Below are 288,358 nucleotides of genomic sequence, written 5' to 3'. Positions count from 1 at the left end.
TCACCCTGCAGTGCAAATGGGAGAACATCTGGAGGCATTAACAGACACTGAGAGCCCAGTGTTTGCGTTTCTTCCTCGTGAGAGATTACATTTATGTTTGCAAGAGAAGATGGAAAATTGTTACAGGGGATGGGTGAGGAAGGACACATGTTGAGGCTGGGTATGCACTAGGTTGACTGTGGGATGATTTAAAGGAGAATCTTCACATGAACTTTTCTCCATGTTACAGAGCAGAACCTGAAGGGGATGTTAACTAGTAAACCTGTTCTCTTGTGAAAGAAAGGGCTAGAGGTTGCTTTGGACAATAGGTACCTCATTAGGACCATTGATCACTACACAGCCCCTGGGGACAACCTCTCCTTTCTCCCCCAGGTGGCACTTGACCCTGGGGGAATCCATCAGTGATATGATGATCCTATTGTATGATGGATTCAGGTCTCCCTGACTGGTAAGGACGGTGAGGACACAAAATGCACTCTGCTCACCATCTTGGGATCTGTCTCTGCCAGCAGAAAGATTTGTCAGATAAGGAAATATTTTTCTCTGCAATATTTTCTCACCTTCTTTGTTAAAATAAAAAGGAGGAATTTAAAAAGCAATAATGTAAAAGAACTAATAATACCTCAGGTGAGGTGTAAGAAGAGGAAAGAAAAAGCCATATTTACATAACAAACAGCTGATCCTGTGCTGGAACCATCTGGCTTTGCAGATGTTTGTCATATCTGATCACACAGTTCTGTTATATCATTCTTCTCATCCAACCATTAATTTTTCTCTGGATTTTTTTTTCTTTCCTTTTTTTTCCCCCCACATTCTTCAGCTGTGTATCTTAGTACTTTGGCACTTCTAGTTAGGTTGCTGATCTAAGATTTGCAGCATGATCCCCAGTATCAGGGCTCATACAGTGCACCCACTGAGTTTCACTATATTACTGTTCACTATGTTACAGACTTCCCACACTTGTGAGTTCTCTATGTTGAGCTCAGCCCTTATACAAGCCTCCCTTATACAAATCAGTAACCCTAATTGTAGCAAACTGAAGCCTTTGTGATTCCAGTTTATCACACAACAGTCACACTGATGTTTATTCTCTCCAAAAATACCAGCATACTAATGATTGTTAGTTATTTACCTCTCTGCAAACACAATCTTAAAAGCAGTAACACTATAATTGAAACAGTAACTAAGACATTTCCAAGACTGATTATGTAGACATTTAGTTAGTATTGCTTTATCTTGTGCATCGAGGATTAAATGAATGTCTTTTGTAGATTCCATTATTATTCTTGTCACAATACTGTATCTATGTATTGTTTTTAAGTAATAATGGGTTAGATGTTGTCAGTAGAAGAGCAGCACAACAGTTTTTAGGATCTGCTATCAGGACTCCTACTAGCTTCTCCATAGCAGTATCCACAGTGTGTTACTGGCTTCCATACAGCTTTTTGTGAGGGCTGAGCTGATGCTTCAGGATGGTTCATCAGCACAAAAATTGTGCACTGGTGTCCAGATATGCAACAGAAAGTAGCCCATGAGTGCACTTTCTATCAGTGCTTACTCTGAAGAATATGGGAAGATGCAGGTTGGATGCCTGGCATTAAAATGCAGTGAGAAGAAAGATTTTTTTGTTAGGTAGACAAAGTAAGAAGAGAATAGATGGCCTGAATTAAGTAAGAAAACTGTGCTAAATAACGTTAAGATGGTGGTCTGAGCTAATAGAAAACAGGTGAGAAGACTTCAGCTTGATACTCCAGTGTGAATTTATTTTTCTTCTCAGTAAGTGTCATTACCTCATGTTGTGTTTATATAAAATACTTCATTATGATGGAAGGTGAGGACGTTTAGAACAACAACAACAACAAAAAAAATAGCACATGGTAAGGGCTGTTTTCTCTTGAGGAAATATTTAGAATCTTCTTTATAAAGCTTACCGTGAGGTCAGCAACATGGATATAAATCTTCAAAAAAGCTTTTGAAATCAATGTAATTATAATGGATTTATGGGCATATAATCTGCCTCTACAGATTATTTACCTGATAAATGCTAATGACTCCTTGGAGGTGAAAGTGAAGGGAATTTGGGATTCTACCCAAGGAATACAAAATGGGACTTCGGTGTATAAATCTTCCTTAACTTTTGAATTATTGCCAACAGATGAATTTTTTCCCAAGCAAATGCAAAAGTCTTTTCTGATTTTTATGTCTGCACAGTAACAACAAAGCAAAACACCACATCATTTTGAAGTTCTGCCAGAGACAGTTTTTTCCTGTGGTAAATACAAAGATTGCATTTTCTTCTAGTATTTTCCCATTTCTTCACTGCAGTGACTCAAGATTCAAGGTGCCAACATGTACATGCAATTTGCTTCCTTCTCTATTGCAATGCAGATTAATGCTTCTCTCACTCTCTTCAGGGCTTAAAGACTTTCAAGCTTCCTACTTAATTCTGATGTTCAAAAATTGTTAACTTTCATTTTTTGCAGTGTCCCATGGATGATTAGAATGCCAACTTCCACAGCTGTTCATGTAAGACCATGTGAGAGTCTCCTGAGATTTTTTATGAAGCTTGCTCCATTTTTGCAACTGGTTTTGCGTGCTAATTTCGATGTCAGATATCATGTGTTAAAAAATGACAGCAGTGATTTCTTGTTTTAGGTCAAGATCTACAACACTGAGTAAACTAAATACAGAAGAGCATGAAGGATAACGGTTACATCTCCGTTCTCCACACCCTTTCAAGAAGAAAATTCACAATTAACCCCGTTCAAATGAGCTGCGTAATGGAAGATATAATTACGTGTTATTGGTTACCGTAACAAATGCACATTATGCTTCTTTCCGTTGGCTAACTCTAAGTAATATTCCAGGAAAAAACAAACAATGAAGCACATCTGTATTATAAAAGGGATAGTATGGTAAGTACAGAGGAAATAATAAAACTCTGAAGAAAGGAAATGTGACAAATGGAATCTGTTTTATCTCCTGGAGGCTCAAGTCACCAGTTCCTCTCCAGAATAAGGATGTTAAACTTAATTTCCAGTGTGACAGAAATCTCATCTACTGTTTTGCAATTTCACGATAATGAAGCTAATAGTAACCTCGTATCTCAAATGCTTCCTTCCCTTCAGTCTCACAAAACAAAACAAGTGAGGGAGAGCACCTTTCTGCCCATGAAGACACATCCACCCACTGCTGGTGGTACAGGCAGCTTGTTTTCAGATCTTTTTGATCATGTCAGCTGAGTTCTGATTTCCTGGCAAAGTGCTGCAGACAGAAACACTGCATGTTGAAGAGGAGCAGGGCTCATGCTCTCACGGCTTCTGACGCATTAAGAATTGATTACAGCTATTTCCTTGTCCAGTGTGTATGATAGCATTCTCAGCAGAAATAATGACGTGCTGATAGTCTCTGATAGGGCTTTGGATACCCACTGGGTGGGAAAAGACTGTGCTCAGTGATCAGCCACACAACCCTAAGCCCACACTCAGGTCATGCTGCACAGCCGCTGGCCTCATTCTAAGCCTTCTCCACCATCACAGCATGCTTACGATTAAGCTTTGAATGAAAGCTGCAATGTTCCCTGTGCTGCACAGGCTAAAATTGCTCTTGCTGTGAAATGAGAAGTCTAAAGTTGCATACATAATATTAAAAACAAAACAAAACCAAAAAGGCACCTTACCATGCTTACCAAGCCCAGGGAGGTTAAAAGAGTAGTGCACTTGGTGTTCTTTGCATTTACCACTGGGATTGGTACTTTCAAGTATTTCTCCAGAGTGGGGGTTAGGAGTCCATTTTAACTGTGAAAACAGATGTTAGAGTAATAAAAGGACTTCAGGGGCAAGAATGGTAAAAATTATGAGGCTTGCTAACTACAAATTCACTGACATCTTCAGAAAATATTCCCTAAGGACTGTATTCATTGGACTTGGTTACTGATGTAGAAATCATCAGCAAGTTTTCTTAACAGTTTTTCTATCTCAGCAAGTATTCCTGTGTAAATGGGGCTAAAACTTACATAAAGAATTCTTCTAGTATTCTGTAGCTTGCCTATACTTGTTTAGCAATCACACCCGTTGCATGCAAGTGTCCATATCAGCACAAAATCTGCCTACACTGCAACTGTTTAGGGACCACTGGGAAACTGGGAGTTTGGAGTTTTGTTATCCACTGTATCAAGCACCGACTACCAGCCTGGTGCAACAGGAGCACTGCGTAGTGCTTTGATGATCAGATCAGACTACTACTTCCAACAGTTTTCAGCTAGCCTTCAAAGTCAGAAAGTACTGGGGGTTGGTGGTGATAAAACCAGATCAGTATTTCAGTACAAATAGCTGCCATATACCCCCTGCATGGGTGATTTTTATGCTTGGTGTGTTAGGTGTAATTAAAATGAATGAAGAGTATATGGCCACTTGTTTGGCTACAGTAACTCCTAGGAAGGCCATGCTGTGGAGTTAATAGTTAACTCTACTGTTATCAATAATAATAATGCATTTTAATTAGTAATGCCTCCTATTTATTTCCATTAAAAATACAAAGAGCACAATTACAGTATTTGTTAGAATAAACTCTTAACTATGAAATACTCTTTTTCTACATAGTCACCACCATTGGCTATGCATTTTTGCCAGTGATGAACAAGAGCCTGCATGCTGCACTCATCAAAATCCACATGGCTATCTAGAACATGGCTTATCTTTCTCCTCACTGTCACCACTACTGAAAAGCATCAGCAGCTGCCTCACTGTGCTCACTTCCACTGTTTGGTCTCCAGAAATGTTCAGCAAGTGTCGATGAATGTCAGCAGGTGCCATTTTTTTTCATGTTGGGGAATTCAGTTACACTCCTTTGCTTCATACGCATTTTTATGTCAGACACCATTTTTTGAGAGTATCACTTTGTTGCCATCTGTCACAAAACCTCGTGGGATATTGGTGGGAAGGTTCAACCTCTGCTACTTTACCACCAACATCCATCTCTGATGTTTTGGACCAACATAATAAAATAAGAGGCATTGCTTTCAGTGCAGCCCTCATTAATGTAATAAATAAAAATTAGAAGATTTACACAAACTTCTTTCTGTTTTGCCACCTTTATGAATTCTTTTGTAGGGGGTTGCCTGTATTGCTGGCATGAGGAGAGTTATTTAATAATGTTGTGTTTTTTTTTCATGCCAGTGCTGACTTTTCAACTACATCTAGCTTTTCTCTACAAATTCACTTCCTTAATGACTTTCATATACCTCTTTCTAACATGTTTAGTATTCTCCATTCAAGCTTCTCTAAAAATCCACAACTACTTATTCAGGCCCCACCACTGAAGCAATATATGAGGCTGGAATATGGCCCTGGCAGCTTTGCGTCAAAGACATAGTTGCCTTTCCCATTATCACAAATTCATTATGCTACTGACAGTCAGAGTCCACATATGGCCCATAAATAGCTTTCCTTTTCCTTCATAGATTCAGTACACCCAAAATCAGTGTCTGGGAGTTACATAATATGAAGTTTAGAGTTTGTCTGTATCCACCAAATCTCACGCAGGCTTACTCTATTTGTAAAACATACATTTGTAGCGAAAAAAAAACAATATCTATATTCTCCAGGAGATATTTATCAAGCCTATCTTGGCACTAGATGTGCGTAGTTTATGGTCAGTTTCAGATAACACTGGTCTCCCATAAATAAAGAACTTTTTTTTTTACAGACATGGCTTGAGGCCAAGGCCTCCTTCATTCTCTCAGCATATTTACATTCAGTCTTTGTTAGTGACCATGATGCATTAGCCACTTGTCTCCAGCTTCAACTGCGTTATTGAAAGAGTATTGTACCAACACTCTCCTGGGATGCATCCATGGACAAGCTACTTTTGTGCTTATTGTTGTAGTATCTCAGAACTGGAGCCTCTTTAATTAAATCCTTCAGTTTCTCAGGCTCTCTCTTAAGATTTGCATCTGTTCTTTGAATATTTTTGAGCAGGCGTGCTCTAAGTCTGTTCATTCAGACAACTACTTCAGTTGTAAATTTCTCTATGCAAACCACAATTCCAAGAAATTATCGCACTTCTTTTTTTGCTCCAGCAGTTACGTAGTGATGGCCCTAGCACTATCATGATCTTTACTGGGAAACGTCTGCTCCCATCCACACCCCATGCAGACAGGCTCTTATCATCAGCATTAGTTTGGCTTAACTTCACAACACCAAATCTTTCCAAAGTTGCCCAGTATACATGACTATGCTCTTCTATTTCTCTATCAAAATTTATGTCTGGGTTTCCTCTGAGCTTTTGTTTGAATCGTGCCTACTCTCTTTTCAGGGGTACAAGACTGTCTGTGGCTTCAAACTCTCTTGGTCAAAAATGACCTCAAGCACTTTCTGTATTCCTGTTTCAAAACTTTGTGCTCGACTATTTCACTTCAGGCTTTGCAGATTTCTGGATTACAATGTCATCTTTGTTTGTTTGTTTGTCTGTTTGTTTTCCTGAAACCAGGCAAATTATTGAAAAATCCATGTGTTCCGGGCAGCAACAAAGATACTGATGCCTTTCTCTCAGCTGCTGTCCACCATCTGTAGATGCAGTCACCAAAGTGGAGGTTTCTGTGCTTCCCTGTGTGTTTCCCTTCAAAGCAGAAGCTTCACACAACTCCACAACTCAGCTGTGGTGTGCTGATTTGTTCTGCTTTGTTAAACAGATGAAGTAACTGAACATGCGGGACAAAGGGCTCATTTTGGAACAGCCTTGTTTGGCTTTTGTGGGTCCTGTCCTCACCTTGAACTCAAATGGATCTTGAGTCATCACTTGCTCCACCTTCCCAGGATTTACTTGTCTTGTTCAGTCTCAGGGATTCATTGTTCACGCAAACTGACAGTGGAATACTCTGAAATGAGATCTCAGTAGCCAAACATTGCACACTGCATTGGAGAGGAATCTAACCAGTTCTTCTGAAAAAGTTTAAAGGCAACACTGACTGGAGAAGTTTTGCTATGTAGCTCCTTTGTTACTGTGTAAACCCATTTTAGGACTCCAGTAATGCTGGTACTTGCATATAAAAATAGTCCTATTTGCAGTTATGCAGCAAATGCAATTTTATGGACATAAGTCTACTTACATGCAAACTCTTGTTCTTCTGCTCTGTTGCTGTTGTTTTTATTGAATTTGTTTTATTTTGTTTATTTTATTTTATTTTTCTGAGCATGGTAAATTCTGAAGAATGAGCTACAGTCCCAACATAGCTAAATTATAAAATAAATAAATAAATAAGTGGATGGAAGAACTGTCTTCTCTTAGCTGAATCTAAGAGAACTGCTCTATCAGAACATAACATTCTGGGTCAGAGAAATGGGTTTTTAGTTTTTCTAAGCTAGTGGCACATTTTAGGCAGAGACCTATAAAATTATCAGTTTTCACCTCAATAGCTAAATATGCCCTGTAATTACTGGTAGATGACCTGCAAAGAACTTTGTTTCCATGTCCTCAATTTATGCAGGCAGTCCAAGACCCAGCAAGGCATAGTCTTCGTGGACTCAGATTTATTACAGAGTTTCAACTGTGCTTGGTGTATTATTCAGATGTGGTGTGAAAGCAGCAGCAACAAAATTATTTGGTTTTCTCAGTGTTAATCATTTTCATGTACTGAGCTTTTAGTTGCTAGCAATTACCAAATTATTTGCCTTTTTTTCAGATAGAAAGAATAGCTGTTGAACAGCATCATGCTAGGTTTCAAGAACTAGCTGTACTCCTTAAATTAACCTTGAAGACAGAGAAGTTCAGGATACAGTTGTAATACACACCTCTAGCTAGCCAACTGGCATTTGGATTTTAATTTACACTCTCCTTTTCCTATGGACAAAAATTCTCTGGGCCTTAAACTGAGATAAGTTCTTACTGATTTCACAGTATGCTTTCCATAACACAAAATTACCATAACTTGGCTTATTTTATGAAACAATCCTTTTCTTATCAGATACACGTAACAACAATAACAACAACAACAAAGAAAAAACATTATAAATTCTCCAAATATTCTGTAATATCTCTCTAGGCTGTAGATCATAGTTATGAATTTTTCTAGTGTGTTATGCAGCATTATGCAGTTTCCAGTCCATGAACCTGATGTGACACAGTGGCAAAAGAGCCAAAGATACACACTGCCACTTCTCTTGCCTTCCCAAGGATGGCAAAATGTTCCATGGCACAGCGGTAGCTCAATTTATTGAACTGTGAGGAGCTAACACGACCTCTAAGTCCTTTCCATGCCCTAGCAGCCTCAACACTGCATAGCATCATCTCTTTGACAAGCCAGGTGCACAGGCATATATATATGCCTCTATCCACTCACCAGTGAGCCAAGTGCAATTATTCTACTTTACAGGTAGAAACATGCGTTTATATCCCCATGGCCAGCAGGATGCTGCTGATGTTCCCACTAGACCACATGAGTGCCCTGACATTGGCCTCTAAGCCCTAGCATCAGAAAGGCTGAACGTCTAACTGAGAGTTTGGAGGAGCTGATTGTGAAACACTGAACAATTGGAAGTCATTTAATTCCCTTTAGAACAAAAATTTAAAAAAACAACAACAAAAAAAAACCTTCTAGCTCTGTTGTGTCTATGTGCTTTCCTTTTCTCACTCTAAACAGTGTTCAAATTCTTAATAGTTGTTGCAGAAAACTGTTTATTTCAAGTAAATACAGGAAATTCCTTTTTGGTATTCCAGTATGTCTAGGACAAACCAACTGCTGCTGTGGGTTGAGGTATTTTTACTCAGATCATCAGTCTAATAACAACCCTCCCCAATTAAAGAATAACAAAATATGCTTGTTTCTTTACTGCAATAGCAGACTTGCATTGGAAATGCAAGCAACTCTTGCTGCTCCAAATAAAGGATTCTGCTACACATATGTGGGCATTGTAGCTTTGCTAGGTATTCCGGTGAAAGACAGGATTAGAGAGTCTGCTTATCAGCACAAGAGTATGAAAAGAAGCAGTTGGAATAGGCATGGACAGCTTTCAAGTGACCTGTTGTGCTGTTGGGCCAAAAGCAAATGTAAGAGGAAGAAGATTCACATTCTGCATTCTGCAAACCCATGGTGCAATCAGATATTAGCAGAGTTGAGAGGATGAATGTTGGTCTATGATGCTGTCCACAGCCATCTTCAACTTTTCTAACTCCTGGCTTTTTTAACTGATGGCATCTAAATTGCTGCCTAGAAAGAGAAGGAAGTCAAGATGAACAGCCTATACTGAAATGCATTTTCAGGGTCAATGTTTGGTAGTTTATGTCTACTCAACTACTTTAGCTGGATGGTTTCAACTTTCCCAGCCCAAATCTTGTTTTGATCTGTTCTAAGTTGGAAGCAATACCCTGGAAGCTGATGGAGCTACACAAACATGTGACCCCAACAGAAAGAAGAAGCGGGCTCTTTTATGAAACATACTTTATGTGAGAGACCTTACTGTGAACTCAGACGGTGAAATACTTGCCTGTTGGTCTGTTCAAAAGCTGAAAGATCTTTTTGTAAGTCACCTCAATTCTATACGAGAGCTTTATTATATACCAACGTGTATTTAATTTTTGTCGTTGGAATGGTTTGCATTAGTGTTCCTCAGAACATATCCAATTTAGATTTATTAATAAGATAGTTCTTGTCCATTAATAAAATAACAATAATTAAAAACATATTTCTTGCCATTCAAAATCCCTGCAATCGATATATTATTGGTGCCTTCTTAAGTATGTTTTTAATAATCATTTGGAATTACTTTTTTTGCAGGAAAACTGTTTTTAATAAATGAAAATTAATGATACATTTGTAAATATTAATTTTATTAGAGAAAAGGGACTAAACACACCCCATGTAGCTTGAGCATAAATAAAAAGATGCAAACAGATTAAAATTTCAAATGCTACAGTATGAAAAATGATGTAATGACAGCTAAAAATAGTTCTTTTTATACATCTGTTTTCATTTGTTTCATTATGTGAGCATAATTGTCTTTCAGGTCAGTTAGATCTCTCAAAGAGAGGGCCTTTTTCTCTTTCCGAAAGTTCTCTTATTTTCAGCTCACAGAAGTGGTTAGGCTGAACTGCTGGCTCTGCACCTGGAGCCCAGCTTTACTTGTGCATCTGAGACTCACAAAGCTTGATGTGGATTCCTCCCTTCCATTGCTGTTCATCCCATATTCCTGCTGCAGTCTGAGAATGTTCTTGGTCACCTTCTCAACTGCTTGCTGTTTTCACAAAATTGCAGCAGTTGGAAGGGACCTTCAGAGATCACCTAGTCCAAACCTCTGCTAAGGCAGGTTCCATACACAGTATGGAACACACACACACAAAGGAAAGTGTCCAAGCAGATTTTGAATAACTCTAGAGATGGAGACTACAGCTTCTCTGACCAGCTTGTTGCACTGCTCTGTCACACTCCCAGTAAGGACTTCTTTTGCACATTTGCATGGGAATTCCTGTGTTCTAGTTTTCAGCCATTGCTCCTTGTCCTCTTATTGTGTACCACTGAAAACAGCCTGGCCCCATTCACTTGATATCTGCTCTTCAGATATTCATAAGCACTGATCAGATCCCGTCTCAGCCTCCTTCAGGCTGAACACTCCAAGGTCTCTCAGTCTTTCCTTATAACAGAGATGCTCCAGGCCCCAGTCATCTTTGCAGCCCTCAATTGGACTCTCTCCAGTAGTTCACTGTCTGTCTTGAACTGGGGAGCCCAGATCTGGGCACAGTACTCCAGATATGACCTCACCAGGGCAGCACAGAGTGGGAGGATCACCTCCCTTGGCCTGCTGCCCATTCTCTTTTTAATGCACCCATTGGATCCCATTGAACTTCTTGGCCATAAGGGCACACTTTTGGCTCATGGCCAACCTGTGTCCATCAGGACACCCAGGACTTTCTCTGCAGAGCTCTCTACTCCCCAGCAGCTCATCCCTTGACCTGTACTGATGTGTGATTACTCCTCCCGAGGTGCAGCACTCTACTCTTGCAATACAACTGATCTTAATAAGATTGCTCTCCATCCAGCTCTCCAGTCTGTCCAGATCTCTCTGAATAGCAGCACAGCTTTCTTGTACGTCAGCTGCTCCACCCAGCTTTGTATCACCAGCAAACTTGCTGAGGGTGCATTTTATCTCTACATCCAGGTCACTGATGAATGACCTGAATATGCACCATTCTCCATAGTGCTTATTAAAACACCATGGGTCTCAGTACAAACAAGAACTGAGGAGAAGCGGATGGAAGAGGAGTAGATGTGTTGTACCACCTGTTTCTTCTTCCTCAGAGCTGGGAGAGCAGTAGACTACAGAAACTTCCTAATTCACCTGACAAAAACAGCTAGAGCTTATGGCACAGAAGTGCATTGGAAAGCCTGAGCAGAAGTGAACACACATAACGTTTATAGGTAACTCAAGCTTTATCCAACTATGGAGCTGCCTTGAAATGTAATAAAATATGGTTTAATCATTGGCCTACTTTATCAAGGTCTGGGGAGCTGAAAGTAATGAACAAAAATGGTATGCAGTCTCTTCCATCCCTTCACAATGCACTCCTTTCTCTGTTACCAACAGAGTTTAACCATAACTAATGATCAAGACATTGTTTTGCAGAAATTTTGAAACTAATATGAAATGATGACTATGTCAAGCAAAATACTTGCAAGGAGGTTTTGTTGTGTGGGGGGATCAAAGGACAGATGAAAGAGACTTTTATTTATAAACCACTTTTATTCTTTGCCCCACTGGGGGCTGTCATAATATAAAAGGAAACCCTTTCTTTGACCTTCCTGTGCTGCTTTATAAAGAAATAAGCATGAGACAAATTTATTAAAACATTACTTGAAATAAAAAAGTCATTGTACTCAGAACCATAAGGCTACAAACATGCTTGGCATCATGTGCAAAATGTGAAAATAACTTGATGATTAGTTTATCTTAAAACTATTAAGAAGTCCACTGTATTTTAATCTGCTCACAGAAAAAGTGTAAAATATGTAAAAAATTTTCTCTTTTGCTCAAGCTACATTTTAATGCAAGCTAGTTTCGTTTTCAGTGTCAAATACCCAAGCATTTTCTGACTCCTCTAAAATATCTATTATTGTACTTTTTCTGATAGAATATGACTGTGTCTCACTTACAAGATGTTTTATTGTTTCTCCAAGCTATATGTTTTACATTTTCATTTATATTTACAGCATTACCCCCAGTATAATTAAAATATAACTCAAAAAATATTTTCAGGCTTTACACGTTTTTTTTACTCTGGCACTGTTGCTAAATCCCAGTCTGAACTGAGAGCACCTCTCCCAGTAAGCATGTCTGATATGCAGATTGAAATTAATCTCTTTCTAGGCACCAGTATATACATTCACAGAGATTGACACTTAAACTCTGTCCAAAATTTTGATTCTTCTGTTCAGCTGCTGCCTAATTTGAGAAGACACCAGATTTCCTCTCCTCTTTTACTTCTTCCAGTAAGATCTACAGGTGCTTTATGTGTCTACCACGAGCTGGACGAACATGCATTTGGGGCAGCCCTGCTTCTCTGCAGTGTTGCTCACAGAGTGTTCCCCTCTTGCCCAGCTTGCCATGAGCCTCCATGCCTTCCCTGGCTGGTGTCTGAAAATTGACTTCTAAACCAGCTCTTCCACAAAACAAAGAAGTCGTGCTGCTTGTGCAATATACAGAAAATGCAGCTGAGAGTGGGAGACAGAAACCAGGGTCCACATTCTTGTTTCATGTGGGCAGGATTTCAACCAAGTTCCCCAGAGAAAGACCATAAAACCACCAGAAAAAGTCAGCAACAGGAGTGGGACTTCAGCCATGTCTTTTCTTGTGTTACTGAAAAGGCCTAGTCTGGTCTCAGCTCCAAGCTCATTTCCTGGCTCGGAATCCAAATGGCAGAGGTCAGGTACTGAACACTCGAGGAATACGCAGCAGGCTCTGCTCCTCACCTTGATAACTTGCTGCTTAGCTCCTTGGCCTCTAGGACTGCCCCACTTAGCAGGTATTTATGAGGTATTTCTCATTGCAGGCTAATTCCTACCATAAACACTGTGTGCAATTCTGGGTTCGACTGTATAAAGAGGATGTTAAAGCTCTTGAAAGCTCCCAGAGGAGGGAACTCAGCTGGTAACCAGGCTGGAGGGCACATCCTATGAGGAGAGGCTCAAGAGACATTGGACAATACCGTGGTATCCCTGATCATTGTCATGACCACAATATATTTTACTTAATGTCACAAGCCAGTAACCCAAAAGGAACCTCTTTCCCAGACAGACTGAAGTCAAGATGTTTAGGCCGAGAGCAGCAACTGATAAGATCTCTTTGTTTGTGCTTCAGTTTTGAAAACAGCTTTCATGAAAATAGCATCTTGAACTCACAACAGGACTTCTTACCTGTGTAAATAAGGCCATTTTCTGGATCAGGACACCAGACAGATACAAGATTGCACATTTTTGGTGATTGGAGACCGTTCTATTTCAGCACCTCTGGAAATCTTTACTCCGTCAGAGATGGGAAGTGGAAATGCTGAACTGCCCCATGGTAAACAGTTCTATTCCTTCACTTCTGCCAGACTGCTGCCAAAACATATTAACACAAACTTTGTGCTCCTAAGATTTCCAGTCCAATTTGGAAATTCTGACAAAGTCAGAATAAATTTATCTGCTACTTGTTTCTCTGAGCTGACCAAAGCCCTTTGAGATCCACGAAGTATGCCTCTAAACGGACAATAAACTGGGGTCAACAAAACGCTCTGTTTGTCTCACTGAACTAAATTGAAACTGCTTTTTGGGTTTGGCTTCAGATGTGTTTGTTAGTAATGATAAACATGGCTGAACAGTTTTTTGCTGATGGGTGCACTTAGTGAATAAACGAATTACTGAGGGGTTGCATGATGGACACAACTCAATATTTCTGGGCTTAGCTTTTTCCAGGAAGGGTGTATGAAGATAGGAGGTTAAATTAAAAAAAGAAAGAATAAGCTCAGTCACCATAGGAATCTGGAATCACCTTCTTACAGAGACATGTGTTTCTTCTTAAGCTTGAACTCTCCTTAATACCAGTGCTTCAGATCTGAAGATGCTTTGTGCTGATATCAACAGGAAATTCTGTTATCATGCCAGTATATGAATCACGACTGAAATTTAACCTGATATCTGCTCAGCATTAGGTGATTTTGTGTTCGGCTGTATACACTTTGAATTAAAGTTTTTATGCTTTAAGATATAACTCAGACAAAATATCTGTTGAAATCAATACCATTTATTGACAATAACCGAACAAGACTACAGAACTGGGCAGGCATAACCCAGACTTCTAAGAAATAATTTCATATAGCTGGAACAAACAAGGGCATATGGGCAATGTCAAATGAAAAGAAAAATATGTCAGTGTTCTGTATTGTCTTCTATCTTACATTTCATAACAGTTAGAGGGAACTAGTTCTACCCTCCATCTAGCATCTAGTGAGTCCCAGCTTCCAGAGGCAAAAAAAGTTGTATGTTCACAAGAACTGACATTGCACTGGAAAACTCAGATTGCATGTGAGACTGAAGTGGAATCAGCTCTTACTGAACTTACATATTATATGAGCTGGTATATTATCTTTTCATTAACAACATGTTCATGCCTTTATTCTAATTTGAACACACCTTTTTCACTTCCTTACAATTTAACAAATGTGCTCGTTTTATACTTTAAAAGAAGAAGCTTTAATTTTTTTTACAGTGAATGAGATAGGCATGAATTAAACAGCTGCAACATATAATGGGGCAAAATCTTTCAGCTACTTTTACAGGAACAGTCCTGCAAAAGGTTTGTGGCTAAAAAGTCCATTTTCTTTTTTTTTCCCCTCAGCAATATCTGCTACTTTAATAGAAATCATCACCTCCTCCCACAGGCTTTGACTCAAAATAATGCATAGCAGGCATTAGACTGGTCTCATGAGGCTTTGCAAGAGAGAGTGGAATGGATGTTCATCTAGACAGCAGGGGAGAAAGGCAAATCTCATGAGTGCATTGTCCTGTGGTACACTTTCCAGCCTACCCCAGTCCTCTTCCTTCAAACCATGCAGCACTTCGGGTAGTGGTCTCATTACTGACTTTGATCAGAACCAGACTCTTGTCATTGGCATTAAGTAAAACAGCAGGAGCAACAGCTGCTAACCAAAATACAAAATACAGAAAAATCCCTTTCAATGTAAGAAAAACCATTTTTCAGCTGTGACAGTTGTCCAACATCCACTGGTTGCCCAGAAATGTTGTGGAGGCCATCAAAAACAAGCAGGACAACACCATGAACAACTTGCTCTTATTGACCATTCTTTGAGTGGAGAAGTTGGACATGATGTTCTCCAGAAGACTCCTCAAACTTCTACCCCTGTGGTTCATAATCTGCCCTATGAAAATACCTAAGCAAGAAATTTCTTCTTATTAATTGTTGTGCATCAGAAGCAGTTTGTTTTCAGTTGTACATCTGAGGAATTCAATTGCACATTTAAAAAAGAGACATTTTGTACAACCAGTAGGTCCTTATCCAATTTCAAGATAAAAGAATCCAGCACCAACTCTTTAGGAATCAGTATTTTAATCCGTTGATTTTGCTTATATGAAAACAAATATGAATAGATGATTTCAATCTAGTTATATATGCTGAGATGTATGCATAGAATTTACTCTGTGGTTAATCCTGCAGATCTTCCATGTCCATTGGAATGTCCTGACCTCTCAGCTGGGGTACCTTCTGGTTTCCTGGAGTAAATAACTACTTTAATGTTTCTCAGTAGTTTCCAAACAATTTTCTTCCTGTTTAGCTAACAGACTACTTCCCACCAGACAGCTGGAGACTGCGTTAATTTTTTCTGATTAACATAAAAAGTCCTCCCCACCTTGGGAGGGAACCAAATAGAAAGCATCACATTCCTGGGACTCTGCTTGCCTTTGCTGCTGCACGGCAAGGCTGGAGGAGAGAATGGGAGGACGAGAGCTTGCCCTCGCTCTGTGGGGCCATGGCTCACTGCATTTGCTGGCTTCAACCCGAGCAGTTTGGAGCACTGCCACACCATCTGTCCTCTCAGCTGGGTGCAGGGCTCCCACCTCACAGCAGCACCAGAATAACAGTGTGAGCTGTGTTCTCTCTTCAGTACAAGACCCCACGCACCTTCTGCACTGATTCAAACTAGCTGATTTTGCCGTGCTAGAGAAGACTGAATTGCCCCATGCCATTCTGCTGCAGAGACAATGACTGTTGCAGGTGGCTTAAATCGTCTGCAGTGCCTCAGTTATATCCAACAAGGATCATGAGTCAGAGCCTGGGTTCACAGTGAGTGAGCTTGAACCCAGAACTAATCTGAACAACTGCTTTTCAAATTAAGCCTGAGCTGAAAATTACTTCAACACAAACCCTTGTGTATCAGTACCGTTTCAAAGAGTATCCATCTTGGCTTAAAAAATTCAGACTATGTCTGTGTGCAAAACAGAGTTGAGTGGATTCCCAGCTACCACTGGCAGTGGAGAAATCCAGCTTCTGAATCCCAGTCTGGTGTCATACTAATCGCTTGCAGGACCTGAGGAAGCATCCTGCCCCGGCATTAAGACGTGTAAATGAAACAGCTTGCCCAGTTCTCTTCTAGGAATATCTGGCAAGGTCTGCACTGAACCAGGTAAATACATCTTTGGAGGAGTGCTTCAGTGCTAATCACTGAAATTATTTTTTGTCTGTTAAATCCACAATGAGCTTCCCACCCCTAAATCTTATTCTGCCCTCTTCCGCTTCACTAAAGAATCATCTGCTATTAGCAGACCTTTGATTTCCTTTCAGATAAAACTGATTGATTGAGTGTATTGAGTTTTCCACCACCAGTATGTTTTATGGATCATTCATTCATTGAGTCATGTAGCTCTTTTGAACTATTCTTCATTTTTCAACATCAGTTTTAAGTGGGAACACTGAATTTGAACATGCTACTGCATTTGTTCATGTCAAGTTACAATAGCATGAGTGGCTTAATGATAAAATATCTGAATTTTCCCTATGTTCTTGTTCAATCTAATCAAATAATGACACAGACTAAAAGAATAAGACTGTTATTGCTATTTAATTCACTTATTTTTGTTTACCAAAGATCCAGCCTTCAGACACCCATATAAATATGGCTTGAGAAGCAGATAAATGGTCTGGCTTGATTTGTTCTGACTCAAAAAAATTCAACATCCGTTGAGAAAAAAATACATATGTAAATGAGTGTTTTAGTTTGCTTTGCAAGCCAGGAAATCATGATTGGGGAGTTGAGGTCAGAAACGTGGGATCTTCCATGACAGCTTGCTTTCCCCTCAGCTCTGCAGGAAGAATTCTCTTTTTAAGCAGAAGCGATTACTTCCCTCAGAGCTTCTTTCATTCCAAGCACCAGAGCATCACAAAGGAGAAAGTCCATGATCAGTAACGATCAGCGGAAGTGACTGAGCTGTCAGAGCATGGAGGATCACCAGAGTTTCCTGTGTTACTGGAGGAATACCAATTAATGCAGTTACTGGTGTCACCAAGGCCCGAAGGGAGACTTTTACTGAGACATTTGAATTCAGTTTCCTGCTGCTATTTTGTCTCATAGTACTTCAATCTCACACAAGCACAGTACTTCTGGGGACAGGGGGATAGGTCAGCACTGTTGTGCAGTGTCTAAAAAAGCCAATATGTTACTATGTAGGTGATTTCTTTTCACTTATTGCAAAGAGAACAAAGGAGCATAACAACACAAAAAACACACTACCTCTTTCTTTATTGTTTGTTTGTTTTGGCAGTACAGCAAGTAAGTTTCTCTCTATTTTCCATTTTCTGAAAGAAATAAGTGGTAGAACAATTCAGAATGGAGGGTGAGTTTACCTGTGTGTTACCTATTACAAAGACTACAGCCCACAGCTTTGATCTGTGTCCCTGTTAATTAGGTACACACTGCAGAAGGCAGCTGCAGAATGCCTCTTTGAAAGACTGTACACCTGCTTCTGTTCAGTGCATTAGTTACATTTCTCCTCCTGTCTGTCTTTCCTAAAACATACCCTTCCTTGTAGCTGGTTCTCTTCCTCTGAGAGGTTAAAAGTAGCACAAATCCATATGATCACCTAGTCCATCACCTTGTCAGCTTAAATTGCTGCCTCCGGCAAATTTTCTCATGTTTTGTCTGTCTGGAGTCTCTCTTGTAGCTAAGTACAGAGATGAACACAAGGCCCCAGAGAGCAACTTTTTCCCCTTTCACTGACTTCAGAAAATTAATCCGTTCTGAACCAGAAAATGGGTGTGTGGATATGTATATATACGTACATATGCATATCTATTTATCCATATATGACATTCAGGTTTCTTACATTTCTAGAAAAAAGAGAAGAGCCAAAGGCAGAGCAATTTTTACAGATTTAATTAATAAAACGTATGCCTGACAGAAGTTCACAAAAACATCTGTTCTTTCACTTTGAGAAATGCCAGGTCTGCAGTATGAATGGCATCCTGGCCTGCTTCCAGCCTGGATAATTACATTCTTCTTACCTGTGAATGTTCCTGCCATGTCAACTCGATACAGCATTTCTTCCAACCTCCTTTGCCAAATTATTCTATGCTACTGTTGTGCATCTTTAAAAGGCTGTCGTGTTTCGATCCAGAGATGACTTTCTATCTATTCACAAGCAGTCCCTGTAGCTCTGATGGCTCAAAGGAGACCTATCCTGCTGCAGTGCCTTCAGGTATAAAGGATGTAATTGGCAAATCTTTGCAGATGTTGAAAAAATGTGGAGGATGTGATGATCTGACCATGTACAGTTGGCCATTCATTTGAGTTGGAAACTTAATTTTCAGAGTTGTTTGGGAGCAGTGGCCATGCAAACACACAGTAAGGAGCGTGAATGTAAGGACAGCACCAGGCTCACCCAAGAAGCACGGCCTTCAAAGCAGAGCATGGATCTCAGTGGCATGGCATATTGGCAGAAGCATTCTGTAGATTGGCTGGTTGTGGACACACTTGTCACCTGCTAGATTTTCCATCAAGTCTCCTCCAGTAGGAGTGGGGTGAAGCTGGGGGGGCAAGCAGAAGTCAAGAAGGGTTTTTCCAGGGCAGAAGTCAACATCTGGACATAAAAGTTTTTTTGTTGCAGTTGCTGAGAAGATTGAGACTTGAAAAGGAAATGAACAAATAAAAGCACAAAAGGCCTCAAATCTTCCTCATACCATTCTGTGTGTTCAGGGTCATTTCTCCAGCAGGCTGGCTCAGCTCCTCATGGCACTTAGTTTCCTGCACAACGCATGGACATTACTGCCTCCAAAGCAGCATCAGCAGTCCTTCCCAGTGGTGGTTTTGAGACACAGAGCATTGGAAATGAAGAAAGCCTTTCAAAAAATACTGGATAGTCCCTAGTCTTAGCTTTCAGCAGGTATTCTCATTTGTATACAGTAAATAACATCAAAAATGGTTTTGGCAGCATTTCACCAAACTTTGGAAAATCACTTTATTCACTTTAGGAAAATTCTTGGAGGAAAATACTCAGTGTCAACTTAAAATGGATACATGGAAAGGAACTTTTCCAAAAGGATTTACCTTCAGAATCACCTGAAGCTCTCTTTCCAATTTGAAATTCAACTTGAAATTCCCAGGGGTCAAAGCCCCCAGCACAGCCAAGATTTCCAGCGACCCAAAGGTTCCTGCTGGCTCCAAAAATGGTCTGTGGAAGCTTTAGGAGTGTTACTGACTCCTGCTTTTAATGGCTTCTATAGCAAGGTTATTTCAGAGCTGCAGATTCTGGAAACACTGCAATGCCCTCTGCCTGCTGCACAGAGGCTCAGGCTTACTCCCACATCCAAGGCTTTGTTCCCATGATGGATGACAGCACAGAGCTTCAAGCTGGACAGGCAGGCTGCTTCTCATAGCCAATATTTCTCCAGCTAGTTGGGTACTGCCATGTTTTACATGCTGTGCAGCACACACCCTGTATGCACAAATGCCTTATGAGGAAGAACTTGAAATCCATCACAGACTTGCTGGAAATTTGTCATAGCTGTATTTTCTCAAACAACAACAACAACAAAGCCTACTTTGACAAAAAAAATGAACAAGTTTTCTTTGACTTTCCCTTTTCACAGGTCTGAGTCACAGCAGGCACTAACAAAAAGGTGAGTCAGCTCATGTTAAAGCCCAGGCACCTGCAGCAAAGTCTGTGGGCTTGTCTGCTCTCTTCCACCAGAAATAGTAGAATATCACTGGGCTGTTTCAAAGTCTTTTCAGTCCTTTAAGCAGAAGGGGACAACTACATTTCTATGGCTTATAGATACTTAAGAAGTGGATATATCAATTCTTCAAGTAAGAATGCTAATCATGAAATGTATTTTTCCTGTGAGGTGGAGATATTAAAAAAATAATTACTCCAAAATTTTGTAACCAAACATCAGGAGGAAAAAGCAATTGAACTTGGTACTTCTCTGACCATAACATATTTCCATTACATTATTATTTTTTTTCTATTACACACAAATAAAAAAATGGAAATTAGCGTTATTTCCTTCATAAATTTGTTTTTAAAATAAATTAAAATGTAAAACAGATTACCTGTGTGGATTCCCTTAGATTCCAGCCTTCATATTCATAAACAAGAGTGAGGACAAAGTGGCTCCTAATCAGTCACTAAGCAAGGATTATTAATAGACAAACTGTGGGAAAGGTAAACTTTAGAACAGTTACGTGCCTGAGTAAGGAGGGCAGCTAGCAAACAGAATAAAATCCAATTTCACAATGAAATGACAAGCTAACCACTTAAATTGATTTTTCCTATCCACTGAAATTGTGCATTCTCTTTCTGGTATATGTAAGTAGGACCTGAAACAGTAATTGGTTTTCTTTTTCCTCTCTTTTTTTTTTTTAAGGGGTTGTTTTCTATCTGAGAAATATGAAGAAAACATTTTAAAGTTTTCAACCTGAGTTATCCAGTGGATGACCCAAATATTAAATTGATGTTCTCTCAATGAGAGTATTCTTAAATTACTGGTTATTTTCTGTGTATTCATATATATCTATGTGTGGTGCTTCCCACAGATGAAGATGTAGTACCCAAGGTAGGTGTGCAGAGACACAGTGTCTTCTGCCTCTGTTCTGTGCTGGTCTGCAAAGATTCCCATATCTGCATGTGTTGTGTCAGCAGGGCTTCATCACAGCTGCTACCCAGACAGACTGCTGATACCTATTTTGATGTTTCTTTTCAGCACTGCAGTGGGCGCTGGAAATAAGTTCTGGATTCCCAAGATGTCAAAAATGAGACTTAGATTCATAACCAAGATTCTCATCAAGTCTGCAGATGACACCAGCTGATATTGCAGAAGGAAAGGATGCCATCCAGAGAGACATGGTCAGGCTTGAGAAATGGGCCTACCTAATGAGCTTCAACTAGACAAAATGCGAAGTGCTGCACCTAAGTCTGAGAATCCAAAATACATGTATAGAAGGAGAATCCCAGATAAATATATAGAAGAACTCCTTGAGAGCAGCCCTGCAGAGAAGGACTTGGGGATCCTGGTAGATGAAAAACTGAACACAAGCCAGCAGTGAGCACTTGCAGCCCAGTAGGCCAGCAGTATCCCAGGCTGCATCAGAAGAGGGGTGGCCATCAGCCAAAGGGAGGTGAATGTCCCCCTCTGCTCTGCTCTTGTAAGGCCCCATCTGGAGAATTGTGTTCAGGTCTGGGGCACCCAGTACAGGAAAGATGTGGAGCTGTTGGAGCGGATCCAGAAGAGGGCCCCAAAGATGATCAGAGGGGTGGAACACCTGTCCTGTGAAGAAAGGCAGTCAGGGTTGCTCAATCTGGAGAAGAGGAGGCTTCAGGGAGACCGGATAGTGGCCTTCCAGTAAGATTTTATTAGTAGGAGGGAAATCAACTTTTTACTTGGGTAGATAGTGATAGGACAAGGGGGAACAGTTTTGAGCTATAAGGGAGATTTAGATTAGGTATTGGAGGAATTTTTTCACTGAGAAGATGGTGAGGCACTGGCACAGGCTGCCTAGAGAAGCTGTGGTTCCCCATCCTCGAGGCACTCAAGGCCAAATTGCATAGGGCCCCGGGGCAGCCTGAGCTGATGGGTGGCAGCCCTGCCCATGGCAGGGAGTTGGGGCTGGGTGGGCTTCAGACCAAAGCCATTCTATGCTTCTGTGATGAACACAGTTCTCTGTTTTAACATCTCTCCAAATCTTTTCTTCACTCCTCTTTGTAGTAGGCTCTTAGTCACATTCCACCTCTATAGTGTTTGCTATATGTGTTTTTAATGGGAAAAATTTGCAGACAAACTCCTTCCTGGCTCTCTTCATTCACTGCATACAAGAAAGATCCCCATATTCCCTACAGATCTGTGTTCCAGGCAACCTTTGGACGCAGAGGAAGGGTAGAAGTAATGAGACAGAATTTTTTTTTCACTTTTGATATTCTGCTTTCCAACACACACTTACTCCTCAAAATCTTTTGTAATTTGAATAAGGAAGAAGGAGAGTCAAAGTTAATACACTTGAAATAAAAGCTTCTCATGGAACACCTGAAGTAAGTGCAAAGGTACACAAAGTTTGTTTAGCTTGCAGCAGGGAAAGAACATTTGGAAATAGCCCTTCAAGACAGCAAACATTGCTTGATTTACATTCTGCTTCACTCCCTGTGTGCAAATGTGGCCATTATAATGGCTGTTTGATTTGATACAAGGGCTGCTCCAAAAGTTATATTGCTCCTCCTGTTATATTATTAGTAATATATATGCTCCTCCCACTATATTATTTTGGCCCACGATGTCAGAGACAGATGTTGGTTATATGGAAGTAGAAGTTGAACCTTCCCACCAATATCCCGCATTGTTGCTGGGTGATAGATGGCAGCAGAGGGGCCCTCTGACAGAATGGCATCAGTCATGGAAGTGCATATGAAGATAAAGAAGTGTGTCATTTAATTCATCCACGTGGAAAAAATTGTACCTACCAACATTCATCAATGCTTGCTGAATGTTTGTGGAGACCAAAAAGTGGATGTTAGCACAATGAGGTGGTGGGTGGTGTGTTTCAGCAGTGGTATCACTATGAAAGACAAGCCACATTCCAGATGAGCATGCACAACTGTCACAGGTGAAATGAAGAATGTTTCTATCAGCTCATCCACACAAATCAGCTAATGGCGGTGACTATGTTGAAAAATAGTATTTTGTATTTGAGAATATCTCTACCAAAGAGTATTGTTTACTGTTTGCATCTATTGCAGGTTCCATGGAAATAAATAGGAAGAATTACTTTCAGAACAACCTATGTACCTGCTCATCTACTCACCACTGGAGCCCAAAAATCTCTGTGAATGATTTGTGGAGGCCCAGTGAAGTGGAAATAGAATCTGTCACATGAAAGGAATTAAGTTGAATTGTGATGCAAGATAAATGGCTTGAATGGCTTGAATCTAGATATTGCAAACACAACAGAGAGCATGTTCCAGTAATCCTGCATATATCTTTAAATAGCTCTCCCCCCTCCCCAACCACATAAAACCTATAAAGGGAATATTTGTAGAGAAGTATTAATTCTGTGCATAATTGGATCATATTTCCTCACTGTTTGGTAAACAAGGAGAAGCAACTGCAAAGGATGGCTTTCCTCTAACAATCTGAGCAGGTCCTGCACAAAGCAGTAAGGACAGATGGGTGCACCTGGATTGCAGGAAGTACTGAGACTGCTCAGGTATCAGAGCTTGCTTCTGCCGTAGTTAAAATATTTCATGTTGAAATGTGTATTTGGGTCTCAAACTTTTATAGAGGTCTTTCCATATCTCTCTTCTTTCCATTTCCCTTGCAAATGCCCTGTGTTTCTTCGTTAAAGAATCTGCTATTTTTGCATCTCAGCTTAACAAACACTAGTGGCTTTTCTAGGAGGCCAGCAAAAACCAGGGCCTTATAGTCATAGAATGGTTTGAGTTGGAAGGGACATTTTAAAGCTCACCTAGACCAACTCCCATCATGTACAGCTGGATCAGGTTGCTCAGAGCCCTATGCAACGTAATTGTCTCCAGGACAGGGCATTCACCATCTCTCTGGGCAACCTCTTCCATCATCACAGTATTGCTATGACATACGGGTTTTATATCAAAATCACATTGAAGACAGACTCTCCAGTTACAGAGATGGGGAAGCCCAGAAAGCTAAGAGCCAGTGAAGGCAGTGCCAAGTATCGGCACAGCCCAGCTGTGCAAGGCATGGTGACACGTGGGGCAGTGTGGAGGACAGGGTGACCAGCACACAGGTTTTTACCCATACGTTTATGTAGAGTCCAAGCATGTGAGTCACAGCATCAAAGATCCTCTGTCTCACATCTTGTTCCTTTCCTGTTTAGACTATGTAATAACTTTGATGTTTTGCTGGCAATATGAAATTACTACCCTCACAGTTTCTAATCAAGCACACCATAGATCATACTATGAATGTTGAGACTAAGATATAATTTTCTCTTCGATCATTCACATTTCCCAGAATTTAAAGGTAATGCACATCATTTTCATCAACAGATTTTCCCCATCATTGCCAGTCTGTCAACAAACCTTTTTGTAGAGATAACAGACAGTTGAAGAGCATGGAGCTGTGCCATGCTCTTTGGGTGAGGCTTTAATGCAAGATGTGTGCAAGATAAATAGCTTGTTTGTGGCAAAAATTATTATTAGATAGTTCTTTGACTCACCGAAGTGACTGCTTGGGGGTGTCACTCTTTGTGGTTTTTTGGTGTTACATCATGGCTGGGTCAGTGACCTTTTCAACTTCACTGGGAATCCACTGAGAAACAGCTGTGGTGGTTTTTCTCTTGAAATGCAAAAAGGAAATTCCTTGCCTTAATGTCTAGTGTTGTTAGCATCACTGTAGTAAACTTCTTGGGGATTTTGTAGAATGCTTGGTGTTGTTTTTTAACTGTGAAATGCTGATTTGTTTGTCATTTATAGAGGTTACATCAGGGTGAGCCAACACAGTTTAGTCTTGAGTTACTTTGGTACTTGAGCCTATAAAAATGTTGCAGACCTTTAAAACCACAATGGGAAACAGATTACACAAAGACATATTTTAGTCCCAGATGCTAAAGAGGTTTGGGCAGAGGCAACCAGGCTGTGGATGCTGTGATTTTTTTGTTCTCATGCTAACTCTGATAAAACATTTGCTAAAGTCAATAACTGATATACAGGGGAAATGCCTACTATTTTCTGAGTAGTAAAGTTACAATATATGCCAGAGACTGACAGGTCAAAATGTATAATGGAAGAAATGTGAAATGGCAGCAAACTCTCCAGAGTGGGACTGGAGACATCCAGAGATTTAAAAGAATTAAGGAATGATATGAGTGAACTTCTCGCAGTAACATACAATGTGCACATTTTCATAATGTTCAGTTTCAGAGAGATTTGCTCTGGTGTAGTCTAAAGGCTTTTCACAATTTACTCCAATGACAGAAATATTTTACAGTTTGAAATAGTTAGAATTTGAAAAATCCTAACCAAGACTTCACTGAAATCAGTAATTTTTCTGGAGACATGGATGGCAATATATAATTCATTTGTCACAGGAATAAAAAAGTCAAATCTGTTTTTTCATCATTATCACACATGTACAAAATACTGCTTGCTCCCTGTTGCCTCCTGTCTATAACTCTGAGGAGACAGAGGTAAAGGCTGGTGAGAATGGTCAGAGAATGGGTCTCCCGAGCAATGCTGGGAGCTGGGGTTGCTTTGGCATTGCCTTTTTCCTCACCTCCCAGACTAATTGAGAGAGCTGTAGAAATGGGCTGCTTACACTGTGGGGAGGGCAGAGCACTTCTCTTTTTGGCAAGTCAGAATCAAAGGAATCAGAGAAACCCTAGTCACCCTTCTCAGAAGGGAACAAGCCCAGATGTACTTGTAAGACACAGATGATGGTCAGCCTCTCTTCCTCTCTCATCACGCTGCCCCGTGCATAGCACTACGTATGACTTCATCTCTTGTTTCTGCATCTCCAGCACTCAGTCCCTAAGTTTCTGCAGGGTCAGAACTGTTCTTTATACTATAAAACATGAAGTCCTTTAAATTTAATGTTTTCATATTCACAATAGTCTTTTCCAAAAGTTCTATGTGGTGTTGTTTCTAGAACCTGGAATTTCTCCCTGCTGAGGAACAGAGACTTCCTTCCTCTTCCCCATGTTGAGTTGGTGGGAAAATTCTCATCCTCGGGATAAAACCAGCTCCAGTACCTAAAATTCAATGGGCTGAAGCAGGATACATTCTGTCAATGTATACAGTTGCTTAATTTGTGCTGATTGCTGCTTCTCTTTCACTCCATCTTCAGGAAAAAAGGATTTCACGCAAAGTGAATATGTCTGTGGCACCAGCATGGGATCTTCTGTTAATTTGTAACATTTCAAAGAAAGTCTGCAATAGGCACAAAAATTCTGGTTTTCAAGAAACAAAAAGATCTTGCTATTAATAATCTTAGAATAAGGTGACTGAGTAATGGGGTAACATTTGGAAATTACATGGGCATAGACAAGATAGTCCAAGTGAAATATGTCTGTGAGGAACCTCTGCTGGAGCAGAGACAGGTAGGTGGCTAAACTCAATGCAGGCAAAGGCAAATTAAAGCACGCTGGAAGGAAAAATCAGAATGACATATTTCTTGGCTCTAAATTAATCATAATCTTACAAAAGAAAAAAAAAAAAAGTGTCACAGCAGACATCTTAGCCAAACCATCTGCTCTGTGTGCAGTAAAAGTTGGCAAACTATTAGAATGTATCAGGAAAAGGATCTAAAACAATACTGAAAATAATAGAATTGTACAAACCAGTGGCATGTCCTCTCTGTTAATCCTTTGTCACTCAACTCAAAAATAGTATCACGAAGATGTTAAGAGCCCAGAGAAACATACAAGAAAAATGGTGTGAGGAATAGATATGCCTTTTATGTAAGGAAAGAATGGAAAATTTAATGATGCTTAGATTAGAGAAGAAAAATAAGTAACAGCATGACAGAAGTATACAAAATAATTAAAGCTGTAATGAGGATGTCTGTTCCAACAAAATGAAAGCATGGAGACATGAAACTAAATAACAAGTTATTTAAAACCAATAAAACAATATGTTTATATAATGCATAATGGATTAGTTAGACATCTGCACAAGCAATGGGAGCAGCTAGGAAAAGAAAAGAAATAGAAGAGGGCTTACATCTATGTTGTTTGAAGCATAAACCAAATGACAGTGTTAAGGAACAATTTTCTCCTACAGACACATAATGCTCTTGATATCCTTTACAAACATTTTTTCTCAGGGGAACTTAGGCAGACTTTGAAGCAGGGTACTGTAATGAATAGAGCACATAACTTTCCAAAATGAAGGCAGGTGTGTCCACACCACATGCCATAGCAGGAAGTACTAAGATCTGTACCGTGTGTAAGTAAAGCAGCAAAAGCACTGGATGCAGCTGAGGCATCAAGGTGCCTCGTGCTTAGCTCAATAACTGATAAGCTGTCCACACAGCAGAGACAGTATATTCAGCCTCTCCAAGATGTTCAGCTATGTAGTGGCCTGTCACCGAACCAGACATCCAAAAACCTGGAGAAAATCGTCATTTCTGAATGGAAAAAGGAGTCAAGTCTGGAACAGCTGGATATATGGTAGCCTTATCTAGACTTGGCTGCATAGAGAGTTGTGTGGGTTGAAGAACTCTACTGAGAATAGACATCTGTGCAGATGCATCCTCAGAGGTTTCTAAATGCGTAAGGACAAAAATTTCTAGCAGATGTAATGAAGCAAGAAATTGTTCAAGATCACTTTACCATGTCTGAGGTCCTTGTGTAAACTGCACACACTTGTTTATATTAAAAATGTAGAGTCATGTCTCGATGACGTGATGACAGAACAAGTTTGTTCAATAACTGGAAATGGTGTCTATCTTGCCTAACTCCAGACAGGAAGCTATACAGTGGCTTGTCATTCTTATCATCTCCTTTTCTGAGGTGCAATTACATGTTGACCAGAACTGTTTGGAACATTTTTCCTGACAAAATGGTGTATTAGAAAGTGTTTCCACAAAAATTCTGTCTGGAACATTTATAAAGCACCAAATGAAATGCCTTCTACCTGCGTTCTCCAGGGTATTGTTATAGTCTACAGGAGACTAAACCCAAGTCATTGTTCGAGATGTGGCATTTCACTCAAATTCCAGTCTGAATCAATGTCCCATGCCCTGTACCTCCTGTGTTCCCAGTAGTCTCTCATGCCACAGAATGCCTGTGCAGACAGCTGAAATTTTCATTTTCATTTCAGTACAAAAATCATATTTCAAAAATCACTAATTCTGTGGAAAAAATGAAAAAAAAAAAAAAAAAGGCAACAATAGTTCTCTGTGCATTTTGTCACTATTTATTATTGTGTTTCTCCCTTTGCATTTTACATAATTTACCACTCCCAAAAGTCAGCCTTTTATGAGAGAAATTTATCATCCATTTCTTCAGGATTGCGGACAAGAAAACTGAGATGTGCCTGCGTGTGATATTGGTGGTGCAGATATAGAATTTGTAAGGACTACCAGAATGTTTGAGGTTGGAGGAGACCTTTGGAGCTCACCTAGCACAACACCCTTGCTTGAGTAGGGGTTCCAGGTGGCCCAGGACTGCATCTGATCAGGTTTTGATACCTCAGAAAAAATGGAGACTCCTTTGACACAAAATGGAGACACCTTTGTGGGAAACCTGTTCCAGGTTTTGACCATTCGTAATTTTTTTCTCTTGTGTTGAAATGGAAATTCCTGTCTCTTGTCCTGTCCTTGGGAAACCTTGACAAGACTCCTTTCCATCTTTTTTACTTTCTCCACCAGATATTTATTCAGACTGATAAGATGCACACTGAGCCTTCTCTTCTCCAGAAAGAACAGCCTCAGCTCTCTCAGCCTCCTTTGTATGTCAGATCTTAGCAGTCTTTTGCTGTTCCTTGCTTCCATACATCTCTGTCACCCTGGGAAGCCCAGCATTGATCTCAGTTTTCTACTGGTGCTGTAAAAGAGGGGAAAGATCATCTCCCTCAACCCAATGGCAGAATTCCTCCTAATGTGGCCCAGGATACTGTTGGCCTTCTTTCTTGCAATGGTGCATCAGTAGCTGGTAGGCAACTTGTTCTCCACCAGGGCCTCTTCTACCAAGTTGCTTTCCAAATGTTCATCCCCTGTTGTGTAAAGGTGAATGGGGTTGTTCTTCCTAAGGTGCAGGACTTTGCACTTCTCCTAGTTGAACTTCACTAGGTTTCTGTCAGCATATTTCTCCAATCTCTTGAGGTCCCTCATTAAGGCGACATGACCCTCTCGTGCATCTGACCTCCTCTCAGTTTTGCTCTAAGTGTACTGGTATCTGTGCTGCTTCTCAAAGACAAGGGATAAAGTTTAGAAAAGGCAGCTTTTGGTAGATTGATTAGGCAGGCCAAAACAAGCCATGCTACCCCACCAACTAAGCGTTAACCCTCTGAATCTAAGGTTGAAATCCTTCTGATACTGAGATTAGAGATGATTTTACTAATAATTCCTTTTAAGCCAGGCTTTTACATTTTCTTTTCAAAATGATACACGATTTTTGCTTTCACCATGTGTATTTTAAACTCTTTTCTGTCTGGCTTTTGAAGAGGGGACTTCAATTGTTGAGAAATTCTTGAGTTCTTTGTCAATGGGCAACCTCAACTGTAATATTGTTGAGCTCAGTGGCTTTCTTCCAGGGTTTCACTTACCCATCTTTTTCTTTTCCATGGAAGATGTGAAGAATCATTGTCATTCCTACTTAGGCTACGCATATATTTCCGGGATGCAGGTGAACTGTTTAATTGGAAACGTCTTCTGTCTCCTAACAGCAAAAAATTTCCTGGCCTGAAAAAAAGAGGTTTCTTCATCAGTAACAACGCAGAGAGTTATTGTAATAAATGCCTGCTTTCATTTAGTCCTTAATGAATTTGTTTAGATTGTTGTTCATAAATAGGTTTCCTACAAAGCTGAAAGAATACTGAATAAATAAAAGCTTTTCCCTGTGAAATGATTCTCAAAAATGCCTTGTTCTCTGCAGACTTCTTTAGCACCGAATAATCAGGACAAAAGCTTTGTCTGAAATCAAAACGAAGGAGCTGGAGTTCTTACCTCTGTCACTCTCCCTCTCTCTGTCTACGCACACAAAGAACAAAGTTTAATAGATAGCATATGCTGTTAGCTGAGCCTTTGTTCCTGCCCCAACAGAGTCAATGCACTGCCAAGTCTCACTGAGTTTCAGTGTGTCTCCCCATTTTTGGCTTGAGTTTCCTGCAATCTGAAGCAGTCTCACATAAAACTCAGAAGATTCACAGTATATCCAAATGGAAAATTTGAACCATCACTCAGAGAGTGCATTTTTCAAATCCTAGTCCTTTCAGTGACCAAAACTTGGCACATTTGCCTGCAGTCTGATAAGAATGGATGAGAAATGATTGAGTCTACTCCATGTCTCCGTATGCAAACCTAAGCAATGATCTGCAGAAAGTGACATATCTCACAAAAATAAGTAAGCTGTAAAATCCTTTTCTTTTTCTTTTTCATTATTGTTGTGTATTTAATTTTGTTTTGCTTTGTTTGTTTGTTTGTTTTTAGCAGTATTTCAGCACTGAAAACATTAGACCTACTATCAAGTTTACGATATTAAAAAGGTGTCTAGTCTGTGGTCTTAGAAAGATCTTAGGTATGTGGAAAGATATAGTAGCTTTGCCTCTATGACTGAGTAATTTTTTAACCTGAATCCTCCAGGGGAATTTCCCAGGTGAAAAATTGTCTGATTTTTTTTATACTTGGCCTGTTACCATTTGTTATTGTGTCTCTTTATTTTTTTTTCTCTCTCTCTTTTTTTTTAATATCCTTTCCTTTCATTCTTTGTGATTAATTGTAGAAGAACTATGCAGACTTTATACCTCTCAAAGAGGGTCAAATTGATTAAGTCACAGCTTACTGATGAAACTTCATGAAATACTGTGAAAATGTGGAGGCTGGAGATTGCATCCTGGGATATTTTGGTCCTTGAAATCCTGAGAATTTACTTTTTATCTCTTCAGTCTGGAGGATAAACATTTGTAACAGCATGGTTTGCTGATGAGCATTTTTTATATCAGATGTTTCCTACCTGGTAGAAAACAATGTTGTATGGTATGTATTGTTTGGCAACTCTATTTAATTCATGCTGAGAACAACTTTGCCTTGCATTTGATTAATGGAATATATTTGAAAAGCCTCCAATAAACCTTTATCTTTGTGAATTGTAGCTGGCACATCAACTGGGTGTGAACTTACACACAGACATGTCTAATGGCTTGGGAAATGCCCTGCTAGACTAGCAGAGTTCTGCAGTCTGATGAATTAAATACCCAAATGATCTTGAAATAATGCTAAGGAAACATAGTTGACAGAAGCTGAGAAAAGAAGAAAGATTCAAGGTTGAAGTTGGCATTCCATCCCTAAGACATCATATTACTCTATGAAGAATAACAGAACTACAAAGATTCAATTAAAGGAAGTCATTTTTATTTATTTATTTTTGTATATCCTGGACTACTGCTCTCACAAGCTACGCTTTTACAAGACCAAAGTTACGAGTTACCTGAGTAGAAGTTAGAAAACAAATTAGCTGCTGAGGTCTGTATTCTGAGACCTTCAGCAGTGGACCTACTCATGGAGCGTTCACATGTGTCATGGGTTGTATATACCAAGAAATTTTCAGGAGACACAAATAGAATACCCATGGGAGATAGTTGAGCGTGATGCTATGTATTAATTAGCATGGTTCATAATGTCCTGATCTGAGGTTCTCCTTCATCTCTTAGAAAAAGGTCTTAAGGAGCACAAGCAATTTCTGACATATTCATTCTATGTGGCCCCGGTTAACATTCTCCTCTCCTCTTCTTTCATCCTTATGGACCTGGATTATACCAGGTCTTGATTTCCAGTCAGTCATATGTCTGTGTACATCGCCAGAAAAGTAGAAGCAGTTGATATAACTAACAAACTTTGAACATGGATCACTGAGCAGATTCACCTAAGTCCTAGTTAGACCCCTATCCAGACATCTCCCAAGATCAGACTAGTGGCAGCAAGGTAGTAGCCTCAATAAGTCAAGTTCATTCTCTCCATGATCCAGAATGCTACCTGCATAAGATCCCTTCAGGTTGGCCCTCTCTGAACACCTGGTTTTGGAAGCAGTTTTATGTTCTGAGCTTTTCCTGTGGAGCAAGAATCAAAGCTTTAGTCTCTGATGGATAAAGACCAGCTTTGTTACTGTGGCATAAGAATGATTCATTGCCTTTGTGTCACAGCAAGCACGTGTGAGGAAACATAATATATATCCCTATTCAGCCAAGATAATGGAGAGAATTAAATTGGTTGGCACTTGGATCAAAGCTCATTAGACTTGCATCTAACACTTGGCAACCAGAGATAATATCAGAAAGGGGGTTTTCTTATACTGTTTTCTGCCTGTGCTGCTGTGATTGTTCATGTGTAATGAGATCACATCTTAGCAAAGAATGAGAAATAGCATTTTTGCCGGTTGTCAAGACCAATCTGAACAGAAAATTTATTTAAACACATTTTTTTGCTATGAGCTCATATTAAATCTCAGCAAGTTTATCCATCTCTAATTTAGTTATATGGTCATTACATGGAAAATCCACTTCAGATAAAGCAAAACATTTTCATCCTCTAGTTGCACAAGTATCAGATCACAGCAATTAAATGCAAATGTCAGATACCTACCATGCCACTGCAAGGTTAACTTACACATGTTCCGCACAAATAATGAGAAGTTCATTCAGTACAACAAAGTAGTGCATGTGACACTGCATCAACAGGATGAAGGAAGTGGACAAACCTACTGCATTAGTTGAACTTTGCCCAGAGCTTTGACAGAGTGCCCCAAGTCTGGTAAATTTCTCTGCTGACTCTTTTCTCTGGGTGGCCTTCACAGACTGCAAAAATAATAGCAAACACAATAACTAGTGTAAACTTCCTACATTGTGTTTGACTGCACTAACCGCAGTGAGCTTCAGCCCCTTCCTGTGGAGCCCCAGCCCACCTCCTGTGAGAAGATGAAGTCAATGAGCCACACTGCGATAGCATTTTAGACATCTAGCCTTTGCTTTCCATCCCTGAAACCAAAACATTTTCATTCACACAATTACTTACCTCCTCTCCTGCCACAGTCTTCCTGAAATTTGCTGATGACACCAAGCTGTGGAGTGGGGTTGACATGCCCATGGAACAGGATGCTTTCCAGAGAGACCTAGACAAGCTTGAGCAGTGGGCCCAGGTGAACCTCTTGAGGCAAGCCATACTACCAATATAAGCTGGGGAATGAAAGGATTAAGTGCAGCCCTGCTGAAAAAGACCTGAGGATACTGGTGGATGGGAAACTAGATATGAGCCAGCAAGGTGCCCTTGCAGCCCAGAAGGTATCAAAAGACACATGGACAGAAGGTTAGGAGAGGTGATCCTGCCTGTACTCTGTACTCTGAGCTGGTCAGATCTCACCTGGAGCACTGCATCCAGGTGTGGAATCCTCAGTACAGAATGTACTGAAAGGAGTGGACCTCTTGGAATGTGTTCAGAAAACGGCCACAAAAATGATCCAAGAAATGGAATCCCTCTCTAAGGAGGACAGGCTGAGAGAGCTGGGGCTGTTCAGTCTGGAGAAGAGAAGGCTCTTGGGAGACTTGATAGCAGTCTTTCAGAATCTAAAGGGGGGCTATAAGAAGGAAGGGGACAGACTTTAACAGGTCTGTTGCAAAATGAGGTGACGAAGGGAAATGGTTTCAAAATAAAGGAGAGGAGATTTAGATTGGACATACAGAATAAGCTTTTTACAGTAAGGGTGGCGAGGCACTTGGAACAAGTTGCCCAGAGGGGTAGTGGATGCCCTCTCCTTTCAAAGTGAGGCTGAATCAGGCTCTGGGCAACCTGATCTATCTGCAGATGTCCCTGATCATTACTAGAGAGTTAGACTAATGACCCTTAAAGGTCCCTTCCAACTCTAAGGATTGTATACTTCCTCACAGTACTGCTTTCTCCCTTCACTGTGCTGCCAAAGTCATACTTCTTTATTCTGGCTGTGGCATCCACGGGACTGTTTCTTCATTGCTCTCTAGAAAGGTTTAATGTCCTAGCCTTGAAGAACTTCTGATGTGCAGCTCCTCTTACCAAGTCTAACCCGGATTCTCTAGCCTGTTATTTCCACTCAGTCATATTGGCTACCTCCCTTCTTCCACAAAAGCCTTCATTCCCTCTTTCCCTGTTCCCACCAAATTAATATGAAACCAATTCTATTGCTACTTGTCTCTGTGAACCTGTTCAAAGGAAAACATAAACTGTTCCTTCAGACAGAAAGAATCATGAGATGCAGTCTGCACTTACAGTGGAAGCTGGTGTTCTCCATACGCTGACTGTAATCAAGGCCATCAGTTACTTTTCTAATGTATTCTTCCTGGCTCCAGCCATATCCACATTTACTACATCAATCAGAATCTGCCTTTTGTTTCCTTTTCACCCTCAGTGGCTTGGAGAAAACAAAACAAAAAAAAAGCAGCCAAACCTTTTTATTTGTAAGACGTATTGTTCACTCTGTATGATAAGATCATTCTGAGAGAGCAGCTCCAGTCTCCAGGCTGAAGACTTTAGAAAAGAGGTGTGCAGTAGCTGAGATCCTTCAAATTCATTCTATACACTTTTTCCTTTAAACAGTTTCTGTTTCACTACTTTTATGTGCATGTGTTTATCTGTGTGTGCGTGTGCCACAGTAAAATCTCACATAGCAAAAGCAAGACACAGTCTATCCATGACATCACAGAGGCAAGAATATCAGCTTAATCCTGTTTGTAGAAGTGTAGGAATTCCTGCATTAGGTGCCTGATCATCTTCATGGTCGCTGTGTCTAAATTGCAGTTGTCAGTAACTTGATACAGAAAAACATTATGGAAACCAAGACAACCCCTTAGCAAGGAACACATGAAGTCCTATGTTGTCATTGTGGCACCCCTGCCATGAAGACTGTCTCATAGTGACTGGAATTCAGTGGATGAGACATTAAAAGGGTGTCATGAGCTGGAAGGTGGGCAGTCTTCCCCTGTAAACAGAGAAACAGAACCTTGCAGCGAGGGGGCAAGCACACAGCCTGTATGCTCTTTCCAGGCTCCTTCTTCTAACATCAGATTTACCTGAATTGATCAACTCTCCAACATCCTAGCTTAATTAGAGGGCCACAAAGCCCACATCTGTTGTCTGCAGAATCACTGTCAGCATACCGACAGGCTCAGGCTTCTTAGAGTCATCAGTAGTATCTCTGCCCTTACTTTTGAAAGGTCCACACACTGTGAAGAATCTCTGCCTTTAACACTTCTGCCCTTAAATATTTGTGGCAACATAAAATTTTTAGTTTTATAATGCTACTCATTTTTTAAAGCACATTTAAATAGTTTTCAGCCTTTAATTACATACATCAAAATTAGTTTTCCATTTCAGACCCTCATGCTTCTCAAAGCAGCCCTGCTACCGTATGTAGTCTCTTCCTACCAATCATTTTTGGGGTCTGACCATCTTCTGGGTGGCCATGGAAGAAATGATTTCTTCTTTGTATGAATTTTCTCTTCCATTAAGTCTGACTGATCCTAATAACTGCTTCACTGAGGCTCTTCTTCATAGAGCACTGCAGAGATGTAAAGAGCTATGGAAAAATTAAATACCACTGCCTTTCCACAAGCTGTATTTTTCAATTTCCATCATCAGGCCTGGTTTTCAAGGAGTTCTTAGAATGGAACTTAAAGCTTTTAAAACGTCTTCAGATTATTTCTGTTTTTCTGCAGTGCATGTATTTTTTGCCATTAGCAGTAAGTTCTAAAACAGAGCTATCCACTTGTTGGTGGTTGGCAGGAGCACAGCATTCCAATGTAAAGTGATCTTTTTTTGTCTGCCAATAATGCAATATTAACAAATTTGTCTTGATATTTATCTGTTGTTATGTCTGTTGTTAGACTATATGAAGAAAACAAAACTTGGAACACTGTGGCAACCATTATTTTAAGATATCTGATATGGCACAGTACACTTTCCTTCTGGAATTACCAGTTTTGAGGGAGTGCAAAACTGTAGCATGTGAGAAGTTCCCTTGCGTATTTTCCATCACTGGCAATTTTTAGCTGAACCTTCTTTCACAGTCTCAAGAGCTCAGTTTTTTTTTTTTTTTTTCCTGCTGTTTGGAAGCTTAGGTTTGTTGTGTTACTTTTGCTGTGTTCAACATAAAATGGAGGACTGGCTGAACTAACTAGAAAGAAGTCCATATCACATCCAATACTTTAATTTCTACAGTAGTCATATTTGTTTCTGTCATTCTGGTATTGCAATATCAAGCCTCCATGTATCAGAGCTGGTTAAAAACTGCTAAAAAAGCAATGGTTTATCAGACTTTATACTTAGCACTGAGAAATATCCCAGATAGAGATGTGAATGGTCAGTAAAGACATAGTTTAGGATAAATTGATTAAAATCAGCCTTATATTTGAACAGAGCACAAACAACTCACTTGAGCAAAAGCTTCTGCTGTATTCTTTTCAATTTTGAGTTAGATGACAACCTGTGTGTGTTCTAAAAATGTAAACTAGATATTATCAACCTGTAAAAATTAAGAAGCAAGATCTAATCCAAGAATTTCACTGTTTGGGTCATTTCACTACGGGTTATTTGCTTGGGTCAAGATGCACAGCCTCTGAGAACAACCAGAATGCAAAGAAAAGCACACAAAAAGAAAGGGGGACTGAACACCAATTTATTAGTTATGTCTTGATCAGATCAGTGGGCTGAAACTGAAAAGAAACAGCGATTTTCATCCAGATTAATGACTATTTTTATTGCAATACTGATGATCGACAGGAACTTGGTAATAGCTGTAACAGATGTGGCTTCTCTAATACTGCACATAGGAGTCCTCTTGCCTGAGAGGGAATAGTAATTATCCACTGATTTTCAAAACCTCCAGTCTGCAATTGAGTTGTCACAGACTCCCAGACAGCGCTCCAGGCACCGCAGATGGTACCAGCTGACACACTTGGGGCACATCATTGTGAGCATGTGTAAACCACATGATTTTGCCTACTTTCCTTACACCCTAATGCATGACAGTGTCTGAAAGATAGATGCCTTTCAGGAGGAAATATGGGCTTCATGAAGCTGCAATATGATCAAGGAGAATGTTCAAGTGAGGACACATCTGAAAGAAATTGCTAGCATGAGTTGCAGCAGGGAATGACAGGCTTCCATAACAAAATGCTTGTTTCCAGTCTGAAGAATCCAAATTGATTTTTATACAAGATCCAGGTCAATGCTATTGAAGGCCTTCTCTGTTTATTTTGAATGCTTCATCACTGGATTTGCTGAAGAACATTGCTTAAGATAAGGGTGAACGCATTAATTTAGCAGCCCATTACAAATGATTTGTGTGCCAGAAGTATAATAGGTTTGTGCAGCTAATAAAAGGAAAACAATTGCAAATGTTCATTTGGAATTTACAACATTTTGTTTTTAGATAATTCAGTTTAAGGCAATTAGTTTCCTAAGTCTGCCAATAACTTAAATCACAGTAAGAAGCTCTATGCAAGTAAAATTAAGGCAGTTTAGTGATAAACAGGAGATACAATAAGTGTCACAGCATACAATCCTTCTAGAAAAAAACATATTCAAAGAAATTTATGATAGTTAGAAATTAACATTCGCTGCTGAATCTCTGATAGCAGCTGTGCAAGACTATATGAGGTGGAAATGAATGCAAAAATGATTTCTTAAAAGTGTGTTTCATCTTCCTTTCAATACATGAACTGTTTGAAAGCCATATCAAATTCAGTCATTTTTTATAAATTATTCACAGTCCTCTTGGCAATCTTTTCTTCCTACACAAAAATTGTAATAGCAGTTCACTGGAAAACAAAAACAAAAAAGGATATTCAGAACATGGAAAAAAACCAAAACAAAACAAAATAAAACGCGTATTTGTACTATGATGTGTTTGGAGACTGCTTATAAAAGTATGCATGCAGTGACATGGGTCTGAACCCTGACATTACTGTCACTGAAATGATATGCATATAAACTGGTACACGGATTTATTATTTCTGTGAACTGGAGGATTTTGGTTCTAGCAAAGGGTGTTAAGCCTCTACATAAACCTGACTGATACTTATTCTCTTGCAAACTTTTAAGAGCACAAGATTATAAATAATGCTTGAAGATAACTTTGCTCTTGAGGTTTCAGAGCTTATAATTTGAGAAGAGTGAACTTGGTACAACTTTGGCCAAGTTAGCCATCATTTCTATATCCTATTGGATCCTTATCTGTTTTTTTTCCTTTTGATATCTTCTGTTTCATCTACATAAACAAGTGCATGGACTACTAGAATTCCATGAAAATTCAAGAAACCTGGTAAGAAGTGCTATAAATGATACACTGGGCCACATTTTAGTTGCCTTACTTTCTGGGTAATCCTACACAAGTTAAAAGATTTTCCTATATATTAAATCTGTGCTGGATTGGGTAATTTGGACATTTCTTAAGAAGAATGGAAGTAATAAATCAATATAACTGGGAAGAGTGTAAATTAGACACAGCAAAACTGAAAAAAAATAATAATTCTAAGATAAAAGAGGAGCCTCTCTGATTAGATTCAACCCATTTCTTTCTGACACACAAGCTTTAAGCTCCAGCATCTCCAGCTGGAGTGTAAAAGACCTTAGATCCAAGTAACTGCTTGTTATTAGAGTCCAGATCTCCTGTCACTCAGGAGACCATGGTGCCTTCAGCTATAGAAGACAGAAGGGGGTGAACCCATCACCTTTCCAGTATAATCGTTGTGCTCTGTGTATAAAAAGCTATTCACTCATGGGAAAGGGAGCTGCTGATTTTTTTTGTATGCCCTAGCCATTGGGTCATCGACAGTTTGAGCTTCTTTCAGTACAGATACTCAAAGAATACTTGAACTGAATGACCTGTCCGCTCTCATCATATTTTCATGAGTTTGACTCCAATGTCATGCAGTACATACTGCAAATTCACATGAAATCTTCTCAAATCTGCTTTGTGCACTCAAACTGCCTGACTGATGAAAAGTGAATTTTGTACTAAAAATCTCAGATTAGGAAAAATCTTACTATATGTTGGATATATAGATCACAGAATTGTGTAACTACAGTCTTCAAGTCCCAAACATGCATTTGAAGTAATGCACTTCTACTAGGCAGATAGGTACTACCCTGAAAGAGCCCGGAAACTGAAGTACTCCTGGCAGTAAATGCTTTAGGTGATCAAAAATATTGTCCTTCTTTCAAAAAGAAATATATATATATATTTATATAGATTATATATATATATAATCACCTGGCAGAGGTGATTACCGAGCCACTTTCCACCATTTGTCAACCAGGGATGATGTCTCAGATGACTGGAGACTTGCTAATGTGATACCCACATACAAGAAGGATCAGGAGGTGGATGCAGGAAACTACAGGCCTGTCAGCCTGACCTCAGTATCAGAGGTCATGGAGCAGATCATCTTGAGTGCAATCGTATGATGTGCAGAACAACCAAGGGATCAGACCTAGGTAGCATGAGGTCATGGAAGTCTGAGTCAACATCTGGTTGAACATGAGGTAGCAGTATGGCTAAGATGGCCAGTGGCATCCTGACTTGTAACAGGAATAGTGTAGTCAGAAGAACTAGAAAAATGACTATCCCCCTGTACTCGGCACTCACCCAAGGTTAGCCTGCATCTCGAGTATTGTTCAGTTTTGAGACGCTCACTACAAGAAAGACATCGAAGCCCTGAAGCATGTCCAGAGAAGAGCAACAAAACTTCTCACTTCTCAGGGTCTGGAGCACAGGTCTTGTGAGGAGTGGCTGAGGAAACTGAGATTGTTTAGTTTGAAGGAGGCTAAGGGGAGACCTTATTATTTTCCACAACTACTTGGAAGGAGATGGTGGTGTGGTAAACGTCAGCCTTTGCTCACAGGTAATAGCAACAGGATGAGAGGTAATGCCTTCAAGTTGTACCAGGGGAGGTTTAGGTTGGATATTTGGAAAAATTTTGTCTCAGAAAGAGTGGTGACACATTGGACACATAGGCTGCCTAGGGAGGTGGTGGAGTTGCCATCCTCGAGGAAAAGGATAGATGTGGCATTGAGAGTCACGGTTAGTGGGAATAGTGGTCATGGAATGATGGCTGGACTAGATAATCTTTGTCTTTTCCTACCCTAGTGATTGCGATTCTATGACTCTATAAAACTGTGACAACACACATACGTAACACTTTCCTGAAAAATATACCTGTTCCTTCACAATCAAACATGTTGAAATGCAGAAATATATGTAACAGCACAGTTATGTATTAAACTTGACTTTTGAGTTCCATTGTTTATTCTCCCAGATAGTCACAAAATAAATACATTGCAGCAAAGGATCCAAAGACCATGGTCCCAAATTTCAAGGTTTTTTTTGTGATAGGCATAAATATCAGTGTAACACTGAACTCACTTTGCAGTACAGGTGGGAATTTAGTGCTTGTTTTTTTATTATTCTTTTTTTTCTTATTCCATGTTCTATGAGTGTAGGAACTTGTGTCACTATTGGAATTAGACAACTCTGCAGGAATTTCTCCTTGAAGTTGTAACTAAACAATAAGCTCTATTATCCTGCAGTGAACAATGGAGTACAGCAAAAATCTTCACAGACTTTTAGTGTGATAATAAGCAGAGATTATAGGAATTTCCAAGCCAGAATCACAATCCTGAGTGTCATCCCTACCAAGTTACATGGTAAAAAGAAAGAGATAATCAGAATTAAAAGGGTGACAAGAGAGAGAAGAGAGAGAAAATCAACTGGAAATAAGCCTGAGATCATCACTCAAAATAGAATGTTTCCCCAAAAATGCCTTGCTATCAATGTAACATTTTCAAATAAGAAGCTTTTGCTCAGAAGGAAAAAGGAAACTGAAAGAGTCAGTTTAGATATTGCATCTACCTCAGTGTGACTGAATGATGAAGAGGTCAGAATGTGAAGACATTTCAGTTAATGTGATGCTTCAGAGAGATTTATGCACCTACTGCAGCATTTCAGTTCAGACAACAATGGGCAGTTCAACCCCTACGCAGTCCAAAACTGTCAGACCCCGATTTCTTATGCAGTCAGTGTAAGAAAAACAAGTCTTCAGTAGGAAAACAGATTCTGTCACTGTGAAAAACAGAATGAGTATATCTTGGGAAATTTATATCAATTTTCTTTAGGATTTCAGTGTTAATCACCAAGTAATCAAACTAATCCTGAAATGAATTTTTAGGAGGGACTTGTGCAAAATTCAAGTAAAGATCTCATGATTTGACTCACAATGCATAGAGAATGTGGTGTTTAAGCAGGAGTGATGTTTTATTATTTCTTCTAGCAATTTTCTTTTTCACTCTAATCCATGCTTTTGTTTTGAATAAATTTTCTGTCTCATGACAGAATGTTATTTTTAGGACTTCAGCAAGGCCTCTGACATGGTCCCCCATAACATCCTTCTCTCCAAATTGGAAAGATATGGATTTGATGGGTGGACTGTTTGATGGATGAGGAACTGGTTGTGAGATAGTACCCAGAAAGTGGTGGACAATAGCTCAATGTCTAAATGGAAATCAGTGACAAGTGGTGTCCCTTCAGGGTCTGTACTGGAACCAGTGATCTTTAACATCTTTAACAACAGTGGTATCGAGTGCAACTTCAGCAAGTTTGCAGATGAAGCCTGGCTGTGGGATGCTATTTATGTGTCGAAAGGATGGGATGCCATCCAGAGAGACCTAGACAGGCTTGAGCAGTGGACCCCGGTGAGTTTCATGAGGTTCAACAAAGCCAAGTGTAATGTCCTGCACCTGGATCACAACAACTCCTGTTCCCAGTACAAGCTGGGGGATGTGAGGATGGAGCACAGCTCTGATGAAAAGGAAGTACTAATGAATGGGAAGCTGAATATGAGCCAGCAGTGTGCCTTTGCAGCCCAGTAAGCCAAGTGTATCCTGGAGTGCATCAAAAGACACATGGCCAGCAGCTTGAGAGATGTGATCCCGCCTCTCTGCACTGGTGAGGCCTCACCTGGAGTACTGCATACAGATGTGGAGTCCTCGCTACAGGAGAGACACAGACCTTTTGGAGCATGTCCAGAGAAAGGACACAGAAATGATCCAAGGGATGGAACGTCTCTCCTGTGAGAATAGGCTGAGAGAAGAGAAAGCTCCAGGGAGACTTAATAGCAGCCTTTCAGTGTCTAAAAGGAGGCTATTAGAAAGAAGTGGACAGACTCTCTATCAGGGTCTGTAGTGATAGTACAAGGGAAAAAGATTTCAAGCTGAAAGAGGGGAGATTTAGACCAAATATAAGAAAGAAGTGTTTTACGGTAAGAGTGCTAAGGCACTGGAACAGGTTGCCCAGAGAGATGGTTAATGTCCTGTTCCTGGAGACACTCAGGGTCAGGCTGGATGGGGCTCTGAGCAACCTGATCCAGGTGTCCCTGCTGAACATGAGAGGAGTTGGACTAGATGACCATTAAAGGTTCTTTCCAACTCAAACGACTGTATGATTCTATGACCTGCTGAGTATTTTGAAGGCATATGTTGAAGAGGAAGCCTAAACACATGCAAAATTTCTGGTTAAAAGTCCCTCACAGTCAACCTTAGGATTTTACAAAAGTTTCCTGTGGCGATGTAATGAGCCCACATTGTATCTCATATTTGATAGCATGCTACAAAAATATTCATGAGATCAGATACTTAGAAGAAATTTTTTCTTGTTGTGTTTATGTCATTTTTATTTAACCTAAGCTATACTTATGTCCAAATAAAAAAGTAAAACCCTTCTTTAGGGTTGTTTTTACCCTCAGAGAAGTGTGTTAGCTAGTATTCAACAAAGCAGGAAGGGCCTTTCTTTTTTCAATACACAATATTCTCTCACAGGAAAATGCTCTTAAAGCTTATGTTGGAAGCCAGAGGAAAAGGAAGATTGGTGAGAGAGCAGCTGGGGAGCACAGGACGGGGACATACTATTTTAATGAGTATTCCCAGGATTGCCTTGCTTCCTTAAAACCCACTTAAAGGGATAGTTAGTTTAGAATAGCCTGATGGGAAGAACATACTGGAAATTGTAAATTTACACGAGACTGGAGTACCTTGAAAGCTCACACAAGGACGTGGATGCAAGAAGAGATGCAAGAAGAAAACACTAGAACTCCCACTTCTGACTGCTGGTGTGCAGGCTTTTATCCTGTGGTGGAAGGCAGATAATTGTAGATTGCTATCTTTCAGTGGAAGTGAAGCCTTTTTCCCTCACATCTGAGTGAGAGCCAGTACACCAGTAGTTACAGTGGGTCATGGAGTAATTTTACATTCTAATTTGCCCTGCATTTCTGAGACTACGCTGTATTTTCATTAGAAGCACATCAGCTTTCTATAGCTCCACTATTTCAATTCCTGATAGTGTTAAAATCTGTTTCCTATGGTAAATCCCTGCTGTTGTAGAGCTCCACTACTGTAGCCCTCAGCAGTGAGCCAACAGAAGCCTTTCTGAGACCTTGGTGGGAATGACCAACATCCGGAATTGGTGATTTCCCATTTTCTGATCTTTCACTTTTTATAAGCAATTTCCTTTTCACCTTCTACAGCTTTCTGGAATTGATTCCTTCCTGCTTTGCCCAGAGAAGAAAATCAAGAAACCCAGCTTTTCATGATGGAAAACCATGGAGAAGCCATCTGCTGAACTTCGCAGATTAGAACAGACTTCTTCATGCTGACATGAGTGTTGAAACTAATGCTCTGATTAGATAGCATCTAATCATTTAGATGGCATCCAAGATCCAACTGCTGTTAGAAATATGACACTGTTCATCAGATTAATAAAACACCAGAATACAAACAAGTAACTCTTTGAATAATTCTCAAGCTCTGCCAGCTGAAATAGGGACCATATCACATTTTTATAATCTGTTACCAAATCTAACTACCTGCTGTTGCTGAAGGTATTTTTTCAGGTAGCAAATAATATTTTATTTTCTAAAAGACATTAAATAAGCAAAAAGTAATGGAAAAGGAAAGTCACAGGTGATCTGCCCATTCCACATGGATCCAATTGCATCTAATCAGTTCTTTGGGGTTGAAATTGCTGAGTTATGGGCATTTGGTATGAGATGACTAACGTCCTCTAGGTAGACTCAACTTCTGACCCTAGGGACAGAGATCTGTTAAAGTAAAATCTGACATTTTGCCCTAAAAGTGTAAAGGAGTTTTTGATACTACAAATGCTTTTACTTGAAATGTTCTCAGCTTTCTCAGAACAGATGGGTCTCACTAAGAACAGAGGCCAAGTCAAGCTGCTGGTGTAACTCATCTTTTTGAGTGCAGAGCCAGGTAACTTGTCTTCTTTCTTTCACTTGCTAAGTTTTCTGCTGGCCAGCATGTTTTTGCAGTTGCTTGGTATGACTGTGGAAGTCAGAGTGTCAGAGAGTAACTCAGCCTCACCAGGCGCTGTGTTTCATGAGTATTTTCTTTAATTTACAGTCAATATCCTTTCAAATGCATGAGCTCCATCAGAAGTCAGACAGAAACCTGAGAAAGGCTTGGAGTCAAGTCATTGCTGAATTCAAAATTTCCCTCTCAGACTGTGTCCTCTCCACCTGCAGCTCCAGCAAGCCAGGAGAGGAGCATTTCCCCAGGGCCTTTTCTACTATGATCACAGCGAAAGACAAGAAGTGATAAAAACTATGCTCCACTGAGTACATACCTCTCATAAAACTTCTTCCCACAGAACTGAATGCAACAGCATATAGTGCTGAGTGAAACTTAAAAGGTTTTCTTATACAGCTTGAATGCATTTCTGATGTACAGCCAAATTTTAAGTGTCCCCTGAGTGCACAGAATAAGCTGGAAATTGCGTGCACATAGTCTTACTTGTATAAGGCATTTACCTTCTGTTCCAAATGGAAACATCACGGTAGTATCTTTGTGATGCTGTATCTGGGTTTACAGTTTCAGCCAAAGATGGTTTGAAGAAAAAGATAACTAAGATCTGTTAATTTTTTAACCCTTCTTCCTCCTGCTTCCTGCTTCCAAAGTCTTTTCTTGGACATTTGAGAAAGTCATCAATGTTTTTATCTTTATACTAACTATTTTACCCCCAGAGAACAGAATGATGTGCATAGGCTGGAGATTGTGCTCCACCTGCCATGACCACCACAGACTGCTCTGTGCTGCATGCCAGGCATTCACACAAGACAAGCTATCTTCTATCTGCCTTTCAAATGTTTTCAGATGGCTTTGCTACACCTCGTCTTTCTGACAGAACATTTTAGCAGATTTTCTCACAGTATTCCACTGCAGGGCTATAAATTTCTCATTCATCCTGTGTATATTTGCACATCCTTGATCTACAAATGCCCTGAGCCCAGCTCCTGTTTCTGCAGCCCCCCACTGCAGCTGTCCTTTCATGCCCACCACATGAGAGCCCATCAGCCATTCCTCAGCATCACAGCCCACACTGGTAGGATTATCACTTGCCTGTTGCTTGCACTGTGCCAACCAGTGAGCCTGGAGGCAGGGCTGATGCTTGACGCCTGGCTAGCTTCTTCAAGGAGGGAAGACCAAGGCAATCACTCCACAAGCACAGCTCCCAGCTCACCCTCTGCAACCCAGGGAGAGGTGCCCAGATTCACCCTGGGTCCTCTCCAAACATTTAGGATGTGTGAATTTGCATAGAAGAGAGGTGGGCTTAAGTAACAAACACGTTACATTAGCCCCCCAGTTTCTTAATAATATTCTTTCACATGGAAACTAAAAAGGAGCACAGACTGCAGGAAAACAGCAGCAAAGCCTACACGCTTATGAGTGCCAATCCCTTTCTGCAGTATTCTCAGATTTCTTTCTTTCACATCCTCCCCATATCTATTAAGTGCCCAGCCTCACCACTACCACTTTTCATATTCTATGGAGCAGTTATGAACTTTTACAATTAGAGCTACACAAGTGTTTTTTCCCCAAGGCAAGCAGAAAACAAGGACAGCAGTTCAACAGCTTGTGAAAATACTGTACGTTGTGCTAAATACATAAGACAGTTCAGAAGTACAGTTGGGAGAGAAATTTCCTTTATGCTGGTGAACATTGTCATCCTCGTGATATGCACATAATGTGAGATGATTTATATACATAGTAGCTCCAAATATTTGTAAAGACAGATGCATGCTCATGACCTTGGAAATATTCCTAATGCACCTGTCGTCAAAGCAGTTCTGGGTTGACAACTCATGAAAGCACTGAGCTAAGTTCAGCTGATGAACTTCCTTCATTGCTGAGTGCATGCAGAGTTGGGGATGCAGCCCAAAGTGCTCCCTTTGGTAACTGTTTGAGTACACAAGCTGTATCATTTGCATATACAAATTAGATGTTGGTCACATCTATGCACAACTAGACTCTGCTAACCCGAGTGCAGTGGTGGTGTGGGCAAGAAGCACACAGAAGTGTGTACGTGCATGGAGTCTGAGGAATGCTAGAGACCTATCCTTACAGAGCACCTTCAGACTCATGTTCACCCCTCCTATGGAGTTTGCTGGTTGTTTTCAAAACAAGCTTGCTCTTCTTCACCTGTTTTGGCTCTCAAATCTCAAACACTGGGGGAAGCCGATAGAAAGATGAACAGTAAGATATCCTTAACAGTGCAGATGAGAGTCAAACTGCCTATCTGGAGAAGCTTTATGCCCTGTGATTGCTGTATGGATAGGTCATACAGCAATCACTTGAGTTAAAATAAACTTATATTGTTCCAGTGGGGAATTAGAGCAAATTGGGTTTTTACTCATTTATATCCTGATGATCTGGGCCACTTATTCCATACTGTATTTTTATTGTATTTACAGTACTATTGCTCTGAAATGTGCAGTTAATAACACAACTTCCTGTTTTAAATTCCATAGTAATTATTCTCCTGCCAGAAGTGAATTGCTTTTAATAGGATTGTGTCCCTTCTTGGCAATATGAGGTTATGGAGAATTCATTCCCATCCTTATTATTCATGTTTCGTATCAAGAAAGTACAAGCTCACAGGATGAAATTCAGTCTCTGATAAAGTCAGTGGCAGGCCTCCCAGGCATTCAGGAAGGCTGCGTTCCCATCATGGGTTTTGCATTCCCACCACACCCTTCTGCTTGTCAAGCTAATGAAGTATCTCCACTAATTGCATTGGAGAGGAAAGCTTGGTCTGTCTAAGCCCTAAAACTAAGTCACATCATTTTTCCTCTAAGCAAATAGGTCTGGCTATATCCTTTGAATCTCACAATCTCTCCTGCACTTTTAACCTCTGGCTGTGGATATGCAGCATCCATCAGAAGATGCTGCCCTCCAGGACAGCTCTGAAATGACCAACAACCCCCATCCACCACTGCCTAAACACACAGCAGGTGAACAGACCACCTTCTGAGTAACATATGATGGACACAGATCTGACAGCACAGACCTCACCATCTCATATTTTTTCCACTTTCTTCCCTCTGCTCTTTTTCTGAACTGTTCCCTTTTGACACGAGAGAAAAGCTTGTGGGTGTGATGTGGCAGCCATAATAACTTTTTTTCCCAAGTTAAAATTCCTTATTTTCCTCACTGCTTTATTTTGCTTTACTCTGCTTTTGTGTAAATATAGTCATTACCATGCATAATATAGTACCAAATGCAAATGTTTTTAGTTATAAAATGGAATAAACATAGAAAGACAAGCACATCTATGCCTGCATATATGTATATACGTGTGTGTATAAATTTGCAGATTCGTGTTTTTATATAATATAAGAGGGAAATTTATTTTCATAGAAACTTGCTATGGTAAGATTGTCATTTTTTGGCATAGTTGATGTACCTGCACAGCTATGTTCTAAGATATCTTGTATTCACATTCTAGACCATGCTCCGGAAAGTATTTTCTAATGTCAGTACCAGGGTACAGCTTTTCCTACAGAAGTTTTTCACATCCAGGCCTTTAAAGCTTGACAATACCAAACCTGCAAGTAGATGATTTCTTTCCTGTGAGCGTTTCTTTCCAGGAGAAAAAAAAAAAAAAAGAAAAAAGAAAAAAAAAAGGGTATTTCTTGTGTATTTTTGATTGAAATATTCTGTGTTTAGAATTCATATGACATGCTGAGATGTGTTCTTCTACAGAGCATACGTAGCTCCTCCTCTATAGCTGATATTGCTGACCTAACAGCAAGTTATCTTCTGTTCACCACAGCTAATAACAGAGCAAATAAACCCATTAATAGATAAATATTCTGTAGAGTCTTAATAGATGAGGAGAAAATAACAGTAAAGTCAGGAAGGAAATGTTCATTAGAAGTCAATACCATGATTAGAAAGAGAGAGTTTAGAATTGTTACAGAAGGACAAAGATGTCACGTCAGTGTATCAGGTGGGCCAGCCCACCCTAAAACACGGTTGTTTCAGGGATGACCTCACCTGAAGTGAAAAGACAATGTTGGCCTTGAGGACCACTCACCACCTATGCCATACAACATGGAAACTGCCACCCCAAAGCAACCAAGAGTAAAGCTGTCAGAAGCTCACGCAGTACATGTGTACTGTGAATAGGAAAATGAAGCCTCATAACTCCATTTCCCTCCAGAGATCCATAATTGTCTTGCCTTGGCCATGGGGAAATATGTGGAAACATTAGCCCTGGAGAACAGAAAAGCCACCACCTCTTCATGAATTTGTGTGGGGAAGGATGTGGTGAGGACTGCTTTTTTTCCCAGGCAAGGCTTAACTTGTTTACTCTGAAGCCTTCAAAATACCACTTATTCCTATACAACTGGATCAAAGCAAAGGACATTTTTATATATTTGTGTAGCCCCAACAGCATGTTAGGCACTTAATTTGCCATCTTTGGCTGTTTCTTTGCTGTGATATTTCAGGCAGGGATTCTCATTTATCACATTGATCCCACTCAGGGGCTGGAGCACAAGGTCAGCTATCATTGGCTCTGTCATCTCAAAGGCTGCAGAGTGTTGGTAATAAAGACTGTTAGATGGGAGGGCCTCCTTTCCTGCTATTTGATGTAGAATAAGTGCAGATGAAAGATTTACAGTTTTAATTCAAATACAGGACTTGCCTTTGACAACTTAATTGTGTTTGCAGAGAAGTTCTGGACCCTTTCCCTTGCCAAGTCAGTGCAGAAAGGCCTCACATCTTGGATCTACCAGGAAGCTGTTTAGATTAAAGAAATGGCCAAAGGGACTCTGCATTAGTGCTGATAGAAGCAATAAACATTTGCGCTTGTAGTAAATATGTGCATGTTGCTTTAAGATAGTATATTTTCATACTTCAAAGCCAGAGAAGGTATCTCTTTTCCTCACCTTTTTCTGTGTCTATATTAGTCTCTATAAATAGAATTTTCCTTTTTTTTTTTTTAATAGTGCTCATTAAAATTGATTAATGAGGCAGGTGAAATGAAAGCCTAGGCTGAATAGGATACTACAATGAGGAACTCATTGCTTTCATAAAAATGTGATTATAAGTAATAAAATATAGCTTAAGTGCTATATTTTCTGCAAGAAGGATTGTTTAACATTTGTTTTGGAGCACTTCACAGTTATCAGAAAATCTTCCCTTGTACCTACTTAGTAGGAGCTAAACATCAGAACAGCGAAGTGAATTGTCTAGAAGTTGTGAATGACTGAAGACATCCAACAACCAGATTTCTCATGGATAGGTGTAATACTCACGCTGATTGATTGCCTTGATCTTCAGTGCTGGCCTCTGCCAGGAGCTGCTGGCAGGGGCAGGATGTAACACTCTGCAAAGACATAGGGAGAAAGATGATGCAGTTTTTGTTGGCAGATTATGGAGTAATTCCAGGCTCCAGGTACAGGAGCAGCTAGCCTCTGTGCCTGCCTCTGGAAGAGGTGATTCACAGTCAGATGGGCACTGACAATACACCTTGCACTGCTCATCTTCTTGGAAATGGGTTCTGCAGAAGTGCCATAGAGCCTCAGCTCCATGATCTGGGCCTTCTGCTCTGATAAAAACATCCACCCCTTCATACAAATTGGTCCTTTTACAGCAAGGATAGTCAGTATGTCCAAAACGATAATAAAAAATGCTTCCTCCTTTGTTACACTTGTAAGGGAACAAAGCTCCCACTCATGTGGCACTCATTATGGAGCATCTGAGGGTTTTACAATCATTGTTGCAACTGTCCTAGTAAAAGGAACCGAAGCACACGGGTGGCTATGGTTTCCTGCTGAGATTATCCAGAAATCCCTATCCAGGCCATTTTTGTAGAGATGTGTATCTTCAAGTTCATAAAAGCCTTTAGATTGTAGCTATAGGCCTGAACACATGAGAAGCAGAATGAGGAATTTAATCCCAATCTCCCAGATTCATCACGTTTGCCATATGCACAGCAGAGGGTATGTAGTTTCCTTTCTCCAGAAAGAGGCAGAGGTGTCGAGAAGCTGAAGGCTGGCTGGAATGGGATGGCTCCTCCTCCTGTCCCACAAGTTCAAACACAAATCACAGCCCTTGTAAGAGAGAACCTCTCTGGTCTTTTTTTTTCCTCTTTGCCTGCTGAAATCTTATAGAAAGGGGAGGGAGCACATGGGATGAGGGTAATGACCTCCCAAGGCTCCCAGGTAAGCTGAAGAGCATCACAAGGGTGGATGTTCTAGGCTTGCAGGCCAGCAGCAGTGGGTGCCTTCCTGAGGTTAGCCAAAGTAACAAGAGAAGGCAAGCACTTTGCAATGATGTAGATAAAGCTCTCCAAGAAGCAGATCAAACTTGTGCTCTGTTTTTATAAATTCTCCACATAACTCCCTCTATTCATATTATTTGTTACAAATAAATCTCATTATTTTAAACACATAGCGGAACCAACTTCTTGATCTGTGTTAACATCCAGATTCAGGTGGGACGAGAGGCCTTCCAAGTGAGAAGTGTAGCCTTCACAGGCCATGGGTTAAGGCAATGCATTGTCTACCTTGTGCATGAAAAAGCAGCTCTTTATTTACAGATCTCCCTGCTCACTGTAATCTGGAGCCAAGGCCACCAGGCACTGTTTACATCAGGCAGAAACACTGGATCAGTGTTTGCATGTTTTTTAACAGAATGTTTGTGTCATTTATACATCCGTGTGTCTTACTCACTTCCCAACCGAATCCAACCTTCCTGTGCTTTTTCTTAGTGCTGAGGAGTTTCTCACTGCTAATGAGCTGACAGCACACACTAATGATACACATATGGTTATGGGATGTAGATTTATAAACAAGTGAGTTTAACAGCTCTCAATATCTCTGTATCTCACAGTGCAATTTAATGGTAGAGGGTGTTGTGTCACCAAGTGATGACGCTCCTGCACTGGAGAGCACCACAGAAGCCAGGAGAACCTGCCCAGGAAGACTAGCTAGGTATTTAAAATGATTCAAGTTACTTCAGTGAGAATATGTTGACAGAAGAAGAGGTTTAATATCAATGTAAAGCAGAGAAACATCTGTAGGAAAAGAGGATTTTGATGGCTTAGATAGTTTTCTGATTAGGCCAAATTATGCTTGGTTCCATAAAAAAGGAGTGCTGGAAGGTTCACCACCTTCGAAAATCTGAACAATTTTTCTCTTTACACTTAAAAGTAGATTTAGGAGCTTAGCATCAGACACCAAGTTTTGTAAATGTTGGCCCATAATCATGACAGATTTTCCCAGCTGTATCTTAAATCCATTGCTTCTTGTTATAACCTCATTAAGTGAGAAGCATGATAGATATTCCTGTAGCACATCCCTTTATGTTTCTGCAGTCAGTTGTCATCTATCTGTTATTCTCCACATCATTTACTGTATGTGTTACTCTCTCCTGAGCTGTAGAGGAGGCCCCAGACAGTTCTAGCACTGCAGATGTGTGATTTTGGCAGGACCAGTCCATTGCTGTTCCTCAGAAACAGCCTTGCCTCAGTCCTGGGGTGCTGCAGCAGATCCTTTCTAATTAGCTGCGAGTACTGAAGGAGTAAGTATTTCCCAAGTGTTGTTCTTATACTGACAGACCCTTCTCTGTGGAAGATGGTGGGAAAGCCTCCACTGACCAGAATGGTACTGAACCAAATAATTCAAAAAGCTCTTTGGAGGGTAAATACAATTCTAGTTGATTGTTATGCATCTTGATTGCTTTTTAACAGGGTAAATTAGTCTGCACAGAGCTCTAAGCTGTCATGACAAGGCCATCATCAGCTTCAAGCCAGTTAGCTCAGACTTTTTGCACTCTCTTCCTTCAAGGCAATCTAGTTATCTTTTGAAAGGACATGCTGTCACACTCTCCTTGCCTGTGTTTTGCTCAAACACATGCCTGAAAAATGCTTCAGCATATTAATAAACACTCAAATCTGCTTAACTGTTCCTTAATAACCAGGATATCTGGAGCTGTGGTGTGGTTGCAAGCAGCAAGTAACAGTGGATGAAATGTTTCCATGTGGACATTTTGGATATTTGATGGCACAAATGAAGTGACTGATAGCCCAGCTGAAGTGCCTCTACACCAAAGCACAGAGCATAGAAAATAAGCAAGAGGGGATGAAAACTGATGATTAGAAAATCATGACATAACTGCTATCACAGAAACAAGGTGGGACAAATCACACAATTGGAATACTGTGACTGAGGACTACACACTTTTTAGAAGGAGTAGGCAAGGTAGGAGGCACAGGGGATTTGCACTCTGTGGTAAGAGGGTAGAGTACAAAGAGCTGCCTCTGAGAAACCATCAGGAACAGATTGAAAGCCTGTGTGTTAAGCTTGTGGAGTGAGCCAATAAAGGACTTCTGATGGTCCGTTGCACTACAGGCTGCCTGATTGCCTGATCAAGGCAGCCTGTTGATGAGGCTTTCTTATTTCAGCTACAAGAGACATCATGCTCAGAGTCTCTCATCCTGATAGGGGATTTCAAACACCCAGATATCTAGTGGGGAAAACAACATGGCAAGCTGCAAGTGATCCAGGAGAGTCCTGGAATGTGTTGCAGATAACTTCCTGGTTCAGATATTCAACAGGCCTGAGTCAGACATTAGTGGACCTGATGCTCACCAATACAGAGGAGCCCATTAAAGCATTTAAGATTGGAAGCAGCCTGGGCTGCAGCAGCCGTGCTGTGGTCAAGTTTGTGATCTTGAGGAATGTGGATCTGGCAAAGAGTGGAGTCAGGAGTCAGGCAAACTGTTTAAGAAATTGTTGGATGAGATCCCCTGAGAAATTGTCCGTAGAATCATAAGAATGGAATGGATCTAGCAGCTCTCAGGGGACACCTTTTTGAGAGCATAAGAGCTCTCCATCCCCCAGCATAAGAAATCAGGCAGAGGAGGCAAGAAACCAGCATGGCTGAGCAAGGGTATGTTGCTGGCTGAATGGAGGGATAAGGAGAAAAAGAACAGACAGCAGAAGCAGGATTGGGTGGCCTGGGAAGAATATGGGGATACTGTCCAGATGTGCAGGGATTGTACCAGGAAAGCCAAGGTGCAGATAGAACTGAACTTGACATGTGATGTGAAAAATAATGAGGATTTCTTTGGATACACTGGTCAGAAGAGACAGACAAAGGAGAATGTTTCCCCCCTGATAAACGAGAAGGAACTACTGGCTTCAGCAGACATGGAGAAGGGTTGAGTCTCATGTTCCTGAGACTTTGAGCAGGGATAAGAGGAGCAAAATCCCTCCACTGTAAAAGCAGAGGAAGTCCAAGGTCACCTCATGAGGCTGAACATGTACCAATCTATGAGGCCACATGGCATGCATCTTGAGGGTCCTGAAGGCTCTAGCTGATGCGGTTGCCAAGCCGCTCACCATCATGTTTGAAAAATCAGATAAGTCCCTGATGACAGGAAAAAGAGAAATATCACACACATTTTTAAGAAAGGGACTATGGGCTGGAGAGTCTCATGTCTGTGCCTGAGAAGATCATGGAGCAAATAGTTCTGGAAGATATGTTAACACATATGTGAGATGAGGAGGTGATCCAAGACAGCCATCATGATTTCATCAACAGCAGTGCCTCACCAGTCTGATGTCCTTCTGTGATTGAGTGACAACACTGGTAAGCAAAGGAAGGGCAGCCAGTGTCGTCTACTTGGGTTTGTGTAAGGTGTTTAGCATGCCATATCCTTACTATTAAATTGGACAGACATGGATTTGAAGGCTGGACTGTTTGGTGGGTAAAGAGTTGATTGGATGGTCACAACCAGAAGGTTGTGATCAACAGTTGCATGTTCAGGTGGAGGCTGGTCATGACTGGGATCCCAAGGAATCTATCTTGGGACCATCACTTTTCAACATCTTCAATATCTGTCTTGGTGATGAGAAGGTTCCAGGGAGACCTCACTGCTGCTTTCCAGTACTCAATGAGAACTTATACACAGGAGGGGGACTAATTTTTTGCATGGTCTGGTAGTAATAGGACAAGGGGGAATGGTTTAAACTTTAAGAGTGGAAATTTAGGCTAGATTTTTGAAAGAAATTCTTTACTAAGAAAGTGGTAATACACTGGAACAAGTTGCCCGGAAATATGCCCATCCCTGGAGACATTCAAGGCCGGGTTGGATGGGATTCTGATCTGGTGGATGGCAACTCTGTCCCCAACAGGGAGTTGGAACTGGATCTTTTAGGTCCCTCCTAATCCAAGCCATTCTATGATTAATGTGTGCAGGTGTCATAGCACATCCAGCCTTGCATATCTTTCTGGACTTTCCACGTCCTTTAAATCAGGATAGTCATTTGCAGTTTGTAAGTATAGAAAAAGATGCGTCAGATTACAGAATGAAAAGATGCAGCTATGCTGAATATAAGTCTACTGGATGATTTCTGAAATAGATCTGACTTTCATTTGTATGGTCAGCCTGCTTCTTTATTGGAGCTGTAGCAATTCTCACATCACCAAATACTATCATTTAAAATACAGTTTTAATTCATATCACTCAAAAAGTTAAACAGTGAGTTGATTCAGCTCCTTCCAAAGAGGAAGTTCAAATCCACTGGGAAATCACAGACAACATGTGCAAGTTCTTTTGTGGAAAATGATGAGACATCCCAGAGCATCATTATTTCTCACTACTTCCTGAAATCTGTTCCTCAAATCCCCCAGGCTCACAACCCAGTGGATTTATAATTTATCGAGAGATCCATGGGTTCTCAGACTATTCACCCAGCTTTGTGAGGAAGTGAGGGATTACTGGGAACTACACAAGCAGGTCAGCCAAGGTTCACATCTTGACTTAACTGTAAGTTGATGGTGACGTTTTCCAGATATTTATGGGGATTTCATCTTGGGAGATGATAATTTTATAGGCACAGGGTGGAATTTCCTGAATCAGGTATTTCCAATGCCATGCACGTCCTTTTAGGGTAGTGAACACTGCTGTCTCACTGACTTTTTCTAGGACATTTGAAACATGAGGAAATGGCACCATGCTCTGTAGGTGAGAGAGGAGAAGGTTGAGACGTGCCCTGTATCCCCAGCCACTCTGCATCTCCAGACATGACTCACATGTGCAGCTCACACCAGGAAGCTGTGGGGCTCCTTGAAAGAAAGAATGGCCAATGATTGTGTAGAGTCAGCCCTAGGGTTAGAAAGCCCTGAACCTCAGCACATTTTTTAAAAGAAGCCTGAGTCTCCAAGGCAGCTGCCACAAGGCCACCTGAAGCTCTGGAAAGCATCAATAAGTGCCTTCTGTTGTGAGATGATGTCACTGTTAGCTTTAAGGTTGATAGCAGCAGCATTCAGGCAGGAGGATGCCTAAAAACAAATGGTGTACTTCTAACTTTAGATCTCTTATTGCTCTTTAAAATTCCAGATAGTCAGCTCATTCCACAGTTGTTGATAAAAAGATAGAGGTGTGAATATTTCTTTACAGATAAATACAAAAGAGTAGGTCTGGACTGCGGATGGTTTCCAGTCTGGATCAGGCAGAGCACAACAAGGGAGGGATGAAGGTGAGGACCAAAAGAGCGAGAGACCACTCAAGACCCTTCTAAAGTATGCTGGCACTCTCCATTTTGAGGATGCAGTTTGACTGGGGTTTTGAGCAGGTCAGTGGCCACAGTAGTTGCAAAGGCTTGATTTCAGTGACATTGGAAACAATATTTGTTGAAAGATAGAAACAGTTCTCCTCTGAAAAATACGTTGCTGCTGCTTCCTACAGCTGCTCTTAAGTGTTTCCAAAAATGATAACCACTCTTGCCAGCCCTCATCTTTCTGTCATTATCTCTTACAATTAATAGAAAAAAAAATGTGGAGGCAGATTTTCAGATTATTTTTGCTCTATCTTCCCCCAGGTCTGCACCTAAAGATGATTTGTTTCCTTTATCTGTTGGTGAAGAAATTCTCTGAGGAAATCCTACACATTTTTGGTACATGTGTTAGCATTCTGGAGCTCAGTCTCCATTGGCACTGTAAGATATACATTGCTTATGTAGCAAGATACGGCCTTTCAGATTTCTGTGCTATCTATTGCAATATGTATTCATAGATACATCTCTGAAAACTAAATGTGAAGTCTACTGAGTGACCAGTGTTGCAAAGGAACATGTTTTTGTAGAAAATTTTGGTGGAAAAAGGAAAGTTTTATACCAGACATGAACACTTTTGAGTCTTGCCTATAATACTGCGCAGCTAGCAATAGTCAAAGCACAGAGATTACCATTCATCACAGCGAGTGCTACTATATATAAGATGAAATGCTGCTGTATGACACTAATATGTGAGCTACCTTAAGCTGGACATGCCTGCAGCAGGATTGCATTCTTTCTCTTTTTAGGACATCTTTTTTTAATCTTCTCTTTTTTTTCTTATTTTCACATGTATTTGGCAGTCTAGAAGCCAGCCAGCTTCATAGCTTAGGATCCTTCATAAAAGAATCCAACAGTTTTTCTTTTTATTATAAACCTCCAGACAGAAAAAAAAAAAAAGATTTGAATTATTCTGGCTGCTGTTGCTTTGTTGTCATTTTGAGTGATCATGAAACTCAGTTGTTTTGCCTCAACAAAACCTGAACTTACTTTGCCAGGAATTGTCCTCTGTGTAGAAGAGAGCATAAAGCCCACTGCCTGTAAACAAGATTTGTACATCTGCAACTCAAAGACAGACTTGGAAAATATGTTCTCACAGGACTCTGCCCAGGGAGTTCAGCTCTGTTGCAATTGATTTTGAAATTGATTTAAAGGCAGAAGTATAAATTTTAAAATGTGAATGAGGTATGTAAACAGTGAATGGGAGCAATCAAGTTTCAGAAAAGAACAATAAGGATAACAAAAGGAGTTTGCGCAGGAATGCCATTGGCTTAAATTACAGTATCTCATTAACTAAATTCGTTCTGCTGAAACCTTTTAAAATCTGGAAATCACTATCGTAAATGCATTACCACAGTCAGGTATATAATTGTATAACTGTTAACAGGTTTTGGACTTCTTTTCCTAACACTCTTTTCCTTTGGGGTAAAAATAAAAGTAGAAATAGCATCTCTGCATCATTCCCTGATGAGTTATCTCTGCTAAGAAGGAGAGGTGCCTCCCTCCAACCTTTCCACCCACATATATTGGCTGCCTGGATATTGGTTTTCTGTTTTCAAGGATATAAATGTCGGATGAAAGCATGGCTGGAATATAGTGCCCATACAGAGATCTGTGACTCACTCCAATGCCCAGTGCCTGCAAAGGCTGTGATAAGGAAGTGTGAATGGTGTGCCTGTGTTACACACACCATGATGCATTACTCCAGCTTCCTTATCAGTATCTTCACCCCGTCTTCTCTCTTGAATTAACTCAGTATTTTGTTATGCTATGAACAATCCTTAGATTGTCTGCAGAAGCAAAGTGCTATGATTTCAGTGCACAGTGCTTCTAGGAAAGCAGAACTACTCCATTCTGCAGCATTCCTGCTTGTGAGCCTTTACAATGAGGATAGGATAGGAATTTCTAAGGGAATTTATCATCTCGGTGCTGAAACAATATAAAGTATGGACATGTCTAGTCATTGGCAACCCTGCCACAGCAGGTGGGTTGAAACTAGATGATCTTTAAGGTCTTTTTCAACTGAAGCCATTCTATGATTCTGTGTTCAAGGACTCTGTTTGTCAGACGGATTATACCCAGTAGCACAAGAGCCTTTCACTGTGGGGTTCTGTAGAAATGGAGAAGGATGGGAATCACTTAGATGCAATTAATTTATACCCATTTCTCCAGATGCAGACATCTACACCTGAACCATGACTTATTAGGCCATCTAACTGAGGTGATCTTATCCTCAGAGTCAGTGAAAATCTGGTAGATGCAACCAATGGAGTCTCAACTGCTTGCCACCTTGTCTCAAAGTAGGTGAAATGAACAGGGGTTTTCTCAACTTCTCTAACTTCAGGAATATGATTAGCTAGGAGAATAGGAAGAGTTTAATAACAAATGAACCTGGTCATTTCCAGCCTTAATAATGGCAGAGAAGCAACACAAGTATTAATGAAACAGTGGCAATTCTGTGCGTGCCATCAGTCCTCGGTGACCAAAAATAGTGCTGCTGAGGCTTAAGCAACTTCACAGTTGAAGTACTGACAGAGTTGAGACTTGATTTAAATATATTTTCATATAAGCTTTACTGGTGCATAAAAGGGGTGTTCAGCAATTAGATGATTGGATACGTACTTCTTTGCTTACCTTGTTGTGGAGGAACTTTGCATGTAAATGCTTCCTTTGCTGATTGGGCTTTTGCAAGCATTAACTAGTGTCAATAATTTTTTTCCAAACTACTTTTGAGATGGTTGCCACTATGTTTCATCATGAAATCAAGGCACTAGAGGAGATTCAATTGGTGAGCGATTTTTTAAAAGGGATTTATTTAATGTACGTTGCAGTTTGGTCATGGCAAGAAATTCTTTATTCATGAGTGTCTGGCTACGTGGGCTTTAGCTCTCCGAGCTTAGCACAGCAAAGATCTTTTATTTCTTTCGAACTGACAGAAATCCTCCCATCTGGCAGTCAGGAAGACAGAATAAAAGGGTGTTTCCAACAAACACCAGCTTCAGCAAAACCTTTTTTCTAAGTTTTCAACCAATTTTGGGTCTGCGTCATAAAACAAAAGGACTGGGACAATAAGTGAAGAGCTGTGCTGTGCAAATAGATTGCTGTTGATGTGTGTTCCACAGCTGGACTTATGGCTACATAAGCTTGTTCTGTTGCGATAAAATTTTAACATCCAGACTTCATGTGCCAGCTGATAAATGATGGGGACAAATTAAAAACAGTTTTGTTAGCACAAAAAAAACACTCTGCAGCAGGAGTCTGTCAATTAGGTGCTAGCACAGAACGTTGTCATTATACAAGTGCCTTTTGGCCATAAACGACTGTCCATCACCTCTACTAGAAGCATGGGTCTTGAGGATTGCTAGTAGGAGGCTGATTTCAAAGTTCATTAGGCTAAAACTTGGCAGACCGGTTCTCAAGCCAGATGTGCATTTTTTATTTTCCCCAAAAATTGTATAAATCAGTTAAAGCACCTTTGATCTACGGCTCGGCAAACGACACACTGTTCTCAGAGTTTCATATGGAGGTTTTTATTCCAACCTTTGAGTTAACAATGATTTCCTCAAAGAAAAAAAAAAAAAAAAAAAAAGGCCTTGTAAGCAGCTAGCCCTTCAAGCTAGTTGTTTTGACTTCCCTTATTTCCCCCTTCCTCCTCCACAATATTATTTGCAAATGGCAGATAACAAAAATACATGAACATGCCTGGTAGTCTTGTTGCCGTTCTTCAGTGCCAAATTGAAACCACGCCACCCCATAACAAACTTTGACCTGCAATGTAATTGCTCCATTTTTCATGGTTTCTCACCCTGTCTTGGTCATTTCAAATTGCAGTGACCTGCCACCCACTATCCCAGACAAGTTACCGTCCAGGAGGCCAGCTTTTAAATGAAACAGGGTTTTAACTCCAAAATGGCATGGGGAATTTAACTGCTTCAAGATGTATCGTGTATTGCTAACTAAAGCCTGGAGTGCTACCTAATATATGACATCCCAGTGGAAATGTCAGCAAATGCTACTGCAGTGCAGAAATAGCAAAAGCTGCCTACAGTAAAGGGAACGAGGGGGAAGATTATAGCTCTACTGGTGAGATTTGTTGCCAGAAGTTTTCACAATAAACATGTAATTAAAGCTGGATTTTCTTTAGTGAATAGTGTCTCAGACTGTAGATTGAACAATACACTCAGCAATACAATGAAAAAGAAAAGGCACTGGAACGTTAAAATGCCTTTTTAGTGAAGAACTGTTCTTTTAAAACAGTAGTGAGTAAGCCTCAGTAGAGATAGAGTTTCATACTGACATCTAAAAACACAGATTTCCTACAGTCCCCCTGATACTTTTGGAGGTCCCTCTTTGTGCTTAGACCTGGATTACAGCAAAGGTGCTCTAAGTGCTCTTCATAGCACCCTAATTCCTTCAGGTGCACAAGGGCATGTTTGCTTTCATGAGGGCTTAAGATATAATATCCATTTCTAGCTGACACTGGTGCAAAATACACCTTGAAAATATAATTCTCCACCTTGGCTCTGCAGGCAGCCTGAAACAAGGGGTTGTGCCATATAGGCCATCTGGGCGTCTTAATTGCAGGGATATTTAACTCCATCAGCAAACCCGTAACAGAAGGCATCTGTGGCAGAGGAAAATCTGGCTGGCCCAAAACACCATCTAAGGCAGACACCACACATGCTCCGCCAGGCTTAGCACATGCCAGACATAAGGTCTGGCCTTCATACACTGTGCACTGGCTGTTCCAAGAGAGGATCCAGTCTCCTCAGAGCTAGTGGTGCTTTCAGCTAGCACTGCCAGCACCAGCATGGTGGACACCGCTCCTGTGGCTTCTTCTGCTACCCTAAGGCAGAAGGGCATCATTCATGGGGAGAAGCACCTGTTCATCCTAGCAGGGGGCTGCAGGCCCTTTGCCTACAAAGAGGGGCTGCGCTTTGCACACTGTCAGGCTCCAACACATTGCCTCTTGATGAATGGCATTAATAAGGCAGGTGTTTTACCCAGCTCAGCCAGTGTTTTGTCTCATGGGAGGGGTAATCTAGGGATGTAGGAGAAGGATGTCCTTGCAGTAAATCTTTTATTATTTAAATAGGAAACATTTTTTATAGGGGATATGAGCAACATTTAAAAGCTGCGGAGCTAGACACTCCAGGGATCAGCTGTAAATGAAGGTTAAGCCTTGAGAAGGCCTCTACCTTGGCTTTTTTATTGGGACTGCTATTGTGACTGAGGCCTTGATGTTTTATTACCCTGGCCATATGGTTATGTGGTTTTGGAGAAGAGAGTTTGGCGAGGGGCAGGGAAAAGAGTGGAAGGAAGGGAGGTTGTTGTTATTACTGAGGAGAACGAGTATGTCCAACTTTCTCAGCCTGGTGTGTTCTAACTAACAGCGTATGGACTCCAGTCCCACTGTTCTTTTTTACAGGGAAATCACATGGGCATTTTAAATCATTTAATCTAAACTTTAAAGGGAAAAATAATAAAGTGATTAAGGACAATCTGAAGCTACTTGATAATGTGATGCTGAAGGGATGGAATGACCTTTCATTACTGTACTAAGATGAATACTAGCTGCTGAGTGCAAGGAAGAAGCAGATTTTTCTGATTTTTTTTTTTTCTGATTTTTTTTTTTTTTTTTTTGTACAGCAGCTGCTTATGTTCTTTCCATTATAAGAGCAACAGTCACATGGAGCAAGAGCTTCAATGCTTTCTGCAGAGAGCCCCATTAGTTCTGAGCTGAAATTGAACCATGCTAATTTTAAAGTGCTGCAATATAGCCATTTTATTTCCTCCAGCTGTGAGTCTTGACTTTCAGTTAGAAAGAAGGGGCAGAAAGACAGGGCAAAAGAAGGGCTGGAAAAAATAAAACCGCAGGAAGCCTGTCAATACCTGCTTTTGATATAGGAGACCCTGAGCAAAAGAAATGATTGAATTATTGTGCTGCCTCCCTCTGAAAATGAGTACAATCCTTCTTCTTTAAATATTTAAGATGCACAAATCAAGAATAATTTTCCACCTGTAAGTCTTAGGATACTGAAAACAATGGGATTGCCTGCAGTGGCAGAGTGCATGCAACCAGGCCTACCATTCCACTTCTCATCAGCAATACCAGTGAGAAATCCTTTCAAAGGGGCAAAGGGGAATTGGGCACCTACCTCCTACTTAGGGCCTACATCCCCTCTGTGCCACTGGAAACCTCCTGCTAGATAAATAACCAATGAACTCTGAAGAATCCATTTCCAGATGTGGAACTGGATTTATGATACTAGAAATTCTCTACAGCGGAAAAGTGCTGAATTTATGGCTCTTGTTTGGATTCTTTCATAACATCTTGCTTAGTAGAATTTTGTTGGAGATTTCCCTAATAACTGATACAAAAGTTGAGATGAGGCAAATCATCATGGAGCAATCAGCCCAGATGCCCACTGGTTTGCAGGCATTTGCTTTGGTGACATTTACAAAATGGTATAGAAGTTGAGTATTGCCAAAATGTCAGCCCACACTTTGCAAGACGTCTATGTGATTTCATCCTACAGAGGAAACAAAAATTGTCTGTTTCTTTACATCTTTTGTGAGATGTGGCACAAGCTGCAGCAAGGATTTAAAAGCCAAGAATTGCTTTATCTCTCTGTTCTTTGACCATCTAGAGTGAATTAATGCAGTTTAAAGTATTGTGATAAAATGTTATGGTTACCCATCCTGCCATTTTTTGAAGAAGTGTATCTGAGTCATGGCACATGTGCAGCTTATGTAGCACTTGAGATGCTTCACAGTTCAGAGGAGGCTGAGCATCAGCAGTAAAGCTGACAAATTGTAGGGTGAGCAGTTGTGTTCTTGCCAGAGCTGGTATCTCCCAGCTGCTCTCTACAGAGTAGTAAGAAATGGCAAACCTTACTGGATGAGATAGCTCCTGGCAGTGACAGCAGGATCGTCTCACTGAAAGGAGAGAGAAGGGAAAATTGTCTCACTTTCTTGGGGCCAGAGTTATGGCATTTCTCCAAGATTTGAGATTTCTTTTTTTGGGGGGAAGGGATTGGGGGGGGGGGGCTGTCAATGATTTAGCAGTGTCAAACTGCTAGCAACTAAACACATTCCTACAACCGAAGCCTAGCTCTGGCAACTCAGTGCTTCAGTAGATAGTATTAAGGTATTATCCTAGGTAAAAGTCTTTGTAGCAAGTGTGTGACAGACCCACTTCTGGTCTTCTGAAGAAGTTAAAAAATGAAGACGGCAAAAGGTGGGTTAGAGCTGCTATCCAGCAAAGCACATACATGCGTTTGTGCTTTCAAACACTAGAAACATCATTGCTTTCAAAGAACAAGCACATCTCCTTACAGCTGGGATACCACTTGACTTACGATATGTTTTTATCATGAGCATTGTAGAAATGCTTGTCGATCAGTCATAAAATTTGCTGTCTTGGTGAGATCCTGGATTGACACTGAGCTTCATCACTTTTGCCATGTGAAGGCCCAGAAAGGGTGATGATACACATGCCTGCATTCTCTCCCTCTGAACAGAGAGCTAGAGAGGGCCGCTGTCAGAGCACAGCCCTGGGACATGCTCAGATATGGCCATCAAGGAGCCCACCAGCTTAGTGTAGCCTACAGACAGGGGAGTTGATAAAAAGCTTTATGTGCTCTGGCTATTCTTCACATCAGAGCTGTTGCATGGCTGCTATGGAGGGTGGTAGCTTTAGATCAACGCTACACAACTGAAGGTCTTATACAGATAGACACCAGATAGAGGTGTCACTACTTCCTCTGGAGACTGAAAACAACCAAGCGTGCAGTTGTATGAAGTGGGAAGTGTGGAACTGTAGCCTACAGCATGTCACTAGCTAGACATGCATACAGCTAGAAGCTGTCAATGGCAATCTAGCCATTGCATAGGCTACCCTCTGGAGCTACCCTTCATTTATTTATTCATTTATTTATTTAAGAAAAAGACACAATGAATATAGTTTAAGTCCTTATCTATTCCCTTCTCTGTAGTACATTGCACAGAAAAAGGTTTTATTATATTTAGTCCTGGCTCCTAGGTGTTACCGAGATTCAGTGACTTCCAAATGCTTTAAATCAGATTTCTCTATTGTAACCTCTGGAGATATACCCCCTACTTGGCAAATTTTGCTAGTAGTGCAAAACTGACCGTGCTGGTGGTAATGCAGGCAGGACAAAAGCATGCATGGGAAGCAGTTTGACACTGGCATAAATCCAAAGCCAACTAGAAGGTAGAGATCTTGGCTGCTAGTAAAGAAATACTGGATAGAAGAACTCAGTGTTCTACATCCTTGAGTTAGACAAGCTCTAAATTTCTGCCATATCAAATGCTTCTGGCCTTCAAGCCACCAATGGAATATTTGTGCCTGCATATTTAGTTGCTTCATGTTGCACCAAAAGACATGTCCTCCAAAGGATGGCCCTTTCGATACATCTGGGGACCATCAACTTCCACAGCAGTCACCAGACCAAGGCTGTATGGACTACCTTTAATTAGAAGTGTGAGACAGTACTGGAGTACTTGGATTAGTGAAACTCAATTGTGGTAGCAACCACTAATTATTCTAAAATAAGCCAAATTCACCCAATCAATAATTGATACTTCTTATCAACTTCAGAGGTGTTTTCTTTCAAATCTTCATTCCTCATGAGGCTGGAACAGTTCCTCATATCTCAAGGAAACAGACATGGAAAACATAAACCAAGATCTATGAGACACATGAGGGAGGGTCAGGCTCAGTCCCGTGCACCTATTTTTTAATCCCTGTCATTGGCTGTTACATAAAGAATTTTCAAGCAGAAATTTCCCTTTACTTTGATTAGTATTTCCATTTCAAATCCAATGACATAATGTATCTCTTGGGAAGGTAGCAATTTCTGAGAATAAATGAAAACTCTGCTTTCTGAATCTTGGAAACAGCACTAAGATCTGCTGAAATGCAAACCAGCTGTTTAAGAAGCTCCTTAGAGGCTTCTAAAAGACAGAAAAGATTTGACAATTGATCTTCAAACAAAAGTGTTTAAGTTAAAAATTAAGTAACATTAACAAGACTTTGATGTCTTATTATCTAAAATTAGACACTTTCTTAGCCCACTGATTTCCTCTGGTTTTCATTTTGTACCAGCAGGAAGCATTATTAACCTGCAGGAATCATCCCCAGTGCATTAGCTAAACACCAGAGGGACAAAAAGGCAGGGACTGATGCACAGGCATCACAAACAATGCAGTTCCTGATGAAGTCTTGTAAAAGGCAAGAAGCAGCTTTTGTTCTTTTCGTCTGCATGTATCTATGCAAGAGATCTTCGGGTTATGCCAGCAACCTGAAGCTGCCCTTCCAGATCGGTGAGCTTCTGGGGTTTAATCACTTCAAGTAAATGAGCTATTCTAGTTACCAACAAGGAAACAGTTGCCAATCACAGCAGAGAAGAAAGCAGACCTACTGCAGGGCATAAAATTAAATTTTCCAGGTAGTAGCACGTAATTGATACCACAATGTGACCTTTGCATAAAGCAGCCAATTTAGAGCCCTTACAGAACAGCAGTTGGGATAAGCTGGAATCTGCGACCACCGACAAGTCTGCTCAGGAACAAAGCAGCTGTCTGCTTCATTGGCAGGTAGCTCCTGTGGCTCTGTCCTGCATTGAGGGAGGCTCTCACCTGGTGCTGAGAGCATCCTAAGAATATTTTTATACAGACCTATTTTTAGTAGTTTAGCAGGGCTTGTTGATGTATTTGTTAGATTGCAGAGTGGCAAAATCAGGTTACAGCAAATGTACACATAGAAATGACAAGGAACTGACAACTTTCCTTAGCAGTGCCATACTGTATGTGGAAAATCACAATTCCCCTTCCCCCCCCCCCCATGCAAGCTAAAAAAATTATTGAAAAATTTTTCTGAGTAATCCCCTATAGAAATAAGGCACAGCTCCTTCCAGGGGAACTCTGTACATCCCTCTGTACATACACCTTCTAAATTACCAAACTCTCAATGACAAAACACCACATGAAAATGATTTCCCTGTGTGATGCAGACTCATCCTAGTGCTATAATCATAAGCTGACAAGCTTTACCATGGCACAGAGCTGTCCCAGCCAGCCTGGGCAAGAGTGACAAACATTGATGGAGGGGGTTCTTCTCGGCTGCAGGTTCAGTTGGCCTACAGCCCATCTCACCATCTCTACCACTCAAAGAGAGAGTCAAGAGTACTAAGCTACCCAAATTGGCACCTTGGTTTAATGACCAAAGCAAAAGAGGTATTATCTTATTCTACCTACTGATGCTAACAGAAGCTTTTTCAAAGAACTTCAGATGAGAACCTAAAATCTCATCCACCATCAATTAGATCAGGAGGGACTTTATCACCATCACTACCCCACCTAGAATCAGGCTATAAAACCAAAATCACACATAGGGGAAACTTTATAAAGTGACTGTCTTTCACACCTTACAAAATCCAACAGCTGCTGAAAAACACGTTCTCATGCCTAGGCTCCTGCAGGCCTTCCTGTGGATTTTCTCCAGCACATTCTTCTTCATGATCTTAGTAGGACTACTTGTGTGCATAAAACCACACAGGAGACTATACAATTCATTGAATCAGTGCCTGGAACAAGACCAGCATCAATGGGGATCCTCACAAAGTATGTTTCTAGTACTGAATATCAAACTCATTGCTGACATTTTTATTGCTGTACTGCAAGAGTGTAATGCTGTCTCTCAGGCCACTGAAGTTTGAAGCTGTGCACTGAATATAAACCTAATAGAGCCAAGAAATGCTGCAAATGCTATCAGCAGGAAGAAATTAGATCATACCATTTAGAAATGCTCCTTCAAAACCAGTTGTTTCCCAGATTATTTCTTCTTACAAGTATGCATCCATAATCAGACATGAAATTCTATCTATTTGATTAGAAATGCCTCCTGAGTTTGGACTTATTAGAATAGAAAACCAAGTGCAGAAGCAGGAAGAGATTAAAAAAAAAATAAAAATCAACCATACAATTAGATTTAGCTCTCTCAGGCATGTAATTTTATGATTGCAGAAAACTGGAAAGTCGCAGCTCTCTTATTCAATTTAGATTGCAATCAGATTCTAATTCAGATTTCAATTAATATTCTAATTTTAGAAAGAAAAATAAAGCCACAATAGCAAGGGGAAAAATGAAATGCAGCAACTCTCTCATTCAAAATAGAACGAAAGTCAGTCAAGTTTGTCGGGCTGCCTGGAGAGCCCATGCTGCTCCTTACCACAGCTACATAGAAGCAAAGTGCAACCACATCAGAACTGCCTCTTTCTTTTTTGCTTGGGTCACTACCTAGTTAATTTCCCAACTCTCTCTCATTTCACTTGCCCACAAACAAGACCAATAGCTGTCATAAACCTCTTTGACGTGTGCAAGTAGCACCAATAAAGGAAAGATGACATTTGATTGTCTCATAGTCAAAGCTAGACATCACTCTCAACCAGCTGTCACTGAGTAGTATTGTACCATCAGTATCAGGGATGTCTTGAGGACCCCTGATCCACCGAAAAAAAAATGAATTTTGTTGTTCCAGTTTAAGAATGAAATTACTTCCTGGCACAGGATGTTTGTGACATAGCTTTCCAACTTTGCTTCCACCCAGATAAATACAGTCCTTGTTTCCAGTCCTGGATCCAAACAAATCCTCTTCTCTATTCATCTTCTCCTTCTGCAGCACCTCCTTGTGCTCTCCTTGCATCCTCTCATTCCTTCTGCACCCACTTTTCTGGCCCAAACCACATTGCAAGGTGCCCTACCCAAGTCCCTCAGCCCATGGAAGATGGCTACCAACAGCCATAAATATGGGTGCCTGGAAATGCTATGCAGCAGTGGGCATCCAGACCAGAGTGGTGCTCTGCCACAGCTTGACATCACATTGGAAATGCTGAGATTATCCACTGACCATCCTCCAGCCAGTGTGAGTCACTGCTAAACCAGTTACCTTTGTCCTGCAGACTGCATGATCAAGCAGGTATCTGCTTCTTGATTTCCACGCTAGCTGTGGTCTTCTGCTCCTTCAGAAAAGTTCAGTGGGCTATGAAAACCAACACATGCTGACAATGAATAATCAGAGTACAAAGAAGCAAGCATTTTCCCTGCTCTTAACTGTCTGAGGATCATAAGGAACATTCTGTGAAGCAATCTGATTTGGAATGTGCCGTGGCAAGCTTAAGTGGGAATGATACTTGAAGAAACTTCTTGAAATTATAATCTGAAGAGCACCCCAGGCCCTATACAAATCTGAGATAAAAAGCACAAGACAGCTTTCAGCTAATAGTTTAATCTTGTCAACACTGGGTCCTGAAGCCATCCCAGAACTAGGCCTAGCACTCTGCTATTTGTAGTTGACCATTCGCAGAGACATTCAGAATGAAGCAGGTAACTGCTCCCAAGACACAAGCAGCACAGGGGGGCAGAGCCAGGTGGTGCACCAGCAGTGGAAATGCCAGATCTGCTCAGATGGCAGCTCAGGTGAGGAGACGGCAATGGCCCAAACCAGTAAAGCCTGCCAAAAGCTAGGGCTTGTGATGTGATGAGCTCCAGAGCCACCACACTAGGGACATGGTGGGTTGTGAGTTGATGGTTGGACTTGATGGTCTTAGTGGACTTTTCCAACCTTAGTGACTCTATAATTCTATGATTCTGTGATTCTTTGAGTGAGCACCAGCCCATGCAACTGAGCCTGCATCACACTGTGCTGCCTGGTGTTGCCCAGGTGCTTGTCCTGCCCTCTCCTGCTTCCCAAGCCTTGCCATCCTACATTTCACAGATAGCTGTTCCCTATACCTTACATGTGGAAAACTTCTTCTGCTGGCTTTTCTGTTCATTTCACAGCCTCTTGCTACTGAAGAAAAAAAGGAGCTGCAAGCACTTTGCATCTTGGAGAAACAAATTAGGTTATGGGGCTGAGTGGGTGAGAACACAGCTTCACAGCTTCCTGCCTCTCCATCCTCTCACCAGCACTTCTCTCTCTCATTCCAGCTATTTCTTTTTTCATGTGTCAGGCCACAGTATTTCAGTGTTAATCCCTTTGTGGGGTAAGAACAGACAGCCTGTCTCCTGAACTTACTCATCATCAGCTAGATAACAACCTCATGAAGGGAAATTCAGCATACTTACTATTTTTGTCCTAATGATGTCCTCTTTCAATGACGCTAAGGCCAGCATGTCCTCAGCAGCCTTTGGTGGTCGTGACCTTCTCAAGGTGCTTTGTCTCAGACATTGGCTGCTAGCCCACGACAAAAGCGCTCCTGATGCAGACAGGCTGAGACCTCATCACAGCAGCACAATAAGGAGTTCAAGAGCCAATCAATAAGACAGCTATCAAAATTAATGTTATGGGCGTCTCGTAGGGAACTTAATTAATTTTACGATAACATCTATGAACTGATAGTTGAGTGTCATTAGGAGATGACTTTGCCCTCAGAGCTTTTGGCAAAAGCAATTATCTAGCTGTGTGGAAATTATTGTTCTGTCTACATCAAAAGTTGTGGCAAATAAAGAGTGAAGATATCAGCTTTTTATAAGCAACAATATAGTCTGTGTGTGTTGTAACTCCACAATTATGCATGTGCAGCCACCCAAAGTTGACTGTTAATTTTTCAAGACCTTCCTCTCTCATCTCTTCTCCTTTGCTCCCAGCAACGCTGATATACACACTAACCTGAGCTAAGAATTACATTTTTTAGGATTTCTGTATAAGGAAGGTTTTATTTAAGCAATGCAAAAAATAAATTTATGCTGCAATTACATCGGAAGTTACTACATTATATGAGATGCTATTAATGTTCATATATATTTTATTATTTTTCCTTTATATGAGTAATATGCATAAGTGCATGTTCCTCTATACCAACATAGTATTTTGTACTATCATGTGCTATCCTTAATGAAAAGAACCAAATCTTTGATCCTCAAGGAGATCCATATTATTTTCCTACATGCAATAAGCCTGGACCGAAATCAGAAATTTATGAATTCATAGCTTTAATCTCTTTGTATATCTCTCATTTAGATACAGATCAAGATGGGAGAAAGTGAGACTTGCTGCTTCTCAAGATGGCATCATTCTTGCAGATTCAGCAGTTTCCCTGGTGTTTTTGTTTTGGAATAAAATCTGACAGAGTAGATTTTGAAATTCCAACAGGATGAAGCCCAAGTCTCAGTTCAGCCTCAAATCTTAGCTCTAAGCTACATCAGCCTCATGCATCCAAACACTGCCTTATGATGAAAAGAGACTAAAATGGTTTCTTTTCCTATTTTAGGAACAGATTTCTGTTGTGCACACAAATTTTTCTCTCCAATCACCTACTTCAGACATTCAGGGAGGTGATTCTGCCCCTCTGCTCTCTTGAGATCACACCTGGAGTACTGCATCCAGTTCTGGGCCCCCAACATAAGAAGGACATTGAGCTGTTGGAGCTGGTCCACAGGAGGGCCGCAAAAAGGATCAGAGGGCTGGAGCACCTCTCCTATGGGACAGGCTAAGAGAGTTGGGGCTGTTCAGCCTGGAGAAGGCTCTGGTGGGACATTATAGCAGCCATCCAGTACCTGAAGGAGTCCTATGGGAAAGCTGGGGAGGAACTTTTTACAAGAGCTTGTACTTACAGGACAAGGGGAAATGGTTTTAAACTGGAAGACAGTAGAATTACAGTAGATATTAGGAAGAAACTTCTTACTGTGAGGGTGGTGAGACTAGAACAGGTTGTCCAGTAAGGCTGTGGATGCACATTCAGTAGAAGCATCCAAGGCCAGGCTGGATGGGGCTTTGAGTAACCTGTTGTAGAGGGAGGTGTCCCTGCCTACAGCAGGGAGGTTGGAACTAGATGATTTTAGAAGTCCCTTCCAACTTAAACCACTCTATGATTCTGTGATTTCAGGATAGCATCTGAACCCATCTTTTTTGGACAAAATGAAGCAAACCATGATATTTGAACTAGGATCTTCCAATCAGAAAAGATACACTTGTCATCTGTGACACAAAAATAAATGGCTACTTTAGAAGAAGAAAAAATGTAATATTGCTCAAAAAAAAAAAAAAAACAAATAAGACTATATTTATTAGAAATATAATTTGTTATTTGTCCGTAAATTTTCACAGGACCATCTGAAAATAGAAAGGGGTCAGATATAGATGGAACATAAGCTTGAATTCCTGGAATATTTTGATGAACACTGAAAGAACAGAAATCTGCAGGGCACCTTCTGTACAGTTTCTATTGTTCATCTGCTGAGAGTCTTGAAAGCAGTCTTTTTACAAAGAACCACTGTGCTATCTTAATTACCAGTGCAGAAAAAAACAATCAAAAAAAGTTTCTGGCTGCACCCACACTGACAGGAAATTCAAATGTTTTCAAGCATATGAGCCACTAAGACTGGACTCATTGGGCTGAGGACTTTGTTTTGATGTGTATGAGATGTGCCTGAGGCTGGAGGTAACTGTGTCAGGCAGATTGAGAAAGAAGGAGCAGGAGGAGGAGGGAGAGGATGAATAGAACACCAAAACATGCTCTTTCTGTGAATGCTTGGTGGGTGTTTCCATGCCCAGCACAGCACAGCTTGCTGCCTGCTGCATCACTGCACAAGCTGCTTGCCCTTGGGCTTGGTGCCAGCTTCAAGCAGAGTAGCTGGGACTTGCCCAGCAGGAAATTAGCATTTCCTGATGCCCTTTGGGCAGACCATGCTCACGAGGCTGGCATGAATTTTCCTCCTTCGTAGTATTTGCCAGCTCCTTTCAGAGGCTGACACTGTAATTTTATTCTCTTTCCACATTTCCTCTGCTTGACACATGGCGTACCGTCTCAAGTTGTTAATCATCACTGTAAATTCACTCTGGCTTCCTCTGAGATGTTTTCAGAAAGATTCTGTATTTTTTTTATCTAGCCGTATATTTATTCTTCTCAATCTCATTTACATTCAAGCACATACACACAGACACATCAATTTTACAATCACTGTTAGCATCAGCTGAAGGTGAACTCTGGCAGCCAGACAAAACACAGCCCATTTTGATCTGCCAGGCTTAAATGAACAGAATCTATTGAACCAAAGGCAGTTACAACAAGATAACATAAAAGATTGGGGAAAAAAAAAAAAGAAAAAAAAAACTTTTATGCATTGGGTGAGCTAAGATTATTAGGAACCAACACATTTGGAAAATGAAAATGTACAGAAATCTAATTTGCTCCTTGGGGTAAGGGGAGGAGCTGGGGAGGGGGAGCTGATTTCCCCATCAGTGAGCTATTCAGTCCACCTACTTACTTTGAATAATTTGACTCAGGTCTACAGCATTTCATTTTCTATAGCTGTTGTGTTCTTGATTGCAGATTTACATGCTCTGCATCACTCTGGTTGGGTTGTACTTCTCAGCCCAAGCAAATAGCTGTGAGCTTTTGTTTCTAAAACAAGACATTTTTCACTCAAAAAAGATTTCTGTCTTGGCTACCACTGAACATTTTCTTTCATCACTAACACTGCAACAACATATTCTTTTCCTCCTGAAATCTAATGACATCTGAAGAACAATTTCAGCTAATTTGGTGAGACTAGACTCACCATGACTCACTGCAAAGCCAGGAGGGATTAGCAGGAGGCTGTGCAGGGGTGGTATCCTCAAGCAGCTAAGCCACTAAAGAGCCTTTGGATGAGACGCAGTCAGGACAGCCCACGCAGCACTCCTGACACTAAATAACCAGTGGAGCTGACAGGGGACAAGAGGATTGTGCCCCTGAATGTGGCTCACCTGCACCTGCTGCCTCATTACTCACGGGGAAACGTGGCAGAATGCTCAGTGGTGGGTTGTGTGCTCCAGGCCTGGTAGCTGTGGGGCCTAAAGACACTGCTCACTGCAGGAAGCAGCTGAGCTCCTTTAGCGAAGGAGGCTTGCTGAACTGTGAAATAGGACTGACAGAACCACACAAAATAAAGCACCGCTACCACCTGCATGCTCCTTCTATGCACACCGCTGCAGCGCAGCTGCGTCATGTTTGCATCCAGAAAAGCATTGCTGCAAAGTACTGCACAACCAGAGCCTAACAGATCTGGTTCTTACTCCTTTTGTTCTCTGAATGTACGGATTAGTTCCTTCTACTGTGTGGAGCTAATACAGCTCTTGACAGAGCCGTAACCAGGGAGCCTGTGTTTCTGTAACTAAGAAAGTAACACAACCTGTATTGGCTCCAGGAAATTTTCTTCCACTGCACCCTTCTGATCACCCCTCTGGGTCCTTTACTTCAGCCTTGAGAGAGTGGGGAAGGCCTCACAGGGACAATGATAAGCCTAAAATTCAGGTAGAAACAGGCTCCTTTACCTCAGTTGCCCTTTTCCACCCTCTGCCCTGCCGCAGCCTTACCCGCAGACAGGCAGCCCTCGTTGCTCCCCAGCCTGCATACCTCCTTACCCCCCTGGTGGCTGTCTTTCCCAAGCTCTTCAAAAGCGGAATAATACATGCCTTGCAATTTGGTTTGTATATGTCTTTAATTAAATCTTCCCGTTCTGCTGAACAAATCTCACACTTTCTGTGCCCTGCAGATTAGTTTGCTGCTCATTTCTACAGCTCTCTGAAGAGACAAGCTCTTTTTCAGGTCTGCAATATTGCTTTCATGGCTAATTTGCTTTCCTTTGTTAGAACAGGAATTTGACAAATACACCAACACTGCAAATCCTCTTCACCACATTCTTAAGGATTTCCGAGCTTCCAAGAAATTAAACTGCTTCTTTCTCTTGCTCAATTTAACAAAGATTACAAATTGCCAGAGTGTATTTTACATTATGTTCTGTAGGAATAGCTGCAGTAATATTACGTACAGGGCAGCCATAACTCTACAGTGCTGTAGTACTAACCAAGGAATGAGTCTGGGGAAAATGAGGATGGGAGTATGCTCACCTACTTCTTGGTTTACCCTTCACAGTTTATAAAATACTTGGTGTCCAGACTACAGCTTCAATGGAAGCCGAGGGGCAGCTCTGCAGCCAACAAAAGCAGATGGAACTCAAACAGTTCCAGTCCTTTTAGCTATGTGCTGTAGCTGAGGCCCACTAACAAGCTGGAAAGCACTGGCTTCCTTCGAAAGAGCAGAAACTCCTCTTGTCAAAGTGCTGCTCTGCATCATGTTTTCCAGAACAAGCAAAAAAGGAAGAAGTCTGAAAAGTCTGGCCAAATTGCTGACCTGGTAGATCTTGGTACTGTGGTTGTATTGCCCCTGAGGGAAGGTGACCAACTGTTGTCTGGGGGTGGAATGAATAGCCAGATAGCCAGACATAGGAAAAAGTGGGGATCTCTTAAATCAGCTTCAGAGTAACAGGGAGCTACACTCACAGGCAAGACAGGAGAGGCATTTATACTGAGCAAATCTTCTGCTACAGGAGGAACTGGTGACTCTAGCTCCAGTACATGCAGAGTTCAGCAGTTGTGGCAGCTCCTTGGCAAGAGGAAGAGATATAGCACACATTATGCCATCCCTTCCAAAACGTGTAACAAAAATCCCGTTTGTTTCAAATTTTGCACATATGTTTAGGAATCAGCAGTGTTCCTGAAAGCTGAACCCTTTGGCCAAATCAGTTTTCAGATAAGGGACCAAGAAACTGTTAGGATATGGACATTTTTCTAGTACATACACTATCTTTTAAGAATTCTTTATTCTCAAAAAAGGTTGCAAGTTTGTTCATTGTCGTGGTGAGAGCTGGTGGTTGACATAGCAGATGAAAGACCAACAAGGAAAGAAATGCAATGACAGACAAGAGATCCAGTAAGGACATAGAGTGTTCATAGGCGATTCTAAACTACCCAGATACAAGCAAATGTCCACACACTTTTCAGTCTTCTTGTCATGGCTCATACCTTCAGCTTATGGGGGAAAGGACTTATCACCAGTCCCTGGGCTTTCATGGAGGACCCAAGTTTCCACAGGTTCCTCAGATATCAGCCATTTTCTTTTCTGCTGTGAGAACATAGCCCTTAAGGTATCACTTCCATAGAAAAGCTAAAAGCATACTGCTGAAGAAATAGCTTCCATGTGCCTACAGGATCCATCTCTATTCCTAGCAACAAAAAACCCCACACACACTTGGCAGCTCTTATTTATGGGCTGGAACCGTGAGCTTTCCAGGATTGGGTGGCTTTGTGTGCCTGGAGTGGTGTTGGGGTGGCAGCTTTTGCAGCCTCATTCTGACCATTTTCTTCCTGCCAGGGTGCAGATGCCAGCTGAGGTCTGGCACCTTGCTTTATTGTGTGAAGGCTGGAAGGAGATTTCTCAATTAGCTCTAAATTAACTGCCTCTTGTCATTATGTGTTCCCTGAGGATGGGTGCAAGAGTGTGCTCAAAAAAGGTTGTTAGGCAGCCTGCATTGCATCCTCTCTGGGCACCTACCAGACTGTGCCTGCCGCTTCACATCCCCAGGTTTCAGGCTTTAATTAGGAACCTCCTGTGTGTCCAGTCTTCACAAGCACCATCTGGCACACTGCAGAAAATATGCTCCATTTTCATTGCAAGCAAATCTTATCAAAGTTGTTGGTGTGCATGTGTGCGTGCGTGTTTAAAGTCAGGCACTGGTGGGGTAGAGAATTGGGGTAAAAACCTCCAGAACTTTTCAAGAGCAGAAAAAATCTAAGGAGAAGATGAAACCTGTATCTAAGCTTGGTTTTGTTTTTAAAATATTTGAGTTTTATGCAAGCTTTTCATTGTCAGGACTTCTGCATATGGACTGTGCTGCAGCATGCTGGAGCATGACTACGTTTGTAACTTTCAAGACAAACTTGAAAAATATGAGACTCCTCTTTATATGTGTCCTTAGTTTTCAGTGCACATCATCACCAAGCAGTAGAATTTGGTTACCTCAAAGTTTACCACCATGCAAAGGATTTTGATACAAGCTAAAGAGTGCCTCATTAAATGCAAATCCTTGCTGCAATTCTGCAATATCCTACACTCAGAAATGTCTGTAATTTTTTTTATAGTAGTACACACATCTTCCCATATTATCTACCATCTTAATAGATTAAACTGATGATAATTCTAAATACCCATCTGTAGCTGCTGATACACAGTGCTAACAAACCTGTGAACAAAGAACAGACACCATACTGCCTGAAATCACAAAAGCTGATCAGAAGGTGGCTGGCTGTGGTCTTTGTGCTGTATCTGTCCATCTAAGAGAGAACAATGACATTTTCCGTGGCGCATCTTGGAAACACTACAGATGGGGAATGACACAAACTATGATTATTATTTGTAATGATTCCTCCTCTAATAGTCCACCATTGGGATGAGCTGTGATTGCTCCAGCCCTGTATGCTGCACACACCAGCAAGACAAGAATGTATTGCATCTAGGGCTGCTGGGAGGCCATGCTTGACAATGGTGAGCTGAGAGAAAGCAAGCAGCATGATGGAAGAAACCACTTAGCAGACATTTTTTTCTGTGATGCAAATCACATGAGAAAAAAGTTTGGAGTATAAACAACTGAATTCTTCAACAAGGGAAGCATATGTTCAGCTATCAATATAAGAAAATATAAAAATGAGACGTGAATGTTAATGTATCTATGTCAACCGTGATTTTATGGGATGGATGTAGTTATAAAGGTTTATCAGAGTAAGTAGTACATATGAGGAACAATGGTAAAATGCAGACCTGGATGGATTAGGTTTCTTATTGCAGGAAGTACTTTAAGAGGTGTCTCTTCTTGAAGTTTATATTGGGTCATTATCTCTGCATGGGGCTAAGATAGCTTTTGGACATGTCAGCTTTCACAAAAAGTCGCACAGGAGTCTTTCTGCCAGACCTTTTGTTTGGTACCTGCAGTGGGAGTGGAAGGCTTCAGGCTGAACGGTAATTGAACACCAGTTCCTCTCTCCCTCACTTCTGCCTTTGCGTTTGAGCCCGATTTTTCCTAAAATCTGCAATAGCAGTGCTGTAATGGTGTATTTTATGCTGGAATTAGATGCTGAAATGTACTGTGAACAGTGGAGGACTTCATGATCATTAGCCTAATATATGCTAAAATATTTCAGATGTTCAATTCGGTTAGAATTTTGGATGCAAATTCAGCACTTATTCCATGGGAACCGTTAGCCTTACCCCTCGGGGCTCACATCCCCAGATGATAAGTGCCGCACAACCTTCAGCACTGGGGAAATCGAAACACGCTGGGCCATTATTCTTTGCGGCTGCAGGCAGGCAGGAAGGAGCTCTTCTTTTCCCGTCCCTAATTTGCTTTCCCCTCATCCACATGGGAGCTGCGGGGGGGGGGAGGGGGGGAGGGGAGGACACCGCATCCGAATGTGAGAACGAACGGCAGCCCCCGACGTTATCCCCCGGCGGCGGCCGTCGGGGCGGCCACGGGGATGGAGGACTCGGGAGTGAATGGGAGGGTGGGTGGATGGGTTGATGTCCGCCCACTCTCCTACAAACCTAATTGCAGGCGCTGAACGCGCCGGGAAATCCGTTTCCCGCTCCACTCGTGGAAACTCTCACGCTTTTGAACTCTGGACACAATTAAGGGTCAAAGTCTTCGTGACCGGTTCTGACATTACGGTTTCAATGCCCTTTTGCCTGGGGGCATTAGCATGTCGTCCTCTCAAGTTGAGCTGAGAGGACCTTTGTTAGCTAGTAACTGTTGCTTTGTTAATCTAATGAATGGTTCTTAAGGAAACAACAGAGAAAACGCTTATTAATGGTGAAAGCTTCATCCATTATAAAGCTCCGTGCCTCCGAGGATATCAGAAAACGACGGAATGTAGAAGGAAAACTTCGGTCACCCGTCCTCATCAGTCTTAATCATTTGCCCGATCCTCAGAGAAAGCGAAGGCCCGCTTCTCACATGCCCACAGTACAAAGCACGAACAGCAACGTGGTTATGGGAATGAAGATTTTTATCACTGAAATAACATTCACTGCTGTGTTTGGTGAGATTACTGCACTATGCAAATAAATGCTGCAAGTGAAATCTTGGCATGGAACTGGATTTTATGTCACCGATGCTCTAAGATGATGCATTAATTACTTTTTCTAAAGATCCAAAATGCGCTGATGTCATCTGATAAAAAAAAAAAAAAAAAAAAAACCTTCTTGTTTTATTTTATATTTTATATTTTATATTATTTTATTTTGCTTTATTTTTTTTTATTTTGAGTCTAAGCCATTTTCTTATCTTTAGCAGCACTCATAGAGGTATTGCCCAGCCTAATAAAACAAATAAAATTAAACCTGTTCCTTCATCCTGTACCCTTGTATATAATTTTGCATAGGAATATCTGATTTATCACCCCCTAACATAACCAATCAGCTGCTTCTTTTTCACAGTCTGCTCTGCTCACTCTCAAGAGAAAGGGGAAGCAAAGTGCTTGCTGTGCAGGGACCTCTTTCGGCTACAGCCGCAGAACAATTAACATTACCTCATTAGCTTTTGTCATTCCTTGAAAGCAGAAAAATCCAGATTTTCTTCTCTCCATCTGCCATCATTATTCAGCACAGACTGCTGGGTGAGAAGTAGGTTGCCTTAATTTGAACAAAATCTTCAGTACAGAAGGGCAGAAATCCATGATTGCTAAAACTAAAGTCCAGACTAAACTGCTGCCCCCGAATGGACTAACTTGGAAGGCAGAATTCATTTATACACCACTAGTAAGACAAATGACTATTAAGTTCTCTTCCTTCTTTCCATTTTTTTTTTCTTATTATTCTTTTTCTTTTTTACAGTGCCATAAATGAAACTCTGGTGTAAAGCTGCAGAAGAGACAAGGCACAGCTTGTGCCACAGATGGCTGGCAGGATGCACTGCACTCCTCCTATCCCTGAGCCACAGAGCTTGTATAGGGAGAAGCAGGGACAGACAGAGCTCGCAGCAGTCCCAGATGAAAAGCAGAGATTACGACCCTGTCTATATTTGGGTCATGTATTACACTGTACCAAGAACAGCCAAGTTTTCTGAACAGCATTGTCTGTCACCGCCAGGGTTGTGAGGGGAGATGCAGTCTGCCTACATGTTGGGCAAAGAAATTATTTGGTATCAGTCAGTGCCTACTGACAATGACTGGACATATAGTTTATGCCTGCACTGCACTGTGGGCTGGGAATATAGAACTTGGGTCCCTGCAGTGTGGGTACTGATGCATCCAGGCAGCAGGAATGATATTTAACAGACACTGACTCAAACCTTTCAAGATACCCTTCTGTATGGGACTTTGGCTTTCATGTTCCTTCAGCACATTCAACATCAGTGAGGTCACTGTAAATGAAACAATGGAGCATTACAGTATATTTTGCCCTCTGTCTCCACATTTCTTGAATTACACTGAATTCATTCCAAGTAAGGTATCACAGCACTGTGAGTTAGGAAAACACTCAGCATATGCATTCCTAGGTGAATTTATTATCAACACTTCCAATGGTCTCACTGAAAGTCTCTACATCCTCAGCTAGACTTTTTCTGCAGAACATCATGGAAAACGGTAACCCTGCTCCTGAAATGAGGCGTTTCATTACCAGTAAAGTTAGTGCCATTCAGGAATTTGTATGGAACTGGTGCTCTGAAGTGCTCTGAAGTGCTCTTCACAGCAGGTGAGCACAGCAGCAACAGGAATGCCCCCAGACAGTAAGGACCAATACATTACTCTTTGTATGCCAGCTTCTCCTGAGTGATGACCTCTTTGGGATGCACAACTGTCCTCCAGCTTATGGCATGTTGTTCCTAAAAAGTTCACCTGAGAATTTCATACCTACATTTTTCACCAGCAGATCTTTGAGCATGATCAATGTTAAGACCTGGTTCAGTAAAACGTAGAACTAATTGCTTAATTCAAAGTGAACATTTACTGCCATTGTTTCTAAAGAGATGGGGTAAATAACCATCAGCTAAACTTACCAAGTGCAAGCATGTCTTTGAACAGATAACAGAACCATTCTTTCAGAAAAGATTTGGTCGTAATAAAAACTTACTGAACAGGCAAAAACAAAAACATAAAAAAATTTTTTCCTTTAAATGTATTTCTGGAAATATAGATCATTTGCAGAATTTTGTGGATAAAGAAAGGCGTCTATAACTTATTCCCATTGTTTGCAGGTGATTAAATGCCACTCCAAAACAATGTTACTATTATGACAACTACTAAAGGAAATACTGTAAGAGACAGCTAGTTTTTTAAAAGGTGAATAAATGTAACCTTGCTAGGAACAACCATAAAAAGAGTGACTTCAATAAATTACTCATTTTTCAATACTCAAAGATCGATGTAGTGAATGAAAGAAGTGTCACACTCTGATTATTGACTCAGAACTCATCCTCCATAATTGGTTGGCTGAAATGGAAAGATGCAGTGATATGAAAAATAATAAAGAGAGGAAGGGAGGGAAGGAGAGGAGAGGAGAGGAGAGGAGAGGAGAGGAGAGGAGAGGAGAGGAGAGGAGAGGAGAGGAGAGGAGAGGAGAGGAGAGGAGAGGAGAGGAGAGGAGAGGAGAGGAGAGGAGAGGAGAGGAGAGGAGAGGAGAGGAGAGGAGAGGAGAGGAGAGGAGAGGAGAGGAGAGGAGAGGAGAGGAGAGGAGAGGAGAGGAGAGGAGAGGAGAGGAGAGGAGAGGAGAGGAGAGGAGAGGAGAGGAGAGGAGAGGAGAGGAGAGGAGAGGAGAGGAGAGGAGAGGAGAGGAGAGGAAAGGAGAGGAAAGGAGAGGAAAGGAGAGGAAAGGAGAGGAAAGGAGAGGAAAGGAGAGGAAAGGAGAGGAAAGGAGAGGAAAGGAGAGGAAAGGAGAGGAAAGGAGAGGAAAGGAGAGGAAAGGAGAGGAAAGGAGAGGAAAGGAGAGGAAAGGAGAGGAAAGGAGAGGAAAGGAGAGGAAAGGAGAGGAAAGGAGAGGAAAGGAGAGGAAAGGAGAGGAAAGGAGAGGAAAGGAAAGGAAAGGAAAGGAAAGGAAAGGAAAGGAAAGGAAAGGAAAGGAAAGGAAAGGAAAGGAAAGGAAAGGAAAGGAAAGGAAAGGAAAGGAAAGGAAAGGAAAGGAAAGGAAAGGAAAGGAAAGGAAAGGAAAGGAAAGGAAAGGAAAGGAAAGGAAAGGAAAGGAAAGGAAAGGAAAGGAAAGGAAAGGAAAGGAAAGGAAAGGAAAGGAAAGGAAAGGAAAGGAAAGGAAAGGAAAGGAAAGGAATCTATTCCTATTGAGAACTAATATTAATATATATATATATGAGAACTATTAAGACTATTGAGAACTCCTCTAGGACAAGAGCTTTTCTGGGTGTTTCCAATCCACAGCTTTCTGGATGTGGGCAGCACATTATACCCATCTGTCAAGTCTTGAAGACTTGAGGAGATGAGGAGATGAGGGGTCAATTTCACCAAACTAGCACAGTTCATTTATTATTATTTACCCAGTTAAAAGTTTGGATGAGAACAAGAGTTCATCAGAAGCAGCATCATCATTGTGCTGCATACAAAAGAAGTAACACAATTAGTATGTCTGTCTGGAAGCTAGCTGGATATTAGCAATTGCTATCAAAACTAGAATTCACATGGAGGTCATTACAATTCAAGCAGCTATTTGAACTGACTTTTAAAAGGACAAGAATAAAGTAGCCTGATTGGATTCCCTGGGGAACCTGGTGTTCAGCTGGGAGAGGTTTCAGCTTTGTTAACTGTCTCAGCACTGGCAAGTGTTTAAACTGGAATAATAAGGTTTAAACTCCCAGGGTCAACAGGCCAATGTGGAGCGTGTATTCTTAAAAGAAAAGCATGCGTTATAAAGCAATTAATAAAACTCAGACCCTAAGGTGGCATCTGTTCCATTTATTTCAAGAAAGGCAATGTAGCAGATCAGCAAATTGCCTTATTTCTTTGTTTGGGTCCATTTAAAAACATATCCAATTGTAAAAGAGTCCCCAGAGGACAGCCATCAGGTACAGCAGTCATCTGTAATTCTCCAGGGTCCAACATTGTGTAACAAACCATTTTAGCAAAACTAGAAAAGGAACTTGCTGTCTGAAAGTGACAGCTATACATTGTCACTTTCAGGCACATTGCAAGACTTTGTGCAGTGCAAATTTCTGAAAAGAATCAAGAAATTACATGTTTGGGTTTGGTCTGATTCCTATTGCTTTCTTTTTCTTTCACTTTTAGTTAGAATAATCAGGTAGGTGAGCAGAGATGAAGATACTCATTGAAGATACCCTTGGGACACCTCAGTCTGGCAAAAGCTGTAATTGTATGGGCATTACATTTATGTACCTTCTCTTGCTGCATTTGAAAGATTAAACTCTGACTTGTTTTGCTATGAGTTACACTCTAGCTTTCTCTACAACAACCTTTGGTCTGTTCGTATAGATCAATTGTAAGTCAGCAGCAGTTTTAAGTTACCATAGAACAAGTTTTGTCTTCTTACAAGTGCTGTAAATGCTACATAGCTTATATAAATCAAGCAAACTACTGGTCGTTGTCAGCATTTGGGCTTGGGCTGCTGCACTCAGTATTCCAGACTTTCTCTATGTATTTCAGTCTCAAGGACTCAGCCAGCAGTTAAAATAAACAGCATTAACAAATGATTACAAATTTGTAATGGAAAGTAAAAAGCAAAATAAATACACATTTCTTATTTTAGAGAACTTTTGTTTAAGTTTCCCAGCACAGTCTAATACAGTGTGATCATTCACATCACTCATTTCAGGCTCTGATGCAGAATTATCTACACTTCAGACTGTGCAAGTAAATTAACTACACACATCTGTAATCTAACCTCCCCACCAGAGCTTGTGGAAGACATTAATAAGTGAGAAGACTACATGTGGGATCTGAGAGCTTGTGCAAGGTGAAGACTGCTGAATATTTTCAGAAGTACCTATGTACTGCCTGTAGGAGTTGTTTTTAATACAGATAAACTTAGGTTGTTCTGAAAGTAATACTTCCAATTTAGTTTCATAGAAACTGTATCAGATACAAGAACACAATAACACTATTTGATAGAGCACACTCTCAGCTACAAAACACTGTTTTTCAGCATAATCACCACCATTAGCTATGTGTTTTCACTAGCAGTGAACAAGAGCTTGCATGCTGCACACATAAAAATATGCATGGCCATCAAGGTCATAGCTTGTCTTTGACATTGCTGTCACTGCTAAAATGTACCATCCACTGCCTCACTGTGCTCACATCCACTCTTGATTTCCATAAACATTCAGCAAGTATTGCTGAATGTCAGTGGGTACAATTTTTTTCCACAGAGGGGAATTAGTGACACTCCTTTGCTCCGTATGCACTTCCATTTTGTCATTGTGCCCCTCTGCTGCCATCTGTCACACAGCAATAACAAGTAACAGGACGTTGATGGGAAGGTTCAATCTCTACTCACCATGGGCCAACACTGTAAGACAGGAAATATAAGTTTCAGAGCAGCCCTCATAGGTAGTTCTCTCCTGTTAACCTCAGGGTAACAAAGTACCAGAACACTCCTCAAATTTTCCAGCACTTCTTATGCTGACAAATAGAGTGGAAGAACTAAGTGTAAGAAACTCTACTTGAACTGCTACTGATGTAGATGTTGACCTTCTCTTCACAAGAACTGCATGAGATGCTTAATGAGGCACAAAACTAAGTGGAAAATGCTGTCCAGCCAAAAATTCTGTACAATAATTGACTCTAACAACACAGCAGCAGAAGTGCATTATGTTAGGGAACAAATATACCTGAAAATACAAATCTATCACCTCCATTTTGACTTATTCTCTAAAATATAACTAGAGACTAAACAATATTAGGCTGTTCTTCAAAGCAGTCTTGAGTAGTAAAATACTCTTCCAGCAGAAGTGCTGTTTGGTGCCTTCAGACAGCGCTTTTCCATGTTTATGCTTTGAAGATAATTTCTTGTACTCTTTGAAACTGGTCCACTTAGGGGATTACAGTAATTCAGATGCGTGTGAGCCTGCTTGGAAGCTGCAGTATTTAACTGCCAGTCATAACAGTCTTGCAGAAGGCTGAAATCAAATACCTAAACAGGAGAAAGAATTTTGATCACATTTTTGGGGGGGTGAGATAAATTAAATCCAAAGTAAACAAGGAACATGGGTTTTCCATGGTTAACTCACTTCATGTCAGTAGTGTTGAAGGCTAATCCTGCCAGGGATGTTAATAACTCATTGTCACTGGTTATTTCTTTTGAAAATTGCATGCAGAAGGGTTAGCTTTGTTCAGCTGTTTTTTAAAAATTGCCTCTCAGTTAAGCTCTGTGTTCATGAGAAAGCTGAGAGTAGCCTTCTGCCATAAAGCATAAAATTATATTTCTTCTCTTCTAGGCAACAAATAATAGCTTATTCCTTTGCAGCAACCTTAAGCCAGAGGCAGGAAGGCTGGATCTGCCTCTGTGTTGTTCCACCACAAAATGTGCAGCATCTTCCTTGTCTACCAGGGAAGGAGGCTGGGATGCTGTTCAGATACAGCTGGCAGAGCAGAAGGTTTCTGCTTCTCCCTTCTGCCATCTCAAATAGAGTCACAAGGAGGTAAAGTGGAGGGCGTTGGCTTGACACAAAGAGCTATGGCTTTCATTGCTGCCTTCAAAGGAGGCAACACCTCGTCACCTGCTGTCTGTTTTACCTGCCAATTAAAGCTAAGACACCTTTGCTTTGATGTTTAAGGTTGGCCAGCAGCATAGCTTCTCCCTTGCGTTGCTAAACGGTATGAGGAAGCGCTTAATTCAAAGCCAGCCAGTGTTTATTAATAGAACAAAGAAAAACACACCCATGTCTCACTTCTCCACATACTTAAAGCTCACATGGCATTGCTGACCTGTAAGCAGGCTTTTTAGTAGTATCAGTCACCTGACTTTGGGGATAGGAAAATACCACTGCAGCTTGGAAACTGCTGCTTCTCATGATTCTACCTCCTGACTTCAGACAGCAATAGTGTCACTTCCAACACCATGAGGAAGAGGACCTTTCTGAACTCCCAGATACTGACACAAATTGAAGAAGCCTCTGGCAATTTGTCTCTGTGCATTTTCCCACTGGAGCTGCAGATTCAGGGTTGCAACTTATTTAGCAGCACAAATCAAATCACATTATTCATCTCACATGAGCTGCTGATTGCTCAGTGCTGTCCTAGACTGGGTCACTTAGGCACTCATTTGAGTATTCCAGTTGGCAATTAAAAGCAAAAATTTCCAGGTACATTTCTTATACTATTTAATAGTTGGAATGTTATTTATATTGGCTTCAACAGAATAACTGTATTCAAACACAGAATTTGGTGAAAAGCTGATGTCTTCCCTAATAGCATGTTCCTACGTAAAAATAGGAGTTTGCACAGGATTTGTAATACTCCCACAGGATAGAATAATCACAGAATCACAGAATCAAAGGGGTTGAAGAGACCTCAAGAGATCATCAAGTTCAACTCTCATGCTAAAGCAGGTACCCTACAATAGGTCACAGAGGTAGGCATCCAGCCAGGTCTTGAATATTTCCATAGACTCTACAACCTCTCTGGGCAACTTGTTCCAGTGCTCTGTTACTTTTAATGTAAAGAATTCTTCCCTGTTTTAGTATAGAACTTCTATGTTCAAGTTTTAGGCCATTCCTCCTTGTCCCATCACCACACGCCACTGAGAAGAACCTGACCTCATCCTTTTGCCTCCCAGCACCCTTTAGATATTTATAAATATAAATATTTATCAGATCCCCAATTACATTACTATCTCAGAATTAGATGAGGTTCTGAACTCTCTTTTACAAGTGCCCTTTCCTCTACCTTCATCCAACAACCAAGGTAAAAAGTCTGGGGAATGGTGTGGGTTTTTTATGTTTAGAGACCAGCAGTGGTCAGGCTTTGGGGATAACAAAGCTTCAGCTACATAAATCACTATGGATATACATGCAAGAACAAAAATATTTCTATGTTTACCTTCTCTTGAATATACGCACAAAAATTAATCAATCCTGACTATAAGCCATTAACTGACTGCTGGGAAAACAAACCACAAGGTAAATCTTTAGGTTCCATTCTCACTGTGATTACAATCTGATGAGAGCAATTATCTACGGGAGACAGAAGTGCCATCTCTTACTTTCTGGAATGAACCTTCCCCTGTATGTTTTAATCTCTCCAGAAAAGTTCATGCTGGAATATTTAACATCTTGGTGTCACTGCAATAACTTTTCCTTTGAAATCTTCAAATTAAAGTAAAGAAGTTAATATTTCGTACCCATCCACTCTGAATAGCAAATTTAGAAAATGTGCCCCAAGTGGGCTTGATAGAAATAATTTTACAGCATTTGCTATTTCCGCATTATTCTCTTATGACTGTCATAGTTCAATGTGTTTGACTTGCTGCACACCACAGGAGTCACAACAGGGAGAAAGACCTTTGCTGGGCTCCACACCACTCTTGGTACATCACAAGGGTCTTTGCTGCTCTAAATGGTCTATAATCTGATCACATGAGAAAAGGGTGTGTGATTCATGACAGCCAGCACGGCTTCACCAGAGGAAGGTCATGCTTGACCAATCTGGTGGCCTTTTATGATTGAGTGACAGCATTGGTGGACAAGGGAAAGGCGACTGATGTCATTTATCTGGACTTGAGCAAGGCCTTTGACATGGTCTCCCACCACATCCTTATCTCCAAACTGGAGGGATGTGGATTTGATGGGTGGACCACTCGATGGATAAGAAACTGGTTGAAAGGCCGCAGACAGAGGGTGGTCATCAATGGCTCTATGTCCAGTGGAGGCTGGTAACAAGTGGCATTAGGGGTCTGTCTTGGGACCGATACTCTTTAACATCTTTATCAATGACATCAATGACAGAATCGAGTGCACCATCAACACCAAGCTGAGTGGTGCGGTCGACACGGTTAAGGAAGGGATGCCATTCAGAGGGACCGCAACAGGCTAGAAAGGTGGGCCCAGGTGAACATAATGAGGTTCAACACGGCAAAGTGCAGAGTTTTGCACTTGGGCCGGAGGAATCCCAGGCATCCATACAGACTGGAAGGAGAGGTCCTTGAGAGCAGCCCTGTGGAGAAGGACCTGGGGGTCTTGATAGATAAAAAACTTAATATGAGCCAGCAGTGTGCCCTTGTGGCTTGGAAGGCAAATGGTATCCTGGGCTCCATCAAAAGAGGGGTGGCCAGCAGGGACAGGGAGGTGATTGTTTCCCTCTACTCTGCTCTTGTGAGGCCCCATCTGGAATACTGCATCCAAGCGTGGAGCCCCCAGTACAAAAAAGACAGGGAGCTGTTGGAGAGGGTCCACAGGAGGGCCACGAAGATGATCAGGGGACTGGAGCACCTCCCCTGTGAAGACAGACTGAGGGAGCTGGGCTTGTTCAGCCTGGAGAAAAGAAGGCTGTGGGGTGACCTCATTGCAGCATTTCAATACCTAAAGAGAGCCTACAGAGGGGAGGTGAATCAACTCTTTGAGAGGGTAGATAACTGCAGGACGAGGGGAAATGGTTTTAAGTTGAGGGAGGGAAGATTTAGGTTGGACATCAGGGGGAAATTCTTTACAGAGAGAGTGGTGAGGTGCTGAAACAGGCTGCCCAGAGAGGTTGTGTATGCCCAATCCCTGGAGGCATTCAAGGCCAGATTAGATGTGGCTCTGGGCAGCCTGGTCTAGCGTTAAATGAGGAGGCTGGTGGCCCTGCATGTGGCAGGGGGGTTGGAGATTCATGATCCTTGAGGTCCTTTCCAACCCTGGCCATTCTGTGACTCTGTGATTCTGTAATCTAGATAGTGCTTCAAAAATGGCAAAAACCGTTCTGCCTGAAATAATGGTGGAAAATAATTATCTACTGTATTCAACAGCAGATGTTGTCTGTACAAGTTACATTTTCTCTGTACTTGATCTATTTATACTCCTTTGTTCTGCTTTTTACAGTTCCCCACTGTCCTGTCCTGAACCCCTTAGAGGAAGCAGCACAGTTTGCCATGAACCTTCATCCATCTTCTGCTCTGTATACATTAAGCATATGCATATTAAGCTCTCTCATTAAAAACATTGTCTGAATCTGTCCTTTGCATGAAATAATGGTAATAAAACTCAAGTGTTTTATATGTGGATAGAGCACCTGTTTCCAAAGCTCCACACCATATAAGATTGTATGAGTCTTTATAATGCTTAGAAGATGGGTACATAGGGTGAATGCTGTGTTTTATTCAAATAAAGAAGTGGAAACAAAGATTTTTTTTGTTTGCTCTAGTGTTAACATGAGTGTTTCCAAAAATACGGACTTGAGGAAACTTATCTTATGTGGTCTACAATTGATGTGAAAAAACACAACTTCTGCAGTTCAAGTAACTAATACTGTTACTTGATGCTCTGAAACTTGTGCTGTCCTGTGTCAATAGGAGCTTAGAAAAAAGACAGTCAACTGCTTTTGCCAGGATTACAAAGCAATAGAGAGAATGGGCTTCTTCTCTCTACTACGCTACTGGTCTGTGACTACATCTCCTAGGACACGTTTAGGACAGGAAGCAGATCTCATGCTAAGAATTTAGTGTGCTTTACATCTTAAAGCAAATACAAAAGGCTGGATACTTCTCAAAGTGAAAATTGCAACAGTGTCATTAGGAACAGGTGTTCACTGTTATCTCCACAGCTAACCATAGCAGATATCATTAAAATCCCATCTCTACCTGATGTATGTAGAACATCCTCTGCTTTACACCCTCTGTTTTAACTCTAGGAGGAAAGTATGTTCGATCAAGTTGTTTGGATGGTGGATTTGACTTTTTTAAGTAAGCCTATTTATGAAAGTGCCAGTGTTGTCTTCATTATTGCTTGCGCTAACCGGAAAAACCCTTGATAGCAGAAAAACAAATAGCTCTGAGATGCTCTGGGGACTTGCAAAGAAACTGACAGAGAAGCAGGATGTTCTGTGACTTCCCTCTTGATGTGCAGATCGCATGTCAGAGGGTGAAAACATGGGGCAAGAGCATGCTGACAGAGACCCTTCAGTGTCAACAAAATAAGCCCTTCAGCTGAAGGCAAAACCTTTCTCACGGGGCTCATGGCAAAGCAACTTTCTGGGTTTATAAAAGTACAGAAATACCAAATAATGAACGTTGAGATCTGCATCTGAATGTAACTATTCCTCTAAGAGCCATAGCTGGACTATGGTATTTGTTTGCCTGTAAGGAGGCACCTGAGTACAGAGAGTCTGCCTGCCCCTTGCAGCTAAGGTCTTCCTTTTCCTCTGTCTTGTTTGCTTTTTAAAAAATCACATTTTGATCTTCTTCTGAGGGATCATAAATTGCAGTGAGAGCTCTCTCAGTGGTCTAATATTTCAGGATGGAAACAGCAGGAGTAAATCAATACCTCCTCCTGCAATCATTTGCACTGTGCCATGCTTCAAGAAAATGAAACAAAATGACAGCTAGCCCCTGTCATCTCTCCTTGTTACAAGCCCTGGAAGCCAGTGCCAAATCCAATACGACCCATCATCTTCATTCAGTGTCTCTCTGGACATGAGCTGTTGTGTCCTTACTCAGCTTTTTATAAACAAAGTCCTTGTCCAGCAAATAAGGAGAGATGTCAGCCCCACATCAGAGCTCTGTCCCCACTGAAAGTCAGTCTTGTGCTGCACACATGACTGTACTCAGCTCGCTCATGCACTGCAAGGCTTGCTCATTTAATGCTCTCGCTTTCCATGCCTTAGCCCCTCCAGCACTTCCATTAGATGCTGGTAAGGCACTGGTGTAACAGCTGCAAGTGGCAGCAGTGGCAAAGTGCAAAGAACACTGGGAATCAGCAGTTCTGTTTAGCAGTGAGAAAACAGAAGGTATGATTCAGAAAACAAAAAAGAAAGAAAGAAAAAAAAAAGATGAATAGCTTTTACTGTAATCACCTCAATCTTGCAGTGCACTTCTGGAACACCATAACAAATCCCAGTGTAAAGAGATGCTTAGCTGGAAGGACAGCAAAGCCAGGGGACAGAAAGGACATTTAGGAAGCTCCTTATGGTCAAGTAACTCTGGAAACGTGCTTTTTTGGCCTGAGCCCCAAAGAGTCCTAGGATGATCTAAAGGATGACCTAATCTGAAGTGAGGTTGAGAGGAGCACTGCTCCTAACAATTTTACCAGCATCTTGCAGGCAGAGTTCTCATCTCTGCAGCATGTCAGGTAGCAGCCATGGTTCTGCCCAGACTGAGGTACAGCTGAGGAAGCCATTACCAGTGTTTGAGTTGGCCCTGCTTGCCTGAAGAGGCAGAGAGACTCAGCATTTTCTTGAGTTTCAGGAGAGAAGAAATGAGAAAAAATATGGCAGGCAGAACAAAACTCTCCCTTGAGTCTCCTGGATGTCAGATTTGACATGATGGCTAAGGAGAGGGACAAGAGCAGTCAGGAAGTGGGAATTCCCAAAGCAGAGTTACACAATGTCTGTAAAATATGCAACCTTGGCCCGAAGTGTTCTTGCCTCCCACACTGCATGTAGACAAGGGAAAATTGCCAGGATCTGTCTGTGCTAGAGCAAGCTGGCAGAGGATGCAAGACTGGATGCTGGAAAATGGGTACAGAGGCTTCTGACCATCCCACCAGTGCTGGTTTTCAAACAAGCAGTGCTGCTCCAACCCTTCCTAGCCCCCACTGTGTCCCTGTGGATTTGGTTCTCACTCACGTGCAAGTGTGCAATGCATTTTTCTCCTTCTGTCCCAATCCATGGATTAAGAAAATATGAAAAGATGATCCTTGTTTTCACATGGCATTTCTTTGCTTGATACAGGCACTTTGGAACATACCCAGCATTTGGTCTGAAAGAAGGAAAGACATGTATAGTAATGATGCTTTGCATTTCCATAACCATATCACTTTCAAGGTGCCTCTGAGTGAGATTGAGAGATTTGGTGCTGCACATTCACTGTTCTGCCAAGCAGCATTATCCTGCTATCAGTGCTCTGCAGGCGCACACCCTTGGCTTTGTATGTGTGTCTGTGCTGAGCACGCCCTTCCCTCTGTATGGCTGGAGTCAAGCGTAATTATGCAAAGCAAAAATGTCAGGTCATACAACACCAATCTCTGAAAATTGAAATCCCTACACTTGCCTCTTAGCAGTAAGGAGATCACAACTCCATGGTACTTGATTCTGATCTCACACTTGTTTTCCACTAATGGGATTTCTTTGACTTCAAAGGAGATGTGATATACAAGGGAGGGAGATCCTTGTATGGCCTCATGCATATAAACTGATCTCAGACAGTCACACACACACTCTAAAGGTCCAACAGAGAAATAATCTCTCCAGGATTGTGCTCTTCCTCCTCCTCCATGGCTGGTATCTCACCAAATGCTTGTTAACAGCAATAAGTAAATATGAATCCTTCACTTCCCAGGGTCTGACATTGCATCAGCATCAATGGGATTAACCAGTTGGACCCAATCATGACAACAAGCACTGTGATGTCAGGTTTTAATCTTGCCCTCAAATGCTGTGAGCTCAGAGGGACAAAAATATGAAGCAGAATTGTATATAATGATGCTGCCACACACAAGGGAAAAATAATTGAACATATTTGTTATGTTTGAAAAGCAGCAGGGAAAATGACTAACAGTTTGTGTGGGACAGTGTAGCACTAGCTAACGTTTCCAGCTAGCATTTTTGAACAGAATTAAGATAAGTGGCATAAAATCATCAGATTAAGCAGTATGTGTACTATAAACTGCATGTAAACACTGCATGCATCAAATGCATGTAGATTATATGGCATAGCAGGAAAGGATTGAGGGATGGATGAAAGTGTAGAACAGCTATGAGGCTTTTAACTTCCCCTTTTCACTTTTTACACAATAGCAGCCCTCTAAGTATCTCATGTAGCCAAGATCATAAACCCAAAACATTAGTTACATTTTGTCAGACTTTCCCACTAGTCTAAATTATAGATAAACCCAAATGATATCACTTTCTCCATTTTCCCACAGTGTTTCCTGGTGAGGGAAAGGACAAAAAAAAAACAACAAACAAACAAAAAAAAAAACCCACTTCCAACTACAATAGACTTCTTCTCACTTTTTAAATGAGGTTTTTGCTGCTGGGAGATGTTACTTGCATAGAACTCAGCTTTCTAATGCTGCTGCAAATACAGCCTCCCGAAGCACAGTGCACTGGAGACTCAACTCTCTGTGGAGTAATAATCACAGAATCATAGAATCATTAAAGTTGGAAAAGTCCTTTAAGATCATCCAGTTCATCAACCCACCCTTAGCATACTCACTAACCATGTCCCTCACTGTCACATCCACATAGTTCTTGAACTTGAACACCTCCAGGGACTCCAGCACCACCCTGGACAGCTTGTGCCACCATTCTTTCTGAGAATAAATTTTTCCTAATATCCAATCAGGCGCAGTAGGTTTTTACCCTAACAGACCTAGAAATCACAGAGACCCTGTCAGACACTTCTGCAGAGTCTGCAGAAAGCATCTGTGGATTGCAAGTCCACGACAGCAAGCTAATAATTGTTGTATAGGTGTGGGCACCTTCACTGAAAAATAAAAAAGAAAGAAAACAACTAGAATAATAGATATAAGCTTATGGTGGTTTTTCATTTCGTGTGCATGAGTCTGCAAGTTAGGTTTTTCCTCCTAAGATAAAACAGTGTTCTGCACATTAGACAGAAAAAGAGGGTGAGGTTTTTTGTTTGTTTGCTCTTTCTTTCTGATAATAATATACAATCCATGTCAGAAATGAATGCAGGTAGAGGATTACGAGGTGTGTGACTTTTGGTGACACTCCTACCTGTTTTGAATTTTTTCAGTGTTTGGAAAGCTATATGACAGCTACCCGTCAGAGAGACAGCATGAGCTATGATGGGACTGCTGATATTTTAGCTTTACACTGGAGTGGCCCAAGTGATCAGAATTCTACCGATCTAATGTTGAGATGTGTTCAGTGCTCTAAGAAAGAGAGATCTGGAGAGAATCACAGAATCATGGAATGGCCTGGGTTGAAAAGAACCACAATGATCATCGAGTTTCAACCGCCCTGCTATGTGCAGGGTCACCAACCACCAGACCAGGCTGCCCAGAGCCATATCCAGCCTGGCCTTGAATGCCTCCAGGGATGGGGCATCCACAACCTCCTTGGGCAACCTGTTCCAGTGTGTCACCACCCTCTCTGTGAAAAACTTCTTCCTAATATCTGATCTAAACCTGCCCTGTCTAGTTTAAAACCACTCCCCCTTGTCCTATCACTATCCACCCTTGTCAACAGCTGTTCTCCCTCCTGTTTATGCGTTCTCTTCAAATACTGGAAGGCCACAGTGAGGTCTGCCTGGAGCCTTCTCTTCTCCAAGCTAAACAAGCCCAGTTCCCTCAGCCTTTCTTCATAGGAGAGGTGCTCCAGCCCTCTGATCATCTCAGTGGCCCTCCGCTGGACCCACTCGAAGAGTTCCATGTCCTTCCTGTGCTGGGGGCCCCAGGCCTGGACACAGTACTGCAGATGGGGCCTCACAAGAGCTGAGTAGAGGGGGACCACCACCTCCCTCTCCCTGCTGACCACCCCTTTTTTAATGCAGCCCAGAACACAGTTGGCCTTCCAGGCTGAAGCACACACTGCTGGCTCATGTCCAGCTTCTCATCAACCAGGACCCCCAAGTCCTTCTCCGCAGGGCTGCTCTCAAGGAGATCTTCCCCTGGTCTATATAAATACCTGGGATTACCCCAACTCAAGTGCAGCACCTTGCACTTGGCCTTATTGAACCTCATTAGGTTGTCATGGGCCCACTTCTCCAGCCTGTCTGTACTCTGATACCATGAGCTGGCATCCACTGATGAAAGGGCTGTTACTGCCTGTGCTGGACTCGTCTCTTCCTCTGTTTTGCCCCCATGCTGCTGCTGCTATCCCCCCCCCCCCCCGCCCTGCAGCTCCTACCAAGTGTGTGTGCTCCTCCACTACATGGAGTCCAGCAGCTGGGCTTGCCACCAGCCTGAAGCAAGCACTCTGTCAGAAGGAAAGATAAAAACAGAAAAAGGGTTGGATTTATTTACTGTTTGTTTGGTTTGGTTTCTTCTCCATCCTGATAATGTCAGTCAAAGTGAAGGAGCTTGTTCTCACAGCAGTGTTTGCCAACCAATGCTCCTGTACCAGGCAGGTAATTGCTGAGACCCATGTTTGTTCTCTGGTCTGCCTCTTACAATGACCCAAGCAGCCAGCAGTAAGGTTGTTATGTATTCTAGGTCTGGCAAAAGTGACAAGATGCAGGAAGGAAAGGATGAAGCGAATGCTGGAATTCATGCCTCCATTTGTTTAAATCCTGCTACACAGCAGTTACCCATGCAAATACTTAAAAGCAAATCAAGTGCGAGCAGCTACACAGCACTAGCTAATACTGTATTACCACTAACTGAGTAACAGCACACTATCAGACCATATTAACCCTGGCTGGTGGGTGGCAGAAAGCCATTATGGTCTTTGTTGTTATTAGTTTCTGTTGTATGACTTCACCCTTTACCTTACGGAAATATACCTTAATGCACCTTAAGATACAAAATGGCCTCGGAGGCAACGGGTGTGTTTTGCTCACGCAGCTACAGTCCCTGTGGCTCCACAGTGCTCCTCTCCCATTCTCTGGTGTGTTTCAGGCGTTCCTGCTGATGAGAATGAGATAGAGCTTAATGGTGGGGAAGAAGCGATGAGGATCTAACACTCTCAAAGTGTGTAATCTTGCTGTCCAATTCAGTGTGCTACCACTAAGCCAAACTTTGATATGATAATTAGCCTCTGGCCCCTTTGTAGCCAGCTCTGCTTAACAAACTGGAGATTCTGAAGATTGCTGCTGTTCTCCCTCTCATTACGGCTGCCGCCTCTGAACACTAACTTCTCATCTCCACAAGTAGGAGGACAGGGAGAGTCTGGGCATGCAGAGTTAAACCAATCCAAAGATTATTTGTATCACATTAAACTTTTCCTGCCATTTGCTTCATACAACAGAAAAGGCTCCCAAATGAGGTAATGTGCATGGAAGGCACTGATAATATATTATGACAAGTACAGTAAATTAATTTGGAGGCAACTCTAAACAGTGTGAGAACATTGGTTTGATTGCAGTTTCATCTGTGGAAAGATGGCAAAAATATATCTTTTCTTAGTAATTTAAGAGATTGTAGTTGCTTCCAAAATACGTTGATGAAAACTTCAGCTTCTTAGACAAGGGAGACTCCACTTGACTGGCTAGAGTCCAGAGGAGCTTTAGCAAATTAAACCAGTTGAAACCATGGCCCGGAATACTGTGTTTACACCCTCAGCCCTGGAGAATATTTAAACAGGACAGATCCAAGTTTCTGCAGCCAGTGGAAAGACTAACATTAATTTCAGAGCTCAGCTGAGCCATTAGCCAAACCAAGTTGATTCGTTTTAGACAAAACAGAGGTATATATGAAAACAAGTAAGTCTGATTTTTGGTTTTGAAGCACAAGTTTCAGGAGGTGAGGGAACTTGTTAGTGAGACCACCAGGCAAATGTACATATAAGGTGCTTCAGCTAAGGAAGATTTGGAATATCTTTTAACTAAAAGTTTCAAGAGAATCTCTGCAATTTGAATTACAGGAAGAGAAAAAAAGCTGCAGGAAAGGGCTGCAGACCAAAATGGATGGAGAGCAACATTATAAGTCTGACAAAGTATCTCTTTGGAAGGGAGGAAGGAGCTAATCAGCAAAGAAAACTTCACTTGGAGGCCAGGAAGCACAAGGTTGGGGCAAACATTGCCAAAAGTCAAAGTGAGTTAGAAGTTTGGGGAGGAAATTAAATAGGAAATAATAAAGTTATTTAGCTATTGAAACACAAAGATTTTAAAGCAGAAAGGATTTTTTTATACAGGGAGCATTAGACCTAGTGTTGGTGTGTTAATATAACGAAACTGTTTTGGTTTTCCGTAAGAATATTACAGTCTACAGAAAAGTGGGACAGATATGGGACGAGTGTCAGAAAACTGAAAATACCTCCTCTAGGGAGTGGCAAAACTGAGATGTGGATGTGCTCAGCCAATGAGGAGCCGATCCCTCAGAGCAAGACTCCGCAAGACCTGGCAGCAACTCCAAGTAATTTTGTCAAGCCGTGGTGGGAAGGGATCCACATGACTTGGGAACAGTAAATATAGTAACAACAATTATGTGAGTGAACTTGCATTGAAAATCATGCTTGCTTGATGGTAACAGAATACAAGAGCACAGGGCAAAATTTGAAGGAAAAGAATGAATAATGAGATGATAATCAACCAAAACTCACAGAAGGAACAACAGGCTTGTCCTGCCAGATAGAGGTCATCAGGTCAGCTATACACCTTTCTTCTGTAACAGAGCTGATTGCTTTATCGTGCAAAGCAGTCTGGATACTCAACAAAGCGCTTGTGATATGGGCAATCGTTAGTTCAAGTGGAAGAGAAAAAAGGGAAAAGCACACAAACTACTGCCAGAAAGTAAGAAGTGGCCTTAATGGGAGATGACAGGGTGTTGTGCTGAAGAAGAATCCTGGGAACTGGGAAAAGGGACCTTCTCTAGCTGTTTCCAGTAAGGTCTGTGACTGAAAAAGAAGGCACGTGCCAGTGGAATTTGCTGACTAGCTACGTGCAGAAGACTCCTTGGCACAGAAAGACAGCGGAACATGGTACAATTAGAAAAAGATAACCTGCAAGCTTGGAGTAACATTAAGAGTGTGAAACAACACCAGTTTTCAAGTCCAGTTTTCATGTCCTCTGCAACAGGAGGACTTCTGCTGTACTCTGAGGATTCATCAGTCAGAAATGATAGAGAAAAAGTCAGAACTAGAAATTTTATCTGCTCTCAGAAGTTACAATGAGTGACCAGGGTGACAGAGCTATACAAAACGCAGATATGATCCTAGAATTTATTTGGGAAAAGTACTCCCAGTAGAAGTAGGAAAGTGCTCACAGTTTTGTTCAACACACTAATCAGGGGTTTCAAAATATTGAGAATTGGGCCAGTAACTCACATTCAAGATAGAGACAACCATATGAGAAAAGGTTAAGATGAAAATCCTCTTCTGTGTCAGGAGACTGGAAAATCTGACTTAGCAAATGAAGAATGCTTGAAGTACTGACTTCTTGGCTGGGTAGACTGCATAACATAGTAGAGTAGCATAGCGCAGCACTTCGCATAGTAGAATGCACCTTTGAGATTCAAAATCCCAAATATGTCTTCTAGGGATCAGCGCTCATTTTCTAATCCTCGTTTCCTTAGATAGGTCTGGGAAGGCGTACAACTGAAAGTACCTATCTCCACCTTTGGTAAAGCATCTTCTCTACCAGGTTCGGCTTTCCTTACCTGACAAACCCAGAGAAATATGAAGACATACATTTAAGATAAATGTATGCAGAAAAAATGTATGCAGAAAATTAGAGAGATTGCTTTGATATCTGCCATCATGCCTGCACTTAGGTACCTTAAATATCCCTCTGGATGCATGTAACCAGAGGCCTGACTTATAGAAGTCTGAAAGTAGAAGACATCAGTCCTGCTTTAAGGCCTGGATCCAAGAGTATGCATTCTCATTTTCAAAAATGGTGTTAGAGAGACTTTTGGGGTGTTTTTGATACAACAGTTCAGTATTTAAAGGAACTGCCCAGGCAACGAGTGAGGTGAGGTCAACCTGGAAAGTTCAAATCTATATTTTTATTTGTCTCAAACAAGAGAGTGACCAAACCTCTAAGCTGTAGGTGTGCCTGAGATATGGGAACAGCGCATCTTTCTTGCTCAAGCCATGTGACTGAGCATCTGAGAACTGAGTACTTGTGAGACTACAGATGGACAAAAACAAGGGAATGTTGCTTATTAACAGGGCTTGGCTGAGAGAAAGGTAGGCAGGCAGAGCAGATAACATGAGTTTTGTTCCCTTAAGAAATTTGAATAAATATTCACAAAAGTGAAGTATGACCAGACAACAGGAATGCAGACTGCTGTGTAACCTTTGCTAGAAACAGATTGTATTGCCCTAAAAACCTGGAAGAGAAATATGTGCATGCTTGTGCATAAGATCGCGTGGTGAAATGAGATTGGGTCATATCCCTCAAGGTGCTGCATTCAAAGACACAGTTAAAAGGCACCTATGTACTGGGGAAGTGTAAGTGCCTGCAGCCCCTCTGATATCAAGTGCTTGGGTGGGCTTACTTCACTCAAGCCCTCAAAAATATTACCTAAATTGCATTAATGGCAACTAAGGATTCAGCCCTTTGTGTGGAATTCATGTCACCTGATGAACATGGAGCATGTGGTGGAAGCCAGTTCTGCAACTACCCTTGCAGTAAGCGAAGGGATGATTCACCACTCCTATCTGGTAAATGCCTTCAAGTGTCTCCTGGTTACAGAAAGAGCTGGACAACTTGCTTACATGACACACCTTAATGAGAGCTAATACTGTGTGAGACAAATCCCTCCATGTAGATTATATACAGATTCAAGTCACAGACACTTAGGCTCCTAAAGGACTTCAGATACTTTTGAAGATTGTACCTGGCAAAAAGAAGGAAGGAGAATGAAGATCAGCTTGCCTGTGAGAGACTTCAGGCCAAACAGCTGTGGATCAAAGTGTTTAATAGCTCAGCTGGCAAGGATGATAGATTTTTGTACATTCAGCAAACCTAATCTTGCTATTTAACTTAGAGAATTTACAAGCTCTCCTGGTGCAGTTGGTGGAACTCATAACCTTTGTGATCAGAATAAGCCAACAGAACATACAAGTGCCAATTAATTCAGATGTTGCTTTCCCTCCTTGCTCCTTTAAAATGACTGAAAAGTAAAAGTAAACAACAGCCTTCAAGATTAAAAAATAGAGCATTCAAATGACAGGAAATCTCCCAAATCAGAAATCCTACAGTAAGAATTAATTCAGTCACTCTTATCTTCTTACTTTCTCTGGAAAGTGTTTATAATCAATGTGTAAAAAGAACAAAGGAATTATCACTGCCCATCAGTCTGCAGCCTTCATAGTGTCACAGGACAGAATAGGTTGGAAGTAGCTTTTACAGATCATCTTGCCTCTTCTTGGCTTGATTTCTCAACCTGATTTTTTTTCATTAATGTTAACTTCACTTTTCATTATCCTCCCATTGGGGAATGACTTGACACAACAGTTATGAATGCCAGCTTAATGCAGGAGTTTGTTTACCACAAACACACTCATTTTCCTGTTTGTGTTCCAGGACTCTGCATACATAGACAAACAAAGAAGATCCTGTATGTCTGGGAATAAATCCAATACAAAGAAAGAAACAAATAAGCCAAGCTAACTCCTTGCTCCCAAATAGTTCTGAGTCCACTGGATACATCAGTAGGATAGGAACTGAAGCATGTTACCAAGAGAAATGCTTAGGAGCATTTTGAGGAGATTATACCTAGTCAGACTGCACCAGATCTGACAAAGGCGGTGTTCACAGAGGAAGGTACAGCAAAAATCAATTGCCAGTGCATGTGGCACCGCTGCACTCAAATATCCCCATCAAGTAAGTCCATTGCTTGTGCACACCACTGGTACATGATTCTCAGGACATCCTCTACAAGCTGCCATTGAGATGCGTGGGATGGGGCAGCAAGCATGGTTGATTTGGAGACCCTTTTTAAGGCAGTAGGTTGCTTTTCAGCTTGATTGAGAATGGTCCCCCTCAAAATACTTCATCAAGAATAGCAAATAAAGTTCAACAACTCTTCAAGTGGAAACTCTGGCACCAGCTTCAAAGGCATTTGTGGGGAGAGTCTGTGGCTCATGTCCAGCTTCTCATCCACCAGGACCCCCAAGTCCTTCTCCGCAGGGCTGCTCTCAAGGAGATTTTCCCCCGGTCTGCATAAATACCTGGGATTGCCCTGACTCAAGTGCACCTTGCAGTTAGCCTTATTGAACCTCAGTAGGTTGTCATGGGTCCAGTCTGTCCAGGTCCCTCTGGATGGCTTCCTTTCCCTCCAACATATCAGCTGCACCACTCAGCTTGGTGTCATTTGCAAACTTGCTGAGACTGCACTCAATGCCATTGTCTATGTTGTGGATGAAAATGTTGAAGAGCAGCAGCCTCAAGACCGACCCTTGAGGCACACCGCTTGTGACCGGCATCCATGCTGACACAGAACCATTGATCACGACTCTTTGGCTGCGACCAGACAGCCAAATCCTAATCCATTAAACAGTCTATCCTTCAAATCCATGCCTCTCCAATTTAGTGAGAAGAATGTGGAGAGGGACCACGTCAAAGGCCTAGCAGAAGTCCAGGTAAATTACATATATCAACCTTCTCCCATCCACTGAAGCCATTACTCCATCATAGAAGGCCACTAGATTGGCCAGGCAAGATCTACTCTTGGTGAAGCCATGCTGGCTGTCTCAAATCACATCTTTATCTCATATGTGCCCTAACATAGCTTCTAGGAGGATCTGCACCATGATCTTTCCAGGCACAAAAGTGAGACCCACTGGCCTGTAGTCCCCCAGATCTTCCTTTCTCCCTTTCTTAAAAATAGGAGTAATGTTTCCCTTTTTTCAGTCACCAGGGACTTCACTGGACAGCCAGAAGGAAGATGGAAGGTGGAAGGGAAGATGTGGGGGACATGGAGGACAGGGGAAGGTGCAGGCACTTTTCTGGGGACCTTGAGGATGGAGCACTGGGCTGTGCTGATCTCATATACTGAAACTACACTTGAGAGTATGCCACATACTGAATTCAATAAGAAAAATGCAACAACATAGCCACACTGAATACAAATTAAATGGTATCTCACTCTCTTCAAAGAGAGCGTTGATGTACTTAAGCAGTTCCCAGACATTCTTTCTTTTTAGCAAGGCAAACTCCCATTAATCTCAGTACTACTGGGAGTGGACCAAGAATGTACCACTTGGAAGTGATTTTTCTTTTCCTGAATGAGGGACAATTTTGCTTCTTCTGCCTCTTCCTTATTGGTTGGATTCACATAAAAGTACCTGATTCCTGTGGCTAAGCATGTGTGATTAACCTTTATGCAGGCCATAAATCCCTCTCTTTTTCATATTTTTCTGCAGCTGAAGAATAGAAATATTTCTCACTAGTCCTTTGAATTCAGCTATTTATAAATGAAGGTAGGGCAGGAATGTTTTTTGCCATTCTTTTGGAATAGACAACAAGGGGGCATTGCTGACTGGTAGATCAGTTTCAGGTCAAGTCTTCTGCAAATTGTACAATGCAATATTAGTAAGATAATGCAGTGTTAGTAAGATAAATCTTTTTTGTTTGTTTGTTTGTTTATTTTGTGAAAGTGAGTGCATTCACATTTTCTCTGCATACATTTGCTCTTAGTGACCTGGAGTCAAGCTTCGGTCTTTTCTTCCAGCAGCATTCTTCTGTTGGACACACACAGTCCTTTCAGAGATCAGTGGAGGAGACCTCTCGTGGCCAGATGTAGCATTTTCAGCAGAGAAGTGATTAATGCCAGTGATGGGTGATGCTGCTCGGTGCTGAGCTGGCCCTCCTTGAAGAAAATGAGAAGGGAAGATGAAGTGATTTGATCATGATCACAAAGTCTTTATAGTCCAGTCCTCTATCTTCTTTCTCTCCACTCCACTAAAATTTCATTATTACTTTTGAAGTTCCATCATGGTGATTTTGTTGTTCATCTGGTCCGAACTAGTGGCAGCTATGTAACCTGTGTGACAACTTCTTTTATTCTTATACGTAGTAGTGACTAAAATTCACTACCATTGTTCCTATCCATGTTCTCACTCAGGTCTCAGGCAGACCTCTTCCTGCAGCTTCTCAGGACAGCCAGCGCATACACATCTCTGGTTATTCCCATGCATGCCACATCATGCCCATCAGAAGGAATCAGCATCAGAAATTAGATCTCAGCACAGCATCAGCCTCCTAAAAACAAACAGTAATTTGGGTATTTTTGGTAAATTTAGTCTTTAGGAACTTAGGAATTGCTACAGCACACAGCTCATTTTTATGGAAGTGTAAGAAGGTCAAATTGCCCAACTCCTGATTCATGTTCTCCGTGAGTCAAGTTCAGCCTCTCCAGGATCCCACTGTTGTCATTATAGCCTAGTCTGGACCCAGGTTGAAGGCAAAGGGTAAAATGCTGAAGGCACATGCAGCATTTTTTGTTCTAACCTGCTAGAAGTTTGAAGGCAAGTGAGATGATGCGGTTAATCTTTACCAGGGAATACTAGCAAGAAGATCCTGAGCTATCTAGCTGCCAGCTAACTGTGTAATGGGCAATGGCCTTTACTTGAATGGCTTGAAGAAAAGATGTAATCAGGCATTCGCTATCTTTCTTCTTTCCATTAAGTTCAAAGTACTACATAATCACTTCAATTTTCTTTCAGCAGTGATAAGGCTCAAGAATAAACCACAAAGCCTGAACTCTCAGTCAGCCTCCGTGTTTTATCCAGGATTTATCTCCAGCCATCATCAGGTGCTGTGTTTCTGCCTGACCCCATATGGAAACTGGCCTCCAAGGAGGGTCAGGCATTCACTTTCATGCTCCTCTATGCTGAAATGCTTTTTCTGGCAAGATTAGATAAAGCAATTCCCTTTCATGTGGGGCCATCTCAAGTAGACTCTTTATAAAAAAAAAAAAAAAAGAAAAAAAAATTTAAAAATCTACTTTAAAGTAATTCTTTTTCTTATTTGCTGTAGGTTCATAGCTTGAGACTATGGCCAGGCTGTTTTTGCATTCACTGTGCCAGGAATAAAGCCGAGTAATTTTCTCTGCCTGTGGAAACAACCAGATTTTTATCTTAAACAGGTATTTAGAGGATATTGTCAAAGACTCTTCTCCTGGCCACTACCTGGTCAGAATCTGCAGCATGGATCTGTGCCAGATCCAGCACAGCTTGGTTTCTTTGCCCTGAAGCCTCAGGAGAGAGAATGAGAGGGCTGCCATTTTCTGCATCACCTGGAGCATGGATATAAGCTGTGACACTCCCATGAGACATCAGAGATGAGGGTTCATGCCTCTGTGGGGGAAGTATGAAGCATTTTCCTTTCTGTGCTAACATCCTCAACACATGGCTGTCACTGAGTCTGACATTTAAGAATGGGAATTACCCTTTTAGAAAGCTTCTACTGACATATGTGAAGTCTGGAGCACTACTGCTTTGCAGGGACTCATTTACGTGGTGTTACTTCCCCTTGCCCAGATGTTCTCTGGTTTCTCAGGGCCAGAGCTGCTGTGCCCCAGAGCTTCTGCCCTGTACCTGCATAGGGCATTTGTTCCTACCCATGACCCAAACAGGAGCTGGGGCTGAGCAGATGGGCACTGCAGCTCGTCTTATGTCTGGCCACAGGGCAAACAAGCACATGCTGATGTACACAGTTCATTTCAGCTTAGCAGTAATACTGTACCCCTAAGTGATGCAGCTCTCCTGTCCCCTGTGCTGCAGCGGAGCTGCAGGGCCAAGCTCTGTTCTGAAACTTGCTCAACACCAGGGCACAGCCATGGCTCCAACATGAAATTGGTCATGCAGCAAACACCTCCAGCATCTGTGCACACACACATGTACTTGCATACACATGCAGGCACACACATTTCCCTCAGTGCACATACGGGTCCAATCCAATGCACAGCTGTTGAACTCCAGCAGAGTACACCCCAGAAATGAAATCTCTCTGAGTATCCACAGCTCAGCACCAACAGGGAGCTTTCTGGTGTGTATCAGTGTGACAAGGTATGTAGCAAGGACACAGAGCTCATGTAATCTGCTTCAGACAGGTGAAATTAAACATAACCAGGAGGGCTGGTAGCTCCACCCATTCTTAAGTTACCAGACACCTCTCATTTTAAGACCCTGTTTGCAGTTCTTTATACACCAAATGTTGACCATTTGGATTTGTTTTTATGTGTGCTAGTTGTTTGCATCAAGTTTCTGTACTGCTGGTTTCTACAGATGGAGAAAAAAAAGAGTTCAGGCAAGGTAGGGAAGACGTGTTCCTTTGATTTTGTTTGAAAAGCATTCCAGTGGCCTTTGCTATGACCATCTCGGGGTGCCCTGGTACTTTGAGAAAGATTTGTCAAGCTGAATAAAACTGCTTCACTGCCTGCACCTGCCTTCTGCCATCCTGTGAAAACATTCCCAAATTTGTCCAGACCATTAGCTTAAAAAATGATCTCTACTAAGTGATTTTGTCAGCTGAAAATTTGGGAACTATTCAGACAGGACTTGTGCCCCACACTATGATGTGCGCATACCTGCAGAGCTCCTGGGTCATTTGTGCCAATCCATCACCTGAGCTGAGTGACCATGCCTAATGGAGGAGCAAAGACAGTTCTTCTTTCTGCCATGACCAGGCAGTGTAGATTAGAAAGCCCCAGACTCTAGAGAGAAGCCAAAAAACCCCCCTTCCATCTGTGCTATCATCTCCCATCATCCCATCTGGAACAAGAGGGACTAGGTGAGACCCAGGAACATGCTTCGGCTGAGCAGGAAGGAGGGTTTAGTGTCTGGGGGAAAAAGAGAGCCCTGTATATTAGGAGCCACATAATACATGATTGTGCTTCCAAGATCTCACCCAACTGCATCTTAAAAATACCTCTTTTTGCCCATTGCATGGGTAGAAGTCTGCTGCATATTTCTCTGATGCTAAAGTTCTTCCTTTAAATTATAGACTGTAAGTTTTTGTGGGAAGTTTGTAACCGTTTGTTTTCATGCCAATCCATCCTTTAACTTAAAATGTGGTTTTCTTGCTTAGCTGTTTTTTCTTGTCCATGTTTGTAGGCTGCTCCAAACTTTGTAGGCTGGGCAAAGACAGAGCTATGGTGAAGAACTCTGACATCAAGGCAGAGATGGATAGGTGGCTCAGGTGTAAGCCCTACACTGCAAGCACTCACTGTTCCTCCTCTAACTGCTACTCAATAATCTCATCTTTTTCTCAAGGGAGGAACAAAACCTCAAATCAATGGACTTCATGTAACACCCTTAGCCAGAGCTTGCCAGCTAGGCAGCAGTCACAGTGTGGTGCAAACTTCAGGTACACAGTCACAATCTATTTTTTTCAATATTCCAGTGTCCAGTGTGCAGGATAGGCCAAACTCAAGGATGAAACAAATGTTCTCCCTTAGAACAAAAGATCTGAGACACAAAAAACTCAGGCTATAAATACTCTACTATCCTGCGTACTCAAAATTTAGTATCTAAAATTAGGGAAGACTTTTGATCCTGGTCAGTCTATGTTTCAGTTTGCCAGCTCTGAGACAGAAATAAGTCTCACTATCATCCTACAGAGCTAGGCAGAGGATATACTCATTATTTCTGTGAAACATTCAGGCTTCATAACAGTAAGTACCACAGAAAAGCCCAGAGAGCAGTTAATATCTTCATCCTCACAGCAGGATTTACAGGGATGAGTAATAACTAAGATATAAAGCCCCATACTAAATAGCAAGGACAGAATAAAACTGAATAATTGCTCACTAAGGAGACTCTTCACTGTGTACTTACTGAGGTATAGGTCCATGGGTAAATTAATATCTGAGTTTCTTAAAATTAAATCATGCTGCATAAAACATAAGCTCAACAGAAACGTACAGGAAATCTGCACTCTGGCATTTCCTGTGTTTTGATTAATTGATACCATAAATTTGATAATGTGCTTTGACACAGCTTATTGTCTGTGCATGTGCTGTGATACAAACAGAGGAGAAAAGATAACTGTGCTTTCATTGTGCCATTTACACTGCCTTACCTTCACTACTCTTTTATTATTCTGGAAAGCATTTCACAGCTACATTGGTGTGTAGCTCAGATTTCCAATACAATATCCTGGTTTTAGGTGCTTGTCCCACAGAAAAAAATGTGACAGACCATGTCACAGGTTGCTTAGCAAAGCAGAGAGGAGAGCTGCAAAGCTGGAGGCTTTATTAAGACTCTTTCTCACAAAAGTCACATCTGTTCAGAACATATTTTTCAAATGCCTCAGAGGAGGATGGACTGTCAGAATTTGCATTCTGTCACTACTTGCTGAGCCAGCAGCTTTCCCAACACTAACCCCCATCTCTGTCTGAGATGGGTTATTGGCAGTGGCAACCCAGTTGTGAAATCATTCATTTCCCCCCTGCCTGATTACAGAACTGACTTTAGAAACTGCTTCCTAGAAAGCAGTGAACACTGGAGGTAGCTGAGCTCTGTTCCCTGCTGACTCAGGTGTGGTGGCACCCAGTGGCCTTTGTGCCACCTCTCTGCAGTGTGGCAGCCCTTCTGGGCAGTGCTAGCACAGGTAAGAGAGGGCCTGGGACATGGTCTGATCTGATGGCTGCTGGGATCTGCAGTACCTGGGGGACACCCAGGTACTCTGTGGTGTTTCCTGAGAAGGTATTGCTCATCTGAAGAGAGCTGCTACACTTCAAACAAAAATTAAGATGAACTGTGCAATTTGTTTTTCAATTAATAGAAACAAATTGCATCAGGCAACACGAAAGCCAAGAGTATAACACTTCATGCATATATATATATATATATATATGTATGTATGTATGTATTTGCTTAAATATGTCTGCATGTGTATTTTATATGCAGGAATATAAAAGCACTTGTGGGGGAGACAGCAAGCTGCCCACAGTCACACAGCCCCCTGAGGATGGTTCAGCCCTGTCCTCAGGACTATTCTATTCAGTATCATGGGAAACCAGCTTGTTAACAGAACTGGCAACCCGCAGCTCCAGCCTCCCATGATAATTACATCGTGACTGTCTACTGCCTTGCAAAAGACTGGGAACTTGGGCAGCACACAAAGAGGAAAGGGCTCAGACTCTCAAGAGCACAGAAACTCGGGAGCAGTGATGTGGACACAGTTGTCCGAGTACACAGCCCCAGCTCAGGTTTCCGAGACAATATCCGGCTTTTAATGTGCTGATGTCTCAAAATATAGGTCCCAGGCAGTCTCCAAGTGTGATGGTATAGATTCAGTGTTATGTTTAAGGTCATTTTTAATATGCGTTCTTTACAGTTGTTCTTTCTTTTTTTATTTCTTCTTCCGTGCTGGAATACATATTTCATGTGGTTTCTTTGTTTTAGTTCTGAATTTTATAGTTGTGGCTTTTTATTTTCTTTTTTATTTTCTTTTTTTTTCTTTTTTTTCTTTTTTTCTTTTCTTTTTTTTTTTCTTTTTTTTTTTTTTTTTGAATACTGGTGAACTTCCTGCTCTGTTGCTGCTTATTAAATTATTCTTTTTTATTTTTTTACAGGGTGACTTGCATGGTTTCCGCTATCTCTCTCTGGAGATCAGGGTTTCAATAAATATATTTCAAGCAGCTCTTACATTGTTTCTCCTTTCTTATTTCCTACCCAAGGGATTAAGAGAAACAGGTCTGGAAATCAAAGAACATATCCAAAGAGATAAGTAAATGTGGGAAAGAGCTCATTTCCTCTGAATCAACAGCATCAGTTCCCAGCAACTCCTGCAAAGTCCTCCAGGACCAAGACAGGAGATAAGGCAGTAATAGCTAATGTCACTCTTCCTTCTTTCTTTAGAACTTGTTGGCTGTGGGCACTTACTCAGGTTTTTCTGAGCTAGTTCTTTCAGGCCTCTCAGTAATTTATGCTTCAACAGTGAAAACTGCCCCAATAGATTTACTAATGACACTTCAGCTTTGAAAGCAGAGATCACAAACCCCTTCCAGTGATACAATTTAATGCCATATTCCCAGCAGCTTTCAGAGACTTACATGGGCAATTATAACTGTCCAGCCTGGCTGACAGATCCCTGGGCAGGAAACAGAGCTTCCTTTTAGAGTTCTTCAAACTCCACCTGAGGGCTCCCAGTAATACACAGTAGGCTGCAGAGACTTCTCCCAAGCCCTGCGTTACTACCTCCATCATGGTAAGAAGTGCTGTCTGCACTGAATGTATGCCATCTTCTTTTCGTTCAGCCCCAGAAGCAGGTGAAGCCAATCCTGGCATCTGCTGGTTCAGGTGGCAGTGAGTGCCTGAGTGCCACCACTGCAATGGAAAAGTGGTGAAGGAGTAAATCTCTGCCCACAGGTGTGCGTGAGAGAAATATGAAGATATTTCATATGAAGTAGGCCTCGTATGAGACCTCTGTGCTGCAGATGGCATGCAGCGACCAATAAAATATGAAACATTTAATTAGAGTGAGTGATTACTCTCAGGACTCCAAGAGGTGTAGTAATTTGGTGAGGGAAGATATGAAAAATGAAGTGTGAGAACTGTAATGCCTTCATGTAACGCCTACAGGGGGGAAGAAAAGGGAGAAAAAAACCAACACTGCTACCTAAACAAAGGCACTGCAATATTTAAAAAAAAAAAACCTGCAAGTCTTCACCCCAAATAAAGGCATTTCCTTTAAAAAGAACACGACCGACATACAACTGACAGCTCTGGATACATCTATAGGCTTCTCAGGCTTCTCTACAGATTTATTCTTTTTTCAAGATTAGAATGAACTGACTGATAAAATCCAGTGGGATGCGATCTCTCTATTAATCAAAGTTATTGTTCACTTGAAAGTTTCTTCTGGGACAACCTGATTGTGCCATCTCTCTGCCAGCCCTGCACATACCTTTACAGAATCAAAGTTACAACAAATACGTGAGAGTTACTCTTCTATCACAAAGACATTTTAAAACAGGCTTAAAGGAGAAAGAGCTGAACAAACCAATATCACAGGGCTGGGAGCACTGAGGAGTGTGCAGGTGCTAGAGGGCTGTGGTTCATCTGTTTGGCTGTCGTGTGGAAGAGCTAACTCCCTAATCAGGGCTCTGAGAAGGGTATGCAAGTGGCACAGCAGAATAGGCACTCACATGGTCACAGGAGGAGGGCAATGAAAGGAACTCTCAGAGGATGCTAGCACCACTCTCACCCCTCTTCTTCAACGAGTTTTGCTTTGTGGTCTCCCCTCTATCTCAAAATAGCATTGGCTGATGGCAGCCACTGAACAGCAACAGTCTGCTTCTTCACAAGTAATCTACTGCTGGACAGGCAGTAGTATGGCAGGCCAGGAACACAAGCAGCTGCTTTGCTTATTTAGAAGAGGGATAGCTGTTCGTGCTCCTTCAGGAAGCAGTTTTATAAGTAAGACTGGTAATGAGTCATCTATGCAAGGAACGATGCAGCTGTGGTAGCACGTACCCAGATGTCTTTAATGCCCAGCACCTAGCTCCTAGGAAATGCAGCTGCTGCGTACCAAAAGGGTGTGGATATCTGGGTACCAATCTTTTAACATGGGGCCTCTGGTGTATGGCCACAATTAGACATCTGTCCGGCAGCCCCCTACTTCTTCTCTGTTCCTCCATTCCCAGCTCCTGATGCTCTCTTCTGAATGTAAGCACATCCCCTCCTAAAAGGCTGTTCCTTCTGTCCTGCAAAACATGCTTGTGAGGCCTGTGATAAAGAGGAGCAAGCACATACACAGATAAAGCAAGCCTTTGCAGAAACTGTAGACACTGCTCCGTTCACTTACCAAATAAAGCACAAGAGATCGCATGTCATTGGAAAAACGGCCCAAAGTCTGCCCAGCCAGCCGCTGTCTCCTCAGAGGTCCTTGAGACCATCAGTCAGACATCTCCAATCCTGCATGACAGCCCAAGTCAGTTTTATTAGACTGAAAACAAGTAAGAAACGATCTGCTCGATCATATCAGATATCTTTTTGATCTGTAGATATAAATATGGCCTTTTGGGCTCTGGAAAAGGCAAAGGAAAGGAATTTATTCTTGATGTGAGATGAGATATTTTCTGCCCATAAGCCTGTGTCTGAATAATATTCCCTGTAGAAACCAGCCATTTTCAGGAATAATTTTGAGTCAAATGTACGTTGTCTCTTATGCAAATATAGATCAACAAATCTTACAGAGACTTTAATGCTGGTTTTAGATACATGCATTTCAAGTGCATTTATTTGTGCTATTGTAGCATTTGTAAGCTGCAACCCTGAAAGGAGAAATTGTTGGCCACAGCTCACAAGACAAGACTCACTCCAGTGATCTAACTAACCAAACTCAAAAATGGAAGACAGATAAAACATCTGTCGATACAGAAAAGCAATGAGGAAGTGCTGATCAGCATCACATACACTGGTCTTAGTGCTCCAGCACATGTCCAGTTTATGTAAGACAACATAGACAGAAAAGGGCTTTAGAAAGGTCTCACCAAAATTGCAGTTTGAACTAAAGAAGGTAGTTCAGCAGCACCACTGTAGCTCAAGAGATGACACCACAGAGATGAAAAGGTTAGATTTATGCTCCTGACAGGAACTACCCAGAAATAAGAGGCAGGGAAAAATGAGGAGGCCAACAGCAGAGCTGTGCAGGGTACCACAGAACGATGAAAAGCAGCATTCCCTGCAGGATGAGCACCTTGCTGAGCCATTAAGGGATAACAAATTGCAGGGGAATAAGAGGAGAATGCTATAGCTCCAACATTAGTGTTGAGACATTTCTTTAAAATGAAAAAAAAGTTAGTTAAATGGTCTATGAGGTAGTTTGCTCTGAGCATACCCTCTTTCTGCCACTCTGTGCCAGCAGGCAGTACCACCCTCAGGTACTCTCACATTGATTTCACAGTAACTGGAAAACACAGAACAACCTGCACAGAGAGGCTGGTTACTTATTTTTTACCTTACTCCTTAGGCCAGTTAGGACAGCAGAAGCTGCTCATTGTCAGTGCCTCTGAGAAGGATTTTCCACAGAACACTCTGTTTGCCACCACAGTTGCCAGTGTTCCCTTTCCATCCAAACCTTACAAACTCTGTAACAGGTTAACAGCACTTCAAGCGCTGTGATTTTATCATTCAGAGGTCTGAAGTACTTGATACTTGCTAGTCATGAGCTTTGCAGACCTAAATTTGCCTTACCACAAGGAATGTACGTATCCAGATGATTTCCCCCCACTGCTCATCGCACACCTAGGCAGACTCCCAGTGCCTGGAGATGCTGAAATAGTCATGTGACACTGCCTGTGGCAATTAGGAAACAACTCACACACATCTCTTTTCTTGGCAAAAGACAAAAAAATGGGCTCACACATCTGAAACCTGTCTCTTAGGAACATTAAAGGTGTGCATATTGTTTAAACCTAACCACTGCTGTTGAGGCAGCTTTTGATGCTTCGCTCCCTTGGACTTCATGTACAGCTGTGTTATTCCTCTAGTGGAAGGAAGCCTCTCTCCCAGCACCAGTTGCCTGCTGCTATTGAAGTCAGAGGAGAGCATGCCATTACCTTGGGCGAGTCTGAAAGGGTGTAAATCAGCATAACGTCTTTCTCCACTATGCTGGAGATGTGCCAGTTCAGGCTGGTTGCAGATCTGCCCTTACAGGTTCATACTTCATCTGCTCTGTAGTTTGCTGATTTCTCAGACTGGGAGTGTGAAGCTCGGAGGACACTCACAGAGGTGATGAGCACAGTCCCAGTGCTGCACAGCATATTTACCTTGCAGTGCTATACAAACTGCAAGTCGCCGGACAGAAACTGATGTGATCTGGAAAAAAAAATGATCTGTGGGAGCATGCCAGCCTTCTACTCTATCAGAACTAAGGACCTGTACTTCCCTTTCAAACTCATCTCTATGACATGCCAATGTTGGTAGACATCAAAGTCTTCCCTTTTTTTCTGCAAGGATCAGTAGTTTCTTAGCTCAGGGTGGGATGAGTAATCAAAGCTTTGCAAGCATGCCATAGCATTTACAAGGGGCATAATTCATACGGAAATAATATATGTATTCACAGTTTTGCTCTGAGCTTCTTGTAGTGTAAGAGCAGTGAAAGAAGAGAATCAACATAAAACCTCACCAATCTGATCCGTCATGTTTTACGGAGAGAAGCTGTTTGTCCCCAAAATGTAAATAATTCTATACATGATACAACCAGGTGAGAGAAATCAGATACAAGTACACTGCAATCATAACTGCTGGCCTAAGTGCTAAGAATGAAGGTCCAGTGGATGAATCAAGCTCTGCACCTGGCTCTGAACAGCTTCCTGCTTGCTGCATTTGCGATGTATTTTAAAATACCATGAAATAATCCAGCAGAACTTGGACACACAGTGCGCTGGCCACATTGTTCCCTCAACACAATGCTTGCTCTTTCTTCCCTTTCTCAGTCCACTTCATTTCCCAGCCCTCCCTCAGAACTGTCTCTGTTATGAATACCTGTACTGGCAGGAGAAGAAATGCTGCCCTTGCAGTAGCTATTTTTTCAACACATTTCCCCTATTCACGCCAGCCAAGATGATTCATTTTAGGCACCACCTTGTGCTGCCCATTCAGTAATCAATTGTGAATAACAGAGAAACTTTTCAAATTTACCAGTTTGCTTTTTGTTTTGTTTTGTTTTGTTTTTTAACAGAGATATGTGTAGTGTCAACGACTGAATTACTTCTAACCAACCTTAGTAAAACTAAATATGAGTATGGTACATGTAAAATTTCATGTCCCGTTCCCATATGTTGACCTAAACATATGTAGGGCAGAGGTTTTGCCCCCAGCATGTCTCTCTCCAGTTTTACCAGGAAATATTACAATTTTCTCAGTCTGTCTGCCTTGTTTGGAAGTTCCTCTTGTCTGGAAAGTGCTGCTCTGATTCAGTCCCAACTCCCAGAGCAGCACAGAGAGGTATACTTTTGGTTTCAGCGCTTTATTCCTTGGGCTAGAGAAAATCTGGCATAGCCTGAGGGGCTGAAAGCTGGTTTGCAAAACAAGGAGCCCACCCTGTACCCAGCTCAGGGCTTTCAGGCAATGGTGTGGACTTGGACTCTGCCAACAATCTGTGGGTCACCACAGATTTTATCCAGGAAAAACATAACATTCATCTTCTAAACTAGCAATCAAACACAAACACTAAGCTTTTTTGCCATGATCCCACATGAGGGATAAAACTAGGAAGTGGATTTGAAGAATGCTCACCTATATGAAGAGAAAATTCAGAAGTATGGAGCAAGCATGCATGCTGCAAAGAGATGTGTCAGAAAAAAAAGATCGGGCCTGGCCAACATGTCCCAGCACATTTGACTCAGATTCTGGAATGCAGAGAACTGTCATTATGGATTTACCAGAGTGGTTCCTGGAGGAAAGAGGCCTCTGAATTATCAAGGAACCTTCCCAAGGCTCTCACAGGATATCCCCTGCTCAGGAATATCAAGAAAAAATATGCATTAAAAAAAGCAGAAGAAATGACCTGAAAGCCTGTGATGATTAGATTGCAGTTAAAATTTTCCCGGATTTCCAAGCCTTACAAGTTACATTGGTGAGGAAAGCAAACTGGTGCCATGTTTTTTACTAGGCTGTACTACTTGTGAGGCTTTGCCAGGCCTTGCTGCAGTGAACAGAGATGATTCCAGCCCCAAGCAAAACACAGCCTTGTGTCCCAGTAATCAGGGACTATGAACTAGTGAGCTCATCCCTTTACATACAAATATGCATAGCCCCTGATCAGAGCCTCCCCTTCTGCCCCTCAGCTGAGCTAGAATTGCCAAAAAGGACTTTGTCTCCTCTGTGAGCTACTTCCCACTTCCTTGCAACTAGGCTGCTGCAAAACACTTGGTGCATCCTCCTTTGGACATTAAGAATGCAGCTACAGCCCTAAGGCTGCAAGCAAAGAAATATTCAGGTGGCAAATCTGCAAAAGAGGGTTGTGAGATGGGAACAAATAGGACCAAAAATGCCCGTTTGCAGTGTCATGACTTAGGTTCTGGAGTGGGGAAATTGAGGCTTCCTTTTGTATCGAGTAACAATCTCCTTGCTGAGGGAACATAGTCTGTTGTCCCAGACTGATTGTGTAGATATTATATGGAGGCATGCTGCAGCACTTTACTCCAGCAATTAATCATGTTCCCTAAATACTGTCGACAGAGGCTTGTTTCTCATTAAACCACCTGAAAGCAGACCTCCTGACTGTCCCAAGAGGAAAATAAAGAAGAAAGGTATTTGTTTCCAGACACAGTTCAAAGGCAACAAAACCGAGAACTGCTGAAACAGAAACAATTACCATTAAATTTTTTTTCTGCAGCCTGGATGAATTCCCCAAGCAAGATCTTACTGAGTGAGAGTTGCACAGCTGTCTGCTGAGATACTTGACTGCTCTTGTGTGCTTTCCCCATGGGGTGACAGGAGGTAGCTTGAGGAATAGCAAATTAGTGAGACAAAAAAGTTACTTTCAGCTCCAGAGATGTAGATGGGCATTCACAGCCAGAGTGCTGTGCCCATTCATGGCTCCTCAGTGCAAGAGAGGCATGAATATAACAGCAGAGAGCACAATGGAGGGCCACAAAGAAAATGGAGCATCTTTTCTGTGGTGAGAGGCTCACGGAACCGGAACTGTTCAGCCTGAATGAGAGCAGACTCCGAGCAATCTCATCAGTGTCCATCAGCACTTGACAGGACGGTGCAGAGGACAGAGGCAGGCTTATTTCAGCGGTGGTCAGTGGACCAGAAGCAAGGGGCACAGACTGGCACACAGGAGGTTCTTCCGGGATAACAGGAAACATGTACTGTAAGGGTGCACTGGCACATGCTGACCAAGGACACTGTGGAGTTTCCTCCTTGGAGATCTAGAAGAGCCACCTGGACATGGCCCTGGGCAGCCCGGTCTGGGTGTCTGCCTGAGTAAAGGCTGGGCCAGATAGGTCCCTGTCATCCTCAGCCATTCTGGGATTCTGGATAAATTCCTTGAGGTCAAAGTTATAAGCATGATACAAATTACACCAGCATGATAAAGGCTCTGGTCCTACAGCAGCTCAGTGTATGTTCTGACAAGAAGATACACAGGTGGTTAAACTTTGATTAATACATAGATAAAAAGACAGACAGGCAGATTGTGATGCATTTGAATCTTCCTGCCCCCTCACTGGCAGCACAATTGGTGGACCCAAAGCAATACTGATTTGAATCAGCAAATGGTGAACATCACAGCCAGAAGTGTCAACTCATGCAAGTAACAGGTTGAAACCCTTGCAGCTGGTGGACATACAGGAGGCTTGACATTTGCTGCAAGTCCTTCTTTTCTTTTCTTTTCTTTTCTTTCCTTTCCTTTCCTTTCCTTTCCTTTCCTTTCCTTTCCTTTCCTTTCCTTTCCTTTCCTTTCCTTTCCTTTCCTTTCCTTTCCTTTCCTTTCCTTTCCTTTCCTTTCCTTTCCTTTCCTTTCCTTTCCTTTCCTTTCCTTTCCTTTCCTTTCCTTTCCTTTCCTTTCCTTTCCTTTCCTTTCCTTTCCTTTCCTTTCCTTTCCTTTCCTTTCCTTTCCTTTCCTTTCCTTTTCGTTACATTTATACATATTCCCTCTACACAGGTTAAAATGCACCTGATTTTGTGAAAACTGCACTTCCTCAGTCTGGACTTGGAGTTCATTGTTTCCCAGAGTGTGCTTTATCTTGGTGCTTTCCTGAAAAATAACTGTAGTCTTCATGCTAAAGAGCTCAGTTTTGTCCAGGCAGACAGGAAAATCCTGGGATATGCATACAGCAAGCATGTCCCAGAATAATTTCTGGCTGTTAGCTCCTTGTTGCCTTGGCAACTTCATTACAGCTATCCTTAGTTTTCTGGTACACAGCATTTTTGGGTGGTCTTGTGTGGAGGCAGGAGTTGGACTTGATCACAGAACCACGGAATCACAGAATCACAGAATGGCCAGGGTTGGAAGGAACCTCAAGGATCATGAATCTCCAACCCCCCTGCCATATGCAGGGCCACCAACCTCCCATTTAATACTAGACCAGGCTGCCCAGGGCCCCATCCAATCTGGCCTTGAACACCTCTGGGAATGGGGCATCCACAACCTCTCTGGGCAGCCTGTTCCAGCACCTCACCACTCTCACAGTAAAGAACTTCCCCTGACATCCAACCTAAATCTTCCCTCCCTCAACTTAAAACCATTTCCCTTTGTCCTGCTGTTAGCTACCCTTTCAAAGAGTTGATAATCCATATGGGCCCCTTCCAACTCAAGATATTCTATGATTCTTTGAGTCATCCTCACAGCAGGTCTGTGCTTGGAAAGAGCTAGTGATTCAGCCATGTGATGAACGTAGTCTACCCTCCAAAGCTGGTCATGGGTGCTGCTGAAAACTGTGTCCTTGGGTGGTTTGGTGAATCACTGTGTCCTCAGCTGCCCTGCAGCAAAATCTCCATCTACCTCTGAAAGGGGATGGATCACAGCCCCAGTCGCATGCAGGCAGCAAACGCTGATGGCATAAGAAGTGCCATGACAAGTCAGGAATCCTACTGCAGTCACAGAACACATGAGGTTTCTGGGTTCTCTCTAGAATATGTATAGTTGAATGGGACCCCAACACTAGGCCACTTTCCCATCGTTCTTTCTCACATCTTTAATTCGCTTGGGCTTGGAGGGAAGAGGTGAGCAGCTATGGTTATCACAAATCTTCAAAGCTTGTCATTTGCTTTTGTTTTCCAAATCATTTTTCTCAGCTGTCAATGGGGAAAGTCACTCATCCTGGTATAGGAATATCAAAAGAAGCAGTGACATCTAAGAAACAGAACAAATGGGTATATTATCCTCAAATGTGACAGATGCCAGGTATGCCTCTTTCAGCCTTTGCTTTTTCATTTAGCAAGGCTGAAAAAAAAACTTTCACAATTAATAAGAAAAAGACATATTGAAAATTGAAAAAAATACGTCATCTCAAGTCACTGCAGCCCTGACATCCTGCCCATACAAAATGTCCCTCCCCAGCTTTCCTGAAGGCCCTCTCAGGTACTGGAAGGCCATTATATGGTCTCCTCCTCCACACTCTCATGGTCACCCTTGCAGACAGCACACCATGTGGTGAGACAGTAGCTTTTCCTCCACTGGTGCTTCTGTCCCTGGTAAGTAAAGAAACAGCTGTGTGTGCCTGGCTGGTACCTTTCCCAGATGCTCCCAACTATTTGGTTTGAGTCCACTGAAGCCAATGCAGGTCTTCCCTTTTCTTTAACTGGCCTTCTTAAAAAGATTAAGAAAAATTTTAAAAAGTAACCTTAAACCTGCACTTGAATCAGTGCAAGTGAAAAAACTTGAAATTAAATCCTTCACGTTTAAAAAAATAATTATCAGGATTCAAATGACAAAAAAGAGATACAAATTACTTTGAGACTGTATCTTACGTCTGTGTGCAAAAATACCTGTTAAGATCACAGGTTTTCAGCAACAAATTGCATGTTAGCTAGTATTCTATTCTGTAGCTTTGATAAACTGACACAATGCAGAGTTATGTTTATCATGCTTCAGATCCTCTATTGCCTCAGGTATTATTTCTAGACATCGTGTGAAGCCAAGGCTTATGTTCTTCAGTCCAAGAAGAATATTTTAAGCAAAAGTATTCCCACCCATCTCTGAGCCCACTGCCTGCAGAAGATCAGCTACACTGAAGATGAAACAAAAATAATCCAGAGAAGCAAAAGTCTTTGTCAATGTTGTGCCCAAAGTAACACAGTTACGTATCATCCTTTGCAGAGAAAAATAACTGTGTAATAAAATCCAGGTAAAGAACAGTCACCACTAGAAATACTATCAGTGAAAAAGAACTCTGAGTAATGTTGTAATATGGAATTTGAAAAAAGACTAGAAACTTTCTGTTCACAATAATAAATTCTGTTATATGCCTTCCAAGTCAGAGCCTGAATGAAGGAGGTGGTAAAAAACAAATGATATGCCAAGACACCAGGAGAACAATACAGACAATAAAGCTTTTATAGTCTGGCAGACAAGATGGGCAGAATAGATGTGGTAGTAATTCCTATAAAATCGATGGGTGACCTTTTGAAAGAGATCTCTAGAAGTGTTTGCTTCTCTCAAAGCAGGACTATGTTCACATTAAATCAGCCTACTAGGGTTCTTGAATAGTTGTGCCATTGCATCTCTGCACGCGTCCCGTCATTCATCCTCCCTCCCATCTCATCATGTTGAAGAGCTTTTTCTTTAAACATAGAAATTCCTCTTGCTGTTGTTTACATGTGCTGCTTGCTATCCTTTCACTGCGGATTTCTGAGAGAAGTCTGGCTCCATCTGCTCTGCATCCCCCATCAGCCAGGTGAGGGCAGCAGAAAGATTCCAGTGCATCACTCTTTCTAGTAGACCAAACCATCCTGGTTGCTCTGCCCTCTCCATGTATGACACCCACTCCACGCTACTGTGGGCTCCAAACTCCAGTTTCCTGATAACTTCTTGTACTGGGACTCCAATATAGACCACTATTCTTGATGTAGCCTCACAAGTACTCAGTGCAGGAAAATAATTGCTTCCCTTGACCTGCTGGCTATGGTTCTGATAAAATTGCTGAATTTGAAACTCAACCTTCTGCACTGTAAGGGACTGCTAACACAGCTTCAGCTGGTCCACTAGGGCCAGTGACTATTTTCTAAGGTAATCCAGATGCAAGACTTTATGTTTGTCTTTGCTGTTGAGCACCTGAGCAATGTAGTTTAAAAAACTGCAGGAGAGACCACTTTGAACACTTTGCTAAAGAAGTCATGTACAGAATCATAGAATCATAGAATCGTTGGAAAAGACCCGTAAGATCATCTAGTCCAACCATCCTCCCATTACCACTGCTACCACAAGCTACTAACCCATATCTCGCAGCTCCTCGTCCAGACGCCTCTTGAACACTGCCAGAGATGGCGGCTCCACCACCTCCCTTGGCAGCCATTCCAGTGCCTGACCACTCTCTGAGAGAAGAAGTTCTTCCTTAAGTCCAACCTCAACCTCTTCTGGTACAACTCGTGGCCATTTCCTTGGGTCCTGTTTGTTGCCTGGGAGAAGAGGCCAAACCCCTCTTCACCACAACCTCCCTTCAGGAAGTTGTAGAGTGCAATGAGGCCTCCTCTGAGCCTCCTCTTCTCCAGACTAAACAATTCCAGCTCCCTCAGCTGCTCCTCATAAGACTTGTGCTCCAGACCCCTCACCAGTTCAGTTGCCCTTCTCTGGACACGCTCCAGGGCCTCAATGTCCTTCCTGTAGTGAGGGGCCAAAACTGAACACAGTACTCAAAGTGTGGACTCACCAGAGGCCAGTGCTGAGTACAGAGAGATGATCACCTCCCTGCTCTTGCTGGCCACACTATTTCTAATGCAGGCCAGGATGCCATTGGTCCTCTTGGCCACCGGGGCATTCTGTTGGCTCATGTTCAGCCGAGCATCAACCAACACCCCCATGTCCCTTTCCTTTTCACAGTCATGTAGTTAAAGTCAGTTCTAAGTTGCTAGGAAAACAAATTCAGGCATTGATGCAGAACATGAATTTCTGTTCTTGCCCTGTTTGACAAAGTTTTAGCACTAAACAGTCCCTGAGAGACCTTGGGCATTTTTGTCCTAGAAGATGCAAAACTCCTTAACAATACCCAAGCTCTATTTCCTTAAGTTGGCTTGGATACCACAAACACCTTAGAAACATCTGTATGGTAATCACTACAGGTCATTTTCCCTGCCAAAGAGTTTAGCACATGCTGAGCTTAAGGTTTCCACAGCTATATTTTGTGCAACATCCAAGCTAGTTGATTTATATCTAGGTGAAGGCTCTTAATGGTGTTGGTTTGTGCAGCCTATAGTACAATAGCTTCAGATATAAAAGACCATTTCAAGACTAATTTCAAATTTCAGTAAGGAAGACAGACAACTAAGGGCATGTGGGAAGATAATTTAATGAAGAATTGTAGGAGAATTTTTGTGCAAATAATGTAAAAGCATAGCAACATTTTACTATGTATGTACTATTGAAAAGGAGAAATATACCTGATAGAAGATGGAAAACAGCTGTAAGATAAGCCAACAACATATAGATGCTTAGAATTAAGGAGTAGGGATGAGGCAGGAAGGTAGTTAGGCCTACCTAAAACTAAGAAAGTATCTAATTGAAATCCAGTAGATGTTATAATACATGTGTTATAAAAACACATGCTCAGAAACTATCTGCATGTATCCTGATGGAGGATATTATGAAAGTATGCTCTGGGTGAAACTGTTTTACTTGTTTAAAGAGAGCATGAAGAGAAGTCTATATGTACTCAAAGAAATGGTACAAGCTTTTTGCTTAATGCTACTGGACTGGGGCAGAGATTTGCAACCTGAATTTTCTCACAAAACTGTGGACACTCTTGCTCAATGGTTCATTGAACGTATTACTGGCATGGTAGCTGAATCAATATCTGCAGTCTATTTCAGACCTTTCTATTAAAAAGGTTATCTGTGCTCAATTTAATTTTATCCATTTTATCAAATTCTTTCAATCACATTAATTTTTCAGCCTTCTCTTAAAGATTTATTTCTTCATATTATGGATTAGATGGTGCTTTTCTTTCTGTAAAAAAGTTTTCTCAATCAAAGTGAGAATAAGCAAGCCTCTCATTAGCAACAAGAAAAACACAAATAAATCTAGACTCATTCAAAAACCAAGCTGTAGTCTTTTCTAATTATTTCCATAACCTTACGGAAGCCACATTTCCCAGGAGAGCATCTAGATAATCCTTGAATATTAAGAAATGAGCAGAAAGTGCAGCAGATTTAGCAGGCAAATTGGAAAGAGAAAGAGGATTGAGCACCTGGGAAAGAGACGTGCTTCAGCATTCATTAGACTGGCTGTTATTCCTCACAGTTGGGAAAAAACATCCATCATTTTTCATTCCTTGGTCATACAGATGATTCAGAGAGTTTTACACTACAAATAATTCTGTTTAAAAAAATAAGTTTTTCAAGTACCTGATTGTCACATGAGCAGCAGACTGGGGTATGAAATTTCGCCAAGAGTGCTTAGAAAATCATTTTTAAAAATAGGATCCAGGAAATGAATTGTGCCATGGAAATATTTTTATTTAATAGCTCTCAGCAAGTTAATATATTTGTGCTTGCACTCTACTTTAGATGAAAATGCTTAATTTTGTCTTAGTACTAGAAGATGTCGCTTTTTTTTTTTTTTTTTTTTTAATTAAGAAAAGCTGGATACTTGTCCTCTTAAAACATGGAGCTCTGAGGCTTTTGCAAAATTTCAACTGGAAACATTGCAAAGGTTTTCCTTTAATTGTAGGCAGTGTGTGCAGTTCAGAAGAGGTGACTGCTCTTTTTCAATGAAATGCACTTGGGAAACACTGTGAGCAATTTTTGCATTTCTTTTCCAACCAGCTGTGGTCCCAGTCCAAGCAGGTATTCACCAGTCAGCCACAGCTACCCCAGAGCACTGGACTGCCACTTCTAAAAGCTCAAACGATCATGTTCAGGTAACATTTTTTTCTATTGCACAGCTTACTTTGTTTTCTTCCCCATGCTTTTGAGTGAGGCTTCAAAAATTCCAGATAGTCTACCTCCCCATATAGTGGCAGTAGGAGAACAGGAGTGGTGGTGGAAGAAACGATGACCTCTGCTGGCCTTACTCTCTGTATGGAGCCTTTTCCATGAGTGGCCTCTCATTCCCAAGTAACAGACCCCGTCAAGCTCAATGCATGTCCTGAAGCATCAGATGACTGGGCACTGTTCCCTCCCTGTTAGGCAAAGAGGAAAGAATTCAGTGCTGTCTTAGCGATCTCAGGTTCTATTATAGGCATACAGCAAACCTCATTGAGCAAAGGGGGAGGGAGAAGGTTTGGGAATAATTTTTTGGTACTTCTTTTGAGCTCAGCAGTACCCCATAGACAGCAAGGAGCCCTAAACTTTACTTTCATATGCACTTGCATAAGTTTCCTTTCTCTCTTTGCATGCTTAAATTTATGTATACATATAAATGCTCCCAAAAGCTATGATACATCTGAGCTTTTTCAGCCAGCATTTAATGCTGTTCTTTAATCTTAATCTATTTCACAGGTGAACCAGCTCTTCAGAATTCCTGGATTTTGTAGGAAGAGGGAGGGAAGCTTGAGTATTTGATTTTGGCATTTTTATGTGAAATATGATGACCCAGATACATGCTGGTTTTAACAGTCTCTTTTTTTTTTTCCATTATTTGTATTTTCAGCATGTAGAGGGGCATCACTTTTTGTATATCAATAATTCATTTTACCCGTAACATGAATTAAGGTGGTTTGCTTTCTTTTCCTTTGTTTTTCATTCGTACACATGCAGGCACAGGCACACATGCATATTAATTACAAGTAGAAAGCACAAATGACACTACATACTACACAGCATCTGCTCAATCCTTAATTAACCAACCTTCATGTGGTTCCCATGGCAACAATGCTTAACAGACTCCCCTGACTTAGAATATTCAATAGAAAATCTTACACTACATATTTTATTCAAATTGTGGCCATCAGATTACGTTTGTGTTAGCATTGTAGTGGAGGTGTTGATGGGAACAGAATGAGTCCTTGCTCTAATTGACCCCTCCACATATATTACCTCATTAAAATGTATAATAATGTTCAAGCTAAGTCACGTTAAAGCAGACTCAGTCTTTTTCAAAGGCTAGGCAGAAGCCCATTACCCCTTTTTTGTTTGTGTTTTAAAGAACCTCTCAAGCTTCAGAAAATGAACAGGAATATTTTTCAACCCTGCTCTTGCAACAACCATCCTAAGGGCAATTATGAAAATATCAACAGCAAAAAGGCATTTCCTTGGTGTATTTACTATCTCTCTAGTTCTCGTATCTTATCAGCAGTCTCCAAGCATATGTTTCAGCAAGGTGTGCTCCCCATTATTTAAATCCCAAGGGAATGTGGAGTAACACTTACTGTTGCTGTTATAGCTAATGGAAAAGCAATATATTTTGGTGACTCATTTAGCAAGGGAAAACCCTATTCTCATTTTTGGCCACATCCTCTCTAGCTTTTTTCCAGATGCACATCTCTCTCTACACTGAATGATGCACTGGGCTGGATGTCTCACTATGATGGTGTTGGACTACTCCAGTAGCTAGACTTCAAGACCTTTTTCTTGTCAAGAATGAAAAGCTACATCCCCCAGGAGAAGAGTCCTGATGGCCATGGGCCAACTGTGACCCACTGGCAACATGGCCCTTCCCATACCCAGCACAGCACCCTACAGCAGGCCATTTGGATGAAAACTCTTAGAAGAGAATCACAGAGGGAGGCAGGAGCCATCCCTGCTGTTTTCAACCCTGCTTATGCCCAGAAAGCTCTCTCCCCAGAGACAGGATAGGACAGAACCCTCTGAAGGCCAAGAAGCTCTGCTCCTCTGGGGACGGGCTCCACGTGGTAGGCTGGGGCAGGGAGCTCTATGGGGCCATAATCACATCCAACATTTTTTGTCCTGTAAGAACGGTCACGAATCCATAGTATTATCCCCATGTGGGAAAAACAAACAAACCCAAGAAGGGTCCCAGGTATAATGAGAAGAAGGAGGCAGGAGCAGGTGACTTCAAGCCCTGACTGTACACTAGTGACAACTGGAAGGAAGGGCATGTTGGTTTGCAAAAGCTCTGTGTGTTTGCATCTCATAAACTGCTGTATCTTTCCTCTGGGTATTAAATTACAACTTTAAACACTGACTGCGTACAGACAGTTGAGAAGAATGATTTTGCTATTGTACGCAGAAAACTGTGTTGCTCTGAAAGTATGTACAAATTAAACGTTACTCTGAGTGCAGGGATAATCTAATTATTGCTTCCTTTTGAAGTAAGAGAACAATATTTACTGAGTAAATTATGGACCTCTAAAGGTAATACTTTCTTTGAAGATTAAACAACACACATGTTGTTAGTTATTATAACCATACTTGACCCCTGTTGCTCTGTAAAAATAGAAATGAATTTTGAGCTTTCACAGAGATGTTACATTTCAGAAGGCACTTCACTGCTTCATATCCCTGTCAAATGCCTTTAATGAGTGACTGAGAGGGCAAAGTATCGGAAAATCTGTTTGTGTGATGTGTACAGTGCACAGCTACTCTGCAGTTCACAAGAACTTCTCATTTTAGTGTGGAGGAGGCACCAGTGGCATGGAGAAACCATTCTCAACATTATGGCAACAGACTGGGCCCATAGGTCAGCACATCTGCTCTTAGTGACATGAGCCTAGGGTATACGTCTTCTGGAAAGGATGCAGAGCATCCTGGTTTTGTGCTATGCTGATCACAGCATAAAGAAGGACCTAAGGGCAAAACTTGGCATCTCCAGGAGAGTTCAGCAGGTCCAGCAGGACCAGGCAGTGCAATACACAGTTCACAGCTGTGGATCCTCAATCAATGCAAAGGCTGCCGTACACAGTGATGATCCTTCCTGCCATGAATTCCTGAAGTGATTACATCAAGCTTAATTTTCAGCACTGAAACACTCCAATCAAATAATAAATTATTGTTATAGTGTAATTGCATGGAATTCCCACGTGGACTTTTTTCATCACTAAATTCCTAAATACTGTATAGAAGCTGTTGTCCTGTGGTACTCCTTGATAATTTTTGAATTTGTATCGCTTTGACTGACTGCTCATAATCTAAGCTTGAAAAACATAGCATTGAAGTGGAACAGTTTGGGTATTTCAAGTTCAGAATAAAGTCTGCATGTTCCAAATATCTGAAGGCCCTTGGATTTCTTTTATGTTCAGGCCCATCTTTTTAATTACCCAAGAATCGCTGACAGAAGTTACAGAAATAATAGGTTGGAAACTTCTGAGCAATGTTTAGGGAAATGTTCCTGCTTATCAGAAAGCAATCAGGAAATTAAGCAGTGAACACTAATTGGGTAACATTTAATTGAAATTATAGATGGAAGGACTGCATTCTGGGGATTTTCAGATGTTCTAAGCTCTAAATTTCTCAGAACAAGGAAAATGTTGAGTGTTCAGGTTGCATGTTCAGAATATTTGAGAAGCATTTTGAAGCCCTTGTCATCTCACAGGGCATTCGGTTATAGGACTATGACACAGTCCTGCCTGCAGGACAAACAGGAGTGACTAAGCCTTTGCAAATATGTTAAAATGTTTCTCCTCTTTTTGGTGGTTTCCCACAACGCTGATATGTTGTCTTTGAAAGTTGTTCTCCTGATCTTTCTGAAGAATTGTGCTATAAATAGGATGAAAGCAGCTCAAGTCAGAATTAGAAATTGAGCCAGTGTGCAAACTGAGGCTTCTAGAGCAGAGGAATCTTACCATTCACTGCTAATTACTTTATACTGTGAAATACCCTTCAGCAGTCAGCATTCAGCCTTGGGTACTGTGAGTGGTCTCCCAGTGCTGTTCCACCTTTTGCAACCTGCACACAACCAACTGAGCTCTAGCTAGGCACCACGGGGACAACAGCTAAATAGGTGGGTGGCCTGTGTGATTCAGAGGTTCCTGTGAGGCCCAGCTGCTCTCCTGTGTGTCAAAGCAGGGCTGAGTGTGCCACTGCTGATCCAAGCCCCAGTGGCATCAAACAGTTTGTTCCTCTCTCAGCTAGGTTTTTGGATGCCAACCTGCACTGTGTTGCTGACAGACCTGTGATAGCCATTAGGAAACAGATGAGCATGCCCCACAGATCACCTACAACGTATGGATCAGCCATACGCAAAGTTAGCTTTCTGTACCACTTACTTCACCTTATGGTAAAAAAACAATGCAATTCCAGAAGTAGAAAAGCACCTACCTTGTTCTCTGTTCTCAAGCTTTACATACATTCCGAGGACTTAAAGAAACTGATCTTGATAACCCTCCCAACAGAAAGCTTGGGCAGCAGCTTGAAGTTAGTCAGATTTGCTCAAAATAATGCCACAGCATTCAACAGCAGCAATGGCATTTCCAACTCATGACTTACTGATGAGAAATCTTATACATCACTTGTCAAGATACAACTTGGAGGCTAGCTGAGTCCAGGACATCATCTCCATGGTGGGAAACGGTCTCCAAACCATCTTGAAGAAAGAATAAAGCTATGTGCAAGACTTTTCTGTCCATAGAGCATCCAGAAGCGCTCCCAGATCTCAAAGTAAATGACTGATTTGATGTGTACTTCAAAGGAGGCCACACCTTAGCTTTGGAGCCTCAGAGTCCTTCCTTTGCCTGCAGCGTTGCCACTGTCCAGCCTTCATTGAGATACAAGCTGTTTCAATGTTACTTAAGAATGAAGCACTTGGAGATAATTTAATGAAGCCTGGGCAACCTTGTCAATCCACCAAGTGGCTGCATGTTGGTTTTCAATCAGACCACAGCTGGCACCTGCAACTCTGAAAGGAAAGCAACATCAGCAGAGCAGCAGTTTGACTCCCTCTGATGTTATCCACTTCACTGACAGCCAGAGCACCTCGCCCTGAAACCCTGCTCCTTGCACAAGTGAGACATCAATAACACACAGTCAATAGCATCAAAAGTGGCAGAGAGGCCCTAGAGGATGATAATGGCTACCTTTGTATCTAGATTGGGTTTGGGTGAAGATATTTCATAGAATTGACTTTAGTTTATTTGCTTTAATTAGGTTTTTCTAACTGGCCTATAACTAACTCTCAGCATTGCTAGGCCAACTGTGTGCAAGTAGAAAAGGAACTGTTTCACTGCAGGTTGGATATTACATACTTCAGCCAGAAGTGACACTAATTTCACGTGTTTTTTGCACCTTTACCTGAATGTCTACCTAGGGCTGCTGATCCCGGGGTACTGTCATTCCACTCACCTAGGAGGGCTGGGGACAATCTATCTTCAGCTCGTGAGACAGTTCATCCATGCAGAGCATTTTGGTGAGCAATGATAAGCATGGGTAACTGAAAGGATCACAGCTTTGCACCACTCCTTTAGGCATGATTTGGCAATGTTATAGAAAGCTGCTAAGAAAGCTTCCTTGAGTGTGATCTTTTGAGTCTCAACCTCAGAACTCAGTAGAAATTGCAGATCTCTGTGAGTCCTTCTGTGCAAGGAGTAGGGATGTCTTTAGTGGGGCCTGAGAGTGAGTTACCCGAAGAAGAGGTAGGAACATCTATGTAGCTGAATCCTAAGAAATGCTCCTGGGGAAATTTGGAGACAGCTACTAACTTGGATTGAGCTGCCATCAACACTGCTTTACACGTCCATGAAAAACTTTGACATTCCCAGATGACAGTATGGAATATTTCACTGCTGTGGCCTACAGAACATGTTCAAGTTCCTCCATGATCCTCTTAGTCTCTGGTAATCTCCTGATACAAAAAGCTTAGCTGCCTATTTTATGATGCATTTTTGCAGAACAATGGACAGTATTAATGATAATTACTTAGGTAACTGCTAGCAAGGATATGTTGTGAGATTTTTCCTTTAAACTGAAGAAACGAAATGGTCTAGTTTCATACCAGCCTACTAAAGGAAGCCTTTGTGCAATCATTCAAGACACTGAATTTAAGCCATCCTTGTAGTTGCAACTCAGAACTGGGCAGAAAGTGAAACATGAAAACCTTGCTGAAGGCTAACATCTAGTTGTCATGACTAAGATTGCTGAGAATATTCACAGCTTCTTCCACATAAAGGTCTTTGACAGGGAAGAAACCAAATACAACCAATTACTTTGGCAAGAAAGTCTTGAGAACTGCAATTCAGTAACAGAAAGAGCAGACATACAACCTTTTACAATATGCTGATGCCCCATAACCTATGCCATTTCTACCTCATACATAAAACAGGAACATTGAGAACTCTTCTGCGGAAGGATTTGGGGCTGCAATTCTTTTCAAAAGAATATTAATTAGAAAGCATCTGAGAAGTCATGTTATTTCCCCATTTGTCATCAAATGCATATGGAGAACTACTTCATCAGCAACTTTCACTTGCACTCAGAATTCAATCACTGGTACTTCCAGGAAAGTTATGACCACAGCACAGCCTCTTGGTTATTCTCTGAACAGACAACTCCACGAACATGATTTTACCAACATTACAGCACGTTACTACAGAATTTGCAGTAACTTAACTGAGATGCAGTGAAACATTTTGCCAGTTTTTTTTATGGATAACATACAAACCAATACAGCCAACAGGTCACAATAAGCAAAATGATTAATGTGCTTATGTGACAAACATTAGGAGATTTTTTTTTAGAATTCATCTTTATAAATAATCTTCGAGGAGTTTTGCTGAGAGCCTAATCTGTATTTATTTTGGACATTTGAAAATCACATTTGTGCATGGACTAGCATAGTGAAAAGTCTCTAAAACTGCAGCTGAGTTTACCCTAACACTCTAAACAACATCCAAGGGAAGTACTTGCTCTATTCTGGCCTCATCTTGTAAGTAATTGAGTGCACTGAATCAAAAGGTGTTGATTCAGCTCGCTGTAAGCTTGAGACCTTTTCTTTACCATCTCACAGAAACTGATGAAGAAAGGTTTGTTGTGAACTTCTAAAGCTGTGAAATATGGCAGCACTACTAGTATGCAGCGACATTAAGGAGAAAGTGCTGGACAAAGTTTAGACATCATAGTGAAAAAAGCCCTCTTTGTTAAGGATGGAATAGCATTAACAAAAACAAAAGGAACAAAGAGAAAGCCCAGCCCAGTGTAGTGGAGATTTGCAGTAAAGCACTTGTTTCTTTAATTTCAACACAGAAATAAATGACTAAATTCAATTTTGAGCTTTCACAGTTAAGATGTCTTGACAAGCATATCAAAAAAGCAAACACAATATGCAGTAAGAGTTAGAAAAAAATACAAAAGGCCATGTGAATATACCCATTTCAAAGGAGAATAATGAAGCTGAGGGGTAGAAAGTACTTCTGAATTCATATTTCTATTTAGAAAAGAGTAGGAATCATTAATACATGCCTGACAGTGACTGAAAATGCAACCTCCTAAAATGATTGAGTCTCACTGGGGCTTCATTTAAATTCTGCTATGTATTAACAAATGCCTGAATAATGGACAGAGTTCAGGGGTTCATAATACATCTTGTTATAAAGAACACCTGCCGAGACCATACTGGTCTGTAGTTTAAACATCTTATACAATTAAAATACCTAAATCTAGAGGCCACCTGTTTCCTGCCTTTTCCTTCCCCAAGTGCCTTAAGTTTTACTGTAAATACAGGTGAGCAAAATAAGATGCTGTCTGATACTAGGGGACTTGAGAAATTTGCACAACAGCTGAAGTCCCGGTCAGTGGCTTTTCAACTCCCAGCCCCCCAGTTAAAACTGATGAGAGAAGCAGAATCCTCCCTTTCTCTCTCTCTCTCTTTGCAATTCCCACACTGGTTTGGGACAGCAGCTATCCATCCAGCAGTTTGGATTTGACAGCAACCAAGCACCAGATGTTGCAGCAAAGGCATAATATAAAGCAGAATGCGCAACTGTGGAGGAAACTTCTTAATTTTTCCCAAATTCCCACCAGGGCAATGTGCTTATCCCAAGACATACTGCATCCCAGGAACTGAGATGGCTGTTCAGAAATTTAGCAAAAGCTAAAAAAGCTGTCCAGACAGCAACCCCATCTCCACTGCTGATCAGTGAAGTGAGGCTGTGGTCTGCAAGATCTATAACAAGAGGCTGTATTTCCCTTCTAATTTTAGTCTAGCTGTGAAATGGAAAGCACATAAAATACTTTCTGAAATTCTAGAATGGTGTTTTGTTGTTTTGTTTTGTTTTGTTTTGTTTCTCATACAGAGATGCCAAAGCAGTGCAGGTGAGCAGGAGCCTTGAAGGCTGGAAATCAAAACTGAAAAATACACTTGCAGGCCTGATCTTTCCACAGTGAGACTGGCACACCAGTTAACAGCATCTGGGAAACAGGATCTATTCACAGGAAATGTCGGTTGCTCCACTGCTAGCCCAAGACACCAACCAAGCAGCTATTCTGACAGCACAGGGAGAAACGACTCAGAAAGCACTGCTTTTGAATGTCCTCAAACAGCACAACAGCCTTGGAAAAGAAGCCTCCACAACAAGAAACCCTTGCTGACAAACATCTGGTATCCAAGCTTGCACTCCTTGCAGATCTTGCACATGCAAAGCTTTGCTTCATATCTATACAAACAACCCTGCACTCCCCTGTGCCATAAGCCATGAGCTAACCCAGGGCGGCACAGCTGTGTTCCTTCCATGTTGCTTCAAGATGTGCCTGCTCCTGGTTTTACCAGCTGAGGTGCCTGGAATGCAGTTTTGGCAGCACTGCACCAAGACAGGAAGTGGATAAGGGGAATTAAGTTTTTTCCTCCTATTTTCAAATTTCTTTGGAAGACCCAGCATTGCAACAGAGTTACAGTTTTGCAGAAAGGTGTGTGGAGCATTTATTAAATTCAGTGAAATTATACAGATATTTCTGAAAGACAAAAAGGTATAAAACAGGCCCCGTTTCTTACTACCTAGTGCTGATGATCGCATAAACCTGAATGCAGGAAGCTAGCTGGCTCCCACACGGGAAAGCAGCAGTTTCCAAAGGGATCGATTAAACTGAAAGCCTACTATTTTGCCCAGAGAAGCTGTGGATGCTCCTTCTCTGGAAGCATTCAAGGTCAGGTTAGACGGGGCCCTGGGCAACCTGATCTAGTGGGTGACAGCCCGGCCCATCGCAAGAGGGTTGGAAGTAGGTGTTTTTTAAGTTTCAACCCACATCATTCAATGATTCCATGATTCTACAGTTCTATGATTCTATGATTACATGATTCTAGGATTCTATTTATCCCCTATTTCTTCTTTTGACCAGCAGAGTTTCATCCGCTAAATTTTAATGCATGAGAGCACATACTGAAATAAGTTACAATACAGTAACAAACTGACATAACAGCATCTCTGCACAGAGCTTGGCAATAGTACCAAAATGGTGGTAAGCTCTGGGACATGAACAAACACTTACTAGCAATTACACTGATACCATAAAAAACATCCCCTTCTAAGCAGTTGCTGAGCCAACGGATAAGAAAAACAGCCCAATAATTAAGGGTACATAGCACACATTTCAGAAGAGATTATAGTTATAATTCACTAGTTGCTGTCTTTTCACATAATATCTCTATAGTTAGGCTACTGATCCATACCCTGAAATCCCAAACAGCAGGCTCATCTCTCTTAGTTTGCCCTTTTCAAAAGAAGATTCCAGAGAAATGGAACAGTCACATTCATCGCTCTTGGTGGCGTCTTAGCAATTTCAAAATGCTACATCTCCCTTGCTACCCACGGCTTCTTGCAAAGCATTTGAAATCACATCATAAATTAATGATTATAAAAAAGGCTCCAAAATAACTTAATTGTTAAATTTATCATTGGAAAAATCTTGCATTGGGTATTAAATACTATCCTTAAAGCCACTTGGTCATACAGAGAGTAACTACAAACATTTAGAAAACCAAACACAATTATATTTCCAAAGTGCTATTGAAATTAGACAGTGAGCCATCAGAGGTAAACAATATTCTCCTCCCCTCCATCTCCACTTTCTGCATCCTGCGGGCTCTCAGGCTGGTGGTTCAGCAGCAGCGCTTCCACTTGTGGTGGCTGAATGGATCCATGGTTTGGACTGTCTGCCTGGGGACCCTGGATCTGTGATGCATTTAAATCTGTAAGAAACAAGAGGAGGACACGTGACAACACGTCTTCTTTTATGCCCATGCATACCACCACTAAGAACACCACTAAGAACAATTTCTGACTTTTTGATCAGCAATGTGCTAAAGCACCATCTCCAAGAAAGCTACATCTGTCCAGAAGGAAAAACACTCCTATATTATTTAATTATATGAAAGACTGGTGAGAAGTAGCATGCCCAAAACTACTGAAATCCGTTCAATTCTTTCCATTGCCATGAAAGAGCTTGGATCAGTCTCACTATTTTTACAGTAAAAGACATTTACATCCCTACTTTGCCAACCAGAAACACACTAATGACAATGTATACAGACCGTCAGAGTTGGGCTGGACGGAAACATACTGTAGATAATCAGTACCCTTATTAGTAAGATAATCCAGTTTTAAAATTAATATAGTTTTCATCATTACACAAAATTATACCTGCAAGACTATTTTCTTATGGATGTGAAAGTTAGCAAAGTCCAGTTAAGAGACTGTTTGACTCACACTTGCAATCTGTAACAGATATGTAACTAGTCTGTTCCTTCCACCAACTTCATCTTCGTTTCTTTGAGCAAACTACTTACTCTATTCTTGTCTCAGTCCTTTAGCTGTGGAAATACTACTTGTACCCAAGCACTACAAAATTATTTTACAAGATCTTTCATTTGTTATCTTCCCAATTGTCTCCTACACATGCAGAGAATCAGGCACTTTTTTTTTTTTTCCTCCAGAGCTCTGAAGGCTTTTGCAATCATCTGTAAGTTACTCAAAAAAAACCCCAAACTAACTAACTAACTTACTAACAAGTAAATAAACAACAACAACAACAAAAACCCACATGGTTGAATTCTCTTTCTGTACCATTTCAGGACATCAGGAATTACATTATAGAAGTTAGCTCTTCTGCACCTTTGTTTCTACAAATCAACATTTCCCATATAAACAAGATGCATGAGAAGGGAGCATATATCATCACATTTGGTAAGGGAAAAGCCTGCGACAGACAAACTGCAATACTTGGCCCATTCTCATTACTACAGAACCAACTCAACCAACCTCTGCTACTACACAGGATTAAGGGCTTTGGAAAAACAGCTCCACAGAAGAAGCAGAGCCTGGCACCCATGCCACCACAGGTAATATCAGAAGCAAGCAAACCCAGCATTGGGTCCTTTGAGCCTTCTGTCACCCACGCAGAAACTAAAAAGACATTCTGCACCCACCTCTGTCCTCATCCCTTCTCTCTTGTGTGCAATGGAAATCTCTTATTAAGAAGATAATTGTTTTTCTTACTCACTGTCACTCTAAATGATCATGATTTACAATGATACCTGCCCACAGCTGGCTCTCCCATGATGCATGCAGCTTTCACCAGTCTCGTTTATTAAATTTATGGAAACATAAGTTTGCTGGTACCCTACAAAACTCAGGCTGCTCACTACCACTGGGAATGCAGAGCAGTGGGAGTCAGCTGTGGGAAAGTGTATAGGAACACACTGTACTGTTGCACTGCCTTCAGTATGTTCTCCACTCTGATACCCTGAGAGCAAAGAGCCTCCAGTACTTCACTCCAGTGCAAATATGTAGTACCTGCTGCTGAGACTGCAGGGCAGGTGCCAGGGCCAAGGTATTTATATATAATCACTGGTCAGTACCAGGGTGACACAGAATGCGAGAAAATGCAGCCTAAATTCCCCTTCTTTCATTGTTTTACACTGGATTTAAGGGATCAAGTTTTAGACTCTGTGAAAATCCACAGTAAGTTTTGATTGCAGGTGCACTACTCTGGATTTGCAGAATGTAACACAGGAGGATTGGACTTCCTTACTCAAACAGCTTAGCTTTGTTAGTTGACATCTGCACTTTTTTTTAATAGCCATATTAGAAAAAGATTACAATTTGCTGACTCAGATTCAAGAAACCAGAAATATCCTAACACCTGCTTGTCTTTTATGCAAGCTGGATGCTTCAGTTTTATTTATTTAGTAAAAAGAGTGAAAGGTCCTCAATCTCTGAACACTTGTACTGAGGGCAATTTTGCCCACATTAATATTCCTTTCAAGTCCTGTGAGTCTGTTCATCTTAACAAAGTTACGTGCATAAAAATATCAGGCAGTAAGCATTTATGTGAAAGATCTTCTTCCAAAGTTTATGAAGTACATAATTGGAGAAGCCTAATTACAAATTTGAAGAAACCTAGAAAAGAAAGAGAAACACCTTACACATGGTTATTATCTACCATCAAAACTAAACAGTAATTGCTTCACCAATTAAAGCAGTAGCTGTTTCCAAGCCATTTCTCATGAACTGGTACAATGCTAAGCAGCAGAGCTAAGCAATGAAAACTGACAATGTTCTGGAAAAACAAATCACATGCTGTCACTGTTGGAATAAGTAATTTCTTGGCAGTTTAGTTGCTTTTCTATTCTCTTATTATTGTTATTTTTAAGCCCTTGCATTCTAAGAACCTGAACAGCAGGAGAGTTTCACATTGGATATCAGGAAAATGTTTTTCACCAGAAGGTGGTTGGGTACTGGAACAGGCTCTGCAGGGCAGTGGTCATGGCACTGAGCTTGTCAGACTTTCTGAGACAACACTCTCACTGATTTGGGGTATTCCTATGTGGAGCCAGGGGGTTGGACTCCATGATCCTTATCCTCCAGATATTCTGTGATGCTGTGACCTTGTGATCCAGGGTGTGGCAGCCCAGCCACTATCATGGTTGACACACACTTTGGTGAGGTGGAAAGGATCTGCTTTTCCAGCAAACGAGGGAAGGGAATGGTTTCAGATGGCACCAGGCTCTTCTTCACCAAGGAATGGCATCCCCAGGCTGAAGCCCCATCCTGCTATGGGTGCCACATTGCAGGCTGCCTTCAGAGAGGTGAGCCTGGCAGGAGGCAATGCGGTTTGTCATGCAAGCAGAGACAATGGCTTGAGCCAGTGATAAGCCACAATTGAAGGGGCTGCTGCTGACATGGGACTGCCCAGAAACTCTGTGCTGGCAGTCAGAAAGTGGCACTGGGGAACCAAAGTCCAGCCTCTCTGCAGTGCTGTGATGGGCAGCCATGGCTTGGAGCGGATTTAGAGCTGGGCCAGTAAGGACCATCTGCCTTTGGTGAGCCTCCTCTTCACTTTTCCAAGAGCACTGCTCCAGCACAATGAGGCCAGGTACCAGGCAACTGCAAAGAAGCACTTTATCACCCTAAAGTATATTTTTAGACAACAAAAATAACACAAGCCTGTGAGGCAGCTTTCAGATCATTTCCAAGGAGGACCTCAGTTCTCAGACCAGGGTCTGGTCTCCAATGCAGAGAACCAGAGAAAAGTTCCTGGCTGGAATGATCTGGGAAATGAGAAATGTGGCATTCTGCTTCCTAACTGCCTTATCCTACCCTTCCTGTAACACCAAAAGACAGGATGACTGGCATAGCACAAACCACTTAGAGGTGAAAGACAAAGCAATGGAATTTGCACAAAGCTGAGATCAATACTAATTTGCACAAAGCTGAGATCAATACATACCAAAACAAACACAGGATCAGGGGCTGGTAGTGGGAAGCCGAGTAAACATCTCATTAGTCACACTGATTCTCACCTTCTGTCCGTTGTCACAGGATGTAAGCATTTCCACATCAAATAAATGCCACAGATTTTCTCCTTCACCTCTCCCTCTCGGAGGACAAGAGCTCTGCAGGTAAGCCTGGAGTGCCCACAGTGATTGTTACAGGGAGGATGGGATGATGTTAACAAGGTGCTAGAAAACACTTCAGGCAGCAATCCCTGCTCAAGTGTCTGTGTTTAAATAGAAAGGCCTTTCTCTTCCAGCTCTGACCCCAATTTTTCAGCATCACAGGGTAATTCACGTTGGAAAGGATCTGAGAACATCTCTGGCTCAAAACTGAGTCAGTTTTAAGGTCAGCACAGGTTGGATGCTTAGTGCTTTTCAAAAGAGAGCAAAGGGAAAAAAAAGAGAGGAAAAAAAAGAAAGGAAAAAAAGGGAACTCATCACATGGACTATATTGCATAAACAGTATATACACATTGTGTGAATTTGCTATGACTTTTGGAAACCCGTGTCACATGTTGGCCCTCTTTAGAAAACAAAATGTCATTATATGAAGAAAGAGATGTGCCACTTTGAGCAACGAACATGTTAAAGAATTTTAAAACAATTATTCATCTGTGGATAAGGAAAAAAAAAATCAAACAGAAAAAGCAGACTAGAGTTACGTCTTGGTTTTACCATTTGTTTCTAATGACCAGTCTTTATACCAAGTTCATCTGGACTGACAGCTGACACATCAACTTAAGGCCAGAGCTATATGAAATGGCAGAGCTGCTGTATTTAATCCCCCACTCCCGCCGGCACTCATGCATAATGCAAAGCACAGGCAGACACCTAAAAAACAGTGCTAAGTCTACCAGGACTGGGATATTCAAAGGAATTCAAGGGAAACAGGCTCCCATTTGCCAGAGGTCAATAGCAAATGGCAGCCTGGCTCCTCTAAGCTCCACTGGAAGTGTTCTTCAGCAACAATAGGGCAGCTCTTTGAAAGAATGCTCCCAGAGGCTTCCACCCAGATTCCTTAGCAAGAGCCGATTTCCCAGGGAACTCATAGCATCTCAGCCTCTTTCCCTTTCCTCCCAGCAAACAGCACTGTGATTGGTTTTGATTACTTTTTTAATGTGATAGATTTGTGACGAATTTCCCGCTGAACAACACGTGGCAACATCTAACCTGCTGAGGCATCTCACCCCTTCACCACGGTGTGACCAAGACTCCAGCTCTCAGCAAACACCAGGAAAATATTCTGATCTTGAAGCTATCATGGAAAAAGGATTTGGACTTATTCCTCAACTGAATAAGTAAGGCAGGAAATCAATCTGAGAATGTTAATGCCACTATTTACTTGTAACCAATCCTAAGAGGAAAATGCGGCAACTGCATTTCTCAGGCAAACAAGCACCTTCATGAATCGAGGTCTTTTCACAAAAAGTACATGACCAATTAGGCTTTACTAGACTCTAGATTAATTAGTCTCATCATCTTCTGGTGCATTATTCTGTTAGGAGACAGAGAACAAAAAAGAATCCAAAGCCTTTGATGATAAAGGTCTGAAATGTATCTCTTCTTCATTTCCCTGGATTTTTGAAATTACTAGAGAAGTCATTATTCCACGTTTCTGTTCTTTGTTTAGCTCTTGGTTCGGTAAAACAACGGCATTTGCTTTGCTGGTTTTCTCTGATGCTTGTCCTATAGCCCCAGGTTTTGGATCATGAGACAATTCAGCCCTCTTCTTTTATTACAGCTCAAAAACAGTATCTATAGCAAGGTTATATCAAAGAAAATATTTAAAAGCATCTCAGTCTCAGACACTGTTAGTGATACTTCTCTAACATCAAGTTCATAGCATGCCATAGGTCAAAATTATCTAAGTTTTAACCTCCGTACACAGCTATGTTATCAGCCGTGTTGGATTTAAAGCACACAGCTTCTAAACTGTTTTTGGCACGCTATTTTTTTAATGCACATCAATAAGAGAGACTTAAAAATAGGTCTGACATGAAATCGTAACTTGTTTGTGCATTAAATGCTCACAGTCCCACTTTGGCAGAGCACGCTGCCTGCCAGCTGTCTGCTTCTGCTTAATCTTAATTTATTTAGGTATGAATTCCCTATTAAACTGTCTTTGTGCTAAGCTTTGAAGCATTAGATGGTCAATTACTGACACACACATGGTCCAACAGGTATTTTGCTAACAATGAACACATGTTTTATTGATCTGTTTCTTTTCCAGCTCATTAAACACAGCTGCACTCAAGTGATCAAGAGAAAATAACCATAAAACCCTAAGAACACCCTTCCTAGAGAGGATCACAAGGAATGGCACCAGCTGCCTGCACAGAGCCATGCTATGCTGACATGGCCACAGATTGCACCTCTGCAGAGGCAGACATCCATCCAACTGATGACAAAAGTGAGAGCAACAGGTAAACACCCAGAGCCTCCTCCTTCAAGATCCTCATGCAGGCATCCCAGGTGATCTGCAGCTATCTCCCCCTGATCTGCTTGCCCGCACGATCTGCAGAAGACACATGACCAGCAGGCTGAAGCTACAATCTGCAGCCAGGAATGTAAAAGCTCCAACTTGGATACTTGCTGGAGAATTGTCAGGTAAAGTTACAGACAGAAACAGTTTGACAGCAGATGAAACCAGCTCACCTCTCTGCCGCCAGCCAACAAATTTCCATGCTTTCCTTGCCAGCCCACACCAGTTTGCACCGCACAAGTAACACGCTGCCATGAAGATTCCTTTCCTTCCCTCTCAAAGACACAGTTAGCATTAGCACTGAGAAAAACAGCATCTCTGGCACAGGAATTCACTCCCTTTGAAGCAAGATTTGCACATCAAAACTATTCTGTTGAGCTCCCTGTTACCACTGACAGGCATTATTGTGCTGATTAACCTCACTTCATATTTTATGGTGTTGTGTTTTGCTTTAAAAAAAAAAAAACAAAAAAAAAAACAACTTCGTTTGCTTTGAAATAAGAATTAAATCAAAGACCTTGGAAAACACGGTTTTGACTCTCGCTTTTGGCCCTTTCTCAGGTGCAACACAAAGGAACTGTGCTCTCAAATTCGGTAACATTTTCCTAAATGAGGGCACCGCGTCGTAACAGAAGCTGGAGGGGGAGGGGAGGAGGACATCATAAAACACTCTGAAGCCTCCACCTAATCACCTTGGCTTTATATAGCAGTTTCCTGACAACAAGCCAGCTCCATCTTTTTTTTTTTTTTTTTTTTAACTCTTTAAGGCTGACAATGTAAAAATTCTGAGTAAGTGGTGCAGGAATACTAAGCCAATATAGAGAGTTGCTGCAAGAGCAAAAATAAGGCAAACCATTTGTTTCAAATCAATTACATGCTAATTGTACCCTCTAATAGAGGCTCCTGCTTAGTGATTAATGCAGAAAAAATACAGGCATTGCTATGAGTGAGCATCTGACAGAAGCCTCTTAACAGATGGTCACAGAGATACTTGGTCTCCACTGAGCTCAAAAGTCAGAGAATGTTCGCTAATTTTTAAGTGCAATTCAATTCAGCCACTTTTATCTGTTCTTAATTGAGTTAGTAGGAAGTATACACACTGACATTTGTTTCTTGCAGTCAATTAATAATAAATTTTTTTTAAAAAAAGCAAAAATTGAACAGATGCATGTTCTAAAAGTTCTGCATTGTAAGCACAGGAAGTTTCAGGGCGCGATCAAATATTTTGAAATCGATGCCACCTTCAATTGCTTGCTAAACGTTCTGTGAACATCTAACTGCTGCAACAACAGTTTGCATAAAAGCTAAAGGGAAGACCATACATTAAAGCTAGAGTAAAGCACAACTGTCAAATAACCACGTGCCTTCATTTCTCCAGCAAAGTGCTTTTCTCAAGTAAAAAGAATATACTCATGTTCACTTGCCTTTCTTCTGCTTCTGCTTAGCACAGCTGTGGGCAGCTCTGGTTCTACCTGTACATCTCAATTCATCACCACCTCCTTCCACCTTGTCATTACTACAAGTTTTTTTTTGTAGTTCTGCAGCTTTATCCTGGGATACTGCTTTGGTCCACTCCCCCCAGTGCTTTCCCATCCCCTCACTTCATGCTGCAGCTCTGCTCTGGTCTCATTCCAGCACTAATCAGGCTATTTCCCCATTGTAGGAAAAAGTGATGCTACATTTTAAAATACCTTCCTCCATTCAATTCGAGATTCAGGCTAAAATTTCCAACCCTACTGCTGTGCTGTAATGGCAAGCTCCTTTGCATGGGAGACAGCCTCTCTGCAGTTTCTGCTGTCAGCAATAACCATCATGTCATTCTCAAACTCAATTAAAAGAAAAAAAAGCACCTTTCTTTTCATCCTTGCTCTGTCATATATTCTTTAACACAGACTATATTCAACAACTTTTAAAGGTACGTGGGTTTCTTTGATTTTTGCATGACAGACCCTAAGCCAAATCACATTTATTTTTGTAGCATTCATGTCCTAGCTCTAGATCACACTTCCAGGGACAGACACCCAAGGGATCTCAGCAGGTTACTGCCAGAGATCTTCCTATTAGATTAAATTTAAAAACAACTTCCATAGCAGCATTAGATTCCTCCCCTCTATTGCTTCACCAAAAATTTGCACCCAAAGGAGAATTTTCTGCAGCATCTGGGGAAGCAGAACAAGATACTTCATGAAATCTCCTCTAGCAATTTGGCCAATGCCAATGTAATTTATGTGGAAGGCAACTGAGTGCTCCTGTGATGAATGCCAGTGGAAGGCAAACAGACAATCTTCCCCAGTTTCTCAATAAATATTTAACAGCAGATGCTGCTAAGGAGGTTTCATATTACTAAGGCTTCATTACTTTTACACACCATGCTACAGGCCATTTCCTGGAATATGTAAAGCACTATACTAAATAATTAAAATGAGATTGTCCTCTTCAAAATAAGCCAGACACACTTGGTGATTCAGCTACATGATTTTCCTGGGTGTGTTTGCATACTCACTATCTTGCAAAATTTTATCATTTATAAACAGCTTCTCACAGCCATTAGGATGGATTATTTATTCACACTTGTGCATCTATTTCAGGCTCTAACTGCAATACAAAAACATATACAAAACATTTTTAATGTACTAAAGCAGGGCACCTAACCAGGCCTCCACCCACAGATCACATTATCTATTGAAAACACGGACCTCCCAGGATACCTTCTTGACATCAAACAACAATTAGCAAGGCTCTATTGTTTTGTGACTGCTTTCCCTCAGAAATCACCCCTTTCACTGCGGACATACTGCTGAAGTCACAGCTCTGTACAGGCCTGAATGGCACCTGCCTGACTACAAAACAGAAGGAGCTGTTCTCGGCAAAGGACTCCCTCCATCTTCTGCTTCAAAACTTGCTCCTTTCCCCCTCACGGGTTCCTGAAATCCAGATTCATTAGAGCAACCTTATTTAAGTAAAGAATAGATCTGCTTATACGAGCTGAGAGTCCAAACCATTCCAATCTCATTGATGCCAGTAATTCCACTGACTTCAAAAAACACTGTGCTGAAATTGCTGGAACCACAAATAGGAGCAAACTGAGAAAAATTCCGAGAAAACTGAGAAATTCATTCTGTTGCTGTTTATGAACTCTGCAGGCAAGGCATGCCTGGGTACACATTTACATCAATGCCAGTGGTACCTCAAAAGACAGGATGGACAACCTCCACTCTATTTTCATCACCTTGAAGGCAGGCACTATTTTAAACTTCTCTCCTAATGAATGAGTTATAAATGAGAAGATGTTAAAAAGAATAAAATCTGACAGGCGTTACAGAGGAAAATCTGTACTTAAATCAGCATACAGAATAAAAACAGAATATCATTAACTGACTTAATTAAAAGGTTATGCAATACCAGTGCACTTACTGTGGTCACGTTCAGCAATGAGAAGTACTTAGAGGTGAGAAAACTAGTAACATAAGTACAAAACCCTAATACTGCCGAGCTGAAAAGCATTACTTCAAATACACTAATTGCAAATGCCATACAGTGACATATTTTTCACTTTAGTATCACACTGCCATGTGATTTAATCTCTTTTGCCATCTGCCTTAAACAAATGTCAGTGTTACTCCCATGAGGAAAAAATATTTTCCTTGCGATTCATGTCCAGCAAGTATCCCACAGATACTGATATCTAATGGCAGAGTACGAAACTCAGCATTCTGTGGTACAGAGGAAACAAATTTCCCGTTATCACTTGCAGCACTAAGGTCTTCCTCCTTCTGTTAAATCAATGTGACTCAGAACCTCAGAGATATGGGTGCTGATGTTACTCAGTTACATATTCTTACATATTTCCATTTCATTTTATTCTAATAATAAAGTTGAGCACAAAGTGGGCTGTGTCCTTTGCTTACCTTTGCAGCCACCCACGTTAACAGCAGAAAGAGTAAGTTGCACACAGAGGGCAGCTTCTTAATATGGAATTAATTGGATGTTCCCAGATTTATATTTACTCAATTAAAAGACAAAGTTTAGAATAGATCAACACCACATCTACACAGGAGGCTTTCTGAAAACCCCAGAGATCCATAGTCATGTCATCCTATGCTTTTAAGAGTTTCCCTCTGTTTCTCAGGTTAAAGAACTGGGGGAATTCACTCTTTATGCAGAGCAAAAAATAAAAAAGAGCCACTAATGCAAATGCTGTGAAATACAGTGGAAAAACAATATCAAAATAGGCCAAAAAACATCTTTCCATGCCCATTCCACAGGCAATACAGGGCTGATATGCTTTTGGCTACAAAGAATGCTGTTGAAACACGAGACCAGTAAAACATGCACTGTGTACAGTATAATTAGTTCAGAGAATGAGTGAATCAAATATATTCAAAAGGAGCTCATACAGTTGTAACATTACAGAAATTAACTGACAATGGTCACACACACAGAACTGTGATGACGTTTTTTGTAAAAGTCATTTTTTAACAGGTTCCCACTGATGAAAGTCATCTTATTCAACAATGTCCTCAATACAGGAACCCATCAACCACGTCCAGTGCTGGCAGTAATAGCTATGCTTATTTGAATAAGGCCTAAAGTTATTGTGCTACAGCCCTTGCCAAAATCCTGTGCTGACTTGGAACCACAGGGAAACAGCTTGTACATTTTCAGATGGCTTTTAACACTGTAGTACAAAGCATCTTTCATGACATTTTTATCACATTTCTATCAGCTTTACATTATACAACTTCCGACATCAACTGAGACAACAAGGAAAGAACCTAGTCCGTGCAGAACCATTCTCAATTTCTTTGCTGCAAACACATTCAGATACCTCTATACTACGTCACTAGGCCATGACTGATGTCTAGGTAGCCAAAAATAACGTGTCATTCTAAACCTCAATTAAAATATTATCAATGGAAAATAAATTAATCTCATCCAGTGTTTTAAGAACAGGTCCAATGAGGCAAGCGCAATTAGCACAATCTACCTTTAAGAACGAAAACGAATTTCCTGTAAAGGACAAAGTTGATACTACACATTGTTTCTGGGACTGGCTTAGGTTTTTGTTTTTTTCTATTGAGAATTAAATACTTTACAACTCTAGAAGACACTTTTTTCAATAAACAGATTCTTTTTCTACAAATTATTTCATTTTCGTGTGTGCATACATGCAAATGTTTGGGAAAAAAAACTCCCATAATCAAGTTTCTGTGTAGTTTTCCAGACCTATTGCTTTTCAGCTATCTTCCTGTAGATACAAGATCTGAACAATTAAAAAAAAAAAAGAAGAAGAAGAAATGAAAGAAAAGAAAGGCAATGCTATTTACTACGATGTCATTCGCTTCATAGCTTAAAAGAAATAAAATTGCATTGATTCCTGAAATCAAAGAGCTGAATCCATAGGTAAATATTTAGACACTGACTTCAGCTAGTTAACCTGACATGTCAATTAAATGCAAGATGTAATTTATTCAATTCTCAGTCTGATCTGACACAAAACCTATACTTCCCCAATTCCTAATTAGCCAAAGTACTTGTCTTCTTTCATGCAGATAATTTCATAACCATTAGTGTAAAGCATTAACACATTTTTCTTTCAATCACATTTTCCTCCTGTTGACTGACACACCTTTTCTAATGAGTGTACTTGTGCCAGTTTCAGCTTTGTGGGAACTTGCCCCAAGGTCTTCAGTAAAGTTCACTCCCATACACATAAAGCAATCATACATAATCATGATGCTAGCTATGTAAAGACACATGTCTTACCTTAGAAAATATGAATGGAAAATTATGCACTGGAGGAATGCAGTTATTTCCATTTAAACTGCATAGTATTTAACATACAGTTGAATGTGTCATGATTAACTCCTCAACACAATGTTCAGGTAGTGTTTTTCATTAAATAATTTACAGTTTTTTGGCAGACCAGGCTTCTTATATAATGCCCACTAATTCTATGGAAGTCAATCAGAATCAAGAAATTAAATTGGTGTACTGAGCACACAAAATTATTATATACAAGATCTGGATATGTACGTCACCCATACACTGCTATTTTCAGTAAGATATACTCAGTTTGTGGGGTTTTTTTAAATTCTATTTTAACTTCTCTTTTAGGACTGGTTTTGGAAAGATAAATATGATATGCATAGAGCTGGCTGAAAAAATGCAGAAAAATAAAATGTCATATTTTATTGACATGAGAATGTGGAAAATTTCAACTAACTTTAAAATTCTGTTTTTTTCCTCACTATATCCCTACTGATTTCCATTCACAGCAATCAGAGCTGACTTTATCCTGCAGAGGAGTCAGGAAGAAAAGACACAAGCACTTCTTAAACTCTGCTAAACTCTCCGGGGAAAAAAACATGGCCAAAAAGCATCACAAAGGAATCTGCTTCCTAGTGTGAAATGTTTAAGCTATTCAGCTTGATTCCTATCGCTTAGAAATGAGTGATTTACTTCACTTCCATGTACAGAGCTTGCTGGAGTTTCAGATGCCATCTGTCATTCAGGAGGAAGCTCAGCGTTCTTCTCATTCCCTGCTCCCCATATGGCAGCTCCAGATGCATGACAGAAGCAAGCTTGAATAATGCAGACTCATGCATTGCATGACATACTTGTCACCTTCCAAGTCACAAATGTGACTGTGGAATGCGATGGTGCATCCTTCAGTGGCCAGGCTCCCTTCTTTCCTGTCCTAGCAGCGCACCAGGGGCTTCACAACACAACCTGCACCACCAAGATGCCACAAGAACTTGCTGTGCTGCTTTGCCAATGGTGCTCTGTGACTAGGAGAAGGCAGTAGCTGCAGGTTTTACAGACCTGACTTTGCCAGAGAGATTTCTGCTAGCCTGCTGCTCCTCCCTCTCAGGAAGGTGTGTAGCCAGCACTGTTCCCCAGGCTGCTGGGGCTACACTGGTGCCCTGTTACCAGAAGGGCATCTTTACACTGAGAAGCGCCACCAGCTCATCTGAGAATCAGTGCAATTACACCAATGCAAGCCTGTTTAATTAAACTACACGCTCTCATGTGGGCTTAATGTAGAGAGTATCCTGGTTAGCTTGCATCTGAACACTTGCCAGTGCAAGCTAATCCACTTTTGGGAGGTTTAAACCCACATATGTGTTCCCTTTCAAATTTGGACTACCTTAGCTAATCTGTTGCTAAAATGACAACTTCAATCAAACTAGAACAAGTTTCACCACACTAATTATTTAAGCATTTTTAGAAATACTCATCTCTTTTACTAATCAGCTTAGTTTGCTGATTGTGGTGATGAGAATATTCAGCTTTGAATACAAAATGCTTTTCTGGCAATCTTTATATTAAGAATGATGTTATAGTAAGGCTGTGGTGGATGCCTGCTTAATTCCTTACAAGGAGTACTAAGGAGCAAGTTCCTTAACCAAGGACTTTCCAGCATGTTTGATCTAAGAGTATTAGAACCACTGTACCTGTGTATGTTTTAACTTTTGATCCTACTTAGTTCTGCTGTCCACTGATCTTTGCTGTGATCTAATTAGTGTGCAGCTGGCATGGGGACAGAAGTCATCCCATGCTGCCAGCGCTCAGAGAGATGGGAGCAAGTCAGCTGCAATCTTGATTTGCCATGAGCCACCTCAATCTCGTGGTTGTGCAGGAAAAACCCATCAGATCATTTTAGCTATTACACCAAAAGCACTGTCTTTAATGATTTCTAGATACCGTGTTTTTACATGCTTTTCTACAACTTTTATCATAATGAATGAAGAGGCCACATAAGATCAAAACTAGACTCAGTGTGACAGAAGAGAGATTAGGGTTTGTCATTAATATGGTTTTAAGTCCAGGGAATTCAGAGAATTTCCAATGCAATGCAATGCTAAGATAGCATAGCTTTATGCCAATAAAGAATAGGGATACATTTTTTGCAAAAGCTGTCTATATTTGTGTTTTGTTCTACCGATTTTCTCAGTTGTGCTCAGCAAGAATGTAAAATGGCATGCAACTGTTTCAGCAAAACTGATTACTTTCACTACTGCCAAGCTCCTTTCCTTTCTAGGACTATATTTTCTGCCCATACTACTAAATATGGTATTAATTACCATTATTAAAAGCATCCTTGTTGCTTTTGGAGGAGAAAGACATCTGCTGGTAAGGGCCAGTGGACTTCCACAGTTCATTGGTCAACGCTGGTTGACAAGAAGTATCCACCCTGAGGTCCACCTGATTTTCACAAGTCCTTGCCATATCCGAGTTTGAGATGCCCAGCCCATACACAACATCTTCATAAACAAGAGAAGAATCTGATCTGTTGAGGCCACTTAGAGACACGCGTACTACAGCTTCATTTAAGTAGAATGCATTTTCACCATGTAAGCTATCCAACTGATCGTGTCCCATTATCTGCAGAATAACAAAAAAAAGAAAACAGTATTTTTATCTCTGTCCAGCACCAGAAGAACCCTTATACCAGGATACCTTCACTTAACTGTCAGAAATGAAGATTCATAGCATATAGTGATTTAGTTTCCCAGAAGCTAATATCAAAACATGTTAAATTTCCCATGCACTCAAGAACAAACAGCAGTAATTGGGTATACATTTTCTTGGCTCCTCTCAAAACACAGCAATGTTCTCAGTAATGAGGTTTGGCCATCCAAAATCAGCTAGGTAGCTGGCTCAGAGAGATGGCAAAAATAATGGGCTGGTTCTCAGTCTCCCTGCTCCATCTCTGCTGCTGAAGTATTGGAAAATGCAGGATAGAAAAAGACCAGGGCATGGAGTGCATTCAGGTCTCAGAGTTTATTTGAAATTAAATCACATGTGAGATAGTCTTACACATAACACAGTGTCACAAATGAAACAGTAGATTAAGAACTATTTTAAGCCTGTGGCTCTTTGACAAGAAGAATTTCATTATTTTGTCTCTGCCTGTGACATTCTGGCCATCCCTGCATCTGGCTGTCATCTTTCAACTTTCCCTCCTCAGAAGAGTTCAAAAGTCCCATTGATTAAAGCTGATGGGCAACTTTGCTTTTATTTTATCATGCACTTCTTAAGCACGGCCAAATAAGTCAGTTTTATCACACATACTACACAGTGCCTTCATTGTTTGAGTTGTGTGAGCAATATATAGAAAAGTAATGTTCACGCTATAGTCACAAAAGCTGGATGAAAAGAAGGAGGTCAGAGGCCAATTTTTCATCTTCTCATTCAAGCACAAGCTTAAGACATTGAACGGTCACTGCCTGAGATGGGTCAGCTGACAGCTGAAGAAGTAGGGAGATGATGACCTGAAAAAAAGCTCTACTATTTTTTTCATGAAAATGAAAACCTGGGGAAAAAAAAAAGCTGCTTGAGTGAGCAGGCTTTGAATCCAGGTGACTTGTTTTGATTTTCATGTGCTTTAGAGAACAGTAACGGAAAAAAGACTCTACCCACTGGAGCAAGAGCTTTCTGCATACTCAACTGCAAGAAAAACTATTTTCAGTATGAAATGCTTAAGCAACCTTAGAGCTGCTTTAAACTGCTTTACCTATCAATGACCATTTATTTCACTGTCCAGGCTGGAGCCACATACCAAGGTAATTCCCTTCGGGGCTGCTTCTTTCAGGGGAGCAATATAGCTGATGCTGGGCCTTATAGACAAGGCTTCATGAGAACCAAGCTATTCCTATTCCTACAGTTTCTGCTCCTCACTGGGGACAGCACTGCTGTTCAGGAACAAGGGGAGTACCTGAAAACCCTTCACTAAAAGTGTTTCAAGCCTTAAGCTTTACAATAATATGATTTCCTACAAAAAGCGAGAGGCATGATATATCTTGCCAGAAGGTGGCAAACACACAGGTAAAGCAGAATAAAACACAGGTTTTCATCTCTTGAATTTAATACTCATCAGTTTGACTGTGGCTTCCATGGGACTCCAAGGTCAAAAGCAAGCCCCAGGATATGCCTGAACCACACACTTCCTCATGGTGCTATCAGCCAACAGACATTCTGGCATGGCAGACCATTTGTTAGGGAACATCTCTACATCTTTGCAGCTGGGGATGTAGTTACAGTGGAGAAAAACATACCTCATGGCTCCCTGTGGGCAGCAACAGGTTGCTTTGGAGACCATGCTTCCAGTGCCAGAGGAGTTTCTTCTGCATTTTGATACTGTCCCTTTTTTTCTCCAACAGTTTCTGCCCTTCCTGCAACCTCTCCAGGCCCTGTTGGAACTCCTGCAACTGCAGTGCAAGCCCCTGGCGGCTCTTCTCCAGCAGCTCCTCCTGGTAGCTGCAGGCCTGCTCCCGCTGCTCCAACAGGCCTGCCCTCACCTCCTGCTCTTGCTGCCACTGCTCGCATTCACGCAGCCAGCGCTGCTGCTCTTGCTGGAACTGCTGCTGGAGTTTGTTGATGTTTGCCAGCTCCTCCCTTTGTTTTTCTGAATTACGGTATTTTTCTGGTTCCAGGGAGAGGGGTATCCGAGAACTATGGCTACGACTGGTCTTCTCATTCTCTTGCAGGAGTAACCTATGGAGCTCTCTGTGGCTGTCCTGGATAGCTAATGCTGCCTAGACACCACAATGAAATCAAACACAAATGTTTAAATATTAACATCCACGCATTTCTGTATTTTTGTTTAAAAACATTATATAAAAATGTTTCGCCTTCGTGCAGAGAACTCTGTGTTCATGCCTATACCAAGACATGTTTCTAAAAGCATGCAAACATTTCAAGCACATTTAATGAGGATTCTGATTTGCAGCTGGTGTTATAATATATAATGTTTAGGCTACAGCTGCATGCCTCAGTTACACTTGGGGTCCTGTTCTGTCAGATGATGTTAAGACACAGGAAAAACAATCTTTCATGGTTAAAGAGGGTATTAAAGCATTGGCCTAGGGAATGCAACACTCAGCGAAGTATTCCTAAGACAGATTTGGTGCATACAGAGAAAAGTGCACTGCTTCCTGTGCAGCTCACACAAGACATAAAGATCTCCTTGTAAATCTGCAGCAGTTTAGTCCTACTAACAACCATTCTACAAACATCTTCCAAGACAGCCAGGTCATCTTACTCCTTACATGCACCTGACCCATGCCAGCAGAAATTGGCAGTGTAGCCACGGTTTTGGTTTGAAGTTTCAGTAGCTTTTTTCACAACCAAGAGCACTATATGTCATCCTTCACCAAGGATGTTGTGACATGGCTTCCACTGAAGATTGTGACAGTATCCACTACCAAAATAAAATAAAACTTCTGGTAGCTAAAAGCAAAGCAAGAAAGGCCTAGGCCTACTGATGTGCTTAGTGCACAGTTGCTCCTTGAGAACTGACATGGAAAGCTACTTATGCAGATGTTCCCAGAGAATTCCCTCAGCAACACTGCCCCAAGCTGTCCACTCTAGAAGCTGTCTCTGACTTCACACAATGTGCAGTTTCCACTTTTCTCAGCTTTTCCTCAGTACTAGGCCTGCTAGTACTAGATCACTGCTGCGTGAACAGAGCAATGACAGGATTCTCTGCTTGATTCTCTGCACCTACACTGCCAGCATACACAAGTTTTCATGGTCAGAACCATAAGGCATGATTCTGAGCCTACCTTACTGCCACCAGTATTAAGCCATCTATTTTTCAATTTTTACAAAACTCTTCCTGATTTACAAGTTTTTTTTATTTTGCTTTTGCATTGCTTCCACTTAATTTCTAATCCACAACTTTCCAGCATTGCTTGGAAGTATGGTAATATCAAGGTTTAAAAGTTAAACATATTGAAATTAAACATTTTAAAATTGATATTCAAAATTGCACCTAAGGAAAAATAAGTTAAAATGTTCTAACTTGTCAAAAAGAGCCCAACACTTCTGACTAAGGCTCTACAGAATAAAACAATAATGATCTGATGTTAAAATAGCTATAAAGGGTTGGTTGGCCACATAAGTGGCCTAGGTGTGGTTTAGAAGTCACCAGGATAATATTCTAAACAAAATACTTACATCTGTCAATATTTTGAACTATAAATTTCAAAATCTCTACATGGAATGACATCAGTCAATTTGAACTATCACCTTACTTCTTCCCTAGACATTTGGAGTGTATGTACTTCCTCTCAGGGAGGGGAGTGATCTCCAAGCAAGCATTATTCAGTTCTTAAAGGAATAAATCACCGACATAGAGCAAAAATATATGGTAAGACATCTTGTACAACAAGTAGAGATAACACAACAACTAAAAGTAGTGCAAGATGAAAACAAGCCTTAAGAAGTAAATTACTAAATCCAATTACTCTACGAAGTTGATTGTGGAGTAGTCACCTGTATGCTGTACAAGAGACGAGTTAGATTCTGGATTGCTTGTACAATCTAGAAAACAAAAGAGAAGGATTTTCAAAGTTTTGTTCACTCTTAACTAACTACACTCTGTCTGGGGTTTAAATAAACTCACCTCTGTCCCTGTAGATCCTGAGAAACTCATACTTCCTTCCTAAAATAAATACATGTTGCTTTAAAAACTAGTTCTTTACAATTGTATCATCTAGGTATTTTTTATTTTACTAGTGGAGACATCCACATTGCTAATATATGCAGTGCTGAGTCAAACCTTTTTGTGAGTAGGTGAAAAAAGACAGAAGCAATAACCTATGAAGACTAATAATTCATCAACACTGGAGTTTCCATGGAAATCACTAGAGATCGTAAGCACAACTGTAAAAACAAAAATATTTCATCCACAATTTTAATCCTCTTGTGACTAAAGCTACACAAAAAAGACATTTCCATTTACTCTTTGTTTACTTGACCATTTTGAAATACAGTAACCAGACTTCTGTATATTGAGCAGAATGGGTTTAGATTACCTCTAGTATGATGAAAAAGCTCATGAATCTTCAGAAATCAAGGCATTAATACTGCAAGAAGCTGATGGCAATTACATTACTGGGTTACTGGGTTACAGAGAGTGTCTTTGGTGTGCAGGGAGCTGAGCAAGGACTGCGTGCCTGCTGTGCACTGGGAAGCAGCATTAGGGCTGCTGTCCACTGCAGCTGGTCTTGCAGTGTGCACAGCCACTTTGCACTTTCCATCCTATTCTTTTTCTTAAGAAGCTTTTTAAATTTATGGGGTGAAGCCACCCGTAATCCTTTCTGCACGAAAAACAGCTCCTCTGAGAAAGATAAGGTGAAATAGTGGAGAAATAAAACAAAATCCTTTCTGAGGCTACACTGGAAAGACTTCCTGTATGATTTCTGTTACTTTTTTTTTTTTTTTTTTTTTAGGAGTGGAGGAGGGTTTGGAGGATATTTGATCATTCTCTGATTCTCCCAAGTTCTCTTCTGAATTTCACTGCAATAACTGGAAATGAAAACAACAAAGTCCAAGCTCCAAAACACAGTGATGATGTGGCTGAGGAAAGGGAACATTAGGTGCTACATTTCCTCCAGCCCTTTCATTCTCCATCATCTCCTTCCATATTTCTGTCCCCATATCTTCACCTCCTCCTCCAGTTACTACTACAGTAATGAACCAAACAATTTGCTCTGCCACCAGACACAGAGGACATAATGGGGATGCTATATAGTTCCAAGGCAGATGCAAAAGACATCTGCGTGGTACTAAATTTGGTGCTCCTGCACTGGACTGCTAAGATGGGCAGCAGGCAAGGAAGAGGAGGAGTGTGAAGAAGCAAGAGAAGAAGGTGTGGGTGAGGTGAGAAAGACTGTATGAAGGAAGACCCAAAAACTGAACAGAAGTGTGGGATCAACTCTACAATTTTTTTGTTCTCATAAAGCCTGTTTAATTTAACAGAGGAGGTGTGCATAAGGATTAAAGGTTCAGTTAGCTTTGGCATGGCTAAGAGGCAGCAAGTGGCTAACTCAAGCACCTATCACGGTCTCCTAAAGGCAGCACCACTTGAGGACTGGACATAGTCTGAATACAGGCATAGGCATCCTGCTCTAGGTGTCCCTGCTTCAATGGAAGTTGGACCAGATGGACCCAGATGTTCCTGCCAACCTCAATTATTTTACAATTATACAGTGGAAGAATGAGCAAAAGGAAGGTTTAACCAATAGTGATATAGCAGTATCACACCACTTCAGCTCAAGTCCTTTAAGCCCAGGTAAGTCAGAATCAACGTATTCAGCTGTTTAACCTGTGCTGAAAGCTAAGACCATCTCTCTGCCTCTCTTCCCTCTTTGTTAAGGGCAGTAACAAGCAGCAGAGATGTGGATATTCCAATCCTGGTGCAAGCTGCCTGTGTTCCTCAAGCAACCACCTGGAGATGCAAGGCAGGAGCAGGGGGATGAAATGAGGGACCACTTACCACTTCTACCCACTTGGCTCCCTTGCACGGGGAACGGTCTTAGTATTATAATGCACCTAATTCCAGAGCTGGGGGCTTTCACTCTGGTTTTCTGGCTCTCTGCCCATGCTATCTGCCTAAGCCCAGTGCTGCCATCCCACAACCTCAGGGCAGCACAAATAACATCCGAAGGCAGGGGCTGGAGGACATCCCCTGCCTTTGAAAGCCCCTTCGTGTTTTGTTTGCTCGCTCTGCCACCTCCTGGTCAATCTAATTTTGACACGGTAGATGTGATTAAACAGCTGCCCAAACAGTCGAGACCGGAAGAGTAAACGGGAATGGAAAAGCTTGCTTGAGGCCCTCTAGATCCACTGATGCTCAAAGCTAGCTTGAAAGTTAGATGAGGTTGCCCAAGGCCTTCTCCAGTCAAATCCTGGAAATCTCCAAAGATGGAGACTCCACAGCCTATCTGGGCAACTTGCCCTGCTTGATTACCCTTCTCTCGTGGTGATTTTTTTCCTTACGTACAGTTAGAATTTTCCTTGCTTCAACTTGTCATCTTCAACACTCACCATGTTGCCGTGCACCTCTCAGAAAAATGTGGCTCTGTCTCCTCTGTAACTCCAGTGGCACTTTTAACATATGGGACTACTGGAAATTTTCAAAGTGTAGATTTAGCCCCCCCAACCCCTCCCAGCACCACCACCATTTATTAGGCTATTTTATTTCATTTCATTTAACTTAACTTCTGTGACTCCTTACTTGGAATCATACTCCACTCTTTTTTTCATGCACACTTTTAATGCTGCTCTTCTAAAACAGCAGTCTGGTAGGCAAGATGGCATAAAGCTGAACATGAGGCAAGGTTTATAGGAAGATAAGTAAATTAGTTAGAGTTGTATAGAAAGACTTATAAAGCACAAGGTTTCAGGCATACATCCTTTTTCGGATCTGAATCAGACACTACCCTAATGTTATGTATCCCCTTTTCTTTCAAACTTTTCATTTCATTTCCTCTGTCTTCACCTCTTCCTTTTACTGTTTTTGTGGTTCTATCTAAGCCTCACACAATTATACTTCCATTTACTTTCACATTAATTCATGTTGCTCTTGCTCCAGCACTCCTTTCTGCTCCCTTAAATTTGCCATTTATAATTCTGCTCAGAACTGGCTTTTGATTCAGCTTTTTCCCCAGATTTAAGAGCTATAGGACTTTGAAAAATGGGCAGTTTCTCTTCTGATCTCTAATTGCTGTGTTTTATTTTAATTCAAAATTCTGAAGCAAGCTGGTGTTAAGACAATCCATCCTATTTTATATGCTCATTCTCAGGATGAAGTTCTTCCAATATACATGTCTTCCTAGCGTTAGCAGAGGTCTCTGTCATTGCAGGAGACTTTCATCATCCTGTGAATAGGAGGAGGAGTAGAGGGAATATTATCAGCTCCACAGGGATGGATGTATCGAATGATGACAGCAGAGAACCAGGCTCTTAAGTTGCCCATAGAAAAGCACTGTAGCTGCCATCACACTCATTGTTCGATAAGCCTGGTAGGAAAACTGTTCTGTGCTTGGATTTATTATGGTTTTTATGTGTTTTTTTTTAAATGTTTTTATAAATTTATTGTTAATTGCAGTGAATTCTCCTAAACTGAATTATCTGGACTTTGATGAAATCTGCCTATCCCACGCTTTAGATTTTAAAATAATCTTTAGATATTCCATAAAATCTGTACAGCTCTTACATTCCCAATGCCCAGAGAGGTAAGTGCAACATGAAAGAGAAATCAGTTACAATACCTTATAGTACACACTGGCATCAGAAATTTCCTTTTCAATAGGGCAAGCACTGAGATCAACTTCAGGTGATTCTTCAACTTCCTTCATTTCTGCATCTAATAAATAAGACCCCAAAAGGATGCAAGAGAAAGAGAAAGGTATCAAAGCATATTCTGACTGCAGAAACAAAGGGTACACTTTCTTACAGCTACTAATGGGATGCTGTAAATACCTAATGCTGAAGGATTCTAGGCTGGCGGAAAACAACATTCAAAGCCAGGATGGCACAAGTGGGACAATCTTATCTTAAAAATCATTAGCATTTCAATTATGAAATATTTCAAAATATAGCCATATTAGTAAACATGCTCTGCAAGTGTACAGAACTCCGTTTGCCTTTGTTTTGCAAGAACTTTATGTTGTACTTTTTACAGTTGAAATAACCAAAATATCAATCCCACTAACAGCTTGGTTTTCATGCTTTCTGACAAAAATTGGCTGCCGGAAAAAAGGCCTACACAGCAATATACATTGCTGCACAGCTAAGCAACAAAGACTATAAATATTATATATGAAGATTCACAAATCGGACTCAATAATGCTGATTGCAGACATATGTTATGGAAAAACTGCAATGGATACAGTTCATTCACTTCACATATAATGAAGTTATATGACAATTTACTCAGAGTGTTTGCCCAAAGACAATTTTTATTAAATTATTTTCTACTGATTCTGCCACAGACTGAGAAAACTTTCCAAAAAGAAATCCTCTATCAACTACTTTAGCAATCTGAACACATAAAAACATCAAATTTTACTCACCACTAGGGAAAGACTCCAAGATTTCACTGGCACTAAGTCTGTGCTTCAAACTTAATTCCTCTGTATTTTCCTCTGATGATCTGTCCGTTTCATTCACTTGTGATGATGTGACAGCAACACGGAGACTTTCAACTAGGGAGAAAAACATGAACAGTTGCTGAGGCCCTGGAAATAGATTCTTTATGCACAAATCAATGACAATGAATTGTAGAATAGTTCAGTCTGGAAAGGAATATTCAGAGATTATACAGTCCAACCCTTAGGTCAACAAAACTGGACCACTCAAAGTCCTGTACACACAAGCATGTAGTATGCCCAAGAATGGCCATTTCACAACACCTCTGAGCAATATGCTCCAGTTTTTGACCACCGTCATAGTATATATCTTTCCCTTTATTTTAATGGAATTCTCCATGTTCCAACTTGTTTCCTTGTCCTACCGCCAAGCACCTCCAGGAAAAGTTCAGCTTTTCTGTTACAGTCCTTTCAGGTGGTTGAAGACCGTAACATCCATCAAACCACCTTCCTTCAGGAGTGAGCTCTATCACCCCTCCTCAAACATCATGTTCTCTGGACCCCTAATCATCTTGGTGCTCTTTGCTGAACATTTTCCAATAAGCCTTGTGCTCAGGAGTCCAGTGCTGGACACAACACTACTAATATTTCTCACCATGGGTGAACAGAGGATGAACCATCTCCCTCAACTTGCTGGAAACACTTCTCCCATTTGGATGTTGGCTTCCTCTGCTTGCAAGCACATGTTTCTGGCTTGTGGTCAACCTGCTGTAGACTGGAACTCCCAGGTGCACTTCTGTAAAGCTGATTTCTATCTACTCAGTATCCAGCCTACATCAACACATACACTACTCCATCCCAGATGCAGACCTTTGCACTTGTCTTTGCCAAAATTCTTGAGGCTTCACTCAGTCCATTTTCCCAATCTGTTGAAGTCTATCCTCAATTGATTACTCCTCCAACTTTGCAGTCAACCATGAATTCGCTGAGAGTTTACACAATTCAATTGTTACTTCATTAATAAATATGTTGTAAAGTAATGATCTCAATATCTATCCCTCAGAGAATCCCTTAATAACACATTGCCAGCTGATCATAATCTTCTAAGACCAGAAATCCAGCCAATTTTCCAAGCAGTTATGCAGTCCTCATGTCACCAGTTCAGCTGCAAGGTTATTACAGACAGCACAGGCAGCGTTGAAGGACTTGTAGAAAAAATGTGATGTTCTTTTCTCATTATAAAAGCCACCAGGTTGCTCAGATATTATTTGCCCTTGATGAATGCATGTTGGTTCTTCCCAATCACGTCTTGTCCTTCATGTGCTTGGAAATGTGTTGAGTCTTTGCTCTATCATCTTCGCAGAGGCTGAGGTGAGGATGACTGCTTTGTAGTACCCTGCATTTAATCTCTTGAGGAACAGTGTGATGATGTTTGAATTCTTCAAGTCCTCAGGAGCCTCTCCTGATCATCGTGGCCTTTTGAAGATGATAGAAAGCAGCCTCAAAATGACATTGGCTAGCTCCCTGAGCAACTTTGATTTATCCTGCCTTGTCTCATGGATTTGAGTATATCCAATTTGCTTAAGTGCTCCCTAAATTTATCCCTCTCTACTGTGCTTTACTGCTAAGAGTCTACTATTAGCTTAGGGAGTTGTATTATACATTACATTGCTGTAAACTTGTTAATGTGAGATGAAAAGATAACAACGATAACATTAGAATGAAAGAAAGTGAAAATTAAGAGTGGGTAGAACCAGGTGTGTCAGTACATATTGCCACTTTAGATAAAATGACATCTGTAATTTTATCCCTGTCTTATATTCCCCACCCAAAGACAAATTCTATCAATAACATTGCGCTCTGATTTCCAACTGATGACAGAGGTCAATATTTCCTGTTACCAGTTGAAATGTAGTTATTTGCCCACAGGTCTCACTCTAGGTAACACTACAATCTTGCAATACCTCTCAAAGAGCATATGGCCTATGGTGAATATGGATCAATTTATTAGGACTCATTTCAGCTGAGTTTAACAGGAATTTAGTTAAACTTCCAAATAGACAAGACACCCACAAATATTATTCCTTTCATTCCTTCAGAGGACTGTATCATAGACAGTGCAAGGCTATCTGGCCTCTGATAGTGTGCAGAAAAATTTGGCTGCTATAGTAATTATGGCAGGCATTTCTTGGAAAATCTGTCAAGATTGTCTGCAGTCCAGTTTGTACATAACCCTACAGGATTCTGATCTGTTGGCAAATCAACAAACACAGGTAAAGATAGGGGAGCATATGCTGTATCATGCTGTATCCACGTATTGTACTTCAGAAGGCTGTACTGCAAGATGACCAGTTATTGAAACGTTCCTCAAATTAAATCTAACGCCATGGTCCAGACTGTTTATAATAAGATGTTATTCACTAAACATATCCCCACTAAATGCATCTTACAGACTTCTTTGTGTTCTCTGCCAACTTTTGGCAGAGCCACCTCTTGAGACCTGGAAGAACCGTAGCACAAGGCAACATGGATATACTTTATTACCTTGAAATATCTGTCCCTATGGCAGCTGAAGAGCCACCACTGCACACTTCCTGCACAAACTCACCTTCTCTGAGTGCTGCTACCAGCAACGAAGCAACTTGTGGAGTTTCTCCATAATCAGGTTTGATAAGGAGGTGAGGTTCTACATGAACATCTTCAAATCCACTCATATCTACTAGTTCTGCATAGATATGCAATTTGTCTTCCAAGCAACTGCAGATTTGCTGGTCCTGGTTACTCAGTGATTCTGTCAACCGAAATTGAACACTGTATTAATATTTTTTATCCTGCAGGTAAAGCACATTCCAGATATTACTTCTAATCTTTATACCACGCAGACATTGCTAACTTGAGCTAGGCAACATACTTGTTCAACGTCTTTTATAAGTGTCCAGGAATTGAATTCATTCATAGTCTGTTCTGATGAAAACTGGAAAAGACACCAGGTAGGTGACTGCCTTATACCAATGATATGGTTTTGGCTATACACTGGAGACTTCTGCTGAACTCACAATAAGCAACACCAGAAAAGCTCCTGTCTCAGGCCAGCAGCAGACATGCTGATTCGGTGTGTCAGTGTCAAAGAACATGTGGTCTTTGTAGAGGATGCCTTCCCCTGTGGCTTTCCCCAGGCAGGACACTGCTGAAATTTCTCTCCTCACAGCAGTAAAAAGATGTGGAAATTGTGCACAGGGAAGCCAATGAAACAAAATTCAACTCTACATTTTAAAATAAAAATAAAAACAATAAAAGATTAAATGTGTCCTGGTTTTAGTTGATTTTCTTCCTAGCGTCTGATGGCATGCTTTGTTTTGGCTTTAGGAGAAAAACAATGCTGAGAACACACCAATTTAGCTGTTGCTCAGCAGTACTGCACAGAGCCAAGGTCATTTCAGTTTTACAGCACCTCATACTGTCCTGCCAGTCAGGGGCCGGGGGGTACAAGGAGCTGGGAGGGGACAGAACCAGGATAGCTGGCCTAAACTCACCAAAGGGATGCCCCATACAATATGACGTTGTGTTAAAAAACTGAGGGGAGCTGGCTGGAGGTGGGCAGCCACTGCTAGGGGTCTGAATGTGTGTCGGTTGATGGGTGGCAAGCAATTGTGCACCACTTGTTTTGTAAATATTTATTTACATACACACTATTATCATTACTATTACTTCTCTCTTCCTTTTCTGTCTTAGAAGGTAGTAACTATCTCAAACTACGAGTTCTACTCTTCTCTTTTCAATTCCCAGCCCCATTCCATTGCAGAAGCAACTGAGCTGAAGGCTGTGTAGTGCTTACCTGCTTGCTAGGTTAGACCACGACAGTCCTTGTGGTGAACAATGAAGGACTCGAAAACTTGAGATAACAACAGATCTGACCAAAGTGCATTAAAACAAAGTTGTAAGTGGTATAACAGCTTAACAGCTGCTGGTCACAATGCTGATCTTTTCGTTCACAGTGTAGCTTTATTTGCTTTCAAGCTTATTTTTCTTAGTTGTTCTCAGGTTGTTTATTGTCTCTGAAGGTAGGACTGAGCTTCATGGTCATTTGTGATTTTGCTAGTTTGTATGCGCTCATGTTATACCAGTCTTCAATTTAATTTGGTACTTGTACTCAGTAGTACCATCATTCTCACAGTTCTCTCAACAAATATAGTAAGCTAAAAGAGTTGTTGAAAATTTTGTGTATACACGGGATATTCAAACTAGCATAAACTTATTCCTATGTCTCCTGCATGTGTTCCCAGTTTTATTACCAGTTAAGAAACTACTTAAAAATACCACTCACTACCTTGAGGCAGGTGGGTGGCAAGTTACGTGGCCTATGTCTACCAAACACTATTCAAAACTGTCAAGCATTATCAAAAAGAAGAAAATGCCTCTGGATCTGATGCAGCTCCTGCAACAGGCCCTGCAGCTGAACTAGAGAACAAACCCATACCAGTATCTATTGTCCCTGTCCACAGGGACAAAAAGCAGAAACAATAGACAAGAAAGTCAGTTCCTTCAGTAAGGAAGGAAGAAGAGGAAGAGGAAGACTACTCCATACCGCAGCCATCACAAGAAGTGGAAGAAGAGGCAGAGCTTATAAATGAGTCACTAACCACCTCACTACAGGTGAGCAGTGGATATGTGGAAATATGTGGAAAGATTTCAGCTGTCATCTAGGTGAAGCTGTTGTCACCTAACTGTTCAATGCTGGACAGCGGGACTGATCACATGAATTGAGTCGGGCATGGAAGTGAGGTAGATGGGAAGGGGGAACTGCAAAGAAAGAAAAAACTTTTCCCTCCCGCCCCCCGGACATGAATTCTGTCAGCTATGACAGAAATGTATCCCTACAAGGATGGTGTCTACCAGTAAAGTTGGCCACCGTGTAAAGAGGTATCCAGTACCCGACGGAATTAGCTGTGCTGCAGGTGGTGTGTAATATTGACCTGAAAAATGTTCAATTATCTCAAAATCTGGATAGCATCAAGTGCATACAATCCAGATGGCAGAAATATGTACAGAGCTCACCATCATCGTACTCACTGGCAGTAATTACCTGGAAAGATGGAAATGAGCAAATACTGGATGAATTGGATGACTAACTCCAGCAATACAAAGAAAGTCACTCCCTCCCCAAGGGCCTGCTGAAATTGGTTCAGCAGCTTGAGGAGAAAGAAAGTTTTCTCTTCCATTTGTACAAACTAGTGTATCAGCTATTAGAAGTGTTCCTCTGCTTGAGAGAGGGGATTTAGTGGATACACACCATGTGCTGTGTGACTACAAAGAGAATATGAGGAAGTGAGACGGAAAATCCACTTCAACCTAAGAGGCACAGGTACGTAAGCTGCAAGAGAAAACAATCTCTGTTTATTGGACAGTGTAGATTTGATGGCCTGGCACATCAGAACCACTGGAGTGAAACGCACTAGTGGACACCAGCACACAACGTACTGTACTCCAATGTCATCAAGTTATAAAGGGGAAGAACATATCTGTATTTCTGGAGTGACAGGGAGATGCCAAGAGCTAACTGTACTGGAGGCTGAAATGAGCCTAACTGAAAGTGAGTGGCAAAAGCACCCCATTGCAACTGGCCCAAAAGCTCCATGTATCCTTGGTATAGATTACCTCAGGAGAGGGTACTTCAAGGACCAGAAAGGGTACTAGTGGGCTTTTGGTATAGCTGCCCTGGGGATGGAGGACATTAAGCAGCTGTCTACACTGCTCAGCCTTTCAGAGGACTCCTGTTGTGAGGCTGCTAAGAGTAGAACAGCAGATGTTGTTTGCTACCACAATAGCGTACCAATGGTATTATCACAGCAACCAAAACTCCCTGATCTCCATCCATAAGCAGATTTGTCAATTGGAGAGCAAAGGAGTAATCATCAAGACTTGCTCACCCTTCAGTAGTCCCATATGGTCAGCATGAAAGTCCTAAGGAAGGTGAAGGCTAACAGTTGACTACCGTGGCCTGAATGATGTCACGTCACTACCAAGTGCTGCTATGCCAGACATGTTAGAAGTTCAATAAGAACTTCAATAGTAGTCAAAGGCAGCCAAGCCACAATTGATATTTCCAACATGTTTTTCTCAATTCCTTTGTACAGGCCACGATTTGCTTTCATTTAGAGGGGTGTCCAGTACAACTGGAATCACTGACACAGGGTAGAAACAGTCCTACTATTTCCCATGGAATGATGCAGACTGTACTGCAGCAGAGCAGGGCCCTTCAACACCTGAAATACATCATCACATAGGACAATACAGCAAAGGAAGTTTTTGAGAAAGGGAAGAAAATTATCCAAATCTGTCTGAAAACTAGATTTGCCATAAAGCAAAGATAGCTCGAGGGACATGTAGTCAGGAAGAATAGCTCCATCTGGATCCTCTGGCAGAATGCACAAAAGGAGACTCAAGGTTGATCCTAGGATTTTGGAGCTGGAGACAGGCTTCAAAACCTGCAACATTCCAACTGAAAAAAGATATTGGCAGCATAGGGGTCTGAGCTGCTTCAGAAGTAGCAGGTAGCGAAGCCACATACTCTTGCATCTGACTGCTTGTACTGGGCTGGATATTCAAAGGGCAAGTTCACTCCACACATCATATAGCTGATGCTATACGGAGTAAGCGGTCTGCGCTGATCACACAATAAGCTTCAACAGGAAACTCCAGTCACACAGGAATCATGGAAGTGATCATAGACAAAGATTTTGAAATCCTGTGAGAGGAGGAGGGGACGTATTGAAAAGGTAGTATGATAAAATACCAGAGAATTAGAAGAAATATGCCTTGTTCACTGATGGGTATTGTGGGAAAGCATGGAGATGGAAGGCTGCTGTACAGAGCCCTACACAACAAGGTGCAGAAGCAATTGAAAGAGAAGGTGAATCAAGCCAGTTCGCAAGAACGAAAGCCACACAGCTGCCTTTAGACATTGCTGAACAAGAAAAGTGTCTAATGCTCTACTTTCATACTGACTCATGGATGGTAGGAAAATGCCCTACGGAAGCAATGGAAACAGAACAACTGGCAGCACAGAGCAACCCCTTCTGGGCCACTGCACTTTGGAAAGATATTGCTGCGCAGGTAGTGAACACGGTTATAAAGGTATGTCACATAGACAGATGCCCATGTACCCACAAGTCATACCACTGAAGAACACTGAAACAACCAGCAAGTGGATCGGGCTGCTAGAACTGAAGGGGCTCAGGTAGATTTGGACTGGCAACATAAGGGTGAATTATTTCCTGCTCTGTGGGTCCATGATATCTCAGGCTATCATGGAAGAGATGTAACATATATGTAGGTTCAGGATCAAGGGGTGGAGTTGACCATGGACAATATATCATAGGCTATCCATGCATGTGAAATGTGCTGCAATTAAAAAAGCCAAATGGAAATTCTTTTCTGATTCAGAGAATGATGGCTGAAACATAAATATGAGGCTTGCCGGTTTGATTATATGACGCTTCTACAAACCCTCCACAACAAGTGCCGTGTGCTTACAGTGGAGGAAGCAACAACTGGATGGCTGGAAACATACCCTGTGCCACATACTGCTGGCTGAAATGCTGTCCTGGGCTTTATACGTATGTGTGTATATATATATATATATATATATATATATAAAATCATTACTAACTTCCTTTTCAGTCTTTGTAAGTAGTTTTTATCTCAATGTACAAGTTCTACAATTTTTTTCAATTCTCTCCCACATCCCCCTGGGAGGGGATGAAGTGAGCAAAAGGCTGTACGGTGTTTATCTGCTTGCGGGGTTAAACCACAAGAAAATGCCACAAACAAGTGAAGCCATATCGTTACTGAATATTTGAAGTACTTCCATAAACTGGAAACTATTTGACCTCAAGGATAATCTTATAATTTCAGTGTTTATTCTGAAAAATACATTTCACTTTTTCTTTTGTACTCAAAATAACGTAACAAAAATATAAAGAATTTGGAAAAAGGCTGTGGACACTCCATCCAAGGAGGTGTTCAAGGTTAGGTTGGATGGGGCCTTGGGCAGCTTGGTCTACTATTAGATATGGAGATTGGTGATCCTTCATGGAGCAGGGGAGTTGGAGCTTGATGATCCTTGAGGTCCCTTTCAACCCAAGCCATTCAATGATTCTATGATGAAAAAATGATTCTCTTTCAGACAACTCACATAATACAATCAGACAATTACGGCTTTCTCTGCTGTGACTCTGCTTATTAAGCCATTCTGAACCCATTGGCCAATACATGCACGTTACTCATCTATCCTAACCTCTCAGGACATGGGAGCTCTCAGAGTGGCAGGTAAGGTACCGCACCTTGACATTTCTGAATTTTGCATGCTTTAGCCTCAGCGATACGTCGGTCCTCATCAAATTCACCCATTTTTCCTTCTTCTTGTTCCTCTGGACAACTTTTGAAATGAAGGAAAGACAGATAAAGTCATATTTGAACACATACTCATTTTCAGTACAGTGTTGCATTCATAAGAAACTACAAAATATCAACCAATTTTGGTACTGACTAGACCTGTGCCATTTGCCCACTTTATAAAAAGCAGAAACTAGGCATAAACAGGACTGAAGGATTCCTTTTTAATCCTGGCAAGACTGTAAGTCTATGGTGCTTAGCATAAGGCTCACATCTCAAGGTCTTCCCTGCCATACCTAATGGACAAATATCAAAGTGAGACTGGGGATTTACCCAGAATGGATGCATGGGCATTTGCAAGATTCAGTAAAGCATCCAGTGCCAAAGGCAAATGTAGGGGAAGCCTAAAGTGACAGGTAAGGACATCTTGGACAAGCAGAAAAGGTCTACTGGTTAAGTGAGAAATTAGAAGTAACACGGTAGGTCTGACAGAATTGATGATGAGGTTCTAGGGTCTCTGAACTCAACAAAGAATGGAAAGCACGCTGCCAAAAATACCCAAATTACCTCCTTTTCACTTTGAACTACCAGGGTGAAAACAAAAGCCTCTTTCTCTACCTTTCTACTGCATCTTGAATATGCCTCATCCAGCTGTTACGCTCCTCTTTGGAGTTTGTATGAACTTCATACATCTCAGGTCCTGCAGATGAAGCACTAATCAGAAACATCCCCCTTTCTTCATTGGCTACTTCTCTTACAATAAGCTTCTGAAGAGAGATGACTGAAGGCTTCTGATCCTGGGAAGAACAGTCACAATACACACAAAAATATGTTTCTATCATAAAATACTACACTTTTAGAAGACGACAGTTTTTCAATTGCTTGAAGTAATTCTCCATCAGAAGAGGGGTGGCCAGCAGGGACAGGGGAGTGATCGTCCCCCTCTACTCTGCTCTTGTGAGGCCCCATCTGGAGTAGTGCACCTAGGTCTGGAGCTCCCAGTACAAGAAAGACAGAGAGCTGCTGGAGAGGGTCCAGAGGAGAGCCACAAAGATGATCATGGGGATGGAGCACCTCCTCTACAAAGACAGGCTGAGGGAGCTGGGCTTGTTCAGCCTGGAGAAAAGAAGGCTGCGGGGTGACCTCATTGTAGCCTTTCAGTACCTAAAGGGAGCCTACAAACAGGAGGGGAATCAACTCTTTACAAGGGTAGATAACAGCAGGACGAGGGGAAATGGTCTGAAGTTGAAGGAGGGAAGATTTAGGTAGGATGTCAGAGGGAAGTTCTTTACTATGAGAGTGGTGAGGTGCTGGAACAGCCACCCAGAGAGGTTGTGGATGCCTCGTCCCTAGAGGTTCAAGGCCAGATTGGATGGGGCCCTTGGCAGCCTGGTCTAGTATTAAATGGTGGCCCTGCATGTGGCAGGGGGGTTGGAGCTTTATGATCCTTGAGGTCCCTTCCAACCCAGGCCATTCTGTGATTCTGTGAATTCTCATCCTGGTATACTCAGCCTACTTGTGTTCCCACCAAGTGTAAGCCTGCAAGAGTTGAGTATTCAGACATCTCATTTAAACATTTTGTTAAATACTTTATAGTATTCGTGAATAAGTAAAGCACTGGGGATGTGCTAAAAACAAATACCAGAAGCTCAGTGATACTGAGACACTGCGTTTATATAGCATTTATATAATTTGGGAAGTTCAGTCTATGACCTTTAATGCATTTTATGTGTGTTTATTACCACCACACTTGCAGTAAAAATTATTCTTCTGTTTTGGTTTGTTGTTATTGTTGTTTTGTTTTGTTGTTTTGTTTTGTTGTTTTTTTTGTTTTGTTTATGCTACAATTTATTTGAGATAAATGAAAGAGCTTGCTCTGCTTCCTAGCTTCATAATCAGATGAGGCATATCACTAAACCTCCTTCTGTTGTCTTCATCTCTCTTCTCAAAAAAAAAATACTCAATTTTGAAATGAATATTAATCTTCTGGTATATTACTGTTCTGAATATGTTATCAGTATTAAAAAAATTAAACAGTATGTGAGAATAATGTGGAAAAGGATCTAACTGTTGAGTAGTACATAAAAAAGTAACATATATATTCACAAGTCTGATAATATACTTACAACAGCTGCAAAAATGTACTTCTGATCTTTTTCTTGTAAGAACAGCAGCATATCAGTTAGAAGCAGAGCTAGGGTATCTCAAAATGAGAAAAAAGAAAATTACATTTTTAATGAAAAATATTACTGTTCCGCTTAACTTCTTTTTTTTTAATCTATGAAAAAGAAGAAATCCTGATCAGTAAGTAACTCACAAAATCCTACAGTAAAGCCAAATAAGAAATGCTTGGATTATCCTATGTATTGCACAAAGCAATGACAAGCCATCACTTTGGTCTGCTGGGAAAGACCACACTTCCTGATATCCACTCTCCTGCAGCACAGTGCTAAAGCACTGGCCCATAGAAAGAAGAAACTCTCACTCAAATGTCCCCACAGCTTCTCCAAGCTTTCAAAAGTTAGCCGACTAAAGAGCATCCTACACAAGTTTTGTTTCGTCCACGTTGTAAAATATGCTTGCAGTTGAACATTATACTAATGAAAACATTTATGGAATAACAGTGAGCATACAAGCTTGTAAAGCTGTAAAACAAATATTAGCTAAAGATTCAAAAAAAACAAATCCCAACATGTGAAAATTAGATTCTAGGCTTGAGTATGAAAATTGGGCTCCAGCCAAATGTAGCTTCAGGATTTCTTTACCACTGCCTATGTCCCAGTACAACTGCAGAACAGTACATGATGGTCAGTGCTGTGAACAGTACGAATGCACAATACAATAACATGTGTCATGGAATGAAACTACAAACCGTAGGAAAGTGGACTAGAGCAGGAAATGCAACTGGGAGTAAAATGTAAAAAGCACATTTTCCCAAGCTTTGTATGCAAGTTTGTTATTTTAAACATACGAAGTGTTATCTATATACAGCAGCAGCTTCTAGAGCTACTCTTCTACCTTCTAGTTATTAGTTGAATATTCTCAATACCATTCCCTCAGAAATTTGTGTTTGCAAGACAATGTGGTAAAACACTCTTAAACCAAACAATTTCCATATGTTATCTGCAGAGGACTTCAGTGCTAGGATGGAATACCTTTGAAACGACCAGTAGCTGTTTTCCAGTATACTAAACCTTCATGAAGAAGTATCCTCTCTTTCCCCATCAAGTCTTGCTTCCTAAAAATGTGTCCACTTTTCAGTTTTGTATATGTTTTGTTTTCAGTTCGGTTGAGAATTTCCATCAGTTTTTGCCTTTTCTCATATTCATTAACTTTCAAATCTACTGCTGCAATCATGTCCTTAATTAAACGAAGGGCTTTGCATAGGTCTTTATGTTCCTCTGATCCTTCTGTATGAAGCAAAACATAAACAATGTGATACTGACATATTCAAGACAAGGTATTACTCAATACTTTGTGGGAACTAATGAACATAAGATGAGGCTAAAACTGATAAATCTAATTTTACCTTAAACCTGACAATGTTTTCTAGAGACACTGCAGGTTATTTGCCTTTGAGTTACCTATTAAAAGATGACAGTCACCTCAGATTTATTCACTAGTCAAAACTACACGTTCAGTATTTCTGACCTACTTACGAGCAGTTGAAATTTACTTTTTTTTTTTTTTAATTTAAGTAAATCATATAGTATAGTACACTTCTGGTTAAGAGTTAAACTTAGAATAGGACTTCAAGGACAAAACATTTACATTTGGATATGAAGCTTTCTACAATACGAATTTATAGCCCATTTTAGGGGCAATATCTGTAAGCTAACAGCATTTATAAAATGCTCTACAAAACTGCAGGATAATTAATGCTTTGTTTGAAAAGCTGAACAGTAATTTATGAAGCATTTGCCTAACCTCACAAGACACTTGACTGTAATTCATTTCAAAAAACATGCAGAACATGCCTGAATTAGTTCACGTGCTCTGTTCAGTATTTTTCATTAAAACATGTTCTTCTGGACTTCTAGCCCTTATCTGGATGGAATCTTGTAGATTCTCATATCATAACCTTGGCAAAGACTTCATATAACAGACAATTGGGCAATATCTGCCTGAACAATAGATACTTTCATTCTCTGGTTCTGCACAGAACAGTGAATTTCATCCTTTGAATAAATTGTAACAGTACATATTCCTTTCATTAGAAACGTACTACAACTTCAGACGTGAAACAACGCTCAGCTTTTATTCACCTTTTGTGTACAGCAATATCCTTTCAACTAGAACAGGGTATTTGGTGATTCGCTGAGTGACAAGCAGAATGCACTCTGGGATTCCTCGGCGGCGTGCCAACAAATTGCTGTTCCTCAGCTGCACAGACACAAATACATGCTATCAATAATAAATTCATATTAAAGCACCAACTGACTAATAACAAATATGATCTCAATGTGTTAGAATGAACTAAAATAAAATGTTGGGTTATCTGAACTATCCCCAAGTAAAAGTTGCTGCCCTGAGGGACGAGGTATGCTGTAACAGGAACATGCACGTAGCACACAATAGATGCCAAAGCTTTCAAAAAATTGAAAGAAAAATATGATTTATCAGCTTTCTCTTGAAAAAGGAAAAATCTTGCCCTTTTTATTATATGAAAAATATTATATGAAAAATTTAAAGTAAAAACTACATAGTGATCATACTCTTGTGAAAGCTTACTTTAATAAAATTTTGGAACTTCTTGTTTTGTTGCAACTCTTTGAAGAGACTAACAGCTTCTTTCTGATGGCTGCAAAATTCTCCATATATTTTCTTCATTTTAGTTGCATTCTCTTCTGAAAACTGAAGAAATTAATAGTTGAATTGTGCTCAACAAAAAAGCATATACCTACAGACGTGTAGTATGTATAATATTTTATAATATGTATAGAAATGTATAGTATTTTACATACGTACAGCACCAGCAACTCATATGCTACTTGTTTCTCAAGTTCTCTGAATTTCATTACCAAGTCCTACCAATGCAGAATAAAAACAGGCTAGCCATTTTAGGAGCAAGAAGAGGAACGCAAGCTGGACAAGTACAAGCATTACATTCTTGCCAAAAAAGTAGACTAACTACTGTAACACCGCTTCATCTATTTGCAAACACACTTCTTTTGAAGCTTATTCACATTCATCTGATCTCTTCAGTTCTAGGAAAGAGTACAGCTAGTATAAACAGAGCGATCACCCCTCCTCTCATGAACAGCAATCCTTTATATGCCATGCATAATTGACTGAACACAGAAAACAGACTACCTATTTTTTTCTTGTTTTCATTATTCGCTCTTCTGCTTAGCTGCTGACAAAGTGAATCCATTGCTTTTGTTTTCAGCAATCTGTGGTATTATGGGAGCAGCTTCCTACCAAGAACAGTATCTCAAGTTCATCACTTTGTCACTTGTACCATAAATGTAAGAGTTTATCTCCAGTTCCTAACAGTTACCCGTCAGCAATGATTCTCTTTTATTGCTACTTCAGCCTGCAACATAAAGGGGCCAAACTTTGAATTTTACAAGGCAATCTTAGTCCTCTTCCCACCCAAAGAAGCTTTAAACTTTGTATGTTGTTTGAGAACCTTGAGTACATAAAGAATTAACAGAACTGATGCCTCTCTACCTGTTGCACAAGGATATCTCCAATTCTGCTGATTACAAAATTACGCTCATTCCCCTCCTCACACGATTCCTGCCGTCTCTCCCTCATTCTGAAAAAGAACTGCCTATGGATCTCCAGTAGCTCATCTAAGCAGGGGAATATTCTGTCCACCGTGCTGTGGTCCAGCTGTAGTTCTTCTTTCATCCCCTTCCTGAATATTTCAGACATAATGTAGAGGGTGTGGATGTGATGCACTTCTGTTTGCATCAGCTCTGCAGTATAAAAGAAAATAGCATATTAATCATTTTACACTCCTTCATTATAGAATCATTATCACTTTTTCTGTATTAGCCTCAAACCTAATAGATTATATTAGTCAGAAGTCTTAATTTATCTAGCTCTAGAGCACCTCTCATAACTGTCCTGCACTGAGTGTACTGGGGTAGCCACTGCTTAAACTGGAGATGGGATGAGTTCCAGTGAACAGGGTAAAAGTGTCTAAGGTAGTCAGCGTGTTCCAACACTTCCTCAACTCTATGAAGCATTGTAATTTGTGGCAAAAAATGTTCTTTGAATTTTCTTATTATTCTAAATCAAACCACTCATTCTACCAGACATAAAATAGGCTTGGTTCCCTCTATTTTCCACAATAAATTGTTTTTAAACCTACATGAAGCTTTTATATACTGACCAAAAATGACATCCTGCCTCTTGGCAACATCCTTTTCTTGCTTGTTACAGAACATCGGATCCACAACGAGACTCCATGATTCAGCCTCAAACTCCTGTGCATCTGAACTGATGTCAGTCCACTGAGATGAATCCACCTCAACTGTGGTAAAATGTACATCTCATAAATAACAACCAGAGAAACATTAAGTGACATTCCTTGGACCATCTATTGATTAAGTAAGGGGGACACATCACAGGGATGAACTTCAAACAACCCCTGCAAATGCTGACAGTGGTATTACAGAGGAAAAGCTTGCCAGATATCAACAGCATTTCCAAAGTGTCAAAATGCTAATGTGACAACAGAGGAAGAGAACAAACAAAAAAAATCTTCTCTCAGATTAAATCCTTTTATCCTTTTTTGGTTGGAGGAACTTTTTACAATTTAAATACAAAATCCAACATTGTCAAAAGTAGCTGCTATTCTGGAGACCGTGCGGTCATTTTGCAGATAACTAGCATGGGATATCAGCACCATCCTTTGTATATGAATGCCTTTTGGCTTAGAGATTCAACCTCACAACTTAAGTACAGAAAACGCTATTTCTATTTATCTCACAATGATGCGCAGCCATTTTAGGAGGGCAGTTCACCAGAGGTAGATAAGATTTGGGGTTACTGAGGGAACAGAAGTGATATAGATTAATGTTTTGCAGTATGCACTGCTAATGGAAATGACCTAATGAGTGCAGAAATAAAGTATATTGTTTCTAAAAGGATGCAAAATATTTTTCCCCTACCATTTTCCAGTGGCAATACCATGCAAAAAAATTCTAAAAGTTATTGAAGAGTTACTTTAATTGTACTTTTACTGTAACAAAAAAAGTTGTATTTTAAGACTGTTGTATCTGATTGTATCACTTTTATGAAGGCCTGGCTGTAACCAATAAAAATAGATGTTCTACTTCTATTAGATGAAGAAGCTTCCTACATCAACTTACAAATTTTGCACTTTGAAATACGGGTTAAAAAAGGCAACGCTTGTGCAATACTTCCCACCTTCCATCACAAAAGAATCCATTGAAGAATATGTCCCTAATGCCTGTAACATTTCTTCAGATCTTGACTTGGTCCTCCATGTGCTCGCCTCAGAGTCCTGCTCAGGAAATGGCATAGATCTTCTACGGCACAAAGGAAAAAAAAAAAAAAAGACATTTATTTAATTGTTGCATTTTCCTAGAAATATTCAATTATGTATTTAACATTTGGTAGCTGTCCTCTACCTTTCAAAACTGGTACCAGGGACACTTTTGGACAAGGAATGGGACTGCTGCAAGGCTTCCCTCCTCCCAGCAGATAGTCCAATAGGTACAGAGGAAGAAGGATGCACTGACAAAATCCCAGGTTGTGAAATGTCTCCAAATGACAAATCTGTGAAGCAAAGCATAAAGCAACATTTTGACAATGTACAGTATGTCACCAATAGCTTTACACTGTAAAATGCTAATCAGTTTTCATATACACCTATGCCTGATAGCACAACTGTCCCTCCCCAACAGTAAAGTCCATGATGCTTTACCACAGAATATAAAGATAAGACGCTCAGCAAAGTGGAATAGCTCTGATGTGGATATGGAAGAAAACAATCCTCAGTTATAAATACTCTCACATCACAACCTGAACCCAGGGATATCTCAGTACATATACACACGGTGAATACCATACTCAAAAGCACAAGACAGAAAAAAACATCTACATTTGATTTCCAGTCTCACTGAAAACAAAATTTAGTAAAATTCACCCTCCTTTAAGTAGGTGAGAAGATAACTGAATTTCTTCATGAAATCCTGCTTATCTGTATCAGATATGAGAAGTGCAACTATTTTTCCTGATGATATTGAAATGAAAACGAAACACAACAATGATGAAGGAATGTTTGTGTTGTCATTCCCATGACTTCATAAAAGAGACTTAACTTATTCACACCATATTCACACACACTCACTAGTCTACTAAATACTTACTTCCTATGCCAACTTGAGATTTGCTTTTGCTATGGTACCTCTCCTGGGATTTCTGAAAAAGAATGATTTTATGAAACTACAATGAAATCAGCTCTGACAACACACTCAACAGTCAAGTTAGTAATTCACTTCCATGTATCATCATACAAAAGAGCCTCATGAAAATGATCCTAAACTATGGTCCTAATTTTAACCAGTAACAAATAAACCTAAGACAAAGTAGAACATTATTTGTACTGCAACACAAACCTGAATCTGTCTACTCTAAACAGAGTCACTGAGCTATTGCTTTCTGAATTTCTATATCAATACTGCCACAAAGACTCCAAAAAAAAGGAAGTAATCTTCAGGGCCTTATATTCAAATATTTTTGAACATTTTTGAAGGATTTGTGGCAACACACTGCCTGACGGAGCTTCAGAATCAGAGACAGAATTGATTCCCCTTCCAAGCCATACTTTCCAACCTGTAGTGAAAGCTTGCTGTATTTAGACAATGTATTTTCCCTGAGGTGGGTCAGTTACATTTTCTGTAACTCTTTCTCACTGAGATGAGTCAGAAAGTGGCCCTTGTCTCCTCTTGACAAATAGCTTACCAGTTCCAGTACTTAAACTGCCAATTCAGCTGTTCTAGTGTCCTCTACTCAGCCAAGTATTTGTGCTAGGCTATAACATGACTAAAAGAAATATATGACCAATATAAATAAAAACGCCAGGTTTTTTTTGAGGGGCCCAAAACTGAACACAGTACTTGAGATGCGGCATCACCAGCACTGAGTACAGATGAGTATGGATGAGCACTTCTCTGCTCCTAACAGCTATACTATTTCTTATACAAGCCAGGATGCCAATGGCTTTCTTGGCCACCTTGGCACACTGCTAGCTCATGTTTAGCTGAGTGTCAACCAACACCCCATGTCCACAGTCTTCCAGCCACTCTGCCCCAAGCCTCTACAGTTCCCTGGGGTTGTTATGGCCAAAGTGCATTTTGATGGCCTGGCACTTGGTCTTGTTGAACATAATACCATTGCCCTCAGCCCAAAGATGTAGACTATCTGTATCCCTCCGCAAGGCCTTCCTACCTCCAGGCAGACTGACATTTTCTCCCAACTTGGTATCACGTGCAAACTTACTGAGGATGCACTCAATGCCCTCATCCAGGTCATTAATAAAGATAATGAACAAGACAGACCCCAGTATCAGACCCTGAGGAACACCACTCATGACCAGTCACCACTTGGATTTAACTCCATTCACCACCACTCTCTGGGCCTGGCTCACAGGCCAATTCTTTACCCAGCAAAGAGTGTACCTGTCCAAGCCACAAGCTGACAACTTCTCCAGGAGAATACTGTGGGAGACAGTGTCAAAGGCTCTGCTGAAGTCTGCATTAACAGCTTCTCACCCACCAGGTGGGTTAATCATAGAAGGAGGTCAGGTTGGTCAAGCAGGACCTGCCTTTCATGCTAGCTGGGCCTGATCTCTCAGCTGTCCCGCATATGCCATGCAATCTCACTCAAGATGATCTCTTCCATAACCTTCCCTGGCACCAAGGTCAGGCTGACAGACCTACAGCACCCCTGATCCTCCTTACAACCTTTCTTGTAGTTGGGAATCAAACTGGCAAGCCTCCAATCTCTGGAACCAGGAATACTGATAGATAATGGAAAGCAGCTTGGCAATCATCTCCACTAGCTCCCTCAGCTGAGCCTCTAAGTACCCTCAAGGCACACCATTACTCGTCCTTTTAATTTTTCAAAAATACAAGTAACTCTTCAAACTCATTCTTTATCCTCTTCCAGAAATTCTTGCTCAAGCACAGTGCTTGATGATGCTCACATAAAATATTTCAATACCCTTGTAATGTTTTGCATATAGACATTGGGTCTGGGAAACTTCCTATACATTTTTTCCCCTTCACCATTTTTTCTAGAACCCGTAGAAAGCAATTCTAATAAGAATAGTGTGGTAGAGGAAGTTACCTTAGTGCACACAGGGACACACTCCTTACAATGCTTATGCACAATCACATTGCAATCTGAAAGAGAAGTAGATTTCAAAGTTGATGAGGAACAATGGTCTCAGGCTGCAGATGATGTTAACTCTGAAGTTTCGCTACCCTTCCTCCTTCAGGCCCCCTTATTAAAATAGCCTGGATGTTGCTCTCAAGCTGCTGCCCTTGGCTGGGAAGGAGCCTGTTGTACTGGGCTGGAAGATGCCCATTGTCCCTTTTGAAGCTGCCACCTGCTTTCCTTCCCCACCCTCCCCTGCCCAACTCAGCCCATTACTAAAATAGGTACTTTCAAATCCAGGCAAGGTTTGGTTTAAAACAGAATGCTGAAACAGGATCTCCAAGCAGGTTTCAGAGCACAGCAAATTCACACATGAAAACCAGTACTTACAAGAGCACTGCAGTGACTCTTTTCCTAGGAGGGCCTTTTCACAGGCCATACATGGCATAATTCCAGAGAAGGTTCCATTTATAAAATTATGTCTGTTCAGCTTCTCTTTGTCTTTGGTATCTTTATTTTTTGTCTTCATCCCCAATAGCACAATCAGGAAAAAAAAAAGGGGGGGGGGCCAGGAGAAAGAGGGGGAGTATTAGGAAAGAAAATAAAATTATTCAACCTTAAAAACACAACAATGTTCTCTTTTTAAGAGCAAAACATTTTGAAACATTTATTTGCTGTACTGAAAGACCTAGAACAGTATACTATATTCTTTTATCTAACATCATTAATGGCATTGCTTACACTGACAGTTAGGCCAGCAAACCTTATCAAGGAAGACTGCCAGTTATAAGCCTGCAAAAACAAAAGAGCCAGAAAACAAAATTTATGAAGTCTTACTGACTGGCCACACACAACCAAACAAGTATCAATGTTTGCATCTCCTTGTGAAATCCATGCAAAGTCATGCCTGTGCAATTAAAGCTGTATTTACATAACCTTATACAACCTGTATTCAGGTATTAAATGACATGGGAAATAAACTATTAATTAACAACATTAATGAATTTAATAATTTTTGCCTATTTTTACAGCACTTCTGTTGGTGTGAGTACACATTCCTCTGAGCATTTCTGGCATCATTATTTAGGAGACCACACAGACACACTCTTATGTATGGCTGCTGGACAGGACACACATATGCACAGCCAGCTCTGCCATGTTATCACCGTAGCAGCAGTTTGCCATCTTCACATCCACATATGTCATAATATGCACATATTATGCACAGGAGAATGCAACAGGACAAATCCACCTCTAAAGCTGCTGATGCCATTCGTTAATCTATATTTCAGGTGTCTCAAAATTAACCCACAAATGTTTTAATCTACTTTTCATAGTAGATGTGTCTGGCTGTGAAGGCCTTGCATCTGCAACTCTTTAATGTTAAGCAGTACGTATTCATTCAAGAAGCCTTGTTAACATCAAATTAAGAAAATTCAACTGATTAAGTTTCAATGTAGAAGTTACAGAACTGAGCACTTGTAGGAGCAATTGCAAGAACAAAACCATAACTTTTATTTAATAGATACAACTATTTGTTAAAAGCAATTCAGATATTTCTACTTCAGCTAAGGAGTCAAATCAGATTATTCATAATATGAAAAAATGGCAAAAGGTAACCCTTGATGTAATTTGGCTAAAGCTACTGTTTAAAAAAAAAAGTTCTTCTACTATGCCCTTTCAGGATATTCTGCATGTATTTTAAAATTAAAAGATTGAAGTTCTCCTTATTTTGTGCTTTTGTAATAAACAATGATCTATCTTTATATAAAAATTTAGATTCTCATTTACAAATCACACAATCATAGCATCATAATAGTACATACATAAATCTCAGATTACCTTGTACTTATTCCGTGTGCTAGTCATTCTATTCATCAGAAAGCTGAAAGTCCGACTCACTTTGTATTTTTCAGACTCTGTTTTTGAAGGTACAATATACTTATCCCATTCTTCCTCCTGAATCCTAGAACACAGACCAGCAAAAGCATCTCATCCCAGTGGAAAATAATCTAGATGGTGGCTGCCTAACATTTACAACTACAGTGTTCAATTCTGTTGTTTGTTTGTTTGTTTGTTTTTGTCGTCAAAAAGATTATAAATGCTTTTTATAAAAATGAATACTACTAAACAGGATGGAGGGGTCCTGGGCAACCTGACTAGGGAGGCAACACTTCCCATGGCAGGAGGATTAAAAGCAGATTGTCTTTAAGGTCCCTTCCAACCCAAGCCACTCTATGACTGCACGTTAGACCATGTAGAGCACAGACGGTGTGCCAGCTTGTCATGACTATCAGCAAACACTTCCTTGCTTTCCTTGGAGTAATTTGGCTGCCTCCACAGATTGTTCCCACTGAGCAAATTTTGTGGCGCTGTGGGACATGCACCTCACAGTGAGCCCAGAAACAACGAGCCAGAGGTTGAGCTCTGTGCAGAATGTAGGCCTGTGCATGCAGATGGCCTGGCAGGGGCCTGCTTCACTCATCAGGTGTGCACCTACAAAGACTGCTACTGGAGCTGGGACACACATGTACAACAGGCACCCTACCTTTTCTCTCGGGAGTGCTCGGGCAAGCTGTATGCTCGTTCTGCAAGACACAAGCAGTTAACCAACACTCACATGAGGAAGTCATCATGCTCAGGGGAAACACGCAACCTTCATCAGATCATAAGCTTGTCATTAACCAATTGCAACATCACTTGAAAATCAGGGAAGCAAAAAAATAAATATGTTAGAAGCAGCTTTTCCTACACCATGGCCTACTGAGCCATGGTCAGCAGACAGAACTTGTCAGAACTGAAATGGATACCTGCAAATGCCAGTTTCTACAGTCTGTTCTTAAGAACTAGAAAATATATTTTGTTTTACTTGACAAGTCAGACTTGAACCATTTATACTCCCATTTGTTTTTTAACTCATCCGTCATAATGTATCTTAATGACATTCTTCTAACATCATTCACAAATGCAGCTTTATCTAGAGCCATTTTTTTTAAATCCCCTTTCATACAGAATAATATTACTAGCCTATGTTCTGCAAAAACTGGGTGATATATTACAAGTTTACATCCTGGAAAGACTGATAAGATCTCATGGAAACAGTTTAAAACAAAATGTCTAAATAGCAATAAATAGGTAACAGATAGAGATAGATCAGTAAACCAGGTTGCTTTGAAAAATTAGAGCCCCTTCTACTATTTCCATATTAGAAGTCATTCATTTTTGCAGAGACTGCTTGGAAGTATCACAAAGGTACTGACAAATCTAACTTGAAGCATTAGACTGTGCCATGTTTAAAGTTAGATACAAATGTGAACACACTGCACGGAGTCAGTTTGTCTTCAGGCAGACATACACTTCATGTTAGTTAGAGCTGGAACGCTTATCAAAGAAGCCATGAGACCAGAATAGCATTTCACTAAGCTGCCAGACAAAACCTGTGCAACAGGATGCTTTCTGAAAACACAAAGGCCACATGCCTGAGGGAGATGAAGACAGACTCATGCATAACAGCGCCACAGGGTTGTCATCTTGGTACTTACTACTGGGGTGGAGCAGGGACACTGACTTAGAGAGTGACAGAGCCTGAAGGAGGGATCGGCCACTGTTCATGGGAACACCATCTATAGAGCAGGGACAAATCCTTTACTTTACAGCCCACTGATACCTTCTCAAATAAAAGCAAGTAGTTGTTCTCAAGCTCAGTGTACTGAAAAACTTCCATCAAAAACAGACCGTGATGTCCCACTTTTTTTTTCTTTGTACTCATTCTGAGAAAGATCAGCCTTCTGCCACTGTGCTTTGGTGTTTACCTCACTACAGTGCAGGGTTTTTCTGTGCTTTTCCCCAGGCACAGCTGAGCCCTGAGTGAAACACCCCCAGCACTGGCAGCTAGGCAGAGGGACGGGGACAGGTTTCTAGAAAGCAGATGCCTGAAGGGACCCAGACACAGCCCTGCTACAGCCTGCAGAGGTCAGGGTGAGTGTTAGGCATCTGTGTCCCTCGCTCCCAGCAGCTGGTGGTGCAGCACATGCCAAATGTGCTGCACAGAGGACTGTTTCAAAAGCATGGCAAGGAGGTTTCCACAATACAGGGAAACTTCTAGCACAGACTGACTTAGGGAGAAGAGAGAAAAGAATGAAAGGGACATGAACTCAACCCTGAATCAGGTTGGAGCAGGTAACAATGTCTGAAGGAAATGTAATGATCTGTAACACCAACAGTCCCTTTGGTAAGGAGGTCTAAAGAACTTGGATTTAAGTCCAAGCACACATGTTGCAGAGCTTTGCTTATCAGTCATCTCATATGTCCATGACAGATTCTCCTTATTTACTTCTTTGCTTTTACAAAGACTTCTCACTAACCTGCTGGATACAAATGGTTGCAAACACATAGGTGAAATGGCAAAATACAATGCAGCTACATGCTGCAGTAGATAATCCTCCTCACAAGACAATCTGAAGTCTTGAAGTTTTACTACGTATCTTAAAATAAAACATATTAGAAACAATACGTAAGAAATTACAGTAAAAGAAATTCATTTCCTACAACACAGGAAGTGAAGTGATCGGAAGTGGACTGAGTTCACAGCACATTCACCACTTTTAGACATTCTTCAGGATCTAAGGGAAGCTGAGACCACCCATTCTCCCTAGGAATTTCTCCATCCTTAGCATCCTTGCAGTTTCCACAGGGCACACAGCATGTTAGAGTAAGGCTCTTTGGAAAAGAAGATGATTACTCTCGTCTGCATTATTTTTTCTGACTAAGCACTCTCATTGTCACAAATCTTATGTCCTCCTAAGGATTAGCTGCTATGGGTGGTGTGATAAAGCAGGACATGGCAGAAGAGCAATGGAAGATGGCAGGGATACCTAAGGGCAGCTAACTCATTCTTCCACGGGCACCAGTCGATGGTTGGACTGGATGATCTTGAAGATCTTTTCCAACCTTGGTGATTCTGTGATTCTGTGATCTGCACGTTCACAGACTTCGGGCATGCAACTGCCAGAAGGAGGGTAGGCCTCAGTAAAGAGGTCAGCACTGGGTTGAAGCAGGTAAACATGAGATGGGGCTGCACATATTCAAAGCCAGAGTAGAGCTGGCACTGACCTTCACTTGAATCACTGACTGTGAAGTCCTGAGGAATGCGAGGTCTTCCCAATGAATCTTTAGGGGAGGAACAGGAATACGAGCGTGACCGAATTCCAGAGGGTGAGCATTCCTGCAAGAAATTGCAGCAGATAAGAACCTGTATTCGTTTGAAATTCATCAGCACTAGAACCAAAATAAACAAAAATAAAAGTGGCAGAATTTATGGCAGAGACAGCTGATTTTATACATAACTTTACTTGCTTTTAGTAAAGCTTTAAATTTAAGTACAATTACCGACTACTTCACTTGAATTCTTACACAGCCTGTCATAATTTTATCATGAAAAATTTTAGTATGTTTCATGAAATAATTTTTGGTTGCAGGTCAGACTAAGAGAAAGCTTGCATTTTTCTCCAATTTTGTGGCAAGAAGCATTCAGCTAATTTTGTGCACCATTATATCTGATGACAAAGTTATGTCCTCTTACTATGGAGGTCATTACTTCTTTGTGTTTTAACACTACAAGAACATTTCAAACAGGCTTAGTGATAAGAAAATAGTTATCTTCTCTCTCTCTCTTCCTGCTGCTTTTTTTTGGACTGTGCTTGAAAAGACATTCTGATTCCTAATTGTGATACAGTGATACACCTTGAAAGGAACTCACCATGATTTTTCAATACATCATTTAAATTTCAAGAGCTTATCTTAAATTTCACTGCTTACCTTACTGCCTTTGAAAGTAGCCCTAACAAAATCAACTGTCTGCACAGGACTTTTTTCTTCCTTAACGTAATTATTTGCTGAAGTTCAGATAAAACTAAACTTTGGTAAGATGCTTGTCTGATAAAATATAAAAAATCCCTATGAATATAAAATAACTGTGCATGCATGTCTGAAGTTCCCAGAAATGGTACCAGGGTCTAAAGAAAACAAAGTAGCCAGAATATTTTGAAAATTATAATCAGGAGGAGAGATTTGCACCGTTCATTGTACAAAACCCAGCTGACTCTCCCAGAGTCTGGCAACTGCTTTAAAACAAGCAGAAGATTGGTTTTATCCTGTTGCCTTTTCACATTACTGCAGCTGGTTAAATATTTTCTAACTATTTTTATTAGAAAATGCTGATTCACTAAACCTGATCTATTTCCTCTGAAACACTTCCAATAAACGGTGCTTTTTTCCAAAGCTGAAGCAACTCTCTGGTGGTCCATTCCATGTGCTGCTGCCAAGCCTGGCCACAACCAGGAGCACCCCCACCCATCCTGCTTCCTGGACAGACCAGCACCTGTGACTTTCACCTGCGAAATGATTTTTCCCTTTAAGATTCAAATACTTCCTCGTATATTTTCAGTGACTGACATAACAGGAAGACAATCCAAACCAAAACAGTATTAAATACCTTGGGCTGTGGACTGATAGATAAGGGTAGTGATTCTGTCCGGCTGATGCTCATCTCATAAGGGTCTAATCCATCTCTGCTACAAGCCTTCACCTCCGGATGTTCAAGAAGAGGGTAGGGTATATTGGATCTATCTGAAATACTTTCACTTCTGCTGTTTACTTCAAGGTCATCGAGACTTGAACTGAAGCAGACAACACAGTATTTAATTAATATATGCCCTAGGAATCAGTCTCAGTGCAACATGCAATACCTCTGAATGCCCTGCTACTAAGTGACAACCCAAGCCACCACCACTGTGTTAAGTCATGCTCTGAGTGCCCTCTCATGTTTTCAGTCACGTGGTCATGAATCAAAGAATCACAGAATTGCCAAGGTTGGAAGGGACCTCAAGGATTATGAAGCTCCAACCCCCCTGCCACATGCAGGGCCACCAACCTCCTCATTTAATGCTAGACCAGGCTGCCCAGGGCCCTGTCCAATCTGGCCTTGAACACCTCTCGGGATGGGGCATCCACAGCCTCTGTGGGCAGCCTGTTCCAGCACCTCACCACTCTCACAGTAAAGAACTTCCCCCTGACATCCTACCTAAATCTTCCCTCCCTCAACTTAAAACCATTTCCCCTTGTCCTGATGTTATCTACCCTTGCAAAGAGTTGATTCCCCTCCTCTTTGTATGCTCCCTTTAGGTACTGAAAGGCTGCAATGAGGTTGTCCCACTGCCTTTTCTCCAGGCTGAACAAGCCCAGTTCCCTCAGCCTGTCTTCATAGAAGTGGTGCTCCAGCCCCGTGATCATTTTTGGCTCCAGACCTGGACACAGTACTCCAGATGCCTCACGAGGGCAGAGTAGAGAGAAGCAATCATCTCCCCATCCCTGCTGGCCACCCCTCTTTTGATGGAGCCCAGGATACCATCTGCTTTCCAAGCTGCAAGAGCACACTGCTGCCTCATGTTAAGCTTTTCATCCATCAGGACTCCCAGGTCCTTCTCTGCAAGGCTGCTCTCAAGGACTGCTCCTTCCAGTCTGTATAATGCCTTGGATTCCTTTGGCCCAAGTGCAAAACCTTGAACTTTGCTGTGTTGAACCTCATTAGGTTCACCCGGGCCCATCTTTCAAGCCTGTTGAGGTCCCTCTGAATGGCATCCCTTCCTTCCATCGTGTCAACCACACCACTCAGCTTGGTGTCATCAGCAAATTTGCTGAGGTTGCACTCAATTCCATCATCAATGTCATTGATAAAGATGTTAAAGAGCATCGGTCCCAAGACAGTTCCCTAGAGGACCTGGTACTGCGTCACCTTGCACAAGATTCACCTGTACTGACCCTGTTGATATGCAGTGCAAATGTTTATATTGCTGACTCTCTGTAGGACCCCACCACAGTCAGCCACCTCTGCGGATAATGTTCAGACCCATGGTAGGCATCACTGTTAAAGGTGAGTGTTTTGTTTCACACAAGTACTCATACCCACCTCTCTACATACACAACACAGAGAATTTAGACAACTAATTCATATTTTACTAGAAAGATAAGTACACATGTGGATTTTCCCATTATATGTGTGTGCATGTGTGTTTATTTAAAATATATGATGTGGCAATTCACAGGAGTATTCTACAGCTGTGAACAGATGGAGGATGGAAGAGAAAGTTAAAATGTATGAAGGAGGATATGAAATAGTTTATGAGATTAATTTCAAGACCTATACTTTTAAAAACATAAAAACATATAGATATATACAGGTGGTGAGACACTGAAATAGAGTGCCCAGAGAAGCTGTGGGTGCTCCATCCCTGCATGTAAAGGCCAGGTAGAGGGACTCTGATCAACCTGGGCTAGTGGACAATGGCTCTGTCCATGGCAGCTGAAAAAGATGATCTTTAAGATCCCTTCTAACACCAATCATTTTGTGATTTTATAAATATACTGAAAAAATCCCTAGCATCAGGGATCAACGCATCAGATATCTAGAGATTTACTGAGTGGCAGAGGTTCTGGTAGAGAACAAGACCATAACAGCATCAGGCTGTGGCAAGTCCTATGATGAGTCTCAGTGGATGTGTACATGAGTTCATGGTCTGTATGAACTGAATGACTGGTTGACTGACTGCAATAACATTCCAGCCTTGCAACATAAAACTTTAATTAATGTGCAGTATTTCTAAATAGTCAGAGTTTCTACCAGGAATATTAGCACAATTCTTTCCCACACCACTACAATTCACTTTGCTAAAGACAAATCTACCAATACAATTTTTGACATAAAAAGATGTTTGAAAAATCTGCTAACCTGCTACAGTACCTCAGACACCTCGAGGAAGTAGATGTTGAAATTAGATACTAATATTCTCATTTTATGTGTAATATTTGATCACTTATAGTTAATTTATAAAGGTCAATCAAATCTCTCTGAAAATTCATATAAGCTCATAAAACTCATATAGGCCTTAAAAAGTTGAGAATAATTTTAAAAGAACAGAATAAAAAGTGTTTTTTTCAGAGAGGCAGAAGAAAGTCATTTATAGTATTCTACGCATTACCATCACAGCTAGCTAAAAGAAAAGACCTGGTGGGAAAGAAGCACTTTCAGTCTAATATGTTGTATTATCTGTGGAAAAACATTTTTCCTGGTAGGACTTTACAGTTAGTTAAGGAAAGCAAAGTTTTGATATAGGAAATGATATAGGTTACTTTAATCAACAATGATGAACAGACATTACTGCTTCCTTTACAAGTGCTGTTAGTAAATGTAGTGCCCTAATTTCAGTTAGCCCAAACACTCCTGGACAGTAGGAGACAGTTTCCAATTATCTTCTGTGCAAGAAGAAATGTATTTCAGGTTCCTTCTACTCAAAAGAAGCCATAAAGCTTGTTTGCTGTTGTTGTTGTTTTCTTTCCCCCCTGCCTTTTTCTTTTCCCTAGGGAATTAACTAGTTGTTAAAAACAAAAATAACAATTTCTCCTTCAAGACCCTCTCTGCCTTCCTAGAGACATTTAATTCCTACCATAATTTAAAGCCATCTGAGGGAGTGTCCTAAGAGATCTGCCTCTGAGTTTTATATCAGCAGAAGAGCAGAAAAAAAGTCTGAGCCTGCTGGAAACACAAGCTGTACTGTGTATTGTATCTTCTGAGAAAAAAAAAATATGTAAATGTGATCAGGAATCTGTTGTCACTTCCATAGGTCAGTGCTAAGAAAGAAAATATATCCACAGAATTAGACAGATTTTAAAACATTTCCTTAACGGTAAATATAAGTGCAGAAAAGTGGGGGAGAAATTACAATTTCTGGCAGAAATGGAAGAGTGCGATTTCTTACAGTGAAGAGCTGATTTTTGTTTTTGAAGAATACATACACAGAAAAAAAAAAAGATTTAAGACAAAAAGTATACATTTGCATTAAAATGAATTTACTTAAGTGTTCCCTTTTGTTTTTTTTAAAAAGAACCATAGCTACCATACCATGATCATGAAGTCAAATACCTGTGGTTGAAAACAGTAATTTTACCTTGATAAAAACATTTATTATCCCAGATTCTGCTTCACCCTTTGAAACAAAAGGTTATCATAAATAATTCTAACTGGCTGTAATATCAGGTCAGTTCCATACCTTTTCTTTTTCATAACAGCATGAAGTTGGCTCTGCTCCTTAATAAACTCATTTGTCTTGAATGGAAGATAGGAAACTGCTTCATGCAGATCAGAAGGTGAAACAGTAGGTCTTAAGCCTGCATTTCCTTCATTTTTCACTGACATCCGATTTCCTTCAATTGGATCACATCTATACTGGTCATTCTCCTCAAGGGAATGAGATGAAGAGCTCTTCGCTACTGGAGCTGAGCTAGTGGGATTCAGACACGTTTCACTGCTAATACTATCTCCATGAATGTAGTTCATTTTTAAATCTTCAGCCTGCAGAGAAAAAGCAAATGCTGATCAAACATGGTAACAAGATGCATCGTTAAAGAGCAAGGAACAGATTATTTGAACATTATTTATGGTTACATGATTTGCCTTTTTTTATCTGTTACTTTTCACAGTGTGTGAACTGAAAGTTATATGGCTTAAGAATTATTAGACCTTGCATTACTTTCTCCATAATAGCAGCAGTAATAAATTAATATTTGCAAGTCTAATTGAATTCTCTCTCATATCTGTAACTTGGTTAAGTATATCAAATCAAAATTATAGTTTGTATTTTAAAAAAATCTTTAGGTCAAGCAAAAAATATGTATAACACATTAGTGTGGGGAAGATTGTGTGATTTAATTGCAAAAATCAGCCTACACATTATGGCTTTTTTTTTTTTTTTTCCCCAGCACTGGCTCCCTGAGCTCTGTGATAAATGTTACAACCTGGAACAGAGGTTGTCCATGAAAGGAAGGGAAAGTAATCTTTCTTTTTTGTGTTAACCGTTACAAGCATGAAGCATCCCTCTGCTTGCACAAAAACAGGAATGCATTTACGAATCATGTTTACTCAGGTACAAAGATACTCTGGTTAGAAATTGTTAGCTCTTCATTAAATATAGGTTGAAATCTCCTATCAACTCTATGGAATGTGTCAGTCTTTTAGACACATTCCATTTAGACACTAGTACTGTCTAGTCAAATGTTGAATAATAATGATTTGTCACTCAGCCATTGAAAATGACCTCCAAAAAGCACCTGGATAAGCAAGCAAAAAGAAAGGAGTGAAGGAAGTGTTTCCAAAGCCCTCGTTTCTCAGACTGCTGCCTTCCTCCTCTCCAACCCCACTAGAGACATGTTTTCCTCCTGATCATAACAATGTTTCTCATCATAAAATACAGAAAGAACTGCTGACATTTTTACAGCAGTCCAGATTTCTACTCAGGTATTTCTGTGGTGCTGCACAAATGAGATGCATGAAAATAAAATTCTTCTCCAGGGGTTCATGCAGCTGCTCCTCCCTTCAAAGTTATTCCCTTTGGGCACTGTTCCCACTTCACACCAGAGGGATTCCCTATTGCAGCTGCAGACAAGGGCAGCAGCTCTAGATGAGCAGCACTCAAAGGGAATATCACTCCAAACAGTAATTCAATGAGGTTGAACATGGCTATGCATTGAGCTGTCAGAGAGCCGTAAACCAAGCTGAAAGTCTCAGAAGCAATACAGTCAGATAATATTTGCATTTCTGCTGCTCTCTCCTTACAGCAGAATATTGCTAAAAAAAGGTCACGCGTATGTGTGAACAGACCCTGCTGTCAGCTCACTGCTAGGTCATTATTTTGTGAATCTCTCAGTAACGCTAGGTATATTTTGAATATGATGTCCTCTAACTGAAACTTCTGTCTCAGCTGTAACAAAGACCTGGGCCTGTATGCAGTACTTAAGTGTTTCAGGCAGATAAAGCTTTCTTCTAATATTACAACCTTATTATTTCTTCTTCCTACATTCAAGATTTTAACCAGAGAGAGCCCACAGAACATAACAAACAAATACATCAGTTCAACCATCACGAAAGCCACAGCTGCATGCCATCAAAATTTTGCAGCTGTTTAACTGTACACAATGACTAAGGTTGGACTAGTCCCTCTTCCCCAAGTTATGATACTTAAATGTGATCATGGAGATGGATTTAAGGTGTAATATGGTGATCTACAATACAAATTGGTCTGGACACAATCTCCAGTGCTGCTAATGAATGAGAAGCACAACTCCTCAGTCAGGAGCACCAGAGGCACAATACTCTTTATCAACCAAAGGACACTGACTTCACCTTTCCACCTTTTCCAGAAGTCCAAACATAAACTTACCTGGTCTACTAGCATGCAGTTTGCATAGACTTCATCACTTCCATTCAGCATAGTTGAAAGTCTAGCTGCAGCGAAGAAAGTAGGTGGAGTTTTCAGCTTCTTAAAAACATCAAGGGTAGAATGTCCCTGTGCTGGAAAAAAGAAAATGTGGAAAAGGTAATTATTTCTCCAACTATTTTCTTCTCTCATTTATATATTGTCATAAAAAATGTAAAAGTTCAACTACTAATCAGAAAGTCTTAAAATTTGAGAAATATTTGCATCGCCTGTTGTGGTTTAACCTGGCAGGCAGATCAGCACCACTCAGTCATTTACTCATACCCCACCGCCTCACTGAGATAGGAAAGAAAATCAGTAAGGAGGAAAAAATAAATAAAAATCAAAGGACAGTTTAGTAGGACAAAAAAGGAACATAATAACACTAACAGAATGTACATAACAAGTAATGCACAATGGAATTGCTCATCACCTGCTGAACGAAGCACAGCCAATCTCTAAACAGAAGCTGTCCCCCCATGCAGTTTTATTGCTGAGTCTGATGCCACATGGTCAGCATGATCTCTGTGGTCAGTTTGTGTCAGAAGTCCAGCTTCCAACTCCTCGCAGCTCCTTGAGTTCCCCCAGCGCTTGCTGGCAGAGCACTGTGAGAAGCTGAAAAGTCCTTGATTCCCTGCAATCATTGCTCAGCCTCAACTAAAACTTTACTTTGTTATCAACACATTCTCATCCCATATTCAAAGCACAGCACCATATAAAGTACTAGGAAGAAATATAATCCAGCCAAGACAAGGACAGGCCTCTCAAAAATCTGCAGTTTCTTAATTGCTTAAAATTTGATAAATGTTCCTAAATCCAATAGTTGAAAAAAAAATCATAAAAGTTACCATGGAATGATTAAATGATAAATTAAAAATAAGTGTTCCTGTAACTTGGCAAGTAAAACCTTCTATTTTCCTACTAAGCTAAACTTTGTACAGGTCTGTGACTGCAGAATTTTAACTACATTAAATAGAACAAGATTTATGGGTTGGGATGAGAAATGTACGACTCTGGCTAACATGGTAATTATCTAATTTCTGATATATTGTATGAACAGAACACAGGTAATCTGCAGTCAAATAATGACTTTCCTAAGACATTCTGTCTACTGGAAGCAGAAAAATAAAATACTAATCCTAAATCAGTAATGTACATAACTATTTCTAAAACAAAAACAAAAAAAAAGCAACAACATTGTAAGAAGAATAAAAATAAAATGGTATAAATAATGCCTTTGCAGAATGACAGCCACCAATCAAGATCTGATCTCTGAATATGATACTCAGGATGAATCCTACACTCGATTTGCTTTTTCTACTGAAATGTTAAGACATCAGTTTTAACAGCAACAGGGCTTTGTGCCAGGTGATCTCCTGAGCTCCCTTCAAACACCTACAATTCTGTGATTTTGTGATTAACAGACATTCAGGATTTAGTTTTCAAATAGTGTGGTCCTGACTGCAGATATTACAGAAAGCTGCATGAGCTGACTCTGTTTCATGGCTCTTAGCAGCAGCAAACCTAAGTGCCACAGACACCATCAGTGTCCTATGGGCACGTTTTTCTTCACACTGCTTTTGATTATGAAGAGCATACACTAATCTAGCATTTAAGCTAGTAGCAAAGGCCTCCTAACGTCTTCTGATTGTAGAAGGAGCAAAGCTTCACAAAGGGAAATCAATACAGTTCTAGATTTTGTGAAAATACACAGCTAAAAAATAATCAAAGTTTTAATTTAACTTTTTTTATGTTAAGATGCTGTAAGTCAAGTACTTCCTTTGGAAGTAAACTGAGACTACCATAAGAATAATGTGATAAAAAATAATGTCATACTCTGCACAATAACCAAAAGTCAAAACTCTCAAAAACTTAATTCCAGTTTGCCTGTTAATGAAAATTATGCAACAATTCCTTCTTAGTCTGTATCAAGTACAATTTATTTTCTGCAAAGGTGGAAAGTAAAAGATTAGAAACTACATTTGCCAAGAGCTGATCTATTTATCCCTTAAAAAAAAAAAAAAAAAAAAAAAACTCAGACTGCTGCCAAAACCGCAATTCTATACTACAGCTTTTCTTTAATTTTAAGATCCTATCTCATAAAGCCCAAGAACAGTAAGCTCCATATTTATGGAAAACTGGAAATTCCCATTTAGAAATGGCATACTATGAATTATTTCATTTTTAGTCCTGGCAAGCCTTATGGGATCTGATATCATTAAAAACATCCTTATACTTCTCATTTCTCCTCTTCCCTCCTTCAGGACTTCTAACATGATTTTAGTGACTGACATTTTGAGATGTGCTAGAGTTACAAACCATTTCCTTATGTCTGCCAAGATCTCAAAGCATTTGTTTATAAACAGTATAAACTATTGCTTTCTACAGCAGTTCACCAGACTTTGGCAGTTAAAATCAAATGGAAATATGATTTGGCAAAGCAGGCAGCGCTTTCTTGTAACAAGCAAAGTTTTCTGAATGCAGGTCTTAAACCAACAACCACTAAAGAAAAGCATGCCAGGCTCTACATCCAACCTGAGCACCCACTGCTTTCTGGACAATGCTGCCTCAGTACCAGCCTGCTAGGCACAGCTAGCAAAGGCAGTCTTCAGCTTGGTGCTCAGCTAAATAAGGTTCAGTAAGCATCCTCTGAATCAGCCCAGGATCAAAGAGCCACAGGCAAACCCCAGGTAGCTGCTCTGGGGTCAGCCTCCTGCTCCATGCAAAGTCCTTGCTGCCAGGGTCCCTGCAGCCAGCTAATGGACCATGCTGTGACTTAGACATCCTGGGCCAGAAGGAACAAAAACCCCATACTCTGTTATACTAGTGCTTCTATAGCAGTTTTTAACACCGAATTTTGCACAACTTCCCATACTAGAGTAACAATCTGAGTAAGATTTTCTGCAGGAAGCTGCTGCAAATACCATGATGTACCTACCAGAATATGATATCTTCAGTACTTCCAGTCAGTAATCTTTATGGATTATTGATGTCATATGACTTATACTTTTTGGGTGATGCACCAGTCAGTCTGCTGCTAAAGGTGAGATCTGCAAACAACCACTAGGGTTTGAAGTGAAAAGACACAAGACACAGGGCTATTTTGGGCCCTGTGACACAGTATGATCCCATTGCACCTCATTACCTGCACCTTCCTTGATTTCAAATATGCATGAAGAGACAACTACATCACAGTAATTTTGTAACAGGAAAGGTATTTCAAGACTCTGTTGAATGCAGGGGACAGCATTATTAATTACACATTGACTCTGCTAGTAACTTATTTCTACTGGAAAGACCAGCTTCATTTATAAAGTAATGAAATTGTAGCAAATGCCCACATCATGCACTGAATGACTGCAATGCTGCCAACTTCAGCCTATCTAAAGAGCTGGTACGAGTCACCAATAATCTCTCAGGGATCACCACCTACCTTCCACCAGTTTAAATGGCAGCAGGTAGTAGTACCCCATTGCACTAGGTGCCATTATAAATAATACTCATAACCCAGCAAGGTTATGAGTATCAACTAAATCTGTTTTCTAAGGCAATGTCTCAGAAGCCTCCTCTACCCATTCAGCTTAGTTACTCCATTGCAGATGTAAACTCCAGTAAAGTGAATGGATAAACAGATAAGACTTTGGCATCTCTTTGAACAGTGTCCCAAAGAGTTCTAGCTCTGAATGGTAATGGACTTCAAGGAGTTTGGTAATGGACTTCAGGGTGATTGGTAAGGAAAACATATGACACAAAAGCATTCACTCTGCCTTTGGCAGAAGAACCCAAGCACAGTGCCCTTCAAGTACTGGAAGGCTGCAATGAGATCTCCCCTTAGCTTCCTCTGAGCAAAACAAGCCCAGCTCTCTCAGCCTTTTTTCATCAGAGGTGTTCCAACCCTCTGGCCATCTTTGTGGCCTTTCCTTTGGACCTGCTCCAGAGGACCGGCATGCTTCCCATACCAGGAACCCAGGCCTGGAAGGAGTACTCCAGATGGGGCTCACAAGAGCCAAGTAGAGGGAGACAATCACTTCCCTCTCCCTGCTGGCCACCCCTTTTTAATGCAGTCCGGGATACTGTTGGCTTTCTGGGCTGCAAGAGCACACTGCTGGCTCATGTCCAGCTATTTTGTCCATGAGAATCCCCAAGTCCTCCTCAGCAGAGCTCCTCTCAATGAGTTCTTCTCCCAGTCTGTACACATACCTGGGATTGCCTTGACTCAAGTACAACATCTTGTACGTGGCCTTGTTGAACCTCATTATATTTTCATATATTTCATATATATTCATATATATTCATATATTTCATGGTCCCACTTTTCAAGCCTGGTCCCTCTAGACGGCATCTCTTCCTTCCAATGTATCTACTGTGCCACTCAGCATGGCAACATCTGTCACCACAGTTGTGTTGTGGAAGTAATAGGACAGTAGCCACTACAGCAGCTTGTGGTACCCTAAGGGTTATCCTTTACCATTGTTTAACCCTTCTGGCTTCCAAGTGTGGTTTTATTTTAGGAAAATATTTTAATTACTGTGCTTTGAGTCTTAGGTTTGAGTCTTTTACAGAGAGAGTGGTGAGGTGCTGGAACAGGCTGCCCAGAGAGGTTGTGGATGCCCCATCCCTGGAGGTGTTCAAGGCCAGATTGGATGGGGCCCTGGGCAGTCTGGTCTAGCATTAGGTGGGATGGTTGGTGGCCCTGCGTGTGGCAGGGGGGTTGGAGATTCGTGATCCTTGAGGTCCCTTCCAACCCTGGCAATCTGTGATCTGTGATCTGTGTGTGATCTGTGATCAGCAAACTTGCTGAGAGTACAGTTGATCCCTGTTTATGTCGTTGCTAAAGATGCTGAAGAGCACTGATCCTAGGATGAACTCTTGGGGAATGCCATTTGTGATCCACCTCTACCTGGACTTAGAGCCACTGACAACGACTCTCTGGCTCACAACCCATCCAATCAATACTTAATTCACCGAATAGTCCAGCTTTCAAACCCATATCTCTTCAATTTAGAGATAATGATTTGATGTGGAACCATGTTAGCGGCACTGCACAAGTTCAGATAGACAACATCAGCTGCCCTTCCTTTGTCTACCAATGCCATCCCTCCACCATAGAAAGCCAAAGTCATTCAGCTGTCATCAGTTACTCAGCTGTACATTTTACCAGGCAAAAAAGTCATAAAAATTCGTTAACTTTAGAAAACATATGATCACCACAGCAGTAATTTAAAACAGGCTTTGAATTGGCATACAAGGATGTATAGCCTTAAATGAACTGTTCTAGAAAACCACATGAACATAATACTGATTTTTCCCACAAAAATCAAAATTCAAATTTTCAGAGAGCACACACAGCAAAGAATAGGCGAAGTACAGCAGTGTGACCAAGGTGAGAGCCAGGAAAGAAATCATGAATTCCCTCCTCTAGATACTGTGAATAGTTTTCAGACAGCTCATCACATTTACCCCCAGCAATCCAAACACAGGTTAATGTGTAACTGGAAGTAACAGTGCTATGGAGTCAGAAAATAAATGCAGACAATTAAACGCATGGGTCACAAAGGACTATGGAAATGCTCCTTTCATTCCAGAGGTAGTCATATGAATTTGGGGAAGAAAGCCCACAAATTCCTAACAAGGCACTGACAGAAACAATAAACATGTCTGGAGGTGTGATTTGATTATTTTCAACAAAGAATCCTCATTCCTAGCTTGGATGTCTTAGCATGCATTCAGACAGCACAACTATTCCTGAGAGTAAAATTAAGTAAGTATGTAATAGCATTACACAGTGGGTTAAGCAAGATAGACTTTGAAGTGCCGATGCCACAAAGCTGTCACAAAGAATATTTATATGTCTGAATCTCTGGTGTGAAAACTCAGGCATTGTGTTTCCTATACAATTCAGGAGACAGTCAGGGAGCTGTATGCTAGAAATTATATCCAGGATGTTCAAGATGTGCTCCTAATGTACCCGCTAAGAAACACAGAGGATAAAGGCACATCTTAATCATTACATCTGATCTTTGTCACTTAAATCTGGACTGGGAAAAAGCATCACCATCCAACATAGGATTCACAGCCTCAACCTCCCTCCCTGAAGCTGATAGTAAATGACTGAACAAATAAGTTGGCAAAAATAAGCTGGTGTCTCATTTTATGTAACGCAGCAATGCATGAAGTACTTCTCCAAAATACAAGATGTTTACTTTCAGTTCCCGTTTCAGCCTGAAAGAACTCAGCACTTATCTCCTAAATCTCAGCACGGTAGAATGGATTCATAAGGAACAGGCACTTTCTGCACCTCTGAGGTTGTTAAAGCCTCCAAAAAGGCTCTGCAAGTCAATTTGTTCTGAGAAATTAAGGCTTACAGCTACATCTGAGGGGAGGGGAGAAGAGATCCCTTTCACCGCCATTTCAAATCAAATAACAAATAATTGTAAGGGTCTTTCAGCATGGAAGAAAGCTTAGATCTCAATCAATAAAGACAAAGCCACGTTCATATTCTCTGCTGAGCTCAAGTAACCTTTAATCATGCCATACACACACAACCTGAGCAGGATGGAGAGAGCCTGCAATGTGGGAGGCAACCAGCCCCAGGAGTCCAGGCAGGGACTCCACCACACTCCTGCCCCAAAAACAAGAAGGTATCCAAGCACAGACAAAAGCTGAAGTTGGGGTGAGAAACTTAAAATTGGAAAGCACTGTTTTCTTCTTTGAACTTTCCCACTGGAGGTCTGCACAAGTTTCCTTTTTCTCAGGAGGAGCAACTCCAGACCATTCTGGAGGTTTAGGAGGTGAAGGTGAAGCACCCAACACATGTATATAAAGAAGTCCTCATGACTTTTGGAGTGGGGAGGAAAAATCTCACACTACCTCCAGCTAGTTCTATGGACTCGTTTACTGAGATCTGAATTCCTTTCTACTCATAAGAGCCACAGCTACAAGCCCCAGACGGCCATGTGAAAACAAGCCACATTGTTTGGGAAGGAAACCAACAACACAACCTTCTAAGGCAAAGATCCCCTCAGGGGTGCTTCAGGTCCCACCCCATGGGCACTTGGGATTTCAACTCTCTAAGCACAAACTGGAATTTATCACTGACACACACTCCTGCACCCAGAGCATCTTCTCATTCCAGCAATCCCACACAGATAACCATCTGTGCACACAGGACGCATGTGTTGGTTTGCTACTAACAGGGGTGGGAACCAAGATGTAACATAAAACATGCGAACAGAAGATGTGTATGCCATGCTATATAACAGTTAAGTACATAAAAATAATAATACTAAAATAAAATAAGATCCTAAGGTAAAATAAAGAACAATCATGACCTTGGGTACATAGCTACAACAATTACAGATAGAACAAGTCCTCATGCAAGACACAGAGATTGCACAACACACAACCCTTTGCACCTTCACAAATTGTGTACAAATCCATACACACCACAGAAATTCCTCTGCACTTGGGAAAAAATTGACTTCCTTTTGAACAAAAAGTTTGTAAATGCTGTACATTTTGTACATGGTTTTTGCTCTAAAAGATAAGGTCAAAGTCTGAGCCTGTGTAAACAACACAATTCTCCTGGCTCACTGACTTTAATGACACTGATGGATTTTGCTTCTCTTATTTGTTCTTTTCCTTTTCTAAAATTATTTTCCTTTCCTTTTCCGAAATACACACAAAAAACACAATTTTATTGAAGGAAGTATAAATTAACATTTTATTCCGTTCCTTCACTTCTAAACGCAGGAAAAAATATCTGTCTTCATTAATGCTTTCAGTGCTAATTCTTCCTTACATAAATTTGCTGCCCAGAGCCTTTCAACCTCCTTAAAACTGCCTGTATCCTCTTGGCAACACTTAGAATGCTTACCTCATAGAAGCTTTCCTACCAAGGACAATATCTAATTGCATCAAGATTTTTGTAAAGAGGGTGACTGACCCTGAAATCTTTTTCTTTTACAGAAAGCAAGACTTCCGTCTTCACCCTGATCAGATTTCTGTATATAATTTAAAACGTTTCCTGTTAGCTGTTGAGACATATTTGAGTTACAAAATTCCCTTAAATGAAAACAACTGTAACTAGCAGAGCTATCTGCAGCTGCTGCAACACCCTTCTGCAAACTCAGAGCATCAGAACTGTTTAGTGAGAGCAACATATAAAGTCCAGAGAAACTTCGAGAGAGTATAGAAATAAAAACAATTTTAAAGAACTGTACAGAATTTGGAGGAAACTCTTCTTACCTAACAAATTCCAGTATCATAATTTACAAAAGTGTAACTAACAGTGAGGTAGACTTCTGATAAGAAGAAAATCTACCTCATTACAGCTGTTGATAGCCACCTGCACAAAACCAGAGGCTGAAAAACAGGCAGAGTTTGAAAGCAAAAGTTATTTAAAAGAAGACAGTTTTTTCTACCTTGTTTAGATGTCCTTCTTCGAATCCGCATTTTAGGTAGGGAAGGCCAAGAGTAATTAAAAGGTGAATCAGAGTCTGAGTCCATTATTTTTGCTCAGTAAGCAGCAAGCAGATTCTCAAAGTTGCACTCTGCTGTTCTCAATAGCAAGTCTAAGAGTGATGTAAAATAAAGGAACAGACAAAGAAGGATCAAATTGCCCACTAAACACAGGGGAGGGAGAAGCTGTAAATGTTTGCTCTCTTCAGGCGTCCAGGCATGTGGACAGATCAGGCTGCAAATATTAAGGCAGAAGCAAGGAGGCTAAAGTATGAGAGCTTTTTGAGTAGAGCTGTTGCATCGTGGTCCAGAGCTATTTGAGAGGTCATTGTGTGCCAATGAATCATTAACTCACCTTTCCATTTTGATGTAAATGAAAACAATAAGAGCTGAGTAAGGAATGAGAAAATATGTCTCAAAAGTAAACAAACCAGTGCAAGCTTTTTCAAAGCTTTGTTTCCACATTAAATCTGGGATTTTCAAAAACTCTCAAACTGAGAATAGGCAAAACGCTGGAAGTGAAGAAGCCAAAGATTAACAGTAAGCTAAGAACACTAATCTATGTGCTGGACTCCACATTACTGCAAGCAATGCCTTCCCTCACAGTGTTTATGACTTTGGCAGACCTTGGGATGCTGCAGCTGGAAAGCAGCAATAACCCACTCAAAAGCCTGTTGCTCCCATCTTCCTAGCTCAAATGAGCATAAAGCTAAGTGCTATATAGACAGATTACAGTGTCATTGAGAGAGTTCTATTTCCAATAATATTTATTCTGAATAGTATTTTCTGCTTCACACAATCACTGAGTTAGATTGTGAATCATAAGGATTTTGTAGAGCTGGCACCCTTACAGTGCTGGTCTAACCTCACAGCAATGCACAATACAGCTAGTGACTAATTTACAACAAATCCTCCATTCTTACAGTCTCCCTGAACAACTTGTAGCCAATTAGCATTCAGTAAGAACTCATTATCCCTTCCCCCAACATCTTTACACTACACAAACTACATTTTTTAAACAGGCTCAAATGCACTATACAAGACATAAAGCAAAAATAACATGTCCACTCTTTCTTAAGCAGCTCCACTAAACATTTCCTTTAGTTACCACACAATGCATGTGGTTTTGTGCTCCACATAAAAGAGGAGAGGGAATGTGGATCAACTTAAATATCAGTTTTTGGAAGATGATGACATTTGAGCTTGTTAACATTCCTTACTTCACTTCAATTATTTTTCAGGCTGCTGAGGTCTGCAGCACTACTTTTTTATTATGTTTCAAGTGATTCCACAATCCACATTGCAGTTGGAGATAATGTATGTGCTGAAAGAAGATCACACGATTCAAATGCAAATTTAATTCAAAACCTATTATAAAAGTATCTATCAGATTTTCAGGGACAAAATAATTGTTACACAAACACTTTATATGAAGTACACAAATTGCACAAAGCACAGTTGAAACAGATCATTGTTCTGCCATTCCCTTAACTGAAGTCCTGCCAGCTTTGTTAGGCCTGGAAAGAATAATTTGCCCCAGACGCTCAGAGCCTTAGACTTTCACTTTAAAAATTAGACACTCCCATAGACTTAATTTGATTTATACATATAATTAACAGCTCCAGGGAATCACAACAGACAATCCATGACTGAGAATACATAGAGGATATAAATCCGTGTTTTGAGCATCCACTTTAAAATACCTTGGCTCCCTGGAATACCAACTTGGAGCTTTCCTGATGAGTCCTCAGGGTGGAAAGGAATGTAAGGATGGATCTACTTCTTCACACCTGCACTCTGCAGCCTCTGTCTACCTTCAGCTGCAGCCAGAGATTAAGAAAAAAGAGAAGGACACAGCATATTTGCTGGATAACTTGTTTGCTTAGAAAATGTCTTCCCGGCTACTTCATCACTAAGGATTTCCCCTGTACACATCAGTTCTCCTTCACCAAGCTTGTTCATTCTTTCACCAAGCATGTTTAATGCCAACCCGAATAAAAGCCTCAGTTCCAGACATGTACTCGGGGCAGCGCTGTGTGTGAGAACTGGAATTTACATTTGAAGAGCACTGTATGCTTTACATTGGCTTTAAAATTCCTCACTTTTCAACTTTGGCAATCGCTCTTATGTCCTTCATGAAAAATGTTAACTTTTTCTCTACACTGGCCAACTGTCTTTTTTCACTTACCCAATCAAGAAAAATGCATTTGTTCACTTCCACTGGCCTTTCTGCACTTCAAATTAGTCCAGGAAGGGATAACCAGAACTGAACTCTCACCATTTGAAAATGCAGCTGATGTGTTTAATGGCATTAAAATATTTTACATGTCAAGACATTTTCTTTTCTGAATGGTCTCTGTTTGATGCAAAGAAGTTTCCACTGGCTGTTCAGCTATGGCCCGCTTTTAAACTAGCAGCATTACTTTAGAACTTCCTAACACGAATGAGTAATTGAGACCTAGCAAGTAATTTTTAAACATCAACCTTATTATATAACACGTGAAGAATCCAGCTATTAAAGTTCTGCTACAGAACTTCTGCTTCAGGTGACAAAGACCTGATCATTTACTCCTGCTGTACATTCTCTCTTGAGCAGGTCTTACATTCTTCTTACAATCTTCTCTGAATAGGATCTTGATGGGAATTTGTCAATGGCATTTTAGAAGTGCAGATAAACTATCAGCATTAACCCCTATTTCTGAAGGGTTAAGTGAATACTAATCACATCATTTGTGCTGTTGAGGCCTCAAGAAAGACTTTTTTTTCTGGCCCACAAAGCTCCTTCATGCAGTCATTAAAGACCTCATGATGCTTTTTGCCATAAAGAAGAGCTTTGCCTTATAGTCTACAGATAAAAATATTTTTCTTCCTATTCTTGTACTTTTGTGGGATGATCCAATCTATGTCTCACCTGCTACTTATCATTTCCATAGTGGCAGCATTTCAGTGGTGGTATTTGTATGCAGCTGGCACAGAGACCTGGCAGCTTTCTAGATGGAAAATATTAGCCTCATCTTTCTTTAAAAATGTTTTCAATTATGTATACCAAGGTATAGATGTGAAGATAAAGAACAAATGTTTTTTGTGCACATTACCTAAGGCTAATACTTTTGATAAATACTAATGTAATGTTCTAATTCTTTCACCCAAAGCTAGCCAAAACACACCCGCATGATAAATGTTTTTCAGAGACATGACAGTCTATTGTATATTGTCTGACCACTTCATCAGCTCACAGCAAGATGGAAGGAAGTACTGGAATGTCACCACTACCCGCAGTTTCCATGGAACAGCACCATCACTGCTCCAGAACATGCAGAGTTTCATGGCACAGTACTGTGTGGCCCCTTCTGAAATACTGCTAAATCATGGCCCATGGCTAGAAGATCACTCCAGCAGGACAGACAGAGAAAATCACTTTAAGTTAGGTTCCCCCTTCGCAGATGAAAAGCAGATCTGCGTGTGATAGAGAACAGACCTACACTGTGTGGAAAGCAGAGCTATGCAGGGCTAACAATTCCAGAAACAAATGCTGACCATCTCCAGCCTTGATAGGGGGAATGAGAATGGCTTGTTCTGGCTTTGTCAGAAACCCACTGTCTTATTTGTTCTAGACATTATTTCCCAAAATTAAAGGATGAAATTGGTTTCCTTCAGCTTGATTCTGCCCCAGGACCAACATGGCCTGCAATCATTTTCCAAAACTGGAGAAGGCTTTAACAAGGAAAGATATCATACAAAGAGCTATATGCTCCTCAATAGCAACTTGTGTGATCAACAGGCATGTATGGCTTTACTGTCACTTCCATGACAACATCATCATCACACATTGCCATTCCACCTGGACAAAATATTTTCATTGCCTAACAGGAGACTTAATTACAATATTGAAAATTCAGCAGATGTGGATAAAAGTGACTGAAACTATAGCACTACCAGCCAGATCTCATACACTCCAACCAAAATGCTCCTTCCACCTGCCCACAGCAATTACAGGGTGATTTTGCAGGTTGCTTCCAGCAACAGCATCACCGTTCAAACAGGCCAGTTTATCACACAATTTTTACCACCTCTCTTCTCTGCCAAATACTTTGGTCTTTCTTATGAAACTGTGGACTAGATCTGCTAAAAAACTTTGTCACATCTCTGTCGCTTCCCCCTCTTCTTTTCCTAAAGCATCAATAAACACACTGAAAAACACAAAACATTGTCGAGATCCTTAAGATCTTGACATATGGACTCCTCAACTTGTTTTTTATGATTTTTCTTAATGTTTAGTGATTCGTGCATTTAGTTTACAGAAATGTCATTTCCAGTGTATTTATCTCCTCATTCTGTGCACAAGAAAAAGAGATCTGTGGAGGCTGCTAGCAGGCAGTACAGCAGCTTGAAATATGTACTTCTCAGCAATGGATTCCAAAAGGTACAGGCAGGCATTCAATGGCTACCATCACTGCCCAAAGTTTGATAGTATTTGATGGCTCCCTGTCCCATCTCACTTGTGAGTAGAATGGCGCAAGGAAGACCACAGGAGAGGAAGGGGGACTGGAGATTTCCTGCACCGCATGCATCTCACTGCAAACACATTTGATGCTGCAAGGGCAGTGGTTTCAAAAGAATGAAAAAGCATTAGCATTTAACATCTCAGAGTCTCCTCCTCTCATCACCAGTTTACAGAAAAGCATACCCCTGGGTGAAGGCACCTGTCAAAGCTGTTATAACATTAAATGATCCTGAACCCTCAGTCCTCTCATCTATGACTTGCATCTTTTTCGAGTGTTCTTTACTTTTCTATTCAAGCACCTAGTGACAAAACCTACCCAATATAGAGACCCCTTTTCTGCAATGAGTATCTCTACCAGGGCTATGTATACCGACATCAGAAATACCAATGAAAAATATTTTATTTTATTTGGAGCTATAAATTTGGATTGATTTTTCATTGTCTTATTTCTTTCATTGCACAATTTCTTGAACACTAGTATAAACCAAGACACTAGGTTTACAAAGTCCTTGCTTGGTTAGAACAGAACTCTCAGCTTGCCTCTAAAAAATGCTGATGTACATAGATACGTAAGTTCACTGAAGGACTCAAGTCATGGCAGGCTACTGAAGAAGCAGAGCCAGTTTGCGTGCACTGCATTTAGGATTGCTTCAAGCTAGACTGCCAGTCAGAGCACTTTAATGCTCCATTGCATTTACTTCCACATGGACGAATAATTTTACTAACCCCAGACAGTGCACACAGAAGCACAGAGTTGTTAACCATCCAGACTGAGAGGAGAACATGCCATCTAAACTTATATCTTAAACTCTACACTGAAGATACATTTTTAATTAAAATGTGAACTATGAAATAAATTTTTATGATTGTTCTATAATTTTTTTTCTCTGACAGTAGGATGACAGCTGCAATTAGAACAATCATGACAAGAACATTTTCCTGTTAAAAACACCATGCTTTTGATATTCAGTGAAAGCTGCACTGCTCTACAAAGACCTATTACCAGTACTTATCTTTTCTTTGAAAAGCAACCGTTCCTAAGTGGTGATAGTTAAATGTTGCTTCTTGGCTACATTAAAGATCTTTAAAAATTTAAAAGAACCAGATTTGCAGAAACTACACTGCAAAATTTGTGGAAAACACCCAAAAGACTGGGATGAAGAAGAAGTGCTCACTTTACCCAACTAAGGCAAAGCACCACTTCTCCACAGCTTTGAATTCAGTTCAAAAGAATCACTGGACAAATACACTGCCTTTGTCCCAAACGCTGCATGTCAGCCAATTTACTGTACTGCTACTATGGTTTCACAGTGCTCCTCAGAATCAGTTTTCTGAAGTCCAGCTCATGACTCACCAGAGATGTTTTCTCCATGTTTTTTTTAAACCAGTACCATTCACCTGATGTGGTTTAGGATAACAATCTCAGTGAAGGATAACAAGCTCATTAATATACTTTCATGCGACAGCGGTCAGTATGCCCCGACTCCTGAAACAATCACTAATCAGTTCCAACAAAGCACATAAAGAGATACTCTGACTGAATGCTCTCCTTGTCCAGTATCTACTCACATCTAAAGGGCAGCTAGGATGTACAGTCAAATGTGGACAAAAAGTTCACTGCTGTTTGTCTCATACCATGATGAAAAGATCCCCTGAGTTTATTTGCAAAAATTTGAGAATTAAATTTTGAAAATTTGATTAGAGTCAACAGAAATCTCCTCCTGGTTTCTGCTATACAGAGTTCTGCACAAGCCCAGGTAACACAGAGAATGCACGTGGCTGTACATGAAAGCATACCAAAGTTTGATTTGGACCTTGCACATAATGAAGTTTCGCCAGTGACTTGGCTGTTAAGTCTACAATTATGCTGGCAGGCTGTGCTGCCAAAAAGGACAGCAAAGACTCATTCTGTTCAAATTCAGTTTTCCATGTTTCAGGAAAGATTTCAATGGAAGAGCTGATTCTCAAGGAGGAAAAAAGTTGAAAGTGTGTTCATTTGTGCATTTTCAAGACTACTACTGTTCTCTTCACAATGCATTTCTGGAATGTATTTCAAATTTGAAGATTTGAATTAGATATATCCCAGATTGTTTATTTGTGTTAGCATGAAATGAGACTGGGCAGAAGACAGGCAAAAGAGCTTATTTAAACATCAGGGAAAAAAAAAGCCTCTTTTTGAAGGATTATTTTGTTGAGCAAATTTGTTTTCGATTTTAGGCAGAGGAGGACGAGTTCTGGGAAGCCAGACAGCACATGTTTGTAGTTTGTTCATTTTTCTTTCTGTCTTCCTTCTGAGGTTAACTTGAATTACAACGTCTCAGAAAGTCAAGAGTGGAGGAAACTCCAAGAAACAAGAACAAGCTTGTTTTAATGTTTAATGCTGCTTCATCCAGATTTCTCCACAGCTTATTAATTAAGCTTAGTTCAGGCTCACATCCCAGGAAGACTTTTCTTCCTACAACTTCTGAAGTCTCAACTATTCAGCTATCTTCAATATTCAAGTTCAAACAAGCAGGAAAATGCTTTATCTACTGAAATAAACAAGAACCAACCATGTGTTGTTGAAAGGTTGTTTCTGAGAAAGTACTGACAGACCAGCCCCTAGTTAGCCTCTCTCCCACAAGATGCATGGAACTATGCAAAGGTTTTACACAGTGAAAAAATCCCCACAAAGTCATTATAAGACAGATGCAGTAGTAACTCTGCAGTTTTTTTCAAATAGCATTTTTCTTCACAGTTTTCAAACCAACTACTTTTCCAGTAAGAATGAGTTTTACGGATAAAGAATATCCTTTTACTGAAAACCAATACTCCTGAACTTTTTCAGCACATCTCCAATCAGTTTAGTATTGCAGTGTCCTCATCTCAGGCTAAAACTTCAAAGCAAACAATAAAAAGATAGAGAATCAAACAAGCAAATAAATAAAAAATAAAACCAGAACTGAAATATCTAACCTGAGTCAGTAGAAGAACTAATCACTTTACAGACCTAATAAAAGCTATGTAAAAGCAGGACTCCAGACAGAAAGGCTGCGCTTTCTTTGTATTTAAGAAAAAAAACTTTTAAGTCTTACGAATCATGGTAAGGAAATCTAATTTAAAAAAGAACAAAAAAGCCCACATTAAAACCAGATTCTCTGCAGATTACAGTGCAGCCCTACTGGTTTCCACAGAGAAGAAGTTCGTTATGTTCTGTTCCTTAAACCGATCTGTGGTTAAACTGGGATTTCTGAGGAACCATGAAAATCAAAGGACAGATTCTACTAAAAATGTTTCGAAGCTGCCTGGCCACATACATAGAACTGCCAAAAATTTGGCATCAGTATTTTTATCTCTCAAAGTGAAAAAACTGGCTTGCTTGCAAAACTTTTTCACTGCTAGCAGAGCAAACAGAATAGATTAGACAGACACCACTGGGTCACTGTAACTGCGGGAGCAGGAAAAATATTTTGAAAAATTTTCCTGCCTTCCTGAAGTTATATTTTCTTGGAAGAAAAACTAGGAGCTTAGATTTTTCTTTCTGGAAAAAAAAAAAAATCTTTGCAGCTTTGTAAATGGCCTTATGAACATCCTCTTTCCAAACTGGCTATGAAATACAGGAAGGAATTATAAATGTTCAAAAACACTTGCCCTGCTAACATCGTCACATGCCCAATAGTAACAGCATTCAGCTGCCACCACCTAGAGTCTATTCCAAAATGAACAGAGCTGCTTACTCTTGAAGATGACAATGGTTGGCAGTAACACATATGCTTAACATTGAAAGAAAAAAAACTTCTATTTTTCTTGCTTCCCTTTTTGTTTATTTCATTCACTCTCCCCAACTGGATATTGTTTCTCTTCTCTCAATCTTTTCAGTGTGTCTTCTTTCACTGAAAAAAAGTCTTTTTTTTTTTTTTTCTTTTTTCCTTCTAAACACAAAACAGATCTCTAACAACTTCCAGTAGAGAGAAAGAGGAAAGAAGATTTGGCAGGTGTGATACTAGCATTAAATTCAACAGTCTTTGTGTAATCCACTGTTCGCCCTGCTCTAGCAACCTCTTGTGCCCCACAGTTTGGTCCCATTCCCCCACCTGAAACATCATGTTGCTTCCCACATGTGCCCTTTCTCCCTAGCACCCACCAACACGGAACAACAGAGTATACATTCCATCCTGGGTGACTGAAGCCTCTCGTGCAGCAAAGGCAAAGGGGAGCTATTATCAAAATTGAACTCTGAAACTTGAACATTGCCTGAGGCAGCTAAGTCCCAAACCAAAGATGAAAACAAGGAACAAGCTGGCATCCTATCAGTACCATACCAACTTCTGCAAGCACGCCTGAAATATACCCCCAAAAGTTTGTTGGTCTTTCAAGTTATGCTTGAAAGGGAGAGGTGGGGAAGAAAATAGGCAGCAGGAACCAGAGAACCCTTCCTGGATCTTTGGAAAGTGCTTCTCAAACCATATGGGAAAAGCAATGAGAAGCAGCAGACAAACTCACATCCATTCAAAGAGTGTTGGTGTTCTTGCTTTTAGAAGTCCTCTTTGATTTACACATCCAACTTCCCAGTAAGATTCCAGAATTTGCTTATTTCTATTCATTCTTCTTTACTCAGACCCCTTAGCTGTTTTCCCTCTTCCTCTCCCCCACTGACAACCACTTCCATTTCGTTGCTTATTCCCCACTGTGTGCCCTTCCTGACAAACATGCTGCCATTTAACAACAATGCCAAGCAAACAAGTTTTTAAATAGTAGTTTAAAACAATCCAGAGTAATAAAACTATAAAATTTAGCAGTATGGTTATGTGAGTCAGGTTAAAGGATTATACTGTTTTTTATATTCAAACAAACCAATAAAAACAGCATTAGCCAACTTATATGTTTTTGGTTGTCATCAAACCCTACTTCCACACTTCTTTGTCCCACCCTACCTCCACCTTTTAGTGCAATCCTGGCAGCCCCTTTGCTCTTCAGTTTGCACTCCAAACTCATCAGCTCTCACACACAATGCTGACTGGAAGCCCTCCAGGCTCTGCTGATGTCAATAGCAAAATCTCACCAGATGTCTATACTGTAAGCATTTCAGTCAAGCTCAGTACTCTGATAGAAGATAAGTGAGGAAAGCACAAGACATAGCCAGCAGTGAGGCCATGTTCCAGCCCTCATGTGAGATGAGCACATTTTCATTTATGCCAATTTACTTCTAAAACAAGGAGAACAGACTTCTCTGAAGGTTCACCACATACAAGTCAATCTCTTAAGTATACTAAAAGATAATTAAAATTAAAAAAAAAAACAAAAAACAAAAAACAGAAGATAGGTTCATTTTCAGATGGGAGGTAACCCTTCTGAGTTTAATATAAACTTGAGCCTGTGCTGAGGACAAAAGATCTACATGTACACATCCATATGTAGAGATATGTATAAACACATTCACCTACGTATTTATAATTGAATTTTACATGTACATAAGACACCTAAGTAATATATCAAATTTTAAGCACATAAATCTTGATCCAAGTTGTGTGCACATACTATTTTTTCAACCAAAAGATCCCTTGAGAACCTACATTTCTCCACTCCTCATTAGCTGTATGAACCATGGCCAAAGGCTCTTGCTGCTTTCTGCAGAGGACCCTGGATTTGCCTGCAGCTCCCATTCAAGCTTCAAAGAGGAGAGTGAGAGCTGGTCTGATGCCAGAGGGCCTGGCTCCTGTTCCAGCTGTCACATCCCACTCTGTGCAAATGATGCCTTAGAAGGAAAAGGCATTTAAGGGTAAGAAAGAGATCTATCAGCTAAGATTTCAGGGTGGAGAATTTCTACTCTGCCAGCTTTTCAGCTACCTTCTGCCCTCTCCAGATGGCATAACCAGAGCTGAGACTGGAGCAGATGTGGCTTCAGATTAGTAAACCATAATCACTCCCAAATGGCTCCACTCCCTCCTATGCCGAGATTGGTCCAACCCTTTCGTCTTCTTTGATGAAAACTATTTGATCATATGGGCACTACCATCTTAAGCATATGCACTGTGCTTTTGTGCAAGACAAGGACTGCTACTCTGTGCTATGAACAAAAGCACTGAAGGCAGGATAACCATGCAGGATAAACGTTTTCACTACTACACTCAATACCCTTATGCAGCTCCCATATTCTTTCAGTACAATAGACTAGCATGGACTTGATGCAGTACAGACGTTCAACCTAACAGTGATGAGAAAATATGAGAGCTAGATGATGATTTTAATGAGAAATTGTTAAAGTAACCTATGTTCTTACCTTATATGCCTCTTAGTTGATGCCAGCTCATTTCTAGCACATAATTTCTCCATTCATGCACATGAACACACAGCAATCCTTTGTTTTGCAGCCACTGGAGCCTGCAGGTGGGTAATCTGAAATGCCACCATCTGGGCTCAGGACAGGATCACAGGCAAGCCTCTGCCTGGCACAGCAGCCCCACAGGCAGAGCTCAGCTACTCATCTTTTTCCTCCCTGCTCTGCCTTGCATGAGATCCGGTAAGAACTTCACCACTGGAGCTTATGACAAACTTGAAAATAGTCAAGTTTCTATTGTGAGTTTCATTTCCTAAACACATAGTCTTAGTATAATCAAGCCCTTCTGGCTCTACAATGCACTTTGTCTACACATTTCTACATGCTTCATTTAATGTATAGTCACATATGTTGACTCTATTGGAGGTTATACTGAGATGAAGGTCAGACTCTTCTCCCAGGTAACTAGCCATAGATAAAGAAGTAATGGCCTCAAATTGCCCTAGAGGAGGTTCAGGTTGAACATTAGGAAAAATTTCTCTTAACAAGCAGTGAGGCACTGGCACAGGCTGCCCAGGGAGGTGGTGGAGTCAACATTCCTGGAGGCATTCAAGAGCTGTGGAGGCACATGGTTAGTGGGCATGTTGGTGATGGGCTGACAGTTGGACTAGATGATCTTAGAGGTCTTTCCCTACCTTAATGATTCTACAATTCAATTAGAAATAGTTTTCAAGACTGTAATTCATACAACAGTTAATATTCTGCTGAAAAATTGAGGGCTATCATGATACTCTTGGATATGCTACACTAGAAGTAGACAGAGATAGAATTCATTTGGTCTTCTGCCAAGTTATGTTGCAATGTCAGTGACATTCAGCCTTCTTAAAAACACCACCTTGCATGTGTTCAGCATCACAGCACACATCCATAGCTCTCTGGAATTCAAAATGGTTAATTATTTCTTACCTATGTCTAACAGGATATTATCTTCAATTTCTTTAGAAGGAACGACAGCACCATGGAAAGGCTAGAAAGAGAAAACATCACGTAAATCTTTGAAGATGAATAGTTACATTTGTGTTTAGTTGTAGGATGTGCTTCAGGCTTTCCGAATTCAGTTCAAGAACAGTCCAAGCACAGTTAAGCAGCAGTTATTTCATTTTAGCCATTTTTAAAAAGGCAACAGATACAGCATGCCGCTCCCAGACTAGTATGAAAATGAACTATAGTGATGACCTTATGGTATCAAACATATCATCAAAGAAGAGACCAAACTACTTTCCACATAAACTCCAGATTTCAGCCTATTCTTCCCCTACAAAATTAGCTGTACCTAGAACAGCCACTACATTAGTCTGGAGGAAAAAGCCATTCCTGAGACAGCTCCATCTTCAATGCCTGAGTTGCTTGTGCGTACAGAAATATCATAGGGTAGTTCACCCTTTGTAGCGTTAACTACAGCCCTTCTGCTAGCTCAAAATAAGAGACAATCAATAGAATACCAGAACCTTTTAATTCCTAGTAACACTTCTGAGCTGCCACAGTCTGCCTCAACATAAGTTATCAGCATAATCTCCAAAATGCATGCAAAATGCAGAGATACCATTTTGAGATGACACAAGATAATACCAACAATACATGAATCCCAAACAAATGGTCAAACTGCTTTAAGCTGGCACTTAAAAAAATAACTACATACTCAAAATCATGATGCAACAAAAGTGGCAGTCCAACATTTCTAAAACTCAGGTGTTATTGAAAAAAATCAAGTCAATGAGTATGAAGAGATAGTATACCAGATTTTGCCCGATTTTGTTTGTCATTCTAATTTATTTTCATTGTGCTAATAATCAATCTCCTGCTTTAAAAGCTGATAAGAAAAAAAAAATCAAACAAACAAAACAAATAATGCTGAGACAGATTTTCTGACTTTAGAAAGAGACACATATAAATAAAAAGCAGAATAAAAGATTAAAATAGTGTTGATTAACAAGAATGATATTTCTCAAAAATGCAGTTCCTTCCCAAAAGCTGCTAAATGGCTCCATCTAAAAGGTAATGGGAACTGTTATCTTTTCTACAGCAAACATTTTTTCCCTGATAAGGATTACTTTACCACAGGTGGTTTGCTCTAGGTGTAGTAAGCCACTCCACCTACAGAAGTACATGCACGCAGGAGACAGGTTTTGTCCCCACAGACTAGCAGAAGAGCTAGAAGGCACTAGGAATGACCATAAACATTTCTGGTCCAAAAGTTGAGCATGCTTCTCTGGTCCAGCTTTCTGGCTCACAACCACAGAACAGAATCTTTCAAATGACAACCACTTACACATGCAGCTATTCCCACAGAATAGGAATGGACAGGAAATATTACCTGGCAGATAGCAGTCATTTACTTATTAGCTTTGGGAGGTGCTCAGGCAAGCAGAGGTTGCTGTTCCTGAACCTAAAGAGAGCTTAGCTATTTGTATAAGGAGAAATCTGTACCTTCACATCATCCTGGGACAAGTCATCAGATGCCAAGCTCACAGGACCTGTAAAAGCAAAGATTCTTGCCTTTAAGAGCAAGGAAATTCAGTTTGGGTTTGCTTTGGTTTCTGCTGCTGTTCTTTCTCCTTTTTCAAACAGGAGAGGGACAACAACAAGCAAACAAACATGCAGGCAAGGCAGAACAATGGACTAGTGCAGCCCATGCATCCCCCCCAAAGCTGCATTCCCGTGGGCAGCGGGCAGGCTAGGAGCACAACCAGTGCTATGTTATTGTCATGGGCCAGTTATGAACAAGCTATTCAAAACAAAGAGACAGGCTAGGAAAACACTGTGACTTGTCAGTCAGCTGCTGATTAACCCCCAAAGTGTTCAAAAAAACATTGGTTCTTGTGCTATGCCTTGCATCACCTCTGAACAAACTTAGACTCTGCTTCTTTACGTGAAGAGGTTTTTTGTGTTTTCCAAAACAAGATTTCACATTTTAACACACACGAAGAAAGGGAAAAACAACTTCATTTCTGTCAATCTCTCTTTTACAGTTTCTTCTCAGAAACATACATACACAAAACCAAGATCACATTTAGCAAGTTTTGCCCAAACACAGACTCCAGTGCTATTGTGACACAGCAAAAAGGAATAATCTGGCTAAAGGAATGCAAATACGAACACCAGCATCACTCAGGCAACCAGGAACAGTATCATTTAATAAGTATATTTTTAGTAATAACAGCTAAAGCTATGCTGGTAAACTCATTTCTTTTTATGCCAAATCTTTTGAATTGAGGTTCAAATCTGTTCTCAGCTACACATATCCCTCTCAATTCTCTATCTTCAGAAAATCATTAAACAAACTATGACTCAGTAGCCGATATACAGTGGCTTAGGGGATCATCTTAAGGAATGCTATGCTTTTGGCTCCATGCATCACCAGCAGCATGGAGCACTGCTGCTTCTGCTGACTGTGTCAGGCTGTTGATGGTCCCTCACATAGGTGATTTTGTCTCTCTATTTTAACTCCTTATTTATTAGCTCCTCATAATAATTCTTTTCTTCTCTGAGGTGTGCTGAAAAAACATAAGTGGGAAAAATAAAAATTCTTAAATATCACATTGTGGCATATAAAGAGTGGTGGCAATAAGTGTTAGCACCCAAAGGGATGTGCAGTCTAGCAATAAGTCAACAAATCAACTTCCTCTAATACAGTGTCATTACAGACCATAAAATCACTGCTGTCATCAAACAAAGCATCCCAGGTATCATCTTTCTGTGAGAGAGAATAGACTATTTCTTTTCTAACTGTGATCAGAGACTTACTTTAAAGGCTTCATAGGGAGATGAAGAAAAAAGTTGCATTTTTAAAGCTCATTTCCAGAAAATTAACGTCCATGTTTTCTCAGATGCTTATTTTTTTACAGCACTGATGTGCCATTCTTCTTATTATTGTTGTGACTGTTATCTGAACAATAATAACTCTCAGAATAAATTATGTTTCTTCTATAGCTATAGTTATTCAGCAGAAAATGGCTCAGGCCACCAAATAACACCGTTCAGTCAAATTCCAAGATCAGGAAACAGAAAAAGCACAAAGTGGACGTGGATTAACCAAAATACCATCTACTTCACATTTTGTTCTTCATCCTAACGGATAATGTATCAGTCATGTATTTTAATTTAATGAAGTTGCTCTGGGAGATTCACTGCTGACGCCCTGCTTTAATTTGATTTGCATTATACAACAAGCAGTACACTGTTAGCGGACTCTATAGGATGGAAGCTCAAGACTTCTGATAGCATTGTATTTTGAAGGCTTGTTGGTCTTGATTTCAGGCCCATACTGAAATGATTAGCTATTGGAACAGTACTACAACAGAACCACTTGGAACAGCAGCAGTTTTGAAATCTGAGGGCTACATTCTCATGACATTAATTCATCAAATAGTGTCCCAAGCTTAGCAGCCACTTTGCAAAGTAGCTCACTGAGTGCAACTGAGAACATAAGCAAAGTATATAAGAAGTACTCCATTAATTGTTTCTTATCATTTCTGCTTGTAGAGTCAGCAATATTAATTACATACAGAAAAAAATCTATTTGGGTTGCTTGAACACTTGCAAGTGGAGAGCTGGAGAGCATAAACCAGACTGTCACCAGTAACAATCATTGTTGCATGAACTTGCAATACCTGGATTTGGTGGTAAATGATGAAAAAAAAAAAAAGGAAATAAATAAATAAATATGAAGGACTGGTTGACATAAAGATGGGAAACAAAGAGAATAGAAAACAGGAAATTCAGAAAATTTTGCTGCCTGTTAACAATAGCTAAGGACTACTATTGTTTACTTGTAGATAATGCAGAGGGCAAAAGGTGCAAGTCTGATTGGCTTGTTAGTATTTTTTGACACTTCCAAACCAGTTTCATACTAGTTTGTGTGGTTTATTGTTTACTATCCATGTGGCATTCTTTTCTTGCCTAAAATGAGATTATTTTTTTTTCCAAACAAAACAAAAACCAGCTCTGGTCCATAAAGACACAGAACTATATAGCTTCTATCGAAAACATGAATAGATAAGTTTGCCACCATCTTCATGGATCCTGATACTGTATGAAGAGTGTACGAGGATCCTCACAACCAGGAACTACAACAGGTTGCCCGCAGAGGTAGTGGATGTCTTGTCTCTGGCAACATTCAGGGAGGGCTCTGAGCAACCTGATCTAGCCGTAGATGCAATGCCTCTGTTCATTGCAGGGGAGTTGGACCAGATGATATTTAAAGGTCCCCTCTAACTCAAACAATTCTATGAACTAGAATCCCCTTCACCTTTGGTGAAAACATTGAAGTAACTATCACCTAAAAGTTGCACTGCCCAAGCTAGTGCTACGCTTAGCGTTACCTTCCTGACTTTATTAACTAGATACACTTCACTGAAGTTCACAGGCTGACACGTTGATTCAGTTAAACACTGCCCTCTCCTGGAATCTACTGACATTTTTCTGGCTCTTGCAGCAAAATTTGTTCAGACCTTTCCAGTCATTACACATTCCATAACATTTTTTTAAAGAACAATTTCTGTTCAATATGGGAAAATCGATGCTTTGTAGGCAGTGTAAAGATTTGCACATCTCTTATAGTGTCTAATTTGTGTGTTCCACTGTCACCTACTTACAGGTCTCTACTGTCATATGAAATGTGATCTTCCTGAATAGATACTATATGAACTTGTGCAAACTTTCCAGAGGTTTTAGCGAATTTAACATTATGGAATAAGAAACTGTACCTTCTACAGAGCTCATTGTGCTGCAGTGCATTTCTGGATCTTCCACTGGCTCAAGCTGGTTTAAATTGATACTCTATTAAAAAAATGAAGATGATAATTAATTTTATTTCATGCCCTCAACATTTATGGTAAAACTCAGAAACAAAATCAGACATATAAATATAGTATAAGTAATACTACAATGACTGATAAGAGATTCCACAGGATACACTAGCAGTTTCCCTCTCTCAAGAAGAAGAGGAAAATTATCCTTTGCTTACAGTACACAAGGGATCCAAAACACCAGATATAACACTGGTACTTCAGTGTTCATAATTTCTTTTCCATGAGAAAGGCAGCAAAGCACTACATAGAGTGGCCCAGAAGCCAGACAGTACCCCTACAGAGTGAGTGATTTTTACTGGTAGGAAACATACAGTCCCAGCACAACCAGCCTCAGTGCAGAACCTGCTCCCTCCTGGGCTGACACCTCGATCAGGCACATACAGCAGACATCACTCCATGGGAAAGAAGTGTTCAGGTCCAGTCCCTGATCTTAGCAATTACATTCAATGAGTGTAAGAAATGGAGGTGGAGCAGAGTGTGCCTCCTTTCATGTAGTTAGTTCATCTCTGTTTTATTGCTTTTAGTGCCTCCCTTTTACAGCTAAGACTGAGCTGTCTTAGAGCTGAACACTAAGAACTGAATCTGTCACCTGACAGGGCAGCAAACAGAGAACAGCATGGTAATTGGACCACAAAACAGGAAGTCAGGGATGACACTGCTGAATTTTGCACCCAAAAACATGTGGCTACAAATCCTACACCTCCCTCTTGGTGGGCTCAGTCACATTTTTCTCTGCTCCCATAAGTCTGATGCTTTGCAGGACTCTTTCCTACTCCTGTAGCTACTAGGCAGAAATAAGCTATTGAAGTCAACTTTCCTCAGGAAATCATTAAACCAGGCAACAAAATTATTTTTCCAAATTTAAATTATCCTATTCATTTAGGATGATCATCCTGGTTTGTCCTCTTTTTTTCTTTTTCCTTTTTTTTTTTCTTTCAACCCTGACATATTCTTCCAGCAAAGTGACCCCTTCCACTGGCCAGGTACAGCTCTGATAGAGGGGCAAGACAAACCCCACAGGGCTCACCTTCCTGTTGCTTCCCCCTTTCAACCTCCTCTAACCCTTGAGTGCTCCCTGCAGCCTCAATGACAGATGCTGGTATCTCCACACGGTTAGTCTATGGGAGTTTGCTCACCATTTGAGCAATGTCACAGTCCACCTCATCTTCAGAACCTCCTTCTCCATATAGCCCAGCAGAGTCACAAAACTTCAGAGTTTAAACTTTTTTGAATTGCAGAGCCCCAGAAGGTTTCCAGTGAAGGCAAATCTGCATGGGTAACTCAAGCTTACCATCAGCCTTCTTTAAGTTTTTCATTGCTCTTTTAGACACATAACAAACACTCGAGGGGCCAACAGGTACCTGCAACCAGGGGCTGAAAACCATAAATGAGCTATATTGAGGTTTTCTGGTATGAAAACCTAGCGCTCCATGACACTCTAATTGGCACAAGTTTCCTCTGTTTAGTCCATGTCTTCTTCTCAGCCAAACCTAAAATAACAATGTGAGCATTCATGCAGTCTTGAGACAAAACAAACTAGATAGACATTTACGGTCTGCTATAGGGAAGCTGAAAGATCCAGTAGAGCAATAAATTCTACCTCTATTTTGAAGTGTACTGGAACAAATCAAACTCCTGGCAGTACATATACAAGATTATGCAGAAGATATACACAAGATTATATTTCATGCAGTCTTTCAAGTCTTGATCCAAAAACATAATGCACTCCTACTTAAGAACTCATGCTTATAACAAAATAAGACCCAGAGCATCACAACTAAACTCCTCTACAGCAAAAGTACATAGTCTGTATTTTGTTGCTGTGTATAATACACTGGGGTTGGTATCTGATAAAAGCTCCCAAGAGTTACACCAGCACAAAGAAGAATGGAACTAAATTAAATATTTCAAAGTATCAAGACAAATAGAATGGCAATGGAATCAAAGAGATTTCAGGGGAAGATATTCCCCAGAAAGTCTACAGTGAACAAGAAACAATTTGGGGTGTAAAGGAGGCTTTGAAAAGGTCTCCACATTTCTCGTTCTCCAGCTCCATACACACAAAGAGCTGTATTTACTTGAAAAGAAGTCTACAACAGTAATCCTTCCTTACACTACCAGGAGTTAAAGAAGCAGTTCATACTATTCATGGCTATTCATGGAGAACAGCAAGGAATGACTGCCAATAGCCTGTGGCAGCTCTGGGCCAGGCTGGTTCCTACCTCATGGAGCAGCGGCCTGTTCCAGAAGTACTTCCTGAAGAGCCTCACATCTGACTCCAGTAAGTGCTTGGCCGTGTGGTCCAGCGTCAGTGTCAGAGCTGCTGATGAGCGCACAAAGCGCATGCAGGCCCCCTCGCTGATCTCCACTCTGGCAACATCAGGCGAGCGGCTGCCCTGGAAACTGGAACAAAATGCTTGTTGAGCTAGAATAGATGTTCTACATGCAGGTAGGGTGAGAACACAAGCATGGCATCCCTCAAGCAGCACAGCCAGCAGCATCCCAGCATGTCCACGGCAGAAAACCTGACATATCCACTCGAAACACAGCTGGGCAAACAAATACCCACCAACAACTCCTCTCAGAACTAAAATGCAACTCAGTGTGGAAAAAAACAGTGACTGCCCTAGAAATGCTAGTTAGTCACCAGTAAAAGAAGTTGGTAAGAGTAAGCAGTGACAATACCAACCTCTCCTCATTTCTGTAAGTTAGTAATAGTACCTCTTCCTGTTACTGTTGCCATATATAGCAGTAGGACATGACTGGCAGCTAGGTTTTGTTATCCCACCACTGACAAAAAACAGAAAGTGTCTCAAGGGAACACAGCATTGTTCGGATGTTACAAACAATTCCTATCAAGATGTACTGCACAAGTGTGTTAAGTGTTTTGGTTGTTTTCAGACAAGTTGAAGTGTACATATGCGTAACTCTAATATTAACTCTATGCTGTACGGAACTGGGCCTGAAAGATCCACAATAAAAAAAAAGTTTAAAATATATATATGTATATATATTTACAGCCTTGTTCTGGCCTATTTCCCTGAATTTGCAGAGAATATCAACAGGGAGAAGGGCTTCTGGCACTGAACATTTGGTGCCGTGAGACACGCACACCACGCAGCTCTGTAGGTCCATACAGGGCAGATGGAACTTGCCTAAAAGCACTTGTCCTTTAGTCATTTGTCAGACAGGTAGCCCTCTGGCAAAAGCAGTCATTGCTGCACCGGTGCACTTGCCATCAACTCTCCCTCGCTAATTCCATCTCAAGACACATAGAGGTAACAAAGTCTCCCCAGAGTTTTGTAAAATTCGTGTCTCTGTACCCGCAAGCATTTCTATACACTTCAAGGTATGCCTTTATATGTAAGCAGCAGGTCAGCAGTCAGCAGCAACAACACTGAGAGAGGTACATGATGGTCCTTTCTCGTGTCATGCAGAGCAGGCTGGAAACAGCTCACACAGCCTCCAGGCCCCCTCCTGTCATCAACTACATTCTAGTTATTCAAAAGTTAGAGTTCTACCAGTAAACCCCTCTGGGCTTTGCATCACTTAAACTTCACTTATAACTTAAACTTTATTATTTAGTTGCATTTTCAAAGCTCAGACAACATAAAGGAATGACTCTGTTTCTCTTTCGAGAGACTGCTGGCTTAGATGGCTCCATGTACAAGCTGTGACAATATCACAGAGCTAGGTATCTCAAAAGACCAATGTTTCTTTTTTTCTTTTTTTTTAATAATTTTTATATTTCATGATACACTCTTTAAAAATGCCAGATTCAAATTCAGCAAAAATGTCCTTTTTTCAGAAGAAGGAATATAATGTACATTCATTCTGGAGCTCCCAACACAAGAAGGACATGGAGCTGCTGGCGCAGATCCAGAGGAGAGCCACAAAGATTATCAAAAGGCTGCAGCACCTCCCCTGTAAGGACAGGCTGAGAGAGCTGGGGCTATTCAGCCTAAAGAGGAGAAGGCTCCGGGAGGATGGTATAGTTGGCCTGCCAAGACCTCAAGAGCACTACAGGAAAGCTGGGGAGGGACTTTTGTAAGGGCAGATAGCAACAGAATGACAGGAAATGGCTCTAAACTGGAAGAGGGAAGATGCAGTCTAGATATTAGGAAGAAATTCTTTACTGTGAGACAGGATTGTCCAGCAAGGCTGTGGCTGCCCCATCCCTGGAAACACTCCAGGCCAGGCTGGACAGGGCAACCTGGTGTGCTGGGAGATGTCCCTGCTTACAACAGGGGGTTGGAACTAGGTGATCTTAAAGGTTCCTTCCAACCCAAACCATTCTATGATTCTGTAATTCTGTACATTGCCTCATTTTGTTAGTTTTATACTGGTAAGAAAAATAACTCTAAACACACTATGGGAATCACTCACAGAAAAACAACAGTTTTACAACAACCTTTGGACAACTGTTCTGCAGAGAGCCCAGGAACATGGATATGTGTTACCTAATAATTTCCCTTTATCTGTTTGTTTTATGAAAGGCTAGAATAAAAAGTATTCCAGCTGTACTTTAATGTTAGATGCCATTTATGGGTCAGCTTGAAAGAAAAAGACTAATAATCTCTAACTGGATGATGACAGTGGTTTAAAATCACACAGGTGTACATTTTGATACTAACACTATTAATGCACTTGCAAATGTACAAAAGGATATACATTAAAAATTTGCTTTACTTGTAAATAAAATTTAATCATTTAAAATAAATGACAAAAAGCAACAGAAAATAACACAAAATTGGCAAGACTTCTGAGAAAAACAGTGCTTACTACATCTCTTAAGAAGAGATGAGAGATGAAGAGCATAACAAGAGCAAGTGTGAAGTCTTGCACCTGGGGAGGAATAACTGCATGCATCAGTACAGGTTAGATGATAACCTATTGGAGATGAGCTCTGTGGAGAAAGACATGGGGTCCTGATGGACAACAGGTTGGCCACGAGCCAGCAGTGTGCCCCTGTGGCCAAGAAGGCCAGTGGTATCCTGGGGTGCATCATAAAGAGCAAGGCTAGCAGGTCAAGGGAAGTGATCCTCCCCCTCTACTCTGGCCTGGTGAGGCCACACTTAGAATACTGTGTCCAGTTCTGGGCTCCCTAGTTCAAAAAAGACAGGGGTCTCCTAGAAGGAATCTAGCAGAGGGCCACAAAGATTATTTAGGGCATGGAGTACCTCCCATATGAGTAACCCGGGTCTGTTCAGCCTGGAGAAAAGAAGACTGACGGAGGATCTGATTAATATTTATAAATATCTAAAGGGCAGTGGGAAGCAAACGGATGAGGCCAGGCTCTTCAGTGGTGCGCAGTAATATGACATGGAGAAATGGCCTAAAACTTGAAAATACACAGTTCCATACACACATGAGGAAGAACATCTTTATGGTAAGGGTGGTGGAGTGCTGGAGCACGTTGTCCAGAGAGGTCTGTGGAGTCTCCTTTCATGGAGATATTCAAGACACATCTGGACTCCTGTGCAACCCACTGCAGGGTACCTGCTTTAGCAAGGGAGTTGGATCTGATGATCTTTTAAGGTCCCTTCCAATCCCTGTGACTCTGTGATTCTGTGAAATAGCAAATTGTTATACTTACTTTGAGAAGACTTCAACCAGTTTGGAGTGCCCATTTTGCTCAGCCAAGTCTAATGGTGTTGCTCCATCCTCATTAGGTAGTGCTAATGCCAATGTCCCTCCAGGCTGGCCCACTAAGAACTCAGAAAGTTTAACCAAGCCCAATTTCATTGCAAGATGGAGAAGAGTTTCTTTGTGCATAGGCTCTGAAAAACACAATAAACAAACAAAATAATCACTACTAAACCAGCATTCTGTTGGCTAGGAAGCATCAAATGAAACTCTTTTATTCTGAAGCAATAGCTCAGCTCAGGTTCAGACCTCTGAAAGTATTTAGGCCAAATCCATCTTTTACTGAAAATAATAGGGGTAGGTACTTAGCTGTGTCTGCAGAGTTAAAGTGAGATATACAAACACCACCTAAGTCCAGGAGGTAAAGAAAACATTTTGAATTATACAACTTCAGTATTTCTTTCTTTCTTTGTATTTAATACAGCATTCAGCAATGTCCTAATATATACTGTAGAAGATGGCTGAGGTTATTTTCCAGCTGCTTTGTTCTGCCTCAGCAACACATCTGGCAGCATACCTAAGAACTTGATATTTTTTATATTAAAATGCATGATTTTTCAAGGAGGGCTGCTTAACATATAGACATGCTTAGCAGTACAGTGAGCCATAAGCTTGCAGGCATGGGTAAAGCACACACAGGAATTCTTGCATCTGCCTGAGCTGCCAATTTTTCCTCTTTTAATACAAAATCATCAAGTTCAACAGAGCTGAAACTTAAAATAAAGCAGCAGACAACATGGATTGAATCTTGAGATGCTGGTTCTCCATCACACAAGCCTTTCCCTTGCCTTTATGCAAAGTAAGGTCTATTTGTCTACATACATTTTCAAACACAAAGCCTTTGCATTTGAAGGGCAATAAAAGAAACTTAGCTCAAGTGGAACCCAGCTTGTTCCTTACACTGACGTTTTCGTAGGAAGCTAAAATGTAAGGGTACTTTCATAAGGGTAAAGTATTTAAGAGCAGTTAATCTACTCTTCTCAGAACTGAAAGTTATTAGGATTCCACTAAAGATACTCCACTGAAAGCTATCACCCCAATTCAATAGATTTTCTACCCTATTACCCAAACTGTTATGTTATTCAAAATTCTATGTTTCATTGATCAAGGGAATATGAAGTTCCCGAAGTACATGTAAGTATGCATGCTGATTTGTGGAATTAATACAGTCAAAAAGCAGTATCAGTGTGCCATCAAATTTTCTCTGAATCAGTGTCTACAGGATAAAGCTCTTATTCTGAGCAAAGGTATTGTGAAGTTACGTACAAATATAGTGGCTCATTGCTGATTCTCATTCAGTTTAAGTACTCACTAAAAGTATCATGAGCATTTATTTTATACAATCATCAAAAGCAAGCTTGAGGAGTTCTCAAAAGGTCTCTAGTCCATTCCCTGCCCTAAGGCAGGATCAGCTCAACCTACTCACCTCTGACAAATGTTTGTCTCATCTGTTCTAAAATCCTCCTAGTGACAGGAGGATTTCATAACCTCTGTAAGCAAACCACGCAAGGGCTAATTTACCCTCACAATTACAAAGATGTGAAATGCCTAACCTACCTCACTGCCTCAGGATAAGCCTGCTGCTTCTTGCCCCATCCACTATGTGCACAAACCCCTACTTTAGTCCTCTGCAGCGTCCCTTTACATAACTGAAGGCTGCAGTCTGCAGTCATGTATCAACTGAGACACTTCCTCTCTGGACATCTTAACAGGAGAACTGGCTGGTCTTTGCAAATGTCGTCTCAGAGCTCACCAACCTCTTTGGATAAAGCTGGCCTTATAGTAGTTACATACGTTCTAAGTGAAATGGCATATATACTTCAAAGTTTTCAAGAACATGATATCTTTTACTTCACTGAATTCAACTCAACCATTTGTAGAACCGCTTTGATAAACAGGGGTATATCTGTCCATATATTTGTGGATAAGACAGTACTCAGTATGTTGCTGATTTGGCCCCAAGTATTGAAATTCTTTAATACTGGGCTGAAATACATGATAGTTGCACTTTGCAGTAGCCACGCTTTAAGATACGTACAGGAAATTTTCAGTATATCAAATCCAGCCTCCTCTCCTTACACTGATGTAATTTTGTGCTAGCCAGGCTTTCAAAGCCTCTGACTTCTTTTCAATCCACTTTGTCTAGCACAATCAGCATGAATGGGACTATGTTTGCAGGAAGGGAAACTAAGTGATGTGCCAGAAGAAAGAAAAAGCAGGGTAAAAGGGTTCCTCAAAAGAGCAATAGTGAAGAACTTGTCTATTTCTGTTTATCTTCTGTGCAGACGAGCTCAAGAAAGCCAGTACAAGCTGATATTAGAAACAACATTTTCTCTCCTTTCTGTATTGGGGAAAAGTTTCTTGCTTCATCCTTCAGCACTGCTACTTAGTCAAGGTCAGTGATAGCGTTCTCTCTGCAGCCTGTCCAAGGGCAGCAAACCATGGCTGCTACAGATGGCCCCTGCCAGCACAGAACCCAGGCCTGCACACAGGGCTGTGCTGGGCCTTGGGCAAGACTTACAGATCTAATGGTTGCAAGCATTAGCCAGCTGATGCTGGCTGAGAATCAAGAATAAGATCTAGGACATATACACCTAAAAATGAATCACCTGATCCTATGGGGTCTGGGTGACTCAACAAAGACACATGAAGAGGGAGCCTCAGAGAAGAAATTCACATAAACCCAAACAATGATGTGACTCCAGATTTGAAGCCCAAGAGAGTGCTGTTACCCATCAAACTCCTTGGTCTGCCTGGATCTGAGACCTTCTACAGAGGAACATCTGAATGAGCATGCCTCAGGCTTCTCAGAAAGATCTGCAGACTGTGGAAACAAACAGTGATAACAATAGCAGATCTCAGTACTGCTTTCACCTTGACAAGACAAGATTTGGACCTACATCTTCACAATTCTTCAGATCGCTTATCCAATGGGAGCCTGTAAACTTTCTTACAGAGTAATTAAAAATGAGCCCCTGAGCAGGAGGAAATCTGAGGGGCTCACGACAGAAGACCAGAAAAGCAGCTTGACTCTTAACACAGAGCACAGTTGGAAGTCAGGCACCAGCACACCCACAGCTGGCATGTGTACACCAAGAAGCTATGGTTTAGATGCACAGGAAATGTTGTGGTCTAATACATGGCCCCCAAGCAAATACTACACATTTCCAGGTTAAAATTTTCATTGAAGTATGGGTTTTTGGAATTGTTCCTTGCTCTTAAGCACTTGAATTCTGATGAAGTCCCATTTTTAACCTCTAAGTAAGTTCTTTGGATGTTTCTGATTAGACTGTTTTTTCTATATAAGCAGTCATTGCATGCAAATATTTTAACAGGTATTAAGCACACTAAGCATCTGTTTATATAGTGACCACACCCCAACCCTCAGATTGAAAACAAGGAAATAAAAGGGCAAATTTTACCCTGAAGTCCATTACATGATTAATACTTTGGTCCACGGAATTTCAATGTGTTTCATAATATTGTAAATAAGTATGGATGAAGAGATGGTCAGATGAATCACAGAATCACAGCATCACAGGATCACAGAATTGCAGAATCGCAGAATGGCCAGGGTTTGAAGGGACCTCAAGGATCATGAAGCTCCAATCCCCCTGTCACATGCAGGGCCACCAGCCTCCTCATTTAATGCTAGACCAGGCTGCCCAGAGCCCCATCCAATCTGGCCTTGAACACTTCCAGGGATGGGGCATCCACAACCTCTCTGGGCAGCCTGTTCCAGCACCTCACCACTCTCTCTGTAAAGAATTTCCCCTGATGTCCAACCTAGATCTCCCCTCCCTCAACTTAAAACCATTTCCCCTCATCCTGATGTTATCTACCCTTGCAAAGAGTTGATTCACCTCTCCTCCGTAGGCTCCCTTTAGGTATTGAAATGCTGCAATGAGGTCACCCTGCAGCCTTCTTTTCTCCAGGCTGAACAAGCCCAGCTCCCTCAGCCTGTCTTTGTAGAAGTGGTGCTCCATCCCCCTGATTATCTTCGTGGCCCTCCTCTGGTCCCTCTCCAACAGCTCCCTGTCTTTTTTGTACTGGGGGCTCCACGCTTGGAAGCAGTATTCCAGATGGGGCCTCACAAGAGCAGAGTAGAGGGGAACAATCACCTCCCTGTCCCTGCTGGCCACCCCTCTTTTGATGGAGCCCAGGATCCCATTTGCCTTCCAAGCCACAAGGGCACACTGCTGGCTCATATTAAGTTTTTTATCTATCAAGACCCCCAGGTCCTTCTCCACAGGGCTGCTCTCAAGGACCGCTCCTTCCAGTCTGTATGGATGCCTGGGATTCCTCCAGCCCAAGTGCAAAACTCTGCACTTTGCCGTGTTGAACCTCATTAGGTTCACCCGGGCCCACCTTTCTAGCCTGTTGCGGTCCCTCTGAATGGCATCCCTTCCTTAACCGTGTTGACTGCACCACTCAGCTTGGTGTTGATGGTGCACTCGATTCTGTCATTGATGTCATTGATAAAGATGTTAAAGAGCACCGGTCCCAAGACAGACTGCTGGCTCTCACAGATCACACACCGTTTCCTCATATGATCAAACATGTCATCAAGGATGATCTGTTCCATGATCTTCCCAGGCACAGAGCTGAGATTCACCGGCCTGTAGTTCCCGGGATCCTTCTTGCTCCCTTTCTTGTAAATGAGAGTGATGTGACCCTTCCTCCAGTCATCCGGGACCTCACCTGTCACCATGAAAGGAAGGAAAGAAGGAACGTAGGAAGGAAAGAAAGAAGAAAGGAAGGAAAAGTAAAACAATAACAGAACACAGATAAGATGTAGTAAGAGGTAAGATTTACTCTTGTAAATCTTACAAGAGTAAGATTTTTCTGCTCAGCAAAAAAGGAGCCCTTAGAAAGAATTCCACCATTAGGAATTGCCTCCCCTATGCTTTGACAACGCAGTAAGTAAAGCTAAACTTCTGGAGACCAAATCCTAATAACAACATAGTATGAGAAAGTCTGTCACAAAAGAATATAGGTTTAAAAATAACTTAAATAATAGCTATTAATCTCTATGGTCTTATAATCTACAATGACATCTTCTGTGACCTCACCACAAACATTCTCTTAACTCATTTTTATCTGTCCTACCTAATAATCTATATATGTAACGTTAGCTTAAATTTGCTCATGGCTAGCTTAAAAGCATGTCGTATCAGACCCATCACGGCAGCTCACACAGTTGTTTTCACCTCTCATGTACATAGCTGGAAACAGCACTTGCATCCCCCTGCTGCCTACAACTCTACAGACTGTAGAGTTGTTTGCTGTGCTCCTCTCCTCTCACTACTCCCACCTTGCTTTGCCTAGGAGCAAGCAGAACATTGATGATCTATACTGATTATCAATAGCTTCAGGATACCTAAGTCTGAAATACAAATTTTGAAGTCTTCAGGACAAAGATAAATTACGTCCTTCAATACAGGGAAAACATCTTTCACCACAAGGATGGCCAAACACTAGGACAGGCTGCCCAGGGTGGTTACAGACTCTCCATCTTTTCAAGGTACTCAAAACATGACCCTGAGCAACTTGATCCAACTCTGATTCTAGCCATGAGCAGAGAGTAGGAACAGATCACAATCAGTGACCCTTTGCATCCAAATTCTGCTGTGATTCTGCTCCATGATTCACAATATCAAGCAGGGAAAGAAAGGGCAAGAGAGGAAAAAAGAAAAAAGAAAAAAGACTTGATTGGTAGCAAGTTTTTTTAGCTAGATCAGCCTAAAAAGTAAAGATTTTCCACTAAAAAAAGTGAATTTGAAACAACTTTTTTGTGTGTGCTTTTTTGTTATAGTGTGTATATATTTTTTAAGAACAGTTTTTCTCTTACTCCTCTTCTTCTGGTTCATCAGTGTGAGGGAACAAATGGCATTTTCCCATTTTTTTCATATTCATTTACACTTCCCTTAAGGAAGATTCTAAATGTGGCAAAATGGCAATACAAACAAAGCAATAAAAAAAACCACCACATCAAGAAACAAAAAATAAAGATGTGGTGAAAAACAAGTATAATAATTCACTGAACTGCATTCAATGGTAGAAAAGGGAAGAAAACCAGCAAACAATGAAAACATAAGACTTCTTCAATAAATTCATATTGAAATGGTTATAAAGCATCATTTTCCATCAAGACACAAAAACAGCAATTAATAACATTTGAAAGATGCACTGCTGGCTGATTCATACAGGGTTAGATACCAAAGGCAAGTGATTTTGTAAAGGATATGCACTATCAGAACGCTGTTTTGCATCGCATCCCAGACCTCCAGCCAAAACACTCTGTTTGAGTTAAACAGAGCTGAGCCAAACACAATCTGTTTTAAGCATTAAATAAATCCCTTTGTTCTTCTTTGCAGCTGAATCCCTTCCTATGTCCAAAGCATAAACCAAAAACAAATATTTCTCTCTGACAGAAATGACTAAGCCCTTTCTGGGCTATGAATCTCATTCACTTCCTGGAAGGAGACTAAAAACTCAAGACTTGGGACTTGAAAAGCAGAGAGAGACATCAAAACCAGCTGACAAATTCCAGTTTTTCCAGGCTTCATTCTTTTATGTATTACTCTTCATTTTTTTCATTTTCCATTAGAGGTATGAGATTGTTTATAAGAAGGTGTTCGGCAACACCCCACTGCTGCAGAAACATATGTATGTGCTTAACACGGCAAGCATTTCAGTGAACGATGGCAGGGCTGAGGTGGCAGCTCCCTTTCCACTTACCATGTTATTGGAACATCACATTTTTATTTTGTCCTCCCCATTCCTCATATCATCATTTGCCCCGCATATAGTACCTTCATCAGTCAAACAGTTGGACTCAGTGATCATCTGTGTAAGTTCCTTCTAGCTGAAATTATTTTCATCTGCTCCGACATCCTTTGATCTACCTGAGACAAAGCCAGCTGGACAGGGCCCAGGAAATGGGTCACCACAGGCAGTCATATCTTCTGCCCTTGGTCTGGCTGAACCAGACCAGCAGCCACCAAGCTGGCATCAACTCTACAGAGGGAAAGAAGAGATGGTGGAAGGTGAAGCTCCTAAACTGACTTTAGGGTGCCTTTATTAGCTGTCCCGTTACAGGAGGCTCCCATCACCAGACCCACATGGTAAAGGTAGAGCATAATGCCATCACCTACACCTGCAGATGAAGCTTCAGTTTACCAGTACTCACTGTACTGTCACTCTGCATGTCACTATCTCCTCCATGTCATCAGTCCTTTCCCTGAAAAGCTCCTTCATGGTCAGGACTTCTCTGCAGACAGTATCACATACCAGGAGACTAGGATGATGTAGATGCCAGGAATCAACAGGTTCAAGCATGCTTACCAGCATCCTGCCTTGTGCCCACTTTCCTGAACAGCAGCAGGACTAGTGACACCTATCTGCCTGCCAGTGCCTGTGCTAACTTCCCCATCTATCTGCCCCACACCGTATCTAATGGGAAAAACTCCTGCAGAGACTGTTTCTCTAATGCTGAAAGCTGGCTGAGCAATATAAATATATATATATATTCCCTCACAAATCTCACCAACCTGGTAAATTTTTTTCAGCTGTTCCCAGTATTTTTCTTTTGTCATGGAGGAAAATAGACACTTTATACTTCTCTTCCTTTTTTTTTTTTTTTTTTCCCACAGAAAAATAGAAGTTGAAATACACACTGAAGAAAATACACAGTCAATTGTCTTTTGACAAAAACTAGGACATGCACTAGCCACGCAGCGTAGCAGGACCATGTGTAGCAGTAAGCAGAAACAATAACAAGATTTACATAGAAAGAGGCTGGGGGAGGAAACTGAAAATGCCAAAAATGCAACAGAAAACAGAACAGTGTTCCCGAAAGGCAGACTGTGAAGCAGCAAGGTTGGATGCTTCAGGTCATTCTGTAAAAACTTACTCCCAGAAAATAATTACCGCTCATTTATGAAATAAAATGAAAACTGTTCATAAAAAAAAAAGGATGAAACAAGTATAGACACCGTTCCCTTCCCTATGAGCCACAATTAATTTTCATAATTCAGTGTGTAATTTTATTGCTTTCACTAAGCCTGAAACCTAAATGAGCACACTTCCTCAAGAAAATAACTTAGATAGTGACAAAGCTGGCAGCACGTTTCTGTTTAACTACCACCACAGTAGTGGTCATCCAGACAACTGAACTTGGCCTCACAGCAATGCCCTTAGAGCAAACTGAGAACCCTCAGCCGCTGCAGGTTCTGTGCCCCTGCGCATCCACACCCCCAGAAAATAGTCAGGGGATAAAAGCATGAGTGTACCAAAATTTGCAGAGAGGACGCTGTGCCCATGCCTGATGGACTGTAGAGGCTGCCAGTTCAGAAAAATGGCCCTAAGCTGACCCTGCTATGGGAGGCAAGGAGATATTCTCCATTCACTCTGGAGCATTTTTTCTCATCTCAATGGAACACTCCATCTTATTATTTTTTCTTTAATAAATATTAAAACAATTGGAAGATTCTCATTTTTTGACCTGCAACATGTTACTTGACTTAACTCTGACTAGCTTCATAAATGGAGTAATCCAATCTTCTGAAAGAAAATAGCCATTATGAAGGTGCCAATAGCAAATAAGCAGCTTCTCCCTCCTTCTCCTCCCTCCTCCCTCTCCCCTTTCCTCAAACCCACCAAGGAGTGCCCAACCACACACCGCTATCAGTTCCTCAGTTTCTCTGGCAGCACGCTGTCTGTGGGCAGGTGGTAGGACTGTCAGGCCCACTTCCATGAGCAGGTAGCTCCTGACACCACTGTCAAATAGGAACTTATGACAAGTCAGAATTACCAGAAGTTTCATGCCCTCTTGTTTTCTTTGTCGAACTTTAAATAATGTGGATAACAAGTCCAGACCTGTGCAACGGCACTAAATTCCTGAATTATTTGTGATGCTCCCTAGACAATCCAGTCTCTCTGTATCTGGTCCTTTTTATGCCTTATTAAGGAAATACAATCACTTTTTCCAGATACCAAAACTCTTATGAATAAATTATTCTTCTATCTTTCCATACATCTCTTAATCCTCGTAAAAATGAAACAGGTCCAAAAACACCAGATGGTACAACAATTTCCTCAAACAGTATGTCATTCAGAAGTAATTTTTTGTAATAAAAATAGCCCAGTAGCTTTGAAAACTGAAAGAATCAACAGCAATTTAGTCTCATGGGCATGAGATCTGAGACAGTGATGGGCCGTGCCACCCAAAATCTATCAGAATATCAATTCTGAAAGAAATATCCAGACATCGTCAGGTGCCAAGACATTATGGAACGTTCAGGGCTAAAAGTTGTATGGGCTCCTGCTACTCTTCCAGCATGCACAGGGCTTGCTCAACCACATGCAACCCATGATTTTGGGACAAAAAAAGTGGGACAGGGACGGTGAGGATGTGCAACATGAGTCAGTGCTTCTAAGGCTCAGGTTAAAGAGAATCTGGCTATGAGACAAAGGAAAAATATGCTTTCAGAAAATAAAGGATTCAGGAGATGACAAAAGGTTATACAGACCAAAAAAGATGAACTGAATGACCAAACAGAAAAAATATTAATAATTATTTGAAAAGATCTATGCAGAGATTTTTGAAGTAAAATGCTGAATAATCAATTACTGAAGGTGAGATGCCCTCCTACCAAGTTGTCTGTATGCATACTGAGACAGCATCTTGTTTTATTTCTGTTCAGGGCCATAATCAGATATTTGTGCTACCCAGGCCACTCTTTCAAGAAATGCACTTTAAGAACCCTGCAGAAACATGGCCCAAAAGGCCAAGAGTTAAGACTTATTTTCCCTGGGTCTGGAAGACTCTCCACCAACTACCAGCATTACCACAGGCACAGCAAACTCATCCCAAAGGCCAGAATCCATTGTCCTGGTTCAGCCTCAGTCTTCTCTGTGGTACCAACATAATCCTACCACAGTATATTTACTGTGCTGCACAAATCCTGACCAAAAATTCCTGCTTCATTTATCAGCAATGAATAAGGTATGAATGTCAACGTGACCCCTCAGTTAAACACATACTCCCCCAAGAGAGGTTGGAACGACCACTGAGTCAGCATGCTTTTAACAACTAGCATAACTAAAGGCTCAAAAATCATGCATCCATATATCATTTGCCCCGGCAGAGCTCTGTTTAGTACTGGCTGTACACCAGACCTACCATACACCCCATAGAAACTTCCCAGGTAGGCAGCTAGCTTTGCCTGAACGTCTCTAATTAGCTGTGGTATCCTGATGATACTTCTTGGCCAGACTTCAGGTCATTTTGATGAAAAGCTTAGCAAAGTATGTGAAAAACTACATCTGATTTCTTCAGGCTTTCAATCAAGGTCTTCATTGCTCCAACAGTCACTCCAGCCATTGAGCAATATGAACAAATATTTACTACACACCAAAATGAAACAAGTAAAGTCAATGTCAAGCCAATACTTTAGTGAGGCTCTGTATTTGTTTTTATATCTTTTGACAGAGCTGTTTACAGCAGACAGACAAAATCCATCCTTCTCCTGAGGAAGGTAGCAGATTTCAAGATACCTGTCATTAAGAATTAGGAAGATTTAAGACAGGAAAAAATACCTCACCCAAAGAAATGGGCTAAGCACTGTGTTTTTTAGTTCCCAAAAGCTTGCATCAATCTCTCTTTTACTTTGGCTCATATGGAAACTGCCTGTCTTCCAACTTCCAGCAATTTAAAGTACTAACAGGAAAACAGCCAAAAGTACCAAATTTTCAATGAAAAACATGTGTAGCCATCAAGTTTAACACTGTTTCCAACCTCAGCTATAAATCAGCTCAGTCTGCAAAAAAAATTATACTCTTCAGCAAAACCTAACTGCAGCCTGAAGTTTGCAATGAAACATAAAACGGAGCAAATTTCACCTGATTTTGTTACATTACAATAGCATTCCCTAATGTAGGGTTTCATTTATATTTTCCTTCCATTTCCTATAAAAAAAAAAAAAGCCACAAAATTTGTTAAATGATATTCTGCCTCAGAATGATCAAAGTTGTAAAATAAAGGATAGATACTGACAGAACTGTGATAAACAATACATTTACTTTACATATGCAAAGACCTATAGCAACACATAATTCTGTTTTAGGGACGTGTATTTTGTCTCCTTTTTCTTTTCACAATTAAAACATATCACTTGATAGGAATAATGGTGGAGAAACTCCACTACTACAATTTTTGTTTATGTTTTTAAAACTGACAGCATTTAAACCTTGTAAAGGTGATGTCTATTCATAAGAAGAACTTCTTCCACAGTGAGTCAAGGTACAGAAATCTTCTAAAGAAACTGAGTTACAATATCTAGTATTATCCTTCTCAAACTTCTGGGCACAAATCTCTGACTACTACTCTCATACTTAATATTTTATCATCATAACCACAAAATAAAGCAGAAGGGCTGGGAACCTCTGCAGCAAGCCATCACTAGAAGCCTTCCAACTCAACAATAAATAAAATATTACCTCCATCATAGCAGCTTCCGAGGACGCTCCACGTTGATGGCAATTCTTCGTGAGCAATGGCCATCGTCAAATCAGTATCCAGGGACTGCAGATCTTTTACTGTTAGCCCAAATTTATCCAGTAGCACCTTGTGACTCGTGGCACTAACACATTCTGTGTGACTGACCAGAAAACGAGACAACTTGCAAGACAAGTTCTCCCTGTAAGTGACAGGACAGCTGCCAAGGGCCACAGGTGAGGATCCCCTTGCGTACATTAACACAGAGACAGAGACTGCTTCCTGGCATCCATGGCCTAAAATCACAACATAAAGTAATCATTAAAACTGTTATTGTTTAGGAAATACATTAGTTTTTCCTCCTTTTCAGTCCTCTCTGATAGAGGATCAATAACATCTTCATTCTTCCCTACATCAACTTGTTTTAGGGCATCCACCAAACATTTTTTTGTGATCAGCTTGGATCTGAACAGCCAGGCTCCCTGGTTTACTGACAGTTCATTGTAAAGGCAGTTTTTCTAGGTGAAGGTTCTTCATCACAACAGAATATGAGATAACATGACCAGAGGGAAATGCCACAAACAAAAACAGAAAAATTTTTGGTTAAGAATTATGAAAAACAAGATATCAATAAAATATATCACTGTAGCCCGCAACACAAACTCTAAGGAATTATCTATTTATTAACACCCTCACCCAGCATGCTCTTAACAAACGCATGGTTTGTACCGTAAACAGACTTGATTAAATGCTGTATCAACAGTCTAACTTACAATCAGGACCCTTAAAGCCCAAGGGAGTCTCCCACTCAAAAACCTTACATACATCACACATCTTTCCTCCTTCTCTGCCATTTCATCAGGGACAGATATCACACATCTACAAGCAGTGCACACTGTACATACAGCTCCCACTGGAGAGGTAACCATGAGGTACTACGTGTGTAAACCTAGACATCACAAAACAGGCCCCAGAACTCTAAGTATTTAGGCAATCCTTTAGCTGCTGAAGCCAGAACGTGCTTACCACATCTGGAGCTGTTTCTGAAATGCCATGCATTCTCTTATGTTTAATTTGGCCACTATAAAACACCAACTATACTAGGGATATACTTTAACCTCTTCATTTTCATCTGCTGATGGCTTCTGTTGAGATCAGGCAGAGGATTAAGCACTGTCTTTTGCTTCTTGTTTTTATTTCTACCTGAGAAGTAATCATGTGGCAGTGCCATTTCAGGCCTTTCAAAAAAATGGCTTTGCTACCCTTTGAGCACCTAGCACTGTATTTTCCATCAGATAACATCTACTACTTACCAACTCAAGCAACCACCACATATCTGCGGCAAACGTTTCCTTTTTGTATTAGTTACTAGATAGTGTGCCAGTTACTTTCACACTCTGAATCTCCCTTAGAAAACAAGGACAAACAACAAGCAGAGCCTACACGTAAGTACACTACGTTTATAGCCACCTACTCCCACAAACAGGACACAAAGCAAGTAGTAAAGACAATAGCCAGGGTTTACACCACACCAACAAGGGGGACAATGCCAAGGCAGACCTGGCTGTGAGGGAACCCACATCCCCCTCTCGCAGCAAGGCACCCCTGGGCAATTCTCTCCATGGCTCCATAGAGCTTCAAGAACCTGGGCAGCTGCCAGGTGAGCCCTGCAAGCCAGGCTGACTGCTGCCGCAAAAGAAAGCACAGACTTCTGCAGTGATGGCAAAATGGCAAGAGGCAAACTATAGGCTGGATTTGTCAAATAGAATTAAGTAAGTCACACTAAAAATTATGCCATGCCTGAAAATGCACCTTCATGCATACCCAACCATCTTTGCTCCCATCTTTGCCTGACACCATGTCAGAGCAGACAACTATGAATGGCAGCACCACCTGCAGCCACTCAAACACAGCCTGCATCCAGTGGGCCATCGCTCAGTTCCTACATTCACTATAAAGCCATAAAACACATTTACTCAAAACATCCAGTTGTACCCAGCTTTGGAAGGGGGCTGGGGTATTGCTAAGACATGAAACACAAATAGCGCTCACCTGGAACAAGGGACTGAAGAGCATTGTCACCAATACGCTCAGCAAACATTATGTGCCTCTTCATGGATCCATCATAAATGAAGTAGAACTCAGCATCTTCCGGGAGGTGAATGCCTTTGTCAAATTTTGCACTTATAGTCACCTGTCCCTGAAAAATGAATTAGCTTTCATAAACATCCAGGAACTTTCCCATCTCCAACAAATCCATGATTATATTCTCCTGTTGCAATCTTACCACAACCTCTTCAGCAGTACTACACAGAACCTGCAGTTTTTTACTTCCACTTTGAAAATAACACTGTTTTTATGCCTGTACAAGCAAAAGTGATGTAAAAATTTGCCTTAAACAATGTCTTTTACCCAATTCCTTTCATCTTGATCTATGCAAATATATGTGAATCTTAATTAAAAATACCTCAGAGCAAGCAAATCAATGTGTCTGAGTATTTTGCTATTTACAAAAGCATCCTTTGTGTTAAAAAAAAAGAATTAAAGAATTAAAATCAGAAGTGCTTGAAATACTTTAGACTTGAATTACAAAAACAATAGTACTGATGTAATTCTACCAATGGTAGTTCCCAGTTGCCCAAGTGTGTTGTTTTTCAATATTTTGTTTTCTTTAGAGTAAATAGAGCAACAGCCAAGAAAAACCTGTCATACAATGGCTTCAAAAAAAAAAAAAAAAAAAAAAAAAAAGCAGGAAAAGGATCTGAGAAGCACCAAACAATAAGAAGTGTCTGACATGTCTACAGGAGGAAATTCAGATGAAGCCGTATTTCCTCAAGGTGGAGGACAGCTTGCTTCAACACTGCTCCTGACTGCCACGGTTGGTCCATAACTGTCTGAACAGGAGCTTTCCAGAAAACATAATGCAGAAGACTATTTCACCCTTTTTTTCTTCCAAACTATGCCACCCCTACTCTATGCAGTTACCACAGAATGAACTCTATCGCCCACAAAGAGCAGCGTGCTAGAAGTCAGCATCAAAGCACACTGGGCACCATAGAATTTCCATGGCTGAAAGGCACAGTTACAGCCGACTGCTCTGAAAGGCACCAGGCTCCTTCCCGCATTCATTATACAACAAATGAGTCTCTTTGCTCAAACATGCTGAATAACTTCTCATGGCTTTGGAAAAAGAAGCACTCGGCTGTTTCATCATCCCCATAGCCACCAGCATCCTGCAGCAGTGCACAGTACTTCCCATGGTCTGCGTGCTCACCTCTCTGCAGCGAGACCGTGGTGTCCCCTGAAACACCTCATCTTCAACCACGTTTCCTAAGGATTCTCCCTTGTCACTCCAAACAACACTAATCCTGATTTTTTTTTCCTTTACATTACGAATGACTGTATGGGGCTGAAGTGGCAGAAATGACTTTCAGTCACACAAAATCTTCCTTAAATAGGACTGTTCTTGCAAGGTTCAATGCATACCACTTTCAGCGCTGCATGCTGAAAGCAAATATGCCTGTCATCCCAGAATCTGACATGCATCTCTTTTCAGCCTGAAGTGCTACTATAACTGCCAAGCATTTTCTCCTAATTCTTTTTGGTTTTTAAGCTGTTATACACATAATTGCTTCTCTTACTTCTACTAATATTTGTAATTTACCATCCTTTTTAAAAATTATTTCATTTTTTTATGTTAGGTGCAATCAGCCTTTTTTATCAGTTGAATAATACCCTGGATGGCTACTGTAGGAATATAGAAACAGAATAAATCCCAGACATAACTCAGGTTGGGTTGCACCAAGGATTACTCCAGTATGAGCTCTGCTGTGAGCAGCCTGGTGCACAGGAGCACACTGCTTTCTTCCACTTGGACCATCACATACAGACCACCTCTGCATCCACTTGCAGAACTAGTCAGCTGTCACACTGCACCAATTGCAAGCAATAAGGGAAATATTCTGTGGCAGCATTTCTCATTTTATGAGTCTTTTCTTTAAATTAAAAAAAAAAAAATCAAGCTCAAATTGAAGCTGTTGTCTTACAGTGATCCTTAAAATAAAAAATGTCAATTTAGACTCAATAGAGAGAGAGGAATGCTTAAGAAACACTAATCATATTGCTTACTATTTACAGTTTCACAACTCCATATCTTACGAAGTGTGGAGGGAAAAAACATAGGGAATAAGGCAGAAAGCTCATGAGGGTACAAAAATGATTTTTTCGTAATCCATACCTTACAACTCTCCAGAATAAGAATTACTAGTAATTAAAGGAAAGATTTTAGGGAAGAAAGGCAAAAATGAATTTTCCAAATGAAATGGAAAATCCCATGTGATTCAAAAAGAGGATTAAACCATCTACTGCCAGACAGATCTCAAAGATAAATACTTTCATAGTGGAATACTAAGCTACATAATTCTTGATGCTGGATCAGTTATTTCTCAAAATACAAGTTCCTGTCATCTTCAGCACTTCCCATTTGCCATCACATCCATCCCATCTTTAGACATCCTCATATCAAAATGGTTAATTTCATAGCCTTTGTTTTTACTGCCCTTTCTAAAACATTACTGTTTCACTTTAGGTTTGTTGTTCAGGCCACTGTGTTTTTTTCTCTAGTTTCAAAATCTCTCTTTTATTCTCACCTTGGTATGTTTACATCTTCCCTTCTAACCCTCTCACAGCCTCCTACTGCTGTACAAAGCACTCATCCCACCCTGCTATGTCGTATGCCAGCCCTCCTTATCCTCCCCTCTGAACTGCAGTCTTCAAAAGGAAGCTAATGTCACATTTAAACTTTAATACTTAAGCACCTCTTCCTTTACTTCAGTCTTCTTTTAATTTAGAATTATGTGTACTTAATGGTGGGTTTGAGTATAAAGCATTAGTTCAGTTAATAGCATCAGTGATCTATGGGCTGCAGTGGAAAGGGAACTCACAGGATTGAGTGCGAGAATTTCATACTATGTTTGATCAACTCCTTTCCTATTTTTGAAAAATCTTTTAAATATTTTAGTGCAATTATTTTATTGTTAATATAATGATCACAGATGTTGTATGTATAGCAGATAGTTTGTATCCTTGCATATTCACACATACAATAAAGAAAAAAAAGGACTGACATGCAGCTAGACAGTATTACATGTGCCTGACAGAGACGACTGCACCCACAGTCCATATGCAGTGCTGGCACAATTGTGTCTATTTAGCAGATAAGTCTCACTTTCCTCCTCTTCTTTCTTCCAGATTTTGCTGGCAGAGGTTCAGTAATTGCACACATGATAACAAGAGTATCACCAAACTTTAATATCACTGAATTTAGAAGATGTTTTTATTGCTGCTATAAGGGGTATATCAGTGTGTGCCTAAGCAGCAAGAGAGCATTGCAACTAGCATGCTGTTGTTTCATCTGTGTGAAGCCAACTTTGTTACCAGAACTGTTCTTTCCTTCAAAGATCATCATCAGCCAACTCCTGAAAATCCCTAGGTAGAAACAGCTGAGGAGGGGAATGAGGCTCCTTCATATTGCCACAGGAAAGGGCAGAAGATTCATCCAGCTCAAGACAGAATGACACAAGCCTCTTCAGGGAGAAGAGATGAGAAGAAAATCTGTCCACTTATTTAGCTCTTTGCACCCAGTTTTTCTAAGTTTGATCATTTATTTAACTGTATTTAAACAGACATTCAAGGGCATTGACTTTGCCAAGCTCTATACCCGGCAAGCCAGTGCCTTACTGAGAGCTGTCAGTATCACAGAATCAGCTAAATGTTTTTTTCCACAATTTCAATCAACTCATAGAACAAATCTGTGGTAAAAAATATCTCCTGAGGAAGACAAGTACCGACACTGGTCACTTCTGGGGAAGCCACTGGTTAGTAGACAGCTTTATCAGGAGAAAAAAAAAAAAACGCTTCAACAGGGTATCCTAGGCCATATAAAAAACAACCTGGAAGGACTACCAATATATGTATGTTGTAAGTAAAACAAAATTTCAAACCCACAATTACTTTGGTGCTTTTTGTCTTGCTATTTGTTTGTTTTTGTTTTGTCTTGTTTTGTTTTAGCAGATGTTAAAGCATTAGAAAGCAGCAAACAGCTTCAAAGAGATGTACCAGCTTGATTTCTTTCTACTTCGCAGCACACACAGCATACGCTCAAGAAGGCAGAAACCCAGAACCCTCACACTACCCTTTAACATCTTTCCTAAGTAAGCAACAGCACAGCACAACACCAGAAGCTCCACAAGAAACTCCAGCATTCTTGGAAAATATGCATTCACTTGCATTACTACTGAATCCTGTAAAAGCTCTTGCTCCACTGCTTCCCAGTCCATATTGCAACGTTAGAGCAAAGAACAGCCTTTTTTAGTGTGCAGACCAACTGGAAGGCCAGCTAAATCCTGGGCTGCAGTAAAAAAGGAGTGGCCAGCAGGGGAAGGGATGTGATTCTCCCTCTCTACTCAGCTCCTGTGAGGCCTCATCTGCAGTACTGCGTCCAGACATGGGGCCCCCAGCACAAGAAGGATGTGGAGCTCGTGGAGTGGGTTCAGAGGAGGGCCACTAAGATGATCAGAGGACTGGAGCACCTCTCCTATGAGGATGGGTTGAGGGAACTGGGCTTGTTTAGCTTGGAGAAGAGAAGGCTCCAAGAGGGGGAGACCTCATTGTGGCCTTCCAGTACTTGAAGGAAGCGTTGAAGCAGGAGGGGGATCAGCTGTTGACAAGGGTGGATAGTGATAGGACAAGGGAGAATGGTCTTAAACTGAGAGGTTTAGGTTAGATATTAGGAGGAAGATTTTCACACAGAGGATGGTGATGCACTGGAACAGGTTGCCCGAGGAGGTTGTGGATGCCCCATCCCTGGAGGCATTCAAGGCCAGGTTGGACGTGGCTTTGGGCAGCCTAGTCTAGTGGTTGACGATCCTGCATATAGCAGGGCGGCTGAAACTAGATGATCTTTGAGGTTCTTTTCAACCCAGGCCATTCATGATTCTATGATTCTATGAGTATCCCAAGTTGGAAGGGACCCACAAGGATCATCGAGTCCAACCCCTCACTCCACAACAGACCACCCAAATGCAGACAGTCCTCCAGCTGCAGCAGCTCGGGGCCGTGCCCACTGCTCCTGGAAGCCCATTCCATGCCACCGCCCTGGCGCAGACCCTTTCCCTAAGCCCCAGCTGCCCTCCCCTGGCACAGCTCCATGCCGTTCCCTCGGGCCCTGTCGCTGTCCCCAGGCAGCACAGCTCAGCGCTGCCCTCCGCTCCCTGTGAGGAGCTGCAGCCGCCAGGAGTGCCGCCCTCAAGCTGCTCTGCTCCGGGCTGAGCACACCGAGGGGCCTCAGCCGCTCCTCAAACACTGCGCCCCCAGATCCTTCCCCATCTCTGCAGCCCTCCTTTGGGCACTCTCTAATAGCATCCTACGTAGTGGCACCCACACCTGCACCCAGCGCTGGAGGTGAGGCCGCACAGCGCAGAGCAGAGCGGCACAGCCGCTTCCCTCGCCTGGCAGTGTTGGGCCTGACGCCCCCCAGCTACGGTTGACCTTCTGACTGCCAGGGCGCACTGCCGGCTCAGATTCAGCTTGCCATCAAACCAGATCCCTTTTTGCCAGGCTGCGCTCCAGCCCCTCACCACCAATGTCTGCACACACAGCCAGGGGCACCCTATCCCAGGTGCAGAACCCAGCACTAGCTCTTCTCTGTGCAGATGGGGACCACCCTCATCTTGTCCAGATCTCGGTGCAAGGCCTCTCTACCCTCAAGGAGATCAAAACTCCTCCCAGCTTAGCATCATTCACAAATTGATTGATACTATCTCCAGATCTTTATTGGAGTCAACAGTAAAAACAATAAGGAGTAATGGCCTTAAAATGGAGCCCCACAGAATCCCAGTGGTGACAAATAGGGCGACTGTCAGGACAAAGAAACCAGTCACCCAATACAGCCGTGTTTTTGTTGCCAAGGGACATTCCTAGGGATGCACTGCCATGGTTTTGTGATGTCAAGAGCCACCTTCCCGCCAACAGCTATAAATACCAGAACCTTAACAACAGAACGCCAGCTGTGATGCAACAGAGCCAGCCAATAAAGACAGACAGGCAGGGGCCATAACTCCAGCCAGCCAGCCAAGGCAGGCAGGAAGGGGCCATGACTCCAGCCAGCCAGCCAAGGCAGGCAGGACGGGGCCACGACTCCAGCCAGCCAGCCAACGCAGGAAGGAAGGGGCCACGACTCCAGCCAGCCAGCCAACGCAGGCAGGAAGGGGCCACGACTCCAGCCAGCCAGCCAACGCAGGAAGGAAGGGGCCACGACTCCAGCCAGCCAGCCAACGCAGGAAGGAAGGGGCCACGACTCCAGCCAGCCAGCCAACGCAGGAAGGAAGGGGCCACGACTCCAGCCAGCCAGCCAAGGTAGGCAGGCAGGGGCCATGACTCCAGCCAGCCAGCCAACGCAGGCAGGAAGGGGCCACGACTCCAGCCAGCCAGCCAAGGTAGGCAGGCAGGGGCCATGACTCCAGCCAGCCAGCCAACGCAGGCAGGAAGGGGCCATGACTCCAGCCAGCCAGCCAACGCAGGCAGGAAGAGGCCACGACTCCAGCCAGCCAGCCAACGCAGGCAGGAAGGGGCCACGACTCCAGCCAGCCAGCCAAGGCAGGCAGGAAGGGGCCACGACTCCAGCCAGCCTGCCAACACAGGCAGGAAGGGGCCACGACTCCAGCCAGCCAGCCAACGCAGGCAGGAAGGGGCCACGACTCCAGCCAGCCAGCCAAGGTAGGCAGGAAGGGGCCATGACTCCAGCCAGCCAGCCAACGCAGGCAGGAAGGAGCCATGACTCCAACCAGCCAGCCAAGGTAGGCAGGAAGGGGCCACGACACCAACCAGCCAGCCAACGCAGGAAGGAAGGGGCCACGACTCCAGCCAGCCAGCCAAGGTAGGCAGGAAGGGGCCACGACTCCAGCCAGCCAGCCAAGGCAGGCAGGACGGGGCCACGACTCCAGCCAGCCAGCCAACGCAGGCAGGAAGGGGCCACGACTCCAGCCATCCTGCTAAGGCAGGCAGGAAGGGGCCATGACTCCAGCCGCCAGCCAACGCAGGCAGGCAGGGGCCACGACTCCAGCCAGCCAGCCAACGCAGGCAGGAAGGGGCCACGACTCCAGCCAGCCAGCCAACGCAGGCAGGAAGGGGCCACGACTCCAGCCAGCCAGCCAAGGCAGACAGGCAGGGGCCACGACTCCAACCAGCCAGCCACGGCAGGCATAATAAAAAATAAAAAATAAATAAAAATAAAACAATCCTTCGTCACGGCTGGTTTCTCTTGACAGTGCTGTGGAAGATCCCCGCCTTCAAGCTTATATAGTGCTGAATCTGTCATACATTACTTGTAGGGAAAGTAAATTTTCATACAGGTGGCACTTCTACTGAGATCAACTTGCCAGCATTTTACTTACATTTACACTCAATACAAATACCTATGCTTTAACTTATACACTGCACTGTATCAGATCTCTCAATTAATATCTAGTCTGGTAACTGCCAAGAACTTCAGAGCCACATCAGCCTCCATGACTGCAAAAAGCTAACACAAAAGTCACTGGAGATTCTTGTTAGCGAATTCTTGTTAACCATCTGACGTGCTGCATGGATCTCCTATTAAATAATTTATTAAAAAAAAAAAAAACCTGATAAATTTTTGGTCATTGTTATTTTCTTTAAAGAGCATGAGAGAACCCTCCGTCCATACACACCATGAAGAGTTTTGTCACTTGTGTAATGATAGCCAAGGCTATTATTCTGGGTTCCTAAGTGAAAAAACAAAGCAGCACCCTGCAGATTTTGCAGGCCCTGGGCACAGGATAGGTTCGAGGAGCTGTAGTGGCAGCTGTGAGGGCATTTACAGAGATGACAGTCCTACTTCAAACACATTAAAGCCGTGAGCAGTTGAGTGGCAGGTTTGAAGTCTCTGGAATCTGTGAAGAAAATTATACCTTTCATAACCACTGAAAGTGCTGCCCTGGCAGTAACACCAAGAAGATGAGGAAGGTCTGTGATTTTAATGGGATTTACACTTATTAGTCACCAAATAGGTTTTTTGGATGTATTTTTTTATTTGGTTTCTCCAGGGTGCTTAAGAGACAACAGGGACAGGCTCTGCCCATGTTCTGCACAAAGGCTGTGTGAAGGCACTGGGTAAACATCCCAGCAAGGCACTTCACACAAGGCAGAGGGGAATGGAGGTACAAAACCTTTGAGACAGAGGCATGGCAGCACCCAGGCATATGGGGGATGGTGACATCTGATCCCTGCTACACCTCACCATGCCTTCTTAATCCGCCCTTTACCTGAGTAGAGATTCTTCTTTTCCAAATTCATTTAGATAATATCTCTTTCTTCGCTAGCAACCAGCTCTAGCAAAGCTGAACGACATCTCCAGTAGTCTGCCAGGCCCAACCCATCATGCTAGACAATGCTGAACATTTAACAACTGAACACTATTCTATACACAGCATGAGTAAATCTATGTTCCCAGCAGTCTTTTACCATAGAAATAATTACTTCCGTTCTGAGATATACTTAGCATACATACTCATGTCTTTACGAACTATTATAAGCAACATAATGGCTTGGGAAACTGTGTATGAATACAGTGTTTTCAAGAATATTATCTGTAAATACAAAAGGACAAGCAGACCTCACAGTCACAGACACTTGCATTAAGGAAAATATCTATGCACAGAGGTATAAAAGGGCTCTTTTTCTCCAAAAAATGCAAGTCCCAGCATCTTAAAGTGAATGCAAGTCACCATCTGTTGCCCACAGTAAGGAGGCTTTTATCCCCCATGTCAGCTGCCACTACAATGTAACAGGCAGTCTTACTTTAGAATCATATTCACTTCAGGTAATTAAAGTCAGTGCATTGAAACCGTTGTCCAACTCAAACAGCTGTAAGACAAGACCCCACAGTGATGCACCAAACATAAGGTCAGGAGATAATGTAATTTATTACACTACAACATGAAAGACGTGAGAATCTAAATCACTAATAGCCTCACTTTCACACAGTCTTTACAAGACTGGGTGGTCTGCTTTGTTGTATCTGAACACAAATGCATTAAAACATTTCTTCAGTGTTCAAAAGATTCACTTCATAAAATCTTGCTATTTGGTGAATTTTTAAAATATATAGGTGAATTTTTAAAATATATTTTACTGTGCTTAGGTAAAAGGAGGGGCATGATAGTGTCACAGAGCAGCCACTGAAACTCAATAATCTTTGTAATAAAGCTTAGCTGCAACAGCCAATACTTGAAGGGAGCATATAAGCAGGAGGGAGAGCAGCTGTTAACATAAGTGGATAGTGGATAGGACAAGGGGGAATGGTTTCAAACTAAGACAGGGGAGGTTTAGGTTAGATATTAGGAGGAAGATTTTCACACAGGGTGGTGATGTACTGGAACAGGTTGCCCAAGGAGGCTGTGGATGCCACATCCCTGGAGGCATTCAAGGCCAGGCTGGATGTGGCTCTGGGCAGCCTGGAGTGGTGGTTGGCAACCCTGCACATAGCAGGGGGTTGAAACTAGATGATCATTGTGGTCCTTTTCAACCCAGGCCATTCTATGATTCTGTGATGATGATAAGATGACAAAGCAGCAATAGAGAAACTGTTAATACAACAACGGTGTTTAACACAAAAGAAATTACCTAAGTCATTAATCACATGGACAAAGTAGTAAGTGTGCCTTTCCTAACGTTCAGTGGTATTTCTGTAACATTCACGAGGCAGTTTCTTGTAGCCAGACTGCAGTAAATATGGCTAACTTATTTAAGAAAGTCTAAGGCATATTTTAAAGCAATACAATAAAATTCAAGGCTACAGAGGAGGAGCAAAGTGAAAATAAAATGGGAGATAAAGGCCAAACATTTCTTTGTAGGCATTAACTCTTTATCTGTATATCTAATAACATATTAAACAAAAGAAAAATCATTTCTCCCAGCTGAACTATTGAGAATAAGGAGGAACAGAAATAATTCATTTGTTTTATTTCTATAATAACACTTGCAACTCCACATAGAGTGGAGACACAGCATGCAATGGTACAGAAATATTCAAAACAGTGTTACGCATTGCCCAGAAGTGTACATGCAGACATCTGTATTCAAATTAAATACGCACATAATGGTGCTTTGAGAAGAGCCAGATCCTCTACTGATATACAATGGGAAAATTTCACCAGCACCATGAGAACCTCACTCATTCCCAGCAGAAAAAAATCACTCTTCTGCATTTGTGCATGTGAACAGGAAGTTCTCAAAACAACTGGACCTTTACACACCAAGATTTGTGAGCTCTTTCTCAGCATGAGGCAGCTTTGTGAGAAGTGCAGAGAAAGTATTTGCGCAGAAACCACTGGGCACAGCAGAAGGCTCTGCCCCAGCTTCACTAAGGACTCCAATCTGCTGACTGCTCTTAGTTCTTGCCAGAATAGCGATAGAAAAGGGGCTGACTGAGGTTTCTGACTGCAATCTGCAGGATGCTTCTAGCAAAGTCCCAGCACAACCCTGCGAACAGAAGCCCTAACAGAGAAATTTCTTAATGATGATCAACACACCTACCTCTTTCAATACAGAATATCAATTATTTCCCAAATAAACTGCAAAAAATAAACTATTCAGTTATGTCCTAACAGATGACAGAAGTTTGCTCCTTCAAGGGAAAATGAAAGGTCAGGGGAGGGCCAGTACTACTGGAGATATTCCCTAACAAAGGTTTTGTCTCACCTGCCCTTCAAGATCCCTGCAGGCCCTCACCCCATGCACACTCCTGGGAACAACTTCTCACCGAGGCAGCTCTTGCTTGGTCTCTTCCTGCTCTACAACTGGAAGTGCCTCAGCTTTTCAAGGATATTTGGTCTCACAGGTCCTTGGCCTTGGTACACAGTAACAGGGTGAAATTTAATGGCTAGGGACATGCCAGAGGGCTGTACTAAATAATTCAGTGCAGTCACTGCTTCTGTACCTGTGTTTTCACACACAAGTTGATCTCTACTCTGTTAATGCCCCTTGGGCTGGATGCTTTTTATTTATTTTGAATAGGAGAGGAGGTAAAGAGTACTGTTTTGTTCTGTCAGGTTTTAATAGGAGGTCAAGCCTTAAACTACATGGCTTTTCAGTCAAACTCATTGCAATGCTCCTCCTTTAATTACAAACTGGAGTACATTGGCTCCACGGGAGTCTCTGAACCTGCAGGAAAAGGCATTTTCCTACAGCTGATGCTGCAAAATTAGTCACACCTTCTGCCTCCTCCCAAGTTTACATGTAAGCTGCAATTCCACTAAAAAGAACAAATGTGGTAGCAGGTTATGTCATTTATCTGTCTGCACATCTCTATGCTGTTCTGCACTGCCAAATGATCTCTCACATTTTCCATGTTGAAAAAACATGTTTTTAGACATATGGGTGCAATTAATTTGATTCATGTAAAAAGAAAACAGGTGCTCCTCAGTTCCTTATTTTCTGTGACATTGTCTCATTGCAACAAAATGCTGTCCTCAGCCTCTTCAGTTGCTGTCAGGCACTACCGTTTGCTTTCAACCCCGCTGCAAAATGCTATCCCAAACAAAAACGTCAAGAACAAATGTACTAAGAGCCTGCATTTCAACAAGGTTGGAAGAGAAGCTGAGCACAGTATTAGGCCACCAACATGCATTATGCCATGCAGCGAAGATGCAGGCATAAATGCGTAAGGCTGGCATGCAGACATCTCCTAAGACTTCCATGCTATGTTGCTGCACTGTTCTATAAGGTGATGGTAGGGGAAAGTATCAGTATGAGGTTACTGAACTCATAAAGGAAGATCAAGAGGCACATAAATATACTATAAATCAAACGATGATCCACTGCAGAACTATATTCTAGTGCCAAACTGAGAAGTTCAGACACTTTAAATCATCACAAGTAAGCAGATGGTTTCCCCTATGGCTTGGCTGCTGGAACTCAAAATTCAGCCAAAAGCAAGAAAGCCCCCAAATGACTGCAAATAGTAAAAATGAACAGAATGAGTCTAAAGAAAAAGCATCCACTAAGTTTTCCTTCAGTGTAGCTTAGTGAGCGATAAGCTGCTTTTTTCAATCTATTTAAAGGCAAGCCTGAAAGGACACTAATCTCTCATTTAAATGCAGAGTTGGCAGCAAGACCATTTGCAAGTCACCATGTATCAAGCCACATCAATAACAGGCACAGGCACACAATCTCATTTTGGTGCATACAGAGAGCACAGAATACACAGTTTACACTGGCTTTGTGCTTTTTATGCCCACTGTATGTCAGCAGCAGCAGGAAAAGAGACAACACCTAATGTGACTGCTGGCACAGAGCTAACCTATGCACATGTTTAAACAATCTGAACCAGCAGAGCAAGTTTATACCAAATCGGCACTTTGCATCATACGGCCATGATTTTTTTAACCTGTCACTAGCAACCTTACAGTTGTGTTTAGTGCAACATCACAACCAAACAGGTAAAGTGGAGAAAAGTCTTCAGCCTCCAGTACAGCAAAGTAAACAGTATATGTAGAGAACACACCAACATCTGGAAACTGCTGGATACAAATAAAAATAGGCTGTATGCCTTTACTGGAAGGACAAAAAAAGAGAAAGAGAAAAAAAAAAAAAACGCTTTTCCAGAATTACACAGTGCCATCCACATTACAAATTAACATTCTTACTGATTTGTCTTGAAAATAACATTCAGTATTTTGCTGTCACTGACTACACAATTTATGTTGATGTATAAAAACATATGGAGGAATTAAGAAGCCTGGGAATGAACTTTTTACATACAGAGGTCAGAAAAGTTCCACAACAAGGCACATTAATAAAGAAAGTAACTCTCATTCTGACATGCATCCATTAATTAAAATAAAGGAGCCACCTTTTTCATTTGACAATTTAAAATAAATAAATCCTAAAGAGGGGCTGCAAGTAAAAAGAGGATAGGCTCTTTAGCAGGGTCTGTTGTGACAGTACAAGGGGAAATGGTTTCAAACTAAAGGATGAAAGATTTAGATTGAATCTGAGGAAGAAGTTTTTTACAATAAGGGTGGTAAAGAAGCGGCACAGAGAGGTGGTGGATGCCCCGTCCCTGGAGCCACTCAAGGTCAGTCTGGACAGGGCTCTGAACTACATGACCTAGGTGTAGGCTTCCCTGTTCACTGCAGAAGAGGTGGACTAGATGGTCTTTAAGGGTGCCTTCCAATTCATATGATTCTATGATTTTATGACTAACATAAAATAAATATAAAAATATAGACACATAAACCTAAATTCAAAGTAAACAAATATTCTCACGTCTTGTTTGACATTAGAACTCTACTCCTCTGACACAGTATGAGCATGTACTTGTACTCTATCACAGAATGGCCTGGGTTGAAAGGGTCCTCAAGGATCATGAAGGCTCCAACCCTCCCGCCACATGCAGTGCCACCAACCTCCACATTTAATACTAGACCAGGCTGCCCAGAGCCCTGTCCAATCTGGACTTGAACACCTCTCGGGATGGGGCATCCACAGCCTCTGTGGGCAGCCTGTTCCAGCACCTCACCACTCTCATAGTAAAGAACTTCCCCCTGACATCAAACCTAAATCTTCCCTCCCTCAACTTAAAACCATTTCCCCTTGTCCTGATGTTAGCTACCCTTGCAAAGAGTTGGCTCTCCTCCTGTTTGTAGGCTCCCTTTAGGTACTGAAAGGCTGCAATTAGGTCACCCCACAGCTTTCTCTTCTCCAGGCTGAACAAGCCCAGTTCCCTCAGCCTGTCTTCGTAGAAGTAGTGCTCCAGCCCTCTGATCATCTCTATGGCTCTCCTCTGGATCCCCTCCAACAGCTCTCTGTCTTTCTTGTACTGGGGGCTCCAGACCTGGACACAGTACTCCAGATGGATCCTCACAAGAGCAGAGTAGAGAGGAACAATCATCTCCCCATCCCTGCTGGCCACCTTTCTTCTGATGGATCCCGGGATACCATTTGCTTTCCAAGCTGCACGAGCACACTGCTGGCTCATGTTAAGCTTTTCATCCATCAGGACTCCCAGGTCCTTCTCTGCAGGGCTGCTCTCAAGGACTGCTCCTTCCAGTTTATATAAATGTCTGAGATTCCTCCGACCCAAATGCAAAACTCTGCACATTGCTGTGTTGAACCTCATTAGATTCATCCGGGCCCACCTTTCAAGCCTGTTGCGTTCCCTCTGAATGGCATCCCTTCCTTAACCGTGTCAACTGCATCACTCAGCTTGGTGTCATCAGCAAACTTGCTGAGGTGTACTCGATTCCGTTGTCGATGTCATTGATAAAGATGTTAAAGACCACAGGTCCCAAGACAGATCCCTGGGGGACGCCACTCATTACCAGCCTCCACCTGGACATAGAGCCATTGATGACCACCCTCTCTTTGCAGCCTTTCAACCAGTTTCTTATCCATTGGGTGGTCCTCCCATCAAATCCACATCCCTCCATTTGGAGATAAGGATGTGGTGGGGGACCATGTCAAAGGCGTTGCTCAAATCCAGGTAAATGACATCAGTTGCCTTTCCCTTGTCCACTGATGCCGCCACCCCATCATAAAAGGCCACCAGATTGTTTAAGCATCACCTTCCCCTGGTGAAGCCGTGCTTCTTGGATCACACGCTCATTCCTCATGTGACCAAGCATGTCGTCCAGGAGGATCTGTTCCATGATCTTCCCAGGCACACAGCTGAGACTCACCACCCAGATCCTCCTTTTTCCCTTTCTTGTAAATGGGAGGGACGTGACCCTTCCTCCAGTCATCTGGGACCTCACTTGACAGCCACAACTTTCCAAATATGATGGAGAGCGGCTCGGCAACCACCTCAGCCAGCTCCTTCAGAACCTTGGGATGCACGCCATCCGGCCCCATAGACTTGTACACATTCAGTCTCGTGAGGCGGTCTCGGACCTGCTCTGCCCTTACAGGGGGGGGGATTTACCGACCCAGTCCCCACCTGGAGGTTTAGGGATGCAGGGCTCAGGGATGTGAGAAATCTTATAATCTTGGCTGCCAGAGAGACCGAGGCAAAGAACTCATTCAGTACCTCAGCCTTCTCTTCGTCCGTTGAAGCCAGTTCTCCTTTTACATTTACCAGAGGAGGTACACTCCTTTTGGCTTGACTCTTCTGGCCAATGTACCTGTAGAATATCTTTCTATTGTTTTTCACATCCCTCGCCAAGTTCAGTTCTGCCTACGCCTTGGCTTTCCAGATCCCACGTCTGCAAGTCCGGACAGCATCCCTGTATTCTTCCCAGGTGACACACCCTTGTTTCCAGAGCTTGTACGCACCTTTCTTTGCCCTCACTATGCCCAGGAGGTCCTTGCCAAGCCTTGCTGGCCTCCTACCTCCTCTGCCTGCTTTCTTATTCAGGAGAATGGAGAGCTCTTGTGCTCTCAGAAGGGCGTCCTCGAAGAGTAGCCAGCTCTTCTCAACATCAGTGTCGTCATCTAAGGATTGCACATAGAGGAAAAAATAGAGGAAAAAAAATACACTCTGGGTGCAAAAAAAAACACTCCTGATGCTGATGAACATGCTTTGAAATACCCACTGTATTCTTCCACACATTTTAAAATAGACCCTATTGTTTCACATGTATTTCATGAGTCCCACTGTGGCAGCGGCTACACATCAACGCAAAGACCAACCTTTGTGCATGTCCTTTTGTGTGCACTCCAACCAAGCTGCCCACAGAAGACCTGACCATCCTACACGGGTCAAACCACAAAACACTCATTGACTCAGGTCAGTGCTGGACCAGGCCAGCAAACACAGCCCTGTGCACAAGCAAATACATACTGTAAGCCCAACATTTAAATTTTAAACTACACTTCTCTGTTGCATTTCAAAGTCACTATCTAGTAGGACGGTGATTTCAGGCTGGCTGAACACAGAGTGTGACCTAGATACAGACAACACTGCTGCAGCAGAAAGCCTTTCTGTTCCCACAGAAAAGAAAGCACAGGACAGCAAGGTGGGCAGAAGTTGGCTTCTTTCCCCACGTTTCTGGCCAGAAGAGACCGAGCATATTGCAAAGCAGAAAAACCAAAATGCTGTATTCCACTCAGGGAAACTCAGCTCTTCTAAGTTCAGCTTGGAAGCACAGGGAAGACAGAGTTTGGCAAAACAGACCACCAGTTGCTCACTTCAGGAGCAATGCTACAGGCCCTGCAGCCACCTTCTACTTCCATCAAGCAATTGCACAGAGGATTCCTAGACCAGTTTGAACTTCATGTCAATCACATTTCAAAAATAGAACACACTGTCGAATCATTTCTGTTAATTTTGCTTCCCTGTTCTCACACAGATGAAACCCATGCATTTGTAAAGCTAATGCTCATCTGTCCCTCTGGCTGTAGTTAGATATGCAATTACTGTACGTTAGAAAACTATTTAGAATTTCTTCCTGCCAAACAAGATGATTCACAACTTTTTAACTGTCTTACTAAGTGTTTTCAAATTCCCTCTGCCTAAGGACTTCTAATCATTTTCCAGCAGAAGATATATATACTCGAATTATTCCTAGACGAACTACCAGATTACAAATAAAACCGTGTTTATTTTATCGGTTTTTGCATGGAGCTCAGTGCAGAGCTGAAAAATTTCAGATGTGTTCAGGGTTGTGTGAATATCGGAGTGCACTTTACCACTGCCTTCAACTAGGGCAACATTATTCAACGCCCAGCACTTTGGAACAATCTCAATTTTGAGGTAAAACCAGCAGAGACAAATAGAAGTTCCTGAGAGAATACAAAATTAATCCAATTCCTAGATCTACATTAAATCCCTCTTTTCAAACTGTACCTTCAACTACTCTGCTTTCTAACCATTCAAGAAGACTTTGACTCCTAACCTAAAACTTTTGTCTTTAATTTACTCTTCTGTACAACAGGGATTCGTGTTCTGGAACCGACCCAGAAGTATTTTATGTTACGTACACAATATGAAAATCTGTAATTACTTTTCCCCTCCACACTACTGCTGTGCAGATGGTACCGGTGTTACTTTAACAAAAGCCAGCTGGGGTGAAAGGCAGGGTGAACACCGGTTGCTGGCTGGAGACAGCTTCCCTGTTTTGTTCCTTGGCCAGTCCCTGCTGGCTCCCATCTTTTCTTAATGGATTATGAAATGAAGTTATTTGTAAGCTAATACCTTTCCTAATTAATTCTGTCTCACCGTGTTTCCTTCCCTCACAAACCCAAGTCGCTAATTTGTTGCATGTAAGCTTTTGCTTTGAAGAACTTTAAAATCTAATCCAGGAATTTACCGTTGCTGTTCTCTGGGCCCCAAGGATATGAAGTAGGCCCCCTACTTTATCTTCTCTGTTCTGTGTTTAGATACCTTTGACTGCCAAGGTGTCTGTGAATAAGCAGCTGTGATTTCAGTTGAGCCCCAGATTATTCTTGAGGAATAAAAGCATTGCAGATGAATGGTAAAGATGCTAACAAACCAGGGTGTAGGCCAAGTGTTTGCACAAACATTCCTAGAAGGAAGACATACCCTACAAAAAAGGCATCGTAAGATCAAAAGAGCTTTCAAATTGTGATGTAATACCAAGGAAATAAAACAGCTAATCAAATGAGGTAGGCTGTAACCAGATGTACCTTTGTAGGGATGGGCTACAAGTATTTACATGTGATAAAAGAGCAGCCAGCCTGTCTTGCCCACAACAGCATTTAAATTCTAGTTTTGCACTCATCTCTGAAGGAAGCCAAGCTCCTGGTCAGCAGTTAATGCAAGGAGGCTGTTGTGAGGCAAGCAAGCCACATGACCATCCCTCTTGCTCAGAGCACACTCAGCTGGAAGACTGGTCAAAGCCACCATACTAATTTCTCCACCCTTGCTGCCACCAAGACTTGGGTACATATCTTTCCCCTGTGGGACCACACATTACAGGACAGAGCAGGAGTCACAGCTCATGAGGACCTCTCTTATGGTCAGCTTGTCAACACACAGCTCTGCCAAGCCATGGTCTATAGCAGCTATTTGATGTGCCCCTGTCTTTTTCCACCCAAAGCAGCTGAGCTTGTGTCTTTTGTACCTTACATGAGAAGGGCTGCACCTGAGCTTTGGTATGCCATGAGCAATTTGCATTAGAAGCAGTTTTCACTTGTCAAAACAAAGAAACCATCACACATGATAATGCTCTCCCTACAGGCATACTTAACTTCTAAAAGCTAAAAGCTACGGGGGAAAAATGCTGCCTCATCCAAGCACTTGGTGAGGGTCTGAGAAACCTGGACCAGAGCATACTTCACCATACTTGTGTTGGCTGTTAGACACTTGGCTGCACTTGCCTTTAGAGAGGAGGTCTGAGGTGATGAACTTAAACATTTCTTGACTACAAAAGGGCATTGTGAGAAACTACACAGTGTGCACTAGAAAGATTATCAGGCACTCACATTATGACAGTAATAGAAAACACAGGCTCCTAAAACAGAAGGAATTAAGCAGGCGTCACATCACCCAGAGCAAATCTCCAATCCAAACAAGTGAAGAGCAGGACAAGCAAAGCACAGGTTGGACTGTGTGAACTCTAAAGACAAGGAAAAACACTAGAGAGGAAAGTATCAGGGGTGGAAAGAAACTCTAGAAAGCTTCACACAGTTGGCACTCTGAAGCACAGGCCAGGCAATGAGAAGCATTGACACACTCTAAGGTGGGACAGTCTGAAGGCACTGATTTGCTCTGTAGCTTCAAGCAGTTTAGTGCTAAGTCCTAACCTCAGCTATCCCTGACCCACCCTGAGGAAAACCCTATGGACCCTCAATATCTGTAAGAGTGTTTTGATTGATCAGTGAATATATAAACACTCCTCTCTCCTTGCAACCTGCACTTCATTGAAGAAGCTCTAACAGTGTGAAAACGAAACCTCAGCCTGAAACAAGTACAATGCAGCACTGAGGGGTGTCTGCACTGCAAAGTAGACTATGCTATCTGGGGCTGCATTAGCGTGTCTCTGCTTGGGCAGGGGTTGGGCCAGAGGGACACAGAGGCCCGACAGCTTCACTCTGGGATTCTGAATCAGTTGGAGGGTCAAACCGGGTACAGCAGAATATAAGGGAAGTTAACTATGCTTTGCCCTCATACTCTTTTAATTGACTCCAGAGGCCGTACGCAAGAGCACTAGATATCTTAGGACCTAAGTTCATTCTGGGAACTAGGAAACAATGTACAGTACAGAGCCAAATGGAAGTTTTATTTTCTTGGAACTTACAGCTGGGAGGCCATGCCTCTGCTTCTTCCTGCAGTATTAATGTCCACATATTCTTTTGAAAACACAGTCTCCAGAAACTCCTTGGGAGATGAGGCCCTTTTGCGTCCACAGGGAACTGATGTGACTACCCTACAAAACTCTGCATCTCTTTATTTGCCTCTGCTGCTCCCTAGGGAAACATTTATCAAGCTCTTAGTAAAAAGTAATTTACAAACTTTTCCAGAGTTGACTGCTCCCACAGTCTGCTTACCCATGGCAGCAAAACATTTCTTTGCCAATGTCAAAGATCAGTACTGATGATCAACAACACTTCTTTAAAAAAAAAAACAAAACATAGCAGTAATGTTAACAGTCACCTACCGTTAAATAAGAAGGAAGGATTTTCCATTAAAGAGATTTGTGTTTACACACAAGCAATCACTTTCAACAGCAGCAACAACTACATTTAATGTCTGTGATATCTGAAAAGTATTTCATCAAATACTTTTATAGCTTACAGATATCCCTTCTGCCATCTGTGACAAAGTTAGCAGCTGCCTGAAGGCAATTCAGTCTTATTTTACATACTCTGTTTACTGTGCTGTAAAATGAAGAGACTGAGCCTGCTGTTGCCCTTGAAGGCTGAACTGGATAAACATAATTTTAAATTTAAGTTTTACTTCTCAAAGCAACATATTATTAGCATTGAAAGAAGAGATATCAGTATCGGTTTCTGCTTGGCTAGTCAATCCTGAAAATTACATGGGTTTATAAAGAGTAATTTTCTGATGTATTTACCAGTGTTTTGCTGTCTAGAAGCCGGAAGCAGGCTCCTCAAATTAACTGAAAAACATGTGCTTGAAATATTTAATTTTCTGTTTCACTACCATTTGTTTTTTAAATCATGACATTTATGTGTGCTTTAATTAGATTTTAACTGTATTGCTGCCACCAAAATTATATATAAGAAAAGGTGTATCAAAATAATGCATTTTTGAACTGGAGTAATTTCATAGAGTATTTTTAAATTATATTACCCCAAAAAATCATATTATTCAGCAAAATCTTTGAGCTTTCTGAATACTTACTTACAAAACAAAAAAAATAGACAGTCATCACTCAAATGTCCAGATTACACAAAATGTTAGATGTGCAAAGAAATTCAGTACTGACAATGTGTAACAGTATGAAGTACTAACCCTGTTGTTAACCAATCCCGCTAGCCTGGTTCAGACCTCTATTACAAAACCATACTGAACTTCACCCGTTAGCATCACATCCCAAATTATTTTTCCCATCAAAATTTGTCACTAAAACCTTGCACACAACTGATACCACATGAGCAGGTCTCACAAATCTCCCTCCCACCTTTACACAGGCTGCACTTAATTTTCTCCTGCTTGAGATTCCCACTCCCAAATGGTCAAACACAATGCAAATTCTTCAGGGTGAATTAGCAAACTCTGTTCTTTCAGTACTGCAGGTTACAAATTATTTGCACTGCTTCATTTCCATTCTTATCACAATAAGCAGTCAGTTGTTTAATTTCTGTATTTCATCAACCACTCTTCAACTACTCTTTTCATCAACCCCAAACAGTACCTTATAGAATCATGGAACTGTTTGAGTTGGAAGATACCCTTAAAGGCTATCTAGTCCAACTCGATGGAATTGGATTATGACAGGGACACCTGCAGCAATATCAGGTTGCTCAGAGCCTCATTCACCCTGAATGTATCCAGGGATGGGGCATCCACCACTCTGAGCAACCTGTTCCACTGCTTCACACTTTTCCATTACTGTCCTACACACGGACATTTACATACCCCTGCTACCATTCTCATTGAAAACCAAGGCAGATCAAGCTAAAAAAAGATATATTTTAGTTTATTAGTAATAGTCATTAAGTTGCCCACGTTTCAATCCTCACTGTGCTATCTCTATCTAAATTAACTACTGTACATCCTCACATCTTTTAACATCTATTTTTGAACTCTTCTGAGTTCACTTGTTATATCCAATCACTTCACATTCCATGGGGAAAAAAAAATCCTTTTTATTACCAATTTTGACCTATTAGGCTTTTTTTCTATATATAATCTTCTGCTTTGAGGAAATGGAAAGAATAGGAATTTGAAATTTTAAAGAGGAAAAAAACATCTGTAAGTTCTAAGCTGTAACCAGGGAGTGTTACTCTCCACAGACAGTAACAGTTTCTGCAAACTGCAATTGAGAACACTGAAGAAGGAAAATATTATCCAAGAAGGACAATGATTTTATTTCAGAGAATGTATCTGCAGTATTGAAAACCACCATCCCCTCACATGCTTGCTTCTGACAGCAACGTTTAGCAGCCTAAGGTCGCAGACAACAAGAAAGTGGTTTTTGGTTTCTTTTGCTATGTTAGAATGAGCCAAGGAAAATGCCCCCCAGGACAGATGTTGCAGGACTTACATAAAGAGGAACTTCAGTGCAGCTTAGCTCCATTGTCACAGCACCTAGAAAGAGAATAAATCAGTGGGATTATTACACACCAAATCAGGAGGCATCAACACCACTGAATCCCATTTACTGCTGTGAACCAAGTTGACGTCTTTCCAGAGTTAGTGAAAGAAAGCACACAGCAAGCTCTGCTCAATGCCCTGCTGCCATGGGCTCCCCAGCAGGGTGAGAGGCCAGAGGGATGATGCTGGAGGAGGAGGCAGTGTGCTGCTCACACTATTGCACACAGAACAGATCACAGACGGCTGAGCCTGATGGTGGAGACATTCTTAGTGCCGGCAAGCGAAGAGCAGGAGATTGTAGCACTCCTTATCTCCAGTTGTAAAGACAGGAATTGAAAAGCTGACCTACAGCTTTAGCAGTCTTTTACTCTATACCAGTATCCCAAGCAACGGGGGCAGGTATTTCAGCAGCTTCACAACAGATATCCCCAAGGCAGGTTCCCTTTAATATCCCAAACAGCAAAATACTGACGTGTTTTCAAACTTGCTACAGTCTCAGCATTCATACCCTATGCACAGCATTCCCAGCAAACAAGATAAGTGTACCAGAAGCAACTCCATGCCTCTAAAACAGCAACTACACACAAGTCTTCGACTCACTGAAAGAGGTCCCAAGAAGCTCCTGTCTCACTCAAGAGGAGGCTGCCTCCGCTCAGATGTGGCCTTGTTTTCACAGCTGAACAGTTTCTAAGAACAGCAGGGCTCAGGGCTGTGCAGCGTGCTGCTGGTTAGCACATAGGTACAGTCTGCTCTGAGCGAGATAGGATTTCAGAAGTTCCCTTCTGACGTGCTGCAAAAATTAAATGGTTTTAAAAGAGAAATGCTTGGCCACAAACATTCAGCCACCAGAAAAGATATATATATACATGAAAAAGGAGGAGAAAGAGAGAAAAAGAAACTCTAATATAGCGAGAAAAAGGGTCTCAACAAACCGCAGCCCAGCTAGCAGCAAGCTGCAGACAGAGGGGCTCTTCTGTTCAGCAGCAGCAGGAGGAACCCCGCAGCTGACTCCAGTGTGTCTCGCTTTAACAGGCACAGACAAAGCTCAGCGGTTTCCAGCACCAGCATCCTGAATGCAGCCTTAGGAAGCACAGCTCTATTTGCACAGAAGGAAACACAGCTACAAGTGAAAATAAGAAACCACAGCACTATGGCTGCAAGGAGTGTTTTAAGGTGGAGCTTTTCTCAAGTGTCATGTTGCAGAGCTGATGAACGTTTTTGACTACCATCCCAGACCTGTCACCAACTCACAATTACTGAGATATACAGATTACACACAGAGAGAGCGTCGTTTAATGGCAGGATGAAGTGGGAGACATGCCAGCCAGCTGTGTGTGCAACACTGCCTCCATCATGTTGTATAAAATCCCTCCACATATCATGTCCCTCTTTTGAGGCGCACATCCAAACTACTCTCCACCATCTCCTCTGTTAAGAAAACATAAACACAATCAAATCATTATGCCATGAGAGCAGGAGCAGACCTACTGCAGGTTCCTTTGGTCATATGACCCGCTGGACCTCCACAGCATCAACAGATGTACACTGCATCCTTCTCTGCAAAAGATGAGCAAGGCAAGCACCCAGTCCAGTTCGCCTATTGTGCTGCAAGCATGCCCAGGAAGACTTATTTTCACCCTTCCCTCGATGTATTACCACTATCATCAGTGCCACAGGCTCCTTTTTTACCGGATACTGCAAACAGAACTCACAGATCTGATGCCATCCTGACTCCAGTTTCCCCCACTCTTCACTTAAGTCACCCTGCGAACCCTCTGGGTGTAGGTCATTCTGAAGCACCAGGTACGTAGCTCAGTACTGAGTGGATGAGCAGACCTAAGATTTACATCATTTGATGCAATTGGTACTGCACTCTTTGAAAACATGAGATACTGAACACTGACAAGAACCACTCTGAAATATTTTATCACTATATTATATAATCAGTGTAATAAATAGTAGTGTTTTTAATATAAGCTATCTTATTATGGCTTTTGCTGGAGACAAAAGCGTACCTAAGTTTATTTCGCTTCCTGCAAGAGAACCAGTAAATGTCCACACAAAATCTGTCTGCTCTCCTCTCACTCTTCAGAGTGCCAGCTGTTCAGAAAAGGCTTTACACAGGTGCCTCACATCTTTCCTCTGCCTGGGGCTTGCTATAACTTGGTTACTGGAAGTGGCTGGGAGGGGCAGGAAGAAGAAGAGGATGCACGAAAGGAGGAAATACTCAGCTCTGGCTATGGAGCTGCTGTTGTGCAATCCGTTTCAGAGAGAGGAGCTGAATGGGACTTGTGTGCACCCTGCCTGTGTACAGTGAAGGGCTGCTCAGCTCCCCCTGTAGCTTTCACCAGTGCCACAGCTGTTCCAGGATGCTGAGGAGGAGCCCAAACCTGAGCAGCAGGCTCAGACCCCAAGTCAAACTGGAAACAGTGGATACACACTGTTGTACAGCACACAACCTGACCTGTTCCTCCAACAGAGCTGACAGGCAGGTCCAATTTCACGCACTGCCTCACATCTACTGCAGCAGAAGCAGGATTCATCCAAACAAAGAACAATACCTTGTCAGCTTCCAAGTTGATTCCAATTAGCAGTAAATTTAATGAAAGCATTTTTTGTGGTGTGCATTTCTTCCCAGTAGAAGTAAGTATGCAAGACAGAGCAAAAGATCTAGAAAATAAAATTAACAACCTTTTATTTTATTTTATTTTTTAAATCCACAGTCTCTCCGCAAGTCTAGCATCAAATGCTACTTCTGGTCTCCTGACAAGCTCAGGGTTGTATTGATGGGTATCAGCAAGTTTTGTGGTTTTATCTGTTTGTTTTCCCAAAAATGCATAAATAATCCCTCTTATGCTTTCCCAATATTTTCTTTATTAGCTGCTAATTGTGGGACTCTCATATATCACACATTACTAATTTCAGGATTATAGATCGTGGTATTCCCAGTTATCAAGACACATTAGAAAGTCTAGAAGAAAAAAGTACCTGACATTTCTATTTTCCATCTGTATTCTGATTTAACTGCACTTTAATCATCTCATTATCTCTCTCATTATCAAATTGCTCACTCTTTTTTTCTTTCTTTTACACATCAAAGAAATTACATACGGAAAAGTACTATCTAAATTCAGTGGAAAGGCATTTCTGCTGGCTGAAAAGGTGGCCCTTCAGCCACCACCATTACTGCTATTTAGCTGTCCTGGCACCTACTGATGTATCATCATCAGTTTTTTCCTAAACAGAAGATGACACTTCTTGATCCTACAGCAACATATTTTCCCACTCGGAATTTCATCATCTTTTCCCTTCAAAGAAAGCATCTAACTGTGGAAAAAATACACAGAGAAGGAGAGGACTGGGCTCAGACCTCGATGCTGCCCTGTGATCCAGCTCTGGTATGAACCTCACTGAACTACAGGCTCAGCTGCTGCTGTGAAAACCCTGTGGTTTGTGTAAGCATAGGGAAGTGCTGCAAAGCATAAGCAGCAGTTTGCACTCCATAATTCTCTTCCATATAACACTTATCACAGAATCACAGGATCACAGAATGGTTTGGGTTGGAAAAGACCTTAAAACTCACCCAGCCACAACTCCCTGCCATGGGCAGAGCTGCCACTAACCAGATCAGGCTGCCTAGGGCCCCATCCAAAATGGCTTTCAACATCTACAGGGGCTGGGACTTCAAAGATAGCAAATCATCTTCTCATCAACTGGAGCAACACAAAAGACACACAGAGCCCACTGGAAGACAAGCAGGAATTCCCTGAGGATCATCTACAATGCTTGACAATCCAGCATTGTCTTCTAAGCAAAACATGCAACTGTACTGAGTCTGGCAGCACAAGCATTGTAAGAGAGCTCCATCTCTCTCCCTTCCATTGGATGTCCATCACACATCACTGCAGTCCATAGGAGCTTGATGATATATCATCTCCCAAGACAGCCTTTAAGATGAATACAAACTATTGTACATGTTGTTTTTATACATCTCACAGCTTAATACTTTTCGATACTCCAGTATGGTGCTCACACTGCTTCCTCTCAAGAAATACAGTAATCAAACCAATCCAATGTATTTTCAGATTTATAGGTTCCTTCTGAGTTACGTTATGCATGTGTATACCTCAAGCCTCACCCGGTGCTTCCTAAGGACCATCAAATGTGCTGATGCACAGAGACCAGATCTGATTTAGTACAGAATGTTCTCTTATGTGCAGATCCTTGCTCTGGGCCTGATTAAAAGGCCCTGGAAGACTTAAACAAAAGGAAAAAAGTAGAGAGCTTAACTGTACCCATACTAAGCACTACATTCCAAAATACAGAGATTTGCACCTTTACAGCCAAGTTTTTTGGCCTGGATCTTACACTTAGCTTTCTTGAAGATCTATGGCATGATGGAGGCAGGGAGGGGACAAAGCAAGGCCCTCAGCCAGCACTTTGCAAGCACTTTTACTTCCTTCTAACAGTATTCAAATTGACAAGTAAAAGAAACCCTCGCCTACTAAATTTTTAATGAAGCTGCTTGCATTAGTGTTGATTACTTCACCAAACATTAGTTGCTCCTGAAACAAACGAACGGAAGAAATGCAATTAAATACCTTTCTTAATAGTTCCCTTTCCAACTATTTGAGACTTTAAAAAAACTTAAATCTTCCAAAAACCTGACTCATGGCTATCATGCTGCCTTTTTTTTTTTTTTTTTTACCATATTTTCCATTAGCACAGAAAATATATTCTCTGCAGAAGTTCACAGTTTTTTTAAACTTTTAAAATTTTGAGTTTTACAATAGGAACATCTCTATAAAAGTGCCTCTCTGAGGTTGGCAAAACGTACTCTTTACGCATTCTTCTATTAACTTCTCAATGCAGCATTTTCATTTTAGCTAAAGCCAAAACAGAGCGCCAGGTTTTAGAAACCTGAGAAAGCCTTAGAAAATTTGTCTTATACAAAAAGAAAAGCAAAAGTACTTGTAGGGCCTCTAAAACAAACTATAATCTGTTTGATACCACTGCCAGATATCTCTCACCTCCCTCTAATGCTAGTTTTGACAGAGAAAATTGCTTTTCAATGGCTTTTTAAAAGATTATTTTTAATGGTTTAGGAATTTATCACTTCTTTCTGTGCTGTGAAGTCCTAATGCCCGAGAGGAAAAAGGAACTCATTAAAGGATTTATACAGGGTAGGTGCACCGCTCACTGGGAAGAGAGCAACGAAGTCAACCAGAACTGTGGGCTTTACACATGCATTCAAACATGTTCCAGTGCTATTGGTGATGCTTCATCACAGCTCAGCCCCGACCATCACCATAGTGCTGCAACTAAGGAAAAGAGCTCGGGGACATATGGTGTGTACAATGATATCTCTGTAATTTCCACTCCACATTCATCAACAGCCAGAATTAGGGCCCTGAGAGCACTGTTTATTTAAATCAGGAGCAGCCAAAGTACATCTCAGCTTGCTCTTAGAGACAAGACTCTCTCGGTTTCTGATTATTCCAAGGGCGTCAGCAGAGCAGAATTAAGGCAATTTGGGTGACCTTCATGTATTCAGCTACTTGGAGCACTCTGTAACACTAAACACTGCCAGACTGTTTAGATGTATTTGCTGGAAACTGCACGCTTCTTTCCCCTTGTTCAAACTGAAAATTGAAAGTGAAAGAGAACATTGTCTGAAAATTTTAATGGGTTTATTCAAATTCATAACTCTTCAGTAACTCATTTCCTCCTAAGCTTGCCTGTAGAAAAGTCTTCTTTAATCTTCTGAAGTGTGTGAGAGCCTGAAGCTGCAGCACATGAATTCCACTTCCCCTCCAGTATCAGCTGTGCATAAACCAGAAGCACAGCAGCAATGCTGAATCTGATTCAGCTGAGGCGCCTACTCCTGAGCACAGCCCCACAAGAGATGATGTACAGAACTGCCACAGTTCAGCTCTCTGTTCATTGACTCTTTTCCAGCCAAATGCACCCCACGTATTGTCACACAGCCTCCTCTCAATCTGCCACCACACAGAGACTGAGCTCCCCAAGGTACCAAGAATTCCAAGAAGTATCCCTGAAAGGTGACAAGATGCTGCAGATGCAGTCATACTCAAGCTAACACAGCAGAGAAACTCAGGCACAAATTTCCACTGTGACACACCTGCAGTCTGCTCTTCTGGGCAGCGTGTGAGCGCTTGGAGGGACACACAGTGAACACAGCTGTCCCAAGTTTTCCATATTTCCCCACCTGTAAACTGTGCTGTCTGCCCAGTGTGAGGCCATGCAGAGCAAGCTTTCAGCTGGCAGAGCCAACGATTCAAACTGGATCCTCTGAGTCACTGTGTTACTCATAGGCCATCCTTCCTATGTCCTGGTACAAATTCTTGTTCGGCACACTATTGAGATCGGAAGCATGGTGAGGCATTTCACACACCATCTCCTTCCCAAGCAGCCCACAAAGCAACTATTCTTGGGGGAACAATAGGAACTTCTCCTGAATAACAGCAGCTTCAGACTGAGAAAAAGAATACTCCCGTGTGACGTTACATAACCAGATCTTGGCAGAAATGTCCAATTTAGACATCAGCTGAGAGGGCCAGAGGAGAATCACAGCAGATCTTACTTACATGAGCTATTTCTTCAGTGCATTCAGTATTCAAATCCTGCTTTAGAAAAACTCCAAACTACTCGTTTTTTTCACTCGATTTTTCTGTGTGAGTTTTCACACTAAATTCTCAGAACACAGATCATTTTCTAGCTAGGTGGGAAAATCCCTTGTACTCAAACGCCTCCTGAAATCATATTTCTTCAAAGCACAATAGAAAGAAAATTACAAAAGAGAAAAGAAATAATACATGTCATCTGTTAGCTTCTTATTGCATCTGTGTGTCTCGCCATGCCTCAGAACTGTCTTCATTCCTGCATCGCATCAACTGCAGAGGCAAGAGCAAGTCAGAAAAATGAAGGCTTTCACTGTCTTTTTTTCAGCATAAAAACACAATCCCAGTTTGAAAACTTGCCTAGCTCCAAGCTGCACACAGCAGTGCCATGGAACAAAACGGTACAAAGAAGCACTCCTGATCTGCTGCTTGGAACTGCACCACTAAAAAACTTCTTTTACACCCTTCAACTGAAACAATTTTAAACCTCTTTTGGCTCAGAAACGCTAACACTTGTAAAACGAGATGCCTTGTTAGAGATGAGAAGTGAGACTACAGCAGCGTAAGAGCAAAATAAGCAACAAACAGAAACAGAGACATAGGTAGAGTTATAGCTGTCTACATATAAAATTATGTATCTATAGGCACATATGTATACAGTTATATATACAGGCTTTGCCGCCCCACTGCGGGACTCCAGAAGCCGAACACCGCAACTTTCCCACGACGCGGCCGCCAGCGGAGCCCCGCAGCAGCACAGCACAGCACAGCACAGCACAGCACAGCACAGCACAGCACAGCCCCGCCGGGCCGGGTGCCGCCGTGCAGCAGGTGCCGCGGTGCGCTTACCTGCCGAGCCGCCCCGAGCCGCGCCTGCCCGCGGGGCGACCGAACGAAGCGGCGGTGCCGCGGTCCCGGGCACGGAGGCCGTTGCCCCTTCGGGACGGGGCGGCCGCGGGAGGCAGCCCGCCCCCGATCGCGGGAGGGCGGCGGCACCGCGGGGAGCCCCGCGCGGCCCCGGGCGGCTCTCGGAGCGCTGCGCTGCCCTCTCCCGGCCGCGGCGCGCGGGGACGGGGCGGCAGCAGCCCAGCCCTGCGTCGCCGCTCAGGGCGTGCGTAGGGGACGGGACCGACGGGGCTGTCCAGCTGCTGCGCTTCCTCTAGCTGTTCTCAGTGACATGGTGTTGACTCCCAAGCCCATTCGGACAGCGTATTTCATGACCGAAACGGTGGAGGAGTGGAGATGTAGTGTCGGGTATGGGATGCAGAGATAGTTTGTGTCCTGCTTGTTGTAGATATACTTTCTTTCTGACAATGTGTGGGGATGAAAAAAAAGTTAATGCACAGGTAGACAGTGATAGGACAAGAGGAAATGGATTTAAACTGAAGGAGATGTAGATTAGATTTCAGGGGGAAGTTTTCCACTGAGGGGACAGTGAGATGCTGGCACAGTTGCCCAGAGAAGCAGTGGATGCCCCACCCTTGGAGGCATGCAAGGCCAGGTTGATGGGGCCCTGGGCAACCTGAGCTGGCATGTGGCAACCAGAGCACAGCAGGGGGCTGGGGCTCTGTGTGCTTTCTGGTCCCTTCCAAGCCACACCATTCCATTCCGTGATTCGATTCAAGTGCTGTAAGCAGAGCATGAGAGAATTACGACTTGACTTAGAAGCATTGTATGTAAGAGAGTGTAGCTCTGTATTTCTTTAGTACGTTAAGTATTTGGAAAAGGAAGAGAAACAAAGGCAATCAGAGGAAAACACAAGGATCTGTTCGGTACAGAAGCTTAGCTAGCTTCTAATTTTTTGGCTTATTGAGCAATGTTACTGGTTAAAATGAACTTGGCCAATAACTCCAAAGAGTTATCCAAGTCCTCTGGGAGCATCAGCTGAGATGAAAGCACACTCCTGGCATGCTTGTTTCTTGTTTCCTGTATTCTCCTTTCCCATACCCACAGGGATAACTGCAGGTCCTGACTTCTGAACTCTCTATGACCCAAAGTAGCAATGTGAGCACAAATAAAAAGAAAAAAAAAAAACAAAAACAAACAAACAAAAAACAAAGTAAAACAATGCAAAACGTGAGCAGAGATAAAAAGGAAAAGCTTTTTAAAAAGCAGCAACAATGAAAAATAAAGAAACAAACATGGTATGCTGTTCTTCAGAAGTAGGACACAAGGCCTTCCAAGAGGGGGTGGGTAGAATACTAGGAAAAGACAACAGCAAACATTTGCTTTGTTCCCCAAGATGCTCTAAGTGTGGAGAGAAAAGACATTCCTCCTCTAAGGGTTTAAAGAAAAAGTGTAAGATCAGATACACACTGACTCCTGCTTCTCAGCACTGGGTGCAGCAATGACACACCTCACACACACAGATGGGTGTCTCCATTGATTTGGCTTCCCTTTAATGTATTTACATAGGAGTAGTAGGTACGTTAAACTGACAACACAAATTGGTATTTTAAATACATATATATATACATATACACACACAGCAGCACAGTTTGGGCTGACATTTTCCTTATTGGATGCTGGAAGACTCATGTGCTGCATTTCCAACTCATTGAAAAGTTGCATCCAAGAGGTCAAAGCTCCAGACTCAAGTTTCATAATAAAAAAAATTAAGCTTCTCAGTTTTTGTTTTCCTTTATGCCTTAATGCAGTTATACTCCTACCACTTGCTTCCCCCCAGCTAAATGTGTGATAATTTCACAAGCATTTCTTGAAAGAATGTGACGTAGCAGCTATAAAAAACTATGCAGATGGGGATTAAAATCAAAACTTAGTCTAGTACCTTTTAAAACATATTGTTCTAAACATCTCTTCATTTTTAAGGGTGATGGTAAAAGAGAAAGCGTAAAAGATTGAATACGGGGCTATTGTTTCTTTAGCATTGCCTTTCAAGGGTAAAATGCATGAGATCATCCCCAAAAATGTGATCTGCAGCTAGGAAACTTGTGTTTTAAACAGTAAAATGTTATATCTGTTAAGATCTGGTATTGTTGTTGTTGTTTTCTTATAAAATCTCTGACTTATTTTGCAGTTTTTCACTAAAGTGGGTTACAGACTCCAGTCAAAGAACATCAGTAAATGGTGGACAACTATGGTGGGCATCCTGAAAGCATCCCTGCTTGGTTTCACAACCGTAACCTCCACGCAATTCGAGTTCAAGTATGCATACAAATCTAAATCAAGAATTTGGCAAGACTTGCTTGTGTTACACAAGAATTGTTAGCGCCATTAAAAGCTTTTTGTGTTTAGATGCAGAGACATGAAACAGCCTGGAGACTAATGATTTTGCTTTGCTAGCAATAGCAGTGAGAAATTTGCCATCCAGATGGACTTCTGCAGTACAAGGAGGCCACTTCCACAAAACAAGGAACAGTTTTGGCGACCACACAGAGGTGAGTTTTTCCTCGTGCTGCTCAAAATTTTAGCCTTTATTCTGCTCAAAATTTTTCCTGACATAGTCCAACCTTGTTTGGTGTTACCAAACCCATGAGGTTTCAAATCTAAAACAAAAAAAATGTCTGGCAGAAGGTTAAATGATCAGAAAGTGCAGAGAAATCTATTCTCTCACAACCTCAGATGTTAGGTGTGCAATCTTGATAACAGTTTTAAGCACTTGGTCTGATTTGTATTGTCTCAGCTCACTATTCCCTTCACCCCCCTCACACCTAGTTTACAGCCCTCCCAATGAGCCTTATTACCTTTTCCCCAAGGACTCTCCTACTCCTTTAAGAAAGGAGAACTCCATGTGGTGCCCTCAAACCTGGTACCATGTAGGCTAATTGGTTGTCAAAAAAATCAATGGTGACAGCACCAGCCATGAAGCCAGGTATTTAAAAATAAGATCCTTTGATTTGTTTCTGTGTCCTCACCCAAGGTAAGGAGGGTTTTCATTTCCAGCTTCAAGCACAGACTTGTCTCCATCGATTAATCTTACATATCATAGAATCATAGAATCACTCAGGTTGGAAAAGACCATAAAGATCATTAAGTCCAACCAATACCTAACCATACTACCCTAACTCTAACAACCCTCCATTAAATCATGTCCCTGAGCACCACATCCAGTTTGTAAGCACAACTGGGGATGGTGGCTCAATCACCTGCCTGGGGAGCTTATTCCAGTGCTTAACAACCCTTTCTGTAAAGAAGGGTTAACCAATCCTTCAATTAACCAAGGATTGACAGGTGTGTTACCCTGTTCTGTTTTATTCTTATTATCCCTTTGCTTTAAACATATGTAAAGATGAACTCACTTATTTTACTTGGTGTCTGTGTCCTCTGTACTGACCCAGTCCATTGCTTCTCAGCAGTGATAATGACAGTGGTCACCTCCGTTCGTGCAGATTTTTATGAGTGCAGCATGCAGGCTCTTGTCATGGCTGTTAGAAATGTATAACTGGTGTTAGGACTGGTATAAGTGGTGACTGTGTTGGAAAATAGCGTTTTGTAGCTGAGAATTTGCTCTATCAAATAGTGTTATTGTGCTCTTTGTAGCTTTTTTAGTTTCCAGGGAAATAAATAGAAGGCATTAGTTTTGGAGCAACCTATGTACATTCTCATGATTGTTCAGATTTTAACAACTTGGGTAATTTAATTTTAACAAACTGGGTAAACTAGCAGCATGTTCTTTGAAGCACATCTGTTGAAAAAGAAAGGTTTTAACCTTCAGGAAGGCTGAATACTTAAATAGCCCAGCTATTTATTGTAAGTGCCACTAATCAGCACAAGCATCTAGGGAAGAAAGATCAGTGGCTTTCCTGAGAAATGCTTAGTGTTAAGTTTTGGTAAGAACAACCAATTAACCAGTTCATTCTCCTTTTATCCCCTGTAATTCAGCTGCCAAAAGATAAGAAGGTGCAAAATTTACTCTTCTTTTTAAAACCAATCTATTTCTGGTTATACTGGGCTTGAGAAGCAATTTTTTTCTAGCAATTGTCCACATTAAATGGGAGGGAAAGTTATCATCTTTCCTGCCTTCCCCTTTCAAATAACCAGATGCCAGGACTTAAAAGAAGTAAGAGATGCTATCTGTCTAAAATTTGCTGCTCTGAGAAAAAAAAAAAAAAGTTAACTGTACTATAAAGCCAAATCAATTCTCAGATGACCTAGAAGTCTAGGAAATGCTGTCTTCAAGAAATATCCACTTTTCCATATAGGCAGAACTCCTTTTCTGAACAGGAAACCTAATGTAACACTCTTTCCAACTCAATGGACAATTAGTTATTTCAAACATTTCAGTTAACGACATTTAATCTGAATGCTTCAAAATATTACATTCTGTGTTGAAAGGTAATGCAATGCTGGGAAAGTAAGTAATTACATTGAAAACCTTAGGTTCACATTTAGAACAAAAATATTCCTGATTGGTGCACCATCAGTGCACTTTATTAAACATCAGCTAACAGAAACTAACTGCAAAAAAACCCACCTGAAATAACTTTTCTGTCTTCTTTTAAGTTTTACCTTAATATCAAAATTAAAGTAATAATATAAAAACAGTTTCATTGTTGGTAGTAATAATGCCTTATTTTGGCTCCTCTATAACGTAACAGCATAGGTAACAAAAAAACTTGCCTACTGAAAAAAAAAATCTTACTAAATGAAAAAAATTCAATATTTTTAGTAACAGACAAGAGGATCAGAAACAACAGACAAGTTTCACAAGTAGATTAGTTTTCATCTGAACAAATACAGGTTTCCATCAGAGGGATCGTAAATTCCCAGCAGAATTCATTATACAGTTTGGTACTTCTACTGAAATAGCAGGAAATAGTTGGCCAGCGAGGTAAAAACCTACAAAAATTCATTTTAGTAGCATTCTTAGAAATGAAGATCTTAAATAGCACTTTTTTTTTCACCTTCTGAACAGATTTCTATTTCTGTAGATGGCACCTCACACCATGACCAGTTCCCTTGGTATAACCAATTGCAAACCACACACTAAAACAAACTAGTAAAAAAATCAAAGTAATCTGCTAACTTAATGCAATTTCTTCCTGCACGCATGAAATTTCAAGGCAGTACAGTGGTTGCATACTTCAGATACAAAAAATAATCCATAAGAACTCTGCGTATGTTATCCTCAGGTCATGGAATATGAGGCTGCATACAGAAACGTCACCTCCAACAACTACTACTTAACAGCTATGAAATAAGGCGGCTCAAGAAAGAGCTTCCCACCCTAAAACCTTCATTTTCTCTTAAGTATTAAAAAAAAGTGAAGTAAGCTTTGAGAACATACAGGTTTAACGTTTGAATAGACATTCTCTTCACTGTTACCTATTATCGTCTTATGTCTTCAAAATATAACTAGTAAATCCCAGTAGCCAGGAATATATATTGGTCAAAGGTGGAACAATCTTCTACTAAGTTATACCACTAACTACCTTTCACTGTCAGACATGACATAAACTCCTTTTGAAGGAAATTCATATTGAATCTCTACTAAGTTCCAACTCCGTGTAAAAATACAAAATATTATGAATGGACACATTGGTGGGTTTTGGTACATCCTTTTTTGCACAGTACACCATTTTACCTCAACACCGTCTGGTTAAAAATACACAATCACCCCAGCATTCAGAGGGTGTATACAGCATTTACGTACATGAAGTGCTTAGAGATTTGGCTTACTAGTGAACTTACTTACGTGACTAGGTTGATGGTTGGACTTTATGATCTTAGGGGTCTTTTCTAACCTGAAATGATTCTGTTCTATGAAAAACATTAGACTCTTAATGTACGATGAAAATCATAGAAATTAAACCTCTTGGTTTTTATATAAATGATCTTCGCTGGTGTTCTATTTACTCACTACATACATTTATTTTGCTTTTTTGTTACTTTAGATGCAAATTTTTTCTTGAAATTTAAAATTAAAAAATGCCCATTTCTTCTATTGCACTAAAAAAACAAGAAGACTACATTTACTCTTTTGTTTGTTACTTTGTTTGTTTCGTATGGATTTCTGGAAGTTTGATGTGGAGTCAAAGCAGTAAGAAAAAACACAACACAGTCAACTATTATCAAACACACACTTGGTTTTTATTCCTTGATCTCCAAGTACCTGAGATGGGAGATTAACCTTAAATAAGAATGATTACATGTTCAAATTACACAAACCTGAATTATTTTCTGGTGAATAAAAAGTAAAAATTGTTGACCAGCTCTTTTAATTGAACAATGATTTAGTACTGCATGCACAAAGCATGCTTTAAAAGTTAAATAACTTTGGAATGAAATTTTAAAATCCCGTTGTTCAAAAAATATTACATGGAAAATCTTCAACAAGTTCTTCCCATCTTAAATATCTCAACCTTTCCAAAATTGCACCCAGGAAGGAAGAACTTCGGCAGACAGTCCACATAGTTTTTGTAACTATTTGTTGTGTCAGATGATATTCAGATACTTATGTCCTGGTCCAGAGTCTTTGTAAGGCCATTACTTTTGTTCTCTTCCAGGTAAGTAGCTCTTTTTTCAGTCAAAGTAGCAAATAGTGCATCCATCATTCCTAAAACTTCTAACAGTTCCTCTTGATAGTCAATTTCTCTTCCTATGGCTTCCTGAAGCCTCAAGAACTGTTTATCAACAAGCGCTGACTGTCCAACCACAGGCTGATAGATGTCTGTGAAAGAAAAAGAGTATTTAGGACCTTTCTATCTACTAAAAACATAAAAACTGTACTGGCTACTTAAACATACATTTAAGGAATTTGGCACTAACCCAACACGATGTGCAAATAAGACAATTTTACTGGTGTTCTGAAAACGGCGTTAATTATTGATGCATGCTCACATCAAGCACAAACTAACAGGAAAAGAAGTTTTTACTATCTCAAATGCTATTTTTATCTCACTGGAGAAATTGAAGTCACTTGTACTATGCAAGCGTGGAAACATGAAGAATCAAAAAAATTTTGAGATTATGAGAAACTTCCTATGTAATGCAAATTAGGTACTGATTGTAGTCAAAGTTATCTAGCAAAATTTCTTTTTTGGTCATTTTCTTGCCACTGAGTTTATACTTACACACAAGCTTATAAAAGTTTAGCTTCTTATAAGCATAACACTTTTCATCTTATATTCAAGCTGGCTGTTGAGCTCTGAAAATCTTTTTTGAGTTGTACTTTTGCACTTACCAGTGATCATATCTGCAACAGTTATCAGTACTGGAGTAAACCTAGGTTCAATTACACGCCTGTAAAATTAGAACACATCCATATTTTTCTGTTTTTGTGAAAAGCAAGTTAACAAGCAATTTTATCATGCTGGCATGCAGACACATTTTTTTCCCTTGATGAGAACTCACAGAACCGCACTCAGGGATACGAGTCAAAAGAGTTACATACGGCACATAAGCTTCAATTTTCACAAGGGCGGTGTGGCTTGGAGGACTAGCAAAAGCCTCAGGTAGATGAAGACACGAGTTGCATTGAGGAAACAGAAAATAAGGGACTATGGATAAAATGTCTGTCAAAGGGGCAAGGTAATCTTTCTTTATGGCTCTCATAGCATCAGCAAAATCATTTTATGCTAATACAAACTATTTCAGTGCTGCAGCTGAAATCCCAGACCTTCACTTTAGAAAGCAGAATGTAATTGAGACTGCAACTAGAGTTCCAACCATGATGTCCTCTATGGCAAAGGCCATTAAGAAATACAAGTCTCAAGTTGTCAGAGAGAACTTAAGGCAAAACAGTACCTTGTCACAAAGGTAAGGAGGAGACTAATTTGCTTCTCATCTCGGCCTGCAAGCGCGCTCCTTAGTGTTCCTCTGCGATTTAGTTCCTGCATAACTGCAACCGTAACTTCAGGAGTATAAAGCCTAATGTGTGGCTGGACATATATAAGAAGAGTTTAGTACCAAAGCAGCAGTATCTTTGTATAGCGGGCTTGGTATCAATTTGCAAAAAAGCAAAATGAACAAAAAACATACAAGGAACCCAGACAGATTTGATTCCATTCTAGTCATACACTGAAGTTACTTTGTGATACAGAAAAATCTACTTTAGATGACAGCATACAGATTTGCTGAGACAAAAAAAAAAAAAGCCTTACTTCCAGTACAGCATCCAGGGCCTTGGATGACTGAAAGCTCTTAAGCAGCTTGTCATATTTCCTCAAAATACATCTTCCAGGCTTACTGACATAGAAATCCTCCTGGAATTGAAAGACAAGTACTGAATAATACACATGCACCTACACAATCAGATAGCATAACACAAACATATTACTACAGATGAGCTTCAATGTCTTTGTATCTCCCCTCCCTCCAACTTAACATACAAAACGAGAAATTTTGATTGCTTCAGTAAACATTTGCTCACTACATCCTACCTGTTTTGGCATGTAATTTCTTCCTTTCACATAAGTTCTATATGCTGGCTGTCTCTTCTTTTGAGACTTTTCTTTGCTTTCTTCAGGTTTTCTGTGTTTAACATTCAACACCCCATTGGTCATGCCTACAATTATAGTTTCATCTTCAGGCTAAAATGTAAAAATCACAGAGTTAAGAACCTCATGTTTTATCTGATGATACATGTCTTATTATTGTGCCAATGAGGTCACGGACTCTGCTGCAGTTGCACAGCAAAATCCTTTATTATCTGCACCTACGGACTTTTATACCTACGCTAGCTTAACCCGGTAATTTTCCACTATTCTTTGCACCCCAAAGCTGCATATGCAGAGCAAGCAGTTCACAATCATGTTGAACAGTTACAATTCCCTGACAATTGTTGCGAAAGTGTAGTTTCTTTCTCCCCTGTATTCTGGACATGTCCTTAGTTCTCAGCCTTGTCTTTTCATGTTTATATTGCTCAGCAGCTTCTGCTCCGAATAGTTTTTCTTGTATTCCCACATACTATTGTGTGGATTTCTCAGTATTTATGCTTGACAATAAAGCTTTATTCACAATATCATAGAATTATCTATCTAGTCAGAAAGTACCTCTATGAGATCCTACAGTCGAATGCCCTATTTGTAACAGGACCAGCCTCAAAGCTATAATCCTAAGCAATATTGTACATTTAATAAGCCTCTAATAAACACCTACAGAGATAGCAACTGATTAGTTAAGCAAGGCTCAAATTTGTTTTAATATCCTTCTCACTTAGATCTCAAGCAATGCATCATCTCTAACAGTTTATCTCAAATGCCATGCAACTGGCCTTGGCTATTACAGACTATATGGACACATGAACAGTATCTATGAGAAAGCTACTATAAAGCAGCAGAATTTCCAGAAACAAGTGAAAATTGTTCAAAATATCAATCATTGGTGCATGTTCTACCTACATAACAAAGGTTTCATTTATTGACGACAAGGTTATAACTTTAAATGACGCACTAGAGAAAAACTCTAATTTTACATATAAAACAGTGGGTTCTGACCTTTTAGTACAAAAACATTAAACATGTTGAGCTGAATGCTCAACAGCTGTGATAAGAAAAAGTAATTAAGAAATTTGGAATTACTGCTAAAATATAAAAAAAATAAGAAGGTTAATATGGCACTAAATAAATTCATGGCATGCCCAAATCTTAAATCCTATGCATATCATATTCTCAGATAGCAGCAGCAGATTTAGAAGAATCAAAAAACCCAAAGGAAAATAAGAAGTTGAGTCTGACTTAAGGCAGAACTCTACTCCTTAGTAAGGAATTTAGTGAAGGTTAAAACACTGTACAAGGAGAGACTGAGTAGGCTTATGTAAGAGAAATTATTTGAGTGAGTTACACAAAAGCTGCATTCTAACCAGCAAATTTTTCATCTAAAAATGTTTACGGAGCTTGGGAGAACACTGGGAGATTTACCATATACAGGTTTGTTGCCTTCAGTTTTACATAAGCATCTGCTAATGGCTATAGCTGAAAGCAGAATCTCGGACAGTCCAACCTTTGGTTTGATGTAGCAGAATCAGTTCTACGTTCTCATTTGATTTTGTGATTTCCAGGTGTCAACCAGAAACAAAAAATTATGTCTCAAAATATACATATACAGCCACACAAATGCCAAACCACAAGTACTGCACATGTTTTGCTGCAGCACCAGTTCAAAGCATATGGATTTTGTGGTTCTGTGAAAAATATGCCCCGTGACAGTCTTCATTCAAAACCCAATTAACTCCAGTTCTCTGAGGAAGAACAAGGTGGGAAATACAGAAGGAAGATTCCTTGACCTCAACAGCCCATTTACCCTCACTTTCAGAAAAGCAGGACATTAAAGTAGCAAAGACAGTAAACAATCTTCACTGTCCTTCTTACATAGCTTCCAGAGGCTACATCATGACAAGGCTGATCTAGAAAGTGGTGCCCAACTTCACAATTTTGTCTAACTAACTGATTACCCATCAACACTCAAATGCTTCAGAGAAGTAAGTATCTTCGTTTTCCTTTTCCAAAAGGAAAATACATATGCCTCACCAAATGTATTTGTTTATGCTCATACCCCAGGCCTCTTCCTTTTCCTCAGGTGAATTTAACACCAACAAGTTCTGTGACAGATTCACCCTATTCTGGATATTTCAAACAACATTTTAATTACTTGTTCCATTTATCACCCCATAGAAGAAGATATACACAGGCCCTGAAAAGCAAGCAATAAGTCCTGAAAAATCAGAAGGACTTCCATACAGACTTCCTCCATGCTATATGCAGTTCCTGATAAATACAAAATTTTGTACAGATCTAATCAAGTAACATCTGGGATATTAACCTGTTGCATTTAATTCCTTTTCATGCAATCTTACTCAGAAGAAATACATTCACTGATCTAGTTCTCAAGTCCAGTATTATTGTGAAGCATCTAATAGTAATGAAAGTAAAATGAAATCACTCCAATGACTTAGCTGTAATCGATAATTACCTTGCCTAAAACAATTTCTGAAGCACTTACCGACAATGCAAGACTAAGGATGGATGTTGCATAGTTAAAGCTGTGGACTACTTTGTAGGAAGTTGTACTGTAGATCTTCACATGCCTATACAAAGCAGTAATGATTAAAAAATTTGTTACTAATGCTTTATTGATGAAAATTTTGAAGTGTTTACATTCTCACCTTTTAGAAGATCATTTAAGAAAACTGAATACATAAACAAAGTTTTTTTCACGTAACTAGAAAGCATCTTAGCTTTTACCTCTCCTGCAATGACAGAAACGCTCCAAAAAAAAATCCAGAAAAGACAAGAAAGTTTTACCTTATGCCAAAGAGATGAAAACAACACAAGGACAGAAAAACAAACTGAAGGCACATGTAGTCGCAATCCGATTTCAGTAATGTTTATTAGAAAGCAGTGGGACAGTATTTCCTCCAAACTGTTCTTAAATTTTATATGGAGGATTTATTGACAATTTCTGGAAGTAAAACCATACATATTCTCGCATCCAGCTGCCCTTTAGTGATTTGGTTGATGATGAGAAGAAATTCACAAATTGGGAAAAAAACAAACAACAATCATCCTGAAACAAGTACAAGCTCTGCTGTTAGGATCACTGTATGACTAATAGCTACATGGCTGGTGTGATCCTTCACACCCCATGCTTCATGACTGCATGGCTTGAGGAAGCCTGGGAAGTACAAGAGGGAGTGCAGTGGAGAAGCAAGCTAACAGATCACTGTAATTTCAGACCACTTCATATTTCTGATGTGTCAGAGACAAAAGGTTGAGTATCTGAACTCAGCAACAGAATTTAAAAAAAAAAAAAAAAAAAATCAGCTTTGAAAAGAAGAACATAATGCACCTCTGCACCTTGGGTACACTCCTGTTGACAGTCTCATTTCAAGGGGGATACAATATATGTTTTTAAACAAATTACATCCCTAACAGCTAAAAGGGTTTAAGCTTAAACATGTACACAGCTTCATGCTGATGTAGAATTACTTCCAAAAGGAAAAAAAAAACCCTAAAAAATTCAAATCACAAAAAAGTCACAAAACATACTAACCTGTCCAGGGATCCTGACAGTAACCTTTGTCCAGAGCTGTTCAGGCACAAGCAAGTTACAGTCTTATGATGATTTTTAAGTGAAACCAGTAATTGTCCACCCTTCAGTACATCCCAAACTTTGACATATCGACCTCCTATGAGAAAGAAGCACACAGAAGAGCTGGGCAGACGCACAAATTTATGCTTGTCTGAAGTTTTCACACAGCAATACAGTGCCACCTTTGCAGCACAGAGGTTTCTGCACTTATTCATCTCCCAGTCCATTCTGACTATCCTCTGGGACAAGATATGTTACATGTCTGCCTTTTTTTTTTTTTAGGTCATTTTGCAGACACAACTGAATGATTCAACATACTCTCTACAAAAAGGATTTATATGCCACTGGATCATAAGACCTCTAATGCAACAGCAAGAAGAGAATGAAAATCTTGCTGTGTGTGATTAAGAGAACAACATTGTCACACCTTTACACCTTTAGAACACTTCTTAAGTATGTTCACTTTAGCACTGGATGAATTAAGTCTGTACCTCTTCATTAAAGATGTACAATTTTTTTTTGACTAATTACAAGAAAAGCAAATCAGAGGCAAGAAGACCACTAAATTCACCCTGAAAATCAACACAGACTCCCATGGAATTCCAGTTGATACATACTTAACAATACATGGCCAAATGAAAACACCACACAAGAAGGAACCAACTGGAATAGTCCTCAAGCACATAGAGAACTTAGTTAATTTTATTCAAATACCTGCAGACACTAGAAGACCTCCAGAAGGGAAGAGAAGCACACTCTCCACAGGATGGCCATGTTCTATCGTCATGACACTGCTCTTTGTTCGTGCATCAAATACCTTCACAGTGTGATCATAGGAACCTGAAATAACATCATAGCTAGTTTCAGTTACATAATTTAAATTATTTCAGGAACTAAAAGAGTCACATGCTACAATTCAAAGGAGCTCTTGCCAAATGGAAACAGTTAAACCATGTATTTAAAAATTCTAGTGGTTTACTCAAGTTAATATACCAGAAAATCTGCTGAAACCTAGTGCCTTTCTGACTCTGAAATCAGAAAAACTAGATTTTTCATACTACTTTAATTTACAATTCCAGTACAAATTAATAAAAAGTTGCTGGTAGGAAAACCAAAAGCAACTGATTTTAAAACTCCTCACAGGATGTTTCATTTCTGAGTCTGTAAATTTTAAGGTGTACAAACGCAGTGGAACTAGTACTCTGCTGAAACATCACGAAACACCAAATCCAGCAAAAGCACACATTCACAGCTTTTCTTAAACTTTCAAAAGCAAGTCAGAACAGTCCCATTAGCCTTGACAGGGTATAGCAAGATGTTTAATGCTTACAGTTCCCCTACAAGCATCAGTATTTGGCTTGAAAAGCAAGCAAAAGGAAAAGAACACACTAGGCCCTGAGCGGGAAAACACATTCTTCATGTTTAAAATAAAATAAACACGATGCTACTGTATTAAAAGCTTCCTGCGTTTTTCTTCAATTCTAGCCAAGAGAAGCATATATGAAGAAAGAAAACCAAACCTGTTATAAAGACATCTCCATTCAGTTTACTTGCACAGCCACATCTCACATAGTCACTATGCTCACTGTAGGACACTGTTTCTGTAGCACTCGGAATATCCCACACACTCGATGAATAATCATCACCACCAGAAAATATTCGGTACTTATCAGACAGGAAGCCCACCACGTGAACAGCTCTAGAAACCAAAGCCCATAACAGCCAATGTTAAAATATTCTGTCATTTCCATAACACTGCATCAAAAGCTTGTTAAAGGAAGGCATTCTCTCTAGCCTGAAAGCACAAAATATTCGCTACTGAAAGCTACAGACCCTCACTTCAGAAGTTAAGAACAGTTTGGGTTTTATTGTTTCAGCCAGGAAAGGATCTTTCATCTTGGATCACACCAGATGTACATGAAAAGTTTTAGAGGAGTACTGGCTGCTTGCTCAAGAGTTGTGAATCCTATATTTGTTATTTAGAGGTCTGTGAGCTAGCTTAATCCTTTAGAGCACATTTACAACACTGAGCTTTAAGTAAGACAAGGTTGGACATTTCGTGGCCCTTAAAATCACTATTGAAATTACTAATATAACGTAACAACAGAGAATGACTTCAACACATAAAACAGGTATCATAAATTTTATTGTAGTTAGGTTAACCTAAGAGTTACAACATAAAGTAATACCTTATCTAAAAGCAGAGAGCTCAAATGGAAATACAGTCTCAAGTTCTCTGTGGGTGCTCTCCTAAGGGAGGATGACTGTTACTTTCCATAAAGCTAAGTCATTCACAGGTCTTGAAAGGGTAGAATTTGTCAAATCAAAGTATTACCACTCTTTTCTATCTGGAACATCAGAACTCCTCTTCCAAATTTTTCCCCAGCCAGATGTGTTGGTTTTTTTTTTTTGTTTTTTTTTTTTAATGCTGTTTTGTTTTGTTTTTCAGTGAAAAAAGTGCACTTTTTATAACTGTTCCTCCCAGCAACAAATAAAATTTGTCTGTCAGCACACGCAGGCATGAGACTATGTCTATGCAACACATTAACAGACATCTCCCTGAATTAGAATACGTACTTATTCTTCCATGAACTTAAGTCATACTTAGAATGAAAAACTACACTGCCACTGCAATTCATAACTCAATTTTAAAACCTATTTTTCAGTAATACATGCAACAGTTGCAAGCACTTGATTAATAGTGCTCAGATTTTAGCAACATACATATGTAAACACACAAAATAAACTTATACATGCAAAGAGCAAGACTTACTTTGTATGACCATCAAATTGCCTCAGGGGGGCCCTTCCACTAATATCAAAGAGGCGAATGCTGCCTTCCTCACTGCCAGCAACAAGCAATTTGCCATCATCCCTGTACGTGGCACAATAGGCGGCATCTTTGAAGCGAGAAAATGTCTTAATTGGTTCCTGAGAATAGCGTCCATAAATGTGGACCTAGCAAAACAAGAAGACATTATCTTCACTCAAAGGGCATCAGTTGAAAAGCAGCAACATAACAACCTCACAATCAGCCACTCACCCTCGAGGAGGCTGTGACAGCGTAGTTATATGGAGGAACTGGAGAGAAGTCTATTTTATTTATTGCACCAAACTCCTTAATCTGAACAGGTGTCTAAAAGAGTCAAAATAAAGACAATTAAATACACACAGGCACACCATCAAAAATGACAAGAGTGTAAAGAAATCTTTTCTTGCTGTTGAGCTTAAAACGCTATTTGGAACAAAATCATCTCTGAAGCACCATCCCGTTAGGTTTCTTTTTTCCCTAGGCTGCTTTTGCTTTCGTGCTCTTTTCCCTCTTCACATTAAAACCGAGCCATAAATTACACACTTTGAAAGGGAGAGGAAAAAAAAAAAAAAAGCTCTATTCACACACAATACTCCGCTTACTCCAACAGAAGCAGCAAGAAATACTTCAGCACAGCCAGGACTCCTGCGGGCCCAGCCTGTGACACAGACTGCCCCAGCCGCACACGGAGGTGCCGAGTTCCCCTACGCCACGAGTGCGGCCCGGCCGGCACGCGGGTTAGGCGGAGCCAGCTGCAGCCCCGCGCTGACGGAACGCGACCGGCGCTGCCCCGGCCCCGGGGCCCTTCCCACCTTGTACCCCCGCCAGTACAGCGTGTCCTGCGTGATCTTCTCCCCGAGCTTCGGCACCACCGGGATCGCGACGGGTTTGTAGGAAGCCATGGTTGAGCCGAGGAGGAGCCGGGAGGAGAAGGGAGGTCTGCGAGTGTACCGCCGAGGTGCTGCGGAGGAGCGGAGCGCGCCGGGAGATGCGGGACGCGCCGCCTCAGAGCGCAAGGAGCAGGCCACGCCGCGCCGCCATAGCTAGCCTCGCACCGCCTCGCGGACAGGCAGCACGCCGGCGGGCGACTGCGTCATCAGCGGGCGCCGCCACCTGGCCAATCGCAAGACTGCAAGGCGGAAGTGATGTTTTACCCCCCTCTGAGGCGGAAGTGATGTCTCACACTCCCTGGGCGCGGTAAGACGCGGCTTTCTCCTCGCCGCAGGGGGCTACGCGGGGAGCCCGGTCACGGCCTGCTAGGGTCCTGCCGCAGCTTTCCTCAGGGCCTTCCTCCGCCCGCCGGCTGCTTCCCTCCTGAAAAGGCCCGTCGTTTCCTGAGGCGTGCGCTGGGGCGTCCTTGTTTCTGTACGGTTCGCTTCGGTGGTGTATCCTGACGGGGCGGAGTCGTTTGTGTTTTCCTTCAGGTCTAACGCTGAGAAGCAAAGGTAATAAGCTTAAATGATGCGTGCATAATGTATTTTTATGTGTCACTTCACCAGTATCTTATCTGTGTTTGACTGTAGGCTGGATCTCCTCGGAGCTTGGCTGACCAGAGCTGCTCTTGGCAGGAAACCATGAGGAAATACTTTCCATAAAAGTGTCACACAACCAAAGCCATGGCATCATCAGCTAACTTAGACACCGGGGCCCAGCTGATTGTGGAAGAGTGTACCACTAGTTACAGCCTTCCACCCATGCCAGACATCAAGGTGGAGCACCAGCTTGACTCCAGCACAGAGGAGGGCCCATCCCAGAGTGTGGCCATGGGCATGAAGTTCATTTTACCCAATAGATTTGATATGAACGTCTGTTCACGATTTGTGAAGTCTCTGAATGAGGAGGACAGTAAAAATATTCAAGACCAAGTTAACTCTGACCTGGAAGTGGCATCTGTCCTGTTTAAAGGTTGAACTTTATGGTACAAGTTATTATGTCCAGACTGTCTCATCACGCTCTGTTTTTTAAAAAGCCTTTGCCATGTATGTGTGTTAATCAGTAATAGTTTCTAAGATATTTTCTGCAAGCATTTTTTTAATAAGCTTGATGGTTTATTACTGTATAATTCATTTCCCCCAGGATTTTTTTATCACACTTTTAGGTTTGTTGGTTTGATATTTTAATCAAAAAAGTTGAACAGCACAAAAAGCTTTTAATTTATAAAGAGCTGATGCGGATTTTAAAAACAAGGTTATTTCTGGTAGCAAGCTCTCTTAGATGAAAGTCTAAGATGAGCTATACCATGTTGAATGTATATGTATTTACAAAACCTTACTGAAAGCACTGTGTGGTCATTTCAACTTCAGTAGCTTTCTGGACCATGTTTTATCTTTCCACTACAATGACAGAGTAACATCAGTCATGCAGTTGACTTTGTCATATCCATATGGCTGTGCAAAGCCTGTAGTCACTGTAGTGATCATCTTGCTGATTCAGTTTGAAAGTGAATGCTGCTACCATTCTGTAAATTGTTTCCTCCAGCTGTTCTCTAACCACTTCTGTCCAACTTCATAAGAATTGATCTGTGCTCTTTAATGGCAGAGCGTATTGATGGGAAAAATAATTTAAGATTTCTGTTTACCCTTAAAAAGTGTGGTTTTTTTCAGTGTTTGATTCAGTATTTTGGACTCTGAGTAGTTTGTCATTTCATTGTGTTTAATTTTACACTTTTTCTGTAACGAATGCAAACACAGGCCTATTATGGGTTTTCATGATTTTGCTGATCTGTGTTTATAGGCCCTGAATGCTTTCTAGTGGAGCTGCAGACTTGTACGAGAAACTTAGACCCGTCAGCAATAGCGTTCTTTTTCTTAGATAACAATTGTGAACCTTTTAGAAATAGTCCTGCAGATCCAGGGCCAAAAATCCTTGGTAGGTCACTTAATTTGATAACTTCTGCTGTAACTGTTTGGCAAACAAAGTGGAATTTTGTGTTTATCCTGTTACCCTCTTCTTCTTACTGGTTCTCTTACGAAATTTGTACTTGGGTTTATGACCACAAGGTTCTCTATACAGTGAATTCTGTGTGCATGTCAATTAGTTTCCTGTCACTAATTACTAGTGCACACTGGTTTTAAATCAGTTTAGCCAATAACGGAGTTTAACCCTTTAATAATTGGCTTCACAGCCACTTCTGTTGCATTTTCTGTAAGCTGGTTTGGAATTTCTCTATTCCTGCTGGACAAAGACATCCGTAACGCAGTTATAATTTTATCCAACAGGAGTGGAAGAAGTCCTGGTGAAGACCAGAGCTGCATCATATTCTTTGCACTGGAGAGTGCTAGCAAGAGTATTGAATGTCAAGGAATACTTGATAAATGCATGCCAGATGTGTTGGAGATCTAGGCAGAGAGTTTCCTCACTTGGACAGCAAATTGTCTCTGAGTGACATGCCATACTTAACGCGAGGGCTACTAGCATTGTTTTATGTTTTATATTGAAAACAGCTCTTTGGTTCAACTCACATAGTACACAGTAGAAAAAGCACATGCTACATAGATCATGCAGGTGTGTTTGAAAGATCTTACAGCATTGGTGCTTTCTAATTTGATCAGAATCTGTGGCTTTGATTTAATTCTCTTTCTGATACTAAAATTATGTCTGTTTTCTCTGATGTAGCTGAATGCAACATCCATACTTCTCCTTCACCTGGTATCCAAGTAAGACATGTTTATACTCCATCAACTACTAAGCATTTCTCACCAATAAAACAATCAACTACCCTAACTAACAAACATAGGGGAAATGAAGTCTCTACAACACCTCTGCTTGTAAACTGTAAGTATCCTTCTGCCCTTCAGCTAATAATTCTGTTGTGAATTGCAAGTTCAATGCTTGCTGAGTTTTTCCTTTTTTTTTTTTTTTCCCCTCTTTAATACACTTTAATGTAAGAAGAAAACATTGTCTAATGTCACAGTGTTCCAGCCTGTTTTGAGTTCATGACTGAAGTGTATTTTCCAGAACAGGGTCCAAGTCTTGATTTGAAAAGGCAGAGATAATGATTTTTCTGATCCTCTTGGAACTTTAAGCTTTTGTGCTTGATATAATTATTTTCAGAACTTATGAAGCTTAAGTGCTCCAGACTGCTGCAAACATCGCTATCACACATCCTGAAAATCAAGACGACACTATTATTCAAGGTTTTTTTAATTCTTAGTTTCAAGCTTTTTCTCTATAACCCACTTCTTTAAGATTTACTTTGCCTCCTATGAACTACTCTCTTTTTAAATTACTTCTAAATCTTGCATGTGCATCTTTCTTAAACTGAGTAAGGCCAGTGTTAAATAAATTGGGAAAAATAGGTCTTGACATAGACCTCAACCTGACCAAAATAGGCAGTCTTTCTGAAAAAGAAATGAAGATTTCATGCAGAGAACAGGGGGGAAAAAAAAAAAGGACATGGTATATTTACATATTATGTAATTGTTAGCTGATTTTCTTAGATCTGGATCTCGTGTAGATCTGAGTTCATTTATTACATATATTTCTTCCTGAGTATCTTTCAGATTTGGCCCAGGTTATGATTGTCAGAACCATGCACCTGTGCAATATTTACTGTGGGATCAGAGAGGTCTCTTTTGTAACTCCTTAAAGAGTTCCACTTTAAGTCTTTATGGCTTGGAACTTTCAATTAAAAATTACAAAAAAAAACTCACCACTTTATTCTTCCTTGGTAGATATCATGTTGTACATAGTTCTGTAAGGTTTGCTATGCCCCACCTTGTAGTGAATAAGAGTCACATTTGGGGCTTCCAGATATTTTGTGATCTCTTCACACAATAAATGTCATTTGTAAATTACACAGTCGTAAAATATCAAAATAAGTTTGTTTTAATTTGATAAATGTTCTTAATATGCTCTTGGGTTGCTGACTAAAAATGGGAGAGGGTAGCACTTTGCCATCTGAGAAGTCAATGTAAGAAGCACCTTTTTAGCATAATTTCTACATTAATTAAAAAATTGTGGAAACCTATTAAATTCTTTGGAAAGTTCTCACATTTTATGATAATGATGCAGAGTAAAAGGTGATATATATATCAACACTGTCATGTCTGGACTCTGTATAGCTCAAGCCAACGGATATTCTATGCCCACCTCCAAACATCAGAATGAAAACTGATGTGTGTATCACCTCTTCTTGCTTTCATTTCTGCAGCTTTATCAGTTCACCAGCTGGCTGCTCAGGGAGAAATGTTGTATCTGGCCACACGTATTGAACAGGGTGAGTCTGAGGAAAGGTTAAATACCTCCCTCTTTATCTCATGCACTTATATCCTGCTACACTCAACTTTTTCCCTGAAGATGCATTCAAGAGATCTCCAAATCTGATACGATTGAGTGTCCTTTCCAACTTTTGACTTTTGAGATACCTATTCTTTGCAGGTGAACTGTTGTTTTCTATGACTCTTGATTCATTCAGTGCTTTGATTTGCATTTAAAATGAAACATTAACATTGATGGAAGTTGAGAAGTCTGTTATTTTCCCTGCTTCCTGCACTATGTGGGTGATCCGTAAACTTTAAGAGAATGTTAATTCTATAAAAAGAGATAAAGTTGGCTTGGTTTTTGTTGTTGCTGTTGTTATTTATCATTTAAATGCATACTACTAATTGAAGCTTTCTGATTCTATTTAATTAATATGATCAACATAGAGAACTATATGTTGAGAATTTAAGCTATGGATCATGCCTGCTATATAAGAGCACTCATTCCAAGTTGTATTGTATTCTTCAGCATTATAGCTGTGTCTATAGTACATATAGAAAATGTCAACCTTTACATTTGTATTATGTTAAATTGAGTACTGTACACAGTATATGCTTACTCTGTTATTAATAACCAAGCTTGTTTTCAGTCCTTCTGTTAAAACTTTCATAGAAAGCAAGAAGTGAATATCCGAGTCTGTATACCTTCTCAGTGAGTTGACTGGAGGTCAAATTGTTTTTTGAAATGTTAGTAATCAATGAAAATATTTACTATGGTGCCCAATGGAAATTTAAAGGATTCAGATACAAAATCCAACTAATTCAGTTGGCTGCTTGTTTAAAAAAAAAAAAGTTTTTCTTTTTTCCTTTATGTAGACTTTAATTGTTTCCATGTAGCAACCTGTTGATTACATGAACTAGGGGGGAATATGTTTATACTGCAAGTCTGTGGCTCACTGTTGAAAAAGTGCCTAAAGTGTATTTCTTTTCAAGCAGGACTTGTCTGCAAATATGAAGCCTATATTATAGGCAACTTACAACTTTTCTTCTGAGTAAAAACAGAGCTGGGTTTATAGAACCTAAAAACAAAAACTCAGCTACTAAATTTTACTTTAGTCTTTTTTTTTTTTTTCCCTTGGACAAGGATATTTTCACAACCACTGTTATAGAAATTTATTTTTAAAGTTAAAATCTGATTGACTTTAGAATATGCTCCTACCTCAGTTCATTCACAATGGATATGCCTACACGTTCATTCTACCAGCTCATACGTTATGAAAGGGATTAATAAGTGGTATATTTTGCTTTGAACAGAAAATGTAATCAATCATAAGGATGAAGAAGGATTTACCCCTCTGATGTGGGCTGCAGCTCATGGGCAGATAGCAGTAGTGGAATTTCTCCTCCAGAATGTAAGAAAAAAGAGCACACTTCATTTTAAATTTTTTAATTTACTTTGTAGTTTATTTACTCTAAGTTTTGTCAGTTTGAAACTTGGAAAGTTTTACTCTAAGTTTTGTCAGTTTGAAACTTGGAAAGTTCTCTGTAAAACCTCACTTTGAAACAAATTGGTTAACTTGCTTTTTTTTTTTTTTTTTTCCCCATTATTTCAGGGTGCGGATCCTCAGATTTTGGGGAAAGGGCGAGAAAGTGCACTCTCACTGGCTTGCAGCAAAGGGTACACAGATATTGTGAAAATGCTGCTTGACTGTGGAGTTGATGTCAATGAGTATGACTGGGTAAGTCTTTAGCTTGAATTTTCATCAGTGTATGCCGTGGTCAGAACTTTGCAGCAGAGCATAACATTGGCTTGGACTTTAAAATTGTTCTCCCAAACTTACACAGGATGTTCTTTGATAACATAAAAGTTGGTGCTGCTAATTCTGACTTTCTGGTAAAAAAGAGAATGAAATTAATGCTGAGTGCAATTAGAAGTGTGAGATTATATATCACTTAATGTCACTGGTAGATGAAAAAAGATGGAAGTTACAGAGAACTAAAACTGATAACCTGATTTTTGTGTAAAACTCATGAAGTCTCGTTCTGATATCATAGAATAGCCTGGGTTGAAAAGAACCTCAAAGATCATATAGTTTCAACCTCCCTGCTCTGGCAGGGTTGCCAGCCTCTAGACCAGGCTGCCCAGAGCCACATCCAGCCTGGCTCTGATTGTGTCCAGGGATGAATATGTGATATATAGAACTATACTGGTATGCTAAGGACTTAAAATTCCAGGCCACTCAATTGCTAAGTGTCTAAGGCTTTTTACTGCTTTTGCAGAATGGAGGTACGCCTCTACTGTATGCAGTGCATGGGAACCATGTGAAATGTGTAAAAATTCTTCTTGGTAAGCAGCCTATCCAAAATGAATTATCTGTATGGATGTGTTATCAGTTCTTACTGTCAAAGATCTGACTTGGTTTTCCTTTCATGTTTTGCATAGAAAATGGTGCTGATCCAACTATCGAAACAGATGCTGGCTATAATTCCATGGATTTGGCTGTAGCCTTGGGCTATCGGAGTGGTAGGTATTGCAAATGCACATTCTTTGATTTTTATTTTTGCTGCTCCTTGTTCATGCAGCTGCTGCAATGGCCTAATACAGTTTTATTAGTTATAAAGCTGACAGAAGATTCCTCTTCTCAGAGCCTTAACACCTCTAAATATGTCAGTACAAAATTAGTATTTTTTCTTATTGGTTCAGAAAGCCGAGTCCCTGGTGAGAAAATGGCAGTGGCATGAAGTGTGTAGGTCTGTTGCAGTCATGATCCAGGCAGGGAGAGATGAGCTGCTCCCCAGCCCCGTGCAAGAACTGTGAGTTATACTGGGCAATAATAACAGTGCATCCAGCCCTTCCAAACCACTCAACCCAGTGCAACATGTTTTGTTGGCATGTGATGCAAACTTCTTGCTTGTACTAGATCTGGTTTGCCTTGAAGGCAGACATAAAGAATGCAGAGATTAGTGAAGCAAGCTACCCTATTTGGCTCTGGAAGACACAGAGGCGAAGATTGGATTCTTCACTGTTTTTTTTTTTCCCCTCATGCTGCCTTCAGTTTGAAAGCTGTGAAGTATCAGTTGTTACAGAATCTGGAACTAAATCTCAAATAAGCCAGAACAGCACATGTTGCTCCTACAAGCAGAGTCCTAATACACATATGCAGGAGCCAGTAACTTCAGAGGTATTTAGATGTAGGACTCCTTCAAGAGCTCAATCTCTAAATTGCTTAAGAGATGTAGTTTCTAATAAGCCATTTATACATTTTAAGATTTGCTTGGCATATGCCTATTCAAACCAGAGAACAGATCATCATCCCCATCTGCCTTCAAACCATTTATGTTGTTTTTGATTATGTGAGGTGCTTCTTTTCTGAAGGAATGTAAACTGCCTTCTCAAAGTGGATTAATTCCTGCCTGTTAGTATCTGCCAGAAAAAAACAGTAAAGATCTTAAAGACTTGAACAAACATTGAACCCTGATTAACCAAATCATTTCTTGGCTTTAGTTCAACAGGTTATTGAGTCTCATTTATTAAAGCTACTTCAAAGTATCAAGGAATAACGGCTGGCTCTTTCATGGCTGTCAGTTCTCATCTTGGAGGTTTTGACTCCATTTTAGCCCTGTAATCACTGAAAAGAGGTGTTTGTTTTGTAAGTTTACCTCAGTTCAGTTATTTGCTGGTTTTACTTAAGCCAGGCATGTCCAACCTGTGGCCTGCCCCATCATGTCAGTAGCTCTGTCAAACAGTGTTACTGTGCTCTATGTATCAGTTGTAGTCTCCATGGAAATAAATAGGATACATTACTTTTGAAACAGCCTACATATTTGCATCCCAAGATAATTCCTATTCACCCAGTTTGGCCCAGACAAGCTGACAGGTTGGACACCCATGACTTAAGCTTTTAAATATGCTTTCTGTTTCATAGAAGTATGTTATGTCATCCTTTTCTTAAATGTATTTTATATAACCTTGAAAGAAAAGGTCTGTTGTCATGCATGAAAAACTGAATAAAACCTGTTTTCATCCTGTAAGTGTTCACATAGTACACTGGATGGCACAGTGCCATCCACAGGATTCTCCTTGTTCCTATCATTGATCCATATTCACAGGAAGATGATTGTTTAGATACTGAGTTGTGTCACCATAGAAAAAAGATGTTTTTACTGTTAGTAGTATCCAAATGTGTGTCATGTGTGATTGTTTTCAAGATCTTCAGCTAATATTATTGTGTCAACTATTGTCTTTGTATGATTTTTAAGAAGTTAATAAATTTAATGACCTTGGTGGTAGTTTTGATTCCTGGCTGATTTATTTTCATATCCTTCTGCCTTCTTCTTGTATTCATGAAACAACTGGACCAAAGTGTTCTTCACATAAACTTACCTGGTATAAGGAAGTCCAAGTGCAAAATATTTTGCTCCTAAATATCCTCCCTGCACTGGCTGATCAGAAGATATCAACAGTGTGGAAAAGAAGCCAGAACTTACTGCGGTCCAGCTGCCTTTAGCTGATGTGTGGCACTTTCCTTGTCCTGAAGTAGCTGCTTGAGGTACAACAGCACTATGGTTTCGAACAGTTGAAAAAGTAGGCAAAGTTAAATAATTTCCTGAGACCCCACACTTAGTTGGAACTACACTAGAGTGATGAACACATTATATTTTTACACACATAATGAAAAAAACTTTTTAAATAGACTTCAGAAGTTTGTTTTCCCTTTGACAGCACATATGCATCCCTTATGCAGTGTTTACATAAGCACTTAGTAATTGTGTCCACTAGAGGTCTGTCATCTGTATGCATAAATACACCTTTGAGCCCCTCCTTTCTCTCTCAGTCAATTGGTAATAAACCAAATTTAAAATTTGCCTTCCAGAAGCAGCTCAAAAACCATGAGTGGATCCAGGTAATTTATTAACTGTATTTCTAGTGTTGTTTAATTTTTCCATTTGAAATTCATTTCATAAACAAATGGAAACCATACTATTTACAGCACTGTGATCCCAAGCAAAGTACTGGAAGGCTGAGGATAGTCCAGCTGGGTTCTTTGGGACTAAGCCCCCCCCCCCCAAAAAAAAAGATATTCCAAATGCTAGAATTTGTTATTTCATTTGTTATTTCAACATGTTCCCTAGGGGCCAGTATTGGAGCCCATCCTGATTAGTATCTTGATGATTTGGATGAAGGAATGGAGTGCACCCTCACCATGTCTGCAGATGACGTCAAGCTGAGTGGAAGTGTCAATCTGCCTGAGAGTAGGAAAGCCCTACAAAGGGATCTGGAGTGATGGGCTGAGGCCAATGGCATGAAGTTAAACAAGACCAAGTGCTGGCTCCTGTACTTTGTTCACAACAGCTCCATGCAATGCTACAGGCTTGGGCCAGAATGGCTGAAAAATTGCATGGATGAGAAAGATCTAGGAGTGTTGGTCAGTGCTTGGCTGAGCAAAAGTCAGCAGTGTACCCAGATGGCAAGAAGGCCAACCACATTCTGGCTTCTATCAGAAATAACACTGTCAACAGGAGCAGGGAGGTGATTGACCCTCTGTACTCAGTCCTGGTGAGGCTGCACGTTAAGAACTGTGTTCAGTTTTGGCCCCTCACTACAAGAAAGACACTGAGGCCCTGGAGTATGTCCACAGAAGAGCAATGAAGCTGGTGACGGGCCTGGAGCACAAATCTTACAGGGAGTGGCTGAGGGAACTGAGATTGTTTAGGCTGGAAAAGAGAAGGCTCAGAGGAGACCTTAGAGCTCTCTACAGTAACCCAGTTGTGGTTGTGGTGAGGTGGAGGTCAGCTTCTTCTCCCAGGTAACACTGGTACAACAGTGACGGACTTAATGGCCTTAAATTGCACCAGTGGAGATTCGGGTTGGACATTAGGGAAAATTCTCAGAAAGAGCAGCAAGGTACTGGAACAGGCTGCCCAGGGAGGTGGTGGAGTCAGCATCTCCGGAGGTGTTTAAAGAAAGGGTAGATGTTGTTGTACTCAGGGACACAGCTTAGCGGGCAATATTTGTGGCAGGTGGATGGTTGGACTGGAGGATCTTAGAGGTCTTTTCCAACCTTAACGATTTTATGATGACTGAATATACAGTAAGAGAAAATGTAGGGAAAACAACATGGATTAATTTGTGGCCTAGTTTCTCTTTGTCATGAGACTTTTGTGTAGCGTACACAGGATGTATATGAGGTCAGAATTAACCTCTGAATTGTGTTTTTTTGTGAGAGCCAGTCAGGAGCTCCATTTCTTCCTAAAGCTGAAATCTTAAATGTAAAGAAACACAAAATAAATATTTTGAAGCAAGAAAATGTAACCGATCTTGGTGGTGTCAGTGAAACATTTGCTACATGTATACTCTTCCCTTTTATGTTATTAGCAGTTCTATCATATTACACTTTGAATTATGATTTAATCAAATTAAACACTATTATTCTGATGTGGTTTGAAAGCAAAGAGAAAGATTGTTTGAAATCTAGAAGAAAAAAAAAAATTTAATACATAGGTTGCTCTGAAAGCAACGTTTCCACAGAAACTACAACAAAGAACAGTAATACTATCACGGAATAAATTCTCAGCTATGAAACACTACTTTTTGACATAGTCACCACCATGAGCTGTGCATTTTCACCAGTGACAAACAAGAGCCTCCATACTGTGCTCATAAAAATGTGCACCAATGGGGGTAACCACTGTCACTGTCACCACTGCTAAAACACACCACCCACACCTCACTGTGCTCACATCCACTGTTTGGTCTCCAGAAACATTCAGTAAGTGTTAATGAATGTCAGTGGGTGTCACTTTTTCTGCATGGAAGCGTTCAATTCTACACTTTTGCCTCAGACACCAACATAATAAAATAGGAGGCATTACTTTTGGAGCAGCCTTACTGTGTAAGTAATTCTAAAATAATACGAAGTGGCAGTTACTGCAAAGTTTCATATTGGAAACACTGAGATTTAATGGTCTATGTAAAAATAAATATAAAACTTCCATATTTGTTGAGATGATAAAATGCAACCTAAGACATCCTTTGAAAAATCGTGCTATTTAAGTATCCATAAGGAATAAAACTTCCTTCTTCATCATTTGTGTTAAGGGAAAGTAATTGTTCTAAATGATGAACAAGCCAGTACCTGCTTTGTATTTTGTCTTAAACTTCAGTCAATATTGAGTTTCTATGAAATAAATTGATTAGTAGTTATCTATTACTTGAAAATGTATCCTAGAAATTTTTTTCAGATAAGATGGAAAAATAGAGGGATGTGGATTAAGATAGTAAAATATAAATTCTTCTTGCCTACTTTTTTTTTTTTCTGTAGAATTTCAAGCATTGATATCAGATAATCTCTAAGTGTCTCACAGAAAATGGGTACAAGGGTGAAGGTGGTTGTCTCTTCAGAAGCTCTTTTCCTGCATTAAGAGCCCTTTTCTTAGCACAACCTTTGCTGCTAAAGCAGTGAACATCAAAGTGAACTTTCCTGTGGCCCTTGTGAGGATCTTGTGGGGAACAACTGACAGTATTTCATAACCAAATTTTGAAGTATCAGCCAGCTGGTTCTCAGCGAGCAGTTGCCACAGCTGCTGGTGCAGAGAGAGAACACCAGCAGTTACCTTGGAACCACCAGAATCCTTGGGTCTGGGTGCTGCACAGCATTTCCTCACTGCAGCATGCCACAATACCTGAGGAAACTTCTGAGATCAAAATCTGACTCCATGTTGATTCTCTGCAAGCCTCTTGCTCAAACTCATTCCCCAAAGTGATTTCTTATGGGAGTATTAAAATATTTACATTTGAAGGTGAATGATAGTAAACTGCATTTCAAATTACTGACAAACAGTTGCCTTTTCTGATTAAGGAAATTATTTTTTGCTATTCAATGTGCAGTATGTGACCAGCGAGGTAAAGAACTGTGCCTCCCAAAGCCGATTCCCTAGCACAGTTTGATGTAGTAATAATAGCCAAATACTTCAGAGCTGCACAAAGTCCTTGTCTCCTTCACTCACGTGATGTTGCAGGTTACTGTGGTCTGTTTCACAGAGAGCATATGCAACAGATGAACTCCAGCCTGCAATACAGTGGGTAGGATGCTTATCACAATTAACATTCATTTACAGCTACTTCTGTCTGAAGTAGATTGGAGACCATACAGCGAAGGCAGACCGCCTTTATCTGTCTGGCAGGGAAGTAAATGAGAACCAAAGAAGAAAGCAGCTCTGTTAGAGCTACAAATGGGAATCTCTCCTGCCAAATGTAAAGTTCTGTTTTCTCCATTAGAGCACAGGGAAATTGCTTTCCCACAAGCAATAGTCAATACAGATACTGAAGAACAACCAACAAAGACAGACAGCAAAGGACATAAACAAATTGTTAATGTTTGATTAAAAGAAGCTAAGATTATATCTCTAAAGTGATTCATAAAGGAACACAAATTTAGATCTACACATCTCCATCTACGCAGTTACTTGAGTACAACGCCAGCATTAATATTTGCATGCGACTTTGATAAGCAGTTTATAATGCTCCTCCTTGCTGCCCTGTTTTTCTTCAAGACCAGTCGCTAGTTCCACTGTTGCTGTTGCTCTCTTTGCTCATCTTGCTCCCTGTATTCCCCACTTGAAGTTGAGATGATTGTTGCAAAAAGCCTCAACTCACTTCTTCCTCCCATAGCTTCTCCCTTCGTTTAAAATGCTGTCAGCATCCCACACTGTCCTCATGTCCCTGGAGAGCTGGTGGTCACAGTGAGGAGCTGAGGACAAGGCAGGATGGACCTTGTGCCAGTCATCACCTGCTCTGGTCCTAGGGACAAACATTGCCTGTGATAGAGGATTTCTGCATCACTCTCCTTCAGACAGAACACAGCAAGTAGTACCAAGAGGATACTCCTGCAGCAGGACACACTCCTGCTACCAGGCACTAAATGCAGAGCTTTCAGTCATTACTTCAAACTCTTCAGCAAAACAGCATTCTGTCCAGGGAAGGTTGTTGCTCCCAGACAAGCAGGACATCTGAAGCTTCAAAGCACAGTTTCAACATCCCACAAGCCATGAGGAGGTACACTGTACCCTGCTAGGGCTAGGCACCGTAACAATGCTGACATGCTAATTAGTACTTATTCAAACAGACATACGTATTTGGGAAGGAGAAAGTTTATTTGTAGTCACTGTAATGGAATAAAATTGTAGTGCATTTTGCAAGAGAAAGCTGAGCATGAGGGGCATTCCAGCAGAGATTTTCCTGGGCGCTGTGGACCATATTTTTTTCCTTAAGAACAATGGTATAAATCACTGCAGTGCAGACAGGAC

At 41.1% G+C, this 288,358-nt stretch overlaps 3 protein-coding genes and 1 long non-coding RNA gene across 15 annotated transcripts; 1 reads left to right on the top strand and 3 right to left on the bottom strand.

Moving 5' to 3' along the window:
* Positions 1-28,496: 28,496 nt before the first annotated feature.
* LOC149913060 (uncharacterized) lies at positions 28,497-33,527 on the bottom strand. The gene is made up of 3 exons (XR_016462192.1): positions 33,228-33,527; positions 29,768-29,903; positions 28,497-29,405 (listed from the first exon to the last, which is right to left on the bottom strand). It is a non-coding gene; the product is annotated as an uncharacterized LOC149913060 (long non-coding RNA).
* A 68,041-nt stretch (positions 33,528-101,568) lies between these two features.
* ARHGEF28 (Rho guanine nucleotide exchange factor 28) lies at positions 101,569-259,028 on the bottom strand. Of its 10 annotated transcripts, XR_016462146.1 has the most exons (40): positions 258,899-259,028; positions 251,359-251,402; positions 229,700-229,847; positions 227,650-227,943; positions 216,098-216,281; positions 212,724-212,904; positions 210,397-210,469; positions 207,119-207,165; positions 205,598-205,658; positions 185,376-185,506; positions 183,210-183,511; positions 179,600-179,783; positions 178,219-178,330; positions 176,649-176,729; positions 175,655-175,694; positions 174,949-175,072; positions 173,497-173,629; positions 173,077-173,132; positions 171,096-171,147; positions 170,355-170,502; positions 170,131-170,252; positions 169,091-169,231; positions 168,421-168,671; positions 167,479-167,601; positions 167,013-167,130; positions 165,903-166,157; positions 164,874-164,950; positions 163,366-163,544; positions 162,696-162,790; positions 156,962-157,144; positions 154,339-154,470; positions 153,535-153,629; positions 149,883-149,921; positions 149,753-149,800; positions 147,532-148,011; positions 145,558-145,858; positions 125,550-131,403; positions 121,282-121,513; positions 109,528-109,637; positions 101,569-101,973 (listed from the first exon to the last, which is right to left on the bottom strand). XR_016462146.1 is itself a non-coding variant. In XM_031602590.2 (37 exons), the coding sequence occupies exons 2-37, from the start codon at positions 251,389-251,391 to the stop codon at positions 131,243-131,245; spliced, it is 5,184 nt and encodes a 1,727-aa protein (XP_031458450.2). In that variant the 5' UTR covers positions 251,392-251,402; positions 258,899-259,028; the 3' UTR covers positions 124,476-131,242. The 10 variants fall into 10 exon arrangements, 3 of the variants coding, with proteins under 3 accessions (XP_031458450.2, XP_089988272.1, XP_089988271.1); XR_016462144.1 differs by lacking the exons at positions 101,569-101,973; positions 109,528-109,637 and having other exon boundaries at positions 119,677-121,513; XR_016462145.1 differs by lacking the exons at positions 101,569-101,973; positions 109,528-109,637 and having other exon boundaries at positions 119,677-121,513; positions 125,718-131,403.
* Positions 259,029-265,064: 6,036 nt separating this feature from the next.
* Positions 265,065-274,937, bottom strand: UTP15 (UTP15 small subunit processome component). Its single transcript, XM_031602591.2, has 12 exons — positions 274,664-274,937; positions 274,083-274,175; positions 273,813-273,997; positions 272,560-272,738; positions 271,754-271,879; positions 271,001-271,136; positions 269,951-270,035; positions 267,391-267,540; positions 267,112-267,213; positions 266,756-266,889; positions 266,193-266,251; positions 265,065-265,679 (listed from the first exon to the last, which is right to left on the bottom strand). The coding sequence occupies exons 1-12, from the start codon at positions 274,751-274,753 to the stop codon at positions 265,456-265,458; spliced, it is 1,563 nt and encodes a 520-aa protein (XP_031458451.1). The 5' UTR covers positions 274,754-274,937; the 3' UTR covers positions 265,065-265,455.
* An 86-nt stretch (positions 274,938-275,023) lies between these two features.
* Positions 275,024-283,379, top strand: ANKRA2 (ankyrin repeat family A member 2). Of its 3 annotated transcripts, XM_031602592.2 has the most exons (10): positions 275,024-275,296; positions 275,375-275,756; positions 276,585-276,719; positions 277,467-277,625; positions 279,004-279,069; positions 280,367-280,464; positions 280,666-280,791; positions 281,333-281,399; positions 281,496-281,576; positions 282,558-283,368. In XM_031602592.2, exons 2-10 carry the CDS (start codon positions 275,468-275,470, stop codon positions 282,611-282,613), a joined length of 1,077 nt encoding a protein of 358 aa, XP_031458452.2. In that variant the 5' UTR covers positions 275,024-275,296; positions 275,375-275,467; the 3' UTR covers positions 282,614-283,368. The 3 variants fall into 3 exon arrangements, with proteins under 3 accessions (XP_031458452.2, XP_031458453.1, XP_089987418.1); XM_031602593.2 differs by lacking the exon at positions 276,585-276,719 and having other exon boundaries at positions 275,026-275,296; XM_090131292.1 differs by lacking the exon at positions 275,024-275,296 and having other exon boundaries at positions 275,627-275,830; positions 282,558-283,379.
* Positions 283,380-288,358: the final 4,979 nt, after the last annotated feature.

This window comes from Phasianus colchicus, chromosome Z (assembly GCF_987193195.1).
Source record: "Phasianus colchicus chromosome Z, bPhaCol1.hap1.1, whole genome shotgun sequence".
NCBI classification, from domain to species: domain Eukaryota; kingdom Metazoa; phylum Chordata; class Aves; order Galliformes; family Phasianidae; genus Phasianus; species Phasianus colchicus.
Note: the sequence above shows the minus strand (reverse complement) of the source record. Positions and strands in the feature narration are given on the sequence as shown.

Excerpts from the sequence above, each read along its gene's own strand:
- ANKRA2 (XM_031602592.2), top strand. The coding sequence starts at position 275,468 with ATGGCATCATCAGCTAACTTAGACACCGGGGCCCAGCTGATTGTGGAA. Across the intron at positions 279,070-280,366 it reads GGCCACACGTATTGAACAGG|AAAATGTAATCAATCATAAG; the intron begins GTGAGTCTGAGG and ends TGCTTTGAACAG. Across the intron at positions 281,577-282,557 it reads AGCCTTGGGCTATCGGAGTG|TTCAACAGGTTATTGAGTCT; the intron begins GTAGGTATTGCA and ends TCTTGGCTTTAG.
- ARHGEF28 (XM_031602590.2), bottom strand. The coding sequence starts at position 251,391 with ATGGAGCTAAGCTGCACTGAAGTTCCTCTTTAT. Across the intron at positions 178,331-179,599 it reads CTATCAGTCCACAGCCCAAG|GAATGCTCACCCTCTGGAAT; the intron begins GTATTTAATACT and ends AATTTCTTGCAG. Across the intron at positions 170,503-171,095 it reads ATCTCAAGTTGGCATAGGAA|ATTTGTCATTTGGAGACATT; the intron begins GTAAGTATTTAG and ends TTTGCTTCACAG.
- UTP15 (XM_031602591.2), bottom strand. The coding sequence starts at position 274,753 with ATGGCTTCCTACAAACCCGTCGCGATCCCGGTGGTGCCGAAGCTCGGG. Across the intron at positions 273,998-274,082 it reads CTGTCACAGCCTCCTCGAGG|GTCCACATTTATGGACGCTA; the intron begins GTGAGTGGCTGA and ends TTGTTTTGCTAG. Across the intron at positions 266,890-267,111 it reads CCCTGGATGCTGTACTGGAA|CCACACATTAGGCTTTATAC; the intron begins GTAAGGCTTTTT and ends ATATATGTCCAG.